Source organism: Hyla sarda, chromosome 1, assembly GCF_029499605.1.
Source record: "Hyla sarda isolate aHylSar1 chromosome 1, aHylSar1.hap1, whole genome shotgun sequence".
Lineage (NCBI taxonomy): Eukaryota > Metazoa > Chordata > Amphibia > Anura > Hylidae > Hyla > Hyla sarda.
In genome coordinates this window covers 95,757,707-96,046,064 of record NC_079189.1, presented here as the reverse complement: position 1 = coordinate 96,046,064, position 288,358 = coordinate 95,757,707, and the positions used below count along the sequence as shown (strand labels likewise).

At 44.3% G+C, this 288,358-nt stretch overlaps 2 protein-coding genes and 1 non-coding gene across 9 annotated transcripts; all 3 read left to right on the top strand.

Moving 5' to 3' along the window:
• Positions 1-59,360: 59,360 nt before the first annotated feature.
• NMU (neuromedin U) lies at positions 59,361-182,673 on the top strand. Of its 2 annotated transcripts, XM_056558278.1 has the most exons (10): positions 59,361-59,577; positions 136,363-136,418; positions 140,787-140,831; positions 140,919-140,978; positions 142,433-142,462; positions 142,551-142,601; positions 147,520-147,594; positions 157,450-157,503; positions 170,291-170,329; positions 182,205-182,673. In XM_056558278.1, the coding sequence occupies exons 1-9, from the start codon at positions 59,421-59,423 to the stop codon at positions 170,324-170,326; spliced, it is 564 nt and encodes a 187-aa protein (XP_056414253.1). In that variant the 5' UTR covers positions 59,361-59,420; the 3' UTR covers positions 170,327-170,329; positions 182,205-182,673. The 2 variants fall into 2 exon arrangements, with proteins under 2 accessions (XP_056414253.1, XP_056414261.1); XM_056558286.1 differs by lacking the exon at positions 147,520-147,594.
• Positions 182,674-211,159: 28,486 nt separating this feature from the next.
• On the top strand, positions 211,160-285,172 carry LOC130301974 (izumo sperm-egg fusion protein 1-like). Of its 6 annotated transcripts, none has more exons than XM_056551660.1 (14): positions 211,601-211,741; positions 238,845-238,924; positions 245,734-245,956; positions 246,051-246,125; positions 246,210-246,293; positions 253,130-253,150; positions 269,624-269,638; positions 269,826-269,909; positions 270,528-270,575; positions 270,877-270,951; positions 271,143-271,243; positions 277,708-277,849; positions 283,246-283,419; positions 284,970-285,172. In XM_056551660.1, exons 3-13 carry the CDS (start codon positions 245,737-245,739, stop codon positions 283,374-283,376), a joined length of 996 nt encoding a protein of 331 aa, XP_056407635.1. In that variant the 5' UTR covers positions 211,601-211,741; positions 238,845-238,924; positions 245,734-245,736; the 3' UTR covers positions 283,377-283,419; positions 284,970-285,172. The 6 variants fall into 6 exon arrangements, with proteins under 6 accessions (XP_056407633.1, XP_056407630.1, XP_056407635.1 ...); XM_056551662.1 differs by lacking the exon at positions 211,601-211,741 and adding an exon at positions 222,392-222,414; XM_056551658.1 differs by lacking the exons at positions 211,601-211,741; positions 238,845-238,924 and adding an exon at positions 211,160-211,254.
• On the top strand, positions 251,392-251,582 carry LOC130337320 (U2 spliceosomal RNA). The gene has a single exon (XR_008878238.1). It is a non-coding gene; the product is annotated as a U2 spliceosomal RNA (small nuclear RNA).
• Positions 285,173-288,358: the final 3,186 nt, after the last annotated feature.

Below are 288,358 nucleotides of genomic sequence, written 5' to 3'. Positions count from 1 at the left end.
GGGGATGGGGGGAGGCAACGGGGCAGCGGCGCCGGCAATGGGAGCCGCTGCCGCTTCTCTCCCCCTGGCTATCGGCGCCGGCAATGGGGCGCCGGTACCGATAGTCAGGGGGACAGAACGGGCAGTGGCGCCACTAGCCAGGGGGAGAGAAGGGCCGGCAGCAGGGCTCTAGACCCCAGGAAAGGCAGGGGGAGAGAAGCGGGCAGCGACGGCCTCTCTCCCCCTGCCTTTCCTGGGGGTTTATCGGCGTATAACATGCACATAGACTTTAGGCTAAAACTTTTTGCCTAAAAAGTGCGTGTTATACGCCGATAAATACGGTTCTTCATTTAAAAATATGTTTAACATAAAAAAAAAATAGATTTAAACAGGTTGTTTAAATAGGTATTTTCAGATGACTCGCTTCCTTTAAAGAGTTTTAATTACTGAAGTTCTGACTTGCCCTGAACAATTTGTGTTGAAATGTATCAGGTTATTAAAACCTTTTTGCATGTCTTACTGTTTTTGTTCCATTAGGAGCCTCCATTATTAATGCACTAAGAAAAATATCACTGAAATGGATGACAGGTGGAGAATTGTGCAATACTAAAGAAACATTACATTTTTACTGCAGAGGAAATATACTTGGAAAGTAGTATAAATGGAGATTAGCTGCTGGCAGTTAATCTAAGTTGTGGGAGGAGTTATGGGTGCTATAATTACCCCGGTCCCGATGTGCCGGGTAGCATACGAGTCGGCTTGTTTCTGCTCGTTTGTGATCCTCCCATGTCACTTCCGGTTTCCGGTGCTTCGGGTCAGGTAAGGGCACGGTCGGACCGTGCCTCGGTTTTCTAAAACTCCTTTTTCTTTTCAGTGGGGGTCCCGGGGGTGGTCAGGCTGCCGAGCCAGCCCCGTGTTCAAACCCTCGCCGGGGATTCTCTGCTGGGGGAGCTCGGTAGCTCCGTCGTGCCACTCGGCTGGCATCCCGCACGTCACCACGCTGTCTCCCGAGGTTGCCGGGGAGGCGGTGTCACGTGGGTGCCGGCACACTGCTCCGCTGCATGTCGGCACATTAAAGTTCGTCTGCATGAGCCTACGCTACGGCTGCTCTCGTTATTTATACTTGTTTTGTTTAGGCAGCCTCTACTTTTCCTATCAACTTAGTCAACTCTGCTTACCGTCTCTACAGGCTTTCAGGTACCATATAGGATTGTATTATCAAGGGTATGCTTGCGCTTACAGGCAGTCAGCTGATTTAGTTTTAATTTATCCTTTCCTGCAGGTATTGGAACTATCATACATCGTAAGTACAATTCGGTATATACTCCGGCTTTGGAGGGAGGGGGAGTGGGGTGCAGGTTTACTTCGGCCACTCTGGCTTTCCTCATTTTCAGAGGTGGGCTGCCGGGTCAGTCCTCGATGTCTCACGTTGGGGGGGGGGATGAGTTCACGATATTGTTAGAAAGAAGGGGGGGGTCAGCCAGTAGAGGTGGATTGCCACGTCAGTCCTCGCGCCTTGTAATCTGGCTTAGTTAGTTCACCAATCTTGTCATTTTCACTTCTAGAGGCAGATTGTTTTTCAATCCACATGCCTCATGTTGTCTTTTCGTGTCTGTGGGAGGATAGCTTAAGATACACTTTCTCTGACGGGGGAATTATTTCATTGCTTAAGGTGAGGTCTGTTGCAACGGGAAGTATGGAAGGGGCAGCAGTTCCCGCAACACCAGCCAGATCTTCGCCGGCTAGATCTTTGATTGCCAGATCTTTGCCTGCCAGATCATCACCTGCCAGATTCACCAATCAAGGGAGTGTCCTATCATTCAGGACTTGGACTGTTCCTAAGATTGTTGCAGAGTTACGCCGCCAAGGCATCCCCTTTCCGGCAACTGCTAGAAAAGCCGAGCTTTTCAGACTTTCAAGCTCTCAGGAAATCCCGGGTCCCACTGATCGGGCAGACCGAGAATCAGGATCTTTAGATAAGATTCTTTCAGCACTGGACAAGTTGTCATCATCCATGCAGGATGTGCAGGGTAGACTGGGGGCTTTGGAAGCCCAGGCCAGTCAGGCCATTCCAGCATCTTCCTTGTCCCCAGAAGCAGCTGCGGCACCAGGGACTTCGGCCGAAGTTTCTGGCCCCTCAGGGTCCACCTCTATCCCTACTCCCATTACCACCTTGGTTCCAGCCGCCACTTCGACTCCACCATTGGTCGAGGCTGGGGCATCTATGGTCTCAGTCATTCCAGGGGGTCCTTCTCCAGGTACGTCTTCTTCCTCTGTAAGTCTTATCCCGGAACACTTCATCCCTGAGGTCATCAGGAAGGACATCTTGGATGGCAAGGATGTCAATTTGGTATCCCTCCTGGTGGCCTTCACAGGACGTTTTGGACATTAAGACGTTCGCCTGTGCGGAGGTCTCAGTGACGGTTAAGGCCAGAGACCCTAGGCTAAGCAGGAAATGAAATATTCCGGAATTTGTGTTAGCTTTTGGTCTGTACAGGGATGTTCTCTGTGCCACCAATCCTAACAGGAGAATTGAGTTGGACCAGTACTTGCACAAACTAGTGGACCTGGGATATAAGTACAGTGGTACATCATTCTATGATTATCACAGGTCCTTCTCGGCAAAAGCAGCGGCCACCTTGTCCCAATTCCAGCAGGGAACAAATTGGGCAGTGTTAGACACAGAGCTCTTTTGCAGGCACTTTGCCGGGTTCAGAGCTCCCCTATGTTGTATCTGTCAGTCATCTACACATGGCACAAACTGGTGCCCAAACGCAGTCACAGGCACATCATCTGTGGAAGGTGGACCAGCGCCTAAAGCACAGGCGGGCCCCACTGTCGACAAGCTGGGTAGACCAGTGCATTACCTTGGGAATGCACAAATTTGTAATAATTTAAATTTTTCGTCCTGCCGATTTAGCCAGTGTAGGTTATTACACATTTGTTGCATCTGCCACAGGGTGCATCCCAAAAGCCAGTGCCCGAAAAAATCTGGGGCCAATGCATGACTAGACGGGGTGAATGCCGAAGTTCTCAGGTCCTTTTTGCAGGATCATCCAGACCAGGCTTTTGTAGATTTTTTGTATCATGGTTTGACTAGGGGTTTCTACACAGGGTTAGTATGCCTGCCACATGATACTTTTGAATGTAGGAACCTACAGTCGGTTGTAAATAATCGTGAGGTGGTATCTGAATTATTGAGCCAGGAGATTCGCAAAGGCTTTGTCATTGGCCCCTTTCCCAGGGCCCCCTTCAACCAGTGGAGGGTCAGTCCGAAAGGGGTAGCCTGTGGAAAATTCTCGAATAAATTCAGATTAATATGCGACTTGTCTGCACCTCATTCATCCTCCGTTCCAAACATCAATTCATTAATACCGTCAGAAGAAGTATCGTTGAAGTATACATCAGTTGACATGGCAATTCAAAAAATCTTGAACCTCGGTCCAGGCACATGGCTATCCAAAGCTGACATCTCGGATGCCTTCAAATTATTGCCTATTCGTCCCGATTTGTGGCAGTGGCATGGGATCAAGTGGGGTGGTCAATATTTTTTTGCCACTCGTCTTACCTTTTGATCTAAAAGCAGCCCTTGGCTGTTTGACTCCTTTGCATTGGCTTTAGAATGGATTTTAGTTAATCAATGGTCATGTTCCAATGTTCTGCACTATTTGGATGATTCCTTTTACTTGAAAGTCCAGCCAACGTGCCCGGGGATCTGGAGACGCTTCTCCACGTTTTCCATTGTCTCAATATCCCTGTGGCCGAGAGGAAGGTGGAAGGCCCTGCAACTTCTATTACTTTCCTAGGGGTCACTTTAGATACAGTCTGCATGGAAACCAGTCTCCCACAGGAGAAGCTGGACCGGATTCGGGCAGTCATCCATAATTTGGCATGCTCCCTGGTGTCTAATAGACAGCAGCTCCAGAGCCTTCTGGGTATGCTAAATTTTGCAATGAGGATCATTCCTCAGGGCAGAGCCTTCCTATCCAGATTACTTGCCCTTCTTCCAACAGCCCCCGATGCCAATTCTTCGGTGGTTCTTGACCAGGCTGCTAGAGCAGATTTGGCCATGTGGGACCAATATTTGACGTCATGGAACGGAATTTCTATGTTTATTCCTAGATCCAACCAGCATTCTCCTACAGTTATCACCGATGCCGCAGCATCAGCAGGCTTTGCGGCCATACACAAGACGCATTGGTTTGCCGGGTCATGGCCCCCGGAGTTGCTGGCCTTGCCAGGGTTCTCTTCCACGTCAGCCTTCTTCAAAATTGTTCCAATAGTAGCAGTGGCCATGACGTGGGGCCACTTATGGCAAGAGCAGACCATAGTATTTCACACGGACAACATGGCCATAGGCGATGTTATTTGTAAGGGGAGGTCCAAGTCCTCACACATAATGGCATTTCTCCGCAGGCTGACACATACTGCCTTACTAAAAAAATTTCACATAGAATGTGTCCACATAGAAGGCAAAAAGAACGTAGCCACTGACACGCTGTCTCGCTTTAATCCCCAGGTATTTCACCAAGTGATGCCATGAGCGGACTAATTGGCTACGCCAATACCCCCATTCAATGCTTGGAGGCTGGATTAGGCAGGCATTATGATGGAGTTATGAAGTTGATCAATCTGTCCCTAGCAAAAAATACAGCTAGGTCGTACAAACTTGCTTGGGACACTTTTTTACAATTTCATCATACTCACCCCTCACCATTTTAGCGTTTGTTTCATTTTGCCACTTTTCACTAAAGTTGTCTCCCAGTTCCATAAGGTTATAACTCTCTAACATCCAACACCATCGGTCCCTCAGGTATCCTGACCTTCCTTCCATTTTAAGTGCACATCCGGTCAAGGCAGCTTTGAAGGGTATCCAGAAATCAGAAAAGCCTAAATCACCATCCAGACCTCCGTTATCTGCAGCAATGTTTCAACAATTTAGTCGCACACTAGACAATCACCCTTTTGGTTTTTCCGCCAGCATTGTGTTAAAAGCAGCCATGTACTTAAGTTATTTTGGGTTCTTGAGACCTGGGGAATTTACTAAAACCAGTTATAGTTCGCAGGCCCTTTTGGTCAAACACCTTATACCTTCAGGGAATGGATACACACTCTTGTTGGATTGCACCAAAACCCAGCAGAACAAACAGGTTCAGGTAAAATATTTCCCTACTCAAAATCCTTGGTGCCCGGTAAGAGTTCTTCATCAACTTCTTGAATTACTACGTGATAAATCCCCTGATTCCCCACTACTTCCTTTCCCTACACAGCCGCTCTGCTCCAAAGATTTCGTGAGTCATATTAGGATCTTGGCTCGTAATGCGGGATTTAACGCTTTCTCCATTAGCGGTCACTCATTCAGAATGGAAGCAGCCTCCTCGGCCTCAAGACATGGAGTTCCCTCTCATATTACAAAAAGACTGGGTCGCTGGAAATCGCCATGTTTCCAGCGCTATATACCTGATGCTCAGGTAGAAATGGCTCAAGCTTTCTGTACACTTGCTGATGTTTAAATCATATTTTCATCATTAAAACAAATATACTAAACGATCTGGTCTTTTGCCCTCTTCTTACCTTAGGTTAACCCTATACGGCCGTCCGGGCACACACCAGGCTTTAGTTATGTGTTATTAAGTTAACGTTAAGATGTTTAACATTTTAATATAATATGCGCTTTACGGAGAATAATCTGACCACAAATGGAGATTAGCTGCTGGCAGTTAATCTAAATTGTGGGAGGAGTTATGGGTGCTATAATTACCCGGGTCCCCATGTGTCGGGTAGCATACGAGTCGGCTCATTTCTCCCACCCAACCCTCCCCTCTTTATTTCACTTCAAAACTTTCTCAATCTCTTTTGGGTAGCCCTCTTCTTACCTTAGGTTAACCCTATACGGCCGGCCGGGCACACACCAGGCTTTAGTTATGTGTTATTAAGTTAACGTTAAGATGTTTAACATTTTGATATAATATACGTTTTACGGAGAATAATCTGACCACAAATAACGTTGTGGTTACTATGGCTTTGCCCGTATTAACCAATCACAGCTCAGCTTTCATATCTTAACAAGCTCTGGCATAATGAAAGCTGAGCTGTGATTGGTTGTTATAGCCAGACAGTTTTGGTTTCAGGGAGGCCATTATTTCAATGATTCTTTACTGTAAACTGACAATACTATTGAATACTTTGTACTTAAATGAGCACTGTCAGATACAATAAGTCACTATATTTTATGTTGTACATCTTGGCAAAACATAAACCTTTCTAATATACTTCATAAGAAAATGTTATTTCTTTTTATAGAAACCATGGCTTATAAAATCATGGCTTCGTCCAAGTTGAAGCACAGGCATGAACAAAGTCCAGTAAGTGAGGGTGTACTAGCACTCCCCTGTGCTCTCTCCTGTCGGATAGTACTCCTCTGTGCTCTCTCCTGTCTGATAGTACTCCTCTGTGTTCTCTCCTGTCTGATAGCATTCCTCTGTGCTCTCTTCTGTCTGATAGTACTCCTCTGTGCTCTCTACTATCTGATAGGACTTCTCTGTGCTCTCTCCTGTCTGATAGGACTCCTCTGTGCTCTCTACTATCTTATAGGACTCCTCTGTGCTCTCTCCTGTCTGATAGTACTCCTCTGTGCTCTCTCCTGTCTGATAGTACTCCTCTGTGCTCTCTACTATCTGATAGGACTCCTCTGTGCTCTCTCCTGTCTGATAGTACTCCTCTGTGCTCTCTCCTGTCTGATAGTACTCCTCTGTGCTCTATCCTGGCTGATAGCACTCCTCTGTGCTCTCTCCTGTCTGATAGCATTCCTCTGTGCTCTCTCCTGTCTGATAGTACTCCTCTGTGCTCTCTCCTGTCTGATAGGACTCCCCTGTTCTCTCTCCTGTCTGATAGGACTCCTCTGTGCTCTCTTTTGTCTGATAGCACTCCTCCTCTGTGCTCTCTCCTGTCTGATAGTACTCCTCTGTGCTCTCTCCTGTCTGATAATACTCTTCTGTGCTCTCTCATGTCTGATAGCACTCCTCTGTGCTCTCTCATGTCTGATAGTACTCCTCTGTGCTCTCTCCTGTCTGATAGTACTCCTCTGTGCTCTCTCCTGTCTGATAGTACTCCTCTGTGCTCTCCCTCCTGTCTGATAGCACTCCTATGTGCTCTCTCCTGCCTGATAGCACTCCTCTGTGCTCTCTCCTGTCTGATAGAACTTCTCTGTCCTCTCTTCTATCTGATAGTACTCCTCTGTGTTCTCTTCTGTCTGATAGTACTACTCTGTGCTCTCCCATGTCTGATAGTACTCCTCTGTGCTCTCTCCTGTCTGATAGTACTCCTCTGTGCTCTTTCCTTTCAGATAAAACTCCTCTGTGCTCTCTCCTGTCTGATAGGACTCCTCTGTTTCCTCTCCTGTCTGATAGTACTCCTCTGTGCTCTCTCCTGCCTGATACTACTCCTCTGTGCTCTCTCCTGTCTGATAGGACTCCTCTGTGCTCTCCCCTGTCTGATAGGACTCCTCTGTGCTCTCTCATATCTGATAGGACTCCTCTCTCCTGTCAGACAGAGCAGGCTAGCCCAACCCCACTTAGTGGACTTTGTACATGCCTGAGCTTCAGCTTGGACAAAGCCATGATTGTAAAAGCCATGGAAATAAAATTTCTTATAAAGTATATTAGGAAGGTTAATGTTTTGCCAAGTTGTATAACACATAAAAAGTTGTTAAGTCTGACATTGTCCATTTAAAGCCTGTGGACACCTTTGCACTGGTTGCATTTGATTCCTAAAAATAGAGGACTATACTGCCATTGAATATGATATTCATTGCATAGTTCATTAAAAAAAACAAAAAAACAAAACAATGTTGGCTATTTACGTACTGTTAATACAAAAATTATCTGGTGAAAAGTCAACATTTACTTACATGATACAGCACCACCTGGTGTTCAAAGTGTACAGCAATGTGCATGTCCACCTAATCTGTTGAGTGTTAAGCTAAGTTTCTACTTTATTTTTTTTATTTTTTTTGGAAAAACGACAAGAAAAACACCAATTCTGGCGCATGGCGTTTTTTTGGCCAAAAAATACTGCGGCCAGATGTTAGCTGTAAATCAATGAGAAATTGCTAAATTCTTATTCCACATGGCGTTTTTCACTTTGGCATTGTTTTTATCCTTTTGGCGTTTTTTTTTTTTACTCTTTTTTGGTCATTTTCAGCTCCTTGGCGGTTTTCTAAAATCGCAGCATATTGAGCCACTGGCGATTTTTTTAGTCAAAATCGTGGCATTTTTCTTCCACAGAAGTCTGTATTTGGGTTTTAACTTTGGCGTTTTTTCAGGCGGTTTTTATTCTTTTTTGGACTTTAGCGATGGAGATACCTTTTTTAATAACATTTTGTAGGGTATGTACCATTAAAAAAAAAAAAAAATACAGTAGTGAAGGAAAAAATTGTATCTAACGAAATGTATCTTGTTTTATAACAACATTTTTATTAATTTTTAAAACAGAGATCAATTTATGTGAGCGGGCAGGGACCTAAAAATGTAGCCAACAATAATAAAAATGTAGTGTGTGTATGTTTTTCACTTTTTTCTTAATTTTTTTAGGCAGTACTACTACTCCCAGCGTGGAACAGACTGTTCCATAATGGGACTCGTAGTACCTGTACTAATTGACAGATTATACATTATAGGAGGTTTGCAACAGGCAATCTGTCAATTAGTACAGGTACTACTACTCCCATCATGAGAAAAAAAGTGAATCACACACACACTTTATTAAAAAATTATAAAAATTTTGTTATGAAATATATACATTTCGTTAAATATTTTTTTTCCATCCCTACTGCATCCTTTTATTTATTTTTTTGGTACCCAACACATTTTGGGTACCAAGAAAAACTGCCAAGGTGCAATTTCCACACAAATGACAAAAAGCCAGAAAAAACGCCAGTAAAAAATGCCAGACGCAGGAAATTGCACTGCCGTTATTTCAGGTGTTTTTTCTTGTGTTTTTTTCAAACCAAAAGACGCAGGACAAAAAACAAGTAGAAACTTATAGGACACATATGCTCTGTCACTATCCTCACATCTAGATCTCTGCATAATGTTCCACTGTTCACTGCATAGCCACAAATACTTTCTGCGTATAGTTTACCGGAACTGGCACACTGCTGGAGTGAACAAGGGTCAACATGGATTCCTCCACTGATGCATGTAGACTGGTAACTACTCCGATGTTTTTTACCCATTCCGATTGAGATACTGATAGAATCTTGGGTTAGGTGATAGGTAATGCCTACTTTTTACATGCACTCAGGGGTATTGCTACGTCTTTAAAAGACTGTGGGATAGAGCTTAAAGGGGTACTCCCGTGAAAAACTTTTTTTTTTTAAATCAACTGGTGCCAGAAATTTAAACAGATTTGTAAATCACTTCTATTAAAAAAAATCTTAATCCTTCCAGTACTTTTTAGGGGCTGTATACTAAAGAGAAATCCAAAAAGAAAAGCATTTCCTGTGATGTCCTGACCACAGTGCTCTCTGCTGTCCATTTTAGGAACTGTCCAGAGAGGAAGAAAATCCCCATAGCAAACATATGCTTCTCTGGACAGTTCCTAAAATGGACAGCAGAGGTCAGCAGAGAGCACTGTGGTCAGGACAACACAGGAAATGCATTTCTTTTTGGATTTCTCTTTAGTATACAGCCCCTAAAAAGTACTGGAAGGATTAAGTTTTTTTAATAGAAGTGATTTACAAATCTGTTTAACTTTCTGGCACCAGCTGATTTAAAAAAAAAAAAGTTTTCCACGGGAGTACCCCTTTAAAGTCCAAGCCACACCCCTAATGACGCCCTCACCTGAACCCAATTGCACACAGCCTCCTCCTTTAATGTACTCACTACTACCAGTCAGCAACTGTACAGTGTGTTCTCAGCAATCACACTTCTATTACCCTCAGATCTTAGCATGTGCACACTGACTGAAAGTGATAGGAGGGTGACTGCTGCAACTGCAATCACCCCCACACATCCTGTACATAATAAGGTAGTCTGTACATGCTGAGATCTCACACATAGTTTAAAAACATATTTCCTACTTTCTAAGTAAAAAGAATAGTAAGAAAATATATGTAACGTTAACATAGTACCCCTAAAAGATAGTCCTACAGTTACAAAATAACAAGAATATACAAGGAGCGAAAATCACCATACATATTACCATCATACTGTTACTAACCAAATCTGATCAAAACTGAGACCAATAATATTATTATTACCAGTGTAAAACACGAAAATGGTCATCACCACCAAACAGGATCTGTATATCATATAAGTATTATATGCAGGACAATATAAAGGTAAATACCAGCTGTACACAGAATCTGTATACCATATAAGTGATTAGATACAGAACCATATATAGGTAGATGCCAGCTGTACACAGGATACATACACTGTTTAATAATTAGAATTACATCTAGGAACTCACCAATAGTGTTTTTTTTGATTGGCGTTGTACTCTTTCCTTTTCTTTTCCATTCAGATCAGACTGCCATGTCAACTTCTTCCAGACAAAACTTATCTCTTCAGAATCTTCAGGACAAACATATTAGCGACTATGTCCCCCACAGTGCAGGTGCCGATGAGTGAAGTCACCGCCATGTGAGAACGCATATGACTTTAAAAGTCAAAGGAGAACATATGGTGGCCGAATGAGACAGCCTTGAACTGGCATAAGCATGTGGAGAACATATGGTGGCAGTATGAGACAGCCTGGAGCTGGCAGCAGCATGAGGAGAACATATGGTGGCAGTATGAGACAGGCTGGAGTTGGCATCCGCATGATGAGAACATATGATGGCAGTATGAGACAGCCTGGAGCTGGCATCAGCATGAGGAGAACATATGGTGGCAGAATGAGACAGCCTGGAGCTGGCATCAGCATGTGGAGAACATAAGGTGGCAGTATGAGACAGCCTGAAGCTGGCATAAGCATGAGGAGAATATATGGTGGCATAATGAGATAGCCTGGAGCTGGTATCAGCATGAGGAGAAAATATGGTGGCATTATGAGACAGCCTGGAGCTGGCAGCAGCATGAGGAGAACATATGGTGGCAGATTGACACAGCCTGGAGGTGGCATCAGCAGCATCAGGAGTCCTGAAAGTGACCCGATAACAGAGTGGGGCGGTGGGTGGCAATACCAGTACCCGGTGATGAAGGTGAGCGAAAAAAGGAGAACAAATCAGATGTGTGGCATCAGGCGGGTGGCAGGATCAGAATAGTAGATGAGGCAGGTAGGCAGAAGAATATGATCTCTTTTGTAAATGACTATAAAAGGTGGAAGGGAACAACTTATGGTCCATTGTAACCAATGGGGGTAAAAACTTCCCCTGTAAGGCCCTATTCTCACTTTATTAATTCCCTTCTTGGCAAGTGTTACTCGCCCTTAAAATGGCGGCCCCACACAGAAACCTCTCCCTATTTCCACCTACAAACATTGTCATTTCCCAGGGTTTTTAGTTGGAAATTGGAAGAGGTTCCTGTGTGGGGCTACCCTTTTTAGGACGAGTAACACTTTTCTCGAAAAGGTGGAAGGGAACAACGTATTGTCCATAGTAGCAGGTGGGGGTAAAAACTTCCCCTGTAAGGCCCTTCTCTCGCCCTATTAATTCCCTTCTTGGCAAGTGTTCCTCGCCCTAAAGGGCGGCCCCACACAGGAAACTCTCCCTTTTTCTACCTAAAAACCCTGGGAAATGGCAGTGTTTGTAGGTGGAAATAGGGAGAGATTCCTGTGTGGGGCTGCCCTTTGTAGGGTGAGTAACAATTGCCAAGAAGGGAATTAATGATGCGAGAGTAGGGCCTTACAGGGGAAGTTATTATCCCCACCGGTTACAATGAGCCATACGTTGTTCTCTTCCACCTTTTAGAGGTCTTTGCATCACATCAATACTTGGTGGTGTAGGTGGCAAATGGTGTTTTTTGCACCCCTTTCCTTTTCTTAGATATAAAAAAATTGGGGTCCATATATTTTATCCTAAGAAAAGTTAAGTTTTAGCTAATGCATATCCTCAATACTTACTTCTGTAATTTCTGTAACTGGGGAGCAGCGCCTTATCCCCTTAAGGACACATGATTTTCTCATGCGTCTCCATTTCCGAGTCCTCAAGGACACATGACGTATGAGAACGTCATGCGCTTTCCCTGTCCCCCGCAGCCATCTGGAGCGGAGCTGTTGCCTGATGCCTGCTGAAATCGTTCAGCAGGCATTGCAGAATATCGCCCAGGGGGTTCATGATGACCCCCCCCCCCCCCATGTCGGCAATGGCCGCAGATCGCTGTACAATTCAGCCCAGCGATCTGCGGCGGATTCCGGGTCAATCGGGTCTCCAGTGACCCAGTGACCCAGAATTACTGGCTGATCGGGGCCGTCTCTGACGGCCCCGAACAGCCATAGCCAGCAAGGGAGAGGTGGCACTGGTGCCACCTCATGATCGCCCTGATTCGTCGGCCGGTTTACCGGGCGACCAATCAGGGCACCTGCTGCGGGTGTCACTCCCGCAACCCGCTCCGCCCCTCTTCCGGAGGACGTGAGCGGGTGCGGGACGTGGACCCCGGCAGCTGGGGGCCCCGATCCCAACAGGGGATCCCAACCCGATCCCCAGGAGCGGCGGCAAGGGACTGACCTGTAGCGTGGATCAGCAGTTGGACGTGAGTGACAGCCTCCTGCTGTTGCTTAGCAACAGCTCCCAGCATGCAAAAAGGGCATGCTGCGAGCTGTAGTTATGCAACAGCAGGAGGCAGACCACCACAATTCCCAGCATTCCCTTATGGGCATGCTGGGACTTATAGTTTTGCAACAGCTGGAGGCACATTTTTTCTATGGAAAAGTGTACCTTCAGCTGTTGTATAACCACAACTCCCAGCTTGCACAATCAGCTAAAGTGCATGCTGGGAGTTGTAGTGGTGCATCATCTGGTTGCATAACTACAACTCCCAGCATGCCCGTTGGCTGTCGGTGACTGCTGAGAGTTGTAGCTTTGCAACAGCTGAAGGCACACTGGTTGTGAAACACAGAGTTTTTTTTTACTTAACTCAGTGTTTCACGACCTGTTTGCCTCCAGCTGTTGCAAACTACAACTCCCAGCATGCATGGACATGCTGGGAGTTGTAGTTTTGCAACAGCTGGAAGCACACTGGTTGTGAAACACTGAGTTAAGTAGCAAACCAGTGTGTCTCCAGCTGTTGCATAACTACAATCCCCAGCATTCCCAGCCAAAGTAGTATGCCTCCAGCTGTTGCAAAACTACAACTCCCAGTATGCACTGATAGACCGTACATGCTGGGAGTTGTAGTTTTGCAACAGCTGGATGTCTCCCCCCCCCCCCCCCCCCCAATGTGAATGTACAGGGTACACTCACATGGCCGGAGGTTTACAGTAAGTATCCGGCTGAAAGTTTGAGATGCCATGTTTTTTTTGTTTTTTTTTGCTGTTCTGGCACCATAGGGGCTTCCTAAATGCGGCATGCCCCCAGAGCAATATTTGCTTTCAAAAAGCCAAATGTGACTCCTTCTCTTCTGAGACCTGTAGTGCGCCAGCAGAGCACTTTTCACCCCCATATGGGGTATTTTCTGAATTGGGAGAAATTGGGCTTCAAATTTTGGGAGTTATTTTCTGCTATTACCCTTTTTAAAAATGTAAAATTTTTGGGAAACCAAGCAATTTAGGTAAAAAAATTATTTTTTTTTTTTACATATGCAAAAGTCGTGAATCACCTGTGGGGTATTAATGTTCACATTACCCCTTGTTATGTTCCCCGAGGGGTCTAGTTTCCAAAATGGTATGCCATGTGTTTTTTTTTGCTGTTCTGGCACCATAGGGGCTTCCTAAAGATGACATGCCCCCCAAAAACCATTTGTCGCTCCTTCCCTTCTGAGCCCTCTACTGCACCCGTCGAACAATTAACATAGACATATGAGGTATGTGCTTACTCGAGAGAAATTGGGTTTCAAATACCAGTAAAAATTTTCTCCTTTTTACCCCTTGCAAAAATTCGAAAATTGGGTCTACAAGAACATCCGAGTGTAAAAAATGTAGATTTTGAATTTTCTCCTTCACTTTGCTGCTATTCCTGTGAAACACCTAAAGGGTTAAAACACTTACTGAATGTCACTTTGAATACTTTGGAGGGTGAAGTTTTTATAATGGGGTCATTTGTGGGGTATTTCTAATATGAAGACCCTTCAAATCCACTTCAAAACTGAACTGGTCACTGAAAAATTGTGAGTTTGAAAATTTTGTGAAAAATTTGAAAATTGCTGCTGAACTTTGAAGCCCTCTGGTGTCTTCCAAAAGTAAAAACTCATAAATTTTATTATGCAAACATAAACTAGACATATTGTATTTGTGAATAAAAATAAAATTTATTTGGAATATCCATTTTTCTTACAAGCAGAGAGCTTCAAAGTTAGGAAAATGCTAAATTTTAAATTTTTTCATAAAATTTTGGAATTTTTCACCATGAAAGGATGCAATTAACCACAAAAAATTATCACTATGTTAAAGTAGAATATGTCACGAAAAAACATTCTCGAAATCAGAATGATATGTAAAAGCATTCCAGAGTTATTAATGTTTAAAGTGACCGTGGTCAGATGTTCAAAAAACGTCCTGGTTGTAAGGTGTAAAATGGCTGGATCCTTAAGGGGTTAAATATGTTTTGCATGGTCATGTCAAGGTATGCCACCACCTGCTGGTTCAGGTCCTGCTCCAGGTCTACCTGCTGTTAATGAGTTGCTTCACTATGCGGGTGAAGAAAGCTACTCATCTTTGCACTCACCATAAAATGTAACTTTTATTGGTTCATAGTTAAAACCACTGGCCTCCGGTCATGGAAGGGTAAACAATAACGCCCAGCGGAAGCTAGGTGCAGTGATGGAAACAAGCCTTGTTTCGTGGTCTTCTTGCTTCCTCTGGCCTCACTATTGGACACTCCCAGAAGAACTTATGCAGGAAATCCAGAATTTCGCATCCACAGGGGGAGGAGTATGCTTCCACTTCTTAAAGGCTGTGTAAAACAAAATTCTTACTAAAAACAATCATATTATTCTTGATCTTAAAAACTTCAGTCCATACAGGTGTACAAAATTCATAAAAGTACTGGGGTAGGGAAAAAATATTGTTATTCAGGATGACATGCAGATTACCGCCATCCCTTTTAGAATCACTGCTGCAGAGCAGCATAATGACAGAGCCTGGAAGTGGCCTCAGTATGAGGAGACCATATAGTGGCTGAATGACTCAGAGAGGAGGTGGGCAGCATGAGGAGACCATATAGTGGCTGAATGACACAGCGTGGAGGTGTTGGCTGAAGCATGAGGAGACCATATAGTGGCTGAATGACACAGTGTGGAGGTGTTGGCTGAAGCATGAGGAGACCATATAGTGGCTGAATGACATAGCTTGGATGAGGCTGAAGCATGAGGAGACCATATAGTGGCTGAATGACACAGCGTGGAGGTGTTGGCAGCATGAGGAGACCAAATAGTGGCTGAATGACACAGCGTGGAGGTGTTGGCAGCATGAGGCGACCATATAGTGGCTGAATGACACAGTGTGGAGGTGCTGGCAGCATGAGGAGACCATATAGTGGCTGAAGGACACAGCGTGGAGGTGGCGGCAGCATGAGGAGACCATATAATGGCTGGATGACACAGCTTGGATGAGGCTGAAGCATGAGGAGACCATATTGTAGCTGAAGGACACAGCGTTGAGATGTTGGCAGCATGAGGAGACCATAAAATGGCTGAATGACACAGCGTGAAGGTGTTGACAGCATGAGGAGACCATATAGTGGCTGAATGACACAGCGTGGAGGTGTTGGTAGCATGAGGAGACCATATTGTGGCTGAATGACACAGTGTGGAGGTGTAGGCAGCATGGGGAGACCATATAGTGGCTGAATGGTACAGCCAGGAGTTGACAGCAGCATGAGTAGACACTAGGCCTTCACAATCCCTACGATTATAAAATTAATTCTGAAATTTAAACCGAAGATTTTGGGTAGCTAGTGCTACCATTACAAAAATGTTATTCCCAGGCCCAGCAGCATCTGTAAACCATATATTGCCTGAATGACACAGCCTGGAGTTGGCAAAAGCATGAGGAGACCATTGAAATGTAAGAATTTTAAATAGAAATCTGAGATTTTGAAATTGAAATTGAGGATTTTGAAATGGAACTTTAAACTCCCAAGTTTTAGTGCCCCGGGCCCCGGCATGTGGGTACAAAGGACCTAATCTAACAAGGAGTCACATGTCACATGGCAGCACAATGACAGAGCCTGGAGGTGGCATTAGTAGGAGGAGACCATATAGTGTCTGAATGGCACAGCCTGGAGTTGACTGAAGCATGAGGAGACCCCAGGGCTTCACTATCCCTAAGAAAAAAAGATGAAGTTTGAAATTTAAACTGAAATTTTTCGGTAGCTAGTGCTACTATAACAAAAAAAAAATTATGCCCAGGCCCAGCAGCATCAGTAAACAATATATTAGCTGAATGACACAGCCTGGAGTTGGCTGAAGCATGAGGAGACCATATAATGTCTGAATGGCACAGCCTGGAGTGTGCAGCAGCAGGACGAGACCATTGAAATTTATGATTTTGAAATTGAAATTTAAAATTTTGAAATTGATTTTATGGATTTTGTAATTGAAATTTCACTACTCTACCTGACATACTTATTGCATATATGAGGGGAGTACAATACACTTCACTTTGCTTAAAACAGTATTTGTCTAGAACAGCAGCAGGTGTGTACTATTTGCTGTCCTTTCACAGTAAATAGACCCTTGACAGATTAACAGGTACAAAATAGTACACTACTTAAATGTAGGTATGTGGTATGCAATAATGAGGGGGGAAAAAATGTGCTATATTACGCTTAAAAATTCTGTGTCCCAGATTACAAAATTCCTTTATAATCAGAAATTGTCAGAATACCACCTGACATTCAAAATAATAAAATGATACATACCGTATTTATCGGCGTATAACACGCACTGGGGTATAACACGCACCCCCATTTTAACAGGGAAATTTAAGTAAAAAAGATAAAATGTAAAATAAATGACTTGGACTAAATGCCACATCATCCCCCCCAACTTTGTTTTCTTCTGCACCTCAGTTTGGTCCTGTCCCCTCCAGTGCCACATGATTCCTTCCCTTTTATCAGTCACTGTGCCACATTTACTCCTTTCATCGCCACCCCCCATGCCTCATCATCCCCCCATGTCTCATCATTTCCCCCGTCATAGACCACCACTAGCCATACAGACATTAAGCCTTTAGTGCCTCCCCCACCATCATTTCCCCCTGTCTCATCATCCCCCCACCCTGTCTCATCATGTCCCCCATCATTCCCCCCTCATCATCCCCCACCCTGTCTCATCATGTCCCCCATCATTCCCCCCCTCATCATCCACCCACCCTGTCTCATCATCCCCCACCCTGTCTCATTATGTCCCCCATCATTCCCCTCTCATCATCCCCCACCCTGTCTCATCATGTCCCCCATCATTCCCCCCTCATCATCCCCCACCCTGTCTCATCATGTCCCCCATCATTCCCCCCTCATCATCCACCCACCCTGTCTCATCATCCCCCACCCTGTCTCATCATGTCCCTCATCATTCCCCCCTCATCATCCCCACACCCAGTCTCATCATGTCCCCATCATTCCCCCCTCACCATCCCCCCACCCTGTCTCATCATGTCCCCCATCATTCCCCCTCATCATCCCCCCACCCTGTCTCATCATGTCCCCGATCATTCCCCCCACCCTGTCTCATCATGTCCCCCTCATCATTTCCCCCCATCATCTCCCCCTCATCATTTCCCCCTGTCTCATCCCCCCATCATTCTCCCCCCTCACCATTTCCCCCTGTCTCATCCCCCCCCCTCATCATTTCCACCTGTCTCATCCCCCCATCATTCCCCCCCTCATCATTTCCCCCTGTCTCATCATCGCCCCCATCATCTTCCTCCTATGGCATCCAGTGGTCTTCAACCTGCGGACCTCCAGATGTTGCAAAACTACAACTCCCAGCATGCCCGGACAGCCAACTGCTGTCCGGGCATGCTGGGACTTGTAGTTTTGCAACATCTGGAGGTCCGCAGGTTGAAGACCACTCTTCTACTTTCCTTACTTGTCTGTGCTTCGGCTGTCTTGCGGGGTCAGTGAAGCAGATGAGTTACGGCCTCTCCCGGGTTCTCTGTGCGGCATCAGGGATGTCACTTTTCGGCGGAGACTACAGGAAATGAAAAGTGACGTGAGTGATGCCGGGAGAGGACGTAACTCATCTGCTTCACTGCCTGCAAGACCCTCCGCCTCACCTGACTTGCCAAAGCATAAACATGTAAGGAAAATAAACAAAACTAAAAAAAGCAGGAAAGAGGGAATGATGAGGGAGGGGGAATGAAATAAAAGTAAAAGTGAAACTCACTTGTTTTCTCCCGCACTATACACAGGTACTGGTGGATAGTGCGGGAGACGCTGATTAAAAGGTAGTGCAGATCCGGACAAGGTAGGGCTCATTTTAATCAGCGTCTCCCGCACTATCCACCACACCAGTACCTGTGGATAGTTCGGGAGAAAACAAGTGACAGAGCGGGGAGGAGAGGCCGCTGGTCACTGATTTAAAGTGGCCGTGGCCGTGCTGTTAATACTTAACAAGCAGACGCTGCTGCGGCCGCTTTAAATCAGTGACCAGAAGATTTATCTGCGTATAACACGCAGGCAGACTTTTTGCCTTAAATTTAAGTTTTAAAAGTGCGTGTTATACGCCGATAAATACGGTACGTTCCTTGAAGAAAAGGATCCTTCATTAGATGACAATATAAGTATTGTGTGTTCCAGTAACATAAGCTCATCGGAGGAACAGGAAAACATGATACAACTTAATTCTGCAACTGATGAACCACAACAAAGAATGAATGACTTAAAGCCTACTGGAGCTGAGGAACTTCAAAATGGTAAATCTACCACCTGGGATAGTCAGTCAATTCCAACAGCCGGTGGTCAGTATCCACAGCAATATTCCTTTTATTACTGGTCTGGTATCAACATGGCAATAATGCTGGGAGAGTAACTCAAGGATAGCCACATGTTTCCTACAATACACAGTCAATATATGGAGACCATATAGTGGCTGAATGACACAGCCTGGGGGTGGCTGAAGCATGAGGAGACCATATAGTGTCTGAATGGCACAGCCTGGAGTTGGTGGCAGATGAGGAGAAAATAGGGCCTCACAATATCTATGATTAAAATATAAATTTTTAAATTTCAATTGAAGATGTATGGTACCTAGTGCTACCATAAACATATATAGGCAATATCCTAGGCCCAGCAGCATCACTAAACCATTTAGTTGCTGAATGACACAGACAGGAGCAGGCAGCAGCAGCAGGAGAAAACAAGAGGGGTTCACAACCCCTAGCATTAAAAGGTGAATATTGAAATCTCTATTGAAGATCCATGTGAGCTAGTGCTGCCATCCAAAAATGTAAGGTCCAAGCCCAGCAGCATCACTAAACCAAGTAGTTGCTGAATGACACAGCCTGGAGTTGGTTGAAGCATGAGGAGACCATATAGTGTTTGAATTGCACAGCCTGGAGTTGGCGGCAGATGAGGAGACAATAGGGCCTCACGATCTCTAAGAATAAAAGAATAAAAGAATTTTGACATTTCTAATGAAGATGTATGGTACCTAGTGCTACCATAAACATATATATTGGCAATGTCCTACGCCCAGCAGCATCACTGAACCATGTAGTTGCTGAATGACACAGACAGGAGCAGTCAGCAGCAGGAGTACACATGAGGGTTTCATAACCCCTAAGATTACATAGTTACATAGTTAGTACGGTTGAAAAAAGACATACATCCATCAAGTTCAACCAGGGAATTGAAGGGTAGGGGTGTGGCGCGATATTGGGGAAGGGATGGGATTTTATATTTCTTCACAAGCATTAATGTTATTTTGTTCCAGGAATGTATCTAACCCTGTTTTAAAGCTGTAAATTTTTCCTGCTGTGACCAGTTCCTGAGGTAGACTGTTCCATAAGTTCACAGTTCTTATGGTAAAGAAGGCGTGTCGCCCTTTGAGACTAAACCTTTTCTTCTCCAGACGGAGGGAGTGCCCCCTCGTCCTTTGGGGGGGTTTAACCTGGAACAGTTTTTCTCCATATTTTTTGTATGGGCCATTAATATACTTATATACATTTATCATATCCCCCCCTTAAACGTCTCTTCTCAAGACTAAACAATTGTAACTCCTTTAATTGCTCCTCATAGCTAAGATGTTCCATGCCCCATATTAGTTTAGTCACGCGTCTCTGCACCCTTTCCTGCTCCACAGTGTCCCTTTTATGGATTGGTGCCCACAACTGAACAGCATATTCCAGGTGAGGCCGTACCAATGCTTTTTAAAGGGGGAGTATTATGTCCCTGTCCCTCGAGTCTTTTTATACATGACAATATCCTGCCGGCCTTGGAAGCAGCAGCCTGACATTGCATGCTATTATGTAGTCTGTGATCTACAAGTAGACCCAGATCCTTCTCTACCAGTGACTCTGCCAGTTTAATCCCCCCTAAGACATACGATGCATGCAGGTTATTAGTACCCAGATGCATAACTTTACATCTATCCACATTGAACCTCATTTGGCAAGTGGATGCACAGACACTTAGTCTATCCAAGTCATCTTGTAACCTATACACATCCTCTATAGACTGTACCGTGCTACAAAGCTTGGTGTCATCTGCAAAGATAGAAACAGAGCTGCTAATGCCCTCCTCTATATCATTGATAAATAAATTAAACAACAGCGGGCCCAGTACAGAACCTTGGGGTACACCAATAATAACCAGGGACCAATCAGAGTACGAATCATTGACCACCACTCTCTGGGTACGATCCATGAGCAAGTGTTCAATCCAGTTACAAACTAAAGTTTCCAAACCCAAAGACCTTAACTTACCTTTCAGACGTCTGTGAGGGACAGTTTCAAACGCTTTAGCATCTTTGATAATTGAAAGATCAATGTTGAAATCTCTATTAAGTATGTATGTAAGCTAGTGCTAACATCCAAAAATGTAAGGCCCAAGCCCAGCAGCATATGTAAGCCAAGTAGTTCCTGAAACACACAGTCAGGAGCAGGCATCAGCAGTACACAAGAGGGTTTCACAACCCCTTACATTGAAAGATCAATGTTGAAATCTCAATTAAGCATGTATGTAAGCTAGTGCTAACATCCAAAAATGTAAGGACCAAGTCCAGCAGCATATGTAAGCCAATTAGTTCCTGAAAGACACAGTCAGGAGCAGGCAGAAGCAGTATTCAAGAGGGTTTAAAAACCCCTAAGATTGAAAGATCAATGTTGAAATCTCTATTGAACAGGTGTGTTACCTCGTGCTATCATCAAAGAATTTAAGGCCCAGGCCCAGCAGCATCACTAAGCACAGTAGTTCCTGAAACACACAGCCTGGAGCAGGAATCAGCATGAGTTTACAAAAGGGCTTCACAACCCCTAACATTAAAATGTTAATGTTGAAATCTGTATAGAAGATGTATGTTAGCTATTGCTAACATCAAAATTTTTTAGGCCCAGGCCAAGAAGCATCAGTAAGCCAAGTAATTCTTGAAACACACAGCCTGGATCAGGCGGCAGGATGAGTACATAAGAGAACTTCACAACCCCCAACATTAACCCCTTCCTGCTATAGGACGTATGTATACGTCCAAGCATCCGACACATTCGCGCAATTGGACGTATGCATACGTCCTAGTGATCTCCAGCACTGCCGCGGGCAGCGCAGGAGATCTGCTACGGGACCCCACTGTTAATCATAGCCAGAGTCCCGCAATCGCGCCGGTCCCGGCAGCATTAACCCCCTAGATGCCGTGATCAATCCTGATCACGGCATCTATGGTGTTGACAGGGGGAGCGCTCTCCTCCTGTTCACCAACGGCGGTGCCGCGATACGATCGTGGGTCGCCGTTGGTTGCTACAGAAGCCTGTGAGATCCAGAGGCTGAATCGCACAGGCTGTAGTGTGTGCAGCTCATCAGGTCATATTGTCCTGCAATACAAATGTATTGAAGCATAGTATAACCTGTAAAAAGTGTAAAAAATAAAATAAAAGTATGAAGCGTAAAAAAAAAAAAATGCCCCTTTCCCAATAAAAGCCCTGTATTATCACCATAAAAGATCAAAAACACAAATCATATACATAATAGGTAGTGCCATGTCCATAATGACGTGTACTATAAAGCTTTAATGTAAATTATCCCTCACGGTGAATGCGGTAAAAAAAAAAACATTAAAAAAGCACAAAATTCATCAATTTTGGTACACATAGCAGAATAAAAAAGATCAAAAGGTAGCATTTAGCACAAAAAAATGATACCAATAAAAAGTACAGCTCATCCCGCAAAAAATAAGCCCTTACTCAATGGCGTCAGACAAAAAATAAAAAAGTTACGGCTGTTGGAAAATGAATGGCAGAAAAATTATTTTGCTCAGAAAAGGAAAAAGAACATAGAAAGCTATATAAAATGGGTATCGCCATAATCGTACTGACCCACAGAATAAATATAACATCACTTTTACCACACAGTGTCCACCATAAAAATAAAATAAAAATAAAAACGCCAGAAATTTTCCAGTTTTTCACAAAAATATGTCACGAAAACACAATCTCAGAATCGCTCTGCTCAGAAAAAGAGTTCTAAAGTTATTACCATTTAACGAGATACATGTCAAATAAATAAAAAAAAAGAGCCTGGTCATTGAGGTTTAAAAAAATGGGTCCGTCCTTAAGGGGTTAAGAGATAAATGTTGAAATCTCTATTGAGCATGTATGTTTGCTAGTGCTACCATAAAAAATTTGTGGGTAATATCCAAGACAGTCCCAGCAGCATCAGAAAACAATATATTGGCTGAATGACACAGCCTTGAGGTGGGGAAAGCATAAGGAGCCCATATAGTATCTGAATGGCACAGCCTGGAGGTGGCTGAAGCAGGAGGATACCATATGGTGGATGAATGGCACAGCCTGCAGTTGGCAGAAGCATAAGGAGACAAAATAGTGGCTGATTGAAACAGCCTGGAGGAGGCAGCAGCATCAGGAGTCCTTAAAGTGACCCAGTGAGTGGTGAGGTGGGTGGCAATACCAGTACCCGGTGATGAAGGTGGCTGGAATGTTTGTAAATGGGGAGCAGCGCCTTAAATCTGTTTGGCACTATGCATATTTGTGAAGTGTTGGTGTAGCACCATGGTCAATCTACTCTGATGCATCTGGCATTGGTTGGTGGAAATCCTGGCTGATCCATGCCTGATTCATCTTCACAAAGGTCAGTCTCTCCACATTTTTCATTGACAGACAAGTTCTCCTTGGTGCTGACTATGTCCCCCGCCGCACTAAACACCTGCTCTGATGGCACACTACTGGCCGGGCAGGACAGCTTTTCCAGGGCAAACTCTGCAAGTTGCGGCCAAAAATCAAGTTTGGCTGCCCAGAAGTACAGCGGATCTTCAAGGTTTGTTGGCAAGGCCATGTCAAGGTATTCCACCATCTGCTGGTTCAGGTCCTGCTCCATGTCTACCTGCTGCTGACTCATCAGCGACTGTAGACTCAGGCTTCTGCTGATGTAGCTAGTACTGCTCCTGCCACCACACCCCTCTCTAGCAGCCATGACAGTGGAAGGTGAGTGCAGAGGGCCCCCCCAACTAAGACCTGCGAGTGGATGGATGCTGGCGTTGATAGGCATTGGCCAACTGACTTCATAGGATCTCTCTGTAGTAGGTCATTTTGTCCGCCCTCTCAGTGGGTGTAAAAAAAGGTCCCCATTTTGGTACAGTAGTGAGGGTCCAATAAGGTGAAGAGCCAGAAGTCATCCTGCTGCCGATTGTGGACAATTCGGCAGTCACTACACAAGCAACTTAGCATGCATCGTGCCATTTGTGCAAGTGACTCAGAGGGACTCCCTGCTTCCATCTCCACTGTATACTGCCATGGTGTGTCTGGGTCCTCTGTCTCACCTTCCTCATAACCCTCTAGCTCCTCTAGTTGATCATGCTCCTCCTCTCCTGTCAGATGACTAGAAGCACCACCCATCTCATGAAACCTAAATTGTGCTCCACTCTGCCCCTCATCCTCCAGTTCATCCCCCACAGAGCTCATGTGGCCGTGAGATGTAGGCGCAACTTCTCCATTGCCCCGACCAGCCATCGTTTCCAACACTTGTTGTAGGAAATGAAGCAGTGGAATCCTGGCGACTGACTAATAATGTGGCTTCCTCAAAGGGCCTGAGCAAACGGCAGGTGTCACGTATCAGCTGCCACTGGTTCATAGTGTTGCTCGCGAATATTCGCATTTCGAATTTTATTCGCGAATATCGCATATTCGCGAATTCGCGAATATTCGCGAATATAGAGCTATATATTCGTAATTACGAATATTTGTTTTTTTTATTTTTATTTTATTTTTATTTTTTTCACAGTACACATCACAGTGATCATCCCTCTCTGCTTCCAGCCTATGTGGTGTAAGAAGGCTCTAATACTACTGTGTGAGACCGGTGTGCGAATTTTCGCATATGCGAAATTAACATATGCTAATTTTCGCCTATTCTAATTTTTTGTATATGCGAATTTTCGCATATGTTAATTTTCGCACACGCGAATATTTGCATATACGAAAATAAAACGAGAATATTACGAATATGCGAATATTCGCGAATATGACGAATATTTGTCCATATATTCGCGAATATTCGCGAATTCGAATATGGCCTATGCCGCTCAACACTACTGGTTCACATTGAAGTTACACAGGGGAGTCCCCCTATCCGCTTGGATCATCAAGAAATTGGTGATGGCTTTTCTCAGTTCGTACAGTCGGTCCAACATAGGGAGGGTGGAATTCCAACGTGTGGCAACATCACAAATCAGACTATGTTGTGGGATACCGTTCTGATGCTGCAGCTCAAGGAGAGTGTGCTTTGCAGTGTAAGAGTGGCTGGAGTTCATGCAAAGTTTCCTTCCCATTGTTAGGATGTTTTGCAAATGGGGGAACACTTCAGGAATTGCTTCACAACCTGTTTGAACACGTTTGCCATGCAAGGCGCATGGCTCTGCCTTCCCAGTCACAGCGCATGCAAGATGTTCATTGTCAGTCACCATGGTTACCAACTCCAGTTTTCGTGGAGTAAGCCATGCTCCGATTGCTTTTCGAATGACCTTTAGCAGTTCCTCCCGTGTGACTCTTCGCCAAGGCAAACTATGTGAAGAACAGCGTGACACTGCCGTGCCCTGCACACATGGTATACTGAAGGGCCACTGAGACTTATCGGGGCAGTGGTGGCTGAGGACACAGTGGAGGATGAGGAGGCAGAGTTGCACACTGTCACAGGACCAACAGGCTGAGAGCGTGGAAGAGGAAGCGGTGTGACCTGTCCAAGTTGGGGTTGTGGCTGTGGAGGAACCACATTCACAGAGTGAGCCGTAAAGGACATGTATTGTCCCTGACCGTAGTTACAGCTACAATGTCGGTGCTGCCGTTCACTTTGGTACACACCAACAGGCTCAAGGCCTGGACCACCTTCTCTTCCACAAAATTATGCATTGCTGGTACTGCCTTCTTCGCAAAGAAATGATGGCTTGGCACTCTCCACCTCGGCTCGGCACAAGCCATAAGTTCTCTAAAAGGTGCAGAGTCCACCACTTGAAAAGGGAGAGACTGCAGCACCAGCAACTTAGACAGGAGCATATTCAGCTTCTGCACTGTTGGATCAGTGGGCGTATACTGTTGTCTCTTGGACATGGCTTCGCGGATGGATTGTTGGCAGACTGGCTGACTAAAAGTGGGAGGAGCAGGAGCATCTGGAGCGACAGAAGGAGGGTATGACACACAGCTCCCTTCAGCTGAGGTGGTGGAGCCTTGGCTGGCTGAAAGAGGGAGCGGCGTGCCACTGGGTTATGCAGCAGGCTGGAGCACTACATCAGAGCCTTGGTTCTCCCAGGCTGCTTTATGGTGGCGCAGCATATGTTGATGTAGGGCCGTGGTGCCAACATTGGGACCCTGGCCCCGCTTCACCTTCTGCCGACATATCTTGCATGTGGCTATGTGAACCTCCTCCGGATGCTTGATGAAAAACTGCCACACCACTGAGTAGCTGATTTTCCCACCAACAGTCTGCACAAATTGACTGCTACTGCCGCCGTCTCCAGGAACCCCTGTTCCACTACCTCCCGGGAAAGTAGGCTGCTGCAAAGCAGGTGGTCTCCCCCGGGCATGTTTGGCTCCAGAATTTCCACTTCTGCCACCACGCTGACTGCCAACCATGCTACCGCCTTGCTGGCTCAGCTGCTACCTCACAGGCGACCTGCAACTCTTCTCTCCTGATGATGAATCCCCTTCTGCACCCGGCTCCCAATTGCGATTAGCTTCATCATCATCAACAAATGTCTGCACGTCACTGATGTTCTCCTCAGGTTCCTCAACAGTGTCTGCTTCAGGACCCTGAACCCTGGCAACACCGCCTCCCACGTCACTCTCCTCATCACTACTTGCCCCCACAGCGGAGGAAGCGGCCGACGTCTCCTCCACTTCTTGGCTGGGCAGTAGCTGCTGACTGTCCTCTATTAGATCGTCCTCAGTGAATAGTGTAGCTGAACCCACACCATAAGATACTTCTGTTGGAGAGGGAACAGCATAGGACAGAGGAAATGGGAAGACAGGGACTGCTCCCGGGCCATACCAACTGAGGGTTGTGTCTGAGGAACCCACCGACTGTTGACTGGGGATGACAGATGTCACTTGATGAAGTGGGTGACTGTCTTAACATGAAGTGGAAAACCGTGTTAACTAATCGACAACGGCAGATGGGTTGCTGGTCGAGACCTGACTGCTAGCAGATAACAGGAGCTCAGGCCTCTTTCTGCGACTCCTGCTGCCACTCGCCCCTAGTCTGCTGTCACCTCTGCCTGAAGGATTTAGGCCTCTGCCACTCCTCTGTGCACTTCCTGGCAATTCTCTGCCTGACATACTTAGTGCGTATAAGAGGGGAGTACAATACGCTTCACAACGCTTAAAACAGTATTTGTCTAGAACAGCAGCAGGCGATTACTTTTGGCTGGCCTTTTACAGTATCTAGAACCTTGACAGATTGACAGGTACAAAATAGTACACTACTTAGATTTAGTTATGTGGTATGCACTGATGAGCGCAGAAAAATTCTCTACAGTACACTTAAAAACGTATCTGAGTACAACACCAGCCGATGAGTACTTTTGCCTGGACTTTTACAGTATGTACACATGTGGTATGCACTTATGAGGGCAGAAAAATGCGCTACAATGCACCGAAAAACTCTGTATTATATTAAAACACCAGCCGGTGATTACTTTTGTTTGTCCTTTCGCAGCATGTAGGCCCCTGACAGATTAACAGGTAAAAAATAGTGCACTACTTAGATGTACGTATGAGGTATGCAGTTATGAGGGCAGCAAAATGCACTACAATGCACCGAAAAACTCTGTATTATATTAAAACACCAGCCGGTGATTCCTTTTGGCTGTCCTTTCACAGTATGTAGACCCTTGACAGATTAACAGGTAAAAAATAGTACACTACTTAGATGTACGTATACGGTATGCACTGATGAGGACAGAAAAATGCGCTTCAGTACCCTTAAAAAACATATATTTTTGTAAAACACCAGCAGTACACAAAGTGCTGCAGCCAAAATAAGTTTGGTTCTAAACACAAAATTGCACTCTGTCACAGACTATTCGGAATGGACTGCTGGTTATTATACCGTCTACAGACCAGTATAAGCAGTGGATGATTTTTTGTGGAACAAAGACACTCAATTGCGCTGAAAAATTATTCCTGCCTCCTCTGCTAAGGTTTATGAAGTTGAGGCAGCTTGTTGAAATGTATGAGGCAACACACAGCTATGTGCCCCTCTCTGTAATACTATGCCGAAGAAAGTGACTGAGAGGTTAATGCCTGCAGCTGAAGTAAAAATCCTTTTCAGTGAAAAAAACAATGCTCTCCATCCACGAGAACTCTGATGTGACTAGGAGGATGTTAAACGCTGCTGGAATGCGCTTTTCTCTGCTGTAACACACACCCACAGGCTGTCCGTCTCATCTCTCTGCAGTGTAATGAATGAAGTGGCTGGCCGCAATATGGCTGCCGACTATATAGGGCTGTGACATCACAGGGGTGACTGACTGCTGATAAGCTGCATCCTGCATGTGATTCTTCCCAGCGTCCCTTGCCCCATGTACTGACATGTGGATCCGCCATTTTAGATGCCCTGGAGCCTGGAACGCTGTAAAATGCAGTTTAATGAAGCGATTCGCGTAATAGGATCTCAACGATATTCGCATTGTTGCAAATCGAATATTTCCTGAAATTCATAACAAATTCGGGGTCGTCAGCTTCGATTCGCTCATCTATAAATATTATGATTGTTTTTAGTTAGAATTTTGTTTTGCACAGCCTTTAAGAAGCGGAAGCATACTCCTCCCCCTTTGGATACAAAATCCTGGATTTCCTATATAAGTTCTTCCGGGAGTGTCCAATAGTGAGGCCAGAGGAAGTGGAAAGACCACAAAACAAGGTTTGTTGCCATCACTGCACCTAGCTTCAGCTGGGCGTTATCATTTGCCTTCCACAACCGGAGGCCGGTGGTTTTAACGATGAACCAATATAAGTTACATATTATGGTGAGTGCAAAGATGTTTTTTCTACTATTTTGCATATGAAGGACATTGCTTCCTTCATACATCAGCTGCACCCCCAAGGTCTTGCCAAGGAACGCTGTAAAATGCAGTTTAATGAAGCGATTCGCGTAATAGGATCTCAATGATATTCGCATTGTTGCAAATCGAATATTTCCTGAAATTTATAACAAATTCGGGTTCGTCAGCTTCGATTCGCTCATCTATAAATATTATGATTGTTTTTAGTTAGAATTTTGTTTTGCACAGCCTTTAAGAAGCGGAAGCATACTCCTCCTCCTTTGGATACAAAATCCTGGATTTCCTATATAAGTTCTTCCGGTAGTGTCCAATAGTGAGGCCAGAGGAAGTGGAAAGACCACAAAACAAGGTTTGTTGCCATCACTGCACCTAGCTTCAGCTGGGCGTTATCGTTTGCCTTCCACAACCGGAGGCCGGTGGTTTTAACGATGAACCAATATAAATTACATATTATGGTGAGTGCAAAGATGTTTTTTCTACTATTTTGCATATGAAGGACATTGCTTCTTTCATACATCAGCTGCACCCCCAAGGTCTTGCCAAGACTGCTTATCAAATTATAAATATTTTGTGGATTTATTACAACGCCTACAGTGGTGCCACCCCGACTTTTCTCTATGCCTTACAGGACTACGTAGGATGTCTCTGTAGTAGGTCAGTTTGTCCTCCCTCCCATTTTCTGCCGGTAGCGAGGGTTCAATAAGGTGGAGAGCCAGAAGTCGTTCCGTTACAGAATGGTGACAATTCGGCGGTCACTACGCAAGCAAGTGAGCATGCATCGTGCCATTTGTGCAAATGACTTGGAGGAACTCCCTGCCTCCATCTCTGCATACTGCCATGGTGTGTCTGAGTCCTCTGTCTCATGTTGCAGATGGAGGGAACACTTCAGGAACTGCTTGACAACCAGATTGAACATGTGTGCCATGCAGGGTGCATGGCTCGGGCTTCCTTGTGGCAGCGCAGACAAGATGTTCTTCCCCATATCGATCACCATGGTTCCCATTTCCAGTTTTCGTGGAATAAGCCATGATTCGATTTCTTGATGATGACTTTTAGCAGTTCCTCCCCTGTGTGCCAAGGCAAACCATGTGAAGAACAGCGTGACACCGCCATGCCCTGCACATATGGTATGCTGGAGGGTCACTGAGACTTGTCCGGGCAACGGAGGCTGAGGACACGGTGGAGGATGAGGAGGCGGAGTTGCACACTGTCACAGGACCAACGGCCTGAGAGCCTGGAGGCGGAAGTGGCGTGACCTTTTCAAGTTGCTGTTGTGGCTGTGCAGGAACCACATTTCCCAGTGGGCTGTAAAGTACATGTATTCTCCCTGACCGTAGTTACAGCTCCACTCATCGGCGCTGCCGTGCAGTTTGGTACACACCGACAGGCTCAAGGACTGGCCCACCTTCTGTTTCACAAAATTGTGCAGGACTTTTTCGCCAAGAAATGTCGGCTTGGCACTCTCCACCTCGGCTCGGCACAAGCCATCAGTTCTTTGAAAGGTGCAGAGTCCACCACTTGAAAAGGGAGGGACTGCAGCACCAGCAACTTGGACAGGGGCACATTTAGCTTCTGTGCCGTTGGATGAGTGGGCGCATACTGTTGTCTCTTGGCTTTGCCGATGGATTGTTGGCAGAATGACTGACTCGAAGCAATACCAACTGAGGGTTGTGTCTGTGGAACCCAGACTGTTGACTGTGGGTGTCAGATGTCACTTGTGATGAAGTGACCAGGTCAATCAATCCATCATGGCAAATGGGTTGCTGGTCGAGACACGACCGCTAGCTGATACCGGGAGCTCAGGCCTCACGCTGCCACTCCTTCTGCCACTCGCACCTAGCCTGCTGTGACCTCTGCCTGCGCCTGATTAATTTAGGCCTCTGCCACTCCTCTGTGCATGTCGTTCCACTTCTCTGCCTGACATACTTAATGAGTATATGAGGGGATTACAATACGCTCCACTACGCTTATGGGTACGTTCACACATACAGGATCCTGCGCAGATTTTATGATTTTTATAATTAGAAGCTGTGCTCAGTCATTTAGTTTACATTGTAATCTGAAGTAGAAAATCCTGTGCATCAAATCCTGGAGATCAAATCTGTGTATGTGTGAAGGTACCCTAAAACAGTATTTGTATACAACACCAGCAGGTGTGTACTTTTGGCTGGCCTTTCACAGTAACTAGGCCCTTAGGACTTCATCATGAGCAAAATGGTACACCACGTAAATGTACATACGTGGTATGCACTCATGAGGGGAGTACAATATACTCCACTGCGCTTAAAACAGTATTTGTCTACAACACCAGCAGGTGCATATTTTTGGCTGGCTTTTCACAGTAACTAGGCCCTTAAGACTTTAACAGGAACAAAATGGTACACCACTTAGATTTACGTTCATTGCATGCACTTATGAGGGGAGTACAATATGCTTCACTATGCTTTAAACAGTATTTGTATACAACACCAGCAGGTGTATACTTTTGGCTGGCCTTTCACAGTAACTAGACCCTTAAGACTTTAACAGGCACAAAATGGTGCACCACTTAGATGTACGTACTTGGTATGCACTTATGAGGGGAGTACAATACGCTCCACTACGCTTGAAACAGTATTAGTCTACAACACCAGCAGGTGTGTACTTTTAGCTGTCCTTTCACAGTAACTAGCCCTTTAAGACTTTAACAGGAACAAAATGGTACACCACTTAGATTTACGTTCATTGCATGCACTTATGAGGGGAGTACAATATGCTTCACTACGCTTTAAACAGTATTTGTATACAACACCAGCAGGTGTATACTTTTGGCTGGCCTTTCACAGTAACTAGACCCTTAAGACTTTAACAGGCACAAAATGGTACACCACTTAGATGTACGCACTTGGTATGCACTTATGAGGGGATTACAATACGTTCCACTACGCTTGAAACAGTATTTGTCTACAACACCAGAAGGTGTGTACTTTTGGCTGACCTTTCAAAGTATCTAGGCCCTTAGGAATATAACAGGAACAAAATGGTACACCACGTAGATGTACATACGTGGTATGCATTTATGCGGGGAGTACAATATGCTCCACTATGCTTAAAACAGTATTTGTCTACAACAGCAGCAGGTGTGTGCTTTTGGCTGGCCTTTCACAGTGACTAGGCCCTTAAGACTTTTACAGGAACAAAATGCAAAGTGCACTTTGGTACACAACGACAGGCTCAAGGACTGGCCCACCTTCTGTTTCACAAAATTGTGTAGTACTTTTTCGCCAAGAAATGTCGGCTTGGCACTCTCCACCTCGTCTCGGCACAAGCCATCAGTTCTTTGAAAGGTGCAGAGTCCACCACATGAAAAGGGAGGGACTGCAGCACCAGCAACTTGGACAGGGGCACATTCAGCTTCTGCGCCATTGGATGAGTGGGCGCATACTGTTGTCTCTTTGATATGGCTTTGCCGATGGATTGTTGGCAGAATGACTGACTCGAAGTAGGAGGAGTAGGAGCATCTGCTAGTGACAGAAGATGGTTATGACACATAGCTCTCTTCGGCTGAGGTGGTGGAGCCTTGGCTTGCTGAAACAGGGAGTGGTGTGCCACTGGATGATGCAGCAGGTTGGACCACCACACCAGAGCCACGGTTCTCCCAGGCCGCTTTATGGTGATGCTGCATATGTTGACGCAAGGCCGTGGTGCCAACATTGGGATCCTGGCAACGCTTCACCTTTTGTCAACACATCTTGCATGTGGCCATGTTAACCTCCTCCAGATGCTTGATGAAAAACTGCCAAACTGCTGAGTAGCTGATTTTCCCACCAACAGTCAGCACTGAGTGACTGCTTCTGCCTCCAACTCCAGGAACCCCTGTTCCACTACCTCCTGGGAAGGAGGGCTGCTGCGAAGCAGATGGTCTACCCCGGGCACGTTTGGCTCCAGACTTTCCACTTCTGCCACCATGCTGACTGTCAACCATGCTACCACCTTGCTGCTTCACAGGCTGCTGCTGCTGCTTCACAGGCGACCTGCAACCCTCTCCTCCTGATGACGATGAAGCCCCTTCTGCACCCGGCTCCCAAGTGCGATCGGCTTCATCATCATCGAGTTGTGTCTGCACGTCACTGATGTCCTCCTCAGGTTCCTCAACAGTGTCTGCTTCAGCAGCCTGAACGCTCACAACACCATCTCCCACAACACTCTCATCATCACTACTTGCCCGTCTAGCAGAGGAAGCGGTGGATGTTTCCTCCACTTCTTGGCTGGGCAGTAGCTCAGTAGCCATACCAACTGAGGGTTGTGTCTGTGGAACCCACCGACTGTTGACTGTGGGTGTCAGATGTCACTTGTGATGAAGTGGATGGCCGGGTCAATCAATCCATGATGGCAAATGGGTTGCTGGTCGAGACACGACTGCTAGCTGATACCTGGAGCTCAGGCCTCACTCTGCCACTCCTGCTGCCCCTAGTCTGCTGTGACCTCTGCCTGTGCCTGATGAATTTAGGCCACTGCCACTCCTCTGTGCATGTCGTTCCACTTCTCTGCCTGACATACTTAATGCGTATATGAGGCGATTACAATACGCTCCACTAAGCTTATGGGTACGTTCACACATACAGGATCCTGCACAGATTTTATGATTTTCATGATTAGAAGCTGTGCTCAGTCATTTAGTTAACATTGTAATCTGAAGTAGAAAATCCTGTGCATGAAATCCTTCAGATCAAATCTGTGTATGTGTGAATGTACCCTAAAACAGTATTTGTATACAACACCAGCAGGTGTGTACTTTTGGCTGGCTTTTCACAGTAACTAGGCACTTAGGACTTCATCATGAACAAAATGGTACACCACGTAAATGTACATACGTGGTATGCACTCATGGCCTTTCACAGTAACTAGGACCTTAAGACTTTTACAGGAACAAAATGAGCAAGGAGCCCATAGGCTAGCTGCGGGTAATCTGGTCACCTGGCACTCTCTGGGTAACAAAACATCAAAACATGTGATTTAAACATGTGACAACCATTATCATCTGACTAATAACCATGTGACCAAATCAAAGGTCCTTTACACATAATATACAATTATACAGACTTTGCGGGTACAGTGCAGGTGAGCCTTGGGGACGTGCAGGGACTCAAGCTGAAAGGACTGTGAGATGCATATCCCGTACTGGGACATCCCAAACCCCCCTACTTAACTAAAGTCACCCTCAACGTCCATCCCCGAAGGCTTTGAGGAGCAAAACGGCCGTGGAGCACATGCAGTCCTGGATCATTGTATCCAATGTCCATTTCCAGGCTGTTTGTTGTCAAGATCTGATGCAATAGAGTCTCTGTTTAAATGTCCATACATGCTCTGGTAGATTTTTGTATTTAACGGAGAATTAGGATTATGTTTAATAATAACAACATACTTATGACTGTGGTATAAAATGACATTAGACTATGGCTATGCATCCTATAACATTTGACTATGCAAAACGACATTTTATACATTACTAGGACATAACACTGGCGGATTTGGTTGCCGGAGGCTTTCTGCCCAATGCCTTGGCTACTGGGGTCCCATGGCGTTACACACTTCTCCCCAGAACACTAGTTATTTTTATGCTAGACATTTTCTTATGCTAGACATTTTTTTGAGGACATTTGACATTTTGTTATCTTTGACTTTTTGTTGCATGCTTTTGTGGGTAACAGGAATACCTTCTGGGCAGCAAAGTATCCTGAGCACGAGGACACAAGAAATATCACATTTCACATTTTAGACATATTGGACATTTTTATGGACTGTGTGGTTGTGAGTGTTACAGTCCTACTGTACATGAAACATGTGTACATGACTTTGTGTACTTTATATGTACTTATGACTATGTGAAGTACACAACTTTACTGTTTACTGTACATGATGTTGGTGATGGGGTGAAATGTTGCTTCTCCTGATTAGTTCAGGACAACACCTACAAGAAAACTACCAGACATCAGAGAATACGGTACACTATGACTTTTTGGTGTACAGCAAATTATATACATTTTATTACACTAGAAAAATTATAGTGCAGGATTGCAAACATTTTCCTTGTGCATAACGGTGGTATAACATGACTGTGGTATAACATGACATTAGACTATGGCTATGCATACTATAACATTTGACTATGCATAACAACACTTTATACATTACTAGGACATAACACTGGCGGATTTGGTTGCCGGAGGCTTTCTGCCCAATGACTTGGCTACTGGGGTCCCATGGCATTACACACTTCTCCCCAGAACACTAGTTATTTTAATTTTAAGTTAAATTTTGAGTTTTTCAGCATCTTGACCTTTTGAACATAGGTGTTGTTGAGAGGATAGATAGATTGACAGGCCTTTTCAAATTCTTGGCCTCTGCTGCCTGGGATCAGTTTGTTAACAACTTCCTACAGGTCCTTTGTTTGCACCTTCAGGGTCAGGATTTCCATCATCTTAGTGTGTATCTGACAGACTTGTTGATGCTGGACATAAGATGTCTTTTTGGACTGTTGTGCTTCTTTGTGAATGTGATACAGAAGAGACAAAGAAGGTAGCCATCAGTAGTTTCTACATCCACATGCGCTTTGATCTTGGTCCACAGTTTTTTTCTACTGGCCCTTTAAGAGGCTTAGGGGGTTGCTGCAACGGCTTGGTCAGGGCTGGCTGGGACCCCCCATGTGATCATTCCCCACTACGCTGCAGTTTTCCAAGGGCTCTTTTGGGCACTAAAGGGTGCAGACTTGCCCCCTCCCCCCCCCCAGCCCCAGCGACTTACCTTTCACAATTGGTGTTTGCAGAATACGCACAGCAGCGGGTGTTTGACAGGGATCTCTGGAGCCGAGCGTAGTCACCGGGATTCGCTGTACTGCTGCGCCCAGGGAACTTCCTGCTTTCTTCCCCTCCGCGACGAGCTCCGCGCCACTTCTTTCACTGGTCTGCACTAAAATGTCCGGAAGGATATCATCAGCGGGGCCTGGGACCGGAAGTGACTGAGCGGTGCATCCTCTTCGGCCACCCGCCCCCCCCCCCCTGGCAACAAGGGGCAGACCTTTTCGAGTTCCACCTCTGACTGGACACAGGAACAAGATTCCCCCACCCAGGGTGAGGACGCTGGCTTTGGCGGGAACCTTTCGCGCGCTTCTCGACTAACTGGTTAACCCTGACAATGGCAAACATTTTGGCACGTAACATTTTGCTCACTGTCGCTGCAACTTTCACAGACTTTTTCACAATAAACAGCACAGTTTTCTTCACCTCCCGTTCTACTTTATCAGCGCCACGGTAGAAACACATTACAATGACAATGTCCCGTAACACTTTTCTGGCGCAAACGTTTTCGCTTCGGCATGCGATTTTTCTCGGACACAATTCAGACACAGACTAGGGGGGAGGACTTGTGGCTTTATGGCTAAGGCAAACACCCATATCCTGTTTGGGACACCAAAGTTTGTGGTGAGCCACAGGGTGTGAGGTGAGGTGTAAGGGGCAGATGGTGTTGCCCAGTGGTAGATGGTATTAACCCCATCCTGTTTGTGATGCCAAAGTTTTATAGTGGGCATTGGAGGTGCGATGGGAGGTTGTCTGGAGCAGATGTTGTAGCCCAGGGGCAGATGGTGTTAACCCCTAAATGTTTGGGACGCTAGGGCATGGTTTTTCCCTAGAACCACCTAAACGGTAGCACCGCTAGTTCTTGTTAGGCAGGGCAAATAAGAGTCCAAGGGCAAGTCAGGATTAATGGTAGCTGTACTGAGGTACACAGAAGGTACAGTCTTTACAGCTCGGCCAGGATCCCAGAGAGGTGACCAGTAACACAGGGGACCTCGCAGCTTGCTGGGACTTGCAGTGACTTTGACAGACTTTAGCACAGCCAAGTTGACTATAATAGGCTTTACTTGACTGAGGATAGTGACAGCAGACAATGATGACTTGACTTACTGGCTTGTGGCTATAATTTAGGCTGGAGGCCTCCTGTTGTGCTGGACACTGGCTCTGAGACATCTGGACTGGACTTGACCTCAGGATCTAAGAGAGTAATTGTAGTACCTCCCCCTCTTATAAAGGGGGGCTGAGCAAGGAGCCCATAGGCTAGCTGTGGGTCATCTGGTCACCTGGTGCTCTCTGGGTAACAAAATATCTGACTTAAACATGTGACAACCATTATCATGTGACTAATAACCATGTGACCATGTCAAAGGTCCTTTACACATAATATACTATTATACAGACTATAGGGGTACAGTGCAGGTGAGCCCTGGGGACGTGCAGAGACTCAAGCTGATAGGACTGTGAGATGCATATCCCGTACTGGGACATCACACCTGTCATAGTGCCTCAGCATTGTTCCTCCATGCGGACAAACTAATGTAAGTGTCTTAATTTATCTGTAATTATGTGCACATGCACTTTATATGAAGTATTAAGGGGAGAATTATTAAGGTATTAATAATATGAACTAATACCTATTTTGAAGCACTCTATGTATATCAAAAATATTCTGACTTTTGTATGCACTTTGTATAGGAAATATACAATATATTTCTCACATAGAAACAACTTTCAGGTCAGTCACAAAAGTGTCTAAAACTCAAAATAAATGTGGTGTAAGCCAGCATGATTGTATAAATTGCACCGTAATTCTGTAGCATTTGTAATAGTGAATGTGCCCCGCTGTATCTAAAATATAAAAAATTGTTAATGTACATGTACAGTGCTTTTTTTGTAGGCTTTAAACCTGCGTTATTGTAAATGTACAGTGAAAGATTTTAAGAGTACCTGTCATTAAACTATATTTTTTAAACTAACTCAGATTATATTCCCTAACTACTCCTACCACCTCTCTTGCCCTTAAAAAAAAATTCTGAGCTCCCAACAGGAGAAAGTGGGCGTTCCCCAGCAGACGCAATGTTACTGAAGCCTGGGAGAGCTGTGCCTCGCCATGCTCCACACGCATTTCCTGAGTTTAGTCTCCTGCACAGCCAGGAGGAGACCAAACTAACTGTTTGAGTTGCGGCAGGAAACAGAACAGAGCCACCTAGTGGCCGTTTTGTCAATCACATTAAAAACATATAAAGGTTGAGAATTTTAACAGCAAGTAAATAGAAAAGTGTCTTATAATTACATAAGGTGCAATATATTAAAAGTTTAGTTTGGTAACAGGTACTCTTTAAGCTTTTGCTCCTACAATATATTACAAGCAGGTTGGGTACCTGGCCATTAGGCATCCATAGAAGAAAATAGAAGCTGTGTGTAACCACTTCTGTCTTCTCATTCATCATATACTGTATATAGCACTCTTAGGTTACAATGTGATATGAGGACGGGATATGTGGCTGCTATATGAGGATGGGATATGATGTTAGAATATAAGGACAGGATATGAGGTTTTGATATGAGGATGGGATATTAGGTCGGGATATGAGGACAGGATATGAGAACGGGATATGTGGCTGCTATATGAGGATGGGATATGATGTTAGAATATAAGGACAGGATATGAGGTTTTGATATGAGGACGGGATATGAGGTCGGGATATGAGGTCGGGATATGAGGATGGGATATGAGAACAGGATATGAGGATGGGATATGAGGTCGGGATATGAGGATGGGATATGGGGTTATACTATGGGGACAAGATATGAAGATGGGACATCCTCACCAATGCAAATTGGCACCTTAGCCCCCCTCATTAACTTAAGGCTTTATTTTTCATTTAAAGATACAAATTAAATCCTTACCCTTAATAAAACCTGAAACAATATGAATCAATGTGGTAAATAAATAACTTAAGATTACCAACAAAAGCCAATATAGAATGGTGAGATCCATCTGCTTTCTAGAAAAGAATGAAACTAAAACAAAATCTCCAGGACATTACAACATACCTGTCTGCAATTATACAAAAGTAAACTTGAAGAATATAAATCATCAGTGCAGCTATTACAAGTAATCCCATGTAACCCAAGAATTATCACTATTGCACAGGCTTACTTTCTGCTCAGAGCACTATTGCAATTTCCATTCACCACTAAAAGACAGAGAACCTAATAACGTCTGTACGTAATATCTAGCAAATGTCTGCAATCTGTCATTGTGAGCCCCCCCCCCCCCCCCCCCCCCGTGCCTTGTCACTGCTATAAAAATATCCTCTCCCTCAGGCAAAATCCATACAATGTTGTGTTTAAGTGAGTTAAGAATGCTGTACCAGTTGTTATGCAGAGGTGTAGCTTGGTAAATTCTGGTAGAGCACATGCTTTGGGTGACATTGGGAAACAATAAGCCACTCTTCTTCTTCTTTCTGCAAGCTGAACGTGTTGCCTCCAAAAAAGGAGAGCCTAGCAGTATTCTCATTGTGTGTTTGGTGAAGGTTACATTGTGAGATGCTGCTGGAATTCTTCTAATAATTTGCCAAATAAAGTGCCAAAATTGTAGAGCATTTGTTCAGAATAATTGAAACATGTGGTTTTATTTTTGCAGGCTCTTTAGGGAGTAAAATTCTGATTTGTATAGACCTGTTGGCAATGCTGGCCTTAGTTTTGATAGTAATCTGTGTACTACCTTCTGTTGATGCCACCCCACCTTATGCATTACCACATAGCCCCTGTTCTTTCCCTGATATTGTATTACACTCATGGGTTGCTTAGACTGCAGTGCAGAACTAGGCTTCACCTTTAGCAGTCACCCTTTTTGGGTCCTTACATTGGCTCATAACACCCATAGCATTATGGGTGATTAAACATTTTATCCTGCTACCTGGTTGTCGAGCGCCCTTGTATCCTGTCCACACCTTGGAGTTCCACTGTTATTTTAGCTACATTGGCTCATGGTACTCAGATATCCCCAGGATGTCTAGAAGGGCCGAATAGTGAGACCAATCAGCAGCCATGCATTTAGTTCATAAAAGTTTGTATGAAATGTCAGAAGTAAAAACAATCGGCAGCTCGTCATTAGATGTCAGTGGCCAATGGGAATAGTAGTCTTGCAGGGAGTAGTTGTTTTGCAGGGTAGCTCAGAAAATGTGCAAACAATAAACACACAAAGAGGATGACATGGAGGGACCTGTCCTGCCATGAACAACACTAAGCTGTCCCATCTCAGGAATGTACCTGAAGCCAATGCAGCTGCCTTTATATAAGTTTTAACAGTAGGTGTTGTATAAAGGACGCATGTTCTGGATGCCAGTCTCACCCCTCAAAGCTAGCCTTGCTCATTATAAGGTTAATGGCCATTATAAAAAATGTATCTTCACTTCCACACAAGCCAACAGGAAATGTGTCTCTACATTTTGACAGTTTTGCTATAGAGTTACCTGCATCTTTATGTTATTTATTTATTTTTATGTTCATTATCAGGCTTCTTATTGGAATAGGAAAAATCTTTCATCTTCTACTTAAACAACATGTTCAAATGCAGAATTCTAAGTGTATGTGTTATGTATGTGAACTATAGGTCTCCTTTATTTTAAAGTTGCCCTGTTTTAAGTACCCTTTTGACAAAAGAAAGTTAATTGATGGTTGTATTCTTACCATATTTGTAAATGGTAAGTGATTGCCCAGACATATAAGGGGAAGGAAGTGCTTGTGTGTGTGTGTGTGTGTGTGCGCTACTGTCAAATAGCCCAGCTCTGGTCCCACCACCTGAAATGGGGAGATTAAAAAATAGCTGTGCACCATAGACGTGGCTCTCAAGGGTTATTAACAGCTGTAAGGACGGGGTTCATAATGAGACATTTCCGAGTGTAATTCTGCTTAGAAATTATGCTTAGGAATTGTGATGTAGCAAAATCCCATTGTTGTCAATGGGATTCCCCGGCACAGTGCACACTTCAGAAATTTTCAGTGGCCGATCTTCATTGGCTTAAATTCCACTGCCGAAAGAATGATTTTGCTCATTCTTTCGGCACAATCTGCATGAAATTCATTGCACTTTCTGGGGACAGCAATGTCTGTGCAGTCCTAGTGTTGATGGATTCAGTCGGCGCTGGCCACCCTCATTTCTCAGTATGAACCCTGCCTAAGAGCACTTAAAGGGGTACTCCGGTGGTAAACAATTTTTTTTAAATGAACTGGTACCAAAAATGTATACTACAGAGGATGTATAGTTCTGACTGATCACAGTGCTCTCTGCTGACACCTTTGTCCATGTCAGGAACTAGAGCAGGGACAAATCCCCATAGCAAACCTCTCCTGCTCTGGACAGTTCTTGACACAAACAGAGGTGTCAGCAGAGAGCACTGTGGTAAGGCAAAAAAGAACTGGCAACAGATGATTTAAGCCCTTAACGACAATTGACGTAACTGTACATCATGGTTCCGATGCTCGTGTCATGCGAGGCAGGTCCCGGCTGCGCAGATGTCTGCCATTAACCCCTCATATGCCATGATCAATGCAGATCACGGCATCTGCGGCAGTGCGGTACTTTATATGGATGCGGTAGAGCTGTGGGCGATCCGATCATCCAGCATGGCAGCCGGAGGTCCCCTCACCTGCCTCCAGCAGTCTTAAGGGGTCTTCTGCTCTGGTCTGAGATTGTGCAGACCAAAGCAGAAGATAGCCGATAACACTGATCAGTGCTAACCCTGTGCATAGCACTGAACAGTATTAGCAATCAAATGATTGCTATAAATAGTCCCTTATGGACTAATAAATTGTAAAAAAAAAAAAAAGTTAACATTTTTTTTTTTAAGTTCAAAAATTTGAAAAATCCCCTCCCCCAATAAAAATGTCAATCATCCAAAATTACTACTTTTTTTGTCACATTTTATTCCCCAAAAAATAATAAAAAATTACTAAAAAGTAAAACCTAAGCAAGTGGTACCAATAAAAACTACAGATCATGGTGCAAAAAAGCGGCCCTCATAACGCCCCTTATATGGAAAAGTGAGAAAGTTATAGGTGGTCAAGATAGGGCAATTTCAAACATACTCATTTTGTTAAAATAGTTTGAGATTTTTTTTAAAGTGGTACAATTATAGAGAAGCATATAACATGGGTATGATTTTAATTGTATTGACCCACAGAATAAAGAAAACATGTCATTTATACTGTAAAGTGTACTACGTGAAAATAAAATCTTCCAAAATTAGCAAAATTGCGGTTTTCTTTAACATTTTTCCACATAAAAAATTTTTTCAGGATTGCACTGTACATTTTATGGTAAAATAAGTGATGTCATTACAAAGAATAATTGGTGATAAAAAACAAGGATAGAAGGAAAAAACAAAAATGCTAAAGTAAAATTGGCCTGGTCCTTAAAGGGGTATTCCAGGATTTTATTTTTTGATTTGACTATGCTACAGGGGCTGTAAAGTTAGTGTAGTTCATAATATAGTGTCTGTACCTGTGTGTGACGGTTTTCGCACAATTTTTCTGTGATTTTCACTCCAATATTTATTTTTACCAGCATACAAAATGACTGTTGTGATTTTTCCCAGCTTGCAATGCGGCCGAGACCTGACTCACTAGTCAGCTGATGATAGGAAGCCTGTCTGCTTCAATGGGTGGAGCGATTCCTTGGTGGAAGAGAGATCAATCTGCAACTAATGCAACAGCTGAAGGGACCCTGATTGAAAACCACACTGATTTGAATGGATGCAGCTCATTTATGTTTCAATGGGTGGGGTGGCTGATGTGTGCGAGGGAGGAAGATGGAATTGTGGGATTTGTAGTCAAAAAAAGAAAAGTTATACAGGAAATACCAGTTCACAAACAGCTAGCTACAGTGTTATGGTAATCTCACAACATAGCCATTTAGCCCCAAGACAAGCGCAGATCCTTCCTAAGCATGTCCATTACTGCCTGCCAGGTACATACTAAAATCACCTTATGGTGGATAACCCCTTTAAAGGGGTACTCCGCCACTAGACATCTTATCCCCTATACACAGGATAGGGGATAAGATGTCAGATCGCGGGGGTCCTGCTGCTAGGGACCCCCGGGATCTACGATACAGCACCCACCTTTAGCGGCTTCCGAAACCGCTGGAGGTCCTCAGGCTGAGTCCATCTTAACCACGAGGACGGAGCATAGTGACATCATGGCTCCGCCCCTGTGTGATGTCACGCTCTGTCCCCTCAATGCAAGTCTATTGGAGGGGCGTGACGGCTGTGACAGGTGACATTATAACATTACGAAATCAATCACTTTATTGTACTGAATGTGCTTTCAATATAATGAGCATCTCTGCAACCCAGCATTATCGGGTTAGAAGATGTAGGTGCATTTCAATTCACTTAAATATGCAGGTTAGTAAAAATGTTTTGACCACTATAAAAACTGTGTTTTATTTTTCCTCTGGAGGATCCCACATGTCCAGAAAACATTTCTGTTGTGGTGGCACTGCAGTGGAATTAACAACTTGCTTTAGCATTTTTACACAGTTTATAGCTGATCTATGGGGGTCCTAGCGATCTGTTCAGCCTCTAACTATAAAAAACAAAACTATGATGTTTTGATCAATAAAGAAGATTGTTGAGTGCTGTCTATGTCTATTTCTTCGTATTTAGGGTATTTTTACCTGATTTACTGAGCACCACCAGAACCAGCATCCTTAATACGGACCGAATGTAGATGGTTACTCTGCTTAATGTGAATTTGTCCCTAGTGGTGAAGTACCGGATTAACCTCTCTTTACTCTCACTATAATTCTTTAAAGATAATCTTCAGCTCAGATATACAGTACAGACCAAAAGTTTGGAAACACCTTCTCATTCAGAGTTTTCTTTATTTTCATGACTATGAAAATTGTAGATTCACACTGAAGGCATCAAAACTATGAATTAACACATGTGGAATTATAGACATAACAAAAAAGTGTGAAACAACTGAAAATATTCATATTATTGATTACTGCTTTGATTACTGTCTTGCACACTCTTGGCATTCTCTTGATGAGCTTCAAGAGGTAGTTACCTGAAATGGTCTTCCAACAGTCTTGAAGGATTTCCCAGAGATGCTTAGCACTTGTTGGCCCTTTTGCCTTCACTTTGCGTCCAGCTCACCCCAAACCATCTCGATTTGGTTCAGGTCCGGTGACTATGGAGGCCAGGTCATCTGGCGCAGCACCCCATCACTCTCCTTCTTGGTCAAATAGCCCTTACACAGCCTGGAGATGTGTTTGGGGTCATTGTTCTGTTGAAAAATAAATGATGGTCCAACTAAACGCAAACCGGATGGAATAGCATGCCGCTGCAAGATGCTGTGGTAGACATGCTGGTTCAGCATGCCTTCAATTTTGAATAAATCCCCAACAGTGTCACAAGCAAAGCACCCCCACACCATCACACCCCCTCCTCCATGCTTCACACCTCCTCCTCCACACCAGCACACCTGTGAAGTGAAAACCATTTCAGGTGACTACCTCTTGAATCTCAACAAGAGAATGCCACGAGTGTGCAAAGCAGTAATCAAAGCAAAAGGTGGCTACTTTGAAGAACCTAGAATATGACATATTTTCAGTTGTTTCACACTTTTTTGTTCTGTACATAATTTCACATGTGTTAATTCATAGTTTTGATGCCTTCGGTGTGAATCTACAATTTTCATAGTCATGAAAATAAAGAAAACTCTGAATGAGAAGGTGTGTCCAAACTTTTAGTCTGTACTGTACCTCCAACCTTCCCATTTTTGTGGGGATTGCCCTACAATCAGTTCTCAAATGACCAAGGACTTTGCAAATGTGAAGTATTTCTAGAGTTTTTTTTAGCGAATGATGGGCTGGACTGAAAATGGCAAGAAGATGTTGAGTTAAAAAATTGGTATGGCTCCAGTGACAGTAACATAGTTACAGCTAAATGGTTAGTTCACATAAGTTACAGCAGAATTGGACTGAACAACTATTTCTAAACAAAATCAACAGGATCTGAGATTAGATGGGTCTAAAAAAATAAATAAATAAGTTTTCAAGAAATTTGTGTTGTGTAGATTTCAATGGCGAAATAATAATTATGCTTTAACCTATTTAACATTCAGTAAAGAGGGGGTCTTCGCTGTTTTGAACATAGAGATTTTTCTGAAGGACTAAAGATGTAAAACCTCTAATAACCAGCAGGAATAATTGTAAGCCGACGTACATCATTATAGGAAACATTTCATTAAACAAGTGACAGCTTTCAGATAAGAAGCAACAGTGTACCTCAGTGATCTACCATGTATCTTTTGTATTCTGAACCTCATTAGTGTCTGAGAAATGACACATATACTGCTTATTCTTAGTGGAACTGCGCCTCAGTTTGGTCATCTTTACTAATGTAGAAAGGTCATGGCATTTTTGTCTCATGGGATTAAAAAATAGTTATACAGGTTTACGTAAAAGATGCAGATTTCCTTTCAAACACACCAGCTTCTACTATCTAAGGGTTTTCAGAGTGCATTTCTGTCACATGCACACACACACACACACATACTGTACATACACGCACACACTCACACGGAGACATGTTAGATCGATCAATAGACAGTTTTGAGATTGAGACATAATAAATAGACAAATACATACTTTGTTGGGTAAAAGCCAAAAGTGCTGATGAGGCTCATTGTCTATCTCCTGTCTCACAATAAGCTAATAAACTGTTTAAACGCCATACAAAACCATACAAGATGCAAAGCAAACACAACCGGATGCATTGTTTGGGATACGGTTTTAAATGGAGAGTTAATGCATATGGTTTTCAATACGGTTCCATACGGTTTTCAAATTGAAAATGTATACGGGAACTGTATTGCAAAAATGTGGTGTGAACCCAGCCTTACAGGTCTGTAAAGCAAATTCTTGCAGCTCACAAAAGAAGAGAGACCACACTCACCAGGGGATCCATGCAGGTTATCTTTACTCCATGCTGGGTGAAGGATAGGTGAACACGGCTATACAGAGCAGGCGGCTGGGACGCCGGAGGCACCCACGGGTGTGACAGCTGTTTCGCAGGGTGAGCCCGCTTCGTGAGACCATGCCAGGCGTGGTCTGATGAAGCGGGCTCGTCCTGTGAAACAGCTGTCAAACTCGTGGGTGCCTCCGGTGTCCCAGCCGCCTGCTCTGAATAGCCGTGTTCACCTATCCTTCACCCAGCATGGAGTAAAGATAACCTGCATGGATCCCCTGGTGATTTATATGAGCGTTATGTGCCTTTCTGTCCTGCAGCACCAGACCTAGCAGCATATTGAAGCCTTGTTTCAGCATTACCTGTTGCATTGTGCCACATGCGTGGCTGACGAGCTACACCCCTTGCAGTGCCAGACATTATACTGTATGTCTGTATCTTCTTTACACAAATTCTTGCAGCTACTATAGTGTTCATGAAGCTAACTTTATTTTACAATTATAAGGTGATTGTAACACCTTTACCAAAAATATTTTATATTGTGAAGTGCTTATACTTAAAGGGGCTGTCCAGGGGCATCTGCAGCTGAGGCATTGACGCTCCACCAATCAAAGGCTGAGGAAGGACACCGCTGCGGCCAGTGATTCTACAGCTGTGGGAGGCAGACTGTCAGCACAGATCCAGTGATGTCCGACCACAGACGGGGTGCCGTGATACTGGAGGCTACGAGAGAGCGAGTTAAATGGGCACTGTCACCAACTTTATTTTTTGATATGTTGTAGTACTTATGTACTACAACATATCTCTAATATACTTTTATTTTATTTATTTTTTAAATTAAAATAGTTTAATTTACATTTGAAAAACGGCCAGTAGGGGTCTCCCTCCTAGTAGCCAGCTGCAGCCTGGCGTGACGTCACGCCTGAAAAAGGACCGATGCGGCCGGGCATCGGTCCTTTTTCATTCAGCCTGCGCTCGCTCCCTGCCTGTCAATCAGACAGGCAGGGAGCGAGCGCATTGGCTCCCCGGCCACTGGCTGGGAGGCCACTCCTCCCGCACATCGCCGCCTCCGCCGCTGTGAGGTGGTTGGACCTGCCGTGGAGATTTACGTCCTCAGGGAGGGGAGATGAGGGAGGGGACCTGCCGTGGTGATCTATGTCCTCTGCCGTAAAGATCTGCGTCCAGCCGAGCTCAGGGAGGGGAGATGAGGGAGGGGGCGTAAACCTCCTCCCTCCCCTTGCTCTGCCCTCCCCCAGCTCTAGCTTCGGAAATCTTCGGAGAGCTGGGGGAGGAGCGGACGCATGGATCTACGGGGGCGCAAAAAACCACCTCACACCGCCGCCTCGTCGCCGCCTCCGCCTCGTCGCCGCCGCCGCTGTCCCTGCACGCCCGCTGCCGGACTCTGCAGTAAGTGTAATTGGGGGGAGGGGGGGGGGGTTGTGATGGAGGGAACGGGGCATGGCGGGGGGGGGGAGATGGAGGGGACGGGCTAGCGCCGCATGTAACTAATAGTTTATCTACACAGGGTGCCTCCAGCTGTTTCAATACTACAACTCCCAGCATACCCTGACAGCCAATAGATGTCATGGCAAGCTGGGAGTTGTAGTGATGAAACAGCTGGAGGCACCCTGTGTAGATGAACTAAGGGCGGAAGTCCCCCCCCCCAGCAGGCTTCAGTGACGTGGTGCCTGCCGGGGAAGTCTGCCTGGTAGTGAGCACACTGCCAGGCAGACAAAAAGCATTTTTAATATAGTAAAAATAAAAATTTAAAGCAGGGAGGGGGTTAGGGATAGATGTGCAATAGGCAGGGACAGAAAGAAAAAATAGGATGGTGGGAGCTACTCTTTAAAGCTTTTATTGTTGTATTGGACAGGCTTCAATAAAGGTTTTCGCTAAATAACCCCTTTAACATGTTTATTGTTTTATCCAGTTTTATCTGTTTTATCAGTGATCCAAATACAGTGACTGTTAAGAGTTAAATCTTAGAATGACTTTCTGTTGGATAGATTCACATTAGCACAACGGCTGCGGTAACTTGTTTAGTTCATATTAAGTTATTTAGCACAATACAGATCCAATGTCAGGAAACTGGACGGAGCAGACGCATAAACAACAGAGGTTCATCTGTCAAGCAAGGAATGCCATCTATTATATCTGGATTTTATTAATATTATTCTTCTACTTCTGACTTTCTAGATTGTTGATGACTGGTGTTCAACTCTTAAAGGGAATTTGTCACCAGATTTATGCTGTCCTATCTGAGTACATGCAATGAATCAGAAGCCTCTTTTGTTAATATTTTCATTCCCATCATGCAATAAAGAATAAATCACAAGATTTGGCTATGTTGAACCAATACTCTTATTAACTGTACAAAAATATACACAAATATTCTGACAGGTATACACTGAAATTACAAATTTTGTTCATTCCCTTCATTTTGACAAAACCAATCCAGAAGACCTCCCTTTGTAATAGCCAGGTTTTTACTTGTTATTCATGTACACCCTCCACTTTTTCAAGGACCACCCACCTCAATTCAGTTGAGCTTCAAAAAATGTCTGGCAATCCGATTATGCCCCCTCTCTGGCAGTGCCTAACAGGCATACAAATATGGCAGGCCTGTGATGATTCATTACGATTCAAGCTAATATGGAGATCTATTATTACCCTGCAATCATGTCTGGGATGGAGAGAGAGATTTTTCCATCTAGAAACCACCACGGTGTTGTCCCAGCTATTGACCACAGCGTTTAATGAGTTAAATACCTGGGATTGGAGATTCCTCCCATTCTGGCCATTAGAGTAAAAGGGGCTAATCTCAATATGTAGACTGTAATCTAATTCATACTGTAATCGAAACGGAGAAATCTATGTTAAAATAAATCAGCCTATTGTCTCCTTGTAACAATGTTGACAATGTTTACTGTTTTATCCAGTGTTGATTCCCTTTATGTATTTAAAAGTCTCTATCACTCTGTCTCATCTTTCTTCCAAGATATACATGTTAAGGTCCTTTAACCTTTCCTGGTAAGTTTTATCCTGTAATCCATGTACTAGTTTAGTAGTTCTTCTCTGAACTCTCTCTAGAGTATCTATATCCTTCTGGAGATACGGCCTCCAGTACTGGGCACAATACTCCAAGTGAGGTCTCACCAGTGTTCTGTACAGCGGCATTAGCACTTCTCTCTTCTACTGCTTATACCTCTCCCTATACATCCAAGCATTCTGCTAGCGTTTCCTGCTGCTCTATTACATTATCTATATACAGTACATCAAACAAAGGAAAAATGAAAGCTGGCCACTCACCATCTCATGTCTTCAGAACCTCTTTAATCAATATACTAACAATACATGCTGGGGAGAGGGACAGAAACCAGGGGGGGGGGGTGTACAGATGTACAGCTTGTTGCCTATCTAAGTGCTTCTTCCGGCCAATTACATTGTCTGCCTACCTTTAAGTTGTCACGATGCCGGCTGGCAGGAGGTGGATCCTCTGTGCCAGAGAGGGATTGGCGTGGACCGTGCTAGTGGACCGGTTCTAAGTCACTACTGGTTTTCACCAGAGCCCGCCGCAAAGCGGGATGGACTTGCTGCGGCGGTAGTGACCAGGTCGTATCCACTAGCAACGGCTCAACCTCTCTGGCTGCTGAACATAGGCGCGGTACAAGGGAGTAGACAGAAGCAAGGTCGGACGTAGCAGAAGGTCGGGGGCAGGCGGCAAGGTTCGTAGTCAGGGTGGATAGCAGTAGTACTGGTACACAGGCTTTGGACACACAAAACGCTTTCACTGGCACAAGGCAACAAGATCCGGCAAGGGAGTGCATGGGAGGAGGTCAGATAAAGGCAGGGAGCAGATGGAAGCCAATTAAGCTAATTGGGCCAGGCACCAATCATTGGTGCACTGGCCCTTTAAGTCTCAGGGAGCTGGCGCGCGCGCGCCCTAGAGAGCGGAGCCGCGCGCGCCACCACATGACAGCAGGGGACGGGAACGGGTAAGTGACCTGGGATGCGATTCGCGAGCGGGCGCGTCCCGCTGTGCGAATCGCATCCCCGACGGCCATGACAGTGCAGCGCTCCCGGTCAGCGGGACCGACCGGGGCGCTGCGGAGAGAGAGACGCCGTACGCGCTCCGGGGAGGAGCGGGGACCCGGAGCGCTAGGCGTAACAGTACCCCCCCCCTTAGGTCTCCCCTTCTCTTTGTCCGGTAACTGCCTCCCCTGGGATGAGGACACCGGGAAAGGATGGAGGGATTCCTCAACGGCAGGCAGTACAGCAGGAGTGGGAATGGGGAGGGAGGGCAGAGGGCGAGGCCTGGCACGGGGCAGTGTGACACCAGGACGAGGGCCATGAGGAGGCACCGAGGCTTGCCTGACTGGACTGGGAGGGGGGGAGAGGCACTTCTTAAGGCGGGCAGAGTCCATAACGACCTTAGGGAGACCGGATACAGGAGGAACCACAGGGTCACGGCAGGGAGTACTGGTAACCGGTTTAAGGCAGTCCTTGAAGCAAGAGGTACCCCAGCTCTTGATCTCCCCTGTGGACCAATCCAGGGTTGGGGAATGGTGTAGAAGCCAGGGTAGTCCAAGGAGAACTTCAGAAGTGCAATTGGGGAGGACCAAAAACTCAATTTTCTCATGATGAGGTCCGATGCACATTAGGAGGGGCTTCGTGCGGAAACGCACGGTGCAATCCAACCTGGCTCCGTTGACCGCGGAAATGTGGAGTGGCTTGACAAGACGGGTCACCGGGATGCGGAATTTATTCACCAAGGACTCCCGAATAAAATTCCCAGAGGCACCAGAGTCCAGGCAGGCCACGGCTGAGAGGGAAGAGCTGGCAGAAGAAGAAATCCGTACAGGCACCGTGAGACGTGGAGAAGCAGACTTAGAGCCAAGAGACGCCACACCCACGTGAGCTGGGTGCGTGCGTACGTTTCCCAGGCGTGGAGGACGGATAGGGCAATCCACCAAGAAATGCTCGGTACTGGCACAGTACAGACAAAGATTCTCTTCCTTACGGCGATTCCTCTCTTCCAGGGTCAGGCGAGACCGATCCACTTGCATGGCCTCCTCGGCGGGAGGCCTAGGCGCAGATTGCAATGGAGACTGTGGGAGAGGTGTCCAGAGATCTAAGTCTTTCTCCTGGCGGAGCTCTTGATGCCTCTCAGAAAAACGCATGTCAATGCGAGTGGCTAGATGAATGAGTTCATGCAGGTTGGTAGGAGTATCTCGTGCGGCCAGAACATCTTTAATGTTGCTGGATAGGCCTTTTTTAAAGGTCGCGCAGAGGGCCTCATTATTCCAGGAAAGTTCAGAAGCAAGAGTACAGAATTGTATGGCGTACTCGCCAACGGAAGAATTACCCTGGACCAGGTTCAACAGGGCAGTCTCAGCAGAAGAGGCTCGGGCAGGTTCCTCAAAGACACTTCGAATTTCCGAGAAGAAGGAGTGTACAGAGGTAGTGACGGGGTCATTGCGGTCCCAGAGCGGTGTGGCCCATGACAGGGCTTTTCCAGACAGAAGGCTGACTACGAAAGCCACCTTAGACCTTTCAGTAGGAAACTGATCTGACATCATCTCCAAATGCAGGGAACATTGCGAAAGAAAGCCACGGCAAAACTTAGAGTCCCCATTAAATTTGTCCGGCAAGGACAGGCGGAGGCTAGGAGTGGCCACTCGCTGCGGAAGAGGTGCAGGAGCTGGCGGAGGAGATGGTTGCTGCTGCTGTAGCTGAGACTGAATCTGCTGTAGCTGCGACTGGAGTTGCTGAGTCATGGTGGTCAAGTACGACAGCTGGTGATCTTGTTGGGCAATCTGTCGGGCTTGCTGGGCGACCAGTGTGGGGAGGTCGGCGACAACAGGCAGAGGAACTTCAGCGGGATCCATGGCCGGATCTACTGTCACGATGCCGGCTGGCAGGAGGTGGATCCTCTGTGCCAGAGAGGGATTGGCGTGGACCGTGCTAGTGGACCGGTTCTAAGTCACTACTGGTTTTCACCAGAGCCCGCCGCAAAGCGGGATGGACTTGCTGCGGCGGTAGTGACCAGGTCGTATCCACTAGCAACGGCTCAACCTCTCTGGCTGCTGAAGATAGGCGCGGTACAAGGGAGTAGACAGAAGCAAGGTCGGACGTAGCAGAAGGTCGGGGGCAGGCGGCAAGGTTCGTAGTCAGGGTGGATAGCAGTAGTACTGGTACACAGGCTTTGGACACACAAAACGCTTTCACTGGCACAAGGCAACAAGATCCGGCAAGGGAGTGCATGGGAGGAGGTCAGATAAAGGCAGGGAGCAGATGGAAGCCAATTAAGCTAATTGGGCCAGGCACCAATCATTGGTGCACTGGCCCTTTAAGTCTCAGGGAGCTGGCGCGCGCGCGCCCTAGAGAGCGGAGCCGCGCGCGCCAGCACATGACAGCAGGGGACGGGAACGGGTAAGTGACCTGGGATGCGATTCGCGAGCGGGCGCGTCCCGCTGTGCGAATCGCATCCCCGACGGCCATGACAGTGCAGCGCTCCCGGTCAGCGGGACCGACCGGGGCGCTGCGGAGAGAGAGACGCCGTACGCGCTCCGGGGAGGAGCGGGGACCCGGAGCGCTAGGCGTAACATAAGTCTTCTGAAATAATTACTTCTGAGGTCAGGACTGTGTCAAATATTCTATACTCTGCCTGAGGGTTGTTACGCCCCAGGTGCATTGTCTTGCACTTATCCACATTGACCTCTTAAGGACCCAGGCATTTTTTGCACATCTGACCACTGTCACTTTAAGCATTAATAACTCTTCTACTTTTCATTCTTATTCCGAGATTGTTTTTATGTGACATATTCTACTTTATCTACTTTCATTTTTGAAGTGGATTTGATTATTAGAAATTATTTGGTATTAGAAATACCCCATAAATGACACCAGTAGTGTCAAAGTATTCAAAATGACATTCAGTAAGTGTGATAACCCTTTAGGTGTTTCAAAGGAATAGCAGCAATGTGAAGAAGAGAATTCAAAATCTTCATTCTTTACACTCGCATGTTCTTGCATGCCCAGTTTTTGAATTTTTACAAGGGGTAAGAGGAGAGAAATCACCCTAACATTTGTAACCCAATTTCTCTTGAGTAAGGAAATACCTCATATGTGGTTGTCAAGTGCTCTGTGGGTACACTAGAGGGCTCAGAAGAAAAGGAGTGACAGTGGGATTTTGGAGAGTGAGTTTTTCTGAAATGGTTTTTGGGTGGCATATTGGTATTTGGTAAATAACAAAAGTTAATCTCAATACTTTGTTATATACCCTTTGTTGGCAATTACAGAGGTCAAACATTTTCTGTAAGTCTTCACAAGGTTTTCACACACTATTGCTGGTATTTTGGCCTATTCCTCCATGCAGATCTCCTCTAGAGCAGTGATGTTTTGGGGCTGTCGCTGGGCAACACAAAGTTTCAACTCCCTCCAAAGGTTTTCTATCGGGTCGAGATCTGGCTAGGTCCCTCCAGGACCTTGAAATGCCCGGGTGGTGTGTTTGGGATCATTGTCATGCTGAAAGACCCAGTCACGTTTCATCTTCAATGCCCTTGCGGATGGCAGGAGGTTTTCACTCAAAATCTCACAATACATTACAATTATTCTTTCCTTTACATGGATCAGTCATCCTGGTCTTTTAGCAGAAAAACAGCCCCAAAGCATGATGTTTCCACTCCCATGCTTCACAGTAGGTATGGTGTTCTTTGGATGCAACTCAGTATTCTTTCTCCTCCAAACACGATGAGTTGAGTTTTTACCAAAAAGTTCTACTTTGGTTTTATCTTACCATGTGACATTCTCCCAATACTCTTCTGGATCTTCCAAATGCTCTCTAGCAAACTTCAGATGGATCCGGACATGTACTGGCTTAAGCAGGGGGACACGTTTGGCACTGCATGATTTGAGTCCCTGGCAGCGTAGTGTGTTACTGATGGTAGCCTTTGTTACTTTGGTCCCTGCTCTCTGCAGGTCATTCACTAGTTCGCCCCGTATGGTTCTGGGATTTTTGCTCACCGTTCTTATGATTATTTTGACACCACGGGGTGGATCTTATGTGGAGCCCCAGATCGAGGGAGGTTATCAGTGGTCTTCTATGTCTTCCATTTTCTCATAATTGCTCCCACAGTTGATTTCTTCATACCAAGCTGCTTGCCTATTGCAGATTCAGTCATCCCAGCCTGGTGCAGGTCTACAATTTTGTTTTTGGTGTCCTTCGACAGCTCTTTGGTCTTGGCCATAGGTGAGTTTGGAGTGTGACTGTTTGAGGTTGTGGACAGGTGTCATTTATACTGATAACAAGTTCAAACAGGTGCCAATAATACAGCAAATGAGTGGAGGACAGAGGAGACTCTTAAATAAGAAGTTACAGGTCTGTGAGAGTCAGAAATCTTGCTTGTTTGTAGGTGACCAAATATTTATTTTCTACCATAATTTGCAAATAAATTCTTTAAAAATCAGGCAATGTGATTTTATGGATTTTTTTTCTCATTATGTCTCTCATAGTTGAGATAAATCTATGATAAAAATTACAGGCCTCTCTCATCTAAGTGGGAGAACTTGCACAATTGGTGGCTGATTAAACACTTTTTTGCCCCATTGTATGTATGTATATACTATATATATATATATATATATATATATATATATATATATATAATATATATATATTGCTGGCATACTTATGAATGTGTGTGGTAGATCTGCAGGGTAACACTGGCTTTTAACACCACCAATTGTACTAAACCCCCACCAATTGTACTGAACGTTTATGCCCAAGTGTAGGAACTTGAAGGTGACTCATGTGAGTAAATGCTACTAAAGATTGATATTGCTCTGGTGAAAAGTGAATCCATGGCTTCATAGAGCATATGTGTTATGCTATCGCTGTGCATTGGTTTCGCTAGGTAGTTTTGTTAAATGGAATCCAAGCATTGCCAATGAGTTGCACATCATATACATGCATATAAACATACTGATCAAAAGAGTTTATCAATTACATAATCAAATATATACCTAAGTGATACATACTGTATACAGTAAGCATGCAGCCTCTAAGTCTATAGTATAAGCTCATCAGTACACATTATATGCAGTATTACAGAATATGCCAGATTCATACCAGCCTGCATTCTGTATGAGTAAAGGAATTTATAGGGCACAACAGCATTCACATTCCCACGTATATCTGAATCATAGCATGGAAAAACCCAGTGAAAGACACCGCCATTAGTGACACATAGATTAACATATTAGTTCATGACAGAGAGCGGACTTACAGGAAAAGGAGGCTAAATATTAGCAAAGTGGTCAGAAACACAACACCCATAATTAAACATTAAGTGACTGTTCTCTTCTTTGTAATGATTTGATTAAATTAATTTTACGTAGTTTGCAGGAATACTACACATCCTTATTACCATTCTATTTCCAGTTAAAATGGTTTTGGAAAGTCATCCCAAGTATTACATTTTTGGGGAACATTGAGTTTTTCTTATGTCACAATTTTATTGGTGTATCTTGAAACAGCATTAAAGATATCCCTATTTATCAGTCATAGAAAAGATAAACCTTTTTAGCTTTAAAGAAAACCTGTCACTTTGAATATGCAGTCTGAAATGCCCTCATTGTGCTATGATGGAGGAGCTGGGCTGCCCATTCTGGGTTTAGGAGTCCAGTGGGAGGTCTTATCCACTGATTCACGCTTTTACACTGAAGTTTTCCATTGACTGATAGGACCACCTAGTGCACTTCTAAGCTGAGAAGAAATAGAAATTTTAATAAATAGCAAGTTTTAAATAATTTCCCCTAAAACTTTACATCAGCTCATTCTGCTCTATAAGATGATGCAGCTCAGAATGAATGTCCTATATTATAGGCTTGTTTTAAGGATAGAAAACAATATAAAATATCTGTCTGCTATAATTTTTTCGTAATTGGAAGAGTGTGCTTATTGGCATCATGTACTCCATCTTCTCTAGCAATGAGACTATAGAAATGTTTGTCAGAGGAAGTTGACATGATGAACTCACTACAAGGGTCCAAAAGGGGGCCTGGATATTATGAATTATTGCCTTCTTCTGGATCAACATTGCAGTACTATGTCACTTCTAAACCTTTTTCAGGCTCAGTTCATATCACATCTACAGTTCAATGAAATTGCTAAATATATGACAAAATAGTGTCATTTTTGCCTACAATTGGCCAGTATATGGTAGTATATTGAGAAGTGCACTTTTCAATACCACTGTATAAAAAAAAGTGCAGAGTTAGGTTTTGTGTGCCTAATGGAAAGTCTTGTGTTTTACATATTGAAATGTATTGCAAAGCTCAATAAGGCTGTTTTAACAAAGGTATATGCAGTGTTTGTTAGAGATATGTGACAGGAGGAGCTCCTGATATATACATGCAAAGATAAAAATAATGTAAGAATTCAATTTATATAGTATAAAATATTCTATTTATCTATCTATCTGAACATGGGTTAATAAAGCCTGCAAACGGTCTCCATTAAAGATATTCTAATGATATAATAAATCTGTCAGATGGATTTTTTTGCTTTCTCACTGTTAGATTTTACAGTGGGGTTACACATTAGCTCAAAAAGAGAGGGGTTACACATTAGAGAGGGGTTACACATTAGAGAGGGGTTACACATTAGAGAGGAGTTACACATTCACTCAACAAATTGACAGATGGGAGAGAATCTTTGGGGGACAGCTCAAAGTGATATTTGCTAAGCAGAATCATATAAAATCTATACAAGTATATAGAGAAAATAGAGCCCACACATCAAACTACAAAGGCTGTAGAAGCAAAAGGAACATTTTTATTAAAGGCCTGTTGAGAGAATTTTTTTTTTTTTTGCATCATAAATAAAAAGTAATAAAAAATACTTTAAAAAGGTGTCCAGCTTTGCATTATGTCCTAGAGTTATATGTCCCCATAGCAACCAATCACTGCTCAGTTTTCAGACCTGTGTGCAGTACAGTGTGGATAGACAAACTAATCCCAAGACCTATACATAAGGTGTGACTGCAGCACCAAGTCAGCACCATGGACAGGTCAACCTAACTGTGCAGCCCTCAGCTTTCTAAGACTGATTGGTGTACAGCTCCAGATATGATAGATCTTCATTGTGCCAAAACAGTAAATCCGGGCACCACTGTGCACAGCACCAGAGTACAGGGAGTGTTAACTGTGTACATGCAGACCCATCCCCTTGACATCCCCTCCATGTTCCTAGGCTTTGGACTGCCAGAATTGGTTCACTGCTCGATGCCGGATGGTCCGATTTGGTGTTTTAAATGCCTCCCCCCAGATATTCTTCCTAGAGCCCTTTTAACCCCATCCTGACCTATGATATACATGTGAGGGAGAATAACATGGACACAGGAGCTCAGCTTGCACTATACCCTGTGAGATCACTCTGATGCTGCTGATTTAACTGTTTAGTAGTGTTGCTCGCGAATATTCGCAATGCGAATTTTATTCGCACTATATATTTGCAATTACGAATATTTTTATTTTTTATTTTTTTTCACAGTACACATTCCAGTGATCATCCCTCTCTGCTTCCAGCTTGTGTGGTCTAAAGAAGGCTCTAATACTACTGTGTGGGACTGGCGTACGAATTTTCGCATATGTGAAAATTTGCATATGATAATTTTCACATATGTGAATTTTCGCTTATGCTAATTTTTGCATATGCTAATTTTCGCATATGCGAAAATAAATGCGAACATTACGAATATGCGAATTTAGCGAATATATGACAAATATTCATACAAATATTCGCGAAATATCGCGAATTCGAATATGGCCTATGCCGCTCAACACTACTGTTTAGATGCTGCAATCAATAGCGATCTCTGCACAGCTTTTGCTCGCATGCCTGATGGTCCTAAGGTTTGTTTGGAACCCCATGATTTAACATGTGTGTGGCTGTTTGATTGTCATAGCAGCCCAAGTCCTGTACAAGGTCTTAGTGCCTGCCATGACTTGGATAATGATACAGCCTGCCTGTGCCAGATTGTAACACTAGAGTGTCGATCTAAGCATACGTTCACACGTACGCAGATTTGATGCGCAGGATTTGATGCACAGGATAAACATTTAAAACATTTTTAAAAGTTTTTTCAAAAAATTTATTTTTAAAATCAACCCTCAATAAAATTAAAATCATTCCCTTTCCCATTCTTCAAATATAAAATGTAAACAAAAAAAAATTGCATAAGTAAGCATATCTGATATTTCTATCAAGCTATTAGGCTACCACATTCCTGATCCTGCACCGTCAAAGGCGCAAACAGTCAAAAATTCCAAACACCAAAATTGCTGATTTTTGCTCATATTACACCCCCAGAAAATGGAATCAAAAGTGATAAAAAAAATGGCATCTATGAAAAAGTGGTACCGATAAAAACTATGCATCTTGGTGCAGCCCTTGCACAGTTCCAGAGATTAAAAAGGTAAAAAAAAAAATTATTATTATATTGTAGTCAGAACATGAGATGAAAATATTTTTGTTTTGATGGTAAAACAAAAAATATATAATTTTGTCATAGTTGGAATCATACTGACCCATATAATAAATTGAAAGCGTACTTGTCAGAAAAATATTATGCTTTTATATGTTACTCACTAGGTCATGAGATGCTTTACATGTCTTTTTATGTGTCTATCTTCTGTATTTGGCTCACAAATACCACTGTACTACTGCTCACTCATTTGGAAATCCACTGGTCCTCACTGGGCCTGCCCCCCACTCACCATGCATCCACTTCCTCCCTGAGTCTGCTGTGCTGTGCTGGGTCTCTTCATCCAATCATTGCAGGCTGCTCTGTTACCCCCACCTCTCTGTTTTTATGCTGCAGTCTGATAGGACAGGAGTGCTAGTCTTGCTCACACTTCCTTGGCTTTGTCCCTGCCTGTGCTTCAGGTGGGACAAAGATGATATTGCAGCCAGACAGGATTATGTTCTGGATGGTATGGGGACCCCTAGTAATATTTTTTTTAATAAGCCATAAAGCTTATAAGCTATAAAAAGGAGATAAAATTTTTTTTATAAAGTACATTAAAAAGGTTAATGTTTTGCCAAGATGTATAACATACAAACATTTTTTATTTAGATTTTTGACAGTGGTCATTTAATGTCAGTTTTATTGTATGGTGGATTATTGCACCACAAAATTGCGCAATTCAGGTTTATTTGTTTTTTTGTCCAGTTTTTCCCTACAAATATTTTTTCCTGGCTTTATAATACATGTATGTAAAATAATGCATTATGTATTTTAGCATGCGTGCATTATTTTACATACATGTATTTCAAAGCCAAAAAAAAATAAGGTGCCCATGAAAAGTACAACTTGTTCCACAAAAAAATAGGTCCGCATACAACAGTGGAATAAAATAGAAGCCACAAGAAAATCAAAATTCACCGATGGGGAAAGGGTTATTCTATTTTTGTTTCATTGTTAAAGAATGGTTACCGATTGTTATTTCTTTTATGCGTTACAGTTCTTAAACGTCATTAGTAAGATTTATGGCAAGGCTCTCTAGTCTTTTGCTAAATAAAGCAGAGGCCACCCCCACCTTCCACAAATTTAACTGGTGTCACTGTATTTTATTATATTTTTTGTCTTGGGCATGGTTGGGAAAGGGTTAATAACGTATAGGGGAGGGGGCTGAGTTCTGTGTTTGTCTTCGCAGTCTTCACACTACAAAAAGCTGTGAGCAGGTGGAGGGATCCTCAGTGCTGTGTCTTGTCTAGAGTTAGTGGAGACTGTGCCATGCTGAACTCCAGCTCCTGTAAGAAGCAGCTGGCTATGCAGAATGCCAGTGAAGACACAAGCCAGGACAGGTGCCACCAGCACAGCATCAGGGGGCATCCTAGCTATGGGCTGCTCCTTCTCATCCTCTTAGTATCTTGGACAAGCATCTGTGAAGGTAAAGATCTCCACTGGCAACAAGTGCCTTAATATAACTTATACAGGATGTTCTGTATTTATTATTGCATTGTTAGTCATATAAATCATAGTTCCCTGGTGTGGAACTACAAGTCTCAGCAGGCATCTGCCAGCTTTTATCATTTACTATAGCATTACTGCTCTCTAGAACTATGCAACCTGTGGAATTAGGATACTCTGGAGTTGGCAGGAACTTGTAAGTGCTGGAGAGACCCATACGGATAAACGTTTAATGTAACATTTCTAGTGGTAGATAAAGAAAATATAGAATATATAGTTAAATTCTGCATTGGTAATACAGTGTGGAATTTTTTTGAGACCAGAAACTAACACCAATTTAAGTTTATTGTCTATTTCTATTGTGGAACTAAAAGTCTCATCATGCCTTGCCCTGCCCGTATTACCTTATTAGATACGGTAAGTTTTACTGGACTTTCCGTTATTAGTTACAGGACATATTTGTTGTCTTGTAGGGTAAGGTTCATAGAGGGCAAATTTCTTGCAGATATTTCTCCGACTGAATCAGTGTTTCCCAACTAGTGTGCCTCCAGCTGTTGCAAAACTATGCTGCCATGCTGAGATTTGTAGTTTTGCAGCAGCTGGAGGCATACTGGTTGGGAAACACTTATCTGGAAATATCCCACCATTCAGATTAGTGTTTCCCAATCAGTGTGCCTTCAGCCTTTGGCTGTCCAAGCACGCTGGGAGTTGTAGTCATGCAGCAGCTGGAGGCACATTTTGGCAGATTTTCATGCAGAAATTTCTCCAACTGAAAATCAGGTGCAATTATCTGAATCGGTGTTTCCCAACCAGTATGCCTCCAGCTGTTGCAAAACTATGCTGGCATGCTGGGAGTTGTAGTTTTGCAGTAGCTGGAGGCACACTGGTTGGGAAACATTTATTTCCAAATATCCCACCATTCAGATAAGTGTGCTTTTGGCTGTACGGGCACGCTGGGAGTTGTAATTATGCAGCAGCTGGAGGCACATTTCATCAGATTTTAATGCAGAAATTTCTGCAACTGAAAACCAGTTCTATTCATCTGAATCAGTGTTTCCCAATCAGTGTGCATCCAGCTGTTGCAAAAGTATGACTCCCACCCTTCAGCTGTCCAGGCATGTTGGGAGTTGTAGTTAAGCAACAGCTGGAGGCACATTTCTGCAGATGTTTATGCAGAAATTTCTGTTACTAAAAACCAGTTCCATTCAACTGAATCAGTGTCTTACCAAACATTGTGCCTCCAGCTGTTGCAAAACTACGACTCCCAGCATGCCCGGACAGCCGGAGGCTGTCCGGGCATGCTGGGAGTTGTAGTTTTGCAGCAGATGGAGACACACTAGTTGGTAAACACTTCTGAATGGAAGGATATTTGCAGAAATTTCTGCAATGTGTGAATTCTGCCTTATAGTTCCCAATATATCCTTTTCTACTAAACTACTTCATGCTAGTTTCGCAACAACCCAAAAAATATACCGATAAATGTCACCCACTGCGTTGTGTAGTTCAATGGAGTCCTGGTGGCATCTGCCAGGTGCCTCGTATGTTTGTCGCTGGATTTCCTGAGACCGCACAACCTACTGACCTCTCCGTAGACACATGGAGAACTCCTCTTTCCTGTCTGTTCTCATAATTTGGTTTTCTCCAAATACCGCTCATTAAAATGCCATGCATCAGAGAAAGTAGGAACTGACAGCTGGTAAATGAGATTATTAGAGGCCAGCACCCTGAGCCCTGTTTGTTTGTTTAAGATGATATTTATATGTATAATGAAATTAAATAGTATGTCAACATATAACATGTCGATGCTATGCCAGTGAGTATGTTAATAATGGTAGGAATTGTATCTGTATTATTATTATTATTTTTTTTTTTTTTCATTTAGATTATTTGTTTCAAAGTTAGGAATTTAGGTGTGGCATTCTATAAATTGTAATTTACATTGTGTGGAGTTACACTATTGTACATTACAATTACTCTTAAGCAAAAGAACACAATAGTGTAACATAGTGTGATAAATGCGCCAATTGGCTTCACTTGGTTCATGTGACTTCACTCAATATTTTGCAATAATTTCTACAACTTATGCTTCTTTTACATGGCCGTCGTGCCCCGCTATGTAGAGCTCTGTCAAATTTTAGCGGAGAAAAAAATAGTGCATTCACAAATGTTTTTTTTCTCTGCTAAACCACCAGATCTCCAACAGACCCCATTCAAGTCAATGGGATCCGTAAGGACCCAGTGGAGACCCAGTGTATTCCGTTGTGCTCTGAACCATTTTGGGGCTATTTGGCGCAAAATGAAGCCGAACGGACCCTTAACTGGACAGGGCACAATGGCAATGTGAACTTAGCCTTATTAGGTAGTACTAAAATGCCTTTATTATGAATTATTGAAGTGAATTTGGCTTCAGAAAATAAGGGGTGACATAAAAGGACAGTACTGTATTCCTGTACATTGTAGAAGTTCATGGTAATTATAACAAGAAAAAACAATCAAAACTATTGAAATGAACTTTTACAGAATGAATCATGAGACCAAGTGTAAATAAAAAGTAAAAAATACTTTTATTATATTAATGTCAGATTTAAAGGATTCAGTCAGCAGGTCCTTTGTATGGTGGATTTGTTTTAACATCATGCTGCCCTGGATCATGCATATATGTAAAACAAGCTTGGACTTCTTGTTCTTATTAGGGAAGCATACATGATCATCTATTAGTTACACTCAATCCTAGGTAGCTGTCTACGTTGAAGGGGTTTTCTTGCAGAAAGGGGGTTCATTGAACTACATCCTTCTCTACTGTGGTCAGCCGGGCGGTCTTAGGGAATAGTATATTACTCCCATAGGTTTTAAAGGGGTACTCTGATGGAAAAAAAAAATGTTATCAACTGGTGCCAGAAAGTTATACAGGTTTGTAAATTACTTCTATTACAAAATCTTAATCCTTCCAGTACGTATCTGCTGCTTTCTGCTCACAGGAAGTTCTTTTCTTTTTTAATCTCTTTCCTGTCTGACCACAGTGCTCTCTGCTAACACCTCTGTCCATGTCTGGGACTGTCCAGAGCAGGATAAGTTTGCTATGGGGATTTACTTCTACTCTGGGCAGTTCCTGAAATGGACAGAGGTGTCAGCAGAGAGCACTATGGTCAGACAGAAAATAAATTCAAAAAGAAAAGAACTTCCTGTGGAGCATACAGCAGCTGATAAGTACTGGAAGGATTATGAATTGTTAATAAAAGTAATGTACAAATCTGTTTAACTTTCTGGCACCAGTTGATTAAAAATTTTTTTTTTAACCTGTTGGGGATGAAGGGCATACCTGTATTCCCTTTGCCCGCTCCCTTTCTATAACGCGGGGCCACGCTGTGGCCCCGAGTCATAGTGGGTCGGGCCTGGCCTCTGACAACGGCCGAAACCTGTGGCTAATAGCACGTGTCACTGATAGGGGTGCCACGCGCTATTAACCATTTAGACGCATCTTTTAAAGCTGATCGCCATGTCTAAAGTTACAAAAATACACTCCCGGCAACTCAGTCAGGCTGATCGGGACTATTGCGGTGAAATCGTGATGTCCCGATTAGCTAAGATGCAGCAGGAGGGTGCCTTACCTGCCTCCTGCATGTCCAATTGCTGAATGACTGCTCCGTGCCTGAGATCCATTGTATAACTAATAGCTATTGTATAACAAAGCATTGATCAGTGTAAGAAATCAGTGTGTGCAATGTTACAACTCACTATGGGAGCTATAACAAACAAAAGTGTGAAAAAAAGTTAATAAAGATCATTTAACCCCTTCCCTAATAAAAGTTAGAATCACCCCCCTTTTCCCATTTAAAAAAAACTGTGTAAATAAAAATTAAAATAAACATATGTGGTATTGCTGCGTGTGTAAATGTCCGAACTATAAAAATATATCAATAATTAAACTGCACGGTTAATGGCGTACGCGCAGAAAAAATCCAAAGTCCCAAATAGCGTATAATAGATCGCTTTTTATACCATAAAATTTTTTATAAAAAGTGATCAAAAAATCCCATCAAAACAAAAATGGTACCGATAAAAAGGAGTCCTCATACCGCTCCATATACAGAAAAGTTATAGAGGTCATAAAAGGACAATTTTAAACATTTTGATTTTCCTGCATGTAGTTATGACTTTTTTTTCCAGACGTACGCCAAAATCAAACCTATATAAGTAGGGTATCATTTTAATTGTATGGACGAAAGAATAAACATAAAGTGTAATTTTTACTGAAAAATATACTGTGTAGATACAGAAGCCTCCAAAATGTTTCCGTTTGGCATTAGCTTTTTGGGTAAAATGACTGATATCTGCAGCTAGATATGACTGCCACCTCTCCTGGTAGATCATGTAAAAGGTTGAGTGACCTGCTGCTTGCCCAAACACATGTGCTCAATATATTTTGCTTTATCAAAGGGTGTTCTGTATAAAGAGCATAGAAAATAGGATATACACAAAGCATAAAGCCTGGATAGAGTTCACTGTGCTAGAAGTTGTGGATCTTTATAATTCTGTTTTACCAGAGATATTTTGTAGCTGCTGTGGGGGATAGAATACTCTCATCTCCTTTTATTGTACATGTATTTCCATCATGTGTATTCACACAGAGATTTCAGAAATTTCACAATAGGTGCCGATCTAAAAACATAACTCCTCCCTGCCTCAGGGGGAGGGAGGAGTTAGGTTTTTAGATTGGGACCTCATGTGAAATTATAAGATCTTGACATATTCAAATGCAGCTATTCCCAAACAAGGGGGGGAAAGCAGAGATTCATGCTTTAGAGATTCATGCATAGTTGAGATGTGCTGACAACAAAATCACACAAAAATTATCAATTCTTAAATAATCAAATTTATCAACCCATCTGGATATGGAGTCACACTCAAAATCAAAGTGGAAAACCACACTACAGGCTGATCCAACTTTGATGTAATGTCCTTAAAGAGGTATTCCAGGAAAAAACTTTTTCATATCTATCAACTGGCTCCAGAAAGTTAAACAGATTTGTAAATTACTTCTATTAAAAAATCTTAGTCCTTTCAGTACTTATGAGCTTCTGAAGTTAAGGTTGTTCTTTTCTGTCTAAATCCTCTCTGATGACACCTGTCTCGGGAAACGCCCAGTTTAGAAGAGGTTTGCTATGGGGATTTGCTTCTAAACTGGGCGTTTCCCGAGACACGTGTCATCAGAGAGGATTTAGACAGAAAAGAACAACCTTAATTTCAGAAGCTCATAAGTACTGAAAGGATTAAGATTTTTTTAATAGATGTAATTTACAAATCTGTTTAACTTTCTGGAGCCAATTGATATATAAAAAAAAAACTTTTTTTTTCCTGGAATACCCCTTTAATACATGTCAAAATGAGGCTCCGTAGTGTGTGTGGCCTCCACATGCCCGTATGACCTCCCAACAATGCCTGGGCATGCTCCTGATGAGGTGGTGGATGATCTCCTGAGGGATGTCCTCCCAGACCTGGACTAAAGCATCCGCCAACTCCTGGACAGTCTGTGGTGCAACGTGGAGTTGGTGGATGGAGCAAGACATGATGTCCCAGATGTGCTCAATCTGATTCGGCTCTGGGGAACAGCTGACACACTCTAGCCACATGAGGTCTAGCATTGTCTTGCATTAGGAGGAACCCAGGGTCAACCGTACCAGCATATGGCCTCACAAGGGGTCTGAGGATCTCATTGCGGTACCCAATAGCAGTCAGGCTACCTCTGGCAAGAACATGGAGGGCAGTGCAGCCCCCAAAGAAATGCCACCCCACACCATTACTGACCCACCACCAAACTGGTCATGCTGGAGGATGTTGCAGGCAGCAGAACGTTCTCCATGGCGTCTCCATGGCATTATTTATGTGCTCCCCTTATTTTTTTGAGCAGTGTGTATATATATAAATATATATATATATATATATATATATATATATATACACATATATATATATATATATATATATATATATATATATAAATATATATATATATATATAAATGCAACATCATAGAATGTTGCATAATCTTGTACTACCTTTTTTTATTGGACTAACAGTATTTTGTAAAGACAAGCTTTTGGGATGCCTCCCTTTATCAAGTCAAAAGCCCCGAAAGTTTGTCTTTACAAAATACTGTTAGTCCAATAAAAAGGTATTACAAGATTCTGCAACATTCTATGATTTTGCATGTGCATCAATGGACTAATATGGTTACTCCTAACTACTATACATACACACACATATATATATATATATATATATATATATATATATATATATATATATAGCATTGCAGCTCTCCCTATTTTTACTGGTACTTATTTGAATATTTACTCAACAAGTTGAAGATACATATACAGCGTATATGGTTTAATGTGATCTAATAAAGCTTTTGATTTTTATAGTTAAAGTGGTTGTAGAACTCAGTTCTTTGTGGTTTGGTATAATAGTTAGGAGTTCCTTTTTGTTTGTTTGATTGCATGCTTTAGGACCACGTACACATCATGTAGCCTATGATGGTGATTATGGGGGAAAAGGTCTAGTAGAACTTTTATGGATAATAGGTAATGAACCTGTACATATCTCGTAAAAGCAATAATAGTTAAATATAAAAGTACTACTCACTGTAATCCATCTGTTTCATGTATTTAGGTAATGTAAGCAGATCATGGTGCCTCTATACTATACTTCAAATGAGCCTATCAACATTGTAATAAATGTCATAGTGCTGGGAACAAGTAGACGAATGAGGATAGATTCTGGCTTAAGATGAGAGGAACTTTAGGGTACGTTCACACGTATGCAGATTTGATATGCAGGATTTGATGCGCAGGATTTTCTACTGCAGATTTCAATCTGAACTAAATGACTAAACACAGTTTCTAATCTGCAGTTACAAATCCTGCGCATCAAATCTGCGCAGGATCCTGTATGTGTGAACGTACCCTTACTGTTGAATTTAGGGATAAAATAATGAATACAGATTTGAACAGTAGCAAATAGAAACAGATTTACTATTTCTTCAGAGGTACAGTGCCTCACACAACAACAAGCTGAGGCTGGGCCTATTCACAAAGTCTATGCTTTATTGCACAGCAAGTTAATCCAAGAGGCAGCATTATAACACAATGTACACCAAACTGCATCATAAGCATATAAGGAAGAAAGAAAAGTTGCTCCCAGGCACTGCTGAGCAATAAGAACCCGCTTATGCAAACAGGTGAATGGACTGCCGGTGCAACACCTGCTGCTGTGGAAGGGGTAGAGGGTGGTGCGGCTTCGGCACAAGTAGTGCTAGTTGTATTAACGAATATACGTTGCAGAATGAGGAAATGGAAATGAATCACAATAGTAGCCCCGAAGTTGTAGCTCTAATTTTGCGTCAGCGGATGCTTCTTCCGGCCAGGTGTGTGCCGCGTCGGCTGACGCGACACTAGTTGCCACTCCCCTGTGTGCCCCTGCATCTCGAGAGCGGCTGCTCTCACTCCCCACTCCACGGAATTGCCATTCCTCTGTATGCTGCTTCTACTGTCTTTGGAATAAAGAGCAACAACTTCGGGGCTACTATTGTGATCAGTGCGATTCATTTCCATTTCCTCTTTCTGCAATGTACACCAAACTGCACTTGGCTCCCCAAAAGAAAGACTCTGTTCACTGATCCGCACACACATGTTAATACCACCACTGGACTACCCCTGGTCTGTGTTGGATCTCTTACTTTATCTAGATCCTCACCATAGACTTTGTCACGATTCGGCTGGCAGTAGGTGGATCCTCTGTGCCAGAGAGGGATTGGCGTGGACCGTGTTGGTGGACCGGTTCTAAGTTGCTACTGGTATTCACCAGAGCCCGCCGCAAAGCGGGATGGTCTTGCAGCGGCGGTAGCAACCAGGTCGTATCCACCAGCAACGGCTCAACCTCTCTGACTGCTGAAGATAGGCGCGGTACAAGGGAGTAGACAAGAGCAAGGTCGAACGTAGCAGAAGGTCAGGGCAGGCAGCAAGGATCGTAGTCAGGGGCAACGGCAGGAGGTCTGGAACACAGGCTAGGAACACACAAGGAAACGCTTTCACTGGCACAATGGCAACAAGATCCGGCGAGGGAGTGCAGGGGAAGTGAGGTATAAGTAGGGAGTGCACAGGTGAACACACTAATTAAGCCTGCTGCGCCAATCAGTGGCGCAGTGGCCCTTTAAATTGCAGAGACCCGGCGCGCGCGCGCCCTAAGGAGCGGGGCCGTGCGCGTTGGGACAAGACAGACGGGGAACGAGTCAGGTACGGGAGCCGGGATGCGCATCGCGAGCGGGCGTCTCCCGCATCGCGAATCGCATCCCGGCTGAGAGTGATATTGCAGCGCACCCGGTCAGCAGGTCTGACCGGGGCGCTGCGAATGAGAGGATGCTGCGAGCGCTCCGGGGAGGAGCGGGGACCCGGAGCGCTCGGCGTTAAACAGTACCCCCCCTTGGGTCTCCCCCTCTTCTTGGAGCCTGAGAACCTGAGGATAAGACTTTTGTCTAGGATGTTGTCCTCAGGTTCCCAGGATCTCTCTTCTGGGCCACAACCTTCCCAATCCACCCAAAATTTTTTTTTTCCTCTGACAGTCTTGGAGGCCAGAATCTCCTTCACGGAGAAGACGTCAGAAGAACCAGAAACAGGAGTGGGAGAAACAAGTTTGGGAGAGAAGCGGTTAATGATGAGTGGTTTAAGGAGAGAGACATGGAAGGCATTGGGAATACGAAGAGAAGGAGGAAGAAGAAGTTTGTAAGAGACAGGGTTAATCTGGCACAAGACTTTGAAAGGGCCAAGATAGCGTGGTCCCAGTTTGTAACTGGGGACACGAAAGCGGACATATTTAGCGGAGAGCCATACCTTGTCTCCGGGAGCAAAAATGGGGGGAGTTCTTCTTTTCTTATCGGCAAACCTTTTCATGCGGGATGAAGCCTGTAAAAGAGAATTTTGGGTCTCTTTCCATATGGTGGAAAGATCACGAGTCACTTCATCCACAGCGGGCAAATCAGAGGGCAAGGGAGTAGGGAGGGGGGGAAGAGGGTGACAGCCGTACACCACGAAAAATGGGGACTTAGCAGAAGATTCGGAGACTCTGAAGTTGTATGAGAATTCGGCCGATGGTAGAAGATCTGCCCAGTCATCCTGGCGGGAGGAAACAAAATGCCGTAAATAGTCACCCAGGACCTGATTAATTCTTTCTACTTGCCCATTGGATTGGGGATGATAAGAAGAAGAGAAGTTTAATTTGATCTTGAGCTGTTTACAGAGGGCCCTCCAGAATTTAGACACGAATTGGACGCCTCTATCCGAGACGATATGCGAGGGCAAACCGTGAAGGCGAAAAATGTGTACAAAAAATTGCTTTGCCAACTGAGGCGCTGAAGGAAGACCAGGAAGAGGAATAAAATGTGCCATCTTGGAAAATCGATCAACGACCACCCAAACAACTGTGTTGCCACGGGATGAGGGCAAGTCCATAATAAAGTCCATACCAATCTGTGACCAAGGCTGTTCAGGGACAGGCAGAGGATGAAGGAGACCAGCGGGCTTCTGGCGAGGAGTCTTATCCCGGGCACAGACAGTACAGGCCCGCACAAAATCAACAACATCAGTCTCCAGAGTCGGCCACCAATAAAAACGAGAGATGAGTTGCAAGGATTTTTTGATGCCCGCATGGCCTGCAAGGTGGGAGGAGTGTCCCCATTTGAGAATCCCGAGACGCTGGCGTGGAGAAACGAAGGTCTTCCCTGGAGGAGTTTGCCTGATGGAGGCTGGAGAAGTGGAGATCAGACAGTCAGGAGGAATAATGTGTTGCGGGGAGACCTCTACTTCAGAGGCATCAGAAGAACGAGAGAGGGCATCGGCCCTAATGTTCTTGTCAGCAGGGCGAAAATGGATTTCAAAGTTAAAACGGGCAAAGAACAACGACCACCTAGCCTGGCGAGGGTTCAGTCGTTGGGCAGACTGGAGATAGGAGAGATTCTTGTGATCAGTGTATATGATAACTGGAAATTTCGATCCCTCCAGCAGGTGCCTCCATTCCTCAAGCGCCAATTTAATGGCCAGTAGTTCTCGATCACCGATGGAGTAGTTTCTCTCCGCCGGAGAGAAGGTCCTAGAAAAAAAAACACAAGTCACAGCATGCCCGGAAGAATTTTTTTGTAGAAGGACAGCTCCAGCTCCCACTGAGGAGGCATCTACCTCCGATAGGAAGGGTTTAGATGGGTCAGGTCTGGAGAGCACGGGAGCAGAAGAAAAGGCAGACTTGAGATGTTTAAATTCGTCTTCCGCTTGGGGAGACCAGGACTTGGGATTGGCATTTTTCTTGGTTAAAGCCACGATAGGAGCCACAATAGTGGAAAAGTGTGGAATAAATTGTCTGTAATAATTGGCGAACCCCAAAAACGTTGGATAGCACGGAGTCCGGAGGGGCGTGGCCAATCTAAGACGGCAGAAAGTTTATCTGGGTCCATTTGTAGTCCCTGGCCAGAGACCAAGTATCCTAGGAAAGGAAGAGATTGACATTCGAAGAGACATTTCTCCATTTTGGCATAAAGTTGATTGTCCCGAAGTCTCTGAAGAACCATGCGGACATGCCGGCGGTGTTCTTCTAAGTTGGCAGAAAAAATCAGAATATCGTCCAGATAAACCACAACACAGGAATATAGGAGATCACGAAAAATTTCATTAACAAAGTCTTGGAAGACGGCAGGGGCGTTGCACAGGCCAAAGGGCATGACCAGATACTCAAAGTGTCCATCTCTGGTGTTAAATGCAGTCTTCCATTCGTCCCCCTCCCTGATGCGGATGAGATTATAAGCACCTCTTAAGTCCAGTTTGGTAAAGATGTGGGCACCTTGTAAGCGATCAAAGAGTTCCGAGATAAGAGGTAAGGGGTAGCGTTTTTTTACCGTGATTTTATTAAGTCCGCGGTAATCAATGCAAGGGCGTAGGGAGCCATCTTTTTTGGACACAAAAAAAATCCAGCTCCGGCAGGAGAGGAGGACTTGCGGATAAACCCCTTTTTTAAATTCTCCTGGATGTACTCCGACATGGCAAGAGTCTCTGGAGCAGACAGAGGATAGATTCTGCCCCGGGGTGGAGTAGTACCCGGGAGGAGGTCAATAGGACAGTCATAAGGCCTGTGAGGAGGTAAACTCTCAGCTTGCTTTTTGCAAAAAACGTCAGCATAGTCCATATAAGCCTTAGGAAGACCGGATACAGGAGGAACCACAGGGTCACGACAGGGAGTACTGGGAACCGGTTTAAGACAGTCCTTGTGACAAGAAGTACCCCAGTTCCTGATTTCTCCTGTGGACCAATCAAGGGTTGGGGAATGGCGTTGAAGCCACGGTAATCCGAGAAGAGTGCAGTTGGAGAGGACCAAAAATTCAATTTTTTCGTGATGGGGTCCGATGCACATTAGGAGAGGTTCCGTGCGGTAATGCACGGTACAGTCCAATCTTTCATTGTTAACAGAATTGATGTAGAGGGGTCTGGCGAGACTGGTCACCGGGATGTTGAACCTGTTGATGAGAGAGGCCAAAATAAAATTTCCTGCAGATCCGGAATCCAAGAAGGCCATAGCAGAGAAGGAGAAGGTAGAAGAAGATATCCGCACAGGCACAGTAAGGCGTGGAGAAGCAGAGTTCACATCAAGAACTGTCTCACCTTTGTGCGGAGTCAGCGTACGTCTTTCCAGGCGGGGAGGACGGATAGGACAATCCTTCAAGAAGTGTTCGGTACCGGCACAGTACAGGCACAGATTCTCCATGCGGCGTCGTGTCCTCTCTTGAGGTGTCAAGCGAGACCGGTCAACTTGCATAGCCTCCACGGCGGGAGGCACAGGAACGGATTGCAGAGGACCAGAGGAGAGAGGAGCCGGGGAGAGAAACCGCCTCGTGCGAACAAAGTCCATATCCTGGCGGAGCTCCTGACGCCTTTCGGAAAAACGCATGTCAATGCGGGTGGCAAGATAAGTTCATGCAGGTTAGCAGGAATTTCTCGTGCGGCCAGCACATCTTTAATGTTGCTGGATAGGCCTTTTTTAAAGGTCACGCAGAGGGCCTCATTATTCCAGGATAATTCGGAGGCAAGAGTACGGAATTGGATGGCGTACTCGCCAACAGAAGAATTACCCTGGACCAGGTTCAGCAGGGCAGTCTCAGCAGAAGAGGCTCGGCAGGTTCCTCAAAGACACTTCGAATCTCCGTGAAGAAGGAGTGTACAGAGGCAGTGACAGGGTCATTGCGGTCCCAGAGCGGTGTGGCCCATGACAGAGCTTTCCCAGACAGAAGGCTGACTACAAAAGCCACCTTAGACCTTTCAGTAGGAAACTGGTCCGACATCATCTCCAAGTGCAGGGAACATTGCGAAAGAAAGCCACGGCAAAACTTAGAGTCCCCATCAAATTTATCCGGCAAGGATAATCGTAGGCCGGAAGCGGCCACTCGCGGAGGAGGTGCAGGAGCTGGCGGAGGAGATTGTTGCTGGAGCTGTGGTAATAGCTGCTGTAGCATCACGGTCAGTTGAGACAGCTGGTGGCCTTGTTGCGCTATCTGTTGCGACTGCTGGGCGACCACCGTGGTGAGGTCGGCGACAACTGGCAGTGGGACTTCAGCGGGATCCATGGCCGGATCTACTGTCACGATTCGGCTGGCAGGAGGTGGATCCTCTGTGCCAGAGAGGGATTGGCGTGGACCGTGTTGGTGGACCGGTTCTAAGTTGCTACTGGTATTCACCAGAGCCCGCCGCAAAGCGGGATGGTCTTGCAGCGGCGGTAGCAACCAGGTCGTATCCACCAGCAACGGCTCAATCTCTCTGACTGCTGAAGATAGGCGCGGTACAAGGGAGTAGACAAGAGCAAGGTCGAACGTAGCAGAAGGTCAGGGCAGGCAGCAAGGATCGTAGTCAGGGGCAACGGCAGGAGGTCTGGAACACAGGCTAGGAACACACAAGGAAACGCTTTCACTGGCACAATGGCAACAAGATCCGGCGAGGGAGTGCAGGGGAAGTGAGGTATAAGTAGGGAGTGCACAGGTGAACACACTGATTAAGCCTGCTACGCCAATCAGTGGCGCAGTGGCCCTTTAAATTGCAGAGACCCGGCGCGCGTGCGCACCCTAAGGAGCGGGGCCGCGCGCTCCGGGACAAGACAGACGGGGAACGAGTCAGGTACGGGAGCCGGGATGCGCATTGCGAGCGGGCGTCTCCCGCATCGCGAATCGCATCCCGGCTGAGAGTGATATTGCAGCGCACCCGGTCAGCAGGTCTGACCGGGGCGCTGCGAATGAGAGGATGCTGCGAGCGCTCCGGGGAGGAGCGGGGACCCGGAGCGCTCGGCGTAACAGTCTTTACCTAATGATCCTTGGCAGAGGCGAAACACTGGTCGCTATGTGCTTTGGAACCCGCCTAGGCACCAACCGCCCAAGACTGTTACCTCTGCACTGGGGCCGGCCCAAGACGCTGTGCTTCCTGGGTCCAAGAGAGAAATGCTGCCCCTCCCCCCCCAAAAAAAAAGTACTGTGCCATAAAATTGCACTACATATTCAAGAGCTCCACAGCAATGCAAATCACATTAATCTGCAGCATTAGGTAGGCAGAAGTTCCCCCACATTAGATAGACAGCATAGTTTCCCCACATTAGATAGACAGCATAATTTCCCCACATTAGGTAGGCAGCATAGTTTCCCCACATTAGGTAGGCAGCATAGTTTCCCCACATTAGGTAGGCAGCATAGTTTCCCCACATTAGGTAGGCAGCATAGTTTCCCCACATTAGGTAGGCAGCATAGTTTCCCCACATTAGGTAGGCGGCATAGTTTCCCCACATTAAGTAGGCGGCATAGTTTCCCCACATTAGGTAGGCAGCATAGTTTACCCACGTTAGCTAGGCAGTAGAGATGAGTGAACGAACCCAAATTCGTTACGAATTTCAGGAAATATTCAATTTGCAACAAATGCGAATATCGCTGCGATTCTATCGCGCAGATCACTTCATTAAACTCCATTTACTGCGGTGCAAGCTCCAGGGCATCTGAAATGGCGGATCCACATGTCAGTACATGGGGCAAGGAACGCTGCACCTGAATCACATGCAGAATGCAGCAGCCGGTCACCCCTGTGATGTCACAGCCCTATATAATCGGCAGACATAATTCTGGCTCCTCACTTCATTACATACAATAAACTGCAGAAGGATCATAGGACGCAGAGCCTGTGTGTGTGTTACAGCAGAGAAAAGCGCATTCCAGCAGCGCTTAACATCCTCCTAGTCACATCAGCATTCTCGTGGATGGAGAGCATTAGAATTTTTGCTGAAAAGGACTTTTACTGCAGCCGCAAGCATTAACCTGCCAGTCACTTTCTTCAGCATAGTATTACAGAGAGGGTCACATAGCTGTGTGTTGCCTCATACATTTCAACAAACTGCTTCAACTTCATAAACCTTAGCAGAGGAGGCAGGAATAATTTTTGAGCGCAATTCACTATCTTTGTTCCACAAAAAATATTATGCTAGTCTGTAGACGGTATAATACACAGCTGTCCATTCCTAATAGTATGTGACAGGGTGCAATTTTGCGATTAGTACACAGCTTTTTTTGGCTGCAGCACTGTTGTGTACTGCTGGTGTTTTACAAAACTATGTTTTTTTAGGTGTACTGCAGTGCATTTTTCTGCCCTCATAAGTGCATACCGCATACGTACATCTAAGTAGTGTACTATTGTGTACCTGTTAATCTGTCAAGGGCCTACATACTGTGAAAGTCCAGGCAAAAGTACTCACCAGCTGGTGTTTTACTCAGATACTGCTGCTGCTGTTCTAGACAAATACTGTTTTAATCGTAGTAAAGCGTATTGTACTCCCCTCATATATACACTAAGTATGTCAGGCAGAGAAATGCCAGGATGTGCACAGAGGAGTGGCAGAGGCCTAAATCCTTCAGGCAGAGGTCGCAGGAGACTAGGGGCGAGTGGCAGAAGGAGTCGCAGCGAGAGGCCTGAGTTCCCGTTATCAGCTAGCAGTCGTGTCTCGACCAGCAACCCATCTGCCATCGTCGATTGGTTAAAACAGTCATCCACTTCATCACAAGTGTCATCTGACTCCCCCAGACACAACCCTCAGTTGGCATGGCCCAAGAGCAGTCTCTGTCCTCCCATTGCCTCTGCCCTATGCTCTTCCCTCCCCTAAAGAAGTATCTTATGCTGTGTGTTCAATTCCACTATTCAGTGAGGACGATCTAATAGAGGACAGCCAGCAGCTACTGCCCACCCAAGAAGTGGAGGAGACATCAACCACTTCCTCCACTAGGTGGGCAAGTAGTGATGAGGAGAGTGACGTGGGAGCCGGTTTTGCCAGCGTTCAAGGTCCTGAAGCAGACACTGTTGAGGAACCTGAGGAGGACATCAGTGACGTGCAGACACTTGTTGTTGATGATGATGATGAAGCCGATTGCATTTGGGAGCAGGGTGCAGAAGGGACTTCATCATCAGGAGAAGAGAGTTGCATGTTGCCCATGAGGCAGCAGCTGAGCCAGCAAGGTGGTTGCATGGTTGGCAGTCAGCATGGTGGCAGAAGTGGAAATTCTGGAGCCAAACGTGCCCGGGGGAGACTACCTGCTTCGCGGCAGCATCCCGGGAGGTAGTTGAACAGGGGTTCCTGGAGACGGTGGCAGTAGCAGTCAATTAGTGCGGACTGTTGGTGGGAAAATCAACTACTCGGAGGTGTGGCAGTTTTTTATCAAGCATCGGGAGGAGGTTCGCATAGCCACATGCAAGATATGTCGGCAGAAGGTGGAGCGTTGCCAGGGTCCCAAAGTTGGCACCACGGCCCTGCGTCAACATATGCTTCACCACCATAAAGTGGCCTAGGAGAACCGTGCTGCATCAACCAGTGGCACGCCGCTCCCTCTTTCAGCCAGCCAAGGCTCCACCATCTCAGCCAAAGGGAGCTGTGTGTTATACCCTCCTTCTGTCGCTCCAGATGCTCCTGCTCTTCCAACTTTTTGTCAGTCATTTCGCCAACAATCCATCGGCGAAGCCATGTCCAAGAGGCAACAGTATGCACCCACTCATCCAATGGTGCAGAAGCTGAATGTGCTCCTGACTAAGTTGCTGGTGCTGCAATCCCTCCCTTTTCAAGTGGTGGACTCTGCATCTTTCAGAGAACTGATGTCTTGTGCCGAGCCAAGGTGGAGAGTGCCAAGCTGTCATTTCTTTGCGAAGAAGGCAGTACCAGCCCTGTACAATTTTGTGGAAGAGAAGGTGGTCCAGTCCTTGAGCCTGTTGGTGTGTACCAAAGTGCACGGCAGAGCAGACGTCTGGAGCTTAAACTACGGGCAGGGACAATACATGTCCTTTACGGCTCACTGGGTGAATGTGGTTCCTGCACAGCCACAACCCCAACTTGGACAGGTCACGTCGCTTCCTCCTCCACGCTCTTAGGCCATTGGTCCTGTGACAGTGTGCGACTCCGCCTCCTCATCTTCCACTGTGTTCTCAGCCTCCACTGCCCAGACAAGTTTCAGTGGCTCTTGAGCATACCATGTGTGCAGGGCACGGCGGTGTCACACTGTTCTTCACATGGCGAAAAGAGTCATACAGGGGAGGAAATGCTAAAAGTAATTCATAAAAAAAATCGGAGAATGGCTTACTCCATGAAAACTGGAAATGGGAACCATGGTGACTGACAATGGGAAGAACATCTTGCATGCACTGCGACTGGGAAGGCTGAGCCATCCGCCCTGCATGGCACACGTGTTCAATCTGGCTGTGAAGCATTTCCTGAAGTGTTCCCCCCATTTGCAAGACATCCTAACAATGAGAAGGAAACTTGGCATGTACTTCAGCCACTCGTACACCGCAAATCACACCCTCGTTGAGCTGCAGCATCAGAACGGTATCCCCCAACAAAGTCTGATTTGTGATGTTGCCACACATTGGAATTCCACCCTCCATATGTTTGACCAACTGTACGAACAGAGAAAAGCCATTACCGATTTCTTGATGATCCAAGCAGATAGGGGTACTCCCCTGTGTAACTTCAATATGAACCAGTGGCAGCTCATACGTGACAGCTCATAAGTTCATTTGCTTAGGCCCTTTGAGGAAGCCACCTTATTTGTCAGTCGCCAGGATTACGGGATGAACTACGTAATTCCACTGCTTCATTTTTTACAACATGTGTTGGAAACGATGGCTGGTCAGGGCACTGGAGACGTGGTGCCTACATCTCACGGCCACATGAGCCCTGTGGGGGCTGAACTGGAGGAGGAAGGGCACAGTGGAGCACAGTTTAGGTTTCGCCAAATGGGCGTTTTTTCTAGTAATCTGGCAGGAGAGGAGGAGCAGGAGCAGCCAGAGGAGCTAGAGGGTTATGAGGAAGGCGAGACAGAGGACCCAGACACACCGTGACAGTATGCAGTGGAGATGAAGGCAGGGAGTCTCTCCGAGTCATTTGCACAAATGGTATGATGCACGCTCACTTGCTTGGGTAGTGACAGACGAATTGTCACCATTCGGCAGCGGGATGACTTCTGGATCTCCACCTTATTGGACCCTCGCTACTGCCACAAAATAGGGGCCTTTTTTACACACACTGAGAGGAAGGAAAAAATTACCTTCTACAGAAGCATCCTATGCATTCAGTTGGCCGATGCCCGTAGCACTAGCTACCCTAAATCTTCAATTTAAATTTCAAAATTCATATTTTATTCTTAGGGATTGTGAAGACCTGGTGTCTACTCATGCTGCTACCAACTCCAGGCTTTACCATTCAGACACTATATAGTCTCCTCATGCTTCAGCCACCTCCAGGCTGTGTCATTCAGCCAATATATGGTTTACTGAAGCTGCTGGGCCTGGGTCTGGACCTAAAAAAAATGTTATGGTAGCACTAGCTACCATAAATCTTCAATGTTAATTTAAAAATTCATCTTTTAATTTTAGCTATTGTGAAGCCCTAGTGTCTACTCGTGCTGCGGCCAGCTCCAGGCTGTGTCATTCAGTCACTACATGGTCGCCTCATGCTGCCAACACCTCCACACTGTGTTATTCTGCCACTATATGGTCTCCTCATGCTGCCAACAGCTCCACACTGTGTCATTCAGCCACTATATGGTCTCCTCATGCTTCAGTCTCATCCAAGCTGTGTCATTCAGCCACTATATGGTCTCCTTATGCTGCCAACACCTCCACGCTGTGTCATTCAGCCACTATATGGTCTTCTCATACTGATGCCACCTCCGACTCTGTCAATGTGCCGCTCTGTGGCAGTGATTCTAAAACTGATGCCTGTAATTTGCATGTCATACTGAATAACAGTATTATTTCACTACCTTAGCACACTCCATATGTGTGTTAGAAAACAACAAAGTGTTCTACACCCCTATTGAGGCCAGAAATAGCCGTTTTAAATATAGATTGTCCGTGAATAAATTTGGTTGAAACCAAATTTTTTCAAAAAATTCGGCGAATCGGCCAAATAAAATTTTTCAAAAGTTCGCTCATCTTTAATAGGCAGCATAGTTTCCCCACATTAGATAAGCAGCATATTTCCCCCACATCGGATAGGCAGCATAGTTCCCCCACATTTGGTAGGCAGCATAGTTCCCCCCACATTAGATAGGCAGCATAGTTCCCCCCATGTTAGATAGGCAGCATAGTTTCTTCCACATTAGATAGGCAGCATAGTTTCCCATTATTAGGTAGGCAGCATAGTTTCCTCATATTAGGTAGGCAGCATAGTTTTCCCACATTGGATAGGCAGCATAGTTCCCCCACATTAGATAAGCAGCATAGTTCCCCCACATTAGATAGGCAGAATAGTTCCCCCACATTAGATAGGCAGCAAAGTTTCCCATTATTAGGTAGGCAGTATAGTTTCCCCACATTAGATATGCAGCATAGTTTCCCCACATTAGATAGGCAGCATAGTTACCCCACATTAGATAGGCTGCATAGTTCCCCCACATTTAGTAGGCAGCATAGTTTCCCCACATTTAGTAGGCTGCATAGTTTCCCCACATTAGATAGGCAGCATAGTTTCCCATTATTAGGTAGGCCGCATAGTTTCCCCACATTAGATAGGCAGCATAGTTTCCCATTATTAGGTAGGTAGCATAGTTTCCCCACATTAGGTAGGCAGCATAGTTTTCCCAACATTAGGTAGGCAGCAAGGGCGGACTGACAGATTGGGCAGTTGGGCACTGTCTGAGGGCCCTGGTCTGAGGGAGGCCAGCCCACGGCAGGACTTGCTGTTTCACAAGATCAGGGAGCATGCAAGTTGAATATATACAGACCTCCAGCTGCATGCTCCCTGGTCTTCTAGCAATTAGCGCAAGTGTATAGCAAGGGGGGGGGGGGAATAAGGGGATAAGATGCCTGATTGCGGTAGTCCCGCCGCTGGGGACCCCTGGTATCTTGCACGCGGCACCCCGTTTGTAATCAGTCCCCGGAGCGTGTTCGCTCAGGGTCTGATTACCGACGACCACAGGGCCTGCGGCGCGTGATGTCACGCCTCTGCCCCCGTGTGACATCACGCTCTGCCCCTCAATGCAAGCCTACGGGAGGTAGCAGTCACGCCCCCTCCCATAGGCTTGCATTGAGGGGCCGAGCGTGACGTCACACGGGGGAGGAGGCGTGATGTCACACGCCGACGGCCCTGTGGTCATCGGTAATCCGACCCGGAGTGAACACGCTCCGGGGACTGATTACAAACGGGGTGCCGCTTGCAAGATCCCGGGGGTCCCCAGCGGCGGGACTCCCGCGATCAGGCATCTTATCCCCTATCCTTTGGATAGGGGTTAAGATGTCTAAGCACCGGAGAACCCCTTTAAGGACCTGAGTCACATGATGACACAGTCACATGACCCACAGGTCCTTAAGCCTTTACTGCACAGAGGAAGAAGACAGAGAAAAAGTAAGGCCTGTGTGCCTGCTTTACTATTCAATGCTGTTACACAGTGTTATCTTCCAGTCACCTCCAAAGCTGCACTCCCTATTCTGCAGTTACACCCTATCTTATCCTTCTTTCATCTCCCGAGCTGCACTAACTATTCTGCTGTTATTTCATGCCTTACACTCCAATCACCTCAAGAGCTGCATCCACTATTCTGCTGTAACATCTTTTCTTATGCTCCAGAGTTGCATTCACTATTCTGCTGTTACAGCATGTCTTATCCTCCACTCACCTCCAGAGCTGCAGCCACTATTCTGCTCTTGCATCATGCCTTATCCTCCAGTCACCTTCAGAGCTGCACTAGCAATTTTGCTGTTGCATTGTGTCTTCTCCTCCGGTCACCTCCAGAGCTGCACTCACTATTCTGCTTTTGCATCATGCCTTATCCTCCAGTCACCTTCAGAGCTGCACTCGCTATTTTGCTGTTGCATTGTGTTTTATCCTCTAGTCATCTCCAGAGCTGCACTCACTATTCTGCTCTTGCATTATATCTTATACCCTAGTCACCTTCAGCGCTGCACTCACTATTCTGCTTTAGCTCTTGAATCATATCCTATACTCTAGTCACCATCAGAGCTGCACACACTATTCTGCTTTAGCATCATATTTTATACTCTATTCAGCTCCAGAGGTGCACTTACTATTCTGCTTTTACATCATGTCTTATCCTCCTGTCACCTCTAGAGCTGCATTTTCTATTTTGCTGTCTTTTACTGCAGTCACCTCCAGAGCTGCATCGGCTGTCTGATCACACTCCTATCACTCTCAGGGGGAGGGGAGGGCTGTTTGCCCCAGGTGCCACCCGCTGAAGGGGGGGGGGGGGGGGAGCCATCTCACAATTCACAGCTTTGTAACTTGCATGCTGTAAGTGTAAGTCATATTGTACTGTACACGGGCACCAGAACGATGTACACTCACAACCTGTACTCACTGCTGTGCTTCCTACACTTACAGCCTGTACTCATTGCTGTGCTGCCTACTCTTACAGCCTGTACTCACTGCTGTGCTGCCTACACTTACAGTCTTTACTCATTTCTGTGCTGCCTACTCTTACAGCCTGTACTCACTGCTGTGCTGCCTACTCTTATAGCCTGTACTCACTGCTGTGCTGCCTAGACTTACAGCCTGTACTCACTGCTGTGCTACCTACACTTACAGCCTTTAATCACTGCTGTGCTGCCTACACTTACAGCCTGTACTTGCTGCTGTGCTGCATACACTTACAGCCTATACTCACTGCTCAGCTGTCTAGACTCACAGCCTGTACTCACTGCTGTGCTGCCTACACTTACAGCCTGTACTCACTGCTGTGCTGCCTACACTTACAGCCTGTACTCACTGATGTGCTACCTACACTTACAGCCTTTACTCACTGCTGTGCTGCATACACTTACAGCCTGTACTCGTTGCTGTGCTGCCTACACTTACAGCCTGTACTCGCTGCTGTGCTGCCTACACTTACAACCTGCACTCGCTGCTCTGCTGCCTACATTTACAGCCTGTACTTGCTGCTGTGCTGCCTAGACTTACAGCCAGTACTCGCTGCTGTGCTGCCTACACTTACAGCCTGTACTCATTGCAGTGCTGCCTAAACTTACAGCCTGTACTCACTGATGTGCTGCCTAAATTTACAGCCTGTACTCACTGCTGTGCTGCCTATGCTTACAGCCTGTGCAGTGCTGTCTACGCTTACAGCCTGTACTCACTGCTGTGCTGCCTACGCTTTCAACCTGTACTCACTTCTGTGCTGCCTATGCTTTCAGCCTGTACTCATTGCTGTGCTGCCTACACTTACAGCCTGTACTCACTGCTGTGCTGCCTACATTAACAATCTGTACTCACTGTTGTGCTGCCTACACTTAAGGCATGTACTCACTGCTGTGCTGCCTACAATTACAGCCTGTACTCAGTGCTGTGCTGCCTACATTTACAGAGGGCAGAGAGTCAGTGCAGCCAAGCCTCAGACGCTAAAGGAGCCTACCTCTCTAGTGCCCACCCCCTGGCTGAGCTGACTCCACCTCCCCCATAAGTGTACGTCAGTGAGGCAGCACCAGCATTGCAACTCTCTTCTGGCCATCAAATACCGAAGCGATAATTATATCCCAATAGGAGTGTTGTGGCCACATGTACAGACTGCCTAAGAGTGACAGCAGTGTGGACAGAGGAACCAAACTCCTATCATCCACAGCAGACTTTACAGGAGGGAAAATATATTGTATTGTATGTGGACAGGGTTTCTAGGCAGGTGAGCGTGCATCAAACCCAGTGGGTCCTGGTTGCTATAAGCAACCAGGACCCATGGCTAATGCTGAACATCGCCGATCGGGCTGATGTCCGGCATTAACCCTTTAGATGCGGCGATCTAACTTGATCAAAATAATACAACAAACTTGATAAAAGAAAGTAAAAATTGCCGGTTAGCTCAGTGGTGCTGTTCTGGACCGACGTGGTGAAATCGTTGCATCCCGAAGAGCTTGGAGGACACGTGGAGGATCGCTACCTCCTCGCTGTCCGATTGCTGAATGACTGCTCCGTGCCTGAGATGCAGGCAGGAGCAGTCGAGCGGCGATATCACTGATCAATTCCCTGCTATAGCATGGCAGTGATCAGTGTAGGAAATCAGTGTGTGCAATGTTATGGTCCCCTATGGAGGCTATAACATTGCAAAAAAATAAATAAAGTGAAAATAAAGTGTTAATAAATGTGATTTAACCCCTTCCCTAATAAAAGTTTGAATCCACCCCTTTTCCCATTTAAAAAAAAGTGTGTAAATAAAAACAAACATATGTGGTATCACCGCGTGTGTAATTGTCCGAACTTTAAAAATATCTCATTAATTAAACCGCACGGTCAATGGCGTACACGTAAAAAAGATTCCAAAGTCCAAAATAATGTATTTTTTGTCACTTTTTATACCATAAAAAATTTAATAAAAAGTGATCAAAAAATCCAATCAAAACAAAAATTGTACCGATAAAAAATTCAGATCACGCTGCAAAAAATTTAGCCCTTATACATCCCCGTATGCAGAAAAATAAAAAAAATTATAGGGGTCAGAAGAGGACATTTTTCAACATATTTATTTTGGTGCTTGTAGTTAAAAAAAATTTTTTAGTAGTAAAATAAAATCAAACCTATATAAAATGGGCATCCTTGCGACCGTATGGACCTACAGAATAAATATAAAGTGCAATTTTTACCAAAAACTGCACTGCGTAGAAATGGAAGCCGCTGAAAGTTACAAAATGGCTTTTTTTTTATTATTTTGCCCGACCAATAATTTTTTTCTGGTTTTGCCGTAGATTTTGTGGTGAAATTATTAATGGTATTACAAAGTAAAATTTTTGGCGCAAAGAACAAGCCCTCATATGGATTTTTAGGTGGAAAATTGAAAGTGTTATGATTTTTAGAAGGTGAGGAGGAAAAAACAAAAGTGCAAAAATGAAAAATCTCCAAAGAGGGAAGGGGTTAAACGGGATCTTACAGCAGCATCACCCACATAAACTTGCTGTACTGCCTGTTAGTGTGGATGACTTTCATCAAAAGATGGTGTTTACCTGCCGTTCCCGATATATCCCTAAAAATCTTTATATGTAAATGAGGGTCTTTGGTGCCTGTAGACATGCAAACAATGTTTAAATAAAATGTCTGACAATCCAGTCTGAAGAACTTTATGAAATCCTTTAGTCATTTCCTTTATACATAAGCAACAGCTTAATTTTTCACCATCTTCCATCAACTTCATTTTTGCCCAATCCTTTTCATGTAACGCCTTAGTTGATATGCACATATTCAGTATCTACAGTATGTAAATATTTTATTACGCCATAATGCAAAATTATGGAAATGTAATTGATTGGAGTGATATTTTAATCTAGATATTTGCTGTCAAATCTATTTATTTCTGGATGGAAATTTATCACCATGTAAATGATCTACGGTATACTGGTGCTGTCAGTTCATGTACACTGTCAGCAGGGTCTTCAGCAGCATTTATGTGAAAGTGAATGTAAAGCCATGCATATTCTTAGTAAAGAGATAGTAAAGGGTTCTGGGTGTTACAACTAACTTCATTAGTAGAAAAACTAACCTTTTTTTTATTATTATTTTTTTTATTGGGTGACAAAAATAATAGATGGTGGAGGTGCAGTAGATATCGATTATCCAGACTTAAAGGATAATTCCGTGATGTAACAACTTATCCCCTATCCTAATGATAGAGGATAAGTGTCAGATCCCGGGGCCCAACCACTGGTGCCCCCCGAGATCTCCCGAACGGCGCCCCAGCTCCTTGCATGAAACGAGCATTTTCGACCACATCACGAAGCGGCGGCCGACACGCCCCCTCCATGCAGCTCTATGGGAGAGCCAGAGCACTGCTTTTGGCAATCTCTGGCTCTGCTATAGAACTGCATGGAGGGGGCGTGTTGGCCGCAGCTTCGTGCTGTGGTCGAAAATGCTCGTTTCATGCAAGGAGCTGGGGCGCCGTTCGGGAGATCTCGGGGGGCACCAGCGGTCGGACCCCGCCCTCAATCTAACACTTTTCCCCTATCCTTAGGATAGTTAATAAGTTGTTACATCCCGGAATTATCCTTTAAAGGGGTTATCCAACATAAGGTGATTTTAGTACTTACCTGCCAGAACTGGGTATTTCCTGTTGGATTTTGTTCCCTAAACTACACATCCCATAGTTCCATGCTTGAAAGTTTGAGATCACTTTCCTTCCTCCCACACATCAGCCACCACACCCATTGAATCACAGTGTTTTCTAACCAGGGGCCTACAGCTGTTGCAAAATTGAAGCAGGACAGGCTCCCTCTAATCACCTGACTAGTGATGTCAGGTCTCGACACACTGCAACCTGGGAAATCCCGAGACATGAGTCATTTTGTATGCTGTTAAAATAAATATTGGGGCGATAATCACAGAAGAATTGTGAGACCACCTTCACACACAGACACTATAGTGTAGCATAGTCAAATAAAAAAAGATCCTGAAATACCCCTTTAAGTAAGGCTTTTGACACTGTCCCACATAGAAGACTTATAAATAAACTGCAGTCTTTAAGCTTGGAATCCCATATTGTTTAATGGATTAGGCAGAGAGTTGTTGTTATTGGAGTATATTCAGAGCAAGGTCTTGTTACCAGTGGGAACCTCAGGGACCTGTACTGGGACCTATTTTGTTTAATATCTTTATCAGTAATATTACAAAAGGTCTCGATGGTAAGGTATTGGTCTTTTTGCTGAGGACACAAAGATATATAACAGGGTTGATGTTCGTGGAGGGATATGACAAATGGAAAATGATTTGGGTAAACTCAAGGAATGGTCAGAACTATAGAATATAGAATACAGTCCTGACCTCAGTATCTGAGGAAAGGGATTTAGGGGTCATTATTTCACAAGTCTTAAAGGGTACTCCACTGGGCAGTGTTCGGAAGTAAATGCTCTGAACGCTGTTTTCGCGCTGTGGGGGTCGGCCACACACCCTCGTGACGTCATGGTCACGCCTCCTCAATGCAAGTCAATGGGAGGGGGCGTGACGGCCATCACGCCCCCTCCCATAGACTTGCATTGAGGGGGAGTGGCTGACTCCCACAGCACGAAAACAGTGTTCGGAACATTTACTTCGGGACGCTGGCCAGTGGAGTACCCCTTTAAAGGTAGGCAGATAATGTCATAAAGCAGCAGGAAATGCTAGCAGAATGCTTGGATGTATAGGGAGAGGTACTAGCATCAGAGAGAGAAGTGCTCATGCCACTGTACAGAAGACTGGTGAGACCTCACTTGGAGTATTGTGCGCAGTACTGGAGGCCGTATCTCCAGAAGGATATAGATACTCTAGAGAGAGTTCAGAGAAGAGCTACTAAACTAGTACATGGATTGCAGGATACTAGGAAAGGTTAAAGGACCTTAACATGTATAGCTTAGAAGAAAGAAGAGACAGAGGGGATATGATGGAAACTTTTATATGCATAAAGGGAAACAACACGGTAAAGGAGGAGAGCATATTTAAAAGAAGAAAAAGTACCACAAGAGGACATAGTTTTGTGTAAACTTAGACTAGACAGTCTACAGATGTGCTAGATTAATAAAAAGCATGAGCCCCTGTGAGAAATCTGGCACATTTGTAGGCTGTACTTTCACACTGTCTAAGAATTAGGCAGCATTTGTAAACTTAACCAGTATACAGTACACAGTATGCGCTGTAAATAGAACTTAAAAATATATGTTTACAGAATGAAAACAACAACATTGAGAAAAAATACAACAAAAAGGGGGGGGGGGGATACACAGGGTAGGGGGATGCTAAGGACTGCTTGACTGGCATGCTGCCCTACAACTCAAACATTTAAACCCATCTTAAGGATCAGCTGCTAGGTGAAATCAGCCTTCAGGATCTCAAGCTCACTATCCATTCCCCGCTGTGAATGAGCCTGACCTCTTTCATGGTGAGGGAGTACTGCTGCCATAAAGACCACTTTTTTTTTTTTTTTTTATCATCCACCACAAATTCAGTTTAACCAACTTCAGATTAACGGAGGATTTTAACCAGGAATTGATGAAGATTATCTTTGCTGTCAGGAAGATCTATCTTTGACTAGTCTCGGGGACATTAGGAATTCAACAATCCAGTAATGCTTTCTAAATTGACAATTGGGAAGATAGGGTTGTATAACTGAAACCAGAAGTGTCTAAGCTTCAGCCATTTCCAACAGATACGTATGCTGGAAGGACCCCTCAACACCACAGCCTCTCTGAAACAGAGACCCAAGGTTTCTGGATATATAGAAGATAGTCTTTGAGGAGTTAAATACCAGCACATCCTAGTCTTATATCCTCCCTCCTCTAGTCAACAATTTGGAGGTTTTCCACCATGTCCTGCCAGTCCCGTAATGTCAGTTCCTCCCCCATGTCCTCCTCCCATTTAATCATAAACAACATCTTTCCCAGAGGTAACCATGTGTACAAATTTACCAGTGTCACGATTCTAGTCAAAATGTGATGTCAAGTTTTTGGAGTTCTACACTGGGAATAATGCCGGCCCTCCTTTAGTTAAACTTTTCTACCACCTGAGAATAGTAGATTGGTGGGGCTGTGTTGTGATACAGAATATCCTGAAGCGATAGTAGGAGGACACAGCACAAAAAATCCTTTCCGTACACAACACTTAAGCTCTAATGGAAGATTAATGGAAGACTAATAGAAGATTTTTTTTTTCCAGGAATGGATGATGGTTATCATTGATGTCAGGAAGATGCATCTTTGTTTAGCCTTGGGGACATTGGAAATTCAGCAAACCAATAAGGCCTACATAAGTTGACAATTGAGAGATAAGATTGAATACTTGAAACCAGAAGTGGTCGAAGGAGCCCTCAATACCACGGCCTCTGTGAAAACAGATACCCAAGGTTTCTGGGTACACAGACAATAGTGTAGAGTTAAATACAAGCATATCATAGCTTTAGATCCTCCCTCTTCTAATCAACAATTTAGAGATTTTCCACTATGTCCTGCCAATTCCATAATGTTGGTTCCTCCCCCATGTATAAACTTTCCTGGGGAGTAACCAGGTGCACAGTCTGTAAAATGCTGCCTACTTTGCCAGGATTCATGGCCCATATATGTTGAAATACTAACAAATTTACCACTGCCATGAGTCAAGTAAAAAATGCAATGTCAAGTTGTTGGACACTTAAAGGGGTATTCTGGGATTTTTTCTTATTTGACTGCTACAGGCTTGATGGCTGGTCTCGCAATTCTTATGTGATCTTTAACCCAATGTTCATTTTTAGCAGCATCCAAAATGGATGTTGTCTCAGCTTTTTTCAGGTTGCAGCGTGGCCCGAGACATTACATCACTAGTAAGGTGTTGAAAGGGGGCTTGTCTTTGCTTCAGTGATGGAGTGACCACAGGGAGATCATTCTCCACAGGGCTGCAGGAAATTGTATTTTCAATCTCAGTATGCATGCAAGTTAGCACAGCTGTGCTAGAATGGATGGGGTGGTTAATGTGTGGGAGGGAGAAAAGGGACATTAAAAAGAAGAGATCCTAGGACTTGTAGTTGGAGGGAGGAAACTTCAACAGGAAATAGCCATGTCACAAAAAGAAAGCATTATGTTGGACTCACAACACAGCCATTTAGCCCCAAGACAAGCACTGATCCTTCCAAAGCATGTCCATTATTGTCTTGCAGGTAGGTACTAAAGTCCCCTTATGTTGGATAACCCCTTTAATAGCTAAATTTTTGGACCTGAGAATAGTAGATTGGCAGGGCTTTCTTGTAATACATCCTGAAGCGGGAGTAGAAGGGCACTGCAGGAAAAAATCATTTCTAAACACTACATAAAAGCTCCTCAAAGATTAATAAAATGTCTACAACAAATCTTCTGCATGTCAATATACCCTTAAACTTCTTTTATCCTAAACTGATGTATGAATGTAGCCATTGTCGTACATTTGATTGTCACGATGCCGGCTGGCAGGAGGTGGATCCTCTGTGCCAGAGAGGGATAGCGAGGACCGTGCTAGTGGACCGGTTCTAAGACACTACAGGTTTTCACCAGAGCCCGCCGCAAGGCGGGATGGTCTTGCTGCGGCGGTAGTGACCAGGTCGTATCCACTAGCAACGGCTCACCTCTCTGGCTGCTGAAGATAGGCGAGGTACAAGGGAGTAGGCAGAAGCAAAGTCGGACGTAGCAGAAGGTCGGGGGCAGGCGGCAAGGTTCGTAGTCAGGGGAGATAGCAAAGTTCTGGTACACAGGGTATAAACACACAAAAACGCTTTCACTAGGCTCTAGGGCAACAAGATCCGGCAAGGAAGTGCAAGGGAGGAGACTAGATATAGCCAGGAAACAGATGGGAACCAATTAAGCTAATTGGGCCAGGCACCAATCATTGGTGCACTGGCCCTTTAAGTCTCAGGGAGCTGGCGCGCGCGCGCCCTAGAGAGCGGAGCCGCGCGCGCCAGCACATGACCGCAGGAGACGGGAACGGGTAAGTGACCTGGGATGCGATTCGCGAGCGGGCGCGTCCCGCTGTGCGAATCGCATCCCCAACGGCCATGACAGGGCAGCGCTCCCGGTCAGCGCTGACCGGGGAGCTGCAGGGAGAAAGGCGCCGTGAGCGCTCCGGGGAGGAGCGGGGACCCGGAGCGCTAGGCGTAACAGTACCCCCCCCCTTAGGTCTCCCCTTCTCTTTATCGGGTAACTGCCTCCCCTGGGATGAGGACACCGGGAAAGGAAGGAGGGATTCCTCAACGGCAGGCAGAACCGCAGGAGTAGGAATGGGGAGAGAGGGCAGAGGGCGAGACCTGGCACGGGGCAGTGTGACACCAGGACGGGGGCCATGGGGTGGCACAGAGGCTTGCCTGACGGGACTGGGAGGGGGGGAGGGGCATTTCCTGTGGCAGGCAGAGTCCTTAATGACCTTAGGGGGACCGGAAACAGGAGGAACCACAGGGTCACGGCAGGGAGTACTGGGAACCGGTTTTAGACAGTTCTTGGAACAAGAGGACCCCCAACTCCTGATCTCCCCAGTGGACCAATCCAGGGTAGGGGAATGAAGTTGAAGCCAGGGAAGTCCAAGGAGAATTTCCGAGGTGCAATTGGGGAGGACCAAAAGTTCAATCCTCTCATGATGAGATCCGATGCTCATAAGAAGGGGCTCCGTGCGGAAACGTATGGTGCAATCCAACTTGGCTCCGTTGACCGCGGAAACGTGGAGTGGCTTGACAAGACGGGTCACCGGAATGCGAAATTTATTCACTAGGGACTCTCGAATAAAATTTCCAGAAGCTCCAGAGTCCAGGCAGGCCACGGCTGAGAGAGAAGAGCTGGCTGAAGCAGAAATCCGCACGGGTACCGTGAGACGTGGAGGAGCAGACTTGGAACCAAGAGACGCCACACCCACGTGAGCTGGGTGCGTGCGTGCGTTTCCCAGGCGTGGAGGACGGATAGGGCAATCCACCAAGAAATGCTCGGTACTGGCACAGTAAAGACAGAGATTTTCTTCCCTGCGGCGATTCCTCTCTTCCTGGGTCAGGCGAGACTTATCCACTTGCATGGCCTCCTCGGCGGGAGGCCCAGGCGTAGATTGCAACGGATACTGTGGGAGAGGTGCCCAGAGATCTAAGTCTTTTTCCTGGCGGAGCTCTTGGTGTCGCTCAGAAAAACGCATGTCAATGCGGGTAGCTAGATGGATGAGTTCTTGCAGATTGGCAGGAATCTCTCGTGCGGCCAGCACATCCTTGATGCGACTGGATAGGCCTTTTTTGAAGGTCGCGCAGAGTGCCTCATTATTCCAGGATAATTCTGAAGCAAGGGTACGGAACTGTACGGCATACTCGCCAACGGAAGAATTACCCTGGACCAGGTTCAACAGGGCAGTCTCAGCAGAAGAGGCTCGGGCAGGTTCCTCAAAGACACTTCGGATTTCCGAGAAGAAGGAGTGTACGGAGGCAGTGACGGGGTCATTGCGGTCCCAGAGCGGTGTGGCCCAAGACAGAGCTTTTCCAGACAGAAGGCTGACTACGAAAGCCACCTTAGACCTTTCAGTGGGAAACAGGTCCGACATCATCTCCAGGTGCAATGAACATTGCGAAAGAAAGCCACGGCAAAACTTAGAGTCCCCATTAAATTTGTCCGGCAAGGACAGGTGGAGGCTAGGAGTGGCCACTCGCAGCGGAGGAGGTGCAGGAGCTGGCGAAGGAGATGATTGCTGAAGAAGTTGCGAATGTTGGCGCACAATGGTGGACACTTCCGACAGCTGGTGGGTTAGATGGGCGATCTGTCGGGCGATATCAGAGACAACTGGCAGGGGAACCTCAGCGGGATCCATGGCCGGATCTACTGTCACGATGCCGGCTGGCAGGAGGTGGATCCTCTGTGCCAGAGAGGGATAGCGAGGACCGTGCTAGTGGACCGGTTCTAAGACACTACAGGTTTTCACCAGAGCCCGCCGCAAGGCGGGATGGTCTTGCTGCGGCGGTAGTGACCAGGTCGTATCCACTAGCAACGGCTCACCTCTCTGGCTGCTGAAGATAGGCGAGGTACAAGGGAGTAGGCAGAAGCAAAGTCGGACGTAGCAGAAGGTCGGGGGCAGGCGGCAAGGTTCGTAGTCAGGGGAGATAGCAAAGTTCTGGTACACAGGGTATAAACACACAAAAACGCTTTCACTAGGCTCTAGGGCAACAAGATCCGGCAAGGAAGTGCAAGGGAGGAGACTAGATATAGCCAGGAAACAGATGGGAACCAATTAAGCTAATTGGGCCAGGCACCAATCATTGGTGCACTGGCCCTTTAAGTCTCAGGGAGCTGGCGCGCGCGCGCCCTAGAGAGCGGAGCCGCGCGCGCCAGCACATGACCGCAGGAGACGGGAACGGGTAAGTGACCTGGGATGCGATTCGCGAGCGGGCGCGTCCCGCTGTGCGAATCGCATCCCCAACGGCCATGACAGGGCAGCGCTCCCGGTCAGCGCTGACCGGGGAGCTGCAGGGAGAAAGGCGCCGTGAGCGCTCCGGGGAGGAGCGGGGACCCGGAGCGCTAGGCGTAACATTGATGCCCTTTTATAACTATTGTATCAACATATGAGTCATGAGTTGTCAAATGTCATTTTCTGTTCTTGGCTTGCAGAAGCTGGAATTGGTGTAAGATGCTGATTCCAGGAACAGAGCTAATCACTGCAGTAATAGAATCAGCATGTGCTTATGTGATTATGTGTAAAATAATCTCAGCAATAAGCTGTAACCAAATCAAATATTTAATTACTGTGATCGCAGCGGATTTATACCTCCGCTTTACTCCACAGAATTATCCTCTTAAGTTTGGCAGCATGTAGCACATGAGCGTGTTGAAGGTTCCTCCAGGTACCTGCACATGGGAATTAGTTATGGTCACGATATAAATTGGAATCTGGCCAGCGCTGTTTGTCCAAGCAGTTGTAAGGGGAAACGGCATACAGCTCTTATTTAGCTACTTTGGGAACTCAATTTAAGTGTCAGCTTTCATTCATTATATTTATTATCTATACGTACAGTATATAAATCTTAAGTCCATGGAGAAAAAGATGTAAAGATTGTCAATTAAGTATATGCAGTAATGAAATGATCACAAAATAATGAATTAATGGCTGCTGGATGATCAGAAAAAACAGTCAATTATGTAAAATGGGCCTTACTTCACATAGATGTCCAGGGACAATAGAGGAGATTAACTAAGCACAAGAATTAAGTTGCAAATTGTGCCAAAAAGGGGAACAATACTTTCCCCTTTTTGCTGAGTGAAATATTTACCAATATTAGACTTTAGCATTATGGTTTAGCTAGTTTATCAGTCCTGTATCTTTACCTAGGCCAACAAGGCCCAGGCCTAGGGCTACTCTTTATTAGGAGGCAGTGACTAGGGAGAAGATTTTTTACCACATGACTGAGATGGACTTTTTTAAGGACAGATTAATCATTACTTAAAATTTTTTTTACTTTGAAAGTTTGGCTTTTACAGCTATCATTATACTAGGCCTTCCCTTCATAGTCCAAAAATGGCTACAACAGCCAATTAAAAAAAAGAAAGTTGTCCATTGAAATTCAAAGGGTATTTGTACACTATTACACCTACTGGACCTCTTTACCAAATCTCGGCTTCCCCTTTGAACTTTGCAAACATGACACTGATAATTTCTCTTCTACTATCTACACTCACACCCTTTCTCCTGCTGAATTGTACCCAGTTTTTTTCCCCACATGACAGGTTCCATGCTTGGTAGGGGACAAATGTTGCTCTTCTACCTACACCTGAACTCTCAGATTATACTTCCTTGACAAGGGGTCTTTTAGCCTGGTTCACCAAGTTCCCCACATTAGACACCAAAGACTTGCTAAATATCCTAGAACACTTTTTAAAAACCTTTCCTTTTACAAAATATACAGCAATTACTCTCAGGACCCTTTTATAGAATGTACATATTCCCACTCATGGGTCATAAAATGGGCATTTATCCCAAGGACAGTTGTATCTGCTGAGGGGCCCCCTGGGCAGACAATTTCCATTGCTTGTGCTCATGTGCTCTTTTTCAGCCTTTTTGACGACAAGTTCGTGATTTCGGGAGTACCTACTTGCCCAATTCTCTTCCTTTTGATTCACAAAAGGTACTTTTTAGAGTACAGTACCGAGTATTGAGAATACTGAGACTTACAGCTGTGACAAAGGCACCAAAAAAAAAAAACTATTTCTTGTCTTAGCAGCAGCTTGAAAAACAACACTGCAGAAATGGACAGATCCAATTTCTCCCCCACATAAACTCGTTCTGGAAAAATTGTACGTTCAATTTTGCATGGATTGGGTTGAAGCCACCCCCCACAAGGAAATAAAAGTACAATGCTTCTACTTTACCTTCTAGCACATTATTAGCCATTAGAGGCCCTTTCAATATACCACTTGATACTTTAAACTGGAATTCGTTGTATGTAACTCCTTTATATGAAACTGGAAATTGTCTATGTAACTCCTTTATTATTATTTTTATTATTATTATTATTGTGGCCCTTTTCTGTAGCACTGGTGGACCCTAGGACATCTTGCTTCGCCTCACTCCCCACACTCTCTCCTTTTCTTGACCCCCCCCCCCCCCCACACACACACACACACACTTCCTTGCTCCCTTTTTTATGTTGTATATTCCCAGGCCACGCCAAAAGATATTGCCTTTTCAGGACTGCACTCTGATTATTATGTATAGTATCAGGCATTTTGTTTTCTAACATGCCTATAGGGTTCAAAGACCAGAGTAATACAGGGAATGGGAGGACTACAGTACCCAGAAAGATTATCAGAATTAGGGTTATTTAGTTTAGAAAAAAGAAGGCTTAGGAGAGACCTAATAACTATGTATAAATATATCAGGAGGCCGTACAGAGATCTCTCCCATGATCCATTTATACCCAGGACTGTATCTATAACAAGGGGGCATCCTCTACGTCTAGAGGAAAGAAGGTTTCTACACCAGCACAGACGGGGTTCTTTACTATAAGAGCAGTGAGATTGTGGAATTCTCTGCCTGGTGGTCATGGTGAACTCTGTAAAAGAGTTCAAAAGGGGTCTGGATGCATTTTTGGAGAGTAATAACATTGCGGGTTATGGATTCTAGATCTATAGGGACAGAACGTTGATCCAGGGATTTATTCTGATGCCAAATTTGGAGTCAGGAAGGAATTTTTACCTCTAGTATGAGGGTTTTTTGCCTTCCTCTGGATCAACTCAGTAGGGACTCATTAGGGTTAGAGGTTGAACTTGATGGACTTTGGTCTTTTTTCAACCTTATGAACTATGTTACTATTGAAGACTCATTATTTAGTTTGATCATTTGCCTTGGTATCAGCCAATTATTCTCCCCCTCTGTGTTATGACTTGTTTTATGTAAATGTTGTCTAAAATGCGGCCCCTAATGATGGGTGAAGAGGGAGGTTCCAGGCTCTAAGCTCCTGAAGTGCTAAAACAAAAAAGGCAGAAGCAATCTTCTCAGCACTATGCCTTATCATTTCTGCTTAGCTCTCCTTGAAAAGTACTCAAAAACTTACTATAAATTTGTACATCACTCATTCTGCTGTCAGAGGAAAACTAAGTGGTATTGTACAGGCCTAGTTACTGCCTAGGGGTGGGGGGATAGGCAGGAGATGGGTAAATAAAAAAGATAAAAAAAATTACTCTGACATGTTAAAAGTTTGTTAAAGTGATAAAGAAGTTTTCTAGTATCTAATGTGGTGGCTAACGGGGTAGTGTATGTTGTATATTGAGGGTTGTGACTGGAATAGAGTTTGTGACATCAGGGTAATGTTCTCCACCACATTCCGTGGATAAGCAGCTTCCTGGGCCAAGCGCTGGGACAATAAAGACCACAGACCCAGAGTTACAGAAACTACTTTTACTTAAAAGAAATTGCAGGCAGATGTTACAGTCCATGCAGTATATCAGCAAACTTTGGTAGTGCAATAAATGGGGTGAAGTTGTAGAAATAGTCACTTTAGATCACTGGACAATCTGGGACTTGCAGTTATGGTGCAGCTGTGATGACTTAACTTGGCTTAGCTGGACTTTAGACTGACTTGGGAGACAACTAATACAGACTTGGGGTACTCCATGCTACATCCATGGAATTGTTTACCACCAGGGGGAACTTTGAATTTAGACCGGGGCTGCCGGAGACTTTCACTCTTGCTATCCTTGATTTGTGATATGGGGGCCCTTACAGCTCTCAGGCTCATCTCCCCATAACTTGGACTTTGATGGATGGCTGGATGATAGTGGATTAGTGTACTCGCCCCACACTTGACTTCTCCTTAGACTCCACTGACTTTTGAGACTTGGGCATGCACTGACTCTTTCTCCTCCTTGCCCAGGACCGGACCTTCTCTCCTCTCCTCCTCACTAGACTGAACTCCTCTCCTTCTTCTCACAACCACTACTACTAACTCCACACTGCTTAGCAGGACTCTAATTGGCCACAGTGATCACATGACACCTCAGTGGACACCTTCAGTGAGCTGACAGTCTGCCTTGCCTCTTAAGGTGGACTTCAAGCATAAGTTCCCACCGTATCTTTTTCTCATACTGTTGGATTTCTGACACATATTTTCCTATCTTTGGTTGCATATATTAAATAGGGTTAAACTTCACTTTCCGTAGTGTTTTGTGTGTGGAATACATGTGAATAAGTGTAACAGGTCGCTGCTTTGTAAACAATAAATTGTGAGTTTTGGGGTGGAGAGAAAAGGAGCATAGGGGAAGAAACAGGCTTTTTTCTCTTTCTAATGACATATATTATAAAGTTTCTTATATTTACTAGTGCTATTGATTTATGTGAATTATATTAATGGGGTACTCCGGTGAAAAACTATTTTTTTTATTAAATCAACTGGTGCTTCTATTTAAATATCTTAATCCTTCCAGTACTTATAAGCTGCTTTATGCTCCACAGGAAGTTCTTTTATTTTTGAATTTCTTTTCTGTTTGACCACAGTACTCTCTGCTGACACCTCTTTCCATGTCAGGAACTGTACAGAGCAGGATAGGTTTGCTATGGGGATTTGTTCCTGCTCTGGACAGTTCCAGACATGAACAGAGGTGTCAAGAAGGATTAAGATTTTTAAATTGAAGTAATTTTTTAATTGAAGTAATTTACAATTAATTGTTTAATTTTCTGGCACCAGTTGATTTAAAAAAAAAATGTTTTCCACTGGAGTGCCCCTTTAACCCCTTAATGACAAAGCCCATTTTCACCTCAAGGACCAGGCCAATTTTATTTTTGCGTTTTCGTTTTTTCCTCCTCGCCTTCTAAAATCCATAACTCCTTTATATTTCCATGTACAGACCCATATAAGGGCTTGTTTTTTGCGTGACCAATTGTACTTTGTAATGAAACCTCTCATTTTACCATAAAATGTACGGCGAACCCAAAAAAAAATTTTTTTAGGGAGGAAATTTAAATGAAAACCAAAATTTTGCACATTTTGGAGGGTTTTGTTTTCACACTATATACTTTACGGTAAAAATGATAGGTGTTCTTTATTCTGTGGGTCAATACGATTAAAATGATACCCATGGCTAGATACTTTTATATTTTGTACCGAAAAAAAATCTAAAACTTTTTGTACAAAATCAACAATCTAAAATCGCCCTATTTTGACCACCTATAACTTTTTCATTTTTCCGTATATAGGGCGGTATGAGGGCTCATTTTTTGCGCCGTCATCTGTACTTTTTTTAGATACCACATTTGCATATATAAAACTTTTAGATAATTTTTTATACATTTTTTTTGAATAAAATGTGACAAAAAAGCAGCATTTGTGGACTTTTTTTTATTTTTTCCGTCTACGCCATTCACTATACGGGATCATTAACATTATGTTTTGATAGTTTGGATACCAAATATGTTTATTTTTAAAAAAAATTACGCTTTTTGGGGGTATAATGGGAAAAACTGACAATTTTCATTTTTATTGGGGGAGGGGATTTTTCACTTTTTTTTACTTTTTATTTTTAAATTTTTCAACTTTTTTTTAACACTTTTTATGTCCCCATAAGGGACTATCTATAGCATTTGTTTGATTGCTAATACTGTGCAGTGCTATGCATAGGACGCAGCACTGCTCAGTATTATCGGTGATCTTCTGCTCTGGTAAGGGGACCTCCGGCTGTCATGCTGGATGATCGGATCCCCGCGGCAGTGCTGCGGGCGATCCGATCATCCAAATAAAGTGCCGCAATGCCGCAGATGCCGTGATCTGTATTGATCACGGCATCGGAGGGGTTAATGGCGGACATCCGCGCGATCGCGGATGTCGGCCATTACCGGCGGGTCCCCGGCTGCTGCTAGCAGCCGGAACCTGCTGTGTATGACGCGAGCACCCTTCCGATGCTCGCGGTCATACACAGGACATAAATGTACGTCCTGGCGCGGGAAGTCCCGCCAAACCAGGACATACATTTACGTCCGTGGTCGTTAAGGGGTTAAAGTGTAGAGAACTTTGCTAATCTGTAGCACCTGATGATCATAGATGTAAAGACCGATTATTAAATGTAGCCTCATTAAACTAATATCTACAAACTTGTAGGTAGCAACTGGACGCCAATAAAAAAGTATACTAAACTATGAGAACCAAGTCTGTAAAACAGTTAAAGGGGTACTCCGGCGCTAAGACATCTTATCCCCTATCCAAAGGATAGGGGATAAGATGCCTGATCGCGGTGGTCCCGCCATTGGGGACCCCCGTGATCTTCCACGCCACACCCTGGGTCTGATTACTGTGTGACGTCACTGTGTGACGTCACGCTCCGCCCACTCAATGCAAGCCTATGGAGGGGGCATGTCACACCCCCTCCATAGTCTTGCATTGAGGGGGCAGAGCGTGACGTCACACTGGGGCGGAGCCGTGAAGTCACTATGCTCCTTCCCCGTGATCGCCAGTAATCAGACCCGGAGCGAGCACGCTCCGGGGGCTGATTCTAACGGGGTGCTGCATGGAAGATCACGGGGGTCCCCAGCGGTGGGTCCACAGCGATCAGGCATCTTATCCCCTATCCTTTGGATATGGGATAAGATGTCTTAGCGCCGGAGTACCCCTTTAAAGGGGTTGTGCGCTGCCCTGCCTTTTGGAGCTCCGCTCGCAGCATCCGGAAGTTCATTACTCCGAACACTGTGTGCGGGCTTCCATGTTCGCAGGCGCCCCCCTCGTGACGTCACGCCCGACCCCTCGTGACGTCACGCCCGCCCCCTCAACGAAAGTCTATGGGAAGGGGGCGCGACCGCGACGAGGGGTCGGGCGTGACATCACGAGGGGGGCGCCTGCGAACATGGAAGCCCGCACACAGCGTTCGGAGTTTGCTTTTCTGTGATGTCAATGAGAGTTATAGTGAATGACACTTTTATGGAGCACCACACATCAGCAATTTTCTAAAGATAGGAAAACATTCATTACTTGATGTGCTGGGGTGTTATAAGTCATAATAAAGTTACAGTGTTTATTAGCATTTGCAGACAATAAGAGGATTCTTGGGTACAATGGATTGTTTGTTCTTACGTCATTGTGAGAAAATAGATGTTCATAGAGTGAATAGCATCATGTTTATAAATAATTCACTATAGTTTTGTTTTTCTGCTTTTTTTTTTTTTTTTTTTATAGAAAAGCATATAGGTATGAGTGGAAAACTGGAAAAATCTTCAGTAAAGCTCATGTATGAATACTAAAAGCTATATATTGATTTCAGCAAGGCCATTCTTAATTCATAATATGAAATTTTTTTTAAATAATTTTCCACTCTCTGTATCATTTCAATAGTTTCTTATTGCTGTTATTGAATATGAGCCTTGCAGAATCCACCAAAGCATTGAACAGTTTCAATGTTTTTGTGGATGCCGGAATCAGGATTTCCGAAGCAGTAGTTGCTGCCCCTGAAATTTTGCTCTGAAATCAATGGGACTCTGCTGCTGTGGAATATTCATGTGGAATTCCGCACGGTCATTCTGCCGTGTGAACATAGCCTGAGGGTATGTGTTCATGGACAAAAACCATCACCTGTGTGAACACCTCCCCTCTCTGAACTGCGGTTAGCTTGGTTATGTCATGTCATGAAGCTGCCATTGATTTTAACTGAAGCTTGAAAACAAAAGTATGTGAAAAATGTTTGTGCAGGTCAATGTCTCCCATTGAAATCAATGGGAGATCAAATAAATAAAAATTGTCAGGAAAAGCCACATGGTTTTTATTAAGAAAATCAGTGTGGTTTCCACATCAGATCAAGATGGTTTATGCCCATGTGAACATAACCTAACAGTCCAAACACCTGCATCCATTACATGACCAGGGCAGAAGGTTCCCACTGAATGACAACAAGCAGAACTTAAAGGGGTATTCCAGGCCCAAACTTTTTTTTATATATATCAACTGGCTCCGGAAAGTTAAACAGATTTGTAAATTACTTCTATTAAAAAATCTTAATCCTTCCAATAGTTAATAGCTTCTGAAGTTGAGTTGCTGTTTTCTGTCTAACTGCTTTCTGCTGACTCACGTCCCGGGAGCTGTCCAGCTCCTATGGGGATATTCTCCCATCATGCGCAGCTCCCAGGATGTGACATCATCATTGAGCAGTTAGACAGAAAACTTCAGAAGCTAATAACTATTGGAAGGATTAAGATTTTTTAATAGAAGTAATTTACAAATCTGTTTAACTTTCCGGAGCCAGTTGATATATAAAAAAAAGTTTTTGCCTGGAATACCCCTTTAAAAACTATATGACTTGATATAGTATACAAAGTATACTGGAAAATGTTATTCTCATTGGACATAGAATAAGATTTTTGCATTAAAAAAATTGGAATAACCATTTAATATTTGGATAGACTCTCTTTCACTGCTATAAGGTCCCTTTCCCACTACCGTTGTGACTATAATGGGGTCCACCAGGACCCGCTGTTGCCCATTGCACCCCGTCAAATAAAAATAAAAAAGAGAGAGAGAGTTTGACGTCCCTTCTTGATGGGGCGCAACAGTAGTGTGAATGTAGCCTAAGCCACATTTTCACTTTTTGTCTGCACAAGTTTTCATTATCCCATGCAGAATACAAGGCTCACATAAAAACAATAGACAACTGGAAGCTGATGCATGGGGCATTTCATGGAAGCCAGCGTGCAGAATTGTCCACTCTTAATCTTTCTTGAAATGTGTTAAGTTATTGCATTTGTCATAATATCAGTTTACTACAATCTTATGCTATTAAGTAAAACAAACCATTAACAATCTGTTAAATGTGTACTTGTTTTTATAGAAGACCCTATGGGTAAAAGGTAGCTATGTCCCAAAGTATTGGACAGCTTAGTAGAAATAAGCTAGTATTATGCGAAGCAGTGTACAGCAGGATCTGCTTAACAGCTCCAGGATAGGTCCCAGTTCACATGTTAAACATGTGGCAGGGTTTGTTGGATAAAAATGCACAGAAGTCTGCACTATTCCATTAAGCTGGATGAAGCATTGAACATATACCACATGATATACACTGCTCAAAAAACACTTAAACAACACAATGTAACTCCAAGTCAATCATACTCCTGTAAAATCACACTGTCCACTCAGGAAGCAACACTGATTGACAATCAATTTCACATGCTGTTGTGCAAATGGAACAGACAACAGGTGGAAATTATAGGCAATTAGCAAGACACTCCCAATTGAGGAGTGGTTCTACAGGTGGTAACCATAGACCACTTCTCAGTTCCTGTGCTTCCTGACTGATATTTTGGTCACTTTTAAATACTGGCAGTGCTTTTACTCTAGTGGTAGCATGAGATGGAGTCTACAGCCACACAAGTGGCTCAGGTAGTGCAGCTAATCCAGGATGGCACATCAATGCGAGCTGTGGCAAGAAGGTTTGCTGTGTCTGTCAGCATAGTGTCCAGAGCATGGAGGTGCTACCAGGAAAAAGGCCAGAACATCAGGAGATGTGGAGGAGGCCAATAACCCAGCAGCAGGACCGCTACCTCCGCCTTTGTGCAAGGAGGAGCAGGAGAAGCACTGTCAGAGCCCTGCATTACCTCCAGCAGGCCAAGAATGAGGGTGGTATGAGGGCCCGATGTCCACAGGCAAGGGTTGTCCATACAGCCCAACACCGTGCAGGATGTTTTGGCATTTGCCCGAGAACACCAAGATTGGCAAATTCGCCACTGGCGGCCCTGTGCTCTTCATAGATGAAAGCAGGCAGGGCCGGCGTTAGGGCATGGCAAACTGGGCAATGGCCCAGGGTTCCTGTCCTCCAGAGAGTCCCCTGCGGCTGCTACAGTGTTTGTAGCTGAGTGAAGCAATGTAGCGCTGCTGCCAGCAGCATCCAGGATTGAGCCTCACTGCAGAGTTCATTTCATAGTGCTGGCGGTGAAAAGCTCCTTTAACATCCCTCCTCCTTCCCCCGTCTCCTCCTCCTGCTGCTGCTGTTGCACAATTTAGCTGCCTGTCGGCCAACGATGAGAGTGATAATCTTCAGGCCTCAGGAGGCATGAATATCTAGCAGCTCCTGAAGTATTTAATGCTCCCAGCCAGCTTTCAATAAAAGTAAGTATAAGGTGTATGTAATGTGTAGATGTACATGTGTGATGTTAACAGTTTATTTGTTACATGTATTTGTAGTGTGCTGTATGTGTGTGTAATGTATGTATGGATATACATATGTATGATACAGTCATGGCCGTAAATGTTGGCACCCAGTGGCGTAGCTATAGAGGTCGCAAAGGTCGCCATTGCAACCGGGCCCCTTAGCACAGGGGGCCCTGTGGGCCCCCCTAGCACTATACTATACTACAGCCGCAGGTCGGGCCCCAGGCACAGCCTGAGGTCCCGGGCCTGAAGGTGAGGCTTGTCGCCGCGGACACTGCGGCAGCGGCGCTGCCAGTACCAGGCCCGGCGTTAGCCTAAAACCCTCCGCCCCTCCCCTCCCCCGCCGAGGTCCCGGGCCTGAAGGGGAGGCTTGTGGCAGCGGCACTTCCAGTTCCAGGCCCGGCACGATGCTAGCCTCAAACCCACCCACCCCTCCCTTCTACCACAACCCCTAAGCACTTGTTGCCGAGACATACACCCCCCCTCCTCCCCTCACCGTATGCAGCGCAGGCACTGCAGACACGCTCCTAATGCCTGCAGCAACGGCCTAGCAGTGAGCGCAAAGGAGGGACCGTATCACCTCGCTGAACTTCATGGTGGCTGCAGGTGAGTGAGGAGGGGTTAATTTAATTTTGGGTCTGGAGGAGCGGCGGGGGGCTTAATTTGGGGTCCGGTGGAGCGGCAGGGGTGGCCAGGTGGTCGTGTTGCTGGGGCTTAATTTTGGGTCCGGAGAGGGGGGGACGGGGGGGGGGGGGGGGACACGTGTTAATTTTGGGTCCGGAGGCAGAGTGTGTATGTATGATGTGTGTGTATGTACTTTATGTATGGTGTATGTATGATGTGTGTATGTACTGTATGTATGGTATGTATGATGTGTGTGTATGTACTGTATGTATGGTGAATGTATGATGTGTGTGTATGTACTGTATGATGGGAGTTATAGCTTTACAACAGCTGGAGAGCAACTGGAACCAAGGTGATATGTGGGGGTCCCAGCAGTTGGACCCACAGTAGAAAAAGGGGCTGCTTATTCTTAAATGCCTAGGCATATATTTTGTCTGTCCGGCCCTGCCTGTTAGTCACTTATATTGTTGTGTATTCTCCTGACTGTGTCTCATCAGTGTTGTAGTCACTGATATCTTTGAGCAGCCGAGTAAGGGGTCACCCGGGATTGGGGAAGCGGGTCGTTAGGTGATAGGGGGGCCCTGCACCGGGGCCCTGTGGTTTCTAGCTATGCCCCTGTTGGCACCCCTGAAATTTTTCGAGAAAATGTAGTATTTCTGACACAAAAGGATTGCAGTAACACATGTTTTGCTATACACATGTTTATTCCCTTTCTGTGTATTGGAACTAAACCAAAAAAGGGAGGAAAAAAAGCAAATTGGACATAAAGTCACACCAAACTCCAAAAATGGGCTGGACAACATTATTGGCACACTTAACTTAATATTTGGTTGCACACCTTTTGGAAAAAATAACTGAAATCAGTCGCTACCTATAACCATCAATAAGCTTCTTACACCTCTCAGCCGGAATGTTGGACCATTCTTCCTTTGCAAACTGCTCCAGGTCTCTCTTATTGGAAGGGCGCCTTTTCCCAACAGCAATTTTAAGATCTCACCACAGGTGTTCAATGGGATTTAGATCTGGACTCATTGCTGGCCACTTCAGAACTCTCCAGTGCTTTGTTGCCATCCATTTCTGGATGCTTTTTGACATATGTTTGGGGTCATTGTCCTGCTGGAAGACCCAAGATCTCGGACGCAAACCCAGCTTTCTGACACTAGGCTGTACAGTGTGACCCAAAATCCATTGGTAATCCTCAGATTTCATGATGCCTTGCACACATTCAAGGCACCCAGTGGCAGAGGCAGCAAAACAACCCAAAAACATAAGTGAACCTTCACCATATTTCACTGTAGGTACTGTGTTCTTTTCATTGTAGGGCTTATTCCGTTCTTCGGTAAACAGTAGAATGATGTGCTATACCAAAAAGCTCTATCTTGGTCTCACCTGTCCACAAGACGTTTTCCCAGAAGGATTTTGGCTTACTCAAGTTCATTTTGGCAAAATGTAGTCTTGCTTTTTTATGTCTCAGTGTCAGCAGTGGGCTTCTCCTGGGTCTCCTGCCATAGCGTCTCATTACTTTTAAATGTCGACTGATAGTTTGCGCTGACACTGATGCTCCCTGAGCCTGCAGGACAGCTTGAATATCTTTGGAACTTGTTTGGGGCTGCTTATCCATTAACCGGACTATCCTGCGTTGAACCTTTCATCAATTTATCTCTTCCGTTTCACGACCGGGGAGATTAGTTACAGTGCCATGGGATGCAAACTTCTTGACAATGTTGCGCACTGTGGACAAAGGCAAATCTAGATCTCTGGAGATGGACTTTTAATCTTGAGATTGTTGATATTTGTCACGATTCGGCTTACAGGTAGTGGATCCTCTGTGTCAGCGAGGGATTGGCGTGGACCGTGCTGGTGGACCGGTTCTAAGAGGCTACTGGTGTTCACCAGAGCCCGCCGCAAAGCGGGATGGTCTTGCTGCGGCAGTAGCAACCAGGTCGTATCCACTAGCAACGGCTCAACCTCGCTGACTGCTGAGAAGGCGTGGGACAGAAGGACTAGGCAAGGTCAGACGTAGCAGAAGGTCGGGGCAGGCGGCAAGGTTCGTAGTCAAGATGGATAGCAGGAGTTCAGGTAACACAGGCTATGGACAACACTAAACGCTTTCACTGGCACAAGGCAACAAGATCCGGCAAGGGAGTGCAGGGGAAGTGATGTGATATAGCCAGGGAGCAGGTGGAAGCCAATTAAGCTAATTGGGCCAGGCACCAATCATTGGTGCACTGGCCCTTTAAGTCTCAGAGAGCCGGCGCGCGCGCGCCCTAGAGAGCGGAGCCGCGCGCGCCAGCACATGACAGCAGGGGACCGGGACGGGTAAGTGACTTGGGATGCGATTCGCGAGCGGGTGCGTCCCGCTGTGCGAATCGCATCCCCGACGGCCATGTCAGTGCAGCGCTCCCGGTCAGCGGGACCGACCGGGGCGCTGCAGGGAGAGAGACGCCGTGAGGGCTCCTGGGAGGAGCAGGGACCCGGAGCGCTCGGCGTAACAATATTTTTCCACAATTTTGGTTCCCAAGTCCTCAGACAGTTCTCTTCTCATCTTTCTGTTGTCCATGCTTAGTGTGGCACACACAGACACACAATGCAAAGACTAAGTGAACGTCTCTCCTTTTTTGTCTGCTTTCAGGTGTGATTTTCATATTGCCCACACCTGCTATTTGCCCCTGGTGAGTTTAAAGGAGCATCACATGCTTGAAACAATCTTATTTTTACACAATTTTGAAAGGGTGCCAATAATTTTTCCAGCCCATTTTTGGAGTTTGGTGTGACGTTATGTCCAATTTGCTTTTTTTTCCTCCCCTTTTTTGATTTAGTTCCAATACACACAAAGGAAATAAACAAATGTATAGCAAAACATGTGTTACTGCAATCCTTTTCTGTGAGAAATACTTAATTTTCTAGAAAAATTTTAGGGGTGCAAACATTTACGGCCATGACTGTATATGTGTGAGTGAGTATGTATGTGTTGTGTGTATATACATAGTTTTTTTTATATATATATATATATATATATGTGATATACAGTGGTGCATCTGTCACTATCTGTCACTAGGCCTACCTAAGGCCCAACCTTAGTGCAGCAGCAAATATCATAGAGGTGTCAAAATCTCATGGCGCTAACATTTGAGATATATACATCGTTATCAGTGTTGTCCAACCAGGGTGCCTCCAGCTGTATAGGCTGTTCGGGCATGCTGGGATTTGTAATTTTGCAATAGCTGGGGGCATCCTGATTGGGAAACACTGATTTATGCATGTGAGTATATATCAATGTTTCGTAACCAGGGTGCCTCCAGCTGTTGGAATACTACAAATTCCAGCATGCTGAGAGTTGTAGTTTTGTAACAGCTGAATACACCCTGGTTGGGAAACATTATGTAAAAGATCCGTAATAAAGCCGTGCTACACGCCAAAATGTCTGCCGTTGTACCTGAAAGGGTTAACCAGTTGGTCGAGAAGCACGCAAAAGGTCCTCGCCAAAGCCAGCGTCCCACCCCTCACTGTTCCTAGTCCTAAGTGGAACTTGAAAGGTCCTCCCCTTGTTGCCGGGGGGGGGGGGGGGGGGGGGAGGACGGAAGAAATGGATGAATCGCTGAGTCACTTCCGTTCCCAGGCCCCACTGATGACGAAGTTCCGGACGACGGCCATTTTGTTGGAGCCCAGTATAAGAAGCAATGCAAAGCCTGACGTCACCAGTTTTGCGGAAGTGCTGACTGAGAGTAAGAGGAGAGCCCAAAGATGGCCCCGGAGGACTGGCAGATTGCCACGGCCACGCCACAAGTGTTCCAGGAGTTAGCGGATCGTCTGCATAAGCTCTCCATTAGGCCCGAAGACATCCACCAGAAAGTGCTGTTGCCAGAGGACGATGAAGAGTGGGCCACAACTCCTACGGAAGGTACACTGAGGTCGTCACGAGAACAGTCACCGGTGAGGCTGTCACCCCATCACCGGATCTGGGGATCCTGGGCGGAGATCGACACGGAGGAGTCAGAAGTGAGTACCCCAGCCGAGGTCGCGTTCTCTACCCCTCCATCTACCCTCAGTCCAGAGCCAGCACGTCCCCAGTCACCACCGCTACCCAAGTGGCTATTTGGCAACGAGCCTAACTTGATCCAGTACATGAGGAAGCATCTTCTTCCCCTGCCAGGGAAGTTCCTTCCCCCAGTTCTTCCAGCCCAGTCCGAAAGGGCTAAAAGAGACTCTGAGGTGGGCGCCATTCTGGAGGAATTGAGGGTTCAACTGATGGAGAGATATGGGCTAAAGTGGGTGCCATTTGAGGTGCGACAGGAGCAGCAACTAGATACCAAAAAGTTGGAGGCCCTGTATATTAGAAAGCTAGAGCACCCCCAGGAGGGTGAGTCACCCCTGGAGCGCCAGCACACAACAGCAATCAAGTTACACAAAGTGAGGGGGTTTGGCACCCTTATGGACTGCCACCATTGGGGCATTCGTCTAGTGGACAGGAGGGCAGTACAAAGGGACTATCTCCCCCCAAGCTATACATTCTCTGAAGAGCGGGGAGATTGGATTGGAATACATGCCTGTACAGAGTCTGCGAGGGGAATGGGCAGCAGCTGTCACTAGACCTAAGAATCCCATACAAATCCCCTTCGCCTATTTCCCCTCTGAAGATTGAGGCTCAATTCCATTTGGTCTCCTGCCACCAAGCGTCAAGGGAGCAGTTGTTCAGGAAGGGTATCCGGAGTCACCTGCAATGGACCCCAAGTATCTGCGTCAAGGTTTGTCTACAGATGTGCCCAGGCCTACTCCTGCTGTTGAGGAGGCCTGATCATCGGGCACCAACAAAAGTTCCTCGGCCTCCTCCAGCCATTGCGGAGGTTTGGTCGGACCAATAGGCACCAACGGTTCATCACCCAGTGGCACAAGCTGCTGCTGTACAAGTGGTGGTCACCGTGAGTCCGACCATCACTAAAACCTGTTTGTCCCATGTCTCATGGAACACACATGTAAACCCCATGGAGGGGCCCAGTCTCGCGGTCCTAGTTATATGTCCCAGCCTAGAAAACAGTCTGACCGACAAGATTGGAATGGAAGAGTACATACGTAAAAGAAATGTTCTATATGTGTACTCGTGTACAGTAACTTTACCAAACTTGGTCTTAGTACTAACAGACTTCTGTGTGCAAGCACAATCTTTTGTTTTTCCAGGTTTACAAGCAATGTTTAAGCACAGTGCCTGACAAACTAGTCAAGAAAGTTTTTTGTGGTAGCCAATCTCTTAAGTGTTGTGCCCGGCTACAACCGAGAGTCTACTCAGGAACCTGACAGAGCCTCAGCTCTTAGAACCTGAACTCTATAGTGTATCTGGACTGGTGAGCAATACAGGGACATCTGTATAAATACTACCATAGTAATATATTTTTGCTCACCATTATGCACAAGGGATATATTTGTGTTTCCGTACTTAAATGGTTGTAGTATAATAAAATGTATATAATTTGTTGTATATCAAACGTCATGGTGTGCTGTGTTTTCTGATGGCTGGCAGTTTTCTTTGCAGGGGTATCCTGAACAGTTGGGAGAAGGAACATTTTACCCCATCGCAAGCATCATGTACAGTCAAAGTTTAATAAAGAGTAAAGTCGTGTACTACACATAGCTCATAAGTACACATAAAGTCATGTACACCTGTCTCATGTACATTAGGGCTGTAGCACTCACTACAACATCTTTATGTTGTTGCATATGTCTGATGTAATTTCTTGTGTCCATGTGCTTAGGATACTTTGCTTGCCATAAGGTATTCCTGTACCCACAAAGCACATAACCTAAAAAGTCAAAGGCAATAAGTGTAAAATGTTATCTAATAAATGTCTAAATTTATCTAGTGTTCTGGGGAGAGGTGTATAATGCCAAGGGACCCCAGTAGCCAAAGCATTGGGCAGAAAGCCTCCGGCAACCCAATCGGCCACTGTCATGTCTTAGTCATATGCATAAAGTGTTGTTATATGCATAGTCAAATGTCATAACATGCATAGTCATAGTTAAATATCATAATATGCATATTCATAGTTCATAAGTCATGTGTATATATAAATATAGAGAGAGAGAGAGGGAGAGAGAGAGAGAGAGAGAGAAAGAGAGAGATAGTCATATATAGTCATCGGTATATTGTCATTGCTATACATAGTCCTTATTCTCCTGTAATCCATGGTTATTCAGTTATACAATTTATCAGAGCTTGTATGGACATTGATACAGAGACTCTATTGCATTATCAGTTTTGTCAACAACAGCCTGAAAATGGAGGTTGGTTATAATACTCCAGGACTGCCTGTGGCCCCGAGGCCGTTTTGCTCCTCAAAGCCTTCCAGGATGGACGTCGAGGGTGACTTTGCTTAAATAGGGGGGTTGTGATGTACCGGTATGGGATATGCTCCCACAGTCTTGTCAGGTTGAGTCCCTGTACCTCCTCAGGGCTCTCCTGCAGTGTTCCCCCATATTGTGTATAGGTTGTCTATTTAGTGTAAAAGACCTTTGATATGATCACATGATTGTTAGTCACCTTGTAATGGTTGTCACATGTTTAAGTCTCAAGTTTTGTTACCCAGAGAGCACCAGGTGACCAAATGACCCACAGCTAGCCTATGGGCTCCTTGCTCAGCCCCCCTTTATAAGAGGGGGAGGTACTAATTTCACTGAGGTCAAGTCCAGACGTTTCAGAACTAGTGTCCAGCCCATTTGGAGGCCTCGAGCATAAATTGCAGCCACAAGTCAGTAAGTCAAGTCATCTTTGCCTGCTGTCACTATCTTCAGTCAAGTCGAGTCAGTTATAGTCAGTGTGGCTGCGCTAAAGTATGTCAAGTCACTGCAAGTCCCAGCAAGCTGCAAGGTCCCCTCTGTTGGGATCCTTGTCGAGCTTTAAAGACTGTACTATCTGTCTCCCACAGTAAAATCTACCGTTAACCTTAACCTGGCCTTGGACTATTATTTGACCTTCCTAACCTAGGACTAGTGGTGCTACCTTCGGGTGGTTACATAGGCAAACCACGCTCTGGCATCACAAACACTAAGGGGTTAACGCCATCTACCCCTAGGCAACACCATCTGCCCTTACACCTCACATCACACCCTGTGGCTTACCACACTAACATTCTTGTTAGCGAATCTACAATACGTAAAACATTAAACAAGAATGGATTTCATGGGAGGATACCACAGAGGAAGCCACTACTGTCCACAAAATACATTGCTGCACCTTTACAGTTTGCACAAGCGCACCTGGATGTTCCACAGCAGTACAGGCAAAATATTCTATGGACAGATGAAACCAAAGTTGAGTTGTTTGGAAGAAACACACAACACTATGTGTGGAGAAAAAGAGGAACAGCACAACAACATCAAAACCTCATCCCAACTGTGAAGTATGGTGGTGGGGGCATCATGGTTTGTGGCTGCTTTGCTGCGTCAGGGCCTGGACGGATTCCTATCATCGAAGGAAAAATTAATTCCCAAGTTTATCAAGACATTTTGCAGGAAAACTTAAGGCCATCTGTCCACCAGCTGAAGCTTAACAGAAGATGGATGTTGCAACAGGACAATGACCCAAAGCATAGAAGTAAATCAACAATAGAATGGCTTAAACAGAAGAAAATTGGCCCAGTCAGAGTCCTGACCTCAACCTAATTGAGATTCTGTGGCATGACCTCAAGCAAGCGATTCACACCAGACATCCCAAGAATATTGCTGAACTGAAACTGTTCTGTAAAGAGGAATGGTCAAAATTTACTCCTGACCGTTGTGCACGTCTGATCTGCAACTACAGGAAACGTTTGGTTGAAGTTATTGCTGCCAAAGGAGGTTCAACCAGTTATTAAATCCATGGGTTCACATACTTTTTACACCTGCACTGTGAATGTTTACATGGTGTGTTCAGAAAAAACATGGTAAGATTAAATTCTTTGTGTGTTATTAGTTTAAGCAAACTGTGATGGTCTATTGTTGTGACTTAGATGAAGATCAGATCACATTTTATGACCAATTTGTGCAGAAATCCACATAATTCTAAAGGGTTCACATACTTTTTTCTTGCAACTGTATATAAGAATATTGGTCTATGTATCGTTAGGAATTGTTAGGAACAATATAGCAGAATTGTGTGTGTCTAGCAAATATTGTGTGTCTACAGGGACATACGCTTTGTGGCTTGTGCTCCTGATCTTTTAACCCTTTCAGGACTCAGCATTTTTCCACATTTGCACTTTCCTTTTTTTCCTCCTCACCTTCTAAAAACCATAATGCTTTCAGTTTTCAACCTACAGACCCATACGAGGGCTTGTTTTATGATCTACCAATTTTAATTTGTAATGACATCAGTCATTTCACCACAAAATCTATGAAGAAACCAAAAAAAATTGAGTGAAAAAACGCCATTTTGTAGTTTTTAGCGGCTTCCATTTCTACGTAGTGCACCTTTCGGTAAAATTGGGCATATTTATTCTGTAGGTCCATATGGTTACAAGGATACCCAATTTATGCAGGTTTTACTTTATTATACTAATTTAAAAAAATACATTTGCATGCACCAAAATTAGCATCTTCTGACCTCTATAATTTTTTTATTTTTCCATATATAGGGGATGTATGAGGATGAGGACTCATTTTTTCGCCGTGGTCTGTTTTTTTTTTTGGTACCATTTTTTTTTCATGGGTCTTTTTGATAGTTTTTTTTTATAAAAAATAAATTTAAGGGTATACAAAATGACCAAAAATAAGCAATTTTGGACTTTGGAACTTTTTTTTAGGTATACGCCATTTTAGAGTTTGGACATTTACACACCTGGCAATACCACATATGTTTATGTTTATTTTTGATTAAATATTTTTCTTATGGGAAAAGGGGGGTGATTCCAAATTTTATAATGGAAGGGGTTAAATGCCATTTATTAACTTAATAATATTACATGCAATCTTCTGATTGCATACTGTCACGATTCGGCTTCCAGGTAGTGGATCCTCTGTGTCAGCGAGGGATTGGCGTGGACCGTGCTAGTGGACCGGTTCTAAGAGGCTACTGGTTTTCACCAGAGCCCGCCGCAAAGCGGGATGGTCTTGCTGCGGCAGTAGCAACCAGGTCGTATCCACTAGCAACGGCTCTACCTCGCTGACTGCTGAGAAGGCGTGGGACAGAAGGACTAGGCAGAGGCAAGGTCAGACGTAGCAGAAGGTCGGGGGCAGGCGGCAAGGTTCGTAGTCAGGATGGGTAGCAGAAGTTCAGGTACACAGGCTTTGGACACACTAAACGCTTTCACTGGCACAAGGCAACAAGATCCGGCAAGGGAGTGCATGGGAGGAGGTCAGATAAAGGCAGGGAGCAGATGGGAGCCAATTAAGCTAATTGGGCCAGGCACCAATCATTGGTGCGCTGGCCCTTTAAGTCGCAGAGAGCTGGCGCGCGCGCGCCCTAGAGAGCGGAGCCGCGCGCGCCAGCAGATGACAGCAGGGGACCGGGACGGGTAAGTGACCTGGGATGCGACTCGCGAGCGGGCGCGTCCCGCTGTGCGAATCGCATCCCCGACGGCCATGACAGTGCAGCGCTCCCGGTCAGCGGGACTGACCGGGGCGCTGCGGGGAGAGAGACGCCGTGAGCGCTCCGGGGAGGAGCGGGGACCCGGAGCGCTAGGCGTAACAGTACCCCCCCCCTTAGGTCTCCCCTTTTCTTTGACCGGCAACTGCCTCCCCTGGGATGAGGACACCGGGAAAAAATGGATGGTTTCCTCAACGGCAGGCAGTACAGCAGGAGTGGGAATGGGGAGGGAGGGCAGAGGGCGAAGCCTGGCACGGGGCAGTGTGACACCAGGACGGGGGCCATGAGGAGGCACAGAGGTTTGCCTGACGGGACTGGGAGGGGGGGAGAGGCACTTCCTATGGCAGGCAGAGTCCCAGTTCTTTATCTCCCCGGTGGTCCAATCAAGGGTGGGGGAATGAAGCCGGAGCCATGGCAGACCGAGGAGGACCTCAGAGGTACAACTGGGGAGAATGAAGAACTCAATCCTTTCGTGGTGGGGTCCGATAGACATCAGGAGGGGTTCTGTGCGGTAACGCACGGTGCAGTCCAATCTGGCTCCGTTGACCGCGGAAATGTAGAGCGGTTTGGCGAGACGGGTCACCGGGATGCTGAATTTATTAACAAAGGACTCCACAATAAAATTCCCGGAGGCACCAGAGTCCAAGCAGGCCACGGCTGAGAGGGAGGAGTTGGCTGTAGGAGAAATCCGCACGGGCACCGTGAGACGTGGAGAAGAAGACTTAGAACCAAGAGATGCCACACCCACGTGAGCTGGGTGCGTGCGTGCGTTTCCCAGGCGTGGAGGACGGATAGGGCAATCCACCAAGAAATGCTCGGTACTGGCACAGTACAGACAGAGATTTTCTTCTCTACGGCGATTCCTCTCTTCCTGGGTCAGGCGAGACCGATCCACTTGCATGGCCTCCTCGGCGGGAGGCCCAGGCATAGACTGCAAAGGATGCTGTGGGAAAGGTGCCCAGAGATCTAAGTCTTTTTCCTGGCGGAGCTCTTGGTGTCGCTCAGAAAAACGCATGTCAATGCGGGTAGCTAGATGGATGAGTTCTTGGAGGTTGGCAGGAATCTCTCGTGCGGCCAGCACATCCTTGATGCGACTGGATAGGCCTTTTTTAAAGGTCGCGCAGAGAGCCTCATTATTCCAGAATAGTTCAGAAGCAAAAGTACGGAATTGTATGGCGTACTCGCCAACGGAAGAATTACCCTGGACCAGGTTCAGCAAGGCAGTCTCAGCAGAAGAGGCTCGGGCAGGTTCCTCAAAGACACTTCGGACTTCAGCAAAGAAGGACTGGACTGTGGCTGTGGCAGGATCATTGCGGTCGCAGAGCGGTGTGGCCCAAGACAAGGCCTTTCCTGAAAGAAGGCTCACTACGAACGCCACCTTAGACCGTTCTGTAGGAAACAAGTCTGACAACATCTCCATATGCAGGGAACACTGAGACAAAAATCCACGGCAGAGTCTGGAGTCCCCATCAAATTTGTCCGGCAGGGACAAGCGGAGGTTAGGAGCGGCCACTCGCTGCGGAGGAGGTGCAGGAGCTGGCGGAGGAGATGGTTGCTGCTGTAGCAGAGGCAGAATTTGCTGTAACATGGCGGTCAACTGCGACAGCTGCTGTCCTTGTTGGGCAATCTGCTGCGATTGCTGAGCGACCACCGTGGGAAGATCAGCGAGACTTGGCAGCGGCACCTCAGCGGGATCCATGGCCGGATCTACTGTCACGATTCGGCTTCCAGGTAGTGGATCCTCTGTGTCAGCGAGGGATTGGCGTGGACCGTGCTAGTGGACCGGTTCTAAGAGGCTACTGGTTTTCACCAGAGCCCGCCGCAAAGCGGGATGGTCTTGCTGCGGCAGTAGCAACCAGGTCGTATCCACTAGCAACGGCTCTACCTCGCTGACTGCTGAGAAGGCGTGGGACAGAAGGACTAGGCAGAGGCAAGGTCAGACGTAGCAGAAGGTCGGGGGCAGGCGGCAAGGTTCGTAGTCAGGATGGGTAGCAGAAGTTCAGGTACACAGGCTTTGGACACACTAAACGCTTTCACTGGCACAAGGCAACAAGATCCGGCAAGGGAGTGCATGGGAGGAGGTCAGATAAAGGCAGGGAGCAGATGGGAGCCAATTAAGCTAATTGGGCCAGGCACCAATCATTGGTGCGCTGGCCCTTTAAGTCGCAGAGAGCTGGCGCGCGCGCGCCCTAGAGAGCGGAGCCGCGCGCGCCAGCAGATGACAGCAGGGGACCGGGACGGGTAAGTGACCTGGGATGCGACTCGCGAGCGGGCGCGTCCCGCTGTGCGAATCGCATCCCCGACGGCCATGACAGTGCAGCGCTCCCGGTCAGCGGGACTGACCGGGGCGCTGCGGGGAGAGAGACGCCGTGAGCGCTCCGGGGAGGAGCGGGGACCCGGAGCGCTAGGCGTAACACATACACTGTTCAATGCTATGCTATAGCATAGATCAGTGTTATCGGCGCTCTGCTGATCCGGACGATTTCACAGCGGAGGTCCCGAACAGCACGACTGAGCTGCCAAGAACAGTTTTATTTTCACGTTAGACACTGCGATCAACTTTGATGGCCACGTCTAAGGGGTTAATGCTGGGCATCACCGCAATCGGTGATGTATGGCAGTAGACATGGGTCCTGGCGGCTGACAGCTGCCGTGACCACCCGGCTAAGATGCGGGGTAAGCCTGTGAGCTTGTGTCATAGCAGGGGAGAGGGCACAGGGCATACAGGTATGCCCTGCATCCTTAAGAGGTTAATAAATTTGCAACATTCTTGGCATGCTTCATCCTGAATTAACTAAATGTGACTGACTTATTTGGCTTTTGGGGCTCCACTTTTAATTTTGCCCAGGGCCACATTAAGTCTAAAACCGGCCCTGAAAGTAGGTTCAGACTATGCACATGTGACAGATGAGACAGAGTCTTGAGACGCTGTTGAGAACATTCTGCTGCCTGCAACATCCTCCAGCATGACCAGTTTGGCAGTCGCTCAGTAATTGTGTGGGGTGGCATTTCACAGCCCTTCATGTGCTTGCCAGAGGTAGCCTTACTGCCATTTGGTACCGAGATGAGATCCTCAGACTCCTTGTGAGACCATATGCTGGTGCAGTTGGCCATAGGTTCCTTCTAATGCAAGACCTCATGTGGCTGGAGTGTGTCAGCAGTTCCTGCAAGAGGAAGGCATTGATGCTATGGAAAGGCCCGCCCATTCCCCAGACCTGAATTCGATTGAGCACATCTGGGACATCATGTCTTGCTCCATCCACCAACGCCACGTTGCACCACAGACTGTCCAGGAGTTGGCGGATGCTTTAGTCCAAGTCTGGGAGGACATCCCTCAGGAGACCATTCGCTCCCTCATCAGGAGCATGCCCAGGCGTTGTAGAGAGGTCATGGGCACGTGGAGGCCACACACACTACTGAGCCTAATTTTGACTTGTTTTAAGGACATTACATAAAAGTTGGATCAGCCTGTAGTGTGGTTTTCCACTTTGATTTTGAGTGTGACTCCATATCCAGACCTCCATGGGTTGATAAATTTGATTTCCATTGATAATTTTTGTGTGATTTTGTTGTCAGCACATTCAACTATGTAAAGACGAAAGTATTTCATATTTTAGTTCATTCAGATCTAGGATGTATTATCTTAGTGTTCCCTTTATTTTTATGAGCAGTGTACATCTTTTTACTTTGGGACCCTATGTACAATGAATCCCATTAAGTGTCATGCCTTATAAGCATACTGTTACGCCGAGCGCTCCGGGTCCCCGCTCCTCCCCGGAGCGCTCGCAACACCCTCGCTACTGCAGCGCTACTGCAGTAGATCTGACCGGGTGCGCTGCGATACCGCCCCCAGCCGGGATGCGATTCGCGATGCGGGTGGCGCCCGCTCGCGATGCGCACCCCGGCTCCCGTACCTGACTCGCTCTCCGTCGGTCCTGTCCCGGCGCGCGCGGCCCCGCTCCCTAGGGCGCGCGCGCGCCGGGTCTCTGCGATTTAAAGGGCCACTGCGCCACTGATTGGCGCAGTTGGTCTAATTAGTGTGTTCACCTGTGCACTCCCTATTTATACCTCACTTCCCCTGCACTCCCTCGCCGGATCTTGTTGCCATTGTGCCAGTGAAAGCGTTTCCTGTGCATTCCTAGCCTGTGTTCCAGACCTCCTGCCGTTGCCCCTGACTACGATCCTTGCTGCCTGCCCCGACCTTCTGCTACGTCCGACCTTGCTCTTGTCTACTCCCTTGTACCGCGCCTATCTTCAGCAGTCAGAGAGGTTGAGCCGTTGCTAGTGGATACGATCTGGTTACTACCGCCGCTGCAAGACCATCCCGCTTTGCGGCGGGCTCTGGTGAATACCAGTAGTAACTTAGAACCGGTCCACTAGCACGGTCCACGCCAATCCCTCTCTGGCACAGAGGATCCACCTCCTGCCAGCCGAATCGTGACAGTAGATCCGGCCATGGATCCCGCTGAAGTTCCACTGCCAGTTGTCGCCGACCCCACCACGGTGGTCGCCCAGCAGTCGCAACAGATAGCGCAACAAGGCCACCAGCTGTCTCAACTGACCGTGATGCTACAGCAGCTACTACCACAGCTTCAGCAATCATCTCCTCCGCCAGCTCCTGCACCTCCTCCGCAGCGAGTGGCCGCTTCCGGCCTACGACTATCCTTGCCGGATAAATTTGATGGGGACTCTAAATTTTGCCGTGGCTTTCTTTCACAATGTTCCCTGCACTTGGAGATGATGTCGGACCAGTTTCCTACTGAAAGGTCTAAGGTGGCTTTCGTAGTCAGCCTTCTGTCTGGGAAAGCTCTGTCATGGGCCACACCGCTCTGGGACCGCAATGACCCCGTCACTGCCTCTGTACACTCCTTCTTCTCGGAAATTCGAAGTGTCTTTGAGGAACCTGCCCGAGCCTCTTCTGCTGAGACTGCCCTGCTGAACCTGGTCCAGGGTAATTCTTCCGTTGGCGAGTACGCCATCCAATTCCGTACTCTTGCTTCCGAATTATCCTGGAATAATGAGGCCCTCTGCGCGACCTTTAAAAAAGGCCTATCCAGCAACATTAAAGATGTTCTGGCCGCACGAGAAATTCCTGCTAACCTGCATGAACTCATTCATCTAGCCACTCGCATTGACATGCGTTTTTCCGAAAGGCGTCAGGAGCTCCGCCAGGATATGGACTTTGTTCGCACGAGGCGTTTTTTCTCCCCGGCTCCTCTCTCCTCTGGTCCTCTGCAATCCGTTCCTGTGCCTCCCGCCGTGGAGGCTATGCAAGTTGACCGGTCTCGCTTGACACCTCAAGAGAGGACACAACGTCGCATGGAGAATCTTTGCCTGTACTGTGCCGGTACCGAACACTTCCTGAAGGATTGTCCAATCCGTCCTCCCCGCCTGGAAAGACGTACGCTGACTCCGCACAAAGGTGAGACAGTTCTTGATGTCAACTCTGCTTCTCCACGCCTTACTGTGCCTGTGCGGATATCTGCCTCTACCTTCTCCTTCTCTACTATGGCCTTCTTGGATTCCGGATCTGCAGGAAATTTTATTTTGGCCTCTCTCATCAACAGGTTTAACATCCCGGTGACCAGTCTCTCCAGACCCCTCTACATCAATTGTGTTAACAATGAAAGATTGGACTGTACCGTGCGTTACCGCACGGAGCCCCTCCTAATGTGCATCGGACCTCATCACGAAAAAATTGAGTTTTTGGTCCTCTCCAATTGCACTTCCGAAATTCTCCTTGGACTACCGTGGCTTCAACGCCATTCCCCAACCCTTGATTGGTCCACAGGAGAGATCAAGAGCTGGGGTACTTCTTGTTTCAAGGACTGTCTTAAACCGGTTCCCAGTACTCCCTGCCGTGACCCTGTGGTTCCCCCTGTAACCGGTCTTCCTAAGGCTTATATGGACTATGCTGACGTATTTTGCAAAAAGCAAGCTGAGACTTTACCTCCTCACAGGCCTTATGACTGTCCTATTGACCTCCTCCCGGGCACTACTCCACCCCGGGGCAGAATTTATCCTCTGTCCGCCCCAGAGACTCTTGCTATGTCTGAATACATCCAGGAAAATTTAAAAAAGGGGTTTATCCGCAAATCCTCCTCTCCTGCCGGAGCTGGATTTTTCTTTGTGTCCAAAAAAGATGGCTCCCTACGTCCTTGCATTGATTACCGCGGACTTAATAAAATCACGGTAAAGAACCGCTACCCCCTACCTCTTATCTCTGAACTCTTTGATCGCCTTCAAGGTGCCCACATCTTTACCAAACTGGACTTAAGAGGTGCATATAATCTCATCCGCATCAGGGAGGGGGACGAATGGAAAACTGCATTTAACACCAGAGATGGACACTTTGAGTATCTGGTCATGCCCTTTGGCCTGTGCAACGCCCCTGCCGTCTTCCAAGACTTTGTTAATGAAATTTTTCGTGATCTCTTATATTCCTGTGTTGTTGTGTATCTGGACGATATTCTGATTTTTTCTGCCAACTTAGAAGAACATCGCCAGCATGTCCGCATGGTTCTTCAGAGACTTCGAGACAATCAACTCTATGCCAAAATGGAGAAATGTCTGTTTGAATGTCAATCTCTTCCTTTCCTAGGATACTTGGTCTCTGGCCAGGGACTACAAATGGACCCAGATAAACTCTCTGCCGTCTTAGATTGGCCACGCCCCTCCGGACTCCGTGCTATCCAACGTTTTTTGGGGTTCGCCAATTATTACAGACAATTTATTCCACATTTTTCCACTATTGTGGCTCCTATCGTGGCTTTAACCAAGAAGAATGCCAATCCTAAGTCCTGGTCTCCCCAAGCGGAAGACGCATTTAAACGGCTCAAGTCTGCCTTTTCTTCTGCTCCCGTGCTCTCCAGACCTGACCCATCTAAACCCTTCCTATTGGAGGTTGATGCCTCCTCAGTGGGAGCTGGAGCGGTCCTTCTACAAAAAAATTCTTCCGGGCATGCTGTTACTTGTGGTTTTTTTTCTAGGACCTTCTCTCCGGCGGAGAGGAACTACTCCATCGGGGATCGAGAACTACTGGCCATTAAATTGGCACTTGAGGAATGGAGGCATCTGCTGGAGGGATCAAAATTTCCAGTTATCATTTACACCGATCACAAGAATCTCTCCTATCTCCAGTCTGCCCAATGGCTGAATCCTCGCCAGGCCAGGTGGTCGTTGTTCTTTGCCCGTTTTAACTTTGAAATTCATTTTCGCCCTGCCGACAAGAACATTAGGGCCGATGCTCTCTCTCGTTCCTCGGAAGTAGAGGTCTCTCCGCAACACATCATTCCTCCTGACTGTCTGATCTCCACTTCTCCAGTCTCCATCAGGCAAACTCCTCCAGGGAAGACCTTCGTTTCTCCACGCCAACGTCTCGGGATACCTCGCAGGCCATGCAGGCATCAAAAAGTCCTTGCAACTCATCTCTCATTTCTATTGGTGGCCGACTCTGGAGACAGATGTTGTTGATTTTGTGCGGGCCTGTACTGTCTGTGCCTGGGATAAGACTCCTCGCCAGAAGCCTGCTGGTCTCCTTCACCCTCTGCCTGTCCCCGAACAGCCTTGGTCTCTGATTGGTATGGACTTTATTACAGACCTACCCCCATCCCGTGGCAACACTGTTGTTTGGGTGGTCGTTGATCGATTTTCCAAGATGGCACATTTTATTCCTCTTCCTGGTCTTCCTTCAGCGCCTCAGTTGGCAAAACAATTTTTTGTACACATTTTTCGTCTTCACGGTTTGCCCACGCAGATCGTCTCGGATAGAGGCGTCCAATTCGTGTCAAAATTCTGGAGGGCTCTCTGTAAACAACTCAAGATTAAATTAAACTTCTCTTCTGCTTATCATCCTCAATCCAATGGGCAAGTAGAAAGAATTAACCAGGTCCTGGGTGACTATTTACGGCATTTTGTTTCCTCCCGCCAGGATGACTGGGCAGATCTTCTACCTTGGGCCGAATTCTCGTACAACTTCAGAGTCTCTGAATCTTCTGCTAAATCCACATTTTTCGTGGTGTACGGCCGTCACCCTCTTCCCCCCCTCCCTATTCCCTTGCCCTCTGGTTTGCCCGCTGTGGATGAAGTGAAAATTCTCTTTTACAGGCTTCATCTCGCATGAAAAAGTTTGCCGATAATAAAAGAAGAGCTCCCCCCATTTTTGCTCCTGGAGACAAGGTATGGCTCTCCGCTAAATATGTCCGCTTTCGTGTCCCCAGTTACAAACTGGGACCACGCTATCTGGGTCCTTTCAAAGTCTTGTGCCAAATTAATCCTGTCTCTTACAAACTTCTTCTTCCTCCTTCTCTTCGTATTCCCAATGCCTTTCATGTCTCTCTCCTTAAACCACTCATCATCAACCGTTTCTCTCCCAAACTTGTTTCTCCCACTCCTGTTTCCGGTTCTTCTGACATCTTCTCCGTGAAGGAGATACTGGCCTCCAAGACGGTCAGAGGAAAAAAAATTTTTTTGGTTGATTGGAAGGGCTGTGGTCCTGAAGAGAGATCCTGGGAACCTGAGGACAACATCCTAGACAAAAGTCTGGTCCTCAGGTTCTCAGGCTCCAAGAAGAGGGGGAGACCCAAGGGGGGGGGGTACTGTTACGCCGAGCGCTCCGGGTCCCCGCTCCTCCCCGGAGCGCTCGCAACACCCTCGCTACTGCAGCGCCCCGGTCAGATCTACTGACCGGGTGCGCTGCGATACCGCCCCCAGCCGGGATGCGATTCGCGATGCGGGTGGCGCCCGCTCGCGATGCGCACCCCGGCTCCCGTACCTGACTCGCTCTCCGTCGGTCCTGTCCCGGCGCGCGTGGCCCCGCTCCCTAGGGCGCGCGCGCGCCGGGTCTCTGCGATTTAAAGGGCCACTGCGCCACTGATTGGCGCAGTTGGTCTAATTAGTGTGTTCACCTGTGCACTCCCTATTTATACCTCACTTCCCCTGCACTCCCTCGCCGGATCTTGTTGCCATTGTGCCAGTGAAAGCGTTTCCTGTGTATTCCTAGCCTGTGTTCCAGACCTCCTGCCGTTGCCCCTGACTACGATCCTTGCTGCCTGCCCCGACCTTCTGCTACGTCCGACCTTGCTCTTGTCTACTCCCTTGTACCGCGCCTATCTTCAGCAGTCAGAGAGGTTGAGCCGTTGCTAGTGGATACGACCTGGTTACTACCGCCGCTGCAAGACCATCCCGCTTTGCGGCGGGCTCTGGTGAATACCAGTAGTAACTTAGAACCGGTCCACTAGCACGGTCCACGCCAATCCCTCTCTGGCACAGAGGATCCACCTCCTGCCAGCCGAATCGTGTCACATACATTGTATTTATTTTATTTTATTTATTTATATAGCGCCTACAGATTCCGCAGCGCTTACAATTATGGGGTACAAACAAAGACAAGACATAAAATTACACAATAACTATTCAAACAAGAGGTGTGGGGATATATTGAGGATATGTTGAGGCCAATGTGTATGCACACATTGGGGATATCCCTTGACATGTATGTTCACAGATATTATTGCGTAACAAAATAAAGTGCAAAAAGTTTATGGCTACTGTGCTTAATTACAGAGCAACAATTATCAATGTATGGTGTCTCAGCACCAATGGCTGTCCTGTGGGCTAAAGATGGCCTCGGGCATCCCTGCTGTCTATGTGTTGGGTCCACTACTCCATTGTCCAATCTGTAATAATGTAAAATATTGTTGTGTCGTGTTATGTATTAATTTATGCCGGTGTTTCCCAACCAGGATTCCTCTAGGTGTTGCAAAACTACAACTCCCAGAATGCTGGGAGTTGTAGTTTTTCAACACCTGGAGGCACCCTGGTTGGGAAACACTGATTTATGCACTGTGGGAGTGATTTATTAAAACCTGTCCAGAGGAAAAGTTGCCCAGTTGCTCATAGCAACCAATCAGATCACTTATTTCACTTTTCAGAGGCCTTGTTAAAAATGAAAGAAGCAATCTGATTGGTTGCTATGGGCAACTCAGTAACTTTTGCTCTGGACAGGTTTTGATAAATGTCCCCCTGTATCTTTAAGGGATTGCGGCAGAGAGACTAGGTGACCCTGATGCCCCAATGGGAGACCCCCTAACCTAGCCCTCATGTAGTGGGTGGGGGGGGGAGTGAGGAGAAGGAGTCTAGTGAGGGAGTTTGGAGAGTGTGCAGGAGAAGCTGTCGTATCCTTGGACTGTGTAGGTTAATGCTGCCCTGGTCTCACGAAGTGATACATCTAATGCACAGGATCTATTCACCCTGCACCCCTTTCAGTAGCACTAGTGCGCCACAAATGTTTTACTTGGTTAGGAAAAGTTATGCCAGAAATCTGACGGACAGTTAGAGAAAACTGACCTTTAGAATATAACCTGAAAGCAAAGTCTATGCCTCAGGTTCGTCTAACATGTATGGTTATACATGGAAGTACCAGGGGCAGGATTACAATCTGGCATAATGTGTAAAGTCTAGCCTTCACTAGGGGGAAGATTCATTTTATCTCAGAAATAAATCTATGTCCAGAAAGTTCCTAGTGACTTCTAGATCCTCTTAGTAGAGGATGCATTCATTATTTTGGCATTAAACCACATGAGTATGTCAATAGAAGCAGAGGATTTACAGCTCTGTAACAGAAAATGGAGCTACAATCCCCATAAAGACATATCATAAAATGAATCAGCACAGAATTGTTATTTTATATATATATATATATATATATATATATATATATATATGTAAATTATAGGTGCATTAATTCCAGTTGTTTGCAACTGCAATAAAGTACTGACTATAGGCTTGATCAATTCATCACTTACTTAAAGCATACCTGTCATGGTGCAAAAAAAAAAAAAAAAAAAGTGATATGTTATTCAGTACCTAATCCTGTGATCATGTGAATATAATTTCTAGGACCTATATATCCAGAGAAAAAAGCATTTATCTGTGCTGAGTTACTTTTTCATCTTGCTTGCTGGAGGCGCGTGTCTGTCTCCCTCACAGTGATGACTCATCTGCTCTGAGTCTTGGGAGTGAGCCTGGGCAGTCAGCCAATCACTCCTCTCTACTCTGTGTGTGGGTGTGTTTATGTACATTCCTATACATGTATGGGTGTGTGCAGATCATCGCAGCCTTGTCAGTAGCACAGACTAGGGTGCAATGCTCTTCACATACCTTCAGCTGTATACATACACACACACACACTGCTATACACGGGGGGGGGGGGTATGTGCAGACTGCAGAGCATTGCACCCAAGGGTCTGTGAAAGACACTAGGGGGAAATGCTCTGCAGTGCACTTAGCCCCATATGCAGAGGCCCTGGCTGGGAGGATTGCTGAGATGCAGACACTTACAGACCCAGCCGAGGCCGCGGCTGCAGCATGAACAGTACAGGTACAGTCACGATCCTCCAGGGCAGGCTACCCGGGCTCCACAAAATGGCAAGGGGAGCGGCGATGGCAGGGTGAGGAGACATAGGAGGAGCACAATCCCAATGCAGCCCTCTAGTACAGAGTTCTATGCTGCAGCAGCACAAGGGTCAGAGCTCGGCTGCAAACTCCTCCGCGCCTAATAGCATACAAGGTAATGCCTCGCTCACTGCTCTGCAGGATCTGAATTACTATGAAACTAACCTTGGTGTGTGTCCCGGAGGCAGCGGGGGGGGGGGGGGTTTACACTGCCTCTGTGTGCACGCTCCCTGTGCTCGTTCAGAGGCAGTGCATGCCCGCGAATACACTCTACCTCATACTACAGGGATCGCCAATACTGGATACCAGCACACTTTCCGGACGGTATCCAGGATGTTGCAAAATCTAGACTAGTCTGACAGGCTAAAAGATAGGCGACCCCTAGTGGCGGCTATTTTGGCGGCTAACAGTTGTATATTGTGAAATGGCGTATTATAATGAGTCCTTCAATATATCAAAGGTTTTCAACAATGACAGTGCCTCTTTAACGTGTACCTGTCATTATCAAAAACTTTTTATATAATGTAGAAAATAACATTATGGCCCTTATTTACTAAGAGTTCTTAGTTTTAATTAGTGTAAAATGGGCCCTCATTTAGTAAGCTAAAACCGACTAGTTTTTGTCAGGCTATTTTGGCACATAGTAGTGTCTGGAATATGTCTGGGCGGGACACCTTTCAAACCGTAACGCAGGTGTCCTAAGGGGCGAGCTCAGGGAGAACAGAAACCTCCCGTGTAACAATGTACGCCAGGAAAATCAGACAAACCTGACATTGCACTGTGAACAGCCCAAAAGTGTCCAAAAAGGGACGTGGTTTGACAACCCGAATTATTTACTTTTGAATTCACAAAAAATCCTGTGAATAAATGGCTGGAAATTTCCACGTAGAAAAAAGCTGGTCAGAAAACTTTCCCAACTGTGAATCCCCATAGTAAATAGAAAGGAAGTCCGAAACCACATTTCACACTAGTAAAAACCCAACACTCTCAGTAAATGAGGCCCATGTTGTTTCAGACTTGCAGGATTCCTCTATTTACTATGTGGATTCACAGATTTAAAAGTCAGGAAAATTTTCTAGGTGGAAATTTCCAGTCATTAATTCACAGGATTTTCTGTGAATTTATAAGCAGGGACAGCATTTTTATTTCACACAAAAATATACACATTTTTTACCAATGTATATTACAAATATACATATAATGGTATTATCTACATTACTGTACACATTCTGTTTATATCCTATGGCAGGTATGTTTGTTTTTTGTTTTTGTTTTTTACAATTGGATTGGTGAATAATATATGCTACTGTACTGCTATGCAGAAACATATAGAGTGTGTGAAGTAAAGTTTGGGATGTTGGGAACAAAAGGCTCTGGCACAGTCTGCGGAGAGCTTTAAAGTGTGCCTCCGGTATTTAATTTTATGAAAAATCAAAAAGCACACTGCTGCCCGATTTTCCAATTTTTCAAAAAACACATTAATTTTACATTTGGCACCTAAATACCTGAACGAGGTGCCGTTCTCCCTGCTCTGTGCCATATATAACTATGAATAGGAAACAAACCTTCCAACTCCATCTCCACAGAACCAGCGCCATTGGTCTCACACTGAAGACTGGCGCTGTGGAGACAGAGCAGGAGGCTTTATCTCCTTTTGCATAGTTATACGTGGCAGGGAGCAGAGCGCCTGATTTAGGCATTTAGGTGCCAAATTAAAAATTATTGTTATTTTGACAAATGACACATTGTGCTCAGTGCTGCATACTTGTCGTTTGTCAAAAATCATTGGAGATACCCTTTAATTGCTCATTTGAATTGGTAGTGAGAAAATGCTTGTTGCGCAGTTGTTTACAATTATTAAGCTCATTGAATCGCAAAGGAAACCTTTTCAGAAACGAGAGTAAATACAACCACGTTTAATAAACAATATTTTAACTCTTTTTACAAAAATTATATTATACGAAGGTTGCTCAACCCCTTGTTTTCAAACAATTTTTTTTTTTAAATGCATGGACAGCCAAACCATTCTATGCACACATTGGAAAACCACAATGAATGATAATGGTAATGAGGGGATAAACAGTCATTTATCAGTTAAAATACTGATATGAATACATTAAAGAGTACCTGTCATCAAACCATATTCTCTAAACTAACTCAGATTATATTCCCTAACTACTCCTAACACCCCTCCTGCCCTTAAACATTTTTTCTGAGCTTTAAAAAAAACTCTGTATCATACCTTCCCCCTTGTTCACTTTGTGTGAGCTCCCGGCAGGAGAAAATGGGTGTTCCCCAGCAGGGGCAATGTCACTGAAGCCTGCGAGAGCTGTGCATCGCCATGATCCGCACGCACTTCCTGAGTTTTGTCTCCTGCCAGTTTGACTTGAGGCAGGAAACAGAACAGAGCCACCTAGTGGCCATTTTTTCAATCACATTAAAAACATATAAAGGTTGAATACTTTAACGGCAAGTAAATAGCAAAGTGTCTTATAATTACATGAGGAACAATATATTAAACATTTACTTTGGTGAGAGGTACTCTTTAACAGTATTTAAATTGGTATAAAATAGTACACAGTATAATTGGTATAAAATAGTACAAGATTTGCAATGTAAAATCCTCACATATTTATTTGCTATTACAGACACTAGGGAAGACTTATCAAAACTTGTGAAGAGGAAAAATGGTGCAGTTGCCCATGGCAACCAATCAGATAGCTTCTTTCATTTCTCAGAGGCCTTTTTTGAAAAAAAAAAAAAATCAATCATCAGTCACCTCTTTAGTTTTGTTTCATCATCTAAAGGCCTGCTGTTACGCCGAGCGCTCCGGGTCCCCGCTCCTCCCCGGAGCGCTCGCTACACTTCCCTCACTGCAGCGCCCCGGTCGGTTCCACGGACCCGGGGCGCTGCGTTACCACCTCCGGCCGGGATGCGATTCGCGATGCGGGTAGCGCCCGCTCGCGATGCGCACCCCGGCTCCCGTACCTTACTCGCTCCCCGTCAGTTCTGTCCCGGCGCGCGCGGCCCCGCTCCCTAGGGCGCGCGCGCGCCGGGTCTTTGCGATTTAAAGGGCCACTGCACCGCTGATTGGTGCAGTGGTTCCAATTAGTGTTTACACCTGTGCACTTCCCTATATCACCTCACTTCCCCTTCACTCCCTCGCCGGATCTTGTTGCCCTAGTGCCAGAGAAAGCGTTCCTTGTGTGTTCCTTGCCTGTGATTCCAGACCTTCTGCCGTTGCCCCTGACTACGATCCTTGCTGCCTGCCCCGACCTTCTGCTACGTCCGACCTTGCTTCTGTCTACTCCCTTGTACCGCGCCTATCTTCAGCAGCCAGAGAGGTTGAGCCGTTGCTAGGGGATACGACCTGGTCACTACCGCCGCAGCAAGACCATCCCGCTTTGCGGCGGGCTCTGGTGAAAACCAGTAGTGACTTAGAACCGATCCTCTAGCACGGTCCACGCCAATCCCTCTCTGGCACAGAGGATCCACTACCTGCCAGCCGGCATCGTGACAGTAGATCCGGCCATGGATCCCGCTGAAGTTCCTCTGCCAGTTGTCGCTGACCTCACCACGGTGGTCGCCCAGCAGTCACAACAGATTGCGCAACAAGGCCAACAGCTGTCTCAACTGACTGTTATGCTACAACAGTTACTACCACAGCTCCAGCAATCATCTCCTCCGCCAGCTCCTGTACCTCCTCCGCAGCGAGTGGCCGCTTCTGGAATACGACTATCCTTGCCGGATAAATTTGATGGGGACTCTAAGTTTTGCCGTGGCTTTCTTTCCCAATGTTCATTACACTTGGAGATGATGTCGGACCAGTTCCCCACTGAAAGGTCTAAGGTGGCTTTCGTAGTCAGCCTGCTGTCTGGAAAAGCCCTGGCTTGGGCCACACCGCTCTGGGACCGCAATGACCCCGTCACTGCCTCTGTACACTCCTTCTTCTCGGAAATTCGAAGTGTCTTTGAGGAACCTGCCCGAGCCTCTTCTGCTGAGACTGCCCTGTTGAACCTGGTCCAGGGTAATTCTTCCGTTGGCGAGTATGCCGTACAGTTCCGTACCCTTGCTTCAGAATTATCCTGGAATAATGAGGCACTCTGCGCGACCTTTAAAAAAGGCCTATCCAGCAACATTAAAGATGTTCTGGCCGCACGAGAAATCCCTGCTAACCTACATGAACTCATCCATCTTGCCACTCGCATTGACATGCGTTTTTCCGAACGGCGTCAGGAGCTCCGCCAGGATATGGACTCTGTTCGCACGAGGCGTTTCTTCTCCCCGGCTCCTCTCTCCTCTGGTCCCCTGCAATCTGTTCCTGTGCCTCCCGCCGTGGAGGCTATGCAGGTCGACCGGTCTCGCCTGACACCCCAAGAGAGGACACGACGCCGCATGGAGAATCTCTGCCTGTACTGTGCTAGTACCGAACACTTCCTGAAGGATTGTCCTATCCGTCCTCCCCGCCTGGAAAGACGTCCGCTGACTCCGCACAAAGGTGAGACAGTCCTTGATGTCTACTCTGCTTCTCCACGTCTTACTGTGCCTGTGCGGATGTCTGCCTCTGCCTTCTCCTTCTCTGCTGTGGCCTTCTTGGACTCTGGATCTGCAGGAAATTTCATCTTAGCCTCTCTCGTCAACAAGTTCAACATCCCGGTGACCAGTCTCGCCAGACCCCTCTACATCAATTGTGTAAACAATGAAAGATTGGACTGTACTATACGTTTTCGCACGGAGCCCCTTCTAATGTGCATCGGATCTCATCACGAGAGGATTGAACTGTTGGTCCTCCCCAATTGCACTTCTGAAATCCTTCTTGGACTTCCCTGGCTTCAACTCCATTCCCCAATCCTGGATTGGTCCACTGGGGAGATCAAGAGTTGGGGGCCCTCTTGTTCCAAGGACTGCTTAAAACCGGTTCCCAGTAAACCTTGCCGTGTCCCTGTGCTTCCTCATGTAACCGGTCTCCCTAAGGCCTATATGGACTTTGCGGACGTTTTTTGCAAAAAACAAGCTGAGACTCTACCTCCTCACAGGCCTTATGATTGTCCCATTGACCTCCTCCCGGGCACTACTCCACCCCGGGGCAGAATCTATCCTCTGTCCGTCCCAGAGACTCTTGCCATGTCTGAATACGTCCAAGAAAATTTAAAAAAGGGCTTTATCCGTAAATCCTCCTCTCCTGCCGGAGCCGGATTTTTCTTTGTGTCCAAAAAAGATGGCTCTCTACGTCCTTGCATTGACTACCGCGGTCTTAATAAAATCACGGTTAAGAACCGCTACCCCCTACCCCTCATCTCTGAACTCTTTGATCGTCTCCAAGGTGCCCATATTTTTACCAAACTGGACTTAAGAGGTGCTTATAATCTCATCCGCATCAGAGAGGGGGATGAATGGAAAACGGCATTTAACACCAGAGATGGACACTTTGAGTATCTGGTCATGCCCTTTGGTCTATGCAACGCCCCTGCCGTCTTCCAAGACTTTGTTAATGAAATTTTTCGTGATCTACTATACTCCTGTGTTGTTGTATATCTGGACGATATCCTGATTTTTTCTGCCAATCTAGAAGAACACCGCCAGCATGTCCGTATGGTTCTTCAGAGACTTCGTGATAATCAACTCTATGCCAAAATAGAGAAATGTCTGTTTGAATGCCAATCTCTTCCTTTTCTAGGATACTTGGTCTCTGGCCAGGGACTACAAATGGACCCAGATAAACTCTCTGCCGTCTTAGATTGGCCACGCCCCTCCGGACTCCGTGCCATCCAACGTTTTTTGGGGTTCGCCAATTATTACAGGCAATTTATTCCACATTTTTCTACCATTGTGGCTCCTATTGTGGCTTTAACAAAAAAAAATGCCGATCCCAAGTCCTGGCCTCCTCAAGCGGAAGACGCCTTTAAACGACTCAAGTCTGCCTTTTCTTCGGCTCCCGTGCTCTCCAGACCTGACCCATCTAAACCCTTCCTATTGGAGGTTGATGCCTCCTCAGTGGGAGCTGGAGCTGTCCTTCTACAAAAAAACTCTTCCGGGCATGCTGTTACTTGTGGTTTTTTTTCCAGGACCTTCTCTCCGGCGGAGAGGAACTACTCCATCGGGGATCGAGAGCTTCTAGCCATTAAATTAGCACTTGAGGAATGGAGGCATCTGCTGGAGGGATCAAGATTTCCAGTTATTATTTACACCGATCACAAGAACCTCTCCTACCTCCAGTCTGCCCAACGGCTGAATCCTCGTCAGGCCAGGTGGTCTCTGTTCTTTGCCCGATTTAATTTTGAAATTCACTTTCGGCCTGCTGATAAAAACATTAGGGCCGATGCTCTCTCTCGTTCCTCAGATGCCTCTGAAATTGAACTCTCTCCTCAACACATCATTCCTCCTGACTGCCTGATTTCCACTTCTCCAGCCTCCATCAGGCAAACTCCTCCAGGAAAGACCTTTGTTTCTCCACGCCAACGCCTTGGGATCCTCAAATGGGGTCACTCCTCCCATCTCGCAGGTCATGCGGGCATCAAGAAATCTGTGCAACTCATCTCTCGCTTCTATTGGTGGCCGACTCTAGAGACTGATGTGGTGGACTTTGTGCGAGCCTGCACTATCTGTGCCCGGGATAAGACTCCTCGCCAGAAGCCCGCTGGTTTTCTTCATCCTCTACCTGTCCCCGAACAACCTTGGTCTCTGATTGGTATGGATTTTATTACTGACTTACCCCCATCCCATGGCAACACTGTTATTTGGGTGGTCGTTGATCGATTCTCCAAAATGGCACATTTCATCCCTCTTCCTGGCCTTCCTTCAGCGCCTCAGTTGGCTAAACAATTTTTTGTACACATTTTTCGTCTTCACGGGTTGCCTACACAGATCGTCTCGGATAGAGGCGTCCAATTTGTGTCTAAATTCTGGAGGGCTCTCTGTAAACAACTCAAGATTAAATTAAATTTTTCTTCTGCATACCATCCTCAATCCAATGGACAAGTAGAGAGAATTAACCAGATCTTGGGTGACTATTTACGACATTTTGTTTCCTCCCGCCAGGATGACTGGGCAGATCTTCTACCTTGGGCCGAATTCTCGTATAATTTCAGAATCTCTGAATCTTCCTCCAAATCTCCGTTTTTCGTGGTGTACGGCCGTCACCCTCTTCCCCCCCTCCCTACCCCCTTGCCCTCTGGTCTGCCCGCTGTGGATGAAATTTCTCGTGATCTTTCCACCATATGGAAAGAGACCCAAAATTCTCTCTTACAGGCTTCTTCTCGCATGAAGAGATTCGCAGATAAGAAAAGAAGAGCTCCTCCCATTTTTTCCCCTGGAGACAAGGTATGGCTCTCCGCTAAATATGTCCGTTTCCGTGTCCCGAGCTATAAGTTGGGACCACGCTATCTTGGTCCTTTTAAAGTTTTGTGTCAAATTAATCCTGTCTCTTACAAACTTCTTCTTCCTCCTTCTCTTCGTATCCCTAATGCCTTTCACGTCTCTCTTCTTAAACCTCTCATCCTCAACCGTTTTTCTCCTAAATCTGTTCCTCCCACTCCTGTTTCCGGCTCCTCGGACATCTTCTCTGTCAAAGAGATTTTGGCCTCTAAAAAGGTCAGGGGAAGAACTTTTTTTTTAGTGGATTGGGAGGGTTGTGGTCCAGAAGAGAGGTCCTGGGAACCTGAGGACAATATCCTGGACAAAAGTCTGATCCTCAGGTTCTCAGGCCCCAAGAAGAGGGGGAGACCCAAGGGGGGGGGTACTGTTACGCCGAGCGCTCCGGGTCCCCGCTCCTCCCCGGAGCGCTCGCTACACTTCCCTCACTGCAGCGCCCCGGTCGGTTCCACGGACCCGGGGCGCTGCGTTACCACCTCCGGCCGGGATGCGATTCGCGATGCGGGTAGCGCCCGCTCGCGATGCGCACCCCGGCTCCCGTACCTTACTCGCTCCCCGTCAGTTCTGTCCCGGCGCGCGCGGCCCCGCTCCCTAGGGCGCGCGCGCGCCGGGTCTTTGCGATTTAAAGGGCCACTGCACCGCTGATTGGTGCAGTGGTTCCAATTAGTGTTTACACCTGTGCACTTCCCTATATCACCTCACTTCCCCTTCACTCCCTCGCCGGATCTTGTTGCCCTAGTGCCAGAGAAAGCGTTCCTTGTGTGTTCCTTGCCTGTGATTCCAGACCTTCTGCCGTTGCCCCTGACTACGATCCTTGCTGCCTGCCCCGACCTTCTGCTACGTCCGACCTTGCTTCTGTCTACTCCCTTGTACCGCGCCTATCTTCAGCAGCCAGAGAGGTTGAGCCGTTGCTAGGGGATACGACCTGGTCACTACCGCCGCAGCAAGACCATCCCGCTTTGCGGCGGGCTCTGGTGAAAACCAGTAGTGACTTAGAACCGATCCTCTAGCACGGTCCACGCCAATCCCTCTCTGGCACAGAGGATCCACTACCTGCCAGCCGGCATCGTGACACCTGCCTTTAACAGCAAAATTTCTATATGGTATGTTGATGTTATGTTTAACTCCTTGGGGACAGAGGGCGCCCTCAGCCCACTCCCTTTCTATAACGCATGGCCACACCATGGCCCCGCATCATAGCGGGTCGGGCCTCTAACAACGGCCGGGACCCGTGGCTAATAGCGCGCAGCACTGATCGCGGTACCGCGTGCTATTAACCCTTTAAAATGAAAGTAAAGCACTGCTGGTTAGTTCAGGGGGCTGTTCGGGATCGCCACGATGAAATAGCGGCATCCCGAACAGCTGTAAAGACAGCAGGAGGGTCCCTACCTTCCTCCATGCTGTCCGATCGCCGAATGACTGCTTAGTGCCTGAGATCCAGGCATGAGCAGTCAAGCGGCAGAATCATTGATCAATGATTTCCTATGAGAAACCATTGATCAATGTAAAAGATCAGTGTGTGCAGTGTTATAGCCCCCTATGGGAGCTATAACATTGCAAAAAAAAGTGAAAAAAAATTGAATAAAGATCATTTAACCCCTTCCCTAATAAAAGTTTTAATCACCCCCCTTTTCCCAATAAAAAAAAACTGTGCAAATAAAAATAAACATATGTGATATATCCGCATTCGGACATGTCCGAATTATAAAAATATATCATTAATTAAACCGCACGGTCAATGGCGCACGCGCAAAAAAAATTCCAAAGTCCAAAATAGCGTATTTTTTGTCACTTTTTATATCATGAAAAAATAAAAAAAAAAGTGATCAAAAAGTCTGATCAATACATAAATGGTACCTCTAAAAACTTCAGATCACGGAGCAAAAAAATTGCCATCATACCACCCCATATGCCGAAAAATTAAAAAGTTATAGAGGTCAGAAGATGACAATTTTAAACGTATAAATTTTTTCAGAAGTACGACAAAATGAAACCTATATAAAAAAAGTAGGGTATCATTTTAATCGTATGGACCTACAGAATAAAGATAAGGGCCCTTATTTACTAAGAGTGGAGTGTAGGTTTCTTTGTGGGTTTTAATTCCCTATAATTTATTTTCCAATGTATTTACTAAGGTTTCCCGACATTTTCCACTTTCCTTACACTTTGCTTTTTTTTACACATGTTCTGATCTGTAAAAATGTCGGGAACACGCCCCTTTTCGGAGACCACGCCCTCGTTCCCTGGTGGCCACGCCCCCTTTTCGGTTTTCTTACCAAAGTGGAGAGTTAGTCGGGGTTTTTTCAATTTCGATGCAAATTCTGGCGCAAAATCTGGCGCAGACAAAATTTCTGGCGCAATGCGACAGAATCTGGCAAACAACCCGACAAAACATGTCGGGTTTGCAATAGTAAATGAGGGCCAAGGTGTCATTTTTACCAAAAAATGTACTGCGTAGAAGCGGAAGCCCCCAAATGTACAAAATGGCATTTTTCTTCAATTTTGTCGCACAATGATTTTTTTTTTTGTTTCGCTGTAGATTTTTGGGTAAAATGACATGTCATTACAAAGTAGAATTGGTAGCGCTAGCCATCATATGGATTTTTAGCTGCAAAATTAAAAGGGTTATGATTTTTAAAAGGTAAGGAGGAAAAAATGAGAGTGCAAAAACTGGAAAACCCTCTGTCCCCAAGGGGTTAAAGGGATACTCGGGAATAGAACTTTTCTTTATAATCCTGCACAGGCTGCCAGCATTAAAAAAAAATTTAATAAATAAATATAAATAAAAACCTGGACTTGCCTCCTGTCCTTTGATGTGGTCCTTTTCTTTGATTCGGGGGTCGATGTGTCAGACTGCAGCTCAGCTAGTCACCAGCAGCAGTGATGTCCTGCCTTAGTCGGTGATTGGATGAGCATCCCATAGTCTTGTATTGAGTGGGCGGGACGTGACGTCACAGGGTGACGGAGCCGTGACGTCACGATGCTCTGTCCCCTGCATTGCCCCGTCGTCACACACAGAGACAGTTTGCTCTGTAGTGATGACGGTCCCAGGGCGGGACCCCCACGATAAGACATCTTATCCCCTAACCTTTGCATAGGTGATAAGAGGTCTGGGGCGGAGTATAGGGTATAAGATGTTAGATCTCTGGCAAGGCTCCCCTGTCATTCGGTGCACGGAGCAACCTCTGCCCCGTGCCTGATGACTGGCAATGCAGGCCGCCACCCCCCCCTCCATTCACGTCTATGGGAGGAGGCGTGACGGCTATGTACCAGCCGTCACGCTGAGCTGCTGGGATTCTTTCACTTTCATATTAGATGCCGCGATCAAAGGTGTCTAAAGGGTTAATGCTGGGCACTGGCCAGATCGGTGATGCCCGGCATTAACCCTGGGACCTGGCTGCTGATAGCAGTCGGGACCCACTGGGTTTAATGCACGCTGAGTCCATGAGCGTGTTTTAAACGCCGGTAACAGGACCAGGGCGTACCTGTACGCTCTGGGTCCTTAAGGACTTGGGCACAAGAGTGTACCTGTACGCCCTGAATCCAAGATGGTTTAAGCCCTGTTGTGCTGGTAGAGACTGTCTTGAAGCCTTAGGCTATGTTCACACTACGGAATGGCAGCACAGAGAATCTCAGGAATGCACCATATCATAGACGGCTATGCACAGGCATTGACTAAGTCCAGTAAGTGACGGTGGGCTAGCACTAATCTGTGCTCTCTCCTGTCTGATAGAACTCCTCTGTGCTCTCTCCTGTCTAATAGTACTCCTCTGTACTCTCTCCTGTCTGATAATACCCCTCTGTGTTCTCTCCTGTCTGATAGTACTCCTGTGCACTCTCTCCTGTCTGATAGAAATCCTCTTTGCTCTCTCATGTCTGATAATATTCCTCTGTGCTGTCTCCTGTCTGATAGCACTTCTCTGTGCCTCTCCTGTTTGATAGTACTCCTCTGTGCTCTCCTGTCTGATAGTACTCCTCTGTGCTCTCTCCTGTCTGATAGTACTCCTCTGTGCTCTCTCCTGTCTGTTAGAACTTCACTGTGCTTTCTCCTGTCTGATAGGACTCTTCTGTGCTCTCTCCTGTCTGATAGTACTCCTCTGTGCTGTCTCCTGTCTGATAATATTCATCTGTGCTATCTCCTGTCTAATAGTACTCTTCTGTGCTTTCTCCTGTCTGATCTGTCTGATAGGACTCCTCTGTGCTATCTCCTGTCTGATAGGACTCCTCTGTGCTCTCTCTGTCTCATAGGACTCCTCTTTGTTCTCTTCTGTCTGATAGTACTCCTCTGTGCTCTCTCCTGTCTGATAGTACTCATCTGTGCTCTCTCCTTTCTGATAGCACTCCTCTGTGCTATTTCCTGTCGGATAGTACTCCTCTGCGTTCTCTCCTGTCTGATAGGACTCCTCTGTGCTCTCTTCTGTCCAATAGTACTCCTCTATGCTCTCTCCTGTCTGATAGGACTCCTCTGCACTCTCTCCTGTCTGAAAGGACTCCTCTGTGCTCTCTCCTGTCTAATTGGACTCCTCTGTGTTCTCTCCTGTCCGATAGCACTCCTCTGTGCTCTATCCTATCTTATAGGACTCCTCTGTACTCTCTCCTGTTTGATAGTACTCCTTTGTGCTCTCTCCTGTCTGATAGGACTCCTCTGTGATCTCTCCTGTCTCATAGGACTCCTCTGTGTTCTCTCCTGTCTGATAGTACTCTTCTGTGCTCTCTCCTATCTGATAGTACTCCTCTGTGCTCTCTTCTGTCTGATAGTGCTCCTAGGTGCTCTCTCCTGTCTGATAGGACTCCTTTGTGCTCTTTCCTGTCTGATAGGACTCCTCTGTGATCTCTCCTGTCTCATAGGACTCCTCTGTGTTCTCTCCTGTCTGATAGTACTCATCTGTGCTCTCTCCTATCTGATAGTACTCCTCTGTGCTCTCTCCTGTCTGATAGTACTTCTCTGTGCCTCTCCTGTCTGATAGTATTCCTCTGTGCTCTCTCCTGTCTGATAGTACTCCTCTGTGCTGTCTCCTATCTGATAGTACTCCTCTGTGCCTCTCCTGTCTGATAGTATTCCTCTGTGCTCTCTCCTGTCTGATAGCGCTCCTAGGTGCTCTCTCCTGTCTGATAGGACTCCTCTGTGCTCTCTCCTGTCTGATAGGACTCCTCTGTGATCTCTCCTGTCTCATAGAACTCCTCTGTGTTCTCTCCTGTCTGATAGTACTCCTCTGTGCTCTCTTCTGTCTGATAGTGCTCCTAGGTGCTCTCTCCTGTCTGATAGTACTCCTCTGTGCCTCTCCTGTCTGATAGTATTCCTCTGTGCTCTCTCCTGTCTGATAGCGCTCCTAGGTGCTCTATCTCCTGTCTGATAGGAATCCTCTGCGCTTTCTTCTGTCCTATCTGACACACAGAGGAGTGCTAGCCCACCCTCACTTACTGGACTTTGTCCATGCCTGTGCTTCAGCTTGGATAAAGCCATGATTTTATAAGCCATGATTTCTATAAAAAGGAAATAAAATTTTCTTATGAAGTATATTAGAAAGGTTAATGTTTTTTCAAGATGTACAACATGTAAAAAGCTTTTGAATCTGACAGTGCCCATTTAAAATCTGCTATGTCTTTAGTCAAGCCAATGTTTCCAATACAGTGTTTTGGTTGTCACAATGAAACACATAATGACTCCATGTATCTATATTGTATCTCTGATGTAACTTAAAATGGTGGTTACCCTTGGTAAAGCTAACTATGGGTATAGAAGGTCATAACACTTTTGGTATAGATTGTGAAGCATATTTTGAAATAAATGGTATATTGATTGAAATGGTATTGGTGGAATTTATTTAAAACTTGTGCAAAAAAAACGGTAGAGCAGTTGCCCATGGCAACTCATCAGATTCCAGTTTTAATTTTTCAGAGGCTTTGTTAAAAAAAAAAAAAAAAAAAAAAAAAGCTATCTGATTGGTTGCTATAGACAACTTTTTTGTTAAATCTCCCCTATTGTCTGGTTTATTTGCATTTTTTGTATCATGCAGAGATAATGAGACCCTGTTAGTAACACATTTCTAGTCAGTAATGTACCAAATAAAGTGCATATCACTTATGTTAAATGGTACCATTTCAAATATTTGATGCTATTTTCTGAATTTGTGTTATAGGTGCCCCATTTTCATCCACTGTCCTCAGAGCAGAAGAACTGCAGCTGTGGAATGGGGTAAGTTCACATATAGATTTTCTCTTGAAACTAAAAGCATATTTCCAGTAATTTGGATATGATCTTATTTTGAGAGATATTCCCTATGATCATGGCCAGATTAAAGGTGTATAGGATTAAATTTGTTGGGGCCCCTCCACGGACTCAGGGTCCTTTAGTGACTCCTGACAAAGCAGTTACAAGATTTGAAGTGTCCCTGTCAACAGGGCCGTATTTACATCTCCAGCTGCCCTAGGCACTAAGCCTAAAAATGCCCCCATTTCAAATTATCATGATTCCCTAGTCATAATGATAATTGGCCAGTGTTAGGTTGTGTTCACATATTGAGGTTTTACTGTGATTTTTGCAAAAACTACGCTATTTTACGATTATGCAAATCACAGTAAAAAATTTTTTTTTTTTACTATGTTTTGCATAATCACAATAAAATAATGTGGAGTTGGGGTGCAATGCAGGGTAGATGCAGGGCAAATGTTATGGCTCAAGGGGGAGATGGTATTAACCCCTTCTTGTTGTGACGCCAGAGCGTGGGCAACTGATCCTGGGTTAGGCAGGGGCAATGAAGACATCAATGCCAGATTAAGGATAACGGCAGCTTTACTGAGGCAAGACAGGTGATATAGTCTTTGCAGTACAGCCAAATATCCCAGGGAGGTGACACAGGGGGACCTCACAGGCTTGATGGGACTTGTAGTAGTTAGACTGACTTTAGTGCGGGCCACACAGATGGACTTGACTTGACAGAGATGGTGACTGACAATAAGATTACTTGACTTACTGATGACCGACTTGTGGCTGCAGGACTTTAGGCTTAAGGCCTCCAATGCTCTGGACACAGACACTGGAACAACTTGACTGCACTGGACCTCAGGAACTAAGAGCATGGAAAAATGGAGAGATTGTAGCCCATCCCCTGGTTATATACGGGGCTGTGCAAGGAGCCCATAAGTCACTTGGGGGGGGGGGGTCACCTGGTCACTATTGCCTCCTGGGTAACAACCATGTGGTTCAAACATTAAAGAAACAGTACACTTTTCTAATACAAACATATATACATTATGGTGATACTATAAGGGGGACCCTGGGGACATACAGGGACTCTGCCAGAAGGAAAGTATGGGGGCCACACCATCCCGTACTGGGACATCACAATAGCACAATTTTTTCCCTCGATTTTGGAAAAAAAACAGTAAAACTGTAATGTGTGAGCAAAGCCCAAGTGCAGTCACATGAGCAGATTTTCCGCAGTGGATTTTGTTGCTACCCATTGACTTCAATAGGGTTTGCTGCAGGTTTTCTGCTGCAAAGATTATAGAGAAAATCCAGTCATGTGAACATTCCCTTTGGCGAGTTTCCCACTACTGAATCTCTGGACATTGAATAAGTTCATTTTTCGAGAGAATTTTCCGGGTGGAAAGTCCACCTCGAAAACTCAGCAGTGTGCACTGTGCATTGGAATCCCATTGCCAGCTGCACGGAATTTACAAGGGAAATTTTAAAATGGAATTTTGCTTAGAAAGAGAGTTCTTCTGCAGTTTCAATGTTTAATGGAAAAAAAAGAACCCTTATTTTAGCATTAGATTTTTTTTTTTTCTGCAAGTACAGTGTTCACCATGCAGAACCAATAATTATTAATTATTTTAATACAATGGACATCTCTACCTGTGGGAATTCCAAATACTGTATGTAAATGTGTTGTTGTTTTTTTTTTTTTTTTTTTTTGCAGTTTGAACCTGTCACCAGATTTTACCCTACTAGGATAGGGCCACACAGGAGCACATCCGCAGCATATTTTACAATGTAGATGCCATGCTGGCAGTCACAGAGTTATGGAGTCAGCTCCCTGCTTTGTGTGTCAGCTGGTGACTGCTGGCGGGATTTCCACGATCATGGACGGACACACAGAGCTACGGCAGCAGGGAGTTAACTCTGCCGTAACTCTGTGACTGCTGACAGTGTATCCGCAGTGTCAAATACGCTGTGGATACACTCATAGACTGTGGATACACTCCCATGTGACGCTTAATCCATTCGCAAAATGTTATATAGGATATTTCATGGCCAAGGATATTGCGGCTCTTTAAAGGGGTATTCCAGGCAAAACCTTTTTTTATATATTTCAACTGGCTCCGGAAAGTTAAACAGATTTGTAAATTACTTCTATTAAAAAATCTTAATCCTCCCAATAGTTATTAGCTTCTGAAGTTTTCTGTCTAACTGCTCAATGATGATGTCACGTCCTGGGAGCTGTGCATGATGGGAGAATATCCCCATAGGAACTTCACAGCTCCCGGGACGTGAGTCATCAGAGAGCAGTAAGACAGAAAACAACAACTCAACTTCAGAAGCTAATAACTATTGGAAGGATTAAGATTTTTTAATAGAAGTAATTTACAAATCTGTTTAACTTTCCGGAGCCAGTTGATATATAAAAAAAAGTTTTGGCCTGGAATACCCCTTTAAGCCTGCGCTAGATTTTAGTGAGGAGAGGGAGTAGAGCAGAGGTATAGTGCCCCACATAATAATACTGTTGCTCAAACAACATAGTATTCACCCTTCTAATAGTGCCCCCATACAGTAGGCACCCCCTAAAAGTGCCTCCACACACTAGTTATGCCACTAATTGTGCCCCAACACAGTACCGTATATACTCGAGTATAAGCCGAGTTTTTCAGCACGATTTTTCGTGCTTTAAACACCCCCCTCGGCTTATACTCGAGTGAACTCTCCACCCACAGTGGTCTTCAACCTGCGGACCTCCAGAGGTTTCAAAACTACAACTCCCAGCAAGCCCGGGCAGCCATCGGCTGGGAGTTGTAGTTTTGAAACCTCCGGAGGTCCGCAGGTTGAAGACCACTGCAGCCTTCGACATCATCCAGCCCCCTCTCACCCCCTTTAGTTCTCTACAGTACTCACCTCCGCTCGGCGCTGGTCCGGTGCCGCAGGACTGTCCGGAGAGGAGGTGGTCCGGTGGGATAGTGGTTCCGGGCTGCTATCTTCACCGGGGAGGCCTCTTCTAAGCGCTTCGGGCCCAGCCCCAGAATAGTCACGTTGCCTTGACAACGACGCAGAGGTACGTTCATTGCCAACGTACTTCTGCGTCATCGTCCAGGCAACGCCTCTATTCTGGACCCGAAGCGCAGAGAAGAGGCGCCCCCAGTGAAGATAGCAGCCCGGAACCACTATCCCACCGGACCACCTCCTCACCGGACAGTCCTGCAGGACCGGATCAGCGGCGAGCGGAGGTGAGTACTGTACAGAACTAAAGGGGGGCGAGAGGGGGCTGGATGATGTCGAAGGCCACAGTGGTCTTTAACCTGCGGACCTCCGGAGGTTTCAAAACTACAACTCCCAGCAAGCCCAGACAGCCGATGGCTGCCCGGGCTTGCTGGGAGTTGTAGTTTTGAAACCTCTGGAGGTCCGCAGGTTGAAGACCACTGCGGGCGAATGATGACAAGAGGATGATGAAGGGGGGGTGTGGGATGATGAAGGGGGGGGGGTGGGATGATGAAGGGGGGTGTGTGGGATGATGACAAGGGGATGATGAAGGGGGGGGTGTGGGATGATTACAAGGGGATGATGAAGGGGGTGGGGATGATGACAAGGGGATGATGAAGGGGGGTGGGGATGATAAAGGGGGGTGTGTGGGATGATGATGAAGGGGGTGGCGATGATGACAAGGGGATGATGAAGGGGGGGTGTGGGATGATGACAAGGGGATAATGACAGGTGATGATGATGAGGGTCTGGATGATGACAGGGTGATGATGATGAGGGTGTTAATGACGGGGGTCTGGATGATGACAGGGGGGGATGATGTATTTCCCACCCTAGGCTTATACTCGAGTCAATAACTTTTCCTGGGATTTTGGGTTGAAATTAGGGGTCTCGGCTTATACTCGGGTCGGCTTATACTCGAGTATATACGGTAATTGGTTCCCCTAGTAGTTCCCCTCACAGTAGATAGCCCCATATAGTGCCCTACACAGTGTCCTACATGTAGCTTTGAAATTCCAGAAAGGGAACTGCAACAGAACAAGTTCTAATGGTTGGGAACACAGAAAAAGAGAAAGGGAAGGAAAAAAGCAAGGAAATGTTTGAGTTTATTTGTTGAATACTGCTGAAAAACATAAATGCAGATGTAAATTCAGCCTTCTTTAGGTATATACCATCATTATACTGAAAGCATCCCTCCTGATACATTAGTAAAGCCCACCTGGAATCAGGTCTGTTTTACTGTACATAGTTAATGTCTTTAGCTGTTAAATAATTTACGCGTGTATTTTCCTAACAATGCTGTGTTCAAAACTGCTTACAGTCAGCAGGTTACATGTTTTATTCTTTTTTGTGATTTCCCTGTGTCTCCAGATAGATGATGCATGTTCTGCAGTGCTGTCAGATTCCCAGCCTGCGGTGAGTTCTTATTAATTATCTTTGCCATTTACTATGGTATAAAAATAGAGCTGAGCGTTGATGGGACTTCTTGTCTTTATGGTGCAGGTATCAAGTGCTCTAGAAGAACTCTGCTTTATGGTTATGGGAATTCTGCAAAAATCTCAGGTAAACAAAAGATTTCAGAACATCTAATTATTATTAAAAACTTGTGCAAAAACTCATATATTGGGATATTTTACAGGGTACCTAGTATCATTGAGTAAATGATGGCTGGTAGTATTCAGTTTTATGCATATGATTCATCATTTCGTAACCTTTTAATAACCGCCAATAAGCCTATTTACGCCACTAGATGGTTATCGCATATAGAGCGGGCTCATGAACTAAGCCCTCTCATTAGACGGGGTGTCAGCTAAAATCTATCTACAACAATGCAAAGATTAAACTGACAGGTCCCACACATATTCTTGTATGCCAGGAAATTCACCCCTTTAAGTTTTCAAGGTTGTGTAAACAATCTTATCTGTCAGTTTCCTTAATACAGTATGGCACCTTCTCTGGGGACCTCCTCATAGGGGCATTGCAAAGACCTGCACTATCTAGGGATAACTCATTTGAAAGCCACCATGTAATATCAGATTTTCCGTCATCTTAGCACCTATCCCTAGTCCTTGTGTCCAGTAGGAACTGTGTGGATGGCCACAGTTTCTCCTGGAAATACCAATTGTCAGCAGACCGAGCTGTAGAAGTTATCTGTTTTTGATCAAGTGTAGCAACCCCTATAAAGGGGTTATCTTGGCTAAAAATGTATGGCTTTTCCTCAAGACAGGCCATCAGTATTAGATGGGTGGGGTTTGAACTCCAAGCACCCCGATGATCACCTCTTTGAAGGTACCTAGAGCATGGGTGAGTGCTGCGGCCATTTAATGGTTTACATGTGTTTGTCTTTGGTGGTGGCAGTGCATGGTAGCACAATTTTGCCCTGTTCACTAACGTGGGTACTTACAGGTACCTTGTACCACTGCTACCAATAGTCTGGCAATGCAAGAAGGACCCTGTGCAAACATTGAAGAGGCTGGGACATTTGCCTGAGCACTGCTGCCGCTTTGAACAGCTAATAGACTATGGTGCCTTGAGTTGCACCCCTGCTGATCTAATTTTGATAAGGAGAAGCCATCAATTTTAAAAGCCTGGACAACTTATTTAAGAATGAGGGCACAAGAGGCATACCCAAACCGAACTTGGTTAAAAAAAATATTGGAGGGGGGGGGGGGGCATTTAGCCAGGACCAGTGCAAGCTCACTTGCATATAGCTGTTCACCTCAGCTTCTCAGCCTCAGTGCATGGCCATAGGCAAGGCAGAAGACCAAACTCCTTCGTTCTCCTGCTTTAAGTACTCACAACATGAACAAATCATGCTGATGTGAAGATAGCCTAAGGAGTACTAGTAGTGCTGGATTTTTTTTTTTATACAGGTGACTAGTTAATTATGATATTTTTTTTGCACTTTTAATTATATATTGTAATAAGTTTTGGTGAATATTTTGCCAATATATGGATGGATGTTTTATGAGCTATTTTTACTTTAAATTTAGCTGTTCTTTGTTTCTTTTTAACAGGGTTTAGAGGAAAAAGAGGAATCTAAAAGGGTGAGTTTTGCACTAAGATTGTGAAGATATCCTTAACCAATGAACTTTTTGTGAAGTAAAATAGCATTTTAATTTTTTTTCTGCACAGTTCTTATTTCATTATTCTAAGAGTCATGACTCAGGAAACTCAGACATCACGGTAAGTTGCAGTTTCGGAGAGAAAAAGCTCCAAACTATAGCTCATAGCAGATTCACATTTTATAGGGTGTTAGACAATAGAAGTCCTGTAGATATCTTGGAAAGTGTTTGATGCAGAACCATGCTAGAAATATTACTACACTGCAGGATCATTATTGGAAGAATGGCATTATATCTGGCCTGGGGCCATACCACATGAAATCAATCAATAACATTGGGGAAGAGATATGTGTAATAGGTACAGGATGCTGTAGATCAGAAAATGTATGGTTGTTTCCATAGTGAAAAATAATAGGACATCAAGTACAAAAAAAAAAAAAAAAAACATTTTAAAACTTTTGGAACAAAAATGTCTAATAGCTTAACTACATAGATTTATCTCAACTGGCTGGCCAGATCCAAACAAGTTCACACTTCACAGTGTCTGCAAAGAAAATCTCTGTGCGGACATTTCAGAGTCTGCAGGTGCCAGCATAATATGCCAGCGCTAGGCCAGCATGGGAATGCGTCCTCTCATAGATGGCTATGCATTCCGTGCGGAGTCCGCAGAGAGAAGGAACAGGTTTATTCCTTCCGCAGACACGGAAATCGGAATTTCCGTTCCACAAACATCTGGCAAAGAAATTACGACATGTGCACAGCACAGCAGAATCCCATTGAATTCAACGGGACTCTGCTGGGTCGATATCTACTTACAGAATTCCAATGCGGAATTACGCTCGGAAATTCTAAGGTGTGAACATAGCCTTACGGTTCAGATTTTGAAGAAAAACTGGTTGTCCAGGTCCAGATGCTACAGGTTTATGTTACAGACTCTGCAGGAAAATCAGCATTATCTCAAAAGGCACACTTAGGCACTCTCAATCTCTTTTCTATTTCCTGCAGACCCTAACCTCCCCCCATCTCATGGGCCCATCTTGCTAAGTTCATCACAAACAGGCATCTCAGGAAAAACCTGCACTATGTGCTTCTGCCGCTAAAGTCTCTTTTTAAATTTCTCCTTCTCCAAACGTTATTTAGCCCCTGTCTAACAGTGTTGCGGCACAACATGACACAATACTCACCACCACGCAGAAGCCCCATGATACTGGCAGGGGCTAATGGGGAGCACAACACAACATGGTGGATAACAGGTCGACAATACAGGGAGGGAATATAAGGGTTACACCCTTTGCATGCACAGTAAAGGTGTTGCTGACACATTACTGTTTATAGTACAATAGTGATAATAGATTAAGTAATGTAGTCTACCAAGGTGCACTGATGGTTATGCTGGAGGAAAGCAAAGTAAGCTAAGTGTAAAGTGTGTAGAGATATGCTGAGATAAGGTGGAAAACTTCTGGAATTCCAATCTGAACGGAAAAGTTATTTTACTTATTACCCAATTGTATTAAGTTACTTTAGATTTTGTGCAACAAGATCCAAGTTTCTTCTGTCTGTATAACACTATGCTGTTTTGCAGATATCTTAGGCATCCTTATTAGTATTTGTTTTCCAAGGTACCTGCTGGGTGCAAACATTGCTAAAGAAATACTTATGTAGAGAATAATTATATGATAATCTCCATACACATCAGCTCGTGAGAAGACTACTGATAAAGTACAAGTTGTGGCGCAGATGGGACTGCGCAAGTGACGTCACAGGACCTACACCAATCAGGATACATGGGACGATACCGAGATAGGATTGGTTGAGGAGATCCTATGATCGGAATAGGTTTACTGGGTGTCAATCAAACCCACAACCAATCATAATAGGGAGCACGAAGGAAGTCTTTTACGATAGGCTGGCAGGACATCAGATCATTATCAGGGGAGTCTATAAATAATACACGCCGGACGCCCGCCCTCATATGCCCGCTACCTCTTGACAAAGCTGTGGGAGCAGCGAAACATGTTGAGGGGGGCAGAGTAGGGAACATTTTAAACTAACAGCACAGTGTCAGCTCCGTTTCAGAGACATGCACTGCAGGCACATCCAGCAAAACTAATAAGGATGGTTGGCTAACAGGAGAGACTTAAGAGCCTCCATTCACAGAATGGCTATACAATAACTAATACTGAGCTGCCACTTTGCTAAACTTTTAACTGTTTGTGGTTCTATTTCATTTAGTGCACATATTATTAGTATTATTAAAGCTTGTGGGATCACCATAAAGAATTTATGTATATGGGAAAATAGGGTGTTTTTTTGGATTCCCCTAGGGAGATCTATTGGTTAATATATAGAAATTAACCCTCCATGTATTGGTCTAAATTAACGACTGATATTGATGATGTTACAACTCGCAACTATATTCATGGATTGCTGTAACTAACCCCCCACCCACCTTGTCTGTTGTACAAACTGTAGGCTGTTTGCCTATATATATATACATATCCATATTTTAATAGTTAAAAAAATACACACATACTTAACTTGCCATCCCTCATAGTCACCAGTGTCTACTCCTGCTTTTCAGGCTCAGGCAGCTTCCTCCTGCAGCCACTAAAAGCCATAAATGCCTCTACCTTCAGAATGTACACATTGATGTCACTCATTGTATGCCTCTCAAAGGAAGAGATACTCACAGCCTCTAGTGGCCATAGGCAGCATCACTAGAGGTGGGTGTTCCTCCTAGGACGTGCTAAGACACTTGTGGTGGTGCTAAAGGTGTCCTAATGTTTTCTGTCATCATCTTCCCCACTGAAATGCAGCTGCAGTCCTAGCAGGTTCTTGTGGCACTCTAGGTGTAAACCACTGGCGGTCCACAAAAAATGATGTTGCCGACGTTCCTTACCCCTGTCTTAAAGGGACACCAAGGGAGAGATTTATCAAAACCTGTCCAGAGGAAAAGTTGCTGAGTTGCCCATAGCAACCAATCAGATAGCTTCTTTCATTTTTCACAGGCTTTTTCAAATATGAAAGAAGCGATCTGATTGGTTGCTATGGGCAACTCAGCAACTTTTGCTCTAGGCAGGTTTTTAATAAATCTACCCCTAAATCTTTATGTAAAGCTTAGTAAAATGTAAATACATTTATGTGGCTATATTGACAGTTGTATTCACTATAGAAATGTAAAATAGAGTCGTTGCAATTGGAGCGAACAGTTCAATATCAATGAAAATCACTAAAGCACTTCTATGGGCCCAGATAGTAAAAAACATGTGCATGGTCACTTTTAATCGTGTTGTACTGTTATCATTGTACAGACAGGAAATGTAATCAATAAGATCTAATAGGTTATTTGTAAATCAGCTCAATAAAAATAGATCAAAGTGACCACGGCTTTGAAGTCAGCACTTTTTGGTCCCAATATGGCTCTTAAGGAGGTATTCTTGGCTTGTAAAAGTGGGAATTTTTCAAGCAGTAGAAATGGGAGGGAAGAAAAAAAATAAAATGATACTCACTACTGGCTACTGGTACAGCACGACCACCACTCCAGACCCCACAGCAGAAATGCCCTGGTGGTGTCACTCTATGCTGTGCCCACAATATATTTTAAATACTTTTAAAGGCAAGGCCTCTTCCTAGCCTGAACTTACTGTTTGTTGTAAACCATAAATAAGGATCAAGTTAGTTTAGTTTTATTAGAAAATTATGTAAATAATTGTCTGTAAGCTGAGCAATATTAAGTCTGTTGCATTGGGTCCTATATTTAAAGGGGTATTCCAGTGAAAAACATTTTTTCATATCAACTGGCTCCCGAAAGTTAAACAGATTCGTGAATTACTTCTATTAAAAAATCTTAATCCTACCAGTACTTATCAGCTGCTGAAGTTGAGTTGTTCTTTTCTGTCTGGCAAAAGTGCTCTCTGCTGACACCTCTGTCTGTCTCAGTAACTGTCCAGAGTAGGAGCAAATCACTATAGCAAACCTCTCCTGCTCTGGAGAGTTCCTGTGCCAGCAGAGAGCACTGTTGTCAGACAGAAAAGAACAACTCAACTTCAGCTGCTGATAAGTACTGGTAGGATTAAGATATTTTTTTTATAGATGTCATTTACAAATCTGTTTAACTTTCTTGAGCCAGTTGATATGAAAAAAATATATATTTTTTTTCACTGGAATACCCCTTTTAGATGTCCGCCCCAAGTGAGATGTAGCACTAGTCCTTTTTTTTCTCTATGTGGCTATGTAAAAAAAAATAAAAAATACTTTTTTGATATGTTGTAGAGACAACAATAGGTCAGGGTTTAGGGAAATGTCAAAAGTTTTTTTGAAGTGACAGGTACACTTTACCATATGGTTAATACTTGCTACAAAAACAAACAAAGTACTCGAGAATAAAAACTCCTGGAAAAAAAATATATATTTCTGATTGCAACCAGTCAGGGTTCTACAGTCATTTTTGTATTGCAGACAGGGAAGCAGCTGTAGGGGGTTACTGCCATGCACTGGCACCTAAAGGCCCTTATGCCCCATGATAAGCCACCAGCATTATAAACAAAGACATTTAAACATTTTGCGTTATGAGCCAAGGAGCTTCAGTTTATGCTTTTGAGTGCAGGTTGGTCATAAAAGCAACAACATGACTGGTTAGCGACTTTTGGCAAATCATTTCGGGGGAGATTTATCAAAACCTGTGCAGAGAAAGAGTGGTGCAGTTGCCCATAGCAACCAATCAGATTGCTTCTTTCATTTTCCACAGGCCTCTTTAGAGGCCTGTGGAAAATGAAAGAAGCAATCTGATTGGTTGCTATGGGCAACTGCACCACTCTTCCTCTGCACAGGTTTAGATAAATCTCCCCCAACGGATTGTTTGCAGAGGCCAGAAAAGTAGATAACTCAAGTCTTTGTCTGGGCTCTGGGTTATCCGGAGTAAGAGGACATGTTCAGTGTTTGTCCAGTTCAGCATGGTCTGTCCATGTAATGGTGATGAAGACATCCTGTGCATCCAGGAGTCCATTGTTGCTCATTTGTCTGTCTTCATGTCCTCTCAGTCGTCTGTCCTGCATCCTTTGCTGCAACTCGTTCCTCAGCTTCATGACAGGAGGATGAAGAGATTCAAATCTGACGTATGTAACATTATTTATTTTGCTTTTTCCCATTGTTAGTCATACGTTATTGATTTGTTTCACAGTTACAACTTGAACGTCTTGTATTTTAAATGTCTAGTGTTCTCCTACTGCAAGAAAACATTTCTAGTACCAAATTAGGAAGTCATAGGCTAAAGGTGGCCTGTTGATTTCAGTGCAAATGACTCCCCATGCAATGTCTAGCCCAACATTCCCCAGGAAGCTGATTTCAGGGGGACAGAAGGATCGGGCAGTTGGACCTCAATATGGTCAATTCATTGTTCTCCAAGGAAACAACCCACAGGTGTTTTTTTAGCTACTTATTCCCCTCTCCCTATATCAGAAACACATGCATGCTCAGCCAAGCCAAGTGTGCCTGAAGGTTTCCGAGGCAATAGCGACACACATGCATTTATCCGACAGCTATCTAAAGTACAATATATGGGCACCTTAAGTTTTGAGCTGGGATCTTCTGAGAATGTTCAGGTATTTAATTTACAATATATTAAAATTATGGGGGGATATTTATCTAAACCTGTGCAGAGGAAAAGTTGCCCAGTTGCCCATATCAACCAATCAGATTGCTTCTTTCCTTTTGCAGAGGCCTTGTTAAAAATGAAAGAAGCGAGCTGATTGGTTGCTATGGGCAACTGGGCAACTTTTCCTTTGCACAGGTTTTGATAAATCTCCCACATGAAGTGTATATTGAAGTGTAAATGGAATTAGTTTTCCCAAATTTTGCCATTGTCATGATGATCTAATATGGGAACTGATACCCCTTCCAGTCACTGAAACAGGGGACCCCAATCCTCCATTCTCCACCAATTGCATAACCTTAGTGAGGGTAAGTTTGTATGTCGTGGCAATTCTGGCATTTTATACAACTTTATGGGAATTAGAGAAACAACTGAGTATTGTTATAATTCTCATGTAGGTAAATCCTACTCATGTATACGTAACACTGTCCATATTTCTACAGATTAAAAAAATTCAGAAAAGATAGATGGAAACATGGGTAGGAGTTTAGTGTCAGTTTATTATACCGTCCCCTACATTTATTTATTTAGTGTATGGACTTCCATATATGTAACAATATATTATTGCTGCCTTTATGACCCTCATGTCCCTCTCAAGCTCTTTTAGTATCCGTTCTTCTTATTGGTCCAATGATCCATTTTTCTACATGAGGCCTTAGAATGGGATTACACATTACAGTCAGAACATGCTATGACTTATTTGGTGCTTGTAGGTTCCTTTCATTTATTTCAATACTGAAATGGGGACCAAAAGCAACGTGAGTTTCTTAAGAACGTTTCACACCCCTCTGGCCTGTTAAATCCTAGCACCAATATGAAAAAAAATATGCAAACCATTCTTGGTGTGGGAATCTAAATTTGGTGTCCTAAATATTGTTAATGTTTTGTATATCCATGAAAAAAAATTATTTTACTTCACAAAAAGTTCTTTGGGCATTGTATTTTCTCTAAAAGAAACCATAGACAGTTTGAATGTCTGCCATTTTTTATATCCTTATATATATGAGCCCCACACCACCAGGGTAACATGAACTGTGTCCAAATAAAGTGACACTTATATAAACCAAAGATAAGAGTGAAGATAGATATTTGCATCTGAATATTTTATAGTCTGTGTTTTGTCGTTTATTTGACTTCATTGACATATTAATGGCTTTGTGTTGTACGTGTGTTGTCTACATGCAGTACATCTATGTGAAACTTTTGTGTATTGTTTGAGAATTCTGTCCTTTTTGCCAACACATTTGAAGAGCAGAAGATATGGGATGTCTTCTTAGGTGGTAACGAACTGCAAATGCAAAAAACAGATGACTAAGTTTTTTCTGGCCATTAAGTTAGTGAAATGTAGGGTTTAATAATGGCTCATTTGACAGCTCATATGCATGGAAGGAAAATTATAGGAATATAAAATGAAATAACATAATATTAAAATATTATATATACATATATATATATATATATATATATATATATATATATATATATATAAATATCTCCTATAAGTGAATACACTCATCACATTTTTGTAAATATTTTATTATATCTTTCATGTGACAATACTGTAGAAATGACACATCTGCTTCAATGTAAAGTAGTGAGTGCACAGCCTGTATAACAGTGTATAATGTTGTGTCCCCTCAAAATAACTCACACACAGCCATTAATGTCTAACCTTTGGTAACCAAGTGAGTTCATCCCTAAGGGGAAATGTTCAAATTGGGCCCAAAGTGGCAATAGTTTATGTGACCACCATTATTTTCCAGCATTGCCCTAAAGGGGTACTCCGCCCCCGACATCTTATCCCCTATCCAAAGGATAGGGGATAAGATGTTAGATCGCCGCGGTCCCGCTGCTGGGGACCCTGGGGATCGCCGCTGCGGCACCCCGCCATCATTACTGCACAGAGCGAGTTCGCTCTGTGCGTAATGACGGGCAATACAGGGGCCGGAGCAGCGTGATGTCATGGCTCCGCCCCTCATGACATCACGACCCGTCCCCTTAATGCAAGTCTATGGCAGGGGGCGTGACCACCACGCCCCCTTCCCATAGTCTTGTATTGACAGGTGCGGGCCGTGACGTCACGAGGGGCGGAGTCGTGACGTAACGATGCTCCGGCCCCTGTATTGCCCGTCATTATGTGCAGAGCGATCTCGCTCTGCGCAGTAATGATAGCGGGGTGCCGCAGCGGGGATCCCAGGGGTCCCCAGCAGCGGGACCCCGGCGATCTGACATCTTATCCCCTATCCTTTGGATAGGGGATAGGATGTCTAGGGGTGGAGTACCCCTTTAAAGGAGTACTCTGATGGAAAACAATTGTTTTTAAATCAGCTGGTGGCAGAAAGTTAAACAGATTTGTAAATTACTTCTATATAAAAATATTAATCCTTCCAGTACTTCTCAGCTGCTGCTGTATACTACAGGGGAAGTTCTTTTCTTTTTGAATTTCTTTTCTGTTTGACCACAGTGCTCTCTGCTGACACCTCTGTCCATGTCAGGAACTGTCCAGAGTAGGAGCAAATCCCCATAGCAAATAGTGCTGAGTGCGAATATTGTAAATGCTAATTTTTACCGCGAATATCGGCACTTCGCGATATCACGACTATTTAGAATATAGCGCTATATATTTGTAATGATGAATATTAGAAATGATGTACAGTGTAAAAAAAAAAAAAAAAAAAAAAAGTGATAGTGTTAGACAGGGTAGGTTAGTTTAGCAGATAGGTAGGGTATAGTGTTGGCTAGCTGAAAGATATAATCGCACATGCACTATACGAATTTCATTATGATTTTTGCATGTAAAAAAAAAAGTGAACGGACATAGCGAATATGCAAATTTCGTAAACTTAGGACGAATATTCATCCATATATTCGTGAAATATCGCGGATTCGAACATGGCCCCTGCCGCTCATCACTAATAGCAGTCCAGTCCTGTTCTGGACATTTCCTGACATGGACAGAGGTGCCAGCAGAGAGCATTGTGGTCAGAAAGAAAAGAAATTCTAAAAGAAAAGAACTTCCTGTGCAGCATACCGCAGCTGATAAGTACTGGAAGGATTAAAATTTTAAATAGAAGTAGTTTACAAATCTGTTTAACTTTCTGGGACCAGAAGATTTTAAAAAATATTTTTTTTTTCCACCGGAGTACCCCTTTGAGACGCTTGGGCATGAAGTACACCAGACCCTAATAGGTTGCCACAGGAGTCCTCTTCCACTCTGCTGACATCAAGGTGCTGGTGGATGTTAGAGACCTTGCACTCCCCCCACCTTCCATTTGAGGATGTCCCACAGATGATCAATAGGGTTAAAGGGGTATTCCAGGCAAAAACTTTTTATATATATATCAACTGGCTCCGGAAAGTTAAACAGATTTGTAAATTACTTCTATTAAAAAATCTTAATCCTTCCAATAGTTATTAGCTTCTGAAGTTGAGTTGCTGTTTTCTGTCTAACTGATTTTTGATGACTCACATCCCGGGAGCTGTGCAGTTCCTATGGGGATATTTTCCTATCATGCAAGGGATATTCTCCCATCATGCACAGCTCCCGGGACGTGACATCATCATTGAGCAGTTAGACAGAAAACTTCAGAAGCTAATAACTATTGGAAGGATTAAGATTTTTTAATAGAAGTAATTTACAAATCTGTTTAACTTTCCGGAGCCAGTTGATATATATAAAAAAGTTTCTGCCTGGAATACCCCTTTAAGGTCTGGAGACATGCTTGGCCAGTCCATCGCCTTTACCCTCAGCTTCTTTAGCAAGGCAGTGGTCATCTTATAAGTGTGTTTGTTATTGTGTTGGAATACTGTCCTGCGGCAAAGTATCTGAAGGGAGGGGATCATGCTCGGCCTTAGTATGTTACAGTACATGTTGGCATCATGAAGTATCCAAGCAAGATACAGCTCACTCCTGCAATGCGCACACCTGTGTCTCGGACCCGCCGGCACCGCCCCGGCTTCCACAGTAAATCCAACACAAACGAATGTCCAGCACTTGGTATGCGAATAAAATTATTTCCGTTTATTGAAGTTGCACAGGACAAACAGGTACAAGTGGTCTTTCTGACGCGTTTCGCGCTTAGATGCGCTTAGTCATAGAATAAAGACTTCACACTAAAGACACATTAAAATAGTATTTGTGAACAATCACGTGACTGATAGGAATCAGATATGTTGGAAAATGTGGTCCGGATTCTCTCTGATACTTTCTCCGGAATTTATCCACATTATAGTCCATCACTTTATTATATACATACTATTACGTACTTTTGAGTAAAAGACACACCGGGAAAATATAATAGAGATACATGTATTGAGATCTTTGTCTTCATATTATTATTAATGTGTTATTATTATTGTTATACATGAAAACTATTTTATAATACAAAACTCTTCCGATAAAAAGTTTTTTATTTATTCATCAAAAGGGTTAATGGATTATATTTATACTGTAAACCCAATAAGTAGTAATTTTAATAAACAGTGATTAAATCCAATCTCCGATTCAATCCATCTGGATGTATCGTCTTCAAACAAAACATCCAGAAAGTTTCCCTGTTTAACAAGTGTTTTCTAAGATCTCCCCCTCTTGGGTGTTTTTTAACCCTCTCTATGCCTTTGACGGTCAGGGTATCAGTGTTACCTCCATGAAATTCACTAAAGTGTTTGGTTAAAGCAGATACCCCTACTTTCATACCCTTGGTATCTGAAATATGTCTGCGGACACGGACTTTTAATTGGTTGCTAGTAGATCCCACATATTGCAGTCTGCATTGTGTGCAGGCTGCAAGATATACTACATATTCCGTACTACAATTTATGTAGCTTAATATTGGATATGATATATTAGTAGTATAAGATGTAAAATGGTCTGTTTTTTCCATATAATTACATGTTATACACCTGCCGTGTCCACAGCCCACATTTCCTTTATATTTCATCCAATTTATATTGCCCTGTTCAGACTTGGGTTTACTGCTAAATAAACTGGGTGAAAGTACTGACCCCAATGTTGGGCCTCTTCTAGGGGTTACATTAATACCACCTGTGATGACTTCTCTCAATACTGTATCTACTTCAAGAACCGGTAGGTATTTTGTTACAATTTGTTTAATGGTAAAAAACTGTGCACTATATGCAGTTACGAACGTGGGTTTTTTCTTTTTAACAGAGTTTTTGTTCCCATTCCCATTTTTATTTTTACTTGTTACCAGGGTATTCCTATCTCTATCATATGCTCGCTTGTTAGCTATGTCTAGATTATTTTTTGTATAGCCCCTTTCAACCATTCTTTGATTAAGTTGTTTCATTTCATCTAAAAAGATGGTATTGGACGTGCAATTTCTTTTAGTACGGCACAGTTCTCCATATGGGATGTTCCGTACCACATGTTTCGGGTGACACGATGTTGCCATTAATACAGAATTAGTCGCAGTATCTTTGCGATACGGTCTGAACATGACCCTATCATTATCCACATATAAGGTTACGTCCAGAAAATTTATTTTTTCTTTATTCAACTGTACAGTGAACTGTAGATTTAGATCATTATTATTAATGTAATGAACAAATTGTTCAAACTGACTAACTGTACCCTTCCATACCATGAGTAGGTCGTCTATATAACGCCCCACCCATTGGATGCACTCATGAAAGGGATTATTTTCTGTAAAAATATAATTGATTTCCCAAAAAATCATATACAAATTTGCCAACGATGGCGAGTACTTAGCCCCCATCGGAGCTCCCCTGGCCTGAAGGAAAAACCTCTCATCAAACATAAAAAAATTGTGATTTAATAAAAAATCTACTGCCAATACAAGAAATTCCTTCAGGACAGGGGAGTATGTACTGAATTGATCTAAACAAAAAATGAGTGCATCCAATCCTTTATTCCATGGTATGGAAGGGTACAGAGCGACTACATCACATGTCACCCAAGTAAAACTTTTATCCCATTGCATATTTTCTAGCATCATGATTGTGTGCCCCGTGTCTTTTATATACGTCGGGGTGATTTTAGTTAGGGGTTGGAGATGAAAATCCACCCACTCGCCCAACCTTTCCACAAGGGACCCTATACCCGCCACTATAGGTCTTAAAGGTGGGGGGAAGAGTCCCTTGTGGACCTTGGGCAATGAGTGAAACACAGGGACTGTCGGATTTTCTACATACAGGAATTTTTCCAATTTCTCAGTTAAGACACCCATCTCCACCCCCTCTTTCAGTACCTTTTTTAATTTGCATTTTATCCATTGTGTCGGATTTTCCTTCAATTTTCTATAGATGCTCACATTTTCCAACATTTCGAGGTTCAATTTGGCATAGAGATCAGCATCGAGAACTATGATATTGCCCCCCTTATCAGCATTGCGCACAACTATGTAATTGTTATCAGTGAGTTGTTTAAGCGCTATCTTTTCTGCCTTGTTTAGATTGCCCATACCATTTCTCTCGATGCTAGATCCATACAAATCTACCAAATCCCTTTCCACCAACTCCTGATATCTATCCAGGGCTTCAGAACGGGAAGCCACAGGATAGAAATCAGGGTTGGTGGTATGAAACTGACGTCCTTCAATTTTATCTGACGTGCTAAGAGACTCTCCCTCCAACAACCTAAGACTAAGCAAATTTTTCTGATCTGTGAAATTTACACACATATTTATATCTGCAACATGATTACTCCCATCATCATTTAAGCTCTCCTCTGTGCTGTTGGAAAAAAAGTGTTGCCGCAACGTCAGTTCTCTTGCAAATTTATTAACATCTAATATGGTTTTAAACAAATTGAATCTATGGGTAGGAACAAAATTCAAACCCTTACTGAGAAGGAATATTTGACTTTCTGTCAGTATGCAAGCTGATAAATTTAGCACGGGAGTGTCCTGCGTGTTACAAGTGAGCGCAAGGGGTATCTTTCTTCCCCTCTTGTGTTTGCGCCCCGCTCGTCTCGCGCCCCGTTTGGGTGAACCTTGGGTTTTGCTCCCATTGACTCAGGATCTCTTTGAGTCATGGAGACAGAGTCCACGGAAGATGCACTTGACATTCCATAGTGAAAGTCATCTTGGGACGTGTCTACATCAGAAAAACTGACACGTCTAGCGGCATTACTCTTATTTTTATTGTTGCGTTTTTTATGTTTCTTTGACTTTCTTAGAAGTTTTTTACCATTAAACAAATTGTAACAAAATACCTACCGGTTCTTGAAGTAGATACAGTATTGAGAGAAGTCATCACAGGTGGTATTAATGTAACCCCTAGAAGAGGCCCAACATTGGGGTCAGTACTTTCACCCAGTTTATTTAGCAGTAAACCCAAGTCTGAACAGGGCAATATAAATTGGATGAAATATAAAGGAAATGTGGGCTGTGGACACGGCAGGTGTATAACATGTAATTATATGGAAAAAACAGACCATTTTACATCTTATACTACTAATATATCATATCCAATATTAAGCTACATAAATTGTAGTACGGAATATGTAGTATATCTTGCAGCCTGCACACAATGCAGACTGCAATATGTGGGATCTACTAGCAACCAATTAAAAGTCCGTGTCCGCAGACATATTTCAGATACCAAGGGTATGAAAGTAGGGGTATCTGCTTTAACCAAACACTTTAGTGAATTTCATGGAGGTAACACTGATACCCTGACCGTCAAAGGCATAGAGAGGGTTAAAAAACACCCAAGAGGGGGAGATCTTAGAAAACACTTGTTAAACAGGGAAACTTTCTGGATGTTTTGTTTGAAGACGATACATCCAGATGGATTGAATCGGAGATTGGATTTAATCACTGTTTATTAAAATTACTACTTATTGGGTTTACAGTATAAATATAATCCATTAACCCTTTTGATGAATAAATAAAAAACTTTTTATCGGAAGAGTTTTGTATTATAAAATAGTTTTCATGTATAACAATAATAATAATAACACATTAATAATAATATGAAGACAAAGATCTCAATACATGTATCTCTATTATATTTTCCCGGTGTGTCTTTTACTCAAAAGTACGTAATAGTATGTATATAATAAAGTGATGGACTATAATGTGGATAAATTCCGGAGAAAGTATCAGAGAGAATCCGGACCACATTTTCCAACATATCTGATTCCTATCAGTCACGTGATTGTTCACAAATACTATTTTAATGTGTCTTTAGTGTGAAGTCTTTATTCTATGACTAAGCGCATCTAAGCGCGAAACGCGTCAGAAAGACCACTTGTACCTGTTTGTCCTGTGCAACTTCAATAAACGGAAATAATTTTATTCGCATACCAAGTGCTGGACATTCGTTTATGTTGGCATCATGGTTTCCTCAGTAAACTGTAGCTCCTCAGTGCCAGCAGCCCCAGACGATGACACTCTCCACCTTTGTACTCCTCACCTGGTTGCCACCACCCATGCTTGACACCAATAAGTTAATCTAGGTCTCATCAGACCACAGGACATGGTTCCAGTAATCCATGTCCTTAGTCTGCCTGACTTTAGCAAACTGTCTGCAGGCTTTCTTGAGCATCATCTTAAGAAGAGGCTTCCTTCTGGGATGCCAGCCATGCAGACTACTACAGTGCAGTGTGTGGCATTTGATCTGGGCACTGACAAGCTGACCACCCACCCCATTAACCCCTGCAGTAATGCCACAGCATTCATACAACTATTTCCCCAATGAAAACCTCTGGATATGGCACTAAGGATGTGCACTCAACTTCTTTGATCAAACATAGCGAGGCTTGTTCTGAGTGGAACCTATCCTATGAAAACCTCTGTATGGTCTTGCCCATTGTTCTGCAGTTTGGTTTCAGGGTCTTGGCAATTTTCTTATAGCCTAGGCCATCTTTATGTAGAACAAGTCTTTTTTTCAAATGCTCAGAGAGTTCTTTGACATGAGGGGCCACATTGAACCTCCAGTGACCAGCAAAGTAGGGAGTATGAGAGCAAACACAACACATTTATGACATCTGCTCCCAATTCACATCTGAGTCCTAACAAGTCACATGACAGCAGGGAGGGGAAAATTGCTAATTGGGTCCCAAATTGTGCTCACTTTTGTTGCCATTACACATTAATGGCTGTGTGTTGAGTTATTTTGAGGGGACACGACATTAAACCCTGTTATACAGGCTGTGCCCTCACTACTTTACATTATAGCAGATGTTTCATTTCTTCAGTATTGTCATATGAAAAGATATATTAAAATAATTACAAAAATGTGAGGGGTGCACTTACTTATGGGAGATACTATATATATAAAGTGAACCCATATATGGACGTTTAATTTATTGTGATTTTCTTTCTGATTCCAGGAGGAGGTCCAGGGACCAGGAGGAGTTTTAAGCAGGGGATACTTTTTGTTCAGGGTATGTAATTTATGGTAATATGTATAATGCAAAAACATTAGACAGATGTTTGTGGACTATTATATTAAATGTGTTGTCTGGGACTGTCCAATGAACTAGCATTGCATTGTCTTTTGAGGCTTTTACATGTTATATATACATATTCATTTTTTTTTCACCAGCGCTTCTTGTGTTTTCCAACTGGGTCAAATGACAGCTTTTCCTGTGATTTCTTTATTTCCTGTGATGTCACGTTCCCTTTGATATCCTGTTCCTTCCAGTGAATGTGATGTCACGGGATGAGTCCTCAGGTGGATGGGAGCAAACATACCTCCTATGGGCTTTCTGGAATTCCACATGGATTTTAGCCCCCCACTGGAGGCTATGCTATCATCAGAGCCCAGTGGAGGCTGCAGCAGTGAGGCTAGCATATTGTGAAGGAGACAAGCTGATAACTACCTTGTGGCTCAGCAATGGAGTCCTGGGATCAAATTCCACCAAGGACAACATATACCGTAAAAGGAGTTTGTATGTTCTCCCCATGTTTGCATGGGTTTCCTTCCACACTCCAATACAAAGCAATAGGTCAATTTCGAGTTTAGATTGGGAACCCCATTGGGGACCAACCCCATTGGAGACCAATGTGAGTGATGACAATCTCTGTACAGCCATGTGGAATAAGTTGTTGCAAAAGAATTAAAGGGATTATTAGTATTGTATTGTATTGTAAAGATCTACAGTGGCAGGACAATGCTACCCCTGTCTGTAATATCAAGCGTAGATAGGCTACATCTGCTCTCTGATTTCACCATTCTATTGACTGCCTACATGGTTCCATGACTATACACTTTTTTTTCAATTAGAAGCCAAATGTTCTGTTAAAAATATAAAAATTATAATAAGCATTTTATATATATATATATATATATATATATATATATATATATATATATATATAAAACAGAACCCCAATACTGCAAGACAACAGTGCTGACCACATACTGTTGAGCCAGCATACTGCTGAAATGTGCTTGTAGTAACAGAATCTAATATTTCCATATTTGTAACCCGCATATTACATTAGCATGAAGTTTTCAATGTAAATAAACAAGCACATTTCAAAAAAGCAGCAACAGAGGATGCTGCTCAGCTCTTCCGCTTGCGTGGTCGGGATCCGAAGCCTCCAGCATTGCCGGAAGCCGTTGAGGTGGGTGCTGCAGCCGAGATCCCGGGGGTCTCCAGCAGCGGGACCCCCATGATCTGACATCTTATCCCCTATCCTTTGGATAGGGGATAAGATGTCTAGGGGCGGAGTACCCCTTTAAAGGGGTACTTTGGAGGAAAAGAACGTTTTCAAATCAACTGGTGCCATAAAGATCTACACATTCATAAATTATTTCTATTTAAAAATCTTAATCCTTCCGGTACTTATCAGCTGCTGTATGCTCAGAGGAAGTTGTGCAGTTCTTTCTAGTCCTACTATATTGCACTTTGCTGCCACCTATGTCTGTGTCAGGAACTGTCAAGAGCAAACCTCTCCTGCTCCAGACAGTTCCTGACACAGATAGAGGTGTCAGCAGAGAGCACTGTGGTCAGACTGAAAAGAACTACACAACTTCCTGTGGAGCATACAGCAGCTGATAAGTAATGGAAGGATTAAGATTTTTAAATATACGTAATTTTCAAATATTTATAACTTTCTGGTACCTGTTGATTTAAAAACCTTTTTTTCCCCTATAAGGGGTAATCAAGTATTGGACAAGCCTTACCGCTTTCTTCTGGAAAGAACACCACTCTTGTGCTCAGTTTACGTGTGTTATTGCAGCTTTGTTCCATTGAAGTAAATGGAGCCCACTAGTAATACCACACATACCCTGAGAACAGAGGGGGAACAGTTTATGAAAGAAAGCAGCTATGATTTGCTTTGCTTGGCCAAGCACATATCACTGCTTCAATGGAAAGAGGGGCCAGATTGATTTGATAGAAGCTTAAATCCCAACAAAGCAATAGATCAAATAGAAGAACATGAAGAAGCTGCACTCACCCACGGATAAATTGCCAAAGAAGAATTCTTTATTGTAGTGTCTTACTGCGGAGGCAATCAGAAGCTGGATGTGCAGGGAGCAGGAGACCTGAGTCTCAGGAGCCGGGGCGTACCACTGGATGACGACTAGTTTCACATCACAACAGACGTTTCTTCCGGTCAGCAGTACGTCAATCTGTAGTGGTAATGTTGCTTATATACAGGTAAGTGATTAATATGCACACATGGATATACATATCAATAAATGCATAGATTCAGTGTCATTAAAAGCATATAAGTAAAAAAAAAACAGAAAAATAGTGAAATCAAAGAAAAGAGGAGAGGTCGTTTCTCTCATTTAACCCTAGCGGGCCCAATGCTTGTAAGTGCATAATCCAGAATGCCTCTCTACGAAGTAAATATCGATCTTCTTTGTACCCGTATGCGTGTACACATTTTTCTTTTTGTTTTACCAACGTAATAAAAATTTCAAGAACAAATTAAAGAGTGCACAACATAGGTTGTTTGACAAGAGAAAAATGTTTATACCTCCTAATATAAAATTGTGTTTTGCTAAATTTAACTTACAATATTTGCAATTTTTGGAGTAGACACAGTGAGCCAATTTTCTTTTTTTCTTTTGAGCTTGACGTTTTACATTTTTAATCTTGTCACCTTTTGTTTTTGTTTGTAAGTACCGTAATGATCGGTCTCTAATAATGAACCAATTATTAAGAATACTTTTCTTTATTATATCGTTCATACATGTATTTGCAAAGGAGAAAACACATCTTTTGTTTTCTTGTTTTTTGATGTTTTTTTTTTTCAGTAATTAGTTTCTGTTCTTTTTCTCTATTTTTATTAAGGCTTTATTGATAATATTTTCAGGATAACCACGTTCAGATAATCTGCCACAGAGGTCTTGTAATTGGTGTTTTAATACTTCAGGGTTACTATTAACTCTTTTTTAACCTCAACATCTGGCTGTACGGCATGTTATCTTCTACGTATTTTAAATGAAAGCTCTAATTTTGCAGTAATGAGTTTCTTGCTGTTTTTTACGATATCCAGATGTTTCCAAAATATTCTCATTAATTTCCAATCTCACATCAAGGAAATCTAAACTTTTACCTCCAAGACAGCTAGTAAACAGCATATTCATGCTGTTTATTTGATTGAGATACTGTACAAACATGTCAAATTCTAGTTTTGTGCCTTCCCAGATCATCAAGATATCATCGACAAATCTAAGATAGTATTTGATATGTTGGATATATGGGTTTGTATGCTTGAAAATATATTGTTGCTCAAAAAGGGTTAAAAAAATATTTGCATATGTGCATGACACAGGAGTGCCCATGGGCCTGCCTGTACCATTGTCCATCGTGCAAAAATACATAGTTTTGTAGAACAAAATCCAGAGATAAAAAAGGAGTGTCGTTTAAATTAGACAAGAAGGACAGGATGGCCTGTACAGCCGCATCGTGAGGGTGGCGGGTGTACAGGCTCTCCATGTCCACAGACACAAGCTAGAAAGTGTCCTGCCAAATAAAATCATCAAAAGCAGTCAGTAATTCGCTTGTATCCTTTAATAGGGTGGGTGTACCCATTAAAAGCGGAGAGAGCAACCATTCAAGGTAATTGGACAATGGCTCAGTAATTGAGCCGATACCAGCGATAAAACTGCACTATGAGAGCTCTCATTTAAAATACATAAAAGATAACATCCCTTTAAGCCAGATGTTGAGGTTAAAAAGAGTTAATAGTAACCCCGAAGTATTTAAACACCAATTACAAGACCTCTGTGGCAGATTATCTGAACATGGTTCTCCTGAAAATATTATCAATAAAGCCTTAAAGGGGTACTCCGCCCCTAGACAAGATGTCAGATCACCGCGGTCCCGCTGCTGGGGAGCCCCGGGATCCCCGCTGCGGCACTGCACTATCATTACAGCACAGAGCGAGTTCGCTCTGCACGTAATGACGGGCAATACAGGGGCCGCAGCATCGTTATGTCACGGCTCCGCCCCTTGTGACATCACGGCCCGCCCCTTTCAATACAAGTCTATGGGAGGGGGCATGACGGTTGTCACGCCCCCTCCCATAGACTTGCACTAAGGGGACGGGACATGATATCACGAGGGGCGGAGCCATGACGTCACGCTGCTCCGTCCCCTGTATTGCCCGTCATTACTCACAGAGCGAACTCGCTCTGTGCTGTAACGATAGCGGGGTGCCGCAGCGGGGATCCCCTTTGGATAGGGGATAAGATGTCTAGGGGCGGAGTACCCCTTTAATAAAAATAGAGAAAAAGAACAGAAACGAATTACTGAAAAAAACACATAAAAAATGAGAAAACAATAGACGTGTTTTCTCCTTTGCAAATACATTTATGAACGATATAATAAAGAAAAGTATTCTTGCTTGGTTCATTTTTGAACATGATCCGGAACTACATGAATTTGCGAGGGAGAGACCGATCATTACTTTTCAGCAAACAAAAACAATAGGTGACACGATTAAAAATGTAAAACTTCAAGTTTAAAAGAAAATTGGCTCACTATGTCTACTCCAAAAGGGAAATACCCATGCAAAAATTGCATATATTGTAAATTAAATTTAGCAAAAAGCTATTTTATATTAGGAGGTATAAACATTTTTGTGAGTCAATTTATCTTTTGTCAAACAACCTATGTTGTGTACTCTTTAATTTGTTCTTGTAATTTTTATTACGTTGGTAAAACAAAAAGAAAATTGTGTACACGCATACATGAGCATCTCTTTTCACTCCAGACCAGCAAGGGCGCAACCCGTTTTATTATGCATATGAAAGAGCATCTTAAAAGTAATACTAATGACCTGAAATTTGCCGGCCTTGAACAAATAAAAAATGTTCCATTGGGAGAAGATCGACATACCCATTTACGTCCTAGAGAGGCATTCTGGATTATGCACCCACAAGCTTTGGGCCCGCTAGGGTTAAATGAGAAAAACGACCTCCCCTCTTTTCTTTGATTTCACAATTTTTCTGTTTAGTTGTTCTATTTAGCAAATAGTTCTTTTTTTTTAACTTTTACTTTTACCATGCTTTTAATGTCACTGAATGTATGCATTTATTGCTATGTATATCCATAGGTGTATATTAATCATTTACCTGTATATAAGCAACATTACCACTACAGATCGACATACTGCTGACCGGAAGAAGTGTCTGTTGTGATGTGAAAGTAGTTATCCCGCTCCTGAGACTCAGGTCTCCTGCTCCCTGCACATTCAGCTTCTGATTGCCTCTGCTGCAAGACCACCGGGTGCAATGGTGGAACCACGTGTGTAGCGGTGTGAGTGGTGGGATCAGATGGTATTAACCCCGGGGTTTGGATGGTATCTAGTGTTCATGATGCCAGTGTGGTTTTCGGGTTCCGGAACACCGCACGCCCGGATTCTCCGCTATCCCAATTGCTTGAAGTGAAATGAGAGTCCACAACCAGTTATGGTCAAATGGAGGCTTTACAGAGTAGAAGACAGGTATAATTATCTTCACAGCCAAGGCCAGAAATCCCAGAGAGGTGGCAAGGACCCAGAGGACCTTGCAGCTTGCTGGACCAATATACTTGTAGTTTACTTGACTTGAAATTAGACTTGACTATGTGCAGGACTTGACTACTTGTAGTGACAGTAGACATAGACTTGAGACTTACTGGAATGACTGTAGCTTGTGGGGTCTTCCAGATGCTGATCACTTGCACTGAGATCTCTGGTGGTTGCTGTCTCAGTAAACATTGATGGTACAAGAGAGTGAATTGTAATGGCACCCCTTTATATAGTGGGGGACTGGAAAAAAGCCCATTGGTCAAGCTGCGGGTCATAGGTAAAGCTGATGCTCTCTGGGAGAACATGTGACAACAAATCATGTGACTGCATAACATAATATGTGACAGACTTACACGGGTCTTTGAGACCTCTCACAGGTTCTCTATACTACCTATACATAGGGATCCTGTCGATGCATTAAAGTGACACACACACCTTTATAAAACCAATATGGGGGAGACCTTGCAGGGGAGCTCCAGTTCACTGAAGGACTCAACCTGACAGGGCCTAAGGGTAGTACAGGGCCATGTCCTGTACTGGGACATCAAAACTATAATAAAGAATTCTTCTTTGGCAATTTATCTGAGTGCAGCTTCTTCATGTTCTTCTTATCGTTGCATTTGTTGCACTATTTCTTTTTTACGACAAGCTGACACCCCCTTGTTTGGTTTAGGAGTACAAAGTATAGTGAGACTGTGCTATACCCAGCTTCTCTAGGTGTTGTACATGCCACAGGTGCAGTGCCTGATTGCCGCAATCCCTCCTTGGTTTTGTTCATCAAAAACATATCTAGCAAGTGCTATCTGTATGGATGGTGTACTACTCTATTTGAGTATTGGGCCACTATGCGCTATGCTATACACCAAAAAAAACCTTAGTCATTACTACCTCATAACAAATAATATGTTTATTTATTCATACCAGTTAAAAATACAGAGGCAAAAAAGAACACTTAACAGCATAATATTATTCATGTTAAACTGAAATTATGTAATGCAAATGACAAAGCAGTGTTAAAGTAACATCAGATTTCAATGGAAACCATAATTAACCATAAATATATAAATCTGCCACCACACAAGTGTAAGCATAACATTCCAGTATATCAAAATATAAATAGGACATGATCCATGCAGTTAGCCTATGCTACATCTGCATGTTGAAAAACAACATATCTAATCCATCCATTGGGGTACTGTGGGAGGCCCCTTTACACGTTTGATCATTGTCATATCCCACCAGCTATAAATTGAGTTCATACCATGTTTGTGGGCTGAATCATATTTTCATATTCCAACATCTTGCTAAAGAAAAAATATTGGATATGTACTTTGGACAGTATTTTAAAGATATATGCATAACTGTATAGCTAACTGTCGGGTGTGTGTTTTTACATGCAGTTGAATAGACTTATCTAGCACAATATACACTGCTCGAAAAAATAAAGGGAACACTAAGATAACACATCCTAGATCTGAATGAATGAATGAACTAATCGTATGAAATATTTTTGCCTTTACATGTGCTGACAACTAAATCACACAAAAATTATCAATGGAAATCAAATTTATCAACGCATGGAGGTCTGGATATTGAGTCACACTCAAAATCAAAGTGGAAAACCACACTACAGGCTGATCCAACTTTATGTAATGTCCTTAAAAAAAGTCAAAATGAGGTTCAGTAGTGTGTGTGGCCTCCACGTGCCCGTATGACCTCCCTACAATGCCTGGGCATGCTCCTGATGAGGTGGCAGATGGTCTTTTGAGGGATGTCCTCCCAGACCTGGACTAAAGCATCCGCCAACTCCTGGACAGTCTGTGGGGCAACGTGGCATTGGTGGACGGAGCGAGACATGATGTCCCAGATGTGCTCATCTGGAGAATGGGCGGGCCAGTCCATAGCATCAATGCATTCCTCTTGCGGGAACTGTTGACACACTCCAGCCACATGAGGTCTAGCATTGTCTTGCATTAGGAGGAACTCAGGGCCAACCACACCAGCATATGGTCTCACAAGGGGTCTGAGGATCTCATTTTGGTACCTAATGGCAGTCAGGCTACTTCTGGCAAGCACGTGGAGGGCTGTGCGGCCCCCAAAGAAATGCCAAAGAACCACCAAACCGGTCATGCTGGAGGAAGTTGCAGGTAGCAGAACGTTCTCCACGGCGTCTCCAGACTCTGTAACGTCTATTACATGTGCTCAGTGTGAACCTGCTTTCATCTGTGAAAAGCACAGGGCCCCAGTGGCGAATTTGCCAATCTTGGTGTTCTCTGGCAAATGCCAAACGTCCTGCACGGTGTTGGGCTGCAAGCACAACCCCCACCTGTGGACGTAGAGCCCTCATACCACCCTCATGGAGTCTGTTTCTGTCCGGTGAGTGGACACATGCACATTTGTGGCCTGCTGGAGGTCATTTTGCAGGGCTCTGGCAGTGCTCCTCCTGCTCCTCCTTGCACAAAGGCGGAGGTAGCGGTCCTGCTGCTGGGCTGTTGCCCTCCTACGTCCTCCTCCACGTCTCCTGATGTACTGGCCTGTCTCCTGGTAGTGCTTCCATGCTCTGGACACTACGCTGACAGACACAGCAAACCTTCTTGCCACAGCTAGCATTGATGTGCCATCCTGGATGAGCTGCACTACCTGAGCCACTTCTGTGGGTTGTAGACTTCGTCTCATGCTACCACTAGAGTGAAAGCACCGCCATCATTCAAAAGTGACCAAAACATCAGCCAGGAAGCATAGGAACTGAGAAGCTGTCTGTGGTCACCACCTGGAGAACTCATAATTGCCTATAATTTCCACCTGTTGTCTGTTCTATTTGCACAACAGCATGGGAAATTGATTCTCAATCAGTGTTGCTTCCTGAGTGGACAATGTGATTTCATAGAAGTATGAATGACTTGGAGTTACATTGTGTTGTTTAAGTGTTCCCTTTATTTAAGTAAGCTATAAATAGCTTTCAGCTGTCTTGACCAAGTGCTTAAGAATAGGGAGGGGTAAACCGCTGCCAGACTTCTCTGGTGGTAGCTTATCCTTTTCTTCCCTGGCATCATTTGTCTAGGGAGAGTCAGGAAGACTCTTCACACATTATACAGTCATTTTTGGCGTGTTAGCGTGTTTGGCTAACATTTTGCTAATGTGTATGTGGGCCTTCAATGAGGAACATGATGACCTTTATCAGATACTAGCTGAGTACCCGGCGTTGCCCGGATTTTCCTTTCTAATACTTGTTGGGGAGGAAAATAAACAAGGAGGAAGCTTTTGACTTCATGTCCCGTCCTCATATATTGTTGTCATATCCCAACCCCATATCCTGTTCTCATATCCCGACCTCCTATCCCGTCCTCCTATCTCGACCTCCTATCTCGTCCTCCTATCTCGTCCTCCTATCTCGTCCTCCTATCCGTTCTCCTATCTCGTCCTCCTATCCTGTCCTCCTATCCTGTCCTCCTGTCCCGTCCTCCTATCCCGTCCTTCTATCTTGACCTCCTATCCCGACCTCCTTTTCCTGACCTCCTTTTCCTGACCTCCTTTTCCCGACCTCCTTTTCCCGACCTCCTTTTCCCAACCTCCTATCCCGTCCACCTATCCCAGTCCCCCTATCCTGTCCTCCTATCCTGACCTCCTATCCCGGTCCCCCTATCCTGTCCTGTCCTCCTATCCCGGTCCTCCTATCCCGTCCTCCTATTCCGACCTCTTATCCCACCTCCTATCCCGACCTCCTATCTCATCCTCCTATCCCATCTCCCTATCCTGAACTCCTATCCCGACCGGTAATATGTGTACCAGGTATTGAAATATCTCCAGCCTTTCGGAAGTTATGTGGGAACATACATTTCCCAAAAACCCCAACACTCACAAATGGGGGTATTAAAGGGTTAAATTAAATATCCTATATTTTAAGTGGACATATAAGTAACATGTGACCAAGTATTATCGAAATATCTCCAGCCGTTTGGAAGTTATGCAGTAACATATATTTCCCATTGACTTGCATGGAACTTTAAACATAAACCCCGTCCCTGGAAAATGGGGGTGAGTAAGGGTTAAATCACCTATCCTATGTTTGTTGCTGACATATAAGTAACATGTGTGCCAAGTTTCATGTTAATATCTTTAACCTTTGGAAGTTTTCGTGGAACATACACACACACACACACACACACACATGTTGAGTTTTTTATATATATATATATATATATATATATATATATATATATATATATATATATATATATTTAACACTTAAATCACAAACAGAATATCTTTAACCCCTTAAGGACCATGGACGTACGCGTACATCTAAGCACCCTGGTAGTTAAGGACCAAGGAAGTATGCGTACGTCCGTAGGAATATTGGTCCCTGCCGTGCGCCGGGCGGGGACCGAACCGTGGTGACTGCTGATATTGATCAGCAGTCACCCCACGCAAATGCCCAGGGGGGTCATCAGAACCCCTCATGTCGGCAATCGCCGCAAATTGCAAGTGAATTCTCACTTGCGATGTGTGGCTTTTCCGGTTCATACGGGTCTATGGTGACCCGGTGACCCAGAAAATAAGGGGGATCGGGGTTGTCAAAGACACCCACGATCCCCCTTAAGTGATAGGAGTGAGGTGGCAGGAGGGGCCACCCCTCCTATCCCTGCTATTGGTCGTATAGACGCGACGACCAATAGCAGATCGGGGCGGGGGGGATAACTTTTGTTTTCCCCTTTCTGCCCACCCACATTAGGCGGGGCAGAACGGGGAAACCGAGGAGGACCGGCACCGAAGTCCACTTACCCTGCGGGCGAGGCTGCGGGCGACGATCGCGAGTGTCGGAGATCGGCGGCCGGCGATGTCGTGCAACATCTGGAGGGCTACAGTTATACAGTGGTCTCTATACTGTAGCACTCCAGATGTTGCAAAACTACAACTCCCAGCCTGCCCAGACAGCTGTTTGGGCATGCTGGGATTTGTAATTTTTCAACAGCTGGAGGGCTACAGTTTGAGACCTCTATACAGTAGTCTCTAAACTAAAGCCCTCCAGATCTTGCAAAACTACAACTCCTAGCATGCCCACACAACTGTTTGCTGTCTGGGCATGCTGGGATTTGTAGTTTTTCAACATCTGGAGGGCCACAGTTTGGAGATCACTGTGCAGTGTTCTCTATACTGTAGCTCTCCAGATGTTGCAAAACTGCAAAGCCCAGCATGCCCAAACAGCTGTCTCGGTATGCTGGGAGTTGTAGTGCGTACCTCCAGCTGTTGCATAACTACAACTACAGCTGGAGGCACACTGGTTGGAAAATACTGAGTTAGGTAACAGAACCTAACTGAAGGTTTTCCAACCAGTGTGCCTCCCACTGTTGCAAAAGTACAACTCCCAGCATGCACGGTCTGTCAGTACATGCTGGGAGTTGTCGTTTTGAAACAGCTGGAGGTTTGCCCCCCCCCATGTGAATGTACAGGGTACATTCACACAGGCATGGTTTACAGTAAGTACCCTGCTTCAAGTTTGGGCTGCGGCAAATTTTTCACAGCAGCGCAAACTCCTAGCAGGGAACTCACTGTAAACCTCCGCCAGTGCGAATGTACCCTAAAAACACTACAATACACTACAGTAACACATAATAAAGGGTAAAGCACTACATATACACCCCCTTACACTGCCCCCCCCCCATAAAAATGAAAAACTTATTGTACGGCAGTGTTTCCAAAATGGAGCCGCCAGCTGATGCAAAACAACAACTTCTAGCATTTCTGGACAGCCACTGACTGTCCGGGCATGCTGGGAGTTTAGCAACATCTGGAGGTGCTCTGTATGGGAATCATTGGCGTAGAATACCCCTATGTCCACGCCTATGCAATCCCTAACTGAGTCCTCAAATGCACATGGCGCTCTCTCACTTCAGAGCCCTGTCGCATTTCTAGGAAACAGTTTAGGGCCACATATGGGGTATTTCCATACTCGGGAGAAATTACACTACAAATTTTGGGGGTCTTTTTCTCCTTTTACCCCTTATGAAAAGGAAAAAGTAGAGGTCTACACCAGCCTGTTAAAAATTTTTACACTAACATGCTGGTGCTGTTCTGACACCATTGGGGCTCACTAAATGCGACATGCCCCCCAAAAACCATTTCAGCCAAATGTGACTCCTTCCCTTCTGAGCATTGTAGTTCGACTTGGGGGGCATTTTCTCCCATTACCCTTTATAAAAATGGTAAATTTGGGAAAAAACAGCACTTTAGTGAAAACATTTTTTTTTTTCATTTACACATCCGACTAGTCATCAGACACCTGTGCATTGAGGGGTTTATTTTCCAAAATTGTATGCCATGTGAGGGGTTTTCTGCTGTTCTGGCACCATAGGGGCTTCCTAAATGTGACATGCCCCCCAAAAACCATTTAAAAAAAACTCACTCTCCAAAATCCCATTGTCGCTCCTTCCCTTCTGAGCCCTCTACTGCGCCCGCCGAACACTTGACATACACATATGAGGTATTTCCTTACTCGAGAGAAATTGGGTTACAAATTTTGAGAGGATTTTCTCCTTTTACCCCTTGTAAAAATTCAAAAACTGGGTCTACAAGAACATGCGAGTGTAAAAAATGAAGATTTAGAATTTTCTCCTTCACTTTGCTGCTATTCCTGTGAAACACCTAAAGGGTTAACACACTTACTGAATGTCATTTTGAATACTTTGAGGGGTGCAGTTTTTATAATGGGTCATTTGTGGGGTATTTCTAATAAGAAAGCCCTTCAAATCCACTTCAAACCTGAACTGGTCCATGAAAAATTCAGATTTTGAAAATATTGTGAAAAATTGGAAAATTGCTGCTGCACTTTGAATCCCTCTGATGTCTTCCAAAAGTAAAAACATGTCAACTTTATGATGCAAACATAAAGTAGACATATTGTATTTGTGACTCAAAATATAATTTATTTGGAATTTTCCTTACAAGTAGAGAAAAATGGCCTGGTCCTTAAGGGGTTAAGAAAACTTCACATAAGAAGGAAATAAAGCATAGCACTCACCAACGGATATTCGTATTCAATAAAACAATAGCTGTTACATCACATGTTATGGCTGATCGCGTGAGGCTCTAAAAATATTATTGCTCATTAAGGAAAGCTAAATCCTGTATGTTACCTAATGTTCAGGTTTTATGTCACCTATAAGACTGATTATCCAATTTGTATTTATTTTCCAGCCACGTAATGGAAGGAGATCAGCAGGTTTCCGCTAAGAGGTATTTAGATTTCTCCTTCTCTCTCTCTCTCTCTCTCTCTCTCTCTCTCTCTCTCTCTCTCTCTCTCTCTCTCTCTCTCTCTCTATATCTATATCTATATCTATATCTATATCTATATCTATATCTATATCTATATCTATATCTATATATATATATATATATATTATACTACATGACTAAATTAATTCAAATCTTTTTACTTTGTAAAATTATCAGCTTAAAAAAGTAACTAAATTATAGTAATGTACCTATGCATACCTGGTTATTAGCTGAGTGATATACAAATGATATATAGAATAGTTTAGAGAATATATTGGAGAATTGTTCAAAATGCCTAGGATTGCCTAAGACTGTGGGCCTATTCACTTCTAATACTTACAGGGGTGTTGTGGAGAATAAAAATATAACTTTATTAGAACAACTAATTAAAAAAATATATAATTTTGTAATATAACGTTAATAAAAAAAAAACATTTTTGTTTAATAGGCTTTTAGAAGTCGTGTAGCAGCAGTAAAAGCTGACAGGGGGCTCTCTGCTTCTATCAACATCTCTGTCGGGAACTGCAGGGCTGCTAATGCCCTGATCCCCACTCACTCATTGCTGGCTGTGCAACACACAGCGGCCCTCAACTGGGCAATGCTCCCTTCACTGGACTAAGCAGGGGTGCCAAGAATTGTCATGGAGCCAAGTCAGCAACAGTCAGGCAAAAAATTACCAACAGACTAATGCTAAGCTCACACTATTGAATTTGTGATCGGAATTCTGCTTTCGAATTTCGGTTGGAAATACCGATGCAGCATAATCCCATTGCTGGCAATGGGATTCCACTGCACAGTGCACACTACGGAATTTCAGCAGGGGACGTTCTGGCTATGAAATTATGCCACCAAAAGAATGAGCTTGCAAAAAGATTGTCAGGTCACAGGCAAGGGTCAGATATAACAGATAGTTCAAGGAGAAGGTACCATAAAATGCAAATGTAGGGAAAGAACCACCATTGGGGCAGAGAATACTGAAGGGATTTAATAGAGGAATCTGCAGTGTACAATGTGGATTGATGATGCCATGGCTGCCCTGTGGCTGGTGGCAGGCAAAGCTGCCTCTTTGTTTGCACACTTATTACCAACAGCCGTCGACAGCTCCAGGCAGGAAGTTTTTAGGTGACCTAAGATGGCGTTAGCATGGTCGGAGCTCCACTTCCACTGCTAGATGTCAACATTATAGAATTGTAGCAATACAATGTGTAACATTGTAGCAATGCCCGGAATGTAGCGACCATTGCTGGCTCCCCTATATCTGGCAAGACTTCCGGCCAAGCGCTTCTTCAGCTCTGGTTATGTGCAGCTAGCAGCAGAGCAGTAAATCTTCCCCAATACACTTTGGTTTGTGCATTTTTATGGCATTTTTGGAGTTCATGGTGTTTGTTTCCACACACACACAGCAAGTCTTGAGTATTAAAGTGTAACTGTCACTTCAGCAAAGAGACATGTAGACAGCAGGGAGAAAGATCGCTCAAATAAAAACTTCTCCCTGTTCATTCTAGCAAATGGTGGGAGTCTAAGCACATCCCCAGCGATGAAAACTTTTGACATATGGATAGGACTTGAGAAAAGTTTCTGAAGTGACAGTTATACTTTAACCCCTTAAAGAGGTTGTGCCCTGCCCTGCCTTTCAGAGCTCCGCACGCAGCATCCGGAAGTTCGTTACTCCGAACGCTGTGTTCGGGCTTCCGTGTTCGCGGCCGCCGGGCGTGACGTCACGCCCGGCCCCCTCGTGACGTCACGCCCGCCCCCCTCAACGAAAGTCTATGCGACCGCTACCACGCCCCCTTCCCATAGACTTTGGTAGAGGGGGCAGGCGTGACATCACAAGGGGGCCGGGCGTGACGTCACGCCCAGCGTCCGCAAACACGGAAGCCCGCACACAGCGTTCGGAGTAATGAACTTCCGGACGCTGCGTGCGGAGCTCCGAAAGGCAGGGCAGTGCACAACCCCTTTAAGGACCAAGCCCTTTTTACCCTTAAAGACCAGGCCAATTTTATTTTTGCGTTTTCGTTTTTTTCCTCCTCGCCTTCTAAAATCCATAACTCTCTTATATTTCTATCTACAGACCCATATAAGGGCTTTTTTTTTGCATGACCAGTTGTACTTTGTAATGAAACCTCTCATTTTACCATAAAATGTATGGCGAACCCCAAAAAATTTTTTTTAGAGAGGAAATTTAAATGAAAACCCCAATTTTGCACATTTTGGAGGGTATCGTTTTCACACTGTACACTTTACGGTAAAAATTATATGTGTTCTTTATTCTGTGGGTCAATGCAATTAAAATGATACCCATGGCTAGATACTTTTATATTGTTGTACCGCTTTAAAAAAAAATCTAAATCTTTTTGTACAAAATCAGTAATCTAAAATTGCCCTATTTTGACCACCTATAACTTTTACATTTTTCAGTATATAGTGCGGTATGAGGGCTCATTTCTTGCGCCGTCATCTGTACTTTATATTGATACCCCATTTGCACATATAAAACTTTTAGATCATTTTTTATAAACTTTTTGGGGGAATAAAATGTGATGAAAAATGAAAAAAAAAGCTGCATTTCTAGACTTTTTTTATTTTTTGCGTTTACGCCGTTCACCGAGCAGGATCATTAACATTATATTTTGATAGATTGGACATTTATACACACAGCAATACCAAATATGTCTATAAAAATGGACAATTTTCATTTTTATTGGGGGAGGGGATTTTTCACTTTTTTTTACTTATTTTTTTTACATTTTTCAACTTCTTCTTTTACACTTTTTATGTCCCCAATGGGGACTATCTATAGCAATCATTTGATTGCTAATACTGTTCAGTGCTATGCATAGGACATAGCACTGATCAGTGTTATTGGCTATCTCCTGCTCTAGTCTGCTCAATCTCAGACCAGAGCAGGAGACCCCGGGAGATGGACGGAGGCAGGGGAGGGGACCTCCGTCGGCCATTACAGATGATCGGATTGCCGCGGCAGCGCTGCGGGAGTCCGATCATCTATTTTAACATGCGCATTGCCACAGATGCCATGATCTGTACTGATCATGGCATCTGAGGGGTTAATGGCGGACATCCGCGCGATCGCAGATGTCGGCCATTACCAGCAGGTAAGACGCCCAATGCTCGCGGTCATACACAAGACGTAAATGTGCGTCCTAGTGCGCGAAGTACCGCCAAGCCAGGACGTACATTTACGTCTGTGGTCATTAAGGGGTTAAGCCTTTAAATTTTTCTTTTTTCTGCATAGTTTTCACATTACCAATGGTGTGAAATATGTGAAAAATACATGTTTCATTTAAAAACCACTGATGTTTTATCTGAATGCATGATGTTATACGGTTTTAAATGCCAAAGATCCCCTGAAGAATTTCCAGGAGATCTGCAGCACGGTCTCTTTAATGCATTTGAATAATGTTCAAGAGTTTGACAGGAAAAATACATCTTTTTTTTTAATTCTTTAAATGACAAACAAATAAAAAATAAAATAAGCATTACTCACATCACTGGTCTTCCTCTTTTGCATTCCCATGCTCACTAGGTCTGCTCTGATCTCCATCCCCTGCTCATATGGACACAGGCAGAGGCCTATGAACATACAATGGGCTGTATTGCTGAACTACTATAAGAAAAGTTTCATGGCATTAAAGGTGTTTTCCAAATATTAGAGTGGAGACTGAGCATGTGTGCTGCCGCTTCATTCACCCAGGGGTCAGACTTGTGGGGTCCTCACCTATCATCTAGTTATCCACTATCCTGTGGAAAAGAGATAACTTTTAATCTTGCAATAGCTTCTTTTAACCCCTTAAGGACCCAGCCATTTTACACCTTAGGACCCGGCCATTTTTTGCACATCTGACCACTGTCACTTTAAACATTAATAACTCTGGAATGCTTTTAGTTATCATTCTGATTCCGAGATTGTTTTTTTGTGACATATTCTACTTTAACTTAGTGGTAAAAAATTTTTGGTAACTTGCATCCTTTCTTGGTGAAAAATCCCCAAATTTGATGAAAAAGTTTAAAATTTTGCATTTTTCTAACTTTGAAGCTCTCTGCTTGTAATGAAAATGGATATTCCAAATATTATTTTATTTTATTCACATATACAATATGTCTACTTTATATTTGCATAATAAAATTGACGAGTTTTTACTTTTGGAAGACACCAGAGGGCTTCAAAGTTCAGCAGCAATTTTCCAATTTTTCACAAAATTTCCAAAATCACAATTTTTACGGGACCAGTTCAGGTTTGAAGTGGATTTGATGGGTCTTCATCTTAGAAATACCCCACAAATGACCCCATTATAAAAACTGCACCCCCCCAAAGTATTCGAAATGACATTCAGTCAGCATTTTAACCCTTTAGGTGTTTCACAGGAATAGCAGCAAAGTGAAGGAGAAAATTCACAATCTTCATTTTTTACACTCGCATGTTCTTGTAGACCCAATTTTTTAAATTTTACAAGGGGTAAAAGGAGAAAATGTATACTTATATTTGTAGCCCAATTTCCCTCGAGTAAGGACATACCTCATATGTCTATGTAAAGTGTTCGGCGGGCGCAGTAGAGGGCTCAGAAGGGAAGGAGCGACAAGGGGATTTTGGAGTGTACGTTTTTCTGAAATGGTTTTTGGGGGGCATGTTGCATTTAGGAAGCCCCTATGGTGCCAGAACAGGAAAAAAAAAACATATGGCATACCATTTTGGAAACTACACCCCTTGAGGAACGTAACAAGAAATAAAGTGAGCCTTAATTACCCACAGGTGTTTCACGACTTTTGCATACGTAAAAAAAAAAAAATTCACTAAAATGTGTGTTTCCCCCCCAAATGTCACATTTTTGCAAGGGTTAACAGCAGAAAATACCCCCCAAAATTTGTAACCCCATCTTTTCTGAGTATGGAGGTACCCCATAAGTTGACCTGAAGCGCAGTACGGGCGAACTACAATGCTCAGAAGAGAAGGAGTCATATTTGGCTTTTTGAGAGCAAATTTTGCTCGGGGGGCATGTCGCATTTAGGAAGCCCCAATGGTGCCAGAACAGCAAAATAACCCCCACATGGCGTACCATTTTGGAAACTAGACCCCTTGAGGAACGTAACAAGGGGTACAGTGAGCATTTACCCCCCACTGGTGTCTGTCAGATCTTTGGAACAGTGGGCTGTACAAAATTTTTAATTTGCGCAGCCCACTGTTCCAAAGATCTGTCAGACACCAGTGGCGTGTAAATTCTCACTTCACCCCTCATTACATTCCGTGAGGGGTGTAGTTTCCGAAATGGGGTCACATGTGTTTTTTTTTTTTTTTTTTTGCGTTTGTCAAAACCGCTGTAACAATCAGCCACCCTTGTGCAAATCACCTCAAATGTACATGGTGCACTCTCCCTTCTGGGCCTTGTTGTGCACCCCCAGAGCACTTTGCGCCCACATATGGGGTATCTCTGGAGTCGGGAGAAATTGCATTACAAATTTTGGGGGGCTTTTTTCCCTTTTACCTCTTGGCAAAATGAAAAGTATAGGGCAACACCAGCATGTTAGTGTAAAAAATTTATTTTTTTACACTAACATGCTGGTGTAGACCCCAACTTCACCTTTTCATAAGGGGTGAAAGGAGAAAAAGCCCACCAAAATTTTGAAGGCAATTTCTCCCGAGTACGGCGATACCCCATATGTGACCCTAAACTGTTGCCTTGAAATACGACAGGGCTCCGAAGTGAGAGCGCCATGCGCATTTGAGGCCGGAATTAGGGATTTGCATAGGGGTGGACATAGGGGTATTCTACGCCAGTGATTCCCAAACAGGGTGCCTCCAGCAACAGCTGGAGGCTCCATTTTGAAAACAGTGGCGTACCAGACGTTTTTCATTTTTATTGGGGAGGGGAGGGGGGCTGTGTATGGGTATGTGTATATGTAGTGTTTTTTACTTTTTATTTTATTTTGTGTTAGTGTAGTGTAGTGTTTTTAGGGTACAGTCACACGGGCAGGGGGGGTTACAGCGATTTTCCCGCTGCGAGTTTGAGCTGCCGCGCAAAATTTGCTGCATTGCAAACTTGCAGCCTGATACTCACTGTAAGCCCCCTGCCCATGTGAATGTACCCTGTACATTCACAAGGGGGGGGGGCCTCCAGCTGTTGCAAAACTACAACTCCCAGCATGCACAGTCTATCAGTGCATGCTGGTAGTTATAGTTTTGCAACAGCTGGAGGCACACGGGTTGGGAAACACTGAGTTAGGAAACAGACAATGTTTCCCAACCAGTGTGCCTCCTGTTGTTGCAAAACCACAACTCCCAAACATTCTCAGGCATGCTGGGAGTAGTAGTTCGGCAACATCTTTAGAGCCAGATGTTGCCGAACTACAACTCCCAGCATGCTTGGAGTTGTAGTTTGCAACATCTGGAGGACTACAGTTTGCAGACCACTAATACAGTGGTTCCCAGTCTGTGCCCTTCCAGATGTTGCAAAACTACAACTCCCAGTATGCCAAAACTGTCCAGGCATGCTGGGAGTTGTAGTTCTGCAACATCTGAAGGGCCAGATGTTACAGAACTACAACTCCCAGCATGCCTGGACAGTAAGGGCATGCTGCGAATGTGTAGTTTTGCAACATCTGGAAGGGCACAGTGGTCCCAAAACTGTGGACCTCCAGATGTTGCAAAACTGCAACTCCCAGCATGCCCAGATGCCAAGGGCTGTCTGGGCATGCTGTGAGTTGTAGTATACAGGGTCCCAATACAGCAATGCATGTCGCTTTACAGCGACGTGCATTGCTGTAAAGAGCTCGACCGCGGCTGAAGATCTACTCACCTGTCGCCGCCGCCGCCATCTTCCTCGCCGGGATCCGGGACTTCAGGGACGAGGTAAGTACCGGGGCCGGGCCCCAGCACTCCCCTGTCCCCCGCAGCGTCCTCCAGTCTTCCACCCGTCCTCTCCGGACTTCCAGGGGCCGGGCAGGGCGGGAGGAAGTAACCGCCCCCCCCCCCCCCTGCGATTGGTCGGTTAACTAACCGAAGAATCGCGGGGGATCGGAGGAGGTGGCTTGCCACCTCGCTCCTATGCTTTAGCATGGTCCTGGCTGTCTGTGACAGCCGGGATCATGCGAAATTACCGGGCGGTCGGGTCCCAGAGACCCGATCAGCCCAGTATCGCCGCAGATCGCAAGGGCCCCCCTCGGCGTTTGCCCTGGATGCCTGCTGAAGGATTTCAGCAGGGATCCGCTTCCGATCTCCGCCGGGTGAGCGGCGGAGACCAGAAAAAGACATGGCGTATGCATACGTCATGGGTCTTTAAGACCCAGGGTGTGATGACGTATGCATACGTCATGGGTCCTTAAGAGGCTAAGTGTACCTGTCGTTAGCAAAAATCATATACATTAGATCTTTAAATATACAATATATGTATATTTGCATTATATATTGGTTAAAAATGTGTATATTTGTGGGTGAAAAAAGGCTCTCCCTGCAGCTGTTGCTTGTGTGTCTCTCTGTGGAGAAACAATATTAAATATTAAAATATATATTTTTATTGATCATGTGTATACTTACTGTATTAAAAATAAAATGTCCAAACTGTTGGGTCTTGTCTTTGTAGTCTGTTTACAGCTACAGGGTGTAGGTTATCATTACGCCTAATACATTGGGCCATATATGCTTTATATTTAGATTACTATACAACAGTGCAGGAATCCAGACTTTCTGTCTATACCAGATAGCGGAGTTCTGTTTTTCTATTGTGCTAGCAGGGTGTGATGAGGGCAGATGTTGTTACCCTAGGGGCAGATGGCATTAACCCCTTGTATGCGTGACGACAGGGCGTGGTTTAGCCTAAAACCACCCGAAGGTATACCGCTGGATCGTGGGCTAGGCACGGGGGCAATAAAGACTACGACGCCAAGTTACGGACAACGGTATCTTTACTGAGGGTAAACAGTTTGTAAAGTCTATACAGTTCAGCCACGGCCCAAGAAGGTGACCAGCGATGCAGAGACCTTAAGGGCTCACTGGGACTTGTAGTAAGACTGGACAGTTGAATGCAGACCACGCTGACTTGACAGATGACAGGGACAGACTTGCCTTGACTCATAAAGCTTTGACTTTAACTTACTTGAATTGATGGTGGCTGCAGGACTGGACTTTGAGGCCTCCAACACTCTGGACACACACACTAGGCACGACTGAACTGGACCTCAGCAGGAAGCAAAAGCTATAAGCTCCAAGAGAGAGAAGCTACAGTGGAGCAAAAAAGTATTTAGTCAGCCACCAATTGTGCAAGTTCTCCAACTTTAAAAGATGAGAGAGGTCTAAAATTGTCATCATAGGTATACCTCAACTATGAGAGACATAATGGGAAAAAAATCCATAAAATCACATTGTCTAATTTTTAAAGAATTTATTTGCAAATTATGGTAGAAAATTTATATTTGGTCACCTACAAACAAGCAAGATTTCTTGCTCTCACAGACCTGTCACTTCTTCTTTAAGAGTCTCCTCTGTCCTCCACTCATTTCCTGTATCAATGGCACCTGTTTGAACTTATCAGTATAAAAGAAAACTGTCTACAACCTCAAAAAGTCACAATCCAAACTCCACTATGGCCAAGACCAAAGAGCTGTTGAAGGACACCAGAAACAAAATTGTACAAATGTAAATTGTAGGCAAGCAGCTTGGTGTGAAGAAATGAACTGTAGGAGCAATTATTAGAAATTGGAAGACATACAAGGCCACTGATAATCTCCTTCGATCTGGGGCTCCATGCAAGATCTCACCACGTGGTGTCAAAATGATCACAAGAACAGTGAGAAAAAATCCCAGAACCACATGGGGGGACCTAGTGAATGACCTGCAGAGAGCTGGGACCAAAGTAACAAAGGCTTCCATCAGTAACACACTATGCCACCAGGGACTCAAATCATGCAGTGCCAGACGTGTCCCCCTGCTTAAGCCAATACATGTCCGGGCCCGTCTGAAGTTTGCTAGAGAGCATTTGGATGATCCAGAAGAGTATTGGGAGAATGTCATATGAATATGGTCAGATGAAACCAAAGTAGAACTTTTTGATAAAAACTCAACTCATCGTGTTTGGAGGAGAAAGAATGCTGAGCTGCATCCAAAGAACAAAATACCTACTTTGAAGCATGGGGGTGGAAATATTATGCTTTGGGGCTTTTTTTCTGCTAAGGGACCAGGACGACTGATCCTTGCAAAGGAAAAAATGAATGGGGCAATGTATCGTGAGATTTTGAGTGAAAACCTCTTTTCATCAGCAAGGACATTGAAGATTAAACCTGGCTGGATCTTTCAGCATGACAATGATCCCAAACAAACTGCCCGGGCAATGAAGGAGTGGCTTCGTAAGAAGCATTTCAAGGTCCTAGAGTGGCCAAGCCAGTCTTCAGATCTTAACCCCATAGAAACCTTTGGAGGGAGTTGAAAGTCTGTGTTGCCCAGTGACAGCCCCAAAACATCACTGCTCTAGAGGAGATCTGCATGGAGGAATGGGCCAAAATACCAGCAACAGTGTATGAAAACCTTGTGAAGACTTACAGAAAACGTTTGACCTCTGTCATTGCCAACAAAGGGTATATAACAAAGTATTGAGATTAACTTTTGTTATTAACCAAATACTTATTTTCCACCATAATTTGCAAATAAATTCTTTATAAATCAGATTTTATGGATTATGAATTTTATGTTTTTTTTTCTCATTATGTCTCATAGTTGAGGTATACCTATGATGAAAATTACAGGCTTCTCTCATCTTTTTAAGTGGGAGAACTTGCACATTAGGTGGCTGAATAAATACTTTTTTGCCCCACTGTAGCTCACCCAGGGCTTATATGAGGGAGACTAGCAGGGAGCCCATAGGTCACTCTTGGGATCACGTAGTCACTGGTACCTCCTGGGTAACAATCACATGACATAACTCTTAAAGATCCAACACATTTTATAATACAATACACTGTAGAACATATTTACAGGGGGAAACAGGTTCAATGGGCCCTGGGGCACTGAAGGAGGTTGCCTGACAGGGCAGTAAGGGTACGGGGTAACATCTACCTTACTGGGCTACCATACTATGTATTGCGAACAGGCTCCCTATATCTAAACCGTAAAATTATGTTTGCACTGTATTTCTCCTTTTAATGAATTAGCCAGTAAACCCTTCTTATTTACCAAGAAGAATGAGAAACTTTGTTTCCCATTTTTATTTATAAAGCACCACTACTTTTTCTATGTATTTAACAAACAATACTGTATAATGCATGATACAATCCAACTGAAAAACAGCTAAATTTATCTGAATGGGGATATTTCAGATAAGTAGGACAGTTGCAGAAATTTCTGCAACAAATCTGCTACACAAGAATTCACCATTGCAAGCAATTTAGGCTGACACATTTTAACTAATACATTGCAGAAAACCATCAGAATTGATTCAGTTGGATACAACTCTCTTGACCTCTCTGTAACACTAGATCTGTGTAGGTTTTCAGCCTTGAATGGAAATTTGTCAGTTCTATTTGCTGCTAAGAGCTGCAGGTACCACTGGACAGCTGATAGGGTAGAAAAACCAAGTGTACCTTTCTGGAGCTGATAGTGAATGCCTTTTAATTTCTCACAGTCAGGTGTTAAAGGGGTACTCCAGTGGAAAACTATATATATTTTTTTTTTCATAAACTGGTGCCAGAAAGTTAAACAGATTTGTAAATTACTTTTATTTAATAATCTTAATCCTTCTAGTACTTATCAGCTGCTGTATGTTCCAGAGGAAGTTGAGTTCTTTGTTGTTGTTCTTTTCAGTCTGACCACAGTGCTCTCTGCTGACACCTCTGTCCATGTCAGGAACTGGCCAGAGCAGATAGGTTAGGCTATGGGGAATGCTCCTCCTCTGGACAGTTCCTGACATGTCAGCAGAGAGCACTGTGGTCAGACAGAAAAGAAATTAAAAAAGAAAAGAACTTCCTCTGTAGTATACAGCAGCTGATGAGTACTGGAAGGATTAAGTTTTTTAAATAGAAGCAATTTAGAAATCTGTTTAACTTTTTGACACCAGCTGATGTAAAAAAAAAAAAAGTTCTCCTCCGGAGTACCCCTTTAAGGATGCAGAGCTGGGCTGCTCAAGTGCCACAGCCTGGCACACCTCCTTTCTTACCCTCACCTCCTAGCCCTTTCATGACAGATGTACAGAGCCCTGTAGGTCAATCAAGGGAGGATGTCTGCAGCAAATAGAGCTGTCAGATCCCCTTTTAACCTCATTTTTGTGCTTCGGTCTATAGTTTCTATCATTACCATTTTTTATTTATATAGGGCTTTAAAATATATAAGAAAAACCAAAAAATGTTAACAGTCCTGCTAGGTTGAGGTTAAGAGAGAAGATCAGGAAGAAAAATGAGAAGAGAGAATATTGCTTTTTAGTAATACTTTTTAATTTACTTTTTAGTAATACTTTTTCATTTACTATCCTATGTCTGATACAAGGGCCCTGCAGAAGACATTATATTGTATTTTAAGTGTATAATAAACTGTTATTTATTGGACATATTTTCTCTCTTTTCATTTTTCTCATTTTTCTTTCTGATCTTCTCTCTTAACCTCAACTTAGCAGGACTGTTACAATTTTGGGGTTTTTCTTGTATGTTTTTGACACATAGGGTAATGTGTATCACAGTATCCTCGGTTTAGGTTTTGTTTTATGTAAAGCTCCCAACCAACATTTTTTTCTCTTTAAAATATATACATATAGTTCTATATATGTTATATATACATAGTTTTGCAACAATTGGAGGCACCCTGTTTGGAAAACATATCTTTAACCTCCCCGTTATTGTCTTACAGATAGCTGAAGACGGACAACCTACAATGACATGGGCACCCTATATTGTAAACACCTGTAACAACCTTTCACAATAGAATGTAAAGTATATTATCATAAATTATTTTTGGCTAATACTGCCAAAGTTTCCTTAATTTCTTTATTATATTAAAAGCATATTAAAACATTGTTTTCCAGTGTTCTACTGTGTATTACTATGGTGTATATTGAGAATGACTTATGACAGGTGCAGTTGAAGAACTCTGCATGCAGAATACTGCCACTCTGAAAGTATTGCTAGATGCATCTATTATGTCTTGTAAATAAATGCACTTCTCTGAAAGCTGTTTTTAACACACATTTTATCTGTTTCTTTTATTTGTTTAAATAGCTGCTCTGTTACGTATTAGTATGAACCAATTGAATGCAGCTCATGGACTTTATTTTTCATTATTGTGGTGAAATATTAAGCTAAATAAAGTTACATTTGTTTAAAAAAATTCTCTTTAGCAAGTTAACATGTATTAAATGATACAGCATGGTTGCCCCCCTTCATGATAACTATTAGGATCTATTCGCACTGCATTTACAGTGTACATCAGAGGCATGTAAGGATTTCATGATGTACATTATACCTCTGATGGATGCCTTCAGTATATGCCATTGTATGGGCATGAAGTGGCATATCATTTTGTGTAATGTCTCTGTATGGCATAGCACAGTAGACATACACATACGCTACATATGTAGATAAACATATACCAGCCCAACAGATACCACAGGACTCTTTCTTGACATATTTTGATCAATTGGGTTCTAAGAATCAATTTGGAATATGCATCAGAAGCTTCCCGCTACAAACACCAAATAGATGCTGAAAACTCTGTGTAAAAAGACCTTCATGTGCCAAATATAAGTCAGCAAGTATGGAATCATGGAGCCACGTTCTGGCTTAAGGTATAGAGAGTCTCTTAAAGTAAATTTGATGGATAGGAGGTCTGTTCCACTCTTTGAAGCTCTTTGTTAGTAACCATTCAGCCTTGCTTTGACATTTTCATAACCAGGCCAAAACATCTTTGTTTGTAGCCAATGATTCCCTTATGTGAGAATAGAAGATAATATTGCACACATCCTATCTAATCTTGCCATAAAAATAGATACCACCATAGATATCACTTGAAATCGATTATTAGTCAATCACAAAATACAAAGTATATATCACAACAAAGGGCCTGCTCTTAAAACATTTACACAAAGAACACATTAAAGGGGTTATCCACCATAAGGTAATTTTAGAACATACCTGGCAGACAGTAATGGACATACTTAGGAAAGATCTGCGCTTGTCTTGGGGCTAAATGGCTATGTTGTGAGATTACCATAATACTGTGGCTAGCTTTTTGTGAACTGGTATTTCCTGTTTCTTTTCTTTTTTTTTACTACAAATCCCACAATTCCATTTTCTTCCTTCTCACACATCAGCCACCCCACCCATTGAAATATAAATGAGCTGCATCCATTCAAAAGACCTGTGGTTTTCACTAAGGGTGCCTACAGGTGTTGCATTAGTTGCAGATTGATCTCTCTTCCACCAAGCGATCGCTCCACCCATTGAAGCAGACAGGCTCCCTGTCATCACCTGACTAGTGAGTCAGGTCTCAGCCGCATTGCTACCTGGGAAAAATCTGAGACAACAGTCATTTTGTATGCTGTTAAGAATAAATATTGGAGTAAAAATTACTTAAGAATTGTGAAAAAACCATTAGACACAGGTACAGACACTATATTATGAACTACACTAACTTTACAGCCACTGTAGCATAGTAAAATAAAAAAAAAATCCTGGAATACTCCTTTAAGAACATATGGTGGAGGAACACCATCCTAAATATACATTAGAGTAACCCTGATGTAGGAAATATACTGGGACCATCTGCTAAAATTGTACACCCTGGGAGTTCAGATGGATACATCTAATATAATGACAAGATTAATATACCAAGGCTATACTATAATAATACTATAACCATAATAATTTGTATTACATGATCACAATATAACACAACCAAACATGCTCCATGAAGATAATAAATAAGAGGCAACCATAAACATCCAAATAAGGTGCTATTGCATATATAGTCTATTTTGATATGGTCATGGTAGAGCATACTCACCAAAGTGCAGTGCAGTGGGGTTCCCCCATCTCACACTCTGACACATTTGCTACCTGGTACTACCGACTCATTGTAAGTTACTGTATGGGATGTACATGTGAACAGCAAGATGCTCTCACATAGACACTGAGCTGGATTTTCTCAGTTATTGATATATCTAAAAGTGCTATAAGTGGATTCTAACACTTCACATAGTACTAAGTAGGAGAAAAATAAGTGATTCCAATAATACAAGGATACAAAGAGATACTGAAAAAAATGGAAATAGTGTTTTTGGATATACACCAGTCATACCACACACATTAGTTAATAATTTACATTTGCCATACTGTATGTCTACTGTATTGATATAGTTTTGAATGCTCTTTTGAATGCTAGTTTTGTGGACTATTCTGTTGCAGAGTTCACATCCATCTTGTATAGCAATAAGTACATTTTCATCTGTTGGATGACATTGGACAGGGAGGGCATTGAAGGTTTTAGCCATCGGGCTCGTAAACATCTCTGAGCAACCACTACTGACCATGTTAGCAAGGGGTATGTAAAAGAGTACCAATAATGTGTCTACTGGTAGCTTAATATAGACTTTTCACTCCAGTCAAACAACTTGTCTCAAAATGTATGTTTGCATAAGCAGCCCATGGAGCAGGTCTTTCCATCTTTGACTGCAATTGGGGCAAGCCTCAATAAGATCAAGCATGATGTAAAACCTTAAACTGAGTATTCCTCCAGACTTCATTCACCACTGCTTTAAGCACCTTCACTAAGCCTTTTTTAACGTAGGCTTGACTAGTTCTACCTTATCTATTTTAGTTTCCAAGTATTAATAATATTGTGAGGTTAAGACATAGAGTAACGAAGTTCTTGCTTTTGCTATTTTAAGAGAGAAAGAACCACCCCCTCACAATACAAGTCATCAAAGGGATTCCAAGAAAATTATTTCAATGTATCCTGAAGACAAGTAAGAAATAATGCCATTAAAGGGGTTTTTCCGCCCATAGACATCTTATCCCCCATCCTAAGGGATAAGATGTCTGATCGCTGGGGGCGATCAGACATCTTATCCCTTAGGATGGGGGATAAGATCTACGTGCAGCACCCAACATTCTGCGCCAGGCTGCTGCTCTACTCTCAGAAGCCTCTTGTGACATCACGTCTTCAGTCCAGGAAACTCAAAGGTTTCCGAGACTAGAGCAGCAGCCCGGCACAGAATGCTGGGTGCTGCACGAAGATCGCTGGGGGGTCCCAGTGGTGAGCCCCTCACGATCAGACATCTTATCTGTCATGTCTGTATTGGCCTGTGTTCACACACAGCTATTGGTTGTGTGTGAACAGTTTTATGTTCCGTGGTCAGGGAATAGTTAATAGCCTTTTGCTTGCTATCCAATAGCTCCTAGGGTGTGTCTATTTAATGTCAGCCAAATCTAGCCTCTGGGCTGGTGATTGACTTCATTATATCCTGACTTTCTATGATGCTGGACATGCTGCTTGGAGCTCTTGGTGAAACACTCTTTGTTAGAGCTTTTAATCTACAGGGTGGGCCATTTATATGGATACACCTTAATAAAATGGGAATGGTTGGTGATATTAACTTCCTGTTTGTGGCACATTAGTATATGTGAGGGGGGAAACTTTTCAAGATGGGTGGTGACCATGGCTGCCATTTTGAAGTCACACATTTTGAATCCAACTTTTGTTTTTTCAATAGGAAGAGGGTCATGTGACACATCAAACTTATTGGGAATTTCACAAGAAAAACAATGTGCTTGGTTTTAACGTAACTTTATTCTTTTATGAGTTATTTACAAGTTTCTAACCACTTACAAAATGTGTTTCCTGGAAAGTGGATTGGTCGCCGTGGGCCAGTTGAATGGCCCCCAAGGTCTCCCGATCTGACCCCCTTAGACTTTTATCTTTGGGGTCATCTGAAGGCAATTGTCTATGCTGTGAAGATACGAGATGTGCAGCACCTGAAACTACGGATACTGGAAGCCTGTGCTAGCATTTCTCCTGCTGTGTTGCTATCAGTGTGTGAAGAGTAGGAGAAGAGGGTTGCATTGACAATCCAACACAATGGGCAGCACATTGAACACATTTTATAAGTGGTCAGAAACTTGTTAATAACTCATGAAAGAATAAAGTTAAGCTAAAACCAAGCACATCATGATAAGTTTGATGTGTCACATGACCCTCTTCCTATTGAAAAAAACAAGTTGGATTCAAAATGACCAACTTCAAAATGGCCGCCATGGTCACCACCCATCTTGAAAAGTTTTCCCCCTCACATATACTAATGTGCAACAAACAGGAAGTTAATATACAGGCCCACTCTGTACTATCTGTTTTAGCATGCACCTTGCATTTATCTTGATATGTCTGGGCTTTTACCCCTGGTTAGATAGCATGCTTTTAGTAGATTTTAATCTGTGTTTGTATAGTCTGTTTTAGGATTTGTATATCCTTTTTGTTATGTGTCCGTTCACACTGTGTTTTCTCTTGTATCCGTTTATATGAACTTTTGTGCTTTATATTTCTGTTTTTCCTACTAGGACAGCTTCTGACCACACTGTGGAGTGTGCCACTGGCCAGTAGTCTATTTGGATTTATTATTAATGGCTACTTTGTTGGTGGAGTGGAGTGTATAGTTTGTGTGTCCAGTGTGAACAGTGTCCTATGTTGCATCCCTGTTACCATTCCATGGGGACTCCTTGTCTACTGGAGGTGTTTTGAGGGATTATGATTTATCCTATCTTGTGTTCAGTGTGAACAGTGTTCTATATCTATATCCTGTGTATTTAGGCATCCCTGTTACTTGTTCATGGGGACTCAGAGGGTATTGTTATTCCTGCATCTACTGGAGGTGTTCTGAAGGGATTGCGATTATTCTTGTCTTGTGTTCAGTGTGAACAGTGTTCTATAATTACAATATATCCTGTTTTATCTGTGTTCTGAGTTGCTACTAGGCATCCCTGTTACCTGTCCATGGGGCTCCGTGTCTACTGGAGGTTTTCTGAAGGATTGCGATTCCTGTCTTGTGTTCAGTGTGAACAGTGTTACACTTGGGGATGAGACCAACGGTTGTAGAACAGTGTTCTATAAATATATCCTGTATATCTAGGCATCCCTTTTACCTGTGCATGGGGACTCCTTGTCTACTGGAGGTTTTATGTGGGATTTCAAATATTCCTGTTTAGCGATAGATCCCTTTACCTGTCCGTGGGGACTCAGAGGGTATTGTTATTCCTGTGTCTACCGGAGGTTTTTCAAAGGGATTAAGCTTATTCCTGTTTTGTTTCTGGAGTATGTTCAGACTCATCTGTTTTCCTGTCTGGTGTTTTGAACTCTATATGTTTATTAGTTCTTTATTCAGATCTTTGGAGTTCTGTTCATGACCGCTTATCTATAGTGTCCTCTGTTCACGACCACTAAGTCCTCTGTTCATGTCCGCTGATATAGTGTCCTCTGTACTAATTCTCTGATCTGTGTCCTCTGAACTTTATACTATAGAGTTGTATGTTCCTGTTATGTTTCTGGTTTGTGACCGACTATTTATTAGTATCTGTTTTTATTAGGCCACTGCACTTTAGTTCAGGGAGGGACCGGCGCCCAGTTGTCGATCCACCGGTTAGGGTGGTTGGGAAAGTAGGCAGGGAGAGAAGTTTTAGGGTCAGTTTAGGGCTCACTCTCCGTGCCCCCTGGTCGGTCCCTGACATTACCCCTTATCCTTTGGATAGGGGATAAGATGTCTATGGGTGGAATACCCCTTTAATTTGTTCTATTGCAGAAAAATGCCTGAACCAAGACCATACCTATGACCAAATTCCGCAAAGTTAAATTAACACAAATTTGGAAGATGAAGCAGATGTTGTTTTTTCATGATCCCAACCTGTTTCCAGGCACAATATAACTTATGTCTTCCCAAAGGCATGTCTTTACGCAACAAGAAGGACAATTTCATCCTAATTCTACAGTCTTTTCATCCCTCTATAAGGGCATGGAGGAGGGCCGGAGGAGACCAAGGGTAAACAAGACTAGCTTCAAACATAAAGTTATAATAGCAAGTCGACACCTTGATCAAGTGTACCCATAATGTAGTAGGCAAGCTAAATAACAATGTTAATCCCGCCTCTATCTCTAATAAGCAAACAGCATCAGTGATGTCAGGAAGCTCCGCCCATGCTCTAAGTCAGCCCTGGAATGAAAACAATGGTGGAAGATAGTGGGAGAACCGGAGCACAGAACGGGATCAGTTAAGTACTGTTGTCATCAGTGTCACCTGCACTATTGAAACTGATTGACAGAAACTGATGACACATCTCCTTTACTGCTAGAATATGATATGGCAATAGACTCATATGGTAGAAGGCTGCTACGATCAGTAATGTCCGGTATTAGCCATGGGTCCCAGCCATTACTGTGTGCCGGGACCGACCCGATATGACATGGGGCAAGCCCGTGGCCCCACGTTATATATTGTGGGTACAAGTACGCCCTTCGTCCTTCAGAGGTTAAAAACCCAACCAACTCTACTTTATATTCAGAAAACTCTAAAAAAAAAAGGACATGGATGCTGGGGAAAGGGGGCTTGACCACTGAAAAGGATTTTTGAAAAATCCCAACATATTTACTAAGGTTTCCACGGAAAATGTGGTGGATTTAAGCCATGGAAAACCCCTCAGCTGTTGTAAAAAAAAAAACATAAGGAAAAGTGCCAAACGTAGGGAAACATAAGTAAATGCAGTGGAAAAATACCCGTTGCCAGATGAACCCTAGTTTGGGGGCAGAAATAAAGAGATGTAAGCTATGAAATGAAAGGACCTGCAAAACCAATGTGTCTCTTTACTTTCCAGACCCAATAACACCACACATTATCAAACACTTTTTCAGCATAACTGGATAATATTGCGGAGGCTGGGCATAGATGTGGTTTGAAATGTAGTTCAGACATCTTATCCCCTGTCTCGGCTGCGGCACCCCAGACATCCGATGCACGGAGCAAACTTCGCTCCATGCCGGATGACTGGCGATGTGGGCCGGAGGCTCGTGACATCACGGTCACACCCCACTCGTGACATCACGGACACGCCCCTCAATGCAAGTCTATGGGAGGGGGTGTGACAGTGTGGGGCATGGCTGTGAAGTCACAAGCGAGGCGTGATCGTGACGTCATGAGCATCCAGCGCTGCACCCAACACTGTAATGAATGCTGGGTGTAGCTGGGAGATCGCGGGGTCCCCAGATCAAGGAATTGACTATGAAATTGCACTTTTTGGGGTGTATGCTTGGGTGAACATGGCACTATAATTATCAATCACTAGCCTGATACTGCACCTTCTTTTGGCCCTCTGGATGCTGGCATTTCAAAGAACTTTAAAATGTTTCTATTAACACAGCTACTGTATATTAGGCTAATTATATTTGACACGATATTTGAGTACATGTAATGTTTTTTTGCTTTTTGTTTTACATAATATAGGGGAGAAAGGGATAGAAACAATAGAAATTCAACAATTCTTGTGGTGGAAAAACCCATTTATATATGCCATCTGTGATTTTCTTCCAACCTACAAAATACATGTTCAAATTATATAATCTTCAGGGTCATTAAAATTACCAACCTTTACACAGTGGTTCTTTCTTCATGTTTAGATGTGTGGCACTGAGAGGAAATGAAGCCAGGGAATTCATCAGATTTTTATATAATTATTCTCTTCTCCAGATGACACAGTATGCTTAGAACCAACAGACTGGAATAGTCTTTTTCTCACCCTCAGTAATTACAGATGTCTACTGCAGGTATTCTTCAGCAAGTGGTGATTCTGAGTCCATTACTCAAGATTATTATTAGGTAGTGCTGTGCTAAAAACTGAATAAGATTTCATAGTACAAATCAACTTATTTTAACTGCTGAGAAAAAAGCAAAAAAGTGAAGATCAGCTCACCAAAGTCCATATGAATTAAGCATCTGTCAATGGTCCCGGAGCACGGGTGCAGGGAGCCGCCACTCCACGTAACATGTAGAAAGGAAAATTGTAGCAAGGGTCCAGCTCCTGGGTGTGCAAAAATCTATAAAACTTAGCCTTTAATAGTGCACATAAAAACATGGAAAAATCGCCACTCGGTGGCAAGTAACATGTCACGTTTCACCTCTCTTTTAAAGTAACATGTCACTTGCCACCGAGTGTCGATTTTTCCATGTTTTTATGTGCTCTATTAAAAGCTAAGTTTTATTGATTTTTGCACACCCAGGAGCTGGACCCTTGCTACAATCTTCCTTTCTACTTGTTTTAACTGCCCCTCGTGTTCCAATGATTTCAGTTATTAATATATAATTTACTCAACACTTAATGACTTTGTTTATGATGTTTGTAAAACATTATAATTATTAAATGAACACTCCTGGAAAGACTGATGCACTATTGATTTCTAGGGGTGGGGTAAGTGCAAAATACCAAAGAAAGGATTAATGGCATGTATCACCCTTTAGGCATTATACCATACCATACACAGTATATCCGTTTTGCTAAACGTGATGTTTTAAAGAAAGCAGTATAAAACAATTGAGTAAACAGAGTGGTGCGCTCCCTTGTGAAATTCGCCAGAACAAGTATGGAAAAAGGAAACCAACAGGATGGCCCCTTACTTTAAAAGAAAAAATATTTCCAAAAATATTTTAAAAATGTGAAAAATTATTTAACCCTTCTAAAAAAAGAAAAAAAGAATCACATTTGGTTACACATTCCCTTTAAGCTCATATTTGCATACAATAATTTATACATTCCATACTCAAGAGCACCAAGAAATATTTCAAGCTCCTACTGATTCCATGTGCAGTAAGTGGAGGATGATGGAGTGGACTACTGTCACACAGATACTTGGCTGGCTGGTGAAAAGTTTCAGTCACCAAGAGTGTGGTATGTTTGCAAATGTTGCTGATAATAGTCTTGCAGATTAAGTTCACTTACCAGAACTCCGAAGGAAGTAGTCATCGGTATCCAAGTGGCAGGAAATTATTCCTCCACAGAGTTACACTGGTGCACTGAGCGTAGTGAGAAGCCACAGTTAACTGGAGATGCTGGTCATATAGTACTTGTGGAGACAATCTAGACTGACTTGACTCAGGACTTTACAATAACTGGAGACATTTGACAGGAGATGACAGGAGATGACTGAAGATGACTGACTCAAACTGGATTGTTCACAGACGGAGTTCCTTTTGTCGTGCATATCGGCTGGGAGATTGCGAGGAATAGGAAGACACAAATAAAGACATTTTTACCTCAGAACACACCAAAACTCAAATTAGGATCAGAGACAGGTGCCTTGGGAGTAACAACCACTCGACAGAGCTCATGAAGTAAAGGTGTCCTGCTCTGGGACACTACAAACTCCCCTTCTTAAGTAAAGCTGTCCTTGGCCGCATCCTGGAGGGTTGATTTGACTGGACTAACACATTGGGTAAACACAGGGGAGACAGATAAGGTTTAACGGATAAGATGAGTTTGGTACAAAGTAGGATGTGGAAACAAGAGGGTGCTGAAATTCTTTAAAGGGTTTGGTTTATATTAACATTGTCACTACTATATGTGCAATATTACTAGCATGATACCAAACATTAAGTGCATAAACTTTGTAGTGCAATATAGCAAAGTGAAACCTGGGGCATAAGTTTTCTGGTCCAGGGGCATAAGTACATGCATAAAATGGGAATAAACCCTGCCCAGTTCTAACCACAACTATCTCTGGTAAGATGCAGTACTAAATATACAATTCATAGTACACTACTACTTTCGGAAGACTTAAATTAAGTTGTGGAAATTATTATTATGTCATGTGTTGGAGCAGAGGATTGGATCCCATCAGACTGTGCTAATGTGCAATATGATCATTGCATTGATCCCCATAAGACACGCCCCGTTCATCTGCAGTAGAAGGGAGTGTGGCTTATAAACTACTATTACCATCTCATAATTGAGGTTAGCTATAAGCCAAGTCTGCGAATATACATAACATAATTTTGTCCACATTAAAATGAGGTAACTTAATCATATAAGAAACCTGTGTATCTTACCAAGCGTACTACTGGATGAAAGAAAGATGGCTGCCTGGGGTCCATGGGAACGCCTGTAGTAATAAACGGTAAGCAGAGAAGGATGGGCTTATTGGGTCTAACTTTCTCCCTGGTTCTTCATCTTAGTCTTTCTGATCTATATGAGGCCTCCTACCCATGTTTTTAACCTCTTTCCTATCTTAAGGATCCACCCAAGTAATAATGTATTATCCAATGATGACTGGTGGGTGTGTGTATGGAGATCAGGGCTAGTCACATGTCTAGTTACCTGACATCACAGCTAAACATTAATTTACTATAATTGTGTTATAGATGCAAAGGATCATTTTGGCCACTTGTATACACATCAACATCTTTTTACAACAATGCCATTGATAGCTCTCAGGCATCTCAAATAGATGGCCAGAGATACAGATAATTAGAATGCAAATACAATCCATTTTTAAACACAGAGCAGAAACCCCATTGGAGTCAAAATTACAGACAATGAGTTTCATTCTCCAGGACTTTCCTTGGAGACTTGTCAAACATCATGGGTATTGTCTTGACTTGTTTTAGACAGATAACACCTTTACAAACATTCAAAAATCTGTGATCTACCCATGAACTCTGTTTAGGCCTTCTTAGAATTCATACAACATGGTGGACACTTTGCCATGTTATTATTCTATTAAACATAATGATTCATTTTTTATTTATTTTTTGGCCTACAATAAATATGACATGATCTAATGCATAAAGAACTACATGGTACTACACTAGCACACCTAATGCACATTGGAAATACATTGGACTAGGACTGACTTTTTGACAGAAGACATTTTCCTGACTAAGACAGTTGATCACTGACTAAGACATTGTACAGTATATTAAGGCACATGATGCAACACTTACACAGTGCTGTACATGAGCAGCTGAGAAGGGTATTGGATCCTGCAACACAAGTAAGAAGGATTTAAGGAGTTCATGGCCAAGGCACATGAGAAGTCTTGAAATGGAATGCTACTGTAAACTGAAATGGTAAAAATGGTTATGCCAACGTGGGCACACAAGTAAATAACACAGGAACATTAGTATTTTTTCGCCAACAGAACTTGGAGGAATTAAGAGTATAGACATTAGTGGCATAGTAGTAGTGTTGGGCTCTCCCATCCCACTCTTGTTGATAAGTGTTCCTTGCTAGGGTAGAAACAGTTGAAACACAAGACACTGTAGTTAGTGCCGTAAGGACAGGACAATAGTCTTGTACAACATAAGGTTGTGCCCCTCTGGGGTAAACTGTGGGACTCGCTGCAGAAGTACAGGTGTCTGCTGGAGTTGACTTGACTGAGGGGGACAAGATGACCGGAGGAGTCCTGAGTTGTCTTCAGTCAGCCAACTTGACTAGTAGCATTGTGAAAACTGGCAGCCTCCACAACATGCTGGGCGCTGGTCGCCATCTTAGTACACCCAGAGTCGTTCTCAGGAGGTAGACACTCAGCCATGGTTACTGGCTAACTCACACAAGATGGGCTACAGAGGCAGAGCCTATCCCTTTGCTTTATAGCTGGCTCCAACAAAATGGCCACTGAAAGGAAGTCCTTAGGAAGTGCAGCCTCTTTAACCATCCCTTGGACAAGAGAACAGTCATTTGAGTTCTACTTAGGAAGGGACTTGGTTGGTTCTCCTTATTCAGAAACAGGTTGTATCTTTCCACACCCTTTGGTTTTGTGCACTTTTGAGACTTGGTGATTAACCCCTCCTGGGATGATTTTTGTGATACAGCAGGAATTTGTCTCGCAGTTTACACAGGTTGCTGTACTGGAGATGTTCAATGAAGAGACTGACTTGATTCAGGACTTTACACTGACTGCAAACATTTGACAGGAGATCACTGGAGATAACTGACACAAGCTTTATTCTTCACGGTCGGAGTTCCATTTCTCATGCATGCCACCTGGGAGGACATAAGGGATAGGTGTGGCCCAGAGTAAATTCACACCTCCATCCAATTTTCAGTATGGGGCCCGCCAGACGTATGCTATTGTCCCCAAAGCCTTGCTGAGGCAACTTGACTTTACCACGGGCAACGGGATCCGTGTACAAAAAAGTTCAGCACAGGTGGAAAACACTTGAGACCTACTCTCATGAGGTACAAGAGCCGGAGACAGCAGCTCGGGGTCTCTCCACACCCACATCTCTGGCTAGAGCCAAACTACACTAAACCTAAGGCTCATTTTTGTCTCATGAGACTAGCTGGAGGAAGGGTGGACTCAACCTCATTGACTGAGGACTGTTACTTAGGCTACTCATTAGTTCTTTACAGAGGAAAACCTTTAACTCTTACAAAGCAGTACAAGGCACAGTAGCAATAAAGGCTGGAAAACATAAATAAATATATTTTTACCTCAGAACACACCAAAACTCAAATTAGGTTCAGAGACAGGCACCTTTGGGTTAACAAACACCCGACAGAGCTCAGGTAGTAAAGTTGTTCTGCTCTGGGACACCACGCATGTGTCCTTTACTCCTCGCCATTGTTCCCGTCAGCTTTCTCCAAAAGCCTTCCCAGAACCTCCTACACAAATGTCTCATAACTTACGCATAACCTGACCAATAGGACTTCTTTCTGCATCGGTTTGCTACAGTTTTCAGCATTCAAACTTGTTAAGTTTTTTTTTTCTTTGTGTATTTTCTTTTTCTTTTTCATTCATTTCTGCTTTGTCTCTCGTTGTCCCTTGTATTACTTCCCATCCACCAGCCATCACTATATAAAATGTTATAGATTCATTTCCTCCCCTTAACATAGGACTTTAGTTTGCAGCTCTATTTGGCCTCATAGTTCACTGGGTCAGGTAATCGAAAACTATCTAATCAGTTTAAAATAAAAGAATATACCAGTAAAAAAGTCTTAGAATTTGCCAGATTTATGACAATGTATCAAGTGGCTTTTAAAATCTGGCTCATCTTTATAGTGTTTAGTTTGCATCTTTATTAGTTTGCTTACTTTTTTGCCAAAAAACCTGAGTTTAGGCCCCCTTTGACGTAAGACCATACCCACTTTTTGGTTAGTCACAAGCCCCTCGTCCAGCATGGCACAAAAGTGCCTAAAAAGTGGCTAGAACAAATTTTAAATATGGTGCAAGCCATATAACACATTTTATGGAGCAAATTGCAGCAGATTTTGGGAGCAGTCAGTTTTGATTATCTGCTCCACTTTCTACTGACCTTATGATCCTAAATTTAGTGGCAACAATTATTGGCCAAACAGGTCCACATGGCCCTGTGTGAAAGGCCAGCGATAAGCTGATGAAAGAGCAAATGCTTTTTTACTCGGCTTAATTCATGTCTTTCCCCCTGTAATAAGGGATGTGAGCCCAGTAAGAGATAAAAACAAAGGGCTACATGATCTATTGTTCATTTGTGAGGCTCTCCTGGATGTTACTCGAGCTTTGTAACAGGCTCTGGAAATGAGCATTGATCTAGAAATTTCTGTGTGGTGTCTTCTAAGAGGACATTTACACTATAGAACGTGGACATCCTGTGCACAGCAGTGCCAACTGACTCTGTTGGTACTAGGTTTCTGTGCAAGCTGAAAAAGTCCCAGCTTCCCCTTCTTTCCCCACTGCTTCCTTTTTCAAACCCACCCCGAAGTCACCACAATCCAGTTTTTCACTGACTAGGTGACCTCAAGGACTCAAACTGCGTAAGATTGTCAGCTCCTTGTTATCTTGTGAATGCTGACACAAATAGAAGGTGGGAGGTGAACCCCTTTTTGTCACGGCACAGGAAGACACTATAGAACTTTTTCTGGAATGGGTTTTGCATAATTTTTTGATTTTTTGGTTTTTGATATTGTAACTGGGCCAGAGAATTTCCATTCACATTTAACCTTCCCTCTCAGGCCACTTTCATTTTTGCACTTTTGTTTTTTCCTTCTCACCTTCTAAAAATCATAGAACTTTCAATTTTCCACCTACAGAACCATATGAGGGCTTGTTTTTTGCGCCACCAATTTTACTTTGTAATACCATTAATCATTCCACCACAAAATCTATGGCCAAACCAAAAAATATATATATTTGTGGGGCAAAAAAATAAAATAAAATAAATAAATAAAAAGCCATTTTGCCCTTTCCAGTACACATGACACCTTATCTTTATTCTGTAGGTCCATACGGTTATAAAGATAACACATTTATATAGGTTTTATTTAATTTTACTACTTAAAAAAATTCTAACTACATGCACCAAAATTAGTATGTTAAAAACTGTCCACTTATGGGTCCTATAACTTTTTTATTTTTCCGTATATATGGATGTATGAGAGCTAATTTTTTGAGCCATGATCTGAATTTTTTATCGGTACTATGTTTATTTTGATGACACCTTTTCATTGTGATTTAATTTTTTTCTAGTCTATGAAGTAGAATTTGGATTTTTTTTTCACTTGTGCCTTTGACCGTGCAGTTTAATTAACTTTATATTTTCATAGTTCGGATGCGGCAATACCACACATGTTTAGGTTTTATTTTTTTTGACATTTTTTATTTGAAAAATGGGAAAAGGTTGGTGATTTAAACTTTTATTAGGGAAGGAGTTAATGCATATTTATTAACTTTTTTTATTTATTTTTTTACACTTTCTTTTTTACTATAACATGCAATCTTTAGATTGCATACACTGATCAATGCTTCTCCATAGGAAAGCTGTCAAAGCTGAACGCATGGCTGGAGCACCGATCGGACGGCCGGGAGGAAGGTAAGAGACCTCCCTTCCGTCTTCTCAGCTGATTGGGATGCCGCAGTTTCGCCCCAGCAGTCCCGATCAGCCCATTGAGCAGGCCGGGAAAGGAATTGACCGCTTTTAGATGCCACAATCAATTTTGATTGCAGGGTCTAAAGGGTTAATGTGGGACATCAGCCCGATCGGCGATGTCCGGCATTAGCCGTGGGTCCCGGTTGCTGATAGCAACTGGGACCCACTAGGTATGATGCGCGATCACCTGCTGAGCGAGCATCATACAGCGGGAGCCCGCAGTGGACGTACATATACGTCCATTTGCAGGAAAGGGTTAATATTAGTGTATATATAGTTTATTAGTATGTAATGGGTATTATAGGAGAAATGTCTTGTAAATGTTCTAAGCAGATATTTATTTAATTATAAACCATTTCTACCTGTAATAATCATTTACAACATCACCCTGTCTAGTCTGTACTGATCTGATTATTTTCACTTTGCGAACACCAATAGGTGCCAGCACACCAAAAATGAATTTATACTCATTCTGTATGTGACAGCACTTGTTCAGTTCTTCCATATTGAACTTCCTTATAGACTATTTATTAGCAGCATTGTCTACCATTATAAAATATTAATGTACAATCGTTGCAGGAAAACATCCTGTCACTAGATCAACCTTTCTGATGCATTATTCACTGAATTCATCTTGTTCTCAATAAGATGAGTCAATACTTTTGTAACTTTTCAGTTGGGCTAAATATAAAGAATGATGTTCGAATTTTTGTAAAAAAAAATGTAAATGTTAATCATTAAATGTAAATCTTAATCATTAAGAATTTAAAGTTTATTAATAATAGCGAGCTGAATTCAAGGGGGAAATGTGAAAATGATATGCAGACACCATCCTTCGTTTGCGCCTCAGAAAATGATTGTATTTTCTACATATGGAAAGTGAAATGGAATGTAAAAATGGAAGTACAATGGATAATTCTAAGCACAGCGAGATTGGCTGAACGCTGTGAGAAACAATATGTGTCTATGACTAACGTGATCTGTATCTACTATTATTTATGAAAGCAGCCAATCTCACTATGCTGTCCCTATCATACCAACGGTTGTCACAGTACAAAGGCTCCAGATTTCAAGCAGAACATGACTTTAGAGTTAGAGGACACATTTGTCACTAGCTGCAGCTTGCCTTAAGGATAGATAGAGGCAAAATACATCTTAGATGCAAAGGCATGCCACAATGACAGCTCACACCTACTGTATTCTCAGTTTATCCTTTAAACCACATGCATCATTTCCGTATTCTCTGCTACTGTCAGGCTCCAGAAGGATGACATAAGTGAGATCTACGGCCAGGTTTACTCATTCATAACAACTAAGACTGTATAATGTTTACATTGATTAACTTGGAAACTCCTGCAAAAAAACAAATACTCAACTAATACTCAGAAATGTATTAGGATAACATTGTATGGGCTTGCTATGTTGTAAATCCCTAAAGGGTACCTCCAGTGATTTGATAAAAAATGGCTGAGCACTGCGCTCTCATTTTTTTCAAAATAACTTTCTGAAAGGATCGCTCCTGGACAGGCTTCATATGCTGTGCCCTGAACACTCAGGAGCTGCAGGCGCAGGGTCAATCTACTCCAGCCTTAGAGGCTGCACCTTCTGAGCTGGTCTTTATAAGTTTTCAGGCTGCTACTAGTGTTGCTCGCGAATATTCGCAATTCGAATTTTATTCGCGAATATCACATATTCGCGAATTCGCGAATATTCGCGAATATAGCGCTATATATTCGTAATTACGAATATTCTTTTTTTTTTTTTTTTTTTTTTTTTTTTTTTTTACAGTACACATCACAGTGATCATCCCTCTCTACTTCCAGCTTATGTGGTGTAAGAAGGCTCTAATACTACTGTGTGAGACTGGTGCGCGTATTTTCGCATATACGAAAATTTGCATATGCTAATTTTCGCATGTGCGAATTTTCACTTATGCTATTTTTTGTATATGCAAATTTTCGCATATGATAATTTTCGCACATGCGAATATTCACATATGCGAAAATAAAACGAGAATATTACGAATATGCGAATATTCGCGAATATGACGAATATTCGTCCATATATTCGTGAATATTCGCGAATTCGAATATGGCCTATGCCGCTCAACACTAGCTGCTACTGCTTATTGCTTGATATAATTCATTTTGTACACTACCTCCTGACTTGTGCTTTACTTTATTCCTGTGTAGTCTGACCTTGGCTTCTGGTTCTGTTACTACCCATCTGCTTACTGTATTTGTACTGCGCTGCCTTCTAGATTTCTACTTGGTCTGTCTGAGTTTGCTTTATCTGTCTAGTTAATTCCTGTGTCTCCTTTTCATCTTAAATTCTAAACCCATTTAGCTTATTGTATCCTGACCTTCTTCTCTGACTTCTGTACTGCGTTTGTTTATTTATTTTGACTTTTCTATGCCCCGCACCTTATTTAGCATAGGGACCAGCACTGTGGTTGTGAAGTCCCTATTAAGGAGGTGGGAACCCCAAAAGACAGGGATAGAGGTCTGGATAAGCTCAGGGCTGTACTTATCCCTGCCTAAAGTGACATTATTATGAGCCTTAGCATCTCTGGTTTTACTAGTGCAGACATGGATCCAATGACAGCTCGGGTGGCCAAATGGAGACCCTTACTCAGCTGATTCAGAATTAAGCTGAACAGGTAAATTAGCATGAGACATCTCAATCTCAGACTAAGTTATTTCAGAACTTGACTGAGAGGCGTCATGACCAGGATCAGTTGATTTAGAGATTGCTTATGAGAATCCAGGAGCTTGCATTCCATGCTCTTGCCCTTACTGCTCCTGTTTTGATTGCGTTGAAACTGCGTATTAATCTCCCTGACCATTTTTTTTCTGGCAACCAGAAGACATTTAGGGTGATTTCTGAAAGTTGCTAATTGTATGTGACCCTACTTGTCTGCTACAGAGAGTTGGGATAATTATATATTTAATTCAAGGAAGTCCCCAGGAGTGGGTATTTTCTTTTGACCCTGACTCTCCTGAATTGTCCTCAGTGGATTCTTTTTTTTTTCCTTTAGATCTTTTGAATGCTGAAATGGATATAACTGCATACGCTGAGCCTTAGTTATGGACCTTGAAACAAGGATGTAGACTGGTAGAAGAATATTATGCGGACTAGAAAATGGTGTGTGGCTTCCCAATTGAACACCCCAGTATTGACTTGTTAGTTTAAACTAGGCTTCTCTGGCTCTCTAAAATACATGTTGGTTACATTTCTTTTCCTCATGACCAGGCCATGACATTAGTGGTACGACTAGATCATTGACTGTGAGAACTTAAGCGGGAGTCCTCTGCAACTTCCAACCATTCCGTTTTCACAATGCTGCCTGATCTCCTACCTGCTCCTGAAGTGGAAACCATACAGCTTGTTTCCATCTTGACCTCAAATGAGCACAGAAGACTATGTTCAAGTAAGGGGCTGTTTTTTTTTTTTTTTTACTGCGGAGAAGGCGGTGATTTCATTAGGTCCTGTGTTAAGCGTCTGCATGTAAGTTGTCTTCAGAAAGAACACTTGGGTGCAGAGGTATGTTCTGCATCTCATTACACTGAGCCTGGAAATATTTATTTAGGGGATAATAACATGTAAGATTTCACAAAGCAATTTGACATCTTATGTCTACGAGAATGATTCATCCTTCATCTGTGGCAGTATTATTTGGCAGGGTTATATTCAGGGTGTATGGTGTCTGGAATAGAATAAGGAAGAAATTCAGAAACAGACATCAGAGTGGGCATACTTGTGGCTCATCTGTGTGGTTCCATCATATCTGTTTATTTGCACTTGCACTTTACCCTTAGGGCATGTGCAATACATACTGTATGTATAGTCTTTTCATACTATCTAACACAAATACTGTTTCTACCCCCCACCCTTGGTACCCAAACACATTCTACATTTACCTATTGTTTTTATCTATTATTTAGTGTAGATAAATGGTGTCTGACAGGGTTATGTTGAGCTTGTACAGTGTTTGGCAGTATTATTTTCAGGGGGTATAGTGTCTGGATTATAATGATTATTGTCTTCATATAGATGATGAGGATCTGCTGATAAAGTGAGGAACTAATGATGTCTGGGCATCAAACTACAGAGGAAAAATATACATTGGGGCAAAAAAGTATTTAGTTAGCCACCAATTGTGCAAGTTCTCCCACTTAAAAAGATGAGAGAGGCCTGTAATTTTCATCATAGGTAAACCTCAACTATGAGACATAATGAGAGAAAAAAAATCCATAAAATCACATTGTCTGATTTTTAAAGAATGTATTTGCAAATTATGGTGGAAAATAAGTATTTGGTCACCTACAAACAAGCAAGATTTCTGGCTCTCACAGACCTGTAACTTCTTCTTTAAGAGTCTCCTCTGTCCTCCACTCATTACCTGTATTAATGGCACCTGTTTGAACTTGTTATCAGTATAAAAGACACCTGTCCACAACCTCAAACAGTCACACTCCAAACTCCACTATGGCCAAGACCAAAGGTGTCGAAGGACACCAGAAACAAAATTGTAGACCTGTACCAGGCTGGGAAGACTGAATCTGCAATAGGCAAGCAGCTTGATGTGAAGAAATCAACTGTGGGAGCAATTATTAAAAATGGAAGAGATACAAGACCACTGATAATCTCCCTCGATGTGGGGCTCCACACAAGATCTCACCGCGTGGTGTCAAAATTATCACAAGAACTGCGATCAAAATTACCAGAATCACACGGGGGGACCTAGTGAATAACCTGCAGAGAGCTGGGACCAAAGTAACAAAGGCTACCATGAGTAACACAAGGACTGGAATCATGCAGTAGCAATACTTGGCAGAAGTATAGACTTGAACAGGAATGGTGAATCGAGGAGAGGTAGTATTCGCTCCTAGGAATGCCTCTCCCATGTGTCCTAGGTGTGAGCATTTTCCGGACGCTGTGGATGTATAGAACAGTCTTTGAGAAAGTGCTTCGGACCTGCACAATATAGGCACAAATTCTCATTGCGTCATCTTTCCAGCTGTGTTAAGCGAGAACGGTCCACTTGCATAGCCTCTCCGGCAAGAAGCAAAGAAGACTGAAGAGGGGAATGTTGGAGCATGGAACATGGGTGCCAAGCGAGGAAATCTCTGTGTTCGGGCAGGTTCTCTTTCCATACAAAGCTCCTCCTCCCTCTCGGCAAAACACACATCAATACGAGAGGCTAAATGGATTCGTTCACACAGGGTAGATGGAGGATCTCGTGCAGCGAGAGCATCCTTAATTCTACTGGGTAGTCCTTTTTTAAATGTAGCACACAAGGCCTCGTCGTTCCAAGCCAGTTCAGAGGCAAGGGTGCGGAATTGAACCGCATAGATGCCAACGGAGGAATTCCCTTGGAAGAGGTTCAGAAGAGCAGTCTCGGCAGAGGAGGCTCGTGCGGGTACTTCAAATACACTCCGGAATTCTGCCAGGGAGGCTGGCAGGTTAGAAGTAACCGGATCATTATGATCCCAGAGAGGAGTACCCAGGCCAGGGCTTTTCTGGACAAAAGACTGACCACAAACGCCACTTTAGCTCGATCCGTCGGGAACTGAGCCGCCATGAGCTCCAGATGCATGGAACACCGAGCCCCGAAGCCTCTACACAACTTTGGATCACCTTCATACTTTGTGGGTAAGGGTAAACGAAGCTTGGATCCAGAAGAAGCTGCAGGAACAGGTGGTGAGACAGGAGTAGGTTGCGGCTGCTGCTGCGGTTGTTGCTGCACGACTAGAAGCTGTTGAATCATGGCAGACAATTGACTCAGTTGTTGCACGTGATGGGCTAACTGCTGCGACTGTAGAACCACGACAGAGGAGAGGTCTGAAACTTCTGGCAGTGGTACCTCAGCGGGATCCATGGCCAGATCTTACTGTTAGACTCACGGCAGCAGGCAGTACAATCTCGGAGGTAGTGGATCCGCTTGACCTGTATGGCAGATGACGAGGGCTATGCCAGGGAGCGGAGTCTAAGGTGCTGCTGGTATTCACCAGAGCCCGCCGCAAAGCGGGATGGTCTTGCTGTGGCAGGCGGCACCCAGGTCACTACCCTTGGCACGACTCAACCACACAGGTGGCTGAGGTGATGCAAGGCACAGGAGGGATTGGGCAAGACGTAGTCTGGATAGCAAGAGGTCAACTGGCAGGCGGCACAGGAGCAGGATCAGGACACGGAGCTGAGGGTCAGGACATGGCATAGCAACCCAGAATACACTCTTACTAAGGCACAAGACAACAAAGATCTGGCAGGGAGTGAAGGGAGGTGCAGAAATGTATTAGTGAGGTGCAGGTGAAAACAATAATTAAGGGCGTACTGGCCCTTTAAATCTTAGGGCTTCGGCACGCACGCGCCCTAGGAGACGGGGCACGCATGCCAGCACTGAGAGAGCACAGAAGGGAGAATGGAGAGAGGAGGTAATGACGGGCTGGGATTCACATGCGGGCACGTCCCGCAATGCGAATCCCAGCCCCGCCAGCTGAGGGGGGGAGGGAGAAGGAAAGTGCTCACGGCCAGCGTCTCTGGCCAGAGCGCCGATCGTGACAGTCACCTGTGAGTCTCTGATATCATTGTGTAGTCTGCCTGGCTATGTCCCATCGGTGCTGCAGTCACTTGTAAGTTTTGCAGTGATTATGAATGAAACTGTACCCAATCCGTGGCTCTCCAGCTGTTACAAAATTCCAACTTCCACAATACCTCTCCAGGAATGATGGCATTTGCAGCTTTGCAAAAGCTGGAGAGCCACTTCAACAGAGGTGATTTTTGGGGGACCCAGGAGTTGGACTCCCACGGTCCCACCAACAACAAAAAAGGGGTGCATAGTCTAAAATACCCTATTTTTGGTCCCAGTCTGGGCTTGGTGCTATCTTAATAGGAACACACATGAACACCTTCTATAGATTCGGGCAATAGTCACATTAAAGGGGTACTCCGCTTGAAATATCTTATCCCCTATCCAAAGGATAGGGGATAAGATGTTAGATTGCGGGGGTCCGCTGCAGCACCCCTGTCTTTCGGTGCACGGAGTAAACTCCGCTCTGTGCCTAATGACTGGCGATGCCGGCCGCCTCGCCGCCTCCATTCACATCTAGGGGAGGAGGCATGACAGCTGTATACTAGCCGTCACGCCCCCTCCCATAGACGTGAATGGAGGGGTGCGTGAAGTCCCTTGCAGCTTCCGCGTTCTGGATGCTGCCGCTACAGGCCCGGAGATGTGCCGGGCAAGACCCCTGTGATCTAACATCATATCCCCTATCCTTTGGATAGGGGATAAGATGTTTCGAGCGGAGTACCCCTTTAAGTTGTTTGTGTGGTCACCTATTTCCAAGAGGAATAACAGAAAGCACCAAGCAGAGTTACCATTTTCTTTCTTAAAGGAAAACTGACAGGAGGATCACCCACACTAACTAGAATAAACTGTTTTACAATAGATGATATTGTCTCTAATGATGTTTACCGCATCCATATCTGGCCATTCAGAAGATATGAGCAAAATGTATTCATGCTAATATGCAAAAACTAGTAATGGGCGTTCAATGTATCAGCAATGATAATACAGCAATAGTAGCATAAATACATTTTTCTCATATCTTCTAAAAGGCTGGACAGATTTATATGAGGTGATTATTGCTAGAAATAGGGTCTCCCTCACTATAATCCTGTATATTCAGGTTAGTGTGGGTAATCCTCCAGTCAGTTTCCCTTTAATAGTGTTACAATTCTCCTTGTCAACAAGTTGTACCCCTAAAGTCTGTCAGTGCCTCTTGCACAGTGTCAGAGTGTATAAGGGACTAGTAACACCAAGTTTTCAATTTATTTATATAGTTTTAGGAGTAATAACAGAGGAATGGCAGAATGTAAAACTCTAAGAAAAGATTATATTTAAAAAATGTTTTATGTGTTTTCACGTATATATCTAAATAGATGTGGTATGGTGGGGTGTGAGGTGCAGGGCAGATGTAATTACCCTAGGGGCAGATGGCATTAACCCCTTGTGTTCGTGACACCAGGGCATGGTTTATCCTTAACCACCTGAAGGTATACCGCTGGATCCTGGGCTATATACCTAATAGATGTGGTATGGTGGGGTGTGAGGTGCAGGGCAGATGTAATTACCCTAGGGGCAGATGGCATTAACCCCTTGTATTCATGACACCAGGGCATGGTTTATCCTTAACCACCTGAAGGTATACAGCTGGATCCTGGGCTAGGCACAGGGGCAATGAAGACACCGACACCAAGTTACGGACAACGGTAGCTTTACTGAGGGTAGACCGTTGTTACAGTCTATGCAGTAGAGCCAGGGCCCAAAGAGGTGAACAGTGACACAGAGACCTCGCAGGTTTGCTGGGACTTGTAGTTGGACTGGATAATTAATGGAGGCCACGCTGGGTAGACAGAAGACTTGACTTGCTGACTTGTGACTGACAGGACGGTGACTTTATCTTACTTGCACTTGACTTGTGGCTGCAGGACTTGACTTGAGGCCTCAACTACTACACACACTAGGCACGACTTGACTAGACCTTAACCCCTTAACGACCACGGACGTAAATGTACGTCCTGGTTTGGCGAGACTTCCCGCACCAGGACGTACATTTATGTCCTGTGTATGACCGCGAGCACCCTTCCGATGCTCGCGGTCATACACAGGACATAAACGTACGTCCTGGTGCGGGAAGTCCCGCCAAACCAGGACGTACATTTACGTCCGTGGTCGTTAAGGGGTTAAGGTCTAGTCAAGTCATACACGGCAGGTTCCAGCTGCTAGCAGCAGCCAGGGATTTGCCCGTAATGGCCGACATCCGCTATCGCGCGGATGTCCGCCATTAACCCCTCAGATGCCGTGATCAATACAGATAATAGCATCTGCGGCACTGCGGTACTTTGATTGGATGATCGGATCGCCCGCAGCGCTGCCGCGGTGATCAGATCATCTGTAATGGCGGCCAGAGGTCCCATCACCTGGCTCCGGCCATCTCTCGGGGTCTTCTGCTCTGGTCTGAGATCGAGCAGAAGATCACTGATAATACTGAGCAGTGCTGTGTCCTATGCATAGCACTGCACAGTATTAGCAATCAAAGGATTGCTATAGATAGTCCCCTATGGAGACATAAAAAGTGTAAAAAAAAAGTTGAAAAATGTAAAAAAAAACTTTAAAAAAAAGGGAAAAATCCCCTCCCCCAATAAAAATGAAAATTGTCAGTTTTTCCCATTTTATCCCCAAAAAGCGTAATAATTTTTTTAAAAATAAACATATTTGGTATCGCCGCGTGTGTAAATGTCCGAACTATCAAAATATAATGTTAATGATCCCGTACGGGAAATGGCATAAACGTAAAAAATACAAAAAAGTCCAAAAATGCTGCTTTTTTGTCACATTTTATTCCAAAAAAAATTAATAAAACATTTTCTAAAAGTTTTATATATGCATATGTGCTATCTAAAAAAAAGTACAGATGACGGCGCAAAAAATAAGCCCTCATACCGCCCTATATACGGAAAAATGAAAAAGTTATAGGTGGTCAAAATAGGCGATTTTAGATTACTGATTTTGTACAAAATGTTTTAGATTTTTTTTTAAGTCCTCCGTGAGGACTGTGAATTTATGGAACGGTCTACCTCAGGAACTGGTCACAGCAGGAACAATTAACAGCTTTAAAACAGGATTAGATACATTCCTGGAACAAAATAAGATTAATGCTTATGAAGAAATATAAAATCTCATCCCTTCCCCAATATCGCGCCACACCCCTACCCCTTAATTCCCTGGTTGAACTTGATGGACATATGTCTTTTTTCGACCGTACTAACTATGTAAGCTGTACAAAAATAAAAAAGTATCTAGCCATGGGTATCATTTTAATTGTATTGACCCACAGAATAAAGAATACTTGTCATTTTTGTCGTAAATTGTACAGTGTGAAAACGAACCCCTCCAAAATGTGCAAAATTTGGGTTTTCATTGAAATTTCCTCGCTAAAAATTTTTTTTTTGGGTTCGCCGTACATTTTATGGTAAAATGAGAGGTTTCATTACAAAGTACAATTGGTCACGCAAAAAACAAGCCCTTATATGGGTCTGTAGATGGAAATATAAAAGAGTTATGGATTTTAGCAGGCGAGGAGGGAAAAACGAAAACGCAAAAATAAAATTGGCCTGGTCCTTAACCCCTGGTACGTCCTTGGTCCTGCTCCCGTGATATAACGCGGGGTTACACGGTAACCCCGCATCATATCACGGCGGGCCCGGCGTCATAGTGAAGCCGGGACCTGCCACTAATAGCGCGCAGCGCCGATCGCGGCGCCGCGCGCTATTAACCTTTTAGCCGTGCGCTCAGAGCTGAGCCGCGCGGCTAAAAGCAAAAGTGAAACCATACCGATTAACTCGCGGCATCCCGAACAGCTTACAGGACAGCGGGAGGGCCCCTACCTGCCTCCTCGCTGTTCGATCGCCAAATGAGCAGTCATGCGGCAGAATCATCGGTCACTGGTTTCCTATGAGAAACCAGTGATCAAAGTAAAAGATCAGTGTGTGCAGTGTTATAGGTCCCTATGGGAGCTATAACACTGCAAAAAAAAGTGAAAAAAAATAGTGAATGAATATCATTTAACCCCTCCCCTATTAAAAGTTTGAATCACCCCCCTTTTCCCATAAAAAAAAACACAGTGTAAATAAGAATAAAAATAAACATATATGGTATCACCGCATGCGGAAATGTCCGAACTATAAAAATATATCATTAATTAAACCGCTCAGTCAATGGCGTGCGTGCAAAAAAATTCCAAAGTCCAAAATAGTGCATTTTTGGTCACTTTTCACATAATGAATAAAAAGCGATCAATAAGTCCTATAAATGCAAAAATGGTACCGTTAAAAACTTCAGATCACGGGGCAAAAAAATTAGCCCTCATACCACCCCATACACGGAAAAATAAAAAAGTTATGGGGGTCAGAAGATGACAATTTTAAATGTATTAATTTTCCTGCATGTAGTTATGATTTTTTCCAGAAGTACGACAAAATCGTATGGACCTACAGAATAAAGATAAGGTGTCATTTTTACCGAAAAATGTACTACGTAGAAACGGAAGCCCCCAAAAGTTACAAAACGGTGGGGTTTTTTTTCAATTTTGTCGCACAATGATTTTTTTTTCCATTTCACCGTAGATTTTTGGCCAAAATGACTGACGTCATTACAAAGTAGAAATGGTGGCGCAAAAAATAAGCCATAATATGGATTTTTAGGTGCAAAATTGAAAGAGTTATGATTTTTTAAAGGCAAGGAGCAAAAAACGAAAATGCAAAAACGGAAAAACCTCCGGTCCTTAAGGGGTTAAGGTGAAAATGGGCTTGGTCATTAAGGGGTTAAGCAGGAAGCAAGAGAAGAGAAGCTAGCTCCACCCTTATATGGGGGAGACTAACAGAGAGCCCATAGGTCACTCTGGGGGTCAGCTGGTCACTGGTACCTTTTTATTAAAGGTATAACACATCTTTTAATATACAACATATATACAAATGGGGAAAAAAACTACAGGGGCCCTGGGGACACTGAGGGACACTGCCTGACAGGGCAGGAAAGGTATGGGGCAACACCATCTCGTACTGGGCCACCAAATAGACATGTTAGGAGAGTCATCTTCAAGAATGAAGATCACCTATTTGCAGTAAAACAGTCTGAATACAGGGCAATACATTGAATGGTTACAGACCTGCTGGAATGAATTGCATAAATAATGGTGGACATATATACTTTCCACATACCCACATAAAAAGCTGTAGCATCTTAAATCTCATTTTACACTGCTATAAATAAACTCATTGCAGCCATACTTGTGACATGTTAACCAGGAGAAAGGGGTTATCCAGGAATAGAAAAAACAGAGCTAATTTCTTCCAAAAACTGCACCATGAATGTCCCCAGGTTGTGTGTGGTATTACACCTTGGTGCCATTCACTTCAATGGAACTGAGCTGCAACACAACCTGGAGACAGACATGGTGGTGTTTTTGGAAGAAATCAGCTCTATTTTTGTAATAACTGGATAACCCCTTTATTACATTCTTATTGGTCACAATGACACCATCAAGTAGGTTTTAATTCATAAATATCATAACAGCAACAATTCTTAGAACCTAAAATGGTAAATATGCTTTTTTATGTAGCACTGACTCATCATTTTAAATGCATTTAAATTGTTATATCCAGTGAAACCCTACAAAAATACATTTACCATAGCTGGTTTACAGGAAGCTGAGGACATATCCCAGGAAGAGGATGAGAAAGCAATAGAAATGTACAGGTAACTGCTGTTTTTGTTTTCTACTGATTTATTTAATAAAAAGGAAGATACATGTTTTTTTTTCACTGCACTTGAGTTATCAGGTTAATCAGTTTATCATGTCCGAAACCTCACTTGAATATAAGGCCTTTTCTATAATTAGTCAGATCATTTGCCATTCTTATGCTACACTGCCACCTAGTGCAAAAAAAACGTTTTTGCACACATTTACCTGGTGTTGCAACAGCAGGAATGTACCAATCTTATATTGCTCAAAAATACATCTATTAGTCACATTCATTTACAATGTTTTTTTTTTATATAGTACCATTACCAAAATAATATAAACAGGAACATATGTAAATAAATAAATACAGAAATGTATGTGCTGCCTATTTGGAGAGCTTAATGAAATTTGTGAAAGTCTGATTTTAAAAGAAGTCACCAGTGCTAAAGACGACATCTGGTTTGTGCTTCATCTTTATAGCGTGAGATGATATACAAATATGAACAGAGATGAAACACATAGGGAAAAGAAGCGGCACTCCGCTCTTCAATCAAAATATGATAAAACTTGAAAGCTTCATTTTCCTCTTGTTAAAATCATGTACAAAAGAAAAGGGGAGTAAAAAAATGTGAAAAACACCAATACGTTTTGGGAGGACCCTTTATCAAGGGTCCTCCCCAATAAATAAATATAAAGGGACCTCCCGAAACGCGTCAGTGTCAGTGAAAATGAAGCTTTCAAGTTTCATCATATTCTGATTGAAGACTGGAGTGCTGGTTCTGTTCACCTGCCTAGTCGGACTAGTGGAACATACATCGTGGAGGGGTGAGCGGATTATACTTTCTTTTCTTTGTTAATATACACATTTATTTATTATATTTATTTATTTGGAACTATGTACTATACTATGCTTCAGTCATATAATACTTGTAGATACTTGTAGATCCCACACAAAAAAAAATATGTTATCCAGTACCTAATCCTAATGATGTACATGTAATTTGTATGTCTCTATCACCCATATTTCATTAAAAAAAAAATAGCATAATACAGCTGCTCAATGTCTTTTCCATCTTCACAAAGGGAGAGGGCGCGTCCTTCTCTTGCCTGCACTGTGATGACTCCTTCCCCTCCCTCACTCCGCTTACTCACTGCTCCTGGGAGCCTGGCAGCCCTGCTCTGTAACTCTTTCCTTTCTGGTTTTATTCTGTTCACACACACACATACACAGATTTATGGAGATTACCTGTACTCTACCAAAGACAATATGGTGGATGCATAACTTACATCTTCCTAAATTAGTGCAAAGGTTTAGTGCTAAAAGTACAGTGGGTTTTTTATGCATAGTTTTTATATATTTTCCCCTTGTCATTCATGTGTGTCATACTTAGGCAGTCCTGTAATGTTGGAACTTGTACAGTAGTTTTGGAATAGTTGGAGGTACAGTGTTTGGATAACTCTTTTTTGCAGCAGTGTTGCCTTCAGCTGTGTGCCTACAGTTTTTTCAGAACTACAACTCCCAGCATGCCCAGACATCCTTTGACTGTCCAATCATGCGTGGAGTTGTAGTTTTGCAACAGCTGGAGGCACATGATTGGTAAAACTCTGTGTTACAGCAGTGTTGCTGCAGGCTGTGTTTCTCCTGCAGTCTTGTCAATCAGCCATCTTGTTTCCATAACCCTTGGACACCCTCATGCTGCTGTGGGATTCATCAGTGTCCCAGGAGGTATGGGGACCCCTTGTGGTGGGATTTTAAAAGGCAGTTTTCTTTACAAAAATGTGATTTTTTTTTTTTTTTAAAGAAGTATATTAGAAAAACTATTGTTTTGCCAAGATGTACAACGTATAAAACGTTTTTATATCTCACAGTGCCCATTTAATGAAATTGATCAAGGCACAGATGTCTAATGTAAACTAAAAGGACTTATTTTCAACAGTCTTCTAAGCTATTCATTAGATGAAAGGTCAGCTTCAATTTGGCCATATATCAGCTTAGAAGATCATTCAGGATAGCACAGATAAGGGCTGGAGATTGAGCCCATCAGGCTGCTTATAACTGATTTAACTGTAAACCACACACTGCATCCAGCATTATATGTGAAAAGAAGGAGGCTGTAAAAGAGAAACTAAGCTCCATTTTTATCCATTTTTATCCATTTTTATCCATGCTGGTTAGAGCCCTGTCACAGGACCCGCAACTCCGGCGTGGAGCGGTGAGTGGCACACAGTGCCAAAACTATCGTTCCTGTCTATAGACTTGTGGTTTGTCCATCTACATAGCGAGTGTAATAGTGGATACTAGTGGGGTTCATCCACTTTGATGTCATATATACGGGACTGGACACTTTGACAACTCCTGATAACTTGTGACTCTATTCTTCATTTTTATAACCTGCTATGGATATAACCTATTATTGACATTGAGTGACCAAACTCTGCTTCATAGACTTGAGCTATCTATTCTCAGGTGGATTACTCTAGCTGTTTGCCTTCTAGGTGGAAGTTCACATTACATCCACATACCTCTTGTGGACACCTTGAATGTGCATTTTTATATATTTTTATGAATGTATGTGTCTATATTGTTATTAGAGATGAGCGAACTTTCAGTAAATTCGATTCGTAACGAACTTCTCGGCTCGGCGGTTGCTGACTTTTCTTGCATAAATTAGTTCAGCTTTCCGGTGCTTCCGTGGGCTGGAAAAGGTGGATACAGTCCTAGGAGACTCTTTCCTAGGACTGTATCCATCTTTTCCAGCCCACCGGAGCACCGGAAAGCTGAACTAATTTATGTAGGATAAGTCAGCAACCGCCGAGCTGAGAAGTCCGTGACGAATCGAATTTACTGTAAGTTCGCTCATCTCTAATTGTTATATTGTTTTATCACGCAAGGGCCCTGCGTTAAATATTATATATTATATGTCTATTTAAGTGATCGAATTTTGGAGGAGAGAAAATAAATATTTTCCTTTTTATACACAACATTCTTGCATTGATCTCCATCATATACCCCTACAGGGTATAACACTGAGGACTGTGAATTTTTCTTAGTCATTTCTCTAAAAGCTCCATTTTTAATCCGGAGAAAATGTTTTTTGTGTCATAATAATTCCAAGCAAGAATAAAAATGTATTTAACCCCTTAAGGAAACAGCCCATTTGGCCAATTTTATTTTTGCATTTTAGTTTTTCTTCCTCGCCTGCTAAAAATCATATTTTCATCCACAGACCCATATGAGGGCTTGTTTTTTGCACAACCAATTGTCCTTTGTAATGACGCCTCACATTTTACCATAAAATGTATGTTGCAACCAAAAAAAATATTATTTGTGTGGGGAAATTGAAAAGAAAATGTTTTCACGCTGTACAATTTACGGTAAAAATTAAAAATTTTTTTTGTATTCTGTGGGTCGATTAAAATTATACCCATGATTACATACTTTTCTATTATTGCACCACTTTAAAAAAAATCCTAAACTTTAAAAAATCACCGTATTTTGACAACCTATAACTTTTAAATTTGTCCGTATACTGTGCTGTATGAGGGCTCATTTATTTTCGACATGATCTGTAGTTTTATTGGTACCACTGGCTTATATGTAACTTTTTAGTCACTTTTTATAAAAAATTTTTGGAATGCGATGTCACAAAAAAGCAGCAATTTTGGATTTTTTTTTAACGTTTACATCATTCCTCACATGGGATTATTAACATAATATTTTGATAGTTCGGACAGTTACGCAAGCGGCGATACCAAATGTTTATTTAAAAAACATATTTTATGCTTTTTGGTATAAAATTTGAATAATTGCCTATTTAAATTTATTTATTTTTTTGCCTTTTTTTTTTCTTACACTTTTGATGTCCCCATAGGGGACTATTTATAGCAAAGCAATCATTAGATTGCATATAGTGAATAGTGCTATGCATAGGCATAGCACTGATCATTATTATCAGCGCTCTTCTTCTCTGGCCTGCTCGATGTCAGCCGTGGGCTATCCGATGATCCATTGAAACGACCGCAGGTTAGTTTGTAAACACACCAGGATTATAGTGATGATTGAGAAGGGCCGATAAGATTGAGGGAGTGTGGGGTTTTCGTTTGGTTTGGGCAGAAGGCTAGTACATGCTTCTGCAAAGGTCGAGCACAGCAGGATAGGGAGTAAGTTCCAGAGAGAAGAGTTCCTAATACTTGGCAGTCATCTGGCTTGGGTGACATTTGGGCAGAAGAAGATGCAGTGGCCTGCTGCACTTTCTCCTCTGTGATGATATGTTCTCGATGTATGACTTTCCTATTCTTTTTTCTCTTAATTTTTTTTCCCATATGCTATTGGTGTATACCATTTCACCTTTATTTTTTTTGTATGTATGTATTTTTATTTGTTGTCTATACATTGTGTAAACTTATAAAATAAACAGTCATGAAAGCGATAATGGTAAGTGTACTCTTGTTCATTAGGTATAGATCCAACATGAGGAGGGTGGTATTTTTTTTTTTTTTTACTAGTCCATGAATAATAAACGTATAACAACTGTAAGAGCAGTGTCTCTTTAAATGTCCTGTTTGTTTTCTGTGTTAGCTTGTTGTGGTTACACCCTTACCTATCGTGGTTCTGTCTTGTCTACCTATCAGATACTTTGTGTGACCATACCTGTTCAGCTGGCTATGTAAACCTTCACTGGCTAGTACACCTTTCCAGTGAAAGAAGTCATTTCTGTAGCTAGCTTTCTGTATTGTATTCTGCTATATGGTATTCTGACTTTGGCTGTGTTTCCTGGATTAACCCTTGCTTTCTGATTCAGCATTTCTCTGGTTCTCTGTTTCCGATTCCAACTTGTTGACTCTAATTTATGTTTTTATTCATAGTAAGAAAGTTGTCAACCTAAGGCTGCATTCACACCACCTTTTTGCAATACAGTTCCCGTATACGTTTTCAATTTGAAAACCATATGGAACTGTATTGAAAACCATATGGAACTGTATTGAAAACCATATGCATTGACTCTCCATTGAAAACCGTATTGCCGCCATTATACACATGTGGCGCACATTTGTTCTTCCTAAACAACTATTCACCACCAAATTCTTCCCATTGCATAGCTCAATATTAGAAACGGCTATTGCTGATTTAAATATCTCATTGTGGATGGGGAGAGGCTTGACGGCACTTTCGGACTTTTGGTCTGAGGGTGCATTTGTGTCTTTTGACTATCTTAGGGAAAAATATTATCTTAATAACAAGGATTTTTATAAGTTCCTCCAAATCAGACATTTATTAACTTCTGTAAACCCCCCAAATGATACCCCATCATCCCTGATAGATAAATGGTTAAACGCTCCATCCTTCCCTAAAAAAGGAATTTCCTATTGCTACTCTATTTTGCTTGATTCCTACACCACTGCACCAGATTTGCATAAATTAAAATGGGAAGAAGAACTGGGGACTACATTCTCCGACCAACAATGGTGCCAAGCCCATTATGTGGTTCCGTCACTTTCTAAATGTATAACTCATCTAGAGAACTCTAAGAAACTTTTATATCGTTGGTATTTGACACCTCAGAGAGTATCTAAATTTTCTGACGTTCCTGATTGTTGTTGGAGATGTAATGGGGAGGGTTCCCTGTCTCATATCTGGTGGCACTGCCCAGTTATTACACAATTATGGAGGAAGATAGGTAGATTTTTATCGCATATATGTGGTTTCCCGATCATATTGACTCATTATTTAGCCATTCTTAATATAGACATTAATGTATATTCTCACCACCAGAGAACAGTGATTCTTCATACATTATTGGTGGTAAGACAGAAAATTGCACAAAACTGGAACTCACCCAAGATACCGTCTATCAAAGAAATAATTAGAGGTGTCAATAACAACTGTTGGTATGAATATAAAATAGCAGAATCCTTAGATAGAGTGACACACTTCTTGTACAGATGGGATGTTTGGAGGCGAAGTAAATATAATACCGTCCAGCTTTAGACTTTTTTGCATGATACCAAATATGTCCTTTCTCATACTCTCACTTATACCCAGATAACTCCGTGGAGCCTTCTTTTTCCTTCTCTTTCCTTCTTATGTTAGCTGTTGTTTTCTGTCCTGTCCTGTATGTTCTACCTTAAAGTTTTTGCCCGTAATAGGGTAATATTTTACTTACCATGATTGTGCATTTCTATACAATTACTATAATACTTGCAAGCTTTGTGAATTACATATGTATCTTCGATATGAAAATCTCAATAAAATTCTAAGTTTAAAAAAAAAAAAAAAAGAAAACCGTATGCCAAACGATGCATCCGGTTGCATCCTTTTTGCGTCTTGTACGGTTTTGTCAGTTTTTTTTACCTTACCCAAAACCGTAACCTACCACGGTTTTTAGTCCGAGTGAAAAACCGCATTGAAACCATATATGGTTATTTTAACATGGGAGTCAATGGGAACCGTAGAGAACCGTATGTGCGTACGGTTCCATCCGGTTTGCACCATATGGTTTTTTACTTTGCACAGTTTTTTTCTTGGAATTTTAATCAGACAAGTAAAACGTTATTCATAATAGAGTGAAAATTTTAAAAAGTATATGTTTTTTTCTTAAAAAACGGATGCAACGAGACATCATTTTTCAAACCGTATATGGTTTTTAACCTTATACGGGTTAAAATCTGTACAGACGTTTTCATACAGTTTAGTACGGTTTTAAGGAATCTGTTTTTTATCAAAAACCTGATACGGGAACTGTATTGCAAAAACGTGGTGTGAATGCACCCTAAGAGGTAGATATATTTTTCTATATGGTTTCCTCAATAATATTAGAACCATCCTTGCATTTGTATATATTTTCCTGCCGTTCTCCCCAAAGGTCTTTATTTGCTTGGCCACATTTTTTAATAATAAGGAAGCATCCCCTTTATATGTTAATGGTGATTTTCATTGTGTGCTGAATCCTATTTTAGATGACATTACACCACTGGGTAACTGGTTCTCACCTTTGCGCAAATACTGCAGTGAATTGGGGTTAATTGATATATAGCTTACACTATATAATGATAAGAGGATCTTTTCATGTTTTAGTGCCACTTCTAACACTGCTTCTTGGATTGATTTAGCATTTTGTAACGCTTCAGCACTTGCAGAAGTAAAAAAGCTAAAATATGTGCTTAGATCCTTGCCAGGTCATGCCCTATGGTTTTAGAACTCAAAAGAGAAGGGAAGACCAAATCGACTTTTAGCAAATTTGATTGGAGAGTAAGGTATATAGCCCCATTAAGGCAGTGAGGGGGCCGGGGGTAGGATTGTTTGAGAAGAGGAGGAAGTTGAGGAGATCTTTGTCAACTATATATTTTTTAATCTTTATAAATCCTACTCTTTACTGGAAGCATTATTCATGTTCACTTTAACTACAGAACCACAAAAGGACCCGGAGGATTTTGTTTTATGGGTGGAAATGGGGACATCTCTTTTTCAGGGAACTCTGCTCTAGGGAGCGATGGTTTCCTGTTTGAAATATGTAGAAAATTTGGTACGGTACTATTGCCTATACTTACAGAGGTTCTTAATGAATCCTGTAGTGGGGGTCCCTGCCACGACCACCACTAAGAGAGGCAATAATAATTTTGATCCTTAAAAAAAAAATTTCGAACCTGGGGTAATCCATCATAGTGAATATTATACATACTGATCAATGTGTTTTTTTTTTTTACTGGGCAAGAACATATTTGATATTTATAGGGCCTACACCACTATTTAACCCCTTAAGGACTCAGCGTTTTGCCGTTTTTGCATTTTCATTTTTTCCTTCTAAAAATCATAACGCTTTCAATTTTGCACCTAAAAATCCATATGATGGCTTATTTTTTGCGCCACCAATTCTACTTTGCAGTGACTTTAGTCATTTTACAAAAAAATCATTGTGCGACAAAATTGAAGAAAAAATTTCATTTTCTAACTTTTGGGGGCTTCCGTTTCTATGCAGTGCATTTTTTCGGCAAAAATAACACCTTATCTTTATTCTGTAGGTCCATACGGTTAAAATGATACCCTACTTATATAGGTTTGATATTGTCGTTCTACGGAAAAAAATCATTACTACATGCAGGAAAATTTATATGTTAAAAATTCTCATCTTCTAACCCCTATAACTTTTTTATTTTTCCGCGTGCGGGCCAGTATGAGGACTAATTTTTTGCGCCGTGTTCTGAAGTTTTTATCGGTACCATTTTTGTATTGATCGGACTTTTTGAATGAGAGAGGAAGGCTCTCGCTCCATCCAGTCGTTAGATGCAACTACAGGGCCTTGCAAAAGTATTCACCCCCTTGACTTTTTTTGTATTTTGGTGCCTTACAACCTGGAATAAACACAGATTGTTTGAGGATTTTAATCATTTAATTTAGAGAACATACCACAACTCTGAAGATTTTTTTTTTTATTGTGAAGCAAACAACAAATAGGACAAAATAACAGAAAAGTAAATGTGCATAACTATTCACCCCCCTAAAGTCAATACTTTGTAGAGCCACCTTTTTGCGGCAATCATAGCTCCAAGTCGCTTTGGATAAGTCTCTATGAGCTTGCCACATCTTACCACTAGGATTTTTGCCCATTCCTCCTTGCAAAACTGCTCCAGCTCCTTCAAGTTTCATGGTTTGCACTTGTGAACACAATCTTTAAGTCTGACCACAGATTTTTGATTGAATTGAGATTTGGGCTTTGTCTAGGCCTTTCCAACACATTTACACGTTTCCCCTTAACCCCTTAAGAAGTGAGCGTTTTTCCATTTTTTTCACTTACATTTTTTTCCTCCTCACCTTTTAAAAACCATAACCCTTTAAATTTTACACCACCAATTCTACTTTGTAATGACATCAGTCATTTTACCCAAAACTCAACCGCAAAAGCAAAAAAAAACAAAAAAAACATTGTGCGACAAAATAGAAAAAAACGGCCATTTTGTAACTTTTGGGGCTTCCATTTCTACACAGTGCATTTTACAGTAAAAATGACATCTTCTCTTTATTCTGTAGGTCCATACGATTAAAATGATACCCTACTTATATAGGTCTGATTTTGTTGTAGTTTTGGAAAAAACCATAATGGAAGCTAGATCCAATGTCAGACCCAAAGCCAAGGGTATTTCAGAAGAAACACCCTAGAAGGGTATTTAACCCTTCATGTTTTTAGGGATGCCGACAAAACAAAGAATGTTCCTGTGGCACCTGTTTTTGAGGTTGTAAAGTTTGTGTTGAAGAAATGCTGCAAGTTCTTTAGTGGCGGAGAGTCTGGTTTGCACAATAGAAACAGTAGAGTACAATTCTGTGAAACAGTAGAGTACAATTCTGGTCTCTGGTGATCAGGGACATCACTCTATTAATGGAGTTATGCAGCAGGTACAAGCGCTTGTCTAGTAGAGGCATTCTGAGGTTAAAATCCTCCTGGACAACTGAGAGGGCAGGAGAATGGTCAGCCCCCTCAGGGGCGGATGGGCTGCCTGGGTGGGACATAGGGGAGCCCGGAGGGAAAGAAAAGTACAGATCAGAGAGAGGCAAGGAGGACAGAGAGGCACGTAAAGCTTGGGTAAGCAGAAGAGCAGGCTGGTTGTAAGTTGTATTAGGACTCGGGTACACCCCTTTTCTTGGTATGGGATACCTGATGCTTGTAGGCACTTAGGAATTTGTCCATGATATTAACAGAGACAAAATCACATGGCATGTGGACAGTTCAGTAGCCCCGGGAAGCATTGGTATAATTTACAGAGACATCACTAGTGGTAGAGAGGAACATCAGCAGTGACAAAAGATGCATTGAGGTCGGCAAGAAAAAGGCCAGAGCAAATATGAAGGGCAAAGAGAACCGCTGAGCAGTGAGCTGATGAAAAGGTGAAAAGACAGAACAGAACAATACGTCAATCTACTGAGGAGCCACAGAAAGGAATCGGCAGCTGAGAACACATTGAACGTGGCTCCGTGTAGTGGCCACTTTCCAACAGCCAGAGATACAGTTGAGAACATCAACATCCAGTTGAGAAAGCAACAAGGCTATTCAAAAGGAATTCAGAAGCACAGCACCTCAGTTCCAAATAGAGATCCTAGGTGGCAGCAATGTATCAACAGTAAAGAACAAGGGCAGTTTACCACCTTGACAAACTTTGTACCAGCAATACAGGTCAAAGACAGAGAAACAATATACGTGGCAAGTCCAACAGAGCAGCAGGTACCTGTCCTTTCAAGCAGATGTATGGAGCACTAAAAAGGGGTGCACTGGGCTGGGTGCAGCAGGTGCCAATAGACCGATCTTAATCCAAAGAAGGCTGTGCAAGCAGATGTACTGTAAGTCTATGGTGCACACAGGAGGGGAGGGTAACAGAAGAATATATCACTCAGGCAGTTGTATGTTCGCTCTGTCATGTGGTGGCTTCTCCTCCAGCTGATGACACTGCTGAGCACAGGCACAAAGACCAGGTGGCAGCTCCATGTGAAGCAGCTGGAGGAGCACTGTGTCATAGTTCCTAACCATCCCTGATCTGGCAGGACATTCCTTGGATGGCCCCCAAATTTCCTAAAGATGCGTTACAGTTAAGGCTTGGTAAGAAGTTTGACATAGCTATGAGCCATTAGCTCCTTGCCCTGTCAATCACTCTTGTGGCCACTGGCTGCATACGCTGACAGTCAAAAGAGGCTGAACATCTGCTCCTGCACGTGACATCATTGTGCGCCGGAGCACAGTGCAAAGGATACGGCGGCTCCGGAGATTATGTCAAACGCTGTAGCGGAGAGAGTGCAGGCAAGAGAGACCCCAGGCAAGGGGGTAACCAATCTTTCACTAACCACTGGTTGCTCCTCCTTTGGTCCTGCAGCTGTACTCTGGCCTATTTGCTATGTGCCCTCTCAGCAGATTCCTCTGGTACTTCACATGGTAACTGAATCCAACATCTGTGGATGCTTATCTACATTTTGTAACCTCCCCTGCACTCCATTCATTCTCTATGGAGAGGCACTGCCTTATTAACAATAGTGTGTTGGCTACACATGTGTGATGAGTTATCAACAGTGGGAGCCACAAAGAAGACGCCAGCAGGAGCCTGTACCCAGACCAGGCAGGCAGCGCCATCAGGCCATGGCAGTTCCAGGTGGAGCACTGCAAGAAAGCATAGTGTTTCCACATGTGAGGTAGGCTGGGTTAAGAGCAGTGGTCAAGTCCTGGGGAAAAAAAGTATGGGAACTCACCCAAGATTTCCACTCAAGGGCTGGCCCTGCAGGACTCCTGCTAATGGGAACAGTGTTTCTGCTGTGGAAAAAGTGCAGGAACTTAGTTCTCACGCGTTCCTGCAGGACTTGAGCCCTGGTTAAGAGGCAGGGCTGTGGGGTCAATCATGCCCAGGAGGTAGCAAATTCAAGGGGGATTGAGAGAGACCCCACTCTGTAGGAATTGTGGCAAAAAAAACATATTAAATTCTTAGGTGCAGGAGCCTAGTAAGATTTCTTCCCCCCCCCCAAACTTTTTTGAAGTTCCCCTTCTAGGAACAGGTAGACATCCAATGCAGGCTATTTGTTATATTTACTGACCCATGTTCCTGTTGTATGATAGCATATGCTTGTGTCCTGACTAGCTACTTTTCAGTGTACCTGCATGGTAGAAACACCTAGTATTTTGTTGTAAGAGAGGAGTGGAGGGTGGGAGTGGTTGGTCATTTATTTGTTCATTGTTATTCTCTGTAGCTGTTGGCTACACTTTTTCTATGTAAAATTGGAGACATATTGTACAATTGATGTAATTATACAGTAAGCTATTGTTTTAGGTCCTTTGATCAAAAAAAAAAAAAAAAGGGAACTACAAAGTACTCTATAGATCAGTGTTTCCCAAACTTTTTCAGTTTGCGTTAGCTGAAGTTAGCACTCTTACCAAATAATTTTCCACGTAAGACATAAAAAGGCTAAAAAGAAGCAACAATCAATCAGTGGCATCTTCAGCTTATTTATGGGGGGAGGCAAACTGGGGACCAGTACAAAAGTAGGGGGGCAATAATACTGTATATGCTGCCAGGATATAATAGTGCTGCATACTGCACCACCGGGATATAACACTGTGCCTGCTGGATATAATAGTGACACATACTGTGATGCCAGGACATAATAGTGCTATACACTGTGCTGCTAAGATATAATAGTGCCATACACTGTGGTGTTAGAATATAATAGTGCCACACACTGTGCTGCCAGGGCATATTAGTGCTGCACACTGTGCTGCCAGGTTATAACAGTGCCCCACATTGTGCTGCCTGGATATAATAGTGCCCCACACTGTGCTGCCTGGATATAATAGTGCCCCACACTGTGCTGCCTGGATATAATAGTGCCCCACACTGTGCTGCCTGGATATAATAGTGCCCCACACTGTGCTGCCTGGATATAATAGTGCCCCACACTGTGCTGCCTGGATATAATAATGTATCTGCACTTCCACCTCCTGAGTCAGCCACGTCCACAGTGACAAACAGCCCTCTGCCGAGCAGGATCGGTAGACAGGACTATGTGAGATGACGGTGGTGGTGCCTTATCAGGACTTAACACCACGCTGGAACTGGGTGAGTTTCTTACATGTATACTAATTTTTGAAGACATTACCCCAAGGTTAAAGCCCTCTCTAAGCTAATTAAATTTGCCTTCCTGAAGTTCAATTTGCGGGAGATTTATCAAAACCTGTCCAGAGGAAAAGTTGTCCATAGCAACCAATCAGATCGCTTCTTTCCTTTTTAACAAGGCCTCTGCAAAATGAAAGAAGCGATCTGATTGGTTGCTATGGGCAACTGGGCAACTTTACCTCTGCACAGGGTTTGATAAATCTCCCTCAATGTTCTTGTGGCTCCTCGACAGAACAAACTATTGAAGGTCAGGTTAAAATGTATTAGAATATTGTTACTATTGCCAAGGTGCCTACCAACCTGTCCATTAGTAATTCTGTTGGGATTGATACCATACAAAATTTTCCCCCAGTTTTTAAAACATGCCCTATGTGCTCACAGAATTTCCCCAAACAAATAACAGGACAATGCAGATAAATGTACGTGGGTGGTGGTTGGCTACAACTTTTATTATTCTCTCTTTTCTTTAATATCAAAACAGATTAGAGAAATGGGGGGATTTTAGTGGTATGCCATCCCTGAACCCTTGGGGGAGGCAAATCAGCCAGAATTGGTTCAGAATTGCTGAAAATATACCGTATATACTCGAGTATAAGCAGAGTTTTTCAGCACGATTTTTCGGCTGTCCGGGCATGCTGGGAGTTGTAGTTTTGAAACATCTGGAGGTCCGCAGGTTGAAGACCACTGCTGCCTTCGACATCATCCAGAACACCCCCCCCCCCCCTCACCCCCTTTAGTTTTCTACTCACCTCCGCTCGGCGGGACGTTAGGGTGCGCTGGTCCGGGCCATCTGTGCTGCACACACCGTTCGGTGGGCCTCTTCTCCGCACTTCGGGCCCGGCCCTGGACTAGTCACGTTGCCTTGACGACGACGCACAGGGACGTTCATGAGCAACGTCCCTGTGCGTCGTCGTCAAGGCAACATCTCTATTCCGGGCCCGAAGCGCGGAGAAGGGGCCCCCCGGTGAAGATGGACAGCCCGGAACAACTATCCCTCCCCATCGGACAGTCCCTGCAGCACAGATGGCCCGAACCAGCGCACCCTAACGTCCCACCGAGCGGAGGCGAGTAGAAAACTAAAGGGGGTGAGGGGGGGGGGTCTGAATGATGTCGAAGGCCGCAGTGGTCTTCACCTGCGGACCTCCAGATGTTTCAAAACTACAACTCCCAGCATGCCCGGACAGCCATCTCATGGTGGGAGTTGTAGTTTTGCAACATCTGGAGGTCCGCAGGTTGAAGACCACTGAGGGGATTGACAGGCGGTGATGATGAAGGGGGGGGCTGATGACAGGTGGTGATGATGAAGGGGGGGTGGGATGATGACAAGGGGATGATGACAGGTGGTGATGATGAAGGGGGGTTGTGGGATGATGACAGGGGATGATGACAGGCGGTGATGATGAAGGGGTGTGTGGGATGATGACAGGGTAATGATGACAGGCGGTGATGGTGAAGGGGGGGGTGGGATGATGACAGGCGGTGATGATGAAGGGGGGGGTGGGCTGATGACAGGTGGTGATGATGAAGGGGGGTGTGGGATGATGACAGGCGTTGATGATGAAGGGGGATGATGACAGGGTAATGGTGAAGGGGGGGATTATGACAGGCGGTGATGATGAAGCTGGGATGATGACAGAGTGATGATGATGAGGGTGTTAATGAAGGGGGTCTGGATGATGACAGGGGGGATGATGTATTTCCCACCCTAGGCTTATTGTCGAGTCAATAACTTTTCCTGGGTTTTTGGGGTGAATTTAGGGGCCTCGGCTTATATTCGGGTCAGCTTATACTCGTGTATATACGGCCCCGGAATAGTCACGTTGCCTTGACGACGACGCACAGGGACGTTCATGAGCAACGTCCCTGTACGTCGTCGTCAAGGCAACGTCTCTATTCCGGGCCCGAAGCGCGGAAAAGGGGCCCCCCCGGTGAAGATGGACAGCCCGGAACGACTATCCCTCCCCACCGGACGGTCCCTGCAGCACAGATGGCCCGGACCAGCGCACCCTAACGTCCCGCCGAGCGGAGGTGAGTAGAAAACTAAAGGGGGTGAGGGGGGGGGGTCTGGATGATGTCGAAGGCCGCAGTGGTCTTCAACCTGCGGACCTCCAGATGTTTCAAAACTACAACTCCCAGCATGCCCGGACAGCCAATGGCTGTCCGGGCATGCTGGGAGTTGTAGTTTTGCAACATCTGGAGGTCCGCAGGTTGAAGACCACTGAGAGGATTGACAGGTGGTGATGATGAAGGGGGGGGCTGATGACAGGTGGTGATGATGACAAGCGGTGATGATGAAGGTGGGTGTGGGATGATGACAGGCGGTGATGATGAAGGGGGGATGATGAAGGGGGGATGATGACAGGGTAATGGTGAAGGGGGGATGATGACAGGTGGTGATGATGACAAGCGGTGATGATGAAGGGGGGTGTGGGATGATGACAGGCGGTGATGATGAAGGGGGGATGATGACAGAGTGATGATGATGAGGGTGTTAATGACGGGGGTCTGGATGATGACAGGGGGGATGATGTATTTCCCACCCAAGGCTTATAGTCGAGTCAATAACTTTTCCTGGGTTTTGGGGTGAAATTAGGGGCCTCGGCTTATATTTGGGTCGGCTTATACTCGAGTATATACGGTAAAATATTTCCTGCTCCTATTATATTTTTAAAACTCTCAGTAAGTCCCTTTAATTCTATGTATAAAGTGAAATTATACCCCTACCAAAACCACTACAACAGATGACCATTAAACAAGTATATCTTTATTGAAAAATCCAAGAAAAAAATAAGTTAGACCTAAAATGGCACCATATCCAATCCCTTCCGGGACACACAAGATTGGAAAGCAGGTAAATCAAAAATAATAAACCACTTTGTATATCTCACCATCTAAGGGTATACCTAGAAAAAACATAAATAAAGTGCACAGTGCAATGGTAACCAAATAGCAGTCCCAAAGATGATAAGTAAAGTAACAAAAATCCCGATATCTGACATGAAAACAAGCCTTACCAAGGTATGTGGAGACCTCAAAATATGTTTCGCTCAACTGGGCTTCCTCAGATTTTTGGAGTAGTATAAAGTTAACTGTGACATTTAAAAGTGAATATCATTGCATCCCAGAGCATTGTTGGACGATGTAGGCAGATAATGTCATCATGAAATTTCCCCCAATATTTTCAGTTGCTTGTGGGTTACAATGCCTCATTTTTATGACATCACACAGACTATTATGTTGACGCTATCATGAGACATATTTAAAAACCTGCTTAGTTTTACTTAGACTAGACAGTCTAAGATTGTGCCAGATTTTTAACAGTGACTCAGGCTGAAAATCTGGTGTAGTTTACACTGTGTGCTCAATTTACATCACCTCTGAGGTGGCAAAGTTAAAGGGGTTATCCAGGGAAAAACTTTTTTTTATATATCAACTGGCTCCAGAAAGTTAAACAGATTTGTAAATTACTTCAATTAAAAAATCTTAATTCTTTCAGTACTTATGAGCTTCTGAAGTTAAGGTTGTTCTTTTCCGTCTAAGTGCTTACACAACAAAAGGCAAATTCATTGTTAAATATTCCCCCATTTCCCTTAAGACAGTGGGAGAGATATTCAAAAACTACTGTAATTTCTGTTTCAGCTAAAATAATTACACTTTTATGGATTTATGGATATATCATCTTAACAGTAAGCAACTCTCTGGACCTAAAGGGGAACTTCGGTGGAAACAAGTAGAAAACAAATGTTTTCAATTCAACTGCTGCCTGAAAGTTAAACAGATTTTTAAATTACTTCTATTAAAAAATCTTAATCCTTCCAGTACTTATTAGTTGCTGAATACTACAGAGGAAATTGTTTTCTTTTTGCAACATAGTGCTCTCTGCTGAATCAAGACCACAGTGTTCTCTGCTGACACCTCTGTCCATTTTAGGAACTGACCAGGGCAGCATATGTTTGCTATGGGGATTTTCTCCTACTCTGGATAGTTCTTAAAATGGACAGAGATGTCAGCAGAGAGCACTGTGTTCCAAAAAGAAAAGAATTTCCTTTGTAGTATTCAGCAACTAATAAGTACTGTAAGGATTAAGATTTTTTCATAGAAGTAATTTACAAATCTGTTCAACTTTCTTGCACCAGTTCATTTGAAAAGATTTTTTCTCCACCGGAGTACCCCTTTAATGAGGGATTCTCATTCTCTGCATTTCTGGAGTGAAGAAAAATTGAGAAATAATAACAAGTTTGATACACACTATGGCCATGATTTCTTAAGAGTGGAGTGTAGGTTTTGTTGTGTTTTTTGCTGTTTCGATCTTTTTTTTCCATGGTATTTACTAATTTACTTCACTTGTGGACACTTTATACATGCTTTAAAATGTAGGGTTTTCTTCCCAGAAAATTCACATGATTTTCAGAGTTGTTTTCATAAAAGACGAGTGATTTTGGATGAAATGTAGGGAACATGCCTCTTATCCCGAAAACCATGCCCATTTTGTAGGTTTTCTTTTCCCCTCTCTGAGTGTTTCTGATTCTGTTGGGTCTTTTCTGTTGCACATTCAGAATTGACACGCAATTTAGGTGCACAACCCGACAAAAAGAGTTGGAATGCTGTTAGCAAATGAGGGCCTATATATGCTGCGCATGGTGGAATCATATATAAAAAAAACTACATGATGTCATCAGGGCCGGATTAAGAGCATCATGGGCCTGGTGCTGAGAATTTTTCTGGGCCTTTTTATAAAAGGTATCACTCCTATCCTTATATAGTGATCCAGACACTGATGGTTATACGGTATAACTCATTTCCTTATATAGTAGCTCCCCACTTTAGGTGCAGTATAGTTCCCCCACATTAGGTGTAGTATAGCTCTCCACATTAGGTGCAGTATAGTTCCCCAACATTAGGTGCAGTACAGTTCCCCCCCATTAGGTGCAGTACAGTTCCCCAACATTAGGTGCAGTATAGTTCCCCCACATTTGGTGCAGTATAGCTCCCCACATTAGGTGCAGTATAGTTCCCCTACATTAGGTGCAGTATAGTTCCCCCACATTAGGTGCAGTATAGTTCCCCCACATTAGGTGCAGTATAGCTCCCCACATTAGATGCAGTATAGCTCCCCACATAAGGTGCAGTATAGCTCCCCACATTAGGTGCAGTATAGTTCCCCCACATTAGGTGCAGTATAGCTCCCCACATTAGGTGCAGTATAGTTCCCCACATTAGGTGCAGTATAGTTCTCCGCATTAGGTACAGTATAGTTCTCCACATTAGGTGCAGTATAGTTCCCCACATTAGGTGCAGTATAGTTCCCCCACATTTGATGCACTATAGCTCCGCACATTAGGTGCAGTATAGTTCCCCCACATTAGCTGCAGTATAGTTCCCCCACATTAGGTGCAGTATAGTTCCCCCACATTAGGTGCAGTATAGTTCACCCACATTAGGTGCAGTATAGCTCCCCACATTAGGCGCAGTATAGTTCCCCCACATTCGATGCAGTATAGCTCCCCACATTCGGTGCAGTATAGTTCCCCACATTTCGTGCAGTATAGTTCTCCACATTAGGTGCAGTATAGTTCTCCACATTAGGTGCAGTATAGTTCCCCACATTAGGTGCAGTATAGTTCTCCACATTAGGTGCAGTATAGTTCCCCCACATTAGGTGCAGTATAGTTCCCCACATTAGGTGCAGTATAGTTCCCCACATTAGGTGCAGTATAGCTCCCCACATTAGGTGCAGTATAGTTCCCCCCACATTAGGTGCAGTATAGTCCCCCACATTAGGTGCAGTACAGTTCTCCACATTAGGTGCAGTATAGTTCTCCACATTAGGTGCAGTATAGTTCCCCCACATTAGGTGCAGTATAGCTCCCCACATTAGGTGCAGTATAGTTCTCCCACATTAGGTGCAGTATAGCTCCCCACATTAGGTGCAGTATAGTTCCCCCCACATTAGGTGCAGTATAGTCCCCCACATTAGGTGCAGTATAGTTCTCCACATTAGGTGCAGTATAGTTCACCCACATTAGGTGCAGTATAGCTCCCCACATTAGGCGCAGTATAGTTCCCCCACATTCGATGCAGTATAGCTCCCCACATTCGGTGCAGTATAGTTCCCCACATTACGTGCAGTATAGTTCTCCACATTAGGTGCATTATAGTTCTCCACATTAGGTGCAGTATAGTTCCCCACATTAGGTGCAGTATAGTTCTCCACATTAGGTGCAGTATAGTTCCCCCACATTAGGTGCAGTATAGTCCCCCACATTAGGTGCAGTATAGTTCTCCACATTAGGTGCAGTATAGTTCTCCACATTAGGTGCAGTATAGTTCCCCCACATTAGGTGCAGTATAGCTCCCCACATTAGGTGCAGTATAGTTCCCCACATTAGGTGCAGTATAGTTCTCCCACATTAGGTGCAGTATAGCTCCCCACATTAGGTGCAGTATAGTTCCCCCCACATTAGGTGCAGTATAGTCCCCCACATTAGGTGCAGTATAGTTCCCCCACATTAGGTGCAGTATAGTTCCCCACATTAGGTGCAGTATAGTTCCCCACATTAGGTGCAGTATAGCTCCCCACATTAGGTGCAGTATAGTTCCCCCCACATTAGGTGCAGTATAGTCCCCCACATTAGGTGCAGTATAGTTCTCCACATTAGGTGCAGTATAGTTCTCCACATTAGGTGCAGTATAGTTCCCCCACATTAGGTGCAGTATAGCTCCCCACATTAGGTGCAGTATAGTTCCCCACATTAGGTGCAGTATAGTTCTCCCACATTAGGTGCAGTATAGCTCCCCACATTAGGTGCAGTATAGTTCCCCCCACATTAGGTGCAGTATAGTCCCCCACATTAGGTGCAGTATAGTTCTCCACATTAGGTGCAGTATAGTTCTCCACATTAGGTGCAGTATAGTTCCCCACATTAGGTGCAGTATAGTTCCCCACATTAGGTGCAGTATAGTTCCCCCACATTAGGTGCAGTATAGTTCCCCCACATTAGGTGCAGTATAGTTCCCCCACATTAGGTGCAGTATAGTTCCCCCACATTAGGTGCAGTATAGTTCTCCAACATTAGGTGCAGTATAGCTCCCCACATTAGGTGCAGTATAGTTCCCCCCACATTAGGTGCAGTATAGTCCCCCACATTAGGTGCAGTATAGTTCCCCACATTAGGTGCAGTATAGTTCCCCCACATTAGGTGCAGTATAGTTCCCCCACATTAGGTGCAGTATAGTTCCCCCACATTAGGTGCAGTATAGTTCCTCCACATTAGGTGCAGTATAGTCCCCCACATTAGATGCAGTATAGTTCCCTTACAGACATACAGCCTCCAGCCATAGACAGTGTATGGCTGGAGGCTGTATGACTGTGTACTGCCACACTTTAGTGTTCCGACCACCACTCCTCCAGTCGGGGGTCACAATCTACTGCTATGGCCTACAGGCCAGAGCAGTAGGTCCCGGGATCGGAGGAGTGGTGGTCGGAACACTGAAGATGACATACAACAGACGCACATGCGTCCTCCTCCTCGCTGCTCCACTCCGCTCTTGCCATGGGCGCACGCACGGGACATCAGTGACGTCCTTGCGTGCGCTGCCTCCCGGCGGCCCCTGCGTTTTTAAAGTTGACATGGGGACCGCCGCAGAGAGGTAACTGTCGGGACATCCTTGTGTCCCGAAAAGATCTTCCGGGACACAGGGATGTCCAGAGTTGCAGTCTTGCAGCACGGGCGACTCCGCTCCTAAACAGCCTTTTTGGCGGCTGGCTGGGCCAATTTTACTGTAGGGGCCTGGAGCTACAGCTCAATCAGCCCCTTCATTAATCCGGCCCTGGATCTCTTACATAAGAGTAAAAAAAAGATTACGGTGACAGAGAAGGTTAGCCAGTAATACAAGTTGATGAAAACATGAAGAAATAGGAGACATATGAGTGAAGATATCAGAAACTAGTTAGTAATATAAATTGATGAAGATATGAAGAAATATGAGATAAACTAGTGAATATGTCATGAATTGGTACAATATGATGACAAGAAATAGGGTATAAACTTTCAATATACTCACCTTGATGCAATGATGAAGAATCCTGTATTGTGGATGAGATCTATAAATATAATGAACCTAAATGACTAAAAATCAAATATGAAAAGAAAGTAATGAATCAATGAGAATAAATTATATTATGAATATAAACTAAAATGTGAAAAATTAAACTTGAACTAAAAAAAAGAAAAAATTTAACATGAATAGCATATGAAAAAGTATAGAAGAGGACATATAGGTAGTTATGTCTACCAATATATAAATATATTCTTTTCTCTACAATTATATATATCTTAAGATGTGTTTCAAATTCATCATACATATCATACCTGTCTCCTACCTAATCATATACCCTATGAGGATTCAATCATATATCCTATGATGTGTCTCATATATGTCATGAAAATCATACATTCTATGAGGTGTCTTATATTTGTCATAAATCATGGATAATGATGAAACCTGGCAGAAGATCACCATATATATCTATAACTTGCCCTTATTATCTATTACCTGTCCCTGACATCCAGATGTCCTACTCTTCGAATCATTTCTTATCATTAGAACCACATATATAGAAGTGATACATGACGCATGCATGGGACGGGGGATGCTAGAGACAGGAGATACCTTGAATTATAAGCGCAGAAACAGTGCGCAGGTGATGTAAAGTTTACCTCAATCCGTAGAAAACTTAGAGCCCATGCGCAGCACTACGCTGACAGTGTAGGGCTAACGTAGGCAGCGTTAGGAGCATAGCGCTTGCATAAACCTGCGCTTGCATAGTTGTCCGTACTGTGCAAGCAGTTTTCTACAATTCGTAGAAAACTAAGAGCGCATGCGCAGCTTTCCTCTGATATGCAGTTAGCGTAGGGAGGCTAGAGTAAGTTAGCACATGCGTAGTTGTTCAGAGTAGTTCGTAGAAAACTGTGTGCGTATGCGTATGTAGTTAGAGTAGGTAGCGTAGTGTAGAAGGCAGGGAGAGAGGGAAACCAGCGTAGGCTTAGCATAGTTTAACATTAGTGTAGCATCGCTAGCTTAAATTGTAACGTAGTTAGCGTAGCTTAGGTTTTATAGTGAAAGGAGGTAGGTTATAGGTTTTAAAGTAAAGGGACTAGAAATCCCAGCATGCCCAGCCATGCTGGCAGTTGTAGTTTTGCATGTTTTACAGTGAAGGGACCACAACTCCCAGCATGCCCAGACAGCTAAAGGCTGTCCAGGCAGGATGGGAGATGTAGTTTTACACAGGTATAGAGTAGTTAGCGTAGTGTTGTGTTAGTGCAGTTTTAGCGTAGTTAGCATAGTGTTGTGTAAGCGCACTTTTAGCGTAGTTAGCATAGCGTTGTGTTAGCGCAGTTTTAGAGTAGTTAGCGTAGTGTAGTGTTATTGCAGTTTTAGCGTAGATAGCTTAGCCTAATGTTAGCACAGTTTTAGCGTATTTAACATAGTTTAAGCACAATATTAACGTATTTAGCGTAGTGTAGTGTTAGCGCAGTTTTAGAGTAGTTAGTATAGCGTTGTGTTAGCACAGTTTTATAATAGTTAGCACAGCGTAGTGTTAGCACAGTCTTAGTGTAGTTAGTGTAGCGAAGTGTTAGCGCAGTTTTAGCGTAGATAGCGTAGCATAATATTAGCACAGTTTTAGCATATTAAGCATAGTTTAAGCACAGTATTAACATTTAGCGTAGTGCGTAGTGTAGTGTTAGCACAGTCTTAGTGTAGTTAGTGTAGCGTAGTGTTAGCGCAGTTTTAACGTAGTTAGCGTAGCGTAATGTTAGCGCAGTTTTAGCGTAGTGTTAGTGCAGTTTTAGAGAAGTTAGTGCAGCGTAGTGTTGGCGCAGTTTTAGAGTAGATAGCGTAGCTTAATGTTAGCACAGTTTTAGCGTATTTTGCATAGTTTTAGCACAGTATTAATGTATTTAGTGTAGTGTTAGCCAGTTTTAGCATAGTTAGCGCAGCGTAGTGTTAGCACAGTCTTAGCGTAATTAGTGTAGCGTAGTGTTAGCGCAGTTTTAGCGTAGATAGCGTAACATAATGTTAGCTAAGTTTTAGCGTATTAAGCATAGTTTAAGCACAGTATTAACATTTAGCGTAGTGTAGTGTTAGCGCAGTTTTAGCACAGTTAGCATAGCGTTGTATTAGCGCAGTTTTAGCATAGTGTAGTGTTAGCACAGTCTTAGCGTAGTTAGTGTAGCGTAGTGTTAGCGCAGTTTTAACGTAGTTAGCGTAGCGTAATGTTAGCGCAGTTTTTGCGTAGTGTAGTGTTAGCGCAGTTTTAGAGAAGTTAGCGCAGCGTAGTGTTAGCGCAGTTTTAGCGTAGATAGCGTAGCTTAATGTTAGCACAGTTTCAGCGTATTTTGCATAGTTTAAGCACAGTATGAACTTATTTAGCGTAGTGTAGTGTTAGGTCAGTTTTAGTGTAGTTAGCGTAGCATTGTGTTAGCGCAGTTTTAGAGTAGATAGTGTAACATAATGTTAGCTAAGTTTTAGCGTATTAAGCATAGTTTAAGCACAGTATTAACGTATTTAGCATAGTGTAGTGTTAGCACAGTTTTAGCGTAGTTAGCATAGCGTTGTGTTAGGGCAGTTTTAGTGTAGTTAGAGCATCGTAGTGTTAGCGCAGTTTTAGTGTAGCTAGCGTAGTGTTAGCACAGCTTTAGTGTAGTTAGCGCAGCGTAGTGTTAGCACAGTCTTAGCGTAGTTGGTGTAGCGTAGTGCTAGCGCAGTTTTAGCGTAGTTAGTGTAGCGTAGTGTTAGCGCTTTTTAAGCATATTTAGCGCAGTGTAGTATTAGCGCAGTTTTAACGTATTTAGCGTAGTGTAGTGTTAGCACAGTTTTAGCATAGTTAGCGTAGTGTTGGCGCAGTTTTAGCGCAGTTCGTGAAGCCTAGTGTTAGCACAGTTTTAGCGTAGTTAGCGTAGTGTTAGGGTAGTTTTAGCATTGTTAGTGTAGCGTAGTGTTAGCGCAGTTTTAGCATAGTTAGCGTAGCTTAGTTTTAGCGTAGTTAGCGTAGTGTTAGCATAGTTTTAGCGTAGTTAGCATAGCGAAGTTTTAACTCAGTTTTACACAGGTGTAGTGTAGTTAGCGTAGCATAGTGTTAGTGCAGTATTACACATTTGTGGCGTAGTTAGTGTAGCGTAGTATTAGCGCAGTTTTCGAGTAGTTAGCGTAGCGTATTTTTAGGGTAGAAAGCATAGAGTTAGTGTAGTATTACACAGGTGTAGCGTAGTTAGTATAGTGTTAGCGCAGTTTTACACAGGTATAATGTAGCTAACTTAGTTTTACAGGAAGAAAAAGCGTAGTTTAGAGAGTGTAGCGTAGGGTGTAGTTTAGCTTAGTTATACAGTGAAGGGGCTGCGACTCCCAGTATTCCCAGACAGCCAAAGGCAGGAGGTAGTTTTGCAAAAGTAGCAGAGGCAATTGCACTCTGCTACGTTAATGTAGCAGAGGCCATTGTGCTCTGCTACATTAAAGTAGCAGAGGCCATTGTGCTCTGCTACCTTAACGTAGCAGAGGGGAGTACATCTTTGTACATTAAAGTAGCAGAGGCAGTTGCGCTAGTTAGTTTATTAGGGGTATACAGCCATCTATATAAATGGCTGTATACGGTGATCAGAAGGCCACTTACCCATCTCCATTCCTGCTCCATCACTAGATGAGGATCTCCAGGTAAGAACCCACAAAAATGTACTTAACCATTTTTTTGTGTTTTTCTTCTCTTCTCGTTTCAGATACGTGAATGCGGAGGACTACATCAGATTCGGTGGACTACGACAATGACCTGCATTTTTTTTTCGTTTTGTTTTAGTAAAGTGGTTAATGAGGGCTGTGTGGGAATGTTTTTCCTATTAAAAATGTTTTAACTTGTGTGTGTTTTTTTTTTTTAAATTACTTTACAGGCTTAGTAGTGAAAGCCGTCTTGTAGACGGAGTCCATTACTAAGCCGGGGCTTAGCGTTAGCCCCAAAAACAGCTAGCGCTAACCCCCAATTATTGCCCTAGTACCCACCACCACAGGAGTTCCAGGAAAAGCCAATACCAACAGGCCCAGAGCGTCAAATATGGCACTCTTGGGCCTAAGCTTTAACAGGCTGGCGTTATTTAGGCTGGGGAGGGCCAGTAACAATGGTCCTCACCCACCCTGGTAACGTCAGGCTGTTGCTGTTTAGTTGGTATCTTGCTGAAAATGAAAAGAAGAGGAACCACACGCGTTTTTTTTTATGTATTTATTTAAAAAAATGTGTGTGGTTCCCTGCCTTTTCATTTTCAGCGAGATACTATCCAAACAGCCACAGCCTGATGTTACCAGGGTGGGTGAGGACCATTGCCCACTACTAAACCTGTAAAGTAATAAAAAAAAACACAAACACACAAGTTAAAACATTTTTATTAGGAAAAACACTCCCCCACAGCCCTCGTTAACCATTTTATTTAAAAACAAAACAAAAAAAAATGCAGGTCATCGTTGCAGTCCACCGAATCTGACGTAGTCCTTCTCATTCACCTATCTGAAACGAGAAGAGAAGAAAAACACAAAAAAATTGGTTACTACATTTTTGGAGGTTCTTCCCCTGGAGAGCCTAACTTACAACCCCTTTTCCAGCTTTGACATCTTCCTGTGTTGCTCCACATCTAGTGACAGAGGTGGGTAAGTGGCCTTCTGATCACCGTATACAGCCATCTATATAGATAGCTGTATACCCCCAATGAACTAATTAGCGTAGCTCAGGGCGCACTTGCCTCTGCTACATTAACGTAGCAGAGCGCAATGGCCTCTGCTTCATTAACATAGCTGAGCGCAACTGTCTCTGCTTCTTTAATGTACAAGGACGTACTCGCCTCTGCTACATTAACGTAGCAGAGCACAATGGCTTCTGCCACTTTAATGTAGCAGAGCGCAATGGCCTCTGCTACTCTTTGCATAACTACAACTCCCATCCTGCCTTTGGCTGTCAGGGCATGCTGGGAGTTGTAGCCCCATTCACTGTATGACTAAGCTAAGCTACACCCTACGCTACACTCTCTAAACTACGCTTTATCTGCCTTTACACACCTGTGTAAAACTACACTAAAACTACGCTAACACTATGCTATGCTAACTACGCTAAAACTGCTCTAACACTACGCTAACTACGCTAAAAATGCGTTGACACTACGTTACACTAATTACGCTAAGACTGCGCTAACACTACGCTGCACTAACTACTGTAAAACTGCACAAACACTACACTACACTAACTACTCTAAAACTGCGCTAACACTACGCTGCGCTAACTACACTAAAACTGTGTCAACACTATGCTGCGCGAACTACTCTAAAACTGTGCTAACACTACAATACACTAAAACTGCGAAGACACTACGCTACGCTAACTACGCTACAAAAGAGCGTACGAAAGTTAATTTTATTTTTTACTTTGCAGTGGTCAGGGATTTATCAAGTGTGAAAGTCGCACAAAAAGTTGCAAGCCCTCAAAAACTGCGTAAATGTAAGCCACCCCGGAGTTTGCTTACAAAACGGCTTTTGAGAGCAAATTTTATATTTCCTGTTGGTAGCCGAGATCACAGCTGCAGCGGGAAATATATTGCAACTCTACAAAGGAGCCCGGGCTGGCATCACTCTGCAGCTGCCCGGCTCTGTCTGATTTTAACCCCGCTACCCTAACTTAATGACATCCCCCTGGTCCCCCACCCGCCTGTGCGTCGCTGGCAGGTGGAAGACAAGGGGGAGTGGGGGTTATGTAAAGCAGTGTCCCCATCCCCATCATTATATTAGGGTAGCGGGGATAGAATCGGAGGAACCCGGGCGACTGCAGAGTGAGGCCAGCCCGGGCTCCTTTTAACATACCTCTGCGCCGCGGAGTTTCTATTTCCCCTAATGTAATTTCATATTTCCCGCTTGGTCCCGTTATTGGCCAGGACCGAGCAGCCAATCACGGGACCCAGCGGGAAATTTGATATTACATTAGGGACTAAAAGCTCCGTGGCTCCGCTAGATGTTAAAAGGAGCCTGAGCTGGCATCAGTCTTCAGCCGCCCGGGCTCCTCATATATCCATCGGCGCCATGGAAAGGAGGTAAGGGCTGAACCTTTGCTGTTTATTGTACTGTCATGCTTTGTGTGACTGTAATTTATTGTATGACTTGTAATGACTGAACGGACAATAAAGCTCTTTCAATAATGTTAAGGAGCCCGGGCTAGCCTCACTTCAGCCACCCGGGCTCCGTCAACTATTATCTTTGCAGCGCCTGGTAAGGCTGACATAACTCTGCAGCTGCCCGGGACTCCCACAGCCGGGCAGGGAGATGTGTAGGTGCCATCCCTCAGCACTGCGGTACACGCCAAGAGATGGCAGGGATGGCTTCTGCACATCTCCCTGCCCGGCTACGGGAGTCCCGGGCGGCTGCAGTATTATGTCAGCCCAGGCTCCTTACCACAGCGCCGCAGAGTTTAGTGTAATTTCAAATTACCCGCTGGGTCCCGTGTCACGTGACCCGGTGGGAAATATGAAATTACAGTGATTCTCTGATCACTGCAGCCAGGGAGCAAAGCGCATTACCACCCGCTTCCCTGGCTGGCACGACTACAACTCCCAGCATGTCCTTACAGTAAGGGCATGCTGGCAGAGTTGTAGGGGGGGGTGGGGGCGGGTGACAAGCTTGTCACCTGCCGAACAACTACATGTCCCAGCATGCCCTTACAGTAAGGATATGCTGGGAGTTGTAGTCATGTGGTGCGGGAGATTGTCCCCCCCCCCTCCCTACAACTCCCAGCATGTCTTTACTGTAAGGGTATGCTGGGAGTTGTAGTTGTGCGGCAGGGGGCAGGTGACAGGCTTGTCTACCCCCCCCCCCCCTTACAACTCCCAGCATGCCCTTACAGTAAGGACATGCTGGGAGTTGTAAGGGGGGATGACAATCTCCCGCACCACATGACTACAACTCCCAGCAAGCCCTTACTGTAAGGATATTCTGGGAGTTGTAGTCATGGGGTGCGGGAGATTGTTGCCCCCCCCTCCACACACTACAACTCCCAGCATATCCTTACTGTAAGGGCATGCTGGGAGTTGTAGTCATGCGCGGACGGGTGGCAATAAATGTATTAACCTATTTTTCTTTTTTTTTTCTCATTTCAGGTCCGTGTATCCTGTGGGCTACTTCGGATTCGATGGACTACTTGGATGACCAGCGTTTTTTTTATTGTTTAATGTTAATAAAACTGTTAACGAGGGCTTGAGGGGGGGAGTGTTTTTTGGAATAACTTTTTTTGAAACGTGTTTTTTTTTTATTTGCTTGACAGGCTTAGTAGTGGAAGCTGTCTTATAGATGGAATCCATTACTAAGCCTGGGCTAAGTGTTACACAGCTAGCGCTAACCCCCAATTATTAACCCGGTACCCACCGCTACAGGAGTGACGGGAAGAGCCGGTACCAACAGGCCAGGAGTGTCAAATATGGCGCTCCTGGGCCTAGGCGGTAACAGGCTGGTGTTATTTAGGCTGGGGAGGGCTAGTAACAATGGTCCTCGCCCACCCTGGTAACGTCAGGCTGTTGCTGCTTGGTTGGTATTTGGCTGAAAATAAAAATAGGGGGAACACTATACATTTTTTTTTTAATAATTAATTATATATGCAAAAAAAAGATAAGAGATTGAGAAAGTGGGCTGAACCGTGAAAGGAGCGCTGCCTCGCTTCGGCCGGTCAGTCAGCTCACGCTGACCGCATCTCTCTACCCCTCCCTTCAGCTTGTTTTAACGATGTTCCAATAAAGAAGACGTTTTAACTTCACTAGTAGGTGAGTGCAATCTACTTTTTTCTACTTGCATACTGCAAAAAAAAAATATAAGATTCCTCCTATTCTTAGCCAAATACCAACCAAGCAGCAACAGCCTGACGTTACCAATAGTGAGACCATTGTTACTGGCCCTCCCCAGCCTAAATAACGCCAGCCTGTTACGCCTAGGCCCAGGTACTGGCTCCTCCCAGCACCCCTGTCGCGGTGGGTACCGAGGTAATAATTGGGGGTTAGTGCTAGCTGTTTTGGGGGCTAACGCTAAGCCTCAGCTTAGAAATGGACTCTGTCTATAATACAGCTTCCACTACTAAGCCTGTCAAGTAAATAAAATAAAAAAACACGTTTAAAAAACATTTACCAAAAAAACACTTCCCCCAAAAGTCCTCATTAACCATTTTATTAACATTAAACAAAAAAAAAATGCTGATCAATGTACTCCCCTGAATCTAAAGTAATCCACAAGATACACGGATCTGAAATGAGAAGACAAAAAATTAGTTAGTACATTTAGGGGAAAAAAAGTGTTAAAAAATGTAAAAAAAACATATACATATCACACATTTTTTTCAAAGCTGCAAATTTGTCTTCTGAAGTCATTTATTGGTTTTTGCTTATGTGTGCTTAAAAAAATGGTATTCAAAAGTGATTTATTGGTTTTAGCTTATGTAAGCCAAATTTATCAACCCACCATGATAGTATAATAAATGTGTCATACATAAGCAAACCAAAAGCAAGAAAAAAATGCCTACAGAACTCGCTTACCAAACAACGATGATAAATGTCTCCTTTTTTTTTGTATAATTGTTTATTTCAAAGAAGTTTTTCCATTTAATAACAATTATAGAATATGAACAAGAAAAAAGAAAATATACATCAAACAGTGATATATGAAACTTTGGTAACAGAAGCACATATCGACTTCAGGTATAAATACAGTATGTTCAATCAATGGCATAGGAGTTTACAAATCTCACAATGTGTAAACACAGAATGATCTATTTGGATTCCCAAACATGTAAATCTATGAATGTGAAACATCGTAAGGTAGGCAATATTTATTGCTGGCGTAACTGGAAGGTAACCCATAGGACATGAGGTATGAGATCCTATTTATTGCTCAGTAAATGAAGAAAGATGGCAATAAAGTCAACAAAGGATATATGTAAGAGAAAAGAGAATGAGGAGGTAGAATAATGAGGGAAAAATAGAACATGTCTAGAGACATATAAGAGGAGAAGAACAAGTGTAAAGAAATAGAAGAAAATTAAAGCAAAGTAAAATATATATATATAAAAAAAAAAAATACCATACCCGCACGGTCTTATGTTGTGGAAAAGCATAGGAACTGATTAGGTCCTGTATAGTTCCTCCTCCCATAATTCCCAAGGGCGCCAAGTCGAATGGAATTGAGGTAAAGTTTAATCAATTAAGGCTGATAGGTGTTCCATTCGATTAATTTCCCTAATCCTGTCTAATAATACTGAGAGAGGTGGTGATTCCATACTTTTCCACCATTGGGCCAATAGGCACTTAGAAGCAGTCAGTATATGAAGGCAAAGCTTAACCTGGCATTTATGAAGGTAGTTCGGGAGGAGATTAAGGAGAAATATGGCAGGATCAGGTCGAGCCTTGAATCCAGTGATCTCATGGATAACATTATGGACTCTAAGCCAGTATTGTTTCAAGGATGGGCATTCCCAGAATATGTGAGGTAATGACCCTATATGGGTACCACATCGCCAGCACAGTTCAGAAACCTGGGGGAAGAATTGATGTAGTAGATCAGGGGTGTGGTACCAGAACATAATCATTTTAAATTAGTTTTCTTTATGGGATATGCAGGAAGATGACTTGGCAGCATTGGACCAAATTGAATGCAAACATTGAAGTGGGATAGGTTTACCTAGTGTGGCAGTGTGGCAAGGAAAGGGTGTATTTCCTTGGCTCACCCTGCAGAAGCTCTCACCTGCTTCTTAAGTAATGAGGCAGTGTCACGATGCCGGCTGGCAGGTGGTGGATCCTCTGTGCCAGAGAGGGATTGGCGTGGACCGTGCTAGTGGACCGGTTCTAAGCCACTACTGGTTTTCACCAGAGCCCGCCGCAAAGCGGGATGGTCTTGCTGCGGCGGTAGTGACCAGGTCGTATCCACTAGCAACGGCTCACCTCTCTGGCTGCTGAAGATGGGCGCGGTACAAGGGAGTAGGCAGAAGCAAGGTCAGACGTAGCAGAAGGTCGGGGGCAGGCGGCAAGGTTCGTAGTCAGGAGAGATAGCAAAGTTCTGGTACACAGGGTATAAACACACAAAAACGCTTTCACTAGGCTCTAGGGCAACAAGATCCGGCAAGGAAGTGCAAGGGAGGAGACTAGATATAGCCAGGAAACAGATGGGAACCAATTAAGCTAATTGGGCCAGGCACCAATCATTGGTGCACTGGCCCTTTAAGTCTCAGGGAGCTGGCGCGCGCGCGCCCTAGAGAGCGGAGCCGCGCGCGCCAGCACATGACCGCAGGAGACGGGAACGGGTAAGTGACCTGGGATGCGATTCGCGAGCGGGCGCGTCCCGCTGTGCGAATCGCATCCCCAACGGCCATGACAGGGCAGCGCTCCCGGTCAGCGCTGACCGGGGAGCTGCAGGGAGAAAGGCGCCGTGAGCGCTCCGGGGAGGAGCGGGGACCCGGAGCGCTAGGCGTAACAGTACCCCCCCCCTTAGGACTCCCCTTCTCTTTATCGGGTAACTGCCTCCCCTGGGATGAGGACACCGGGAAAGGAAGGAGGGATTCCTCAACGGCAGGCAGAACCGCAGGAGTAGGAATGGGGAGAGAGGGCAGAGGGCGAGACCTGGCACGGGGCAGTGTGACACCAGGACGAGGGCCATGAGGGGACACAGAAGCTTGCCTGGGAGGGGGGGAGGGGCATTTCCTGTGGCAGGCAGAGTCCTTAATGACCTTAGGGGGACCGGATACAGGAGGAACCACAGAGTTACGGCAAGGGTTACTGGGAACCGGTTTTAGACAGTTCTTGGCACAAGAGGACCCCCAACTCTTGATCTCCCCAGTGGACCAATCCAGGGTAGGGGAATGAAGTTGAAGCCAGGGAAGTCCAAGGAGAATTTCCGAGGTGCAATTGGGGAGGACCAAAAGTTCAATCCTCTCATGATGAGATCCGATGCTCATAAGAAGGGGCTCCGTGCGGAAACGTATGGTGCAATCCAACTTGGCTCCGTTGACCGCGGAAACGTGGAGTGGCTTGACAAGACGGGTCACCGGAATGCGAAATTTATTCACTAGGGACTCTCGAATAAAATTTCCAGAAGCTCCAGAGTCCAGGCAGGCCACGGCTGAGAGAGAAGAGCTGGCTGAAGCAGAAATCCGCACGGGTACCGTGAGACGTGGAGGAGCAGACTTGGAACCAAGAGACGCCACACCCACGTGAGCTGGGTGCGTGCGTGCGTTTCCCAGGCGTGGAGGACGGATAGGGCAATCCACCAAGAAATGCTCGGTACTGGCACAGTAAAGACAGAGATTTTCTTCCCTGCGGCGATTCCTCTCTTCCTGGGTCAGGCGAGACTTATCCACTTGCATGGCCTCCTCGGCGGGAGGCCCAGGCGTAGATTGCAACGGATACTGTGGGAGAGGTGCCCAGAGATCTAAGTCTTTTTCCTGGCGGAGCTCTTGGTGTCGCTCAGAAAAACGCATGTCAATGCGGGTAGCTAGATGGATGAGTTCTTGCAGATTGGCAGGAATCTCTCGTGCGGCCAGCACATCCTTGATGCGACTGGATAGGCCTTTTTTGAAGGTCGCGCAGAGGGCCTCATTGTTCCAGGATAATTCTGAAGCAAGAGTACGGAATTGTACGGCATACTCGCCAACGGAAGAATTACCCTGGACCAGGTTCAACAGGGCAGTCTCAGCAGAAGAGGCTCGGGCAGGTTCCTCAAAGACACTTCGGATTTCCGAGAAGAAGGAGTGTACGGAGGCAGTGACGGGGTCATTGCGGTCCCAGAGCGGTGTGGCCCAAGACAGAGCTTTTCCAGACAGAAGGCTGACTACGAAAGCCACCTTAGACCTTTCAGTGGGAAACAGGTCCGACATCATCTCCAGGTGCAATGAACATTGCGAAAGAAAGCCACGGCAAAACTTAGAGTCCCCATTAAATTTGTCCGGCAAGGACAGGTGGAGGCTAGGAGTGGCCACTCGCAGCGGAGGAGGTGCAGGAGCTGGCGAAGGAGATGATTGCTGAAGAAGTTGCGAATGTTGGCGCACAATGGTGGACACTTCCGACAGCTGGTGGGTTAGATGGGCGATCTGTCGGGCGATATCAGAGACAACTGGCAGGGGAACCTCAGCGGGATCCATGGCCGGATCTACTGTCACGATGCCGGCTGGCAGGTGGTGGATCCTCTGTGCCAGAGAGGGATTGGCGTGGACCGTGCTAGTGGACCGGTTCTAAGCCACTACTGGTTTTCACCAGAGCCCGCCGCAAAGCGGGATGGTCTTGCTGCGGCGGTAGTGACCAGGTCGTATCCACTAGCAACGGCTCACCTCTCTGGCTGCTGAAGATGGGCGCGGTACAAGGGAGTAGGCAGAAGCAAGGTCAGACGTAGCAGAAGGTCGGGGGCAGGCGGCAAGGTTCGTAGTCAGGAGAGATAGCAAAGTTCTGGTACACAGGGTATAAACACACAAAAACGCTTTCACTAGGCTCTAGGGCAACAAGATCCGGCAAGGAAGTGCAAGGGAGGAGACTAGATATAGCCAGGAAACAGATGGGAACCAATTAAGCTAATTGGGCCAGGCACCAATCATTGGTGCACTGGCCCTTTAAGTCTCAGGGAGCTGGCGCGCGCGCGCCCTAGAGAGCGGAGCCGCGCGCGCCAGCACATGACCGCAGGAGACGGGAACGGGTAAGTGACCTGGGATGCGATTCGCGAGCGGGCGCGTCCCGCTGTGCGAATCGCATCCCCAACGGCCATGACAGGGCAGCGCTCCCGGTCAGCGCTGACCGGGGAGCTGCAGGGAGAAAGGCGCCGTGAGCGCTCCGGGGAGGAGCGGGGACCCGGAGCGCTAGGCGTAACAGGCAGGAGGGAAGGGAGGTGTGTATATGAGATGGAGACTCAGTCTAATGTGGGCTCTTCCTAGGAGACAGCATGTGGGCTGTAGGGAAGAGACAGAGGCTGCTGAGGAGTACACAGCCCGAGCTATGAGTGGCTCAAAGAGAGTGACATGAATTGTGAGTAGAAGGTTGCAGGGGACATATGTTCAACCGGCTGAGGGAAGCTCAGCGGTTGTTAGTCAGGACAAGCTGATCTGTTTAGTCAGTGACCAGACGGTCTAGGATTTTGTTTTGTTCCTGTTTTTTTGTTTATTTCTTTCCCTGCAACCTGTCTAATAAAACTGGCAAGGTGCCAGATTTGCATTATAAGCGTTTGTTTGCTTGTTTATTGAGAAGAAACGCATCCTGTGGCGTGGTCCAGGACGATCCCAGAGCTAATCCCCAAGACGGATTGTCACACTAGGTATGATTCCAATTTAGGCATATAAGAGTGTGGGTTAGACTCTAAATCAGTAGGTGTTATTAGGAGATTGTATATTTGCGATATGAGGCCTTTGGAAGACACCAATTGTCTGCACATCTTCTCAAATGGAGTTAATGAGGAAAATTGTAAACTCGATGAGGAGGTAAAGAATTGGCTGATGATTTATCTGTGTAAGGTAAGTGAAGAGTCAGGGAGGCCATATTTATCCTGGATAGCTTCAAATGGCAATATGGCATGTCTAAGAGGATCTATCAGGTCTATTAGTTGGAACAATCCGGCCTTCACCCAAGCAGAGACCACATCATTACTAGTGTTGCTCGCGAATATTCGCAATTCGAATATTATTCGCGAATATCGCATATTCGCGAATTCGCGAATTTCGCGAATATAGCGCTATATATTCGTAATTACGAATATTGTTTTTTTTTTTTTTTTTTTTTTTTTTTTTTTTCTTCACAGTACACATCACAGTGATCATCCCTCTCTGCTTCCAGCTTGTGTGGTGTAAAGAAGACTGTAATACTACTATGTGAGACTGGCATATCTAATTTTCGCATATGCGAATTTTCGCACGCGTTGATTTTGCATATGCCAATATTCACTTATGTTAATTTTCGCATTCGCGAATTTTCGCATACACGAATATTCGCATATGCGAAAATAAAACTAGGACATAACGAATATACGAATATTCGCGAATATATGACGAATATTCGTCCATATATTCGCGAATATTCGCGAATTCGAATATGGCCTATGCCGCTCAACACTAATCATTACCAGTAGTCAATGGAATATAAGGGTTAAAAAATATATTGACCAATAAGGATTTAGGGGATTTAAGCAGGAATTCAGAGGAGGACTTCTCCCACAATGAATACGTGAGTCTCATGGGTCCCAATAAATCTCTTGAAAGTTGCACCGGGTTCTGAATTCTCCTTATTAAGCAATACTAATAAAAATAAGTTTTAAAGCGTACCCGTCAGATCCAACAAAAATGTTTTTTTTATATATCACTCAGTACCTAATCCTGACAATCTACATCTAATTTTTATGTGTCTAGCACCTTTTATTTTTTTTTTTTATTACACTTTAAATTTAGCTCACTAGTCTGAAATCCTCTCAAAGGGAGGAGGCGTGGCCTCACTGTGCAGGTCTCCGCCCCCTCCCTCAGTGTGCTGTCTGCTCACATCTCCCCTAGGGACACAAGCTGACAGTTGGAGGATTTTTCCTCCAGCTATGAGCCCTGCGCTCACAGATGTCAATCAAGGAAGTGTGTCCATGACATAGGTGATGACGCATGGACACAGCAGGACTACTATGTGTCCAAGCAGGCAGGGGGGGGGGCAGTTGTTTGACTGGGTTTTCTAGTATGAAATACAGAAAATTTTTGGTTTTGCATGCTTTACAACATATCAAAAGTTTTTGTACCTGACAGTGCCCATTTAAGGGTGGGCCTTAGTTAAGGGTTTTGCTCCCCAACGGGGGTGGGTTTATCCCCCTTCTTGCGGATTGTAAAGTAAGAGTTCATTTTCGTGCCACTTTTATTTTATTTCTTTTTTTGTGCCAAAAATTGACTAATTCAGTGCCAATTTTTTTTTGCTACCGCCACATCGGATTTTTTTACACCAAAATTGCACATTTTGGTGCCAAATTTTACATCCTGGAAAATTCTGACAGAAGCATCTTATGTAATACTCCATGATTACTAGAGCCCAGACAATAACTATATAAATAAAACATTTCTATGGCTGAAATGTAAGTTCAGGTACAAGTGAGCATGAAAAAAATAAGAAAGAAGCAAAAAATTATAATTCTAATAATAATTATTTATTTTTCAATAATTGATTAAATAACACCTTCCCCCCCCCCCCAAAAAAAAAAAACTAAAGAAGAAAAACAACAACAAAAAAAAAAACTACAACCACTTCTGTGATTTCTACACTACAATAAGCTGGTGTGAAATTTTTGATGTAAAATGGACTCTCAACCCTTTGAAAATATCATGTAAAACATAAAATTTACATAGCAATGCCTACTTTTGCAAAACTGGTGTAGTTGGTGTAAATCTTGGATAATTCTCATGTAGAACACTTTGAATATCTGATGTGAACTTTTTGATGTGAGAAGTTTTGAATATGACCCCCAGTGTGTGTGTAAGGCTATAGAATTTGTCAGCTTTGTTTTCTTCCTCCACCAGACTATGATGTGGCGCCTACTGGTAATATGTCTACTCAGTGGACAAGCCCTATGTTGTATACAATGTGACAGAAGGGGCAGAGATGCCATAGATGATTTCATGAACTTTATCCATGACAAAGTGCTGGACGTGGAAACACAGGAATACAACACCTTAAGACATCATGCAAATGCAGCACAAAAAGTCATAATGGATTACCTGGAGGATGAGGTCAAGATATTGGGTAATTATTTTCTTACAAATATTATTATTATAAAAATAAAAAATTTGATTATGAATGCTGAAAACTAATGATTGTATCCATGCTTTGATTCCAGATAAACAGGCTATATCTGAGATAGCAGATGAATATAAAATAGCTGTGGGTATAATCGAGAAATTAAAAGATACAGGTAAAACATGTATAAACAGAAATGAAAAGATTTTTGTTTTTGAGCAGAGACTAATATGTCATTGTTTGTCTTCATAAATTCCAGATGTCCAGCTTCTTCACACCATTCAAGATCAATTCCAAAAGCTAAAGGACAAGATCAAGCATATTGTCAAGGACGCAGAGAGAAGTAAGTGAAATATTTCTCCATGTCTTACAAGTTATGTATCCTAGACTTATGTTGATAGAACGTTGATTCAGGGATTTATTCTGATCACCATATTTAGAGTCAGGAAGGAATTTTTCATCTGTCATGGGGCTATTGGTATCAGCCTCATAAAGGTTTTTTGTCTTCATCTGCATCAACATAGTATGGTTATAGGTTAAACTTGATGGACGTTTGTCTTCTTTGAACTACACTGCTCAAAAAAATAAACAGAACACTAAGATAACACATCCTAGATCTGAATGAATTAATTAATCGTATGAAATAATTTAGTCTTTACATAGTTGAAAGTGCTGACAACAAAATCACACACAAATTATCAATGGAAATCAAATTTATCAACCCATGGAGGTCTGCATATGGAGTCACACTCAAAATCAAAATGGAAAACCACACTACAGGCTGATCCAACTTTGATGTAATGTCCTTAAAACAAGTAAAAAATGAGGCTCAGTAGTGTGTGTGGCCTCCACGTGCCCATATGTCCTCCCTACAACGCCTGGGCATGCTCCTGATGAGGTGGCGGATGGTCTCCTGAGGGATGTTCTCCCAGACCTGGACTAAAGCATCCACCAACTCCTGGACAGTCTCTGGTACAACGTGGCGTTAGTGGATGGAGCAAGACTTGATGTCCGAGATGTGCTCAATCGGATTCAGGTCTGGGGAACCATAGCATCAATGCCTTCCTCTTGCAGGAACTGCTGACACACTCCAGCCACATGAGGTCTAGCATTGTCTTGCATTAGGAGGAACCAGGGCCAACTGCACCAGCATATGGTCTCACAAGGGGTCTGAGGATCTCATCGTCAGGCTACATCTGGCAAGTACATGGAGGGCTGTGCGACCCCCCAAAGAAATAATACCCCATACCATTACTGACCCACCACCAAACCGGAGGAGGATGTTGCAGGCAGCAGAACATTCTCCACGGCGTCTCCAGACTTTGTCACGTCTTTCACATGTGATCAGTGTGAACCTGCTTTCATCTGTGAAGAGCACAGAGCGCCAGGGACGAATTTGCCAATCTTGATGTTCTCTGTCAAATGCCAAACGTCCTCACCTGTGGACGTCGAGCCCTCATACCACCCTCATGGAGTCTGTTTCTGACCGTTTGAGTGGACACATGCACATTTGTGGCCTGCTGAAGGTCATTTTTCAGGGCTCTGGCAGTGCTCCTCCTGCTCCTAATTGCACAAAGGCGGAGGTAGCGGTCCTGCTGCTGTTGTTGCCCTCCTGCGGCCTCCTCCATGTCTCCTGATGTATTGGCATGTCTCCTGGTAGTGCCTCCATCCTCTGGACACTACGCTGACAGACACAGCAAACCCTCTTGCCACTGCTCACATTGATGTAACATCCTGGATGAGCTGAGCTACCTGAGCCACTTGTGTGGGTTGACTCCGTCTCATGCTACCACTAGAGTGAAAGCCCCGCCAAAACATCAGCCAGGAAGCATAGGAACTGAGAAGTGGTCTGTGGTGACTACCTGCAGAACCACTCCTTTATTGGGGGTGTCTTGCTAGTTGCCTATAATTTCCACCTGTTGTCTGTTCCATTTGCACAACAGCATGTGAAATTGATTGTTAATCAGTGTTGCTTCCTGAGTGGATAGTGTGATTTCACAGAAGTGTGATTGACTTGGAGTTACATTGTGTTGTTTTAAGGGGTACTCCGGTGGAAAACTTTTTTTTTTTTTTTTTTTATTAACTGGTGCCAGAAAGTTAAACAGATTTTTAAATTACTTCTATTAAAAAATCTTAATCCTTCCAGTATTTATTAGCAGCCGAATACTACAGCGGAAATTATTTTCTTTTTGAAACACAGAGCTGTCTGCTGACATCATAAGCACAGTGCTCTCTACTGACATCACTGTCCATTTTAGGAACTGTCCAGAGCAGCATATGTTTGCTATGGGGATTTTCTCCTACTCTGGACAGTTCCTAAAATGGACAAAGAAGTCAGCAGAGAGCACTGTGCTCATGATTGACAAAATAGCAAAAGAAAGAAGCAGTTCACTCACAAATCCAAATGCTGTGCTGTTTATTGAAAGTAGTAGTTACATTGGCAACATATGGTGAGATGGAACGGCAGGGCAAGAGCTGTGGCGGAGCCCTGTCCGAAGCGACGGCGCCGTTTCACGCCCTCTGGGCGTTTCTTCAGGTCCGGGATTGACCAATTGGGTCAATTCCAGGCCTGAAGAAACGCCCAGAGGGCGTGAAACGGCGCTGTCGCTTCGGACGGGGCTCCCCAACACCTCTTGCCCTGCCGTTCCATCTCACCATATGTTGCCAATGTAACTACTACTTTCAATAAACAGCACAGCATTTGGATTGGTGAGTGAACCGCTTCTTTCTTTTGCTCTTTTCGTCAATGAAGGCCATATGTACACTTATAGCGTGAGCACCACCATACATCCAGCCTAAGTGAATTGAGCGCAATACTGACTGACAACAGCACACAAACGTAGTCCCTGGGAGCAGTGCCAGGTGTCTCTTGTTTTAGAAACTGTGCTCATGATGTCAGCAGACAGCTCTGTGTTTCAAACAGAAAATAATTTCCACTGTAGTATTCAGCAGCTAATAAGTACTGGAAGGATTAAGATTCTTTTAACTTTCTGGCAACAGTTGATTTAAAAAAAAAAAGTTTTCCACTGGAGTACCCCTTTAAGTGTTCCCCTTATTTTTTTTGAGCAGTGTATATAACTATGTCTATCACCTTAAAGACCAAGGGTGTAACGGTAAGCCCTTTGTCTTTGGTGGTTAAAGACCGAGGTCGTACCTGTGGTCCCATTACCAGCATTACCGGCATTAACCCTTTAGATGCACCAATCAGAGTTGATTGCAGTGTCTAAATGCTGGGTTAACTGTGCCGGTTCGCTCAGTGAAGCTGATCGGGAACATCGTGGTGAAATCGCGATTAGCTGAGTGGACGACGGGAGGGCCCTTACCTGCCTCCCCGTCGTCTGATTTGCCCTCTGAAGCCTCAGCAGGCTAGAGCAGCAGAGCACCGATAACATTGATCAATGCTGAGCCAAACCTCAGCATTGAACAGTGTATGCAATCAAAAGATTAACAAAAGTGAATTAACCCCTTCCTAATAATTAACCCCTTCCCATTTTTTAAAATAAAATAATGTAATAACATTTTTTAATAATCATATGTGGTACCGTTGCATGCGTAAATGTCAACACTATTAAACTTTAGGGTTAGTTAAACTGCACAGGCGATGGTGTACACGTAAAAAAAATACCAAAGTCCAAAACTTTTCATTTTTGGTCACTTCATTTACCATAAAAAAAAGTTCATAAAAAGTGATCAAAAAGTCCAATCAAAATAAAAATGGTACAGAAAAAAACTATCAGATCACAGTGCAAAAAATGAGCCCTCATATAGCCCTGTATGTGTAAAAATAAAAAAGTTATAGGGGTCAGTAGTAGTATTAAATTAAGCATACTAATTTTGGTGCATGTAGTTATAATTTTTTTTTATGTAGTAAAATAAAAAAAAACTATATAAATTTGGTATTCTTATAACCATATGGACCTAAAGAATAAAGATAAGGTGTCATTTCTACTGAAAAGTGCACTGTGTAGAAATGGACGGTCCCAAAACTCCAAAATAGGGTTGTTTCTTTTTTAGTAAATCCCACAATTAATGTTTTTTGGCTTTGCTGCCGATATTTTTATAAAATAAGTGATGTCAATACAAAGTACAATTGCTGATGCAAAAAACAAGCCTTATATGGGTCTGTAGGTGCAAAATTGAAAGAGTTATTAATTTTACAAGGGGAGGAGGAAAAAAATTAGACTGTAAAAACTAAAATTGGCCGGGTCCTTAAGGCCAAAATGGGCTTGGTCCTTAAAGGGGTACTCCCCCTAGATTTTCTATCCCTTATACAAAGCATAGGGGATAAGATGTGTGATCACGGAGGTCCTGCCGCTGAGACCCCCACGATATCTGCTACGGCACACTAGTCATCCTGTGCACGGAGCTTACTTTGCTCTGTGTCGACTGACTAGTGATGCAGCGCCAGAGGCTCGTGACATCACGGCCACGCCCCCCTCGTGACATTACGCTCTCTCTCTCTGAATGCAGGTCTATGTGTGTGGGCGTGATGTCATGAGCCTCCGGCACCACAGCCGGCGTTCTGAACGATTTTGGTCGCTGCAGGGAGATCGCAGGGGGTCCCAGTGGCAGGACCCCTGCAATCAGACATCTTATGCCCTATCCTTTGGATAGGGGATAAGATGTCTAGGGGAAGAGTACCCCTTTAAGGGGCTATACAGAACCAGCTCAGTGATTACATGTACAGCCTTCACATATATTTTATAACTGATAGGTAGTTTATCTTTGTTTCAGATTGTCCCAAAATGTATATCAATGTTTCACAGATGTAGCAGAGCTGAATTTATCTTGAAATAGTAGATATGGCCAGGGCCAATACATCTCTTTCATGGCCCACTAGGTTAACATCGTGCAGTACGAGGCTCCACCACAACAAGGCCTGGAATTAGTAGTACCTGTGTAGAAGTACAAAAAGAAAAGGCCCAGGAAAGGCACCTTGTGCGTTACCCTTAAATCATCAAAAGAAAGGGGGGGTGGAGTAAAAGACTCTATAAGATGGATTCTTTCCGATCTGAAGAAGGGGTTGCTATATCCTGAAACACGTTATTGTTTTACTTGTTTTTATTCACTCAATAAAAAATACATTTTATTTCACATCCCTACTCTGGTTGTGATATATTGTCCTGGATACCTGGGCGCCTTTGTAAAGGTCGTTTTTTCATTGTCTACTGGAATCAGTAGTGACACCTCCAAGGGTGTGCTGATTCGATTTATTCCTGACACCTATCCTTCTCAAACAGGTCCTCCTTAACGAACATCTTGCAGTCCCTCACAGGGGAAACTTAAGCTCTTCCCTGCTTTCATCGGTGCAAAGTCAAGCACTGCCAAGCCGTATTACATCTGCTAAATCTGGGCAAGAAAAGCCACAAATTGGAGGACTTGCTGCCCTGTCTGTGCAGGAAGTTTCATACTGGCTCTCTGCTCATAAGAGATTGGGAAACATCGCTTCTCGGCCTTATGGCTAAGATTATGTATAGTATCTGTTCTTATCAGTTTAATATCTGACATGTCCCCTATCTGGGGACAATATATTAAATGGATTTTTGAGAACGGGGGCCGATTACGAAGCTTGCTTCCGTCACCCCATGCATTGACCCGATATGGCAGTATCTTTGGGTACAGTGCACCAAAAAAAAAAAAAAAAAGAGAGAGAGATTGGGAAACATGGTCACCGATAACGGCACAAACCTTGTGGCTGCACTGCATTTTGGGGTGTCATGACACACTCTTCCTGTATGGCACATGTGCCAAATCATCATAAAATGTTTCTTTGGAATCTGTCAAAGGGATAGGGAACGTGGAACCTACACAAAGTGACAGTGATGATGACTATGACTAACCATGGCAATATGGGACAGCGGCAGAACCTGTTAGGTCCTCAGAAAAGCTAGAAAAGATGGCGAGCTGTATGTTTTCTTGGTTGCTTGCTGACATTGTGCATATAAAGGAAAGAGATGCGTACCAAAATAAGCCAAAATAGGTTAACGATTTTCCCCTTCCAAGAGGGAGGCAAAATTTTATTTTTATAGGTTTTAGTTATGCAGCCAGCTTGCCACGAATGGAGGTTCATTGTCTGCTTCTCATTACCAAAGGGATGTTTATCACCACCTGAACAACCAGAATGATGCATACCTGAGCTGCGTCATTTCTCTGACACACACCATAAGCCTGTACCCCATGGACTTCTGGGTCACCAGATTAGACTGTTGGCCAGAACTTGCCCAGTTTATCATAGGTGTTCTGTCTTGTCCACCTTCCAGTGTAGCATCAGAGAGAGAGTGCTCAGTGCAGCAGACGTTGTCACCCCAAACCGAATAAGATTGTCTGTCAACAAAGTGAAAAAACTTTGATAAAATGAATCAGGCATGAATTAGATTATCATGAACCAATTTAAAACTTCTGTGCCTGATGCACTGATTAGATAGAACTACCACCACCCCTGCTGTCCACTGGCTACAACTACCACCAGTCCACCAGAGCCTGCTGTCCGCTGGCTACTGCACCTACCTCTAGTCTACCACAGCCTTCAGTCTGCCACTAATACTAGTCCACAACTGCCTGCTGTCCACTGGCTACTATAACTACCACTAGTCCACCTCTGCCTCGTGTCAATTGGCTACAACTACCATTAGTCCACCAATGCTTGCAATAATTATCAACTGCTGAAGTTGAGTTGTTCTTTTCTGTCTGACAACAGTGCTCTCTGCTGACATCTCTGCTTGTCTCTGTAACTGCACAGAGTAGAAGAGGTTGGCTATGGGGATTTGCTTCTACTCTGGGCATTTCACGAGACAGGTGTCATCAGAGAGCACTTAGACAGAAATGAACAACTCAACTTCACCAGTCCATAAGTACTGAAAGGATTAAGATTTTTTAATAGAAGTAATTTACAAATCTGTTTAACTTTTTGGAGCCAGTTGATATATAAAAAAAGTTTTTTTCCTGTATAACCCCTTTAACACTTATAGCCATGAAATTAAACACCAAAATCCAATGGGAAAAAGTTCATTTTTGGTCTAGAAAAAATCAATTCTTGGGCCATTTGCCAGGCCGAAAAATAGCCTGAACTACTGTATAGGACCATAGCATCAGGGTTAATATACATGTATATTCTGTTTCACTGATTTGCTTTTTTTTCTTAATAGTAATTTGCAATTCATTTTATGTTTCACCTTTTAGGGAGATGCCCAAACAAACTAGGTGAGTTCTCACAGATAATTTTCTATTACAACATTCTATATTAAATCTATGGGTCAAATATATAGTAATAGAAAATGTAGAAACACAGTCGACACTGCACCTAGTCCCAATGTACACCACCTCTCGTGTGAACACGAATCAGTCTATGCACTGACAACTTCGATAAATACATCAATCCATATGGTGCTCTGTGATGCAATAAGGAAAGGCTCAAAGTCCCAATGTACCGTATATATGCCAAGTTTTTCAGCACGATTTTTTGTGCTGAAAACGCCCCCCTCGGCTTATACTCGAGTGAACTCTCCGCCTGTCAATCCCTTCTCAGTGGTCTTCAACCTGAGGACCTCCAGATGTTGCAAAACTACAACTCCCAGCATGCCCAGAAAGCCATCAGCTGTCCGGGCATGCTGGGAGTTGCAGTTTTGAAACACCTGGAGGTCCGCAGGTTTAAGACCACTGCGGCCTTTGTCATCATCCAGACCCCCCCCTTTGGTTTTCTACTCACCTCCCCTCAGTGGGAAGGAAGGATGAGCTGGTCCGGGCCATCTATGCTGCAGGGGCCGTCCGGTGGGGAGGGTTAGTCGTTCCGGGCTGTCCAACTTCACCAGGAGGCCCTCTTCTCCGCTTCGGGCCGGCCTCGGACTAGTGACGTTGCCTTGACGACGACGCACAGGGACGTCCTTCCCTGCGCATGAACGTCCCTGTGCATCGTCGTCAAGGCAGCGTCACTAGTCCGGGGCGGGCCCGGAGCGCAGAAGAGGGCCTCACGGTGAAGATGGACAGCCCGGAACAACTAACCCTCCCCACCGGATGGTCCCTGCAGCATAGATGGCCCGGAACAGCTCACCCTTCCTTCCCACTGAGGGGAGGTGAGTAGAAAACTAAAGGGGGGGTCTGGATGATGACGAAGGCCGCAGTGGTCTTAAACCTGCGGACCTCCAGGTGTTTCAAAACTACAACTCCAAGCATGCCCGGACAGCCGATGTAGTTTTGCAACATCTGGAGGTCCGCAGGTTGAAGACCACTGATGAAGGGATTGACAGTCGGTGATGATGAAGGGGGGGAATGATGACAGTGGTCTGGATGATAACAGGGGTGGATGATGACAGGCGGTGATGATGACAGGCGGTGATGATGAAGGGGGGATGATGACAGGGTGATGATGAAGGGGGGATTATGACAGGGTGATGATGACAGGCGGTGATGATGAAGGGGGGGATGATGACAGGGTGATGATGACGGGGGTATTAATGACGGGGGTCTGGATGATGACAGGGGGATGATGGTATGGGGGGGATGATGCATTTCCCACCCTAGGCTTGTAGTCGAGTCAATAACTTTTCCTGGGTTTTTGGGGTGAAATTAGTGGCCTCAGCTTATATTCGGGTCGGCTTATACTCGAGTATATACGGTAAGTAAATGTACAAATGAACTCACGGCCCTCGATGTAGATGCAGTTTCAAACTTTTATTCCCGAAGGAGGCATACACAGATGTCGGGAGGGGTAGAGGAGATGGGAAAACGTCCGTTTTGCTGCTTTCACTGGTCCCTGCGTCACTTCTCCTTCCTCCATTCATTTAACACAGCATGATCATTGCACCTGTGTAGCTCAGTGGTTAACCCTTCAATTCTGCTGAGCGGTGCCTGCCTCTGTTCTGCAACAACCAATTCACATTATGCTTTTCACATATCAGTAATTGTCAACTAGAAAAATGAATGCAAACAACCGTAAAGTGAAAAACCTATATACAAGCCATAGTGTCCAATCGTTTCAACGTTCTTCAATAGATATCATGCACAAGGATACATTAAAGGAAAACTGTCAGATATTTTCTCCCGCACTATCCAGAGTACTGGTGGATAGTGCGGGAGACGCTGATTAAAACAAGCCCTACCTTACCCGGATCCGCCCGGCCGTTTGCCCGCAATTGTAGTTTTATTCTATGTGTGTATCTTGCTGTAACTGGCAAGGGCGGGGCTTCTGCAGCTAACTGGCACTGACGTCAGCGCCGCTTATGAATATTCATCCCCCCTCCCTCCAGATAGGAGCGGTGAAGAGAGGGAGAACTGGAGGGAGGAGGGATCAATATTCATAAGCGGCGCTGACGTCAGTGCCAGTTAGCTGCAGAATCCCCGCCCGTGCCAGTTACAGCAAGATTTACACATAGAATAAAACTACAATTGCGGGCGAACAGGCGGGCGGGTTCGGGTAAGGTAGGGCTCGATTTAATCAGCGTCTCAGTATCTGTGGATAGTGCGGGAGAAAATATCTGACAGTTTTCCTTTAAACATTGTATACATTAATATCCTTACGATCATTCAATCCCAGTTGTCCTAAGGCTTTTGTCTTTAGTATAGTAGCCATTTCTTTTTTCAGTAACAGGGTATTAACATCCCCTCCTCCCGGGATTCCATCAATACATACAAGCCCCATAAAGGACATTGCAGAAATATCACCTCCATTGATCTCACAAATATGTTTTATTAATCTCGGATACCCCTTTCCCGTGGTTATGGATCTAGCGTGCTCGGAGAACCTGGCATTCAGAGATCTTATCGTCTTGCCAAAATAGAACATGCCATACTCACACTTGATGGCATATACGACTGACTTGGTGCGGCATGTTATATGTTGGTTAACCCTATATGTTGGTGTACCATCTTGCTCGGATACATATAGCTACACCAATTACATGACCCGCATCTGAAATTTCCTGTCGGGGCATATTTTATTAACCAATTCGTTTGGGCTGAATTCACACGTCCCCTCACCAACTTATTCCTTAAATTCATAGTTCTGCGGAAAGTGATGAGTGGTTTCTTTTTCCCCACATCCCGCAGAACCTCGTCTTGGGCCAATAAAAAACTGTTCTTGTGAATCACATTTTTTAATACATGCTCCATAAGACTGTATTCAAACAAAAAGATAAACCATCTATCCTTAGAAGCCATGTTGCCACACTTTTTCTTCTTTTTTTCCAGAAGTTTGGTACGATCCAAGGCCCTTGCCTTATTTTATGCTTGTTGCAGCATGGCTTCAGGATAATTTTTCCACCGTAACCTTTCCAACAGATCCTCTGCCTGAGAATCAAAAACAACAATGTCTAAGTTAAAGGGGTATTCCAGGCCAAAACTTTTTTTTATATATCAACTGGCTTCGGAAAGTTAAACAGATTTGTAAATTATTTTGATTAAAAAATCTTAATCCTTCCAATAGTTATTAGCTTCTGAAGTTGAATTGTTGTTTTCTGTCTAACTGGACTCATGTCCCGGAAGCTGTGCAGTACCTATGGGGATATTTTCCCATCATGCACAGCTCCCGGGACGTGACATCATCAATGAGCAGTTAGACAGAAAACTTCAGAAGCTAATAACTATTGGAAGGATTAAGATTTTTTAATAGAAGTAATTTACAAATCTGTTTAACTTTCCGGAGCCAGTTGATATATAAAAAAAAGTTTTTGCCTGGAATACCCCTTCAATTCAACTCAAACGAACTAAATGACCAAATGGTAAAGAATTTTTCACATACATGGGATGATAACTATTGTGATTTCATAGTGAGTTCACCGCTGTACTTTTGCGATACCCCTTTGTGAGTAAATGACCAGTGGATGAATCCAGTTCGACATCTAAAAAGGTTAGCACGTTGTCACCAAAAACACTGGTGAACTGCATATTGTGAACGTTACTATTAAGGTAGGTGACAAACTTTTCAAACATCTTGTGTGTCCCATTCAATGGTAACAGGTTACTTTTGTATATAAGATGTATTGTTAGGCATATAACAAGTCCATCACAGTTAAATGGTGCTATCGTTCACCATCAATACAATCTTGGTTAGATATACCTGGATAGCTTGCGGCGAGCACATATCTATATGAATGAATATGCATTCAGTGAATTACTTAAGAGCACATCGTTAGTTCTTGCAGATTTCTTATTTATTTGCATGGTTTCTTTCTGGTCACATAAGATATTTCTTTTCAATCATATTCAAAAATATCATGGGGTACGATGGATTATATCCCAAACAGGTAAGATGACGAATACCTCAGTTCCAGCCTGTTGCACTATGTTGCAGGGTACAACCCCTTAATCATGCGCCTGATTAAGGGGTTATACATGTGCTCGCCGCATGCTATCCAGGTATATCTAACCAAGCTTGTATTGATGGTGAACAATAGCACCATTTACCTGTGATGGACTTGTTACATGCCTAACAATACATCTCATATACAAAAGTAACCTGTTGTCATTGAATGGGACAAAGGAGTTGTTTGAAAAATTTGTCACCTACCTTAATAGTAACGTTCACAATATGCAGTTCACCAGCGTTTTTGGTGACAAGGTGCTAACCTTTTTAGTTGTCGAACTGGATGCATCCACCGGTCATTTACTCACAAAGGGGTATCGCAAAAGTACAGCGATGAACTCACTATTAAATCACAATAGTTATCATCCTATGTATGGGAAAAATTCTTTACCATTTGGTCAGTTAGTCCGTTTGAGGCGAATTAACTCAGGCATTGCTGTTTTTGATTCTCAGGCAGAGGAACTGTTGGAAAGGTTACGGTAGAAAAATTATCCTGAAGCTATGCTGCAACAAGCATATAACAAGGCGAGGGCCTTGGATCGTACCAAACTTCTGGAAAAAAAAAGAAGAAAAAGCGTGGCAACATGGCTTCTAAGGATAAACGGTTTATCTTTTTGTTTGAATACAGTTCTAAGGAGCGGAGCGTGTATTAAAAAATGTAATTAAAAAATGTGATTCACAAGAATTGGTTTTTATTGGCCCAAGACAAGGTTCTGCGGTACGTAGTGAAAAAGAAATCACTCATCACTTTCTGCAGAACTATGAATTTAAGGAAAAAGTTGGTAAGGGGACATGTGAATTCAGCCTAAACGACTTGGTTTATGAAATCTGCCCCGACAAGAAATTTCAGATGCGGGTCGTGTAATTGGTGTAGCTATATGTATCCGAGCAAGATAGTACAACTGGGTGGTGAATCTTTTAGGGTTAACCAACATATAACAAGTCAGTCGTATATGCCATCAAGTGTGAGTGCGGCATGTTCTATTTTGGCAAGACGATAAGATCTCTGAATGCCAGTGTTACGCCGAGCGCTCTGGGTCCCCGCTCCTCCCCGGAGCGCTCGCAGCGTTTACCTGCTCGCAGCGCCCCGGTCAGACCCGCTGACCGGGAGCGCTGCGATAGTGTCTCTAGCAGGGATGCGATCCGCGATGCGGGACGCGCCCGCTTGCGGTTCGCATCCCAGCCTGCTTACCAGACCCGTCCTCCGTCTATTCAGTCCCAGCGCGCGCGGCCCCGCTCCCTAGGGCGCGCGCGCCGGCTCTCTACGATTTAAAGGGCCAGTGCGCTGCTGATTGGCGCCTGGCCCAAATTAGTGAATTCACCTGTGCACTGGTCTATATTACCTCACTTCCCCTTCCCTGTATTGCCAGATCTTGTTGCCATTGTGCCAGTGAAAGCATTCCTTGTATGTCCCAAGCCAGTGTTCCAGACCTCCTGCCGTTGCCCCTGACTACGATCCTTGCTGCCTGTCCTGACCTTCTGCTACGTCCGACCTTGCTCTTGCCTAGTCTCTTGTACCGCGCCTATCTCAGCAGTCAGTCAGGGTTGAGTCGCTATCGGGTGGAACGACCTGGGGGTTACCTGCCGCAGCAAGTCCATCCCACTTTGCAGCGGGCTCTGGTGAATACCAGTAACCCCTTAGACTCCGTTCCCCTGGTACGGCCCACGTCATCAACCCACTGACACAGAGGATTCACCACCAGTATCCTCACAGTACCCGGATCCTGACAGTAGATCCGGCCATGGATCCCGCTGAGGTCCCGCTGCCAGTTGTCGCTGACCTTACCACGGTGGTCGCCCAGCAATCGCAACAGATAGCGCAACAAGGTCATCAGCTGTCTCAACTGACTGTTATGCTACAACAGCTTTTACCACAGCTACAGCTTCCAGCCTCCGCTTGTCCTTCCGGACAAATTTGATGGGGACTCTAAATTATGCTGTGGTTTTCTCTCGCAATGTTCCCTGCATTTGGAGATGATGTCGGACCAATTTCCCACTGAACGGTCAAAGGTGGCTTTCGTGGTTAGTCTCCTGTCTGGGAAGGCCTTGTCATGGGCCACACCGCTCTGGGACCGCAATGATCCTGTCACTGCCACTGTTCAGTCCTTCTTCGCTGAGGTTCGTAGTGTCTCCGAGGAACCAGCCCTCGCCTCTTCTGCCGAAACAGCCTTGCTGAACCTGGTCCAAGGAAATTCTTCTGTAGGCGAATACGCCATCCAATTTCGTACCCTCGCCTCTGAATTATCTTGGAACAACGAGGCCCTCTGCGCGACCTTTAAAAAAGGCCTATCCAGTAACATCAAGGATGTGCTGGCCGCACGAGAAATTCCTGCCAACCTGCATGAACTTATCCATTTGGCCAACCGCATTGACATGCATTTTTCCGAAAGACACCAGGAGCTCCGTCAGTATATGGACTTTGTTCGCACCAGGCGATTTCTCTCCCCGGCTCCTCTCTTCTCTGGTCCACTGCAATCTGTTCCTGTGCCTTCTGCCGTGGAGGCTATGCAAGTAGACCGGTCTTGTCTGACCCTACAAGAGAGGACACGCCACCGCAATGAGAACCTATGCTTGTACTGTGCCAGTACCGAACACTTCCTGAAGGATTGTCCTATCCGTCCTCTGCGTCAGGAAAGACGCACTCCGATTCCGCATAAAGGTGAGACAGCTCTAGGTGTGAACTCTGGTTCTCCACGTCTTACTGTGCCTGTGCGGATTTCTTCTTCTGCTAACTCCTCCTTCTCAGCTGTGGCCTTCTTGGATTCAGGCTCTGCAGGAAATTTTATTTTGGCCTCTTTCGTTAACAGGTTCAACATCCCAGTGACCAGTCTCGCCAGACCTCTCTATATCGCTTCAGTTAATGGAGAAAAATTGGACTGTACTGTGCATTACCGCATAGAACCCCTGTTAATGTGCATTGGATCTCATCACGAAAAGATTGAATTTCTGGTCCTCTCTAACTGCACTTCTGAAATTCTCCTCGGCTTGCCTTGGCTCCAACACCATTCTCCTACCCTTGACTGGACCACCGGGGAGATCAAGAGCTGGGGTGCTTCTTGCCACAAAAAATGCCTCACGTCTGCTCCCAGTCCCGTCAGTCAAACCTCAGTGACTCCTCCCATACCAGGTCTCCCCAAGGCCTATCAGGACTATGCCGATGTTTTTTGCAAAAAACAAGCAGAGACTTTGCCTCCTCACAGGCCTTATGACTGCCCTATTGATCTCCTTCCTGGTACTACTCCACCCCGGGGCAGGATCTACCCTCGTTCTGCTCCTGAGACTCAAGCCATGTCGGACTACATCCAAGAAAATTTAAAGAGGGGATTCATCCGCAAGTCTTCATCCCCTGCCGGAGCGGGGTTCTTCTTTGTCTCCAAAAAAGACAGTTCCTTACGCCCATGCATCGATTACCGCGGTTTAAATAAGATCACTATAAAAAAACGCTATCCCCTGCCTCTTATCTCGGAACTCTTTGACCGCCTACGTGGCGCTAACATCTTCACCAAATTGGATTTAAGAGGTGCATATAATCTCATCCGCATCAGGAAAGGGGATGAGTGGAAGACTGCATTTAATACCAGAGACGGACATTTTGAATATCTGGTTATGCCCTTTTGGCTCTGCAACGCCCCTGCTGTCTTCCAGGACTTCGTGAATGAAATATTTCGGGATCTGTTATATACCTGTGTTGTGGCTTACCTGGACGACATTTTGATTTTTTCTTCTAGCCTCGGAGAACACCGCCGCCATGTCCGTCTAGTGCTCCAGAGACTCCGTGACAATCAATTATTTGCCAAGATAGAGAAATGTCTCTTTGAATGCCAATCTCTTCCCTTTCTAGGTTATTTAGTCTCAGGGACAGGGACTTCAAATGGACCCAGACAAACTGTCAGCCGTGTTAGATTGGCCACGCCCCTCCGGACTCCGAGCTATCCAACGCTTCTTGGGGTTTGCCAATTACTACCGACAGTTTATTACGCATTTTTCCACCATTGTGGCTCCAATTGTGGCCCTAACCAAGAAGAACGTCAACTCTAAGTCCTGGCCTCCCCAAGCGGATGAGGCATTCAATCGTCTCAAAACAGCTTTTTCTTCTGCTCCTGTACTCTCCAGACCTGATCCATCTAAACCCTTCTTGCTGGATGTAGACGCCTCCTCGGTGGGAGCCGGAGCTGTACTCCTACAAAAAAACTCTACTGGACATAACATTACTTGTGGTTTCTTTTCTAAGACCTTTTCTCCGGAGGAGAAAAATTACTCCATTGGTGATCGAGAACTTCTGGCCATTAAACTAGCCCTCGAAGAATGGAGGCACCTGCTGGAGGGTTCCAAATACCCAATTGTCATCTACACGGATCACAAGAATCTCTCGTATCTTCAGTCTGCCCAACGGCTGAACCCACGCCAGGCTAGGTGGTCGTTGTTTTTTGCCCGTTTTAACTTCGAGATTCATTTCCACCCTGCTGACAAAAGCATCAGGGCTGAATCCCTTTCTCGTTCCTCTGATGCTTCCGAAACGGAAGTCCCCCTGCAACACATTGTTCCTCCTGAGTGTCTGATCTCCTCTTCTCCAGCTTCTATCAGACAAACACCTCCTGGAAAGACTTTCGTCCCCCCACGCCAGCGCCTAAAGATCCTCAGGTGGGGACATTCCTCACACCTCGCCGGCCATGCTGGCGTCAAGAAGTCCATCCAACTCATCTCTCGTTTATATTGGTGGCCTACCCTGGAGGCAGATGTCACTGATTTCGTTCAGGCCTGTACAGTTTGTGCCCGGGACAAGACTCCTCGCCAGAAGCCTGCCGGTCTCCTTCATCCTCTGCCTGTCCCTGAGCTACCATGGTCTCAGATTGCCATGGATTTTATAACGGACCTGCCTTTACCCCATGGCAACACAGTCATTTGGTTGGTCATTGATCGTTTCTCCAAGATGGCACATTTTATTCCACTTCCAGGCCTTCCTTCTGCGCCACAGTTGGCGAAACAATTTTTTGTGCACATTTTTCGCCTTCACGGGCTTCCCACGCATATCGTCTCGGATAGAGGCGTTCAATTTGTATCAAAATTTTGGAGAGCTCTCTGTAATCAACTAAAAATCAAATTAAATTTCTCGTCTTCCTATCATCCCCAATCCAATGGGCAAGTAGAGAGAGTTAATCAGATCCTTGGTGACTATTTGCGACATTTTGTTTCCTCCCGCCAGGATGATTGGGCCGATCTTCTACCCTAGGCTGAATTCTCGTACAATTTCAAAGACTCTGAATCCTCCGCCAAATCCCCGTTCTTTGTGGTGTACATCCGTCACCCTCTTCCCCCCCTCCCCACTCCCACCCCTTCTGGTCTGCCTGCTGTTGACGAAGTTACCCGGGACTTCTCCACCATCTGGAAGGAGACTCAAAAATCCCTCCTACAGGCCTCATTCCGGATGAAGAAGCATGCTGACAAAAAGAGAAGAACTCCTCCTGTCTTTGCTCCTGGAGACAAAGTGTGGCTCTCCGCCAAGTATATCCGCTTCCGTGTCCCCAGTTATAAACTGGGACCACGTTATCTTGGACCCTTTTAAATCAAGTGCCAAATCAATCCTGTCTCCTACAAACTCCTTCTTCCCCCTTCTCTCCGTATTCCTAACGCTTTTCATGTTTCTCTCCTTAAACCGCTTATCCTTAACCGCTTCTCTCCCAAGGTTGTTGCTCCAGCTCCTGTCTTTGGTTCCTCCGATGTCTTCTCTGTTAAAGAAATTCTTGCGTCTAAGACGGTCAGAGGTAAAAAAAAAAATTCTCTTAGATTGGGAGAATTGCGGCCCTGAGGAGAGGTCATGGGAACCTGAGGATAACATCCTCGACAAAGACCTCATTCACAAATTTTCGGGCTCCAAAAAGAGGGGGAGACCCAAGGGGGGGGGTACTGTTACGCCGAGCGCTCCGGGTCCCCGCTTCTCCCCGGAGCGCTCGCAGCGTTTACCTGCTCGCATGCCCCGGTCAGGCCCGCTGACCGGGAGCACTGCGATAGTGTCTCTAGCAGGGATGCGATCCGCGATGCTGGACGCGCCCGCTCGCGGTTCGCATCCCAGCCTGCTTACCAGACCCGTCCTCCGTCTGTTCAGTCCCGGCGCGCGCGGCTCTCTGCGATTTAAAGGCCCTGTGCACCGCTGATTGGCGCCTGGCCCAAATTAGTGAATTCACCTGTGCACTGGTCTATATTACCTCACTTCCCCTTCCCTGTATTGCCAGATCTTGTTGCCATTGTGCCAGTGAAAGCGTTCCTTGTATGTCCCAAGCCAGTGTTCCAGACCTCCTGCCGTTGCCCCTGACTACGATCCTTGCTGCCTGCCCTGACCTTCTGCTACGTCCGACCTTGCTCTTGCCTAATCTCTTGTACCGCGCCTATCTCAGCAGTCAGTCGGGGTTGAGTCGCTATCGGGTGGAACGACCTGTGGGTTACCTTCCGCAGCAAGTCCATCCTGCTTTGCGGTGGGCTCTGGTGAATACCAGTAACCCCTTAGACTCCGTTCCCCTGGTACGGCCCACGTCATCACCCCACTGAAACAGAGGATCCACCACCAGTATCCTCACAGTACCCGGATCCTGACAGCCAGGTTCTCCGAGCACACTAGATCCATAACCATGGGAAAGGGGTCTCCCAGATTAATAAAACATATTCGTGAGATCCATGGAGGTGATATTTCTGCCATGTCCTTTATGGGGCTTGTATGTATTGATGGAATCCCAGGAGGAGAGGATGTTAATACCCTGTTACTAAAAAAAGAATCGGCTATTATACTAAAGACAAAAGCCTTAGGACAACTGGTATTGAACGATGGTAAGGATATTAATGTATTCAATGTTTAATGTATCCTTGTGCATGGTATGTATTGACGAACACTGAGACGATGGACACTATGGGTTGTATATAGGTTTTTACCTCATGTTTGTTTGCATTAATTTTTCTAATTAATAATCACTGATATGTGAAACGCATAGTGGAATTGAAGGGTTAACCTCTGAGCTGCACAGGTGCAATGATCATGCTGTGTTAAATTAATAGAGGAAGAAGAAGTGATGTAGGGACCAGTGGAAGCAGCACAGGCTGCGAAACGTACGTTATCCCATCTCTTCTCCCCCTCCCATCGTCTGTGTATGGCTCCTTCGGGAATAAAAGTTTGAAACTGCATCTACATTGAGTGCTGTGAGTTCATCTCTATGTTTACTTACAAATATATAGTAACAAATACACAATAACACCAAGTAGAAATAGCTAAATAGTCACAGTTTTGTGCAACAATTCTGGTATCTAGGAGTAAAAAACTTAGGAATTACTAAGCACCTGCGATTTGTCAAAACCTTTTAAACAAGCTTTTCCTCTCTACAATCCATTGGGGCTAAGCCCTTTATATGTGAAATGTAGTCTGGGGACATTGTGGAACATAGTCAGAAAAGTGGTGAAGCATTCATACTATACAGTACATCTACAAGTAGTAAGTGCTAGGAAGAGGTCCAAAACAAATGTTTAAATAGGGCGCATACACCAGTGAAGCTGAGAAAAGTTGGCATTAGCAATTCAAACTCTGGCTTTTAGTGTCATGAGCGACATTTATCCATTTGGGTCGCTCATGTCATAAGTTAGTGCCATTTTGGTCTCAGGTCTTGCTGTTTCTTTTACACAAACCTTAACCCCTTAAGGACGAGGGGCATACAGGTACGCCCTTGTGTCCAGTACTTAAGGACCAAGGGCGCCTTAGTCCCGTTACCAGGGTTTGAAGACTGCTCACGAGCTTAGCAAGCTTCATACCCTGTGGCTATCAGCATCCAGGACCCACGGTTAATGCCGGAGATCACCGATGGGGCCGATGTCCGTCATTAACCTGTTTAGACGGTGCGATCAAAGTCGATCGCGGCATCTAAATTTGGGAGTTAACAGTGCCAGTTAGTTTAGTGGAGCTGATCGGAACAACCGCAGCAAAATTGCGGGTCCAGATCAGCTGAGTGGACAGTGGGAGAGCCCTTACCTGCCTCCTCACCGTCGATGGTGTACACATAACAAAAAATACCAAAGTCCAAAATTGCACATTTTTGGTCACTTCATATGCCATAAAAAAGTCCAATAATGGCACTGATAAAAACTACAGATCACAGCACAAAAAATAAGCCCTTATATAGCCTCATATGCGGAAAAATAAAAACTGTTATAGGGGGTCAGAAGAGGACAATTTCAAGCATATTCATTTTGGTGCATGCAGTAAAAAAAAAATTTAAAGTAGTAAAATAAAATAAAACCTATATAAATTTGTTTTCTTCTAATCGTATGGACCTACAGAATAAAGATAAGGTGTAACTTTTACCAAAAAGTGCACTGCGTAGAAACGGAAGCCCCCAAAATTAACAAAAATATCATTTGTTTTTTTTTTTTCAATTTCACCCCACACATTTTTTTTTGTTTCTCCATTGATTTTGTTATGAAGCGATCAATGTCATTACAAAGTACAATTGGTGACGCAAAAAACAAGGCCTTATATGGGTCTGTAGGTGCAAAATTGAGTGTTATGATTTTTAGAAGGGAAGGAGGAAAAAAATGAAAATGCAAAAACATAAATTGGCTTGGTTTTTAACCCCTTAATGACAATGGATGTAAATGTACGTCATGATGCAGTGGTACTTAACACACCATGACGTACATTCACGCGTCGCCATGACCGCTAGCACCAGACCGGTGCTTGCATCATGCGCAGCAGGTCCCGGCTGCTATCAGCAGCCAGGGACCCACTGGTAATGGCGGACATCCGCGATCACGCGGATGTCCGCCATTAACCCCTCAGATGCTGTGATCAATACAGATCACGGCATCTGCGGCAGTGCAGTATTTTGAATGGATGATCGGATCGCCCGCAGAGCTGCCGCAGGGATCCGATCATCCAGCATGGCAGCTGGAGGTCCCCTCACCTGGCTCTGGCCGTCTCCCGGGGTCTTCTGCTCTGGTCTGAGATCTTGCAGACCAGAGCAGAAGATCACCGATAGCACCGATCAGTGCCATGCTCTATGCATAGCACTGAACAGTGGGGTCACAACTGGGTATTTGTTGTTTTGAGTTTATGTCAGAACCGCTGAAAAATCAGCCACCCCTGTGCAAATCACCAATTTAGACCTCAAATGTACATGGCACACTCTCACTCCTGAGCCATGTTTACGCCCACATATGGGGTAGTTCTGTACTCAGGAGAAATTGCGTTACAAATTTTTTAGGTCTTTTTTTCCTTTTACCGCTTGTGAAAATTAAAAGTATGGGGCAACACCAGCATGTTAGTGTAAACATTTTTTTTTTACACTAACATACTGGTGTAGACCCCAACTTTACTTTTTCATAAGGGGTAAAAGGAGAAAAAGCCCCCCCAAAATCTGTAACACAATTTCTCCCGAGTACAGAGATACGACATATGTGGCCCTAAACTCTTTCCTTGAAATACATCAGGGCTCCAAAACGAGAGAGCACCATGCGCATTTGAGGCCTAAATTGGGGATTTGAATCCGCCACAAAAATACCCTACGGCAGTGTTTCCCAAACGGGGTATCTCCAGTTGTTGCAAAACTCCCAGCATGCCTGGACAGTCAGTGGCTTTCCGGCAATACTGGGAGTTGTTATTTTTCAAAAGCTGGAGGCTCCGTTTTGGAAACAGTGCCGTACAAGACGTTGTTTTTGTTTTTATTGTGGGGGGACTGTGTAGGGGTATGTGTGTATGTAGTGTTTTACTTTTTATTTTGTGTAGGTGTAGTGTAGTGTTTTTAGGGCGGGTTACAGTGAGTTTCTCGCTGGGAGTTTGAGCTGTGGTAGTTTTAGGTGGAAATAGGGAGAGTTTCCTGTGTAGGTCCGCCCTTTTTAGAGCGAGTAACACGGGAATTAATAGGGCAAGAGAAGGGCCTTACAGGGAAATTTTTTACCCTGACCTGCTACAATGGACAATACATTGTTCCCTTCCACCTTTTTGAGGAAAGTGTTACTCATCTTAAAACGGGCGGCCCCACACAGGCCGTATTAAGGAGCGGAGTCTAAGGTGCTGCTGGTCTTCACCAGAGCCCGCCGCAAGGCAGGACAGGCTTGCTGCGGCAGGCTACACCCAGGTCGCTACCCCTGATATGACTCGACCACAAAGGTAGCTGGACAAGATGAGGTACAGATGGATGAGGCAGAGGCATGGTCGGACTTAGCAGAAGGTCAAGGCAGGCGGCAAAGGTGCGTAGTCAAATAACGTAGCAGAAGAGTGAAATATACAGGTAAGGCAAACAGAAAATAGGGAACGCTTAATCTCAGGCTAGCTGAAGATCTAGCAGGGAAGAGGGGGAGGAGCTGGCTTAAATAACATATGGGAAGGACCAGGCACCAATTAGTGGTGCGTTGGTGGCTTAAATCTGGAGAAGCCGGCGCACGTGCGCCCTAGGTGGCAGGGAACCAGAGAGGCGGGCAGCAGCAGGTAATGAACGGGCTGTGATTCGCATGCGGGCACATCCCGCGGTCCTGCCAGGGGAAGGAGGCGGCGAGCGCTCATGGTCAGAGCGCCGGACCGGAGCGGTCGCCATGACACTACCCCCCCCCCCCTTTTGGTCTCCCTCTCTTTTTGGAGGACAATAACTTCTGAATGAGGTCACGGTCTAAAATGTCCTGCGGCTCCCAAGACCTTTCCTCCAGCCCAAATCCTTCCCAATCCACAAGGACAAAACATTTTCCTCTGATAAACTCCAGAATTTCCTTGACGATATAAACATCACAGGTACCTGAGATGGGAGTAGGAGAAATGTCTTTTTTAGAGAAGCTGTTATGGATAACAGGTTTCAAGAGGAAGACATGAAAAGAATTCGGGATATGGAAAGAAGAAGGCAGATGGAGAATAAGCCACAGGATTTAAATGTTTCTAGATCTTGTAAGGACCCAAATAGTGAAGACCTAGTTTATAACTGGGTACCTTAAAGCGGATATATTTGGATGACAACCATACTCTGTCTCCAGGAGAGAATTCGGGAAGAGAACGCCTTTTCTTGTCCGCTTGAGATTTCATACGGGAGCGGTTACTATATTTATTCTGTACCCTACTGATTCCCCTTATTATGAGAGACCTCCATTCTTCGCAAATATATTTGTGTTTACTTGGTGTGGTAAGCACCCTCATATTACTAAATTCATTATGCAAAACACAAGCGTCTAGGGGGACCTTGTATACCTCACTTAGTTAAGTACTTTTATGTGTCATGTTTTGCCCAGCTTTTACTTGTGAATGTGAGTGCTTTGACTCCTCTTTGGGTTACTGTTGAATCCGACCTAGTAGCTCCCTACTCTCTATGTGCATTAGTGTGGTCTTCTTCTTCTGTTCCTCTTCTAATCTGGTTAACCCCTCTGCTTACATCACTCTTTATTTCCTTTCTCTATGGAGCTTGGGTTGTATTAAGTTTCATCATCAGTCTTTTTCTTCTTCTCTAACACCTCCCCACTCACAATCCCATTTTCATACTAGGTCTAGACCTGTCTCCTTTTCTTTGGTGGAATTCTCATAATTTAACAAAATTCTCAGATTTTCTAGAGTGAAAATGTCTCCCTACTATGGAGCACTTTCACTCGATGGCTATTCTTCCTTTTTGGGCTCAACAACTGTTCTCTTATTTGAAGTCTGTAGTCTCTTCTATTGGAAATATTTCTGCCACATTTTTTAAGGGGGGGTTTTGAGTTTCCTTGTAGGTTCCTACCATGTGCTCCCTGCCAGAGGTCTGGGAGAATGTTTCTCTACACGTGAGTTACATCCACGTGTCCCCTCTTTTACTTTTCAATGGCCAGCACTCCCCGCCACCCATTCTGCCCAGGTGTTTTTAATCAACAAGAGACTGCATAGCGTTTCCTCCTAGCATTCATCCAGCCCTTTGGCAGGGAGCACATGGTATGTGTTCACACTGGTGTGGTGCTCTGTGGCGGCCATTTTTGCTGCTGTGCTTTGCTTGTGGGGTGGTGTAGTTTTGAGCTGGGTGCTTGGTCGGGCAGCATTGGGGCTGCCTGGTCACTGGGTGATTTCCTCTGTGGGCTTGGTGACCTATTGGTGGTGGTCATTGCCGAGCACTACGCCAGTGTTAGTGTAGGGACCCACTCTTATCAGGTGGCCTTGTCATGGCAAGTGGATTTGCACATTTTGATCAAAGGGTTCACTAACATGTTAGTTTTTGAAATTCTGCTGAGAAGCAATTAGATCATAGTAAAAGTTGTGGATGTGCGCCCATGATCTGTTTCTCTACATGTGAGTAAATGTTTTTTCTTAAGTGCAAAATAGAAGTAAAACTTTTAAAAAGTTGTTGATGGTTATGAATCTTACATTGAAATATTAATATTTGTTTTTTGTTGTTGTTTTTTAGATATAGACAATTGTGGTAAGTAGATTTTTATATTTTTAGACAACTGTCTTCTATGGTTATTTTCATAGTGGCATTTTTTATTTTATTTGCTGACTTCCATGATTTCCGTGGTTTCATGGCACAGCCCAGCAAATAGGCAAGGTTTTGGCCCATGTTCACATGCCCTAATATTGTAAGTTATTAAACAACAGCTTTTTCCAAGGTTTAATGGTGCAGACATACATCCAATGTATGAGCTGTGAGGAAGAGAAGATCATCTGCGCCGGGGGCCATCCAGAAAATCAAGGTAAGATTCATAGTAGTAGCCAGAATCACTAGAATAATCATCAACCTTATTATTACACATATCAATAGTCTTTTACCAGTAATATGCATGTACATAAGATTTCTATTATACGTTTACTGTGGTATCAGAATGTGACTATTATATACAAAATAGGAAGATTTGCTGCCTCCTCTGTGTAATGAAATAATCTGAAGGCATTAAATATGGGTGGGCTATAACAAAGGGAACATGGAGGAAATGAGTATACACAAGCTGATGTATTTTAGGAGCACACTGTGGATGGCACTATCTTTAGTGGTGGTCACTGTGGCTAGTGGAGCACACTGGGGTTGTAACTATTTTTAGTGGTGCCGACTGTGGCTGGTATTCATTTGGAGTACTGGCTGGTCACATGGGTGTCATTATTTGGCTTACAGTCTATGGGGACATTTATGCTTGACAAAGAGGGTATATAGAGGGTACACTGTATCGAGAACACTTTTGGGGGAATACTTTGTTATTGTAAAGGGGGCATTGGCTAAAACTATGTAACAAAAATACAGGGCCTAAATGTTGTGTTTTCTGCTTCAATGTAAATGACAATATTCTCCTGACTGCATGATTTCCCTTTCTGCACAGAATCCTTTGACAAATGTAGTTGTGTATGCACCCAGAAAAGATGTTTTGGTAAAGTATCTGCTTATATTCCCATATAAAAATGTACACTTTTAATGAGTAAAAAAGACAGAATCGTAAATCCACCATGTACTTTAAGGTTAATATTCAGAATCAGAACCCTTCTAACAGTACATAGTCCATAACAGAAAATATTCTTAAACCAGAAGGACATTTACATTAATATCTCTCCACTAAAAATCCTTCAGGTGCTATAAGCAGAATAGAAGCATCATTTGGGGCAGCCTGTGGTGTGTAATTATAAAAACTCCTTAGTACTCTCCTCATACTTGACTTTTTCTCCTTGTATAAGATTTAAAGACCGGATTTGAGTGCTCTCCCTGTAAAGATCCCCCATCACATCTCACAAATACTATAGACTGTGGAGGTAAGCAGACAACATAAAATAAACCAGCTACTATCAGTTACAATGTAAAGACATTTCTCTTCAAAGACAGAGGGAGTCATATGTATTAACCCTGACCTTCATATGCCATAATAGCATAAATGCAAGGTGTGGGGACCAACTAGCTACAAAACAAAGACTATAACATTAAATGTCTATTTATATTTTTCTAGAGAGACATTTGTCAGTTATAGAGGAAGAAGATGTAGTCCTTGAGTGCAATTTTGATTGGTTCGCCAGACTGGAGGAGGGCCATAAAACCATGTTTGATATGGTAAATACAATGAAAATTCCCAAAGAAATAAGTGTGAAGTAGAAAACTGTTGACATTTTCTGACCAACACTTATCATCTATCTACAGGATAGGTGGCAAATCTCTGATCCCTAGGTGCCCCGCATGTGGGACCCACACCTATAAGAGAATAAGGTTCTGCGTTCCCCATAAGAATGGAGCAGGTGGTTGGGCATGTGCGCCGTGCTCAGTTTAACTCTATGGGATGGTTGAAAGTATCCAAGTTCAACATTCTGCTACCGCCAAGCAATGGGGCACTCAGTGATCAGATATTCTTCAGCTCTCCTATGATCCTATGAGTGTTATCAGTGAAAAAACCCTTTTAGGCCATGGTTACACATGCCGAATTTTGCTTGAAGTCAGTGGGTTGCAAAATATGCAGCGGATTTTACTACCCATTGACTTCAATGGGTAGGAAAATATGCAGCAACAAATACACATAAAAATATGGCACATTTGACCCAACCCTCAAGGCGTACCTGTCATAGTGCCAAAAAAAAAAGTGATATGTTACTCAGTACCTAATCCTGATCATGTACATATCATATGTGTCTAGGACCTACTGTACATATCCCTAACCAATAGCATTTATATGTTGCTCACTTGCTTTGTGTTCTTTCCTTGTGGAGGAGGCGTATCCATCTCTCTCCCCCCCCACTGTTTTTATGCATACATTTTCTATCTGTTCCTAGTAAAGCTGGATGCTAATCAACATATATGTCACTATGTGTGTTATTCAGCTTTCACAGACTCCTGAATGTCTGATCAGCTTCTTTGTCAGAGAAGTCAGAGAAAGCTTTGGCTATTCAAGCATGCTGGAAGATGTAGTTTTGTAACAGCTGGAGCTGCAGTGTTTGTAAAGCACTGTGTTAGAGCAGTGTTGTTTTAAGCTGTTGCAAAACTACAACTCCCAGCATGCCCACACATCTTTTGTCTGTAGTTTTGCAAGAGTTGGAGGCACACAGCTGGAGAATAACATAGCTCTAACATAGAGTTTTACAAAGATTGTACTCTCAGCTGTTGCAAAACTACAACTCCAATCATGGGAGATGTAGTTTAGGAACAGCTGAAGGCTGTTGTTACGCCAAGCGCTCCGGGTCCCTGCTCCTCCCCGAAGCACTCGCGGCGTTTCTCTCCCTGCAGCGCCCCGGTCAGACCCGCTGACCAGGAGCGCTGCACTGACATTGCCGGCGGGGATGCGATTCGCATAGCGGGACGCGCCCGCTCGCAAATCGCATCCCAAGTCACTCACCTGTCCCGGTCCCCGGCTGTCATGCTCTGGTGCGCGCGGCTCCGCTCTCTAGGGCGCGCGCGCGCCAGCTCTCTGAGATTTAAAGGGCCAGTGCACCAATGATTGGTGCCTGGTCCAATCACCCTAATTAGTTTCCACCTGCTCCCTGGCTATATTACCTCACTTCCCCTGCACTTCCTTGCCGGATCTTGTTGCCTTAGTGCCTAGAGAAAGCTACTCTGTGTTTACCACTACTGTGTTCCTGACCTCCTGCTATTACCATTGACTACGAACCTTGCCACCTGCCCCGACCTTCTGCTACGTCTGACCTTGCTCTTGTCTACTCCCTTGTACCGCACTTATCTCAGCAGTCAGAGAGGTTGTGCCGTTGCCAGTGGATACGACCTGGTTGCTACCGCCGCTGCAAGACCATCCCGCTTTGCGGCGGGCTCTGGTGAAAACCTGTAGCAACTTAGAACTGGTCCACCGACACGGTCCACGCCAATCCCTCTCTGACACAGAGGATCCACTTCCAGCCTGCCGAATCGTGACAGTAGATCCGGCCATGGATCCCGCTGACGTGCTGCTGCCAAGTATCGCTGACATATCCACGCTGGTCGCCCAGCAATCCCGACAGATCGCCCAACAAGATCACCAGCTGTCGTACTTGACCACCATGACACAGCAACTTCAGTCACAGCTACAGCAGCTTCAGTTACAGCTACAGCAACTTCAGTCACAGCTACAGCAGCAACAACCATCTCCTCCGCCGGCTCCTGCACCTCCTCCGCAGCGAGCGGCCGCTCCTAACCTCCGCTTGTCCCTGCTGGACAAATTTGATGGGGACTCTAGACTCTGCCGTGGTTTCCTGTCACAATGTTCCCTACATTTGGAGATGTTGTCGGACCAATTTCCTACAGAACGGTTGAAGGTGGCTTTCGTGGTTAGTCACCTGTCTGGGAAGGCTTTGTCTTGGCCCACACCACTCTGGGACTGCGATGATCTTGTCACCGCCACTGTACAGTCCTTCTTCTCTGAGGTTCGTAGTGTCTTCGAGAAACCAGCCCGAGCGTCTTCTGCCGAAACTGCCTTGTTAAACCTGGTCCAGGGTAGTTCTTCTGTAGGCGAATACGCCATCCAATTTCGTACTCTCGCCTCTGAATTATCCTGGAATAACGAGGCTCTCTGCGCGACCTTTAAAAAAGGCCTATCCAGTAACATCAAAGATGTGCTGGCCGCACGAGAAATTCCTGTCAACCTGCATGAACTTATCCATTTGGCCACCCTCATTGACATGCGTTTTTCTGAGAGACACCAAGAGCTCCGCCAGGAAAAAGACCTTAATCCCTGGGCACCTCTCTCACGGTATCCTTTGCAATCTACCCCTGTGCCTCCCGCCGAGGAGGCTATGCAAGTGGATCGGTCTCGCCTGACCCTTGAAGAGAGGTCTCGCCGTAGGGATAAAAATCTATGTCTGTACTGCGCTAGTACCGAACATTTCTTGGTGGATTGCCCTATTCGTCCTCCACGTCTGGAAAACGCACGCACGAACCCAGCTCACGTGGGTCTGGCGTCTCTTGGTACGGAGTCTGCTTCTCCTTGTCTCACTGTGCCCGTGCGGATTTCCCCTTCTGCCAACTCCTCCTTCTCAGCCGTGGCCGTCTTGGACTCTGGTTCTTCTGGAAATTTTATTCTGGCCTCTTTGCTTGATAGGTACTGCATCCCGGTGACCCGTCTCGTCAAGCCGCTCTACATTTCTTCGGTCAACGGAGTCAAGTTGCACTGCACTGTGCGTTACCGCACAGAGCCCCTGCTTATGAACATTGGACTGCATCACGAGAAAATCGAATTTTTGGTTCTGCCCAACTGCACCTCTGAAGTCCTCCTCGGTCTGCCATGGCTCCAGCATCATTCTCCCACCCTTGACTGGACCACCGGGGAGATCAAGAATTGGGCAACAGTGCAAAGATACTGCTCTATCCCCGTATCCTGGCTTCTGTGCTGCAGACCGGCAGGGTGGCGTTCCCTTCCACGTGCAATCAATAGAAAACGGAAGATGTCCAGCACCAGGAAGGCAGGTAAAAACTTGTTTATTGAGGTACAAAAATAACAAACAGCATATCGAGGAGCGTAGAGCCTACGCGTTTCAGGCTAAAGAGCCCTTAGTCATGGCATGCCTTCCTGGTGCTGGACATCTTCCGTTTTCTAATGATCAAGAATTGGGGTCCTGCTTGCCACAAGAAATGCCTCACGTCTGCTCCCAGCCCCGTCTGTCGAGCCTCAGTGTCTCCTCCTGTGCCTGGTCTCCCCAAGGCCTATCAGGACTGTGCCGTGCCTCCTCATAGCTCCCGTCCTGGTGACACTCTGCCCCGTGCCAAGCCTCACCCTCTGCCCCCCCTCCCCATTCCCACTCCTTCTGAACTGTCTGCCGTGCATGAGCATACCCAGGACTTCACTGTCCCCCAGAAGGAGACTCTACAATCGCTCCCAATGTCCTCGTCCCATGTGGAGCGACATCCCGACAAAAAGAGGGGGAGACCTAAGGGGGGGGGATACTGTTACGCCAAGCGCTCCGGGTCCCTGCTCCTCCCCGAAGCGCTCGCGGTGTTTCTCTCCCTGCAGCGCCCCGGTCAGACCCGCTGACCGGGAGCGCTGCACTGGCATTGCCGGCGGGGATGCGATTCGCATAGCGGGACGCGCCCGCTCGTGAATCGCATCCCAAGTCACTCACCTGTCCCGGTCCCCGGCTGTCATGCTCTGGCGCGCACGGCTCCGCTCTCTAGGGCGCGCGCGCGCCAGCTCTCTGAGATTTAACCCCTTAAGGACTCAGGGTTTTTCCGTTTTTGCACTTTCGTTTTTTCCTCCTTACCTTTTAAAAATCATAACCCTTTCAATTTTCCACCTAAAAATCCATATTATGGCTTATTTTTTGCGTCCCCAATTCTACTTTGCAGTGACATTAGTCATTTTACCCAAAAATGCACGGCGAAACGGAAAAAAAAATCATTGTGCGACAAAATCGAAAAAAAAACGCCATTTTGTAACTTTTGGGGGCTTTCGTTTCTACGCAGTGCATATTTCGGTAAAAATTACACCTTATCATTATTCTGTAGGTCCATACGGTTAAAATGATACCCTACTTATATAGGTTTGATTTTGTCGCACTTCTGGAAAAAATCATAACTACATGCAGGAAAATTTATACGTTTAAAAATGTCATCTTCTGACCCCTATAACTTTTTTATTTTTCCATGTATGGGGTGGTATGAGGACTCATTTTTTGCGCCGTGATCTGAAGTTTTTATCGGTATGATTTTTGTTTTGATCGGACTTTTTGATCACTTTTTATTCATTTTTTAATGATATAAAAAGTGACCAAAATACGCTTTTTTGGACTTTGGAATTTTTTTGCGCGTACGCCATTGACCGTACGGCTTAATTAATGATATATTTTTATAGTTCGGACATTTACGCACGTGGCGATACCACATATGTTTATTTTTTATTTTTTTTACACTGTTTTATTTTTTTTATGGGAAAAGGGGGGTGATTCAAACTTTTATTAGGGAAGGGGTTAAATGACCTTTATTAACACTTTTTTTTTACATTTTTTTTGCAGTGTTATAGGTCCCATAGGGACCTATAACACTGCACACACTGATCTCTAATGCTGATCACTGGCGTGCATTAACACGCCTGTGATCAGCATTATCGGCGCTTGACTGCTCCTGCCTGGATCTCAGGCACGGAGCAGTCATTCGTCGATCGGACACCGGGGAGGCAGGTAAGAGCCCTCCCGGTGTCCGATCAGCTGTTCGGGACGCCGCGATTTCACCGCGGCGGTCCCGAACAGCCCGACTGAGCAGCCGGGTCACTTTCACTTTCACTTTAGAAGCGGCGGTCAGCTTTGACCGCCGCTTCTAAAGGGTTAATACCGCACATCGCCGCGATCGGCGATGTGTGGTATTAGCCGCAGGTCCCGGCCGTTGATTAGCGCCGGGACCGACGCGATATGATGCGGGATCGCGGCGCGATCCCGCTTCATATCGCGGGAGCCGGCGCAGGACGTAAATATACGTCCTGCGTCGTTAAGGGGTTAAAGGGCCAGTGCACCAATGATTGGTGCCTGGTCCAATCACCCTAATTAGTTTCCACCTGCTTCCTGGCTATATTACCTCACTTCCCCTGCACTTCCTTGCCGGATCTTGTTGCCTTAGTGCCTAGAGAAAGCTACTCTGTGTTTACCACTACTGTGTTCCTGACCCCCTGCTATTACCATTGACTACGAACCTTGCCGCCTGCCCCGACCTTCTGCTACGTCTGACCTTGCTCTTGTCTACTCCCTTGTACCGCGCTTATCTCAGCAGTCAGAGAGGTTGAGCCGTTGCCAGTGGATACGACCTGGTTGCTACCACCGCTGCAAGACCATCCCGCTTTGCGGCGGGCTCTGGTGAAAACCTGTAGCAACTTAGAACCGGTCCACCGACACGGTCCACGCCAATCCCTCTCTGACACAGAGGATCCACTTCCAGCCTGCCGAATCGTGACAGCTGTAGGGGTGCAATGGTGATCTCCCATACTGGATACCAATACACTTCACGGCCGATATTCAGTATGCTGCAAAATACAGAGTAGTCTGTCTGCATAAAGATAGATGACCCCTAGAGGCGGCTATTTTAATTTAACATTTTTTAGTAAAATTGAAATTTTTTTCATAAATGCATAATTAAAAAAGTCATCTTATCAGTAGTACTACAATATATCAAAAGTTTCTCATAATGACAGTGCCCCTTTAAGTTGTAAACTGATCTAGCAGTGATTTAAGTGATAAATACAATTAGTTACTTTCCATAGCCATAACCATGATATAAATAATCTAGGATATAAATCACTCATGATATAAAGACTCATTGGATTGTAAGGCCATGTTCACTCGTCAGAATTTTTGTGCCGAATTCCGCATTGGAATTCGGTACAGAGATTCCGCTGCAGCAGAATCCTGTTGAATTCACTGGGATTCTGCTGCACGGTGCACATGGCGGAATTCCCACACAGAATGCATAGCCATCTATGAGACAGCACATTCCTGTGTTGTTTTTCCAACAGCGTGTTAATGCCGGCGCCTACAGTTTGCAGAATGTCCACACGGATATTTTCCATGCGGACATTCTGTAGTGTGAATATAACCTAACAATCACCTATATTTTCTCTCCAGCCGAGGCGACCTGCACCTTTAATAACAGATGAACCCTTCATGCGGCTGAACGAAATTCAGATGTATGAATCTGGCACATACATTTGTACCACCTATCTATACTCTGGGGTACCAGTTGCCAAGGTTATCTATAATGTGAAAGGTAAGGATACAGACACATGATCACCGACACTGGACTGAATTTCATGTTTACATTTTGTAATTAAGGTTCTATTTCTAAAATATAAAGAATGAATTAAAGGACATCTGCAGCCCTTTAACACTTATCCCCTATCCACAGGATAGGGGATAAATGTCTGACTGCTGGGACCCCCCACGATCTCCTGCCTTGGCCACGGCTCTGCCGTGGCTCTTCCGTGCAGGAGGTGTGGCGGCCGCAGTATGATGTTGCGGCCGACACGCATCCTCCATGTAACTCTATGGGCGAGGCAGGGAGAAAGCGTTAGTGCCTCCCCACCTCTCCCATAGAACTGTTTTTGTCTTTCTTTTGTCCTCATATCCCATCCTCATATTCTGTCCTCATATCCTGACCCCATATCCCAACCTCCTATTCTGTCCTCATATCCTGACCTTTTATCCCATCTTTATATCCCGACTTCATATCATATCCTGCCCTCACATCCTGACCTCATAACTTATCTTCATATCCCATCTTTAAATTCTGTCCTTATATCTCATCCTCATATGTTGTCCTCATATCCTGTCCCAATATCTTGTCCTCATATATCATCCTTAGGTGGCATGGCTTTGTAGGAGTGGAGGCATGATCTGCAAGCCAGACCGATACACAAAAAGGGTAGAAAATAAAAGGGGTGTGGCTTAAAGGAAGGGCGTGACTTTGTGAGATGGGGCATGGCATGTGGGGAGGGTGTGGCTTGCCAGCCAGACTGACACACTCACCAGGAGATGCAAAGCAGAGCTTGTGGCGTAAGGTACTGGAAGTCCCATATACTTGCATTGGACTTGAAACAAAACCCCCATCCTTTATGTAAGGGGGTAGGTTAGGGTTAATTTAACTATTCTATATTTTTATTTAACATATAAGTTACATGTGTACCAAGTATTAACAAAATATCTCCAGCTGTTTAGAAGTTATGCAGTAAGAAATATTTCCCATAGATATGTATGGGACTTTAAACAAAAACCCAGACCCTCGCAAATGGTGGTGGGTAAGGGTTAAAGGGGTACTCCGCCCCTAGACATCTTATCCCCTATCCAAAGGATAGGGGATAAGACGTCAGATCGCCGCGGTCCTGCTGCTGGGAACACCGGGGATCGCCGCTGCGGCACTGCGCTATCATTACTGCACAGAGTGAGTTCGCTCTGTGCGTAATGACGGGCGAAACAGGGGATGGAGCATCGTGACATCATGGCTCCGCCCCTCGTGACATCACAGCCCGTCCCCTTAATGCAAGTCTATGGCAGGGGGCGTGACGACTGCCATGCCCCCTCCCATAGACTTGTATTGAGGGGGGCGGGCCGTGACGTCATGAGGGGCGGGGCCGTGACATAACGATGCTCCGGCCCCTGTATTGACAGTCATTACGTGCAGAGCGAACTCGCTCTGCGCATAAATGATAGCGTGGTGCCGCAGCGGCGATCCCCGGGGTCCCCAGCAGCGGGACCGCGGTGATCTGACATCTTATCCCCTATCCTTTGGATAGGGGATAAGATGTCTCGGGGCGGAGTACCCCTTTAATTAACCTCTCCTATATTTTTAGTTTACATATTATTAATGGAAATATCTTTAGCCATTTGGAATTGATGCTGGAACATACACTCACACATACATACACATTGAGTTGTGTGTATATATATATATATATATATATATATATATGCAGGGATGTGGAAATTGTATCGCCTGACGCCCAGGACATGCAGTTCCAGGTGCCGGTCAGGTGAATTTTTCAGGTCCTTAGCCCTGCTTCAGGCAAGCAGGGCTGGACCTGAAAGCTCCCGTCAAGCGTGGCGGCGCTCACAGGAGCCCGCTCCGTACTCTGCAGCCCCCAGCTGATTTCTGTAGCTGGGGGCCGCCCCTAATAGCCAGCCTGCGGCTATTGCCGTGGGTGGCTTTTAACCCTTTAGATTGCCGCTGTCAAAGCTGGGGGGGGGGGCGATTCACTATAGAGGTAGCGGGAGGGCATACCTCTGTTCCCTGTTGTCCATGGCTCTGTCATTGATAGAGCCTGGCTGGTCTAGGCTCTATCAATTGATTGCAGGGCACACAGATCAATGGAGTTCAATAGAACTCTATTGATCTGTATGAGGAATCTAATGATTCCTCCTAAAAGTCCGCTAAGTGTAAAAAAAAAAAAAAAAATGTTTTAGTAAAAGATTAAAAGACTCCCATTAACCCCAAATCACCCTCTTTTCCTATATAAAAACATGTATACATGATAAAATTAAACGTATTTGGTATCGCTGCATGTGCAATTGTATGAACTATTAAAATATAACATTACGGTAAATGACGTAAAATAAAAAAATACCAAACCACAGAATTGCAATTTGTTATAATATCCCAGAAAAAAAGATAAAAGCGATTAAAAAGTTAGATCAATAACCCAAAATGGTACCGATACAAAAAACTGATCATGGCGCAAAAAAATTGCCCTCATACAGCCTGGTATGCAAAAAAAAAAAAAAGCTACAGGGGTCAGAAAATGGCAATTAAAAGCAAGTGGATCATCATGAGGGACAAGAAGATTTTACTCTTTTAGTCCCGTGGACAAGTAGTTTTTTTTATTAAATTTCCACACCCCTGTATATCTATATATATATATATATATATATATATATATATATATATATATATATATAAATCCATGTGTATGTGTATGTACAGTCATGGCCGTAAATGTTGGCACCCCTGAAATTTTTCTAGAAGATGATGTATTTCTCACAGAAAAGGATTGCAGTAACACATGTTTTGCTATACACACGTTTATTCCCTTTGAGTGTATTGGAACTAAACCAAAAAAAGGGAGGAAAAAAAGCAAATTGGACATAATGTCACACCAAACTCCAAAAATGGTCTGGTCAAAATTGTGGAAAAATAAGATTGTTTCAAGCATGTGATGCTCCTTTAAACTCACCTGGGGGCAAGTAACAGGTGTGGGCAATATAAAAATCACACCTAAAAAATAAAAAGGATAGAAGTTCACTTAGTCTTTGCATTGTGTGTCTGTGTTTGTCACACTAAGCTTGGACAACAGAAAGTGGAGAAGAGAACTGTCTGAGGACTTGAGAACCAAAATTTAGGAAAAATATCAACAATCTCAAGGTTACAAGTTCATCTCCAGAGATCTAGATTTGACTTTGTCCACAGTGTGCAACATTATCAAGAAGTTTGCAACCCATGGCATTGTAGCTAATCTCCCTGGGCATGGACGGAAGAGAAAAATTGATGAAAGGTGTCAACGCAGGATAGTCCGGATGGTGGATAAGCAGCTTCAAACAAGTTCCCAAGATATTCAAGCTGTCCTGAAGGCTCAAGGCATCAGTGTCAGCGCGAACTATCCATCGACATTTAAATTAAATGAAGCGCTATGGCAGGAGACCCAGGAGGACCCCACTGCTGACACAGACATAAAAAAGCAAGATTACATTTTGCCAAAATGAACTTGAGTAAGCAAAAATCATTCTGTGGACAGATGAGACCAAGATAGAGCTTTTTGGTAAAGCACATCATTCTACTGTTTACCGAAAATGGAATGAGGCCTACAAAGAATAGAACACAGTATCTACAGTGAAATATGGTGGAGGTTCAGTGATGTTTTGGGGTTGTTTTGCTGACTCTGTGTTTGCGTCCGAGATCTTTCTTCTTCCAGCAGGACAATAACCCCAAACATACGTCAAAAAGCACCCAGAAATGGATGGCAACAAAGCGCTGGAGAGTTCTGAAGTGGTCAGATCTAAATCCCATTGAACACCTGTGAAGAGATCTTAAAATTGCTGTTGGGAAAAGGTGCCCTTCCAACAAGAGAGACCTGAAGCAGTTTGCAAAGGAAGAGTGGTCCAACATTCCGGCTGAGAGGTGTAAGAAGCTTATTGATGGTTATAGGAAGCGACTGATTTCAGTTATTTTTTCCAAAGGGTGTGCAACCAAATATTAGGTTCAGGGTGCTAATAATTTTGTCCAGACCATTTTTGGAGTTTGGTGTGACATTATGTCCAATTTGCTTTTTTTCCTCCCTTTTTTGGTTTATTTCCAGTACACACAAAGGGAATAAACGTGTGTATAGCAAAACATGTGTTACTGCAATCCTTTTCTGTGAGAAATACTTTATTTTCTAGAAAAATTTCAGGGGTGCCAACATATACGGCCATGACTGAATGTGTGTGTATGTTCCAGCATCACTTCCAAACCGCTAAAGATATTAACATGAAACTTGGCACATATGTTACTTATATGTCAACAACAAACATAGGATAGGTAATTTAACCCTTACCTATTCCCATATGCGAGAGTCTGGGTTTTTATTAAAAGTCCCATACAAGTCTATATGAAAGATTTGTTACTGCATAACTTCCAAACAGCTGGAGATATTTCGATAATACTTGGTCACATGTTACTTATATGTCAAATAAAAATATATAATAGTTAAATTAACCCCTAACCTGCCCCCATATGTGAAGGATGGGGTTTTTGTTTCAAGTCACATGCAAGTATATAGGACTTCTGGTGCCTTACTCCACAAGCTCTGCTCTGCTTCTCCTGGTGAATGCATCAGTCTGGCTACATGCCATGTCCCATTTCAAAAGGACACGCCCACATTAAGCCACACCCCTTTTTTCAGCTTACAATATCTTTATCACAACTCGGCCCCACCTGAGGATGGGATATGAGGATTAGCTATGAGGACGGCATATGAGGTCGGGATATGAGGATGGGATATGGGGTCAGGATATGAAGGACGGGATATGAGGACGGGATATGGGGTCGAGATATGAGGACAGGATATGAGGTCAGAATATGAAAGGATTTGGGGTTGGGATATGAGAAGGGGAAATGGGGTTGGGATATGAGAAGGGGATATGAGGTCAGGATTTAGGAACAGGTTATGAGGACAAAAGCTTCCTCCTTTGTTGCTTTTCCTCCCCCACAAGGATAAGGTAGGAAAACCCGGGCAGCGTCGGGTACTCAGCTAGTATAGATATATATAGATATATTAGTGCAGAATGATGTACAAGATATATTATTGTTATAGACTCAAGAGATGTAAATCCAGCGCTGATCATGAAGCTTGGTACATGCATAGACAGTCCCATAGAGACATATCAATGATGAGCTAGTATCCCTCCTTAATCCTAATAAAGAGGTTCTGCAGCTACTAAGATGTGCACTATAGGGAATATTGTACCCCCCCCCCTCCAGTTAAAATCTAAGGCATACAAAAAGTTACTGTAGTTGTAGTTTTGTGACCTGTATAATTGTACTTAGCCTACAGATCTATGTTTGTTTGTTTTTTGTTATGAAATGCCTTTATGACTTTGGAAGCTATGTACTATAAAAACTATATCTTGTATATTTAGTTGTCAGTGGATCAAAAAGAGGGACACACGAAAACCACCAACCTCTTCCTCCACTTCCAGATGATCTTGAACTCTCAATGCTTGAGGAGCCACTTAATGTGGGTCCAAAAGTAAAAAATAAACCTACATAGCAATATCTGTGGCTGGCGCCATCACATTGATCGCTGGCATATGGTATGTAAACTTATTAGATAGTCATAGAATGAAATAACGTGATAATTATGTACTGTAAAAACCCCTAGACCTGACCAATTCCATTACAATTTATGAGTTATCAGAATATATTTTGCTTTTGATCCAAGAAATACCCCCCTTTCTACATCTCTCTCTTCTTACAAACCTTCTACTTCCTACTTTTTTATGTACATTATTTTGTATCTTCTTCATTGCATGTTACCTGGATTACTGACCATAAGCTGAAGTGTAATAGATCCAGATTGTGAGGAAGTCTAGAGATATTACAAGTACCCACTAATACCAATTCTCTTGTCATAAAATCCTTGCTTCATTATTTGTCAGATAACAGCTTCTATTTATACTTAATGTCCTTGATATGGGGCCTTCCCCAGATACTCATAGAGCCGACCTGGAAAAAATCAGGACTTTCCAACATCTTGACAGCCGGATCTATGCAGATTACCTTATTGTAACCTGGTCTTGTTAATATGTAATGACCTTTGTTTTTTATTCTATGTTCTCATTTTTTCTTTACTTTCAAAAATATCTGTTTTAAAGAAAAATTATTTAATAAACAAACAGTTGAGAAAAAAAAAAAAAAAAGATTTACAGATCTGGTATTAATCTATCAGAAACAGAAGCCTTGATGTCAGTGTGAAGGAGGATGAAAGTCTCACTGTTTATTTTATAAAACTTTTGACTTTTCAAATCAGAAATGCTCTCTACACAACACAGGCTTCATAGACTTACGGTTGAGAAGAGCTTAGATGAGAACTTCTCCTGCCCTGGTCTAGCTATTGGTGGAGGTATGAGCACACAGACCCTGACCAATCAGAACTTATGTCCTTGACATGTCAAAAGTCTTTGTTACTTTATTATTGCAATTACAAGACATGTAGAAAGTTGAACAAAAGCCGCACTCTTTGTCGTGTGGGTGAGTGCTGCTTTTGTTCAACTTTCTACATGTCTTGTGATGATGCAGCCAGGACCATCCAGATGTCTACTCAGTCAGCATCTCCAATGAAGCCTCCTATAATTGTTAGATTTTTTTTCATTCAATCTCCACCAGATGGTGCCACCTATTTTTCTTTATGTATGGTATTTTCACACAATAGTAAAATGTGTGGAATGTCCACCCGGAAAACACGGACGGACATTCTGCACACTTGTAAGTGCATGGACGGCAATCCAGTTCCGAGCAAAATACGCAGAAAGAATAGACAAGTCGATTTTTTCTGCGGACACTGGAATCTGCATTTCCGTGGCAAAAACATCTGCCACAGAAATTTCACTGTGTGCACAGCAGAATCCCATTTAAACCAATAAGACTCTGCTGCAGCGTAATGTCAGTGCGGAATGTTCCGGTGGAATTTCACACAAACATTCCGCCATGTGAACAAACCCGAAGTAACAAACATCCCCAGCTATACAGTACAGAGAATATATTGAATGATATCTGCTAAAACATCACCCATACGCAGGATGGTAAAATTCACATCTCACATGTGGATAGCAGATAACTCATCTTCATTTTCTTTCTCTTTCAGCATTTGTATACTGTGATACAGAAAATAAAATCAGAAAAACATCAGGAAAGAGAGTCTGTATAATGGAGCAAATGAAAAAGAAACAAAATAACTAACATTATTTTCCCTATCCCTACTTTCCCCCAAGAAGACAATATAAATATCTGTCCATTCTTCCCTAATAATCCGCCCCCCCCCCCAGAAAAAATAAAATAAAAAATAGAACCTTGCCTGTAGCCTTTCTTTAATTGAAACCAATATCTGCACATATCTAAAACAGCTGGCTACGATAGCTGGAAATGGAGCAATCTAAGGCTATGTTCACACGCTTTTGAATACCATTTTTTAGCACACATAAGCAAAAACCAATACATTAGTTCAGAACAGGGCTGGGCTTTGGGATGTGCGAGCTGTGCGGCCGCTCAGGGCGCCATAGCAACAGGGAAGCCGGGCGGCCGACACAGCTTGCAGTGTAACAGGCCACCCGAAGATGGGGAGAAGCGAGCTGCAGGATGCAGCTGCTTTGATGGAGGAAGGAAGGTCTGGAGTGTGGAGGAGGAGCTTGGGGGTGCGGGCAGCGACCAAGTGCTGGCATGCCTTCACAGAGAGCCGCAGATGGATCCCTGTCTGCAGTGTGAAGGCGGCGGCCGTTGCTCTACAAGCTGATTCCAGGGAGCAGCGCAGCAACCTTCAAAAGTAAGTACCTGGCTGTTCTAAATAATTGTTTTATTTTGTGATTTTTTTAAATGTATTTATTTTTTAAACAGGGCATAGGATATGTGAAGGGGGGCTGGGTCCGCCCGTCTAATTATGGAATAAAGAGAGAGCGTCTGATTAATAGGGACAAAGAAGTGGACTGGTGAAGGGAGGGGGGGGTCTGAGTCTGATTAAGGGGGACTGGTGAAGGGGGGAGGGTCTGATCAAGGGGTGAAGGGGGGGGATGGTCTGATTATGAGTGACAGGGGACTGAGTAATAAGAACATGGGACTGGTGAAGGGGGGGTCTGAGTCTGCTTAAGGGGGACTGGTGAAGGGGGGGGCATGATTAAGGGGGTCTGCCACTGATTAAGGGGGGTAGGGGACTGGTGAAGGGCGACATGGGACTGATTAAGGGGGACATGGGACGGATTAAGGGGGCAGGGGACTGATTAGGGGGACAGGAGACTGATTAAGAGGGCAGGAGACTGATTAAGGGGGCAGGGGACTGATTAAGGGGGACAGGGGACTGATTAAGGGGGACTTGCACTTAAATTATCTGTAGTTAAAAAAAATATTTGTTACAAAGATTTTTGTTACGCCTAGCGCTCCGGGTCCCCGCTCCTCCCCGGAGCGCGTACGGCGTCTCTCTCTCCGCAGCGCCCCGGTCGGTCCCGCTGACCGGGAGCGCTGCACTGTCATGGCCGTCGGGGATGCGATTCGCACAGCGGGACGCGCCCGCTCGCGAATCGCATCCCAGGTCACTTACCCGTTCCCGTCCCCTGCTGTCATGTGCTGGCGCGCGCGGCTCCGCTCTCTAGGACGCGCGCGCGCCAGCTCCCTGAGACTTAAAGGGCCAGTGCACCAATGATTGGTGCCTGGCCCAATTAGCTTAATTGGCTTCCACCTGCTCCCTGGCTATATCTGTTCTCCTTCCTTGCACTCCCTTGCCGGATCTTGTTGCCCTTGTGCCTAGTGAAAGCGTTTTGTGTGTCCAAAGCCTGTGTACCAGAACTTCTGCTATCCACCCTGACTACGAACCTTGCCGCCTGCCCCCGACCTTCTGCTACGTCCGACTTTGCTTCTGTCTACTCCCTTGTACCGCGCCTATCTTCAGCAGTCAGAGAGGTTGAGCCGTTGCTAGTGGATACGACCTGGTCACTACCGCCGCAGCAAGACCATCCCGCTTTGCGGCGGGCTCTGGTGAAAACCAGTAGTGACTTAGAACCGGTCCACTAGCACGGTCCACGCCAATCCCTCTCTGGCACAGAGGATCCACCTCCTGCCAGCCGGCATCGTGACAGTAGATCCGGCCATGGATCCCGCTGAGGTTCCCCTGCCAGTTGTCTCCGACCTCCCTACGCTGGTCGCCCAGCAAGCCCGACAGATCGCCCAACAAGATCACCAGCTGTCGTACTTGACCACCATGACACAGCAACTCCAGTCGCAGCTACAGCAGCAACAGTCACAGCTACAGCAAGTTCAGTCACAGCTACAGCAGCAACAACCATCTCCTCCGCCAGCTCCTGCACCCCTTCCGCAGCGAGTGGCCACTCCTAGCCTCCGCCTGTCCTTGCCGGACAAATTTAATGGGGACTCTAAGTTTTGCCGTGGCTTTCTTTCGCAATGTTCCCTGCACTTGGAGATGATGTCGGACCAGTTTCCTACTGAAAGGTCTAAGGTGGCTTTCGTAGTCAGCCTTCTGTCTGGAAAAGCCCTGTCATGGGCCACACCGCTCTGGGACCGCAATGACCCCGTCACTGCCTCTGTACACTCCTTCTTCTCGGAAATTCGAAGTGTCTTTGAGGAACCTGCCCGAGCCTCTTCTGCTGAGACTGCCCTGCTGAACCTGGTCCAGGGTAATTCTTCCGTTGGCGAGTACGCCATACAATTCCGTACTCTTGCTTCTGAACTATCCTGGAATAATGAGGCCCTCTGCGCGACCTTTAAAAAAGGCCTATCCAGCAACATTAAAGATGTTCTGGCCGCACGAGAAACTCCTGCTAACCTGCATGAACTCATTCATCTAGCCACTCGCATTGACATGCGTTTTTCTGAGAGGCATCAAGAGCTCCGCCAGGAAAAAGACTTAGATCTCTGGACACCTCTCCCACAGTCTCCATTGCAATCTGCGCCTAGGCCTCCCGCCGAGGAGGCCATGCAAGTGGATCGGTCTCGCCTGACCCTGGAAGAGAGGAATCGTCGTAAGGAAGAGAATCTTTGTCTGTACTGTGCCAGTACCGAACATTTTTTGGTGGATTGCCCTATCCGTCCTCCACGTCTGGGAAACGCACGCTCGCACCCAGCTCTCGTGGGTGTGGCGTCTCTTGATGCTAAGTCGGCTTCTCCACGTCTCACGGTGCCTGTACGGATTTCTACTTCAGCCAGCTCTTCCCTCTCAGCCGTGGCCTGCCTGGACTCTGGTGCCTCTGGGAATTTTATTCGGGAGCCCTTGGTGAATAAATTCCGCATTCCGGTGACCCGTCTTGTCAAGCCACTCCACATTTCCGCGGTCAACGGAGCCAGGTTGGATTGCACCGTGCGTTACCGCACGGAGCCCCTCCTAATGTGCATCGGACCTCATCACGAGAAAATTGAATTTTTGGTCCTCCCCAATTGCACTTCCGAAATTCTCCTTGGACTACCCTGGCTTCAACACCATTCCCCAACCCTGGATTGGTCGACTGGGGAGATCAAGAGTTGGGGTCCCTCTTG

Excerpts from the sequence above, each read along its gene's own strand:
- NMU (XM_056558278.1), top strand. The coding sequence starts at position 59,421 with ATGCTGAACTCCAGCTCCTGTAAGAAGCAGCTGGCTATGCAGAATGCC. Across the intron at positions 136,419-140,786 it reads AACTGCAGCTGTGGAATGGG|ATAGATGATGCATGTTCTGC; the intron begins GTAAGTTCACAT and ends CTGTGTCTCCAG. Across the intron at positions 142,602-147,519 it reads CAGGAAACTCAGACATCACG|TCGTCTGTCCTGCATCCTTT; the intron begins GTAAGTTGCAGT and ends ATGTCCTCTCAG.
- LOC130301974 (XM_056551655.1), top strand. The coding sequence starts at position 211,694 with ATGCTGGTTAGAGCCCTGTCACAGGACCCGCAACTCCGGCGTGGAGCG. Across the intron at positions 245,957-246,050 it reads GGATGAGGTCAAGATATTGG|ATAAACAGGCTATATCTGAG; the intron begins GTAATTATTTTC and ends CTTTGATTCCAG. Across the intron at positions 270,952-271,142 it reads AAATACTATAGACTGTGGAG|AGAGACATTTGTCAGTTATA; the intron begins GTAAGCAGACAA and ends ATATTTTTCTAG.